General features: G+C 38.6%; 16 protein-coding genes and 1 pseudogene across 30 annotated transcripts; 9 read left to right on the forward strand and 8 right to left on the reverse strand.

The window, feature by feature from the left end:
- The first annotated feature begins 215 nt into the window (after positions 1-215).
- Positions 216-2,660, forward strand: LOC116256186 (uncharacterized protein At2g34160-like). 4 transcript variants are annotated; one of them, XM_031632454.2, is made up of 6 exons: positions 216-404; positions 603-651; positions 1,824-1,886; positions 1,990-2,054; positions 2,169-2,327; positions 2,460-2,660. In XM_031632454.2, the coding sequence occupies exons 1-5, from the start codon at positions 291-293 to the stop codon at positions 2,277-2,279; spliced, it is 402 nt and encodes a 133-aa protein (XP_031488314.1). In that variant the 5' UTR covers positions 216-290; the 3' UTR covers positions 2,280-2,327; positions 2,460-2,660. The 4 variants fall into 4 exon arrangements, with proteins under 4 accessions (XP_031488314.1, XP_031488315.1, XP_031488316.1 ...); XM_031632455.2 differs by having other exon boundaries at positions 2,169-2,308; positions 2,410-2,660; XM_031632456.2 differs by having other exon boundaries at positions 2,169-2,308.
- A 140-nt stretch (positions 2,661-2,800) lies between these two features.
- LOC116256185 (ureidoglycolate hydrolase) lies at positions 2,801-13,698 on the reverse strand. The gene is made up of 12 exons (XM_031632452.2): positions 13,374-13,698; positions 12,263-12,348; positions 11,234-11,308; positions 10,665-10,793; positions 9,898-9,984; positions 9,435-9,637; positions 9,248-9,350; positions 8,365-8,456; positions 4,842-4,904; positions 4,424-4,664; positions 3,409-3,449; positions 2,801-3,002 (listed from the first exon to the last, which is right to left on the reverse strand). The coding sequence occupies exons 1-12, from the start codon at positions 13,548-13,550 to the stop codon at positions 2,905-2,907; spliced, it is 1,395 nt and encodes a 464-aa protein (XP_031488312.1). The 5' UTR covers positions 13,551-13,698; the 3' UTR covers positions 2,801-2,904.
- A 2,435-nt stretch (positions 13,699-16,133) lies between these two features.
- On the reverse strand, positions 16,134-21,438 carry LOC116256914 (pentatricopeptide repeat-containing protein At4g30825, chloroplastic). 3 transcript variants are annotated; one of them, XM_031633464.2, is made up of 3 exons: positions 21,288-21,438; positions 16,957-21,206; positions 16,134-16,836 (listed from the first exon to the last, which is right to left on the reverse strand). In XM_031633464.2, the coding sequence occupies exon 2, from the start codon at positions 20,866-20,868 to the stop codon at positions 17,884-17,886; it is 2,985 nt and encodes a 994-aa protein (XP_031489324.1). In that variant the 5' UTR covers positions 20,869-21,206; positions 21,288-21,438; the 3' UTR covers positions 16,134-16,836; positions 16,957-17,883. The 3 variants fall into 3 exon arrangements, with proteins under 3 accessions (XP_031489324.1, XP_031489325.1, XP_049934304.1); XM_031633465.2 differs by having other exon boundaries at positions 21,345-21,413; XM_050078347.1 differs by having other exon boundaries at positions 16,957-21,438.
- Positions 21,439-25,976: 4,538 nt separating this feature from the next.
- LOC116256915 (flowering locus K homology domain-like) lies at positions 25,977-40,423 on the forward strand. Of its 5 annotated transcripts, none has more exons than XM_031633470.2 (7): positions 25,977-26,156; positions 27,122-27,434; positions 32,049-32,301; positions 34,503-34,651; positions 34,799-35,068; positions 35,174-35,368; positions 40,029-40,423. In XM_031633470.2, exons 2-7 carry the CDS (start codon positions 27,156-27,158, stop codon positions 40,203-40,205), a joined length of 1,323 nt encoding a protein of 440 aa, XP_031489330.1. In that variant the 5' UTR covers positions 25,977-26,156; positions 27,122-27,155; the 3' UTR covers positions 40,206-40,423. The 5 variants fall into 5 exon arrangements, with proteins under 5 accessions (XP_031489330.1, XP_031489328.1, XP_031489331.1 ...); XM_031633468.2 differs by having other exon boundaries at positions 27,142-27,434; XM_031633471.2 differs by having other exon boundaries at positions 25,977-26,152.
- Positions 40,424-43,531: 3,108 nt separating this feature from the next.
- Positions 43,532-56,815, reverse strand: LOC116256118 (iron-sulfur protein required for NADH dehydrogenase, mitochondrial). Of its 2 annotated transcripts, XR_007573609.1 has the most exons (9): positions 56,651-56,815; positions 56,414-56,567; positions 56,117-56,239; positions 53,970-54,067; positions 52,419-52,545; positions 45,583-45,668; positions 44,681-44,806; positions 44,226-44,458; positions 43,532-43,978 (listed from the first exon to the last, which is right to left on the reverse strand). XR_007573609.1 is itself a non-coding variant. In XM_031632335.2 (8 exons), the coding sequence occupies exons 1-8, from the start codon at positions 56,711-56,713 to the stop codon at positions 44,288-44,290; spliced, it is 948 nt and encodes a 315-aa protein (XP_031488195.1). In that variant the 5' UTR covers positions 56,714-56,814; the 3' UTR covers positions 44,125-44,287. The 2 variants fall into 2 exon arrangements, 1 of the variants encoding a protein (XP_031488195.1); XM_031632335.2 differs by lacking the exon at positions 43,532-43,978 and having other exon boundaries at positions 44,125-44,458; positions 56,651-56,814.
- Positions 56,816-84,495: 27,680 nt separating this feature from the next.
- Positions 84,496-86,291, reverse strand: LOC116256296 (cytochrome P450 94A2-like). The gene has a single exon (XM_031632624.2). It carries the CDS (start codon positions 86,166-86,168, stop codon positions 84,642-84,644), a length of 1,527 nt encoding a protein of 508 aa, XP_031488484.1. The 5' UTR covers positions 86,169-86,291; the 3' UTR covers positions 84,496-84,641.
- Positions 86,292-90,192: 3,901 nt separating this feature from the next.
- LOC116255996 (cytochrome P450 94A2-like) lies at positions 90,193-93,329 on the forward strand. The gene is made up of 2 exons (XM_031632106.2): positions 90,193-90,199; positions 91,920-93,329. Exons 1-2 carry the CDS (start codon positions 90,193-90,195, stop codon positions 93,074-93,076), a joined length of 1,164 nt encoding a protein of 387 aa, XP_031487966.1. The 3' UTR covers positions 93,077-93,329.
- Positions 93,330-100,611: 7,282 nt separating this feature from the next.
- LOC116255687 (cytochrome P450 94A1-like) lies at positions 100,612-102,777 on the reverse strand. Its single transcript, XM_031631593.2, has one exon. The coding sequence runs from the start codon at positions 102,312-102,314 to the stop codon at positions 100,797-100,799; it is 1,518 nt and encodes a 505-aa protein (XP_031487453.1). The 5' UTR covers positions 102,315-102,777; the 3' UTR covers positions 100,612-100,796.
- Positions 102,778-115,299: 12,522 nt separating this feature from the next.
- On the reverse strand, positions 115,300-117,502 carry LOC116256827 (cytochrome P450 94A2-like). The gene has a single exon (XM_031633323.2). It carries the CDS (start codon positions 117,070-117,072, stop codon positions 115,555-115,557), a length of 1,518 nt encoding a protein of 505 aa, XP_031489183.1. The 5' UTR covers positions 117,073-117,502; the 3' UTR covers positions 115,300-115,554.
- Positions 117,503-123,722: 6,220 nt separating this feature from the next.
- LOC116256826 (cytochrome P450 94A2-like) lies at positions 123,723-125,855 on the reverse strand. The gene has a single exon (XM_031633322.2). It carries the CDS (start codon positions 125,502-125,504, stop codon positions 123,987-123,989), a length of 1,518 nt encoding a protein of 505 aa, XP_031489182.1. The 5' UTR covers positions 125,505-125,855; the 3' UTR covers positions 123,723-123,986.
- A 26,406-nt stretch (positions 125,856-152,261) lies between these two features.
- Positions 152,262-154,392, forward strand: LOC116255554 (cytochrome P450 94A2-like). The gene has a single exon (XM_031631418.2). The coding sequence runs from the start codon at positions 152,418-152,420 to the stop codon at positions 153,942-153,944; it is 1,527 nt and encodes a 508-aa protein (XP_031487278.1). The 5' UTR covers positions 152,262-152,417; the 3' UTR covers positions 153,945-154,392.
- A 3,492-nt stretch (positions 154,393-157,884) lies between these two features.
- Positions 157,885-159,851, forward strand: LOC116255553 (cytochrome P450 94A2-like). The gene has a single exon (XM_031631417.2). The coding sequence runs from the start codon at positions 157,981-157,983 to the stop codon at positions 159,520-159,522; it is 1,542 nt and encodes a 513-aa protein (XP_031487277.1). The 5' UTR covers positions 157,885-157,980; the 3' UTR covers positions 159,523-159,851.
- Positions 159,852-163,690: 3,839 nt separating this feature from the next.
- Positions 163,691-213,405, forward strand: LOC116255551 (cytochrome P450 94A2-like). Its single transcript, XM_031631416.2, has 2 exons — positions 163,691-165,331; positions 212,872-213,405. Exons 1-2 carry the CDS (start codon positions 164,043-164,045, stop codon positions 213,131-213,133), a joined length of 1,551 nt encoding a protein of 516 aa, XP_031487276.2. The 5' UTR covers positions 163,691-164,042; the 3' UTR covers positions 213,134-213,405.
- LOC116255997 (cytochrome P450 94A2-like) lies at positions 173,124-174,429 on the forward strand (annotated as a pseudogene).
- Positions 213,406-218,220: 4,815 nt separating the features above from the next.
- On the forward strand, positions 218,221-219,721 carry LOC116255998 (cytochrome P450 94A2-like). The gene is made up of 3 exons (XM_031632109.1): positions 218,221-219,149; positions 219,198-219,485; positions 219,619-219,721. The coding sequence occupies exons 1-3, from the start codon at positions 218,221-218,223 to the stop codon at positions 219,719-219,721; spliced, it is 1,320 nt and encodes a 439-aa protein (XP_031487969.1).
- An 11,878-nt stretch (positions 219,722-231,599) lies between these two features.
- On the forward strand, positions 231,600-233,457 carry LOC116256330 (cytochrome P450 94A2-like). Its single transcript, XM_031632671.2, has one exon. It carries the CDS (start codon positions 231,662-231,664, stop codon positions 233,204-233,206), a length of 1,545 nt encoding a protein of 514 aa, XP_031488531.1. The 5' UTR covers positions 231,600-231,661; the 3' UTR covers positions 233,207-233,457.
- Positions 233,458-256,701: 23,244 nt separating this feature from the next.
- On the reverse strand, positions 256,702-261,081 carry LOC116256510 (pentatricopeptide repeat-containing protein At5g66520-like). 5 transcript variants are annotated; one of them, XM_031632893.2, is made up of 4 exons: positions 259,130-261,079; positions 258,839-258,969; positions 258,175-258,271; positions 256,702-258,083 (listed from the first exon to the last, which is right to left on the reverse strand). In XM_031632893.2, exon 1 carries the CDS (start codon positions 260,799-260,801, stop codon positions 259,149-259,151), a length of 1,653 nt encoding a protein of 550 aa, XP_031488753.1. In that variant the 5' UTR covers positions 260,802-261,079; the 3' UTR covers positions 256,702-258,083; positions 258,175-258,271; positions 258,839-258,969; positions 259,130-259,148. The 5 variants fall into 5 exon arrangements, with proteins under 5 accessions (XP_031488753.1, XP_031488752.1, XP_049934412.1 ...); XM_031632892.2 differs by having other exon boundaries at positions 256,702-257,067; positions 258,017-258,083; positions 258,175-258,969; XM_050078455.1 differs by having other exon boundaries at positions 256,702-257,120; positions 258,017-258,083; positions 258,175-258,969.
- Positions 261,082-288,358: the final 27,277 nt, after the last annotated feature.

Raw genomic sequence — 288,358 nt, forward strand, 5'->3', positions numbered from 1 at the left:
TAAAGTCAAAGCATAAAATCGTCTTGGAATCCGTGGACCCTAGGGCTGCGGGTCGTGGCGCGCACTCCGGAGGCTCTGCAAAGAAATGGGATCGATCTCTGAGATGCTAACGAACTTGTACACGTGGCAGGTTTTAATTGGAAGAACGGTGACGGGTTTCCCCACTATAAATTTGGGACTTCTGAGTCGCCAACGGTTTAGTTTCTTTTGATTCCTTTTCGGGTTAGCTCGGGAAATATCTCGTTTTCCGCTTTTTCTTCTTCTTGCTCTACGAGAGAGAGGGAGTATTGATGGCGCAATTGCAGAGAGAAACGGCGGAGATGAACCTTTCGGAGGCCAAGAAGAACCGCATTCAGGTTTCCAACACGAAGAAGCCTCTCTTCTTCTACGTCAATCTCGCCAAGGTCACGTCTCTCTCTCTCTCTCCCGATATGGGTTTTCTTTTTTCACGCTAGATCGACGATCTTGGGCATGCTTGTGGGGTCACAGAATCCTGCAGTGACTGCATATTACTGCAGAACATGATGTTTTTTCTGGTTTTGCCATTCTTTCATTTCATTTTGCTTTCGGAGGTTTGATTTCGTTTCTCGGGTTGCGTGCAGAGGTACATGCAGCAGTATAATGAAGTGGAGCTGTCGGCTCTGGGAATGGGTAATTTCTTTTTCTTGGATCTTGATGTTTGGCTTTAAATGCACTGATTTCTTGGATGATCGAAATATTGATGTTATATTTCTTTGCAGTTGGTCTGTCCTTTCAGATTTATGTGTTTCTTCTCTAGTTGGTGCTTTTGAATTCTGGAGTAGTAAGAATTGTGTTTCGCCTTCTTTTCTGATGGGTGTCTGTATCTTTTCCATTTTTCAAATTATGTTTCTTGCTCATCTTTGATTTCCTGGAATCGTGATTCTGACTTTTGATTTTACGTTATAACAACACCTGGAATATTTTTTAATTTGTCAAGGCGCGTTGGATCTGTACTTGTAACTTTTCTAAGCTGTATGCCTAGAACTCTTGGCCTGTCCATTGTCATTAGATCTTCATCCGTGGCTTCTTTTTTACTTGGAACTGTTGATAGTATATCCTCTACGCCTTTTTGTTTACTTGGCAAAGATTTTCTGGAAAACCGTATGTGTATTGGTACCATCCTTTCGTCTTTCCATTGATTGAAAAAGATATTAATGATGAGACCAATTTCACCATTTCATCGGTGGAAATTGTGTTTTTTTTTAATTTACCGATATGGTCTCCATATTCACTTGCTGGTTGAAATTCGAAACGTAAATCGATCAAGAGGAATTGACATGTGCTTTACAGTATCTTCCTTTGTATCTGCCATTACATGTGAGGAAGTTTGTCTCTGAGCTGGCATGGAAACTTCGTACTGGTCATTGAGTGTTATCTGCAAGTTCAGAAAGATAGGAAGAAGATCCTGGTACCGATATTTGGTTAATCCTTGAAAACTTACAGTGAACTACAAACGAAGGATCCTGTAGCATGTGTTGGTTCCGTATTTAAATGAGCTTCCACCTTCGCAAACATTAAACATTCATGGGGGTTCGCCTTTGTAATGCATACCGATTTCCTGCAGGCTAGCTTGTATATCCTTAAAACCTTATCATGAATCGCATGATTAAACCTACTTGACTGTAAAATCTAATTGCCTACTATTGACTCTTGATTTACTTGCCACATTTCTATGCTTTGTTGTCCTTGTTTTTTTGTGTGTCTTCCTTGTGTGCTGGTCGGACTGATACTGTAATTCTATTTCTCCTTGTTTGAATGTTCTTCATATTTTGCATAAGGCTAACCTGTTCTCATACATCCAGCCATAGCTACAGTTGTCACTATTGCTGAGATTCTGAAAAACAATGGACTGGCAGTGGAAAAAAGTAAGTTTCTTTGAGTTTCTTTCCAACTATCGGTGGTTAAAACTCCACTATGTGCAAGTTAGAGGTTGGTAAAAAATTACTAACATTAGGTGTCCTTGTGCAGGGATTCAGACATCCACCATCGACATGAAGGACGAAAGCAAAGGCCGCCATGTTCAAAAAGCAAAGGTTAGCGCGTAATGTTCCTCCAGTGATCTTGCATTTACCAATCTGTAGCTCAAGGCATTTTTCAATTCATTAAGAGTTGACTATGGCAATGAACTTGAGTTTAATGAATCGCAGATCGAGATACTGTTGGGCAAGACAAAGGACTTCGACAACATGATGACACTTAAAGCAGACCAAAATGGATCTTCCACAGAGATCAGCGCGTCAGAAGGCAACAAGGAATGACAATTGGGAAAGATTTGGGGTCCTGCTCGGTATGCAGGCTTCTTGTTTGTATGTAGTCGTCATTTGTCTACTTGAATTTCTGTAGTCTCGTTGTAGCACTGTCGTACTATTTGCCCTTGATTTTCTGTAGGTATGCAGTCAACAATGTAGTTTGAGGTCTCTTGCTTTCTCTTTGTTTAGGGGAATGGGAATGCCGTTGGGGTCTGAAGCCCTTGTCTTCTTCGGGTCCTCTAGGGAAAGAAAAGGGTCTGCAGTCTGCAGAGAGAGGCTCCTGCAATGTTGAAGAATAGGGTCGATAGTATGATTTCTTTGCTTAAGTGATCTGTTGCGAATGAACTTCTACGGTCAAGTTCTAAAACTCGACAAGATAGTTGTACTACACCAAGGCAATGGAAGATTTGGTTGGGAAAATGTTTCTTCACTCTCATGATTGAACCAATATCCAGGAAGTAGTTCCACACCATCTATGAGCTTCCCGCGTAGGCACATTAAAGGCATTAACTTTTTCATCAAAATGAATCAAAGACTCAAAAAGGATACTTCCCATTGCCTTTATAAATTTCTGTGCACCAGGCTTATGAACACAACTGGAGAGTTCATGGTTTGATCTAAAAAGCTTCCATCATCAGCTGTGAGATAACTTTGCAAGTGTCAGAGCCAACACTTTCACTCCGTTTGAAATATTTTCAATCGAAGCATATTCTTCAGGCTTGTGACTGTAACCTGCATGGGCAAATAAATAATGCATAAGCAAATTTAAAATAGTGTCAGTTAAATTTTATCAGACTGAGGTACTTTCCGCTATAAAAGAGAAAAAAAAATGCTATTATATACACACACACACACACTTGATAGAAATGATATTTTATTTGGACATGGAAACATAATTTTCAGCTCTTGAAACTTGGCACATTGTCGACCAATGATTTTCCAAGGCATTAAAATGAGCCATACTTATACTAGAATTTACATAATCTAAAAATTGTTCTCTACTAAGAAACGAATATAGATCATATTTATAAGGTTGAATGAACCCAAAAAATCATTATAAAAAAATAACTTTTTGTAATGCATAGATCAATTTTAGTGGTGAGGAGTGAAACAATACGGAACAAGGAAGGGAGAACACCTTTGTAACATGGAATGAAGATCATGCCCATTGGTGATATTCTGCAAGTAACGAATAGGCAGTCAGTTTGAAAGGATTTATCTTGCAAATGTTAGCTACCAGCCTGCCACAGGATCAGAGATACCAAACACTTGAAGCAAATGGGAATACAACAAGCTTAATGACGCATAGAGTTTTTCTTTTCCCATTTTTAGGTTGCTAAATATTTAAACGCAGAAATGATAAAAAACAGGTGCCAAAGAGTGGCATTGAACTAAAGACAAAAACGCAAAATGCAGGAATAAGTTATGGTGATGAATTTTCAGGTAGCAGTATACAGTCCTGCTATTTTAGATAGTTAAGCTAGGTACAATCATATTAGTCGAAGCTTCTGTAAGAACCTATAGTTCTCCACAAATCAAGTAGACATACAACAAACTAGTGACTATCGACACAACCCTTTAATTTTTTTCTGTTCCTAGCTTCATTATATCTTCTCAAAATTCAGTTTTCTAACACCCCACTTTCGATATGAAGCTTCCATAGACAAGTAAACATAGTTCGTTGCAACTATGTAAGTCACTGTATACAAAGTTTAAGATAAAATTAAAAGATCGCTTTGCAATGGAAAGCCAAAAGTTTGGAACTGAATAAATTACTTTGTGTAATATTGCAAGATACATAAACATGATGCATATATGCATGTACATACAAGCCCTCCTACACAGACATGTGAACGCATAAACATAAACCAGCACATATTCCGATCTCTGGATGTCTTCTCCCAACGAAAAAAGGAGTGTTCAATGCATACTTCCTGACACCAGCTAATCAAGTTTCAGAATGGATGGTTGTCAATTGACAGGTTATTTTCTTGTTTTTCAACTGATCCCACCAAAATAGAACAGGTGTAAAGATGTTTCCAACTTTCCAAAAATAAGTTCCATAAGGGTCATGTGAAAACAATTCCTTTACCACTGGTACATGAAACCTACTTCAGATTAGGTTTATCCTAGTTCAGAACATAATGCATTACCTGGCCACAAACAGTGAGTCATGGTAGGCTCTACTGATCATCCGTTTAGAGCTAAGATTCAACTGCTTAGATGCAACACTCATTGCAGCAATTATTGATTCTGCAGCTAGAGCTGGTGGATCTTGGTTGACAATATGAAAACCCAATAGCTTAACTCCACGTGCCTTGGATATCTTCACAGCAGATTGATGAATCTTCTCGACAACAGCATTCCTCCTTTCCTCATCAATGTCTCTTGTATCTGGAAAATAAACTCCAATTTAAGTCCAATTAAAGGTTGCATATTTGGAACATACTTCCTCCCATGAGAGCTTAAGAAAATTAAGAATCAAAACCTTAAAAAGTATGAGAATATGTTTGATATGCAGCAAGAATGAACACGCTCAAAGGGTAGAGCATATTTATAACTAATGCATACCTATCTCTATATGTGATTTGCTGGGGATGCTGTTGACTGCTCCTGGATGAAGCTCAATGATGCCTTCAAGAAGTATCACAGCAATATTAAGATAAATGAGAGGGCAATCCATGTTCAAAATAGAAAAAGTACAAAACCTAAGTGCTGTTTCTACAAATTGCCAACTAATTCACAACAATGCACGGAATTTGGAGACAAACCAGCTACACTTGAAGAGTAAAAGCATAAAATAGTATTGCCTGCATATCTTCTATAGGCATCGAGAAACCAGTCACACCCATATAAATGCACTGACACAAATCATGCATTTGCACAATATATATTACACATGGAGAAGCATGACACAGAAAAGACGGCATTATCCAATAAAGCTGGCAACGTTCTGTGAATAAGAATCAAATCTCGAATTTAATATATATATATATATATATAGATAGATAGATAGATAAGTTTCCCTATCACATTTATGTGAAGCCCCACATTGGACATAACAAGAGAACAACCATTAATAAACAATCTTTTTCATTTAGTATGTCCGATCAAGAACTTTTCCACATAAAATAAAAAATATGTCTAGATATCACGATATTTTCGAAAATATCGCGATATAATCGTTAAAAAATAGGAGAATGAAAAAACGACAAAAAATTGTTGATATTTTGAAAATATTGGCAAAAAATATTTATCGCAATATTATCACGATAAAATCGCGTTTTTTTTTTGCCACTGAATTTCTGTACTGTTTATATGTTCTTGCACACGGTTTTAAATTTTTAATTCATAAAAACTGCATGTGATGAATTCTTTTGCTAAAGAAGGGTATAACGTGTTAAAAGGAACAAAGGGTATTTTTTGGACTGAAATATCTTTTTAATGGCAAAAGGGTACTTAACTCTAACTTTTAATGAATAGGGTTTATTAACTTTTCCCTTCTTGTGAGACATGAGAGTGGAAGCTGTGTCTTCCAGCTGCGCCTAACCTCTTATTGAGTGTCTGCCTCTTCAGTGAGGGTTTGAAAAGTGAGGAAGCTGTGTTTGGTGTGTGAGGGTTTAAGGAGTGATGAGTGATAACCTGCGTCGATGGTGAGGGTTGCTGGAAACCCAGAAAAGCATTCCAACCGACGCTTCAACCATTAGATAACCTGTGCTTTTGGTATTTATTAAAGTGCCAGTTTCCATTTTATAATTTTCACTTCTTGCTTATCTAGTTAGTTTTTTGATGTTTTTATATTAGTTTCTCATTTATTTTATTTTTACTTAATTTTGATGATTTTGTATTTTTTTTTAAAAGTCACTGGGATTTTCCTGATATTTTTCCAAAAAACAGCTTTGCCAAAAAAGACACGAGAAAAAACCTTGCCGATAAAAACCTGAGAACGATATTTGCCCACATCATATGTAGCAATAAACACCATTTTTTCCCACCACCAGGTTCAGTTCTCCCCCTTTTGACATTTCGAAATTTCCAACCAAGTGGACTTCTTTGATCAGACAAAATGACTGGTGGCATGATCAAGATGACCGACAGCGATACGTCTTCAGAGAAGGAAACAACATAATTATTGGTATTATTAAAAACACCAAATATGTCTTGAGCACACAAAGAACACCAATTTTTTGTCAGCAACTAAGAATTACCGAAACATTTGTTATTAGGATCCTTTCTGGGCTAAGCTAATCTCATCTAACTATTTATCTTTCCATAGTTTATGGACGTTTAAGGGGAGTGGCAGAGCATCTTGGGTGTTTAAGGGTCACAGGTGGGGTTGGGAGAGAATCTATGGAGTTGCAAAATGGGGGACAAGAAAAGGAAGTATCAGATTTCGGCAAGATAAAGGGGCGAAATTTGTTGTACAAAGAGATATTGGCTGAAGAAAAGGGTCAGTTTGAAAGTGCAATTCAGTACTTTATCAGGGAAATGCTAACTCTGAGTTCATTTTATCTCCTTTTTCATTAGGATGCTGGAAAAATGTTCCACAAGACGCCCATGTCTGGCTGAAGGAACCAATGAATTGTGGCAGAAGGGAAGACGGCAGGTTCAGCTAGTTTTTCTAACCTCTGGCAGCTAACCAGGAAAAACATGAAGTGGAGGAATGGCAAAAGTAGGATTGGCTTAAGGGGTGTCTTCCAAGGGCAAAGTGGTTCATATATGTGGCTCCACTTGGCAGGATTCTGCCATCAGATAGAATGATAAGAAAGATGTTTTTCAATTGCTAATAGACGCACTATATGTGAAGTTCAGTGAAGAGTGTTGGACATATTTCTTCTAGATGCAAGTTTGCTGTTTGATATGGTGCTATGTTGTCGCAAGGTCAAGCACAAAAGGAGAACCTTCACTCCACTTTCATTCAAGAATTAAAAGCTTGGGTTGCTTGTAGTTTTAAGCTAGGATGGATGAATAAATGTTGGAGTGATCATGCTGGAGAATTTGGAAAGTGCTCAACAGATTTGTGCTCGGGCAGAAAGAAATAATTTGCAGGCTGAGGTGCAGAAAATTTGGGGAAGATGCAAGGGACCGTTTTGTGCCTCTGTTCCAAAAAAAGCAAGCAGCTGGAGTGCAAGGTACAGCTGAAATCAGGGGTGATTGAAGGGTGCTGGTCAGTCCCAAGGGAGCAGGAAGTTTGTTTCAGATTCTATCATTTAAGAAATGAAAGCTGTTGTATGGTGTGTGGGTTGAAATGGAGAATGAATGGCAAATGGTGCCCATGCCTCAGGTAATGGACATGCAATGCAGGCTTCCAGAAACTCTCAGTTTGGATGATGTTTGGATGATATTCTTCAGCAGCTAAACAGACGTCATTCTGATCATGAATGGCCTCCTGACAGGATCAAGCTATGGTATAGCAAGCAGAGCTGGCTTCATTGGACATAACCAACATGGGAGAGAAGACGGCTACTCAAAGAGGAGCTGAGTTCAAGGGGTATACCCATGTAATCTGTCTATAAGGCTTGAGCCTTCGACCGATGTAGCTTCTGTGCTATTTGATCTATAGCTGGGAACAGGACTAAGCTTGCCTGCTCCCTTATATTTTTTGTGCTGCTTGTAAATTGGACTTACTGAATAAAAAGTGGGAGACCTACCATCCAGCAGTGAGTTTCCGGAACTAAAAATTAGTGGAACCAATAAATGAGGTTAAAGGAAAAGTAAAATGTTAAATGAATATCAAGTAAAAGGAAAAGAAGTGAATGTAACGTCCTACTAAAAATTATATCAAGCAAAAATTGGAAGTATGAAGTAAGGAAAAAATATAGTGAAACAAAACCATTATCTCTGCCCATCCCCCTTTTCTGTCTGCTAATTTGTTTGGTTAAAACTCCAAATTGATCTGAAAAAGGCATCCAAGCTAAGCATTTAAATGTAAAAAGTTATTTAACATGAAGCTAGTTCCATGGATTAAAGATAGTGAACTCAAGGCAATATAATGGTAGAAGAATAGATTAGATTATCAAATTACTGGGGGAACGGTGAATGGGTTAAAGTAAAGCCTGATCTTTCACCAACTAGAAAAGTTCAATTGACATACCAACAGTACCAACAGTATCCAATGATCCAGACTCTAATACATGCTTCTCAACAGCTAAGGCTAACTCTGCAGCTGCCAATCCAGCATCATTCCTGGTCAAAATAAATTCAATAATCTGTACTTACAAGTTCTCCAGAAAGATAAACATTTGGAACTGACTAGAACAGCTTAGATCATGCAACAACACGTGATTAACACTGTCAGAAAGTTCTCCAGAACGATGCACATTTGCAACTGACTAGAACAGCTTAAATTATGCAACAGCACATGATCAACACTATGAACAAGATCCAATGAAGCAGCACCAAGGGGGTTTGACATTGTGAAATGGGCCACAGCTGCTTGCAGGGGTTGAGTTAAGGAGGCTCTGTCCCCACTCTAAATTTTCAAAAATTCCAAAATTCACATATAAATGTTTTTGAAAAAATACAAGAGTGTCCCCTTGATAAATATTCTAGCTCCGCACCTGGCTGTTTAGTGGTCAGTAATGGCCCAACCTTCACACACGTCAGCTCTTTTCTGCAATCCTAAGCATGCCTAGACCATGGGGGCAGGGGATAGACAGGCCATGGTAATGTAAGCACCCAAAAATGAGAAAGAGTTTCACTGAACTTTATTTTTTATTTAAAAGTAGAAATCAAGCATATCTGTTTTTTTGGTTCCAGCCATTACTTTTGAAAGGAATAAATAGTCTGTGCCATCTTAATTAATCATCACAATTTTATGCAATAAACATGAAATTCACATAGTATTCCTCACGTTCCCTTCTTTTTCTCCTCTATTTTCCAGACATAAATTAATTTAGTGACACATATGCATATGTTCTTTATATTGGCATGCTACATATACATGTACAAATTTACATCTATATGGCATTACATACCTTGATGGCATCAATACAGCCCCAGCATGCCCTCCATTTCCTTCAAAATCCACCTTGATACTTGCAGGGGCAGCAATTGCAGTTACAATACCAATAGAAAGACCTGTTTTCCAGCAGTGGGGTATTTAGCTATTGAAAAAAAATGATGCACTCAAACGTGTTTCTTTATCTTGATATGTAACTTTACCTTCTTCTTCCAGGATTGGACCCTGCTCAATATGCAACTCCACAAAAGAAGAGTAACTTCCATGATCTAAAAATACACTAGATAATTCCTGTTGTCCCATCATGTAACCAGCAGATCTTGCAGCTTCAATAAATGATATATTATGACTGTCAACAGTGCCCAACAGAAGTTGAGCAAGGGCTTCATCCCCTGCCATTAGGCGGCTGACCAAATGGAAGTATGCATCAGTCACTTGAGATTAAATGAGTTTATTTGTTACTATATTTCGAGCTTTACTCAAATAACTGGCAGAAAAGCCAACAGCCAGAAACTTTAGAACCATGTCAAAGGGTTTGTGTTCTCTAGTACTCTATATGTACAACCTCAATAACTATATACTTATACAAGTATAGGTTCTTCATAGAAAAAGTATTGCATTCAGGAAAGTTCCTCAACTGTAATCTGGTGGGGGATAAGCTTATACCTTCCCAAGCAGCTGATACCAAAACGAGTAGGCTCCTCTGATGTGAACATGATTACATCTAATGATCTTTTAGGCTGAAAACCAGATCTGCAGGAGTAAGAAAAACAACAATGGTATAAATCATTATATAATGCAAAAAACATACTCCTCGAATTACTACATCTTCCTTAGTATCAGATCAAAACATACACATTAACCATCAAACTCAAAAGTAAACACTAACATGTTTCTACTTCTTAGAGTATCTTGATCTTGAAAAAAATTCAGCAAAAGAAAAAACTAAAGGGAAAACGGGGAAATTTTGACGATGTCTTCTATGGCAATAGCAAGAGATAGAAGCACATCAAAAACTTCGAAAGAGAGGAAAAAGTTTCTCATCTTCTATTGGAGATCTTTTATAGGATGAGAAACATGTGAGAAGCAGTCACAATCATAATAAACAATATCATTCTTAGCAAACTCCCAAAAAAATTCTCTCACTAATTCAAACTATTAATGAAATGCATCAATAAGCAGGAAGTTATGAGTTTCTTACTAAATTTCCTACTTAAATATCGGCAAACTTTCATAGAAATTATTTAAATTGTAAAGGAAACAAAAAATGGAAAAGCCACATTTAAAACATATATAAACAAGGATTTTCTTAACAAAGGAAAATATCATGCTACTATCAAAATATCAATCTTATTTCGAATATTATGGCATTTCCCTATATTATTGTAAGATATAAGATATTATGTCCATGAGGCTAAAAAGAAACTGCTGACCTTTTCAGGGCATTAATTGCCTCCAATGCACCCAAAACTCCAACAACTCCATCATATTTCCCAGAATATGGAATAGCATCAATATGTGAACCAGTTGCGACAGGCGCTAATTCAGGATGAGAACCTTCCCTGGCAAACAAAATCATGTAACTGTTAGCATTTTTTGTTTACTCAAGTAGTCTCAGTTAGCATCGAAACATACGACCTTTAGAGAACAATTGGCAAAAATTCTCTACAGAATGGTCTCAGATTTAATAAAAGTATTTGATCCGATTCGTGAAAATGGAAGCAGAAGCAAGAAGAAACGGCTGCATCCATGTAAAACATGCCATTGCGATGAAGGGCAAAATAGACCTTTTTTTTCTCCTTGTAGTTATTCATGCTTGAAAGTTGAAAGTAACTAAATTTATCATTGCTAGAAAATTTAATGTCCAAACATATTTAAACCTGATACTGTAATATAATTTTGGCTGTTATCAACTGTCAAGCGCTTATGTGGTTGTAGCACATGATTTCTGCAGTTGCCATCAGCCCCTGGAGCACAGAAAGAAAAGGTTCAAAAAGCTCACCAACGACCAAATATGTTCCCCACAGCATCTTCTCTTACAGAAAGCCCAGATATTCCCATTAGGTTCTTGATATACCTGTTATTGAAAGATAAATAGAAGAAATGGGAGTTAGATACAGCACTTGATTAACTGGAAATTCATGCAAGGCAGAATCAGGGAACACCAGCAATGTGTAGGCCTAATTCGAAATTTCAAAATTCAAATAACTCGACTAGCAGAAGACTCGCGAGACAACCAAATTTTCAAACACTTCTCCTGATAAGTTTGTTGTGTCCTGAAGGGATATTTAAATTATTCTTTACGCTCATACAAGAAAGGCTCTCTGCCTTACTTTTTTCTGTTTAACATGTTTATCTTGTCCTCCAATTAGGTCAGAGAACACATTTCAGATGACAGTTTCCTCTTCCAAGGTTGACTCCAAATTTGGAGTTTGGACAGTTTGGTATCCTTTCCAGTGTTTTCCTTAGTTTTAGAAGGCTTAATTAGAGTTGATGGACCCTCATCAGGTTCTGAGTGCTTTTCATGCCTCCATGAATCTCCATGAAAATGTACATGTCAATTCAGCCTGGATCAAGTTCTGGCAGAAGAACCTACTTGGGCACCATGGGAACACAAAACCACAAACTTTTAAGTTATAAGGTCTGTCAGAATACATCACACAAGAACATTCATTTACCATAGTTAGTGTAAATCAAGGAAAATCAGTTCAGAATACAAAACAAGTTCAAAAGGGTCCCTTTTTTTGGGTTGTACATGCTACACACAATAAGACACGTAGATAAAGCTTCATCTTCATTATGCAACCTTATCAAAACCGAAAGAACCAATTAGTGCTACAATGTGAATTTCTTACATTGAACAATTCCTATCAAGCTCCAGAAAATGCTACTTCCAGCAGCCATGTAGGGTAAACAGTATAAGACACAGAACAAACACTCACGTCCTTTACCATTTATTGTTAGTGTAGATATTACAAGTTTAGACATGGAAACACACCAGGTATCCTTGCAACAGATTCACCAGTATTACCTGCGAGCCAGAATATCATTTTTGCTGTATATGATGCGTGTCACTGATGGTGCAGAAGTATCTGAAAAACCTGCTAGCTCATCGATCTACATATGTACATTCACAATTATCAAATTTTAGATATCAAAATAAAGTAAAATCAATCTTCAAAAACCTTAAGAAGGACACCCAATTGTTTTGTCATAAACTCCAAAACACACTTCGTCTAGTAGTTATCAATTTTGATGAGAAAGATACAACTGAAAATAACTATTCCTTCTACGTCTTAGTAGTCAAAACGTCATGATTGTTCTCACCTATTAAATTAAACATAAATTAACCCATCAAATTACACTAGCTAGGCCAACGTAGACCGTTCTCTTCCACTGATTCAGATATGCTAGCTTCCGATGACTGCCCACTGGGCTGAGATATCTAACCCAAAAACAGAATAAACCCAAAGATAGGCGACCCGTTGCCGCAAACTAACACTACTATTTGTGATATTATTAGTTAAGTTTCACACTTTTGAGGAAGAACACACTATTTCTAAAATTCAGGATAGATCATTCTACAGGGATCTTTTGTCAACAATATATTATTTGATAAATTTACTGAGACGAAAAACAGCTCAGATTTTTACGCATTTAGAAATTGGGTGTCCAACTCCCAACGAGCAGTTGAACCATTGACATAGTTATGTGGAGGCTATTGATTCCACCTCTAAGATTATGGGACTAGAAGAAGGATATCCATAACAACAACAGTTTTACAAACGCCAGCATGGCCTGAACTATTCAACAATTGACATCGGGTGTAACAAAGATATATACCTCAGTCTGAGTGTGAGTGTGTGGAGACAGCATAGAGAGACAGAGACAGAGAGACAGAGAGTGTGTGTTTGTGTGTACTCGCTAATTACAGAGAAATCTTAGGGCTTGTTTACGCCCCAGATCTCAATGTTGCGTTCCTTATACCCCCAAAGAGACTGTTAGACGACGAAGGGTTACGTGAAAGGAAAGCGGCCGATAGTTTATGTAGAGCTAGAGCACATCCTTCATCATTTTTCTTCTTTTTTGCAGGGAGAGAAAGCGGGAAAGAAAATTTCCGTGAGTGCCGCGCAGTTATGCACCTGACGCTCTAAGGAATTATTGTCGACTGAGAAAGATAGTGAGCCGAGGTCGCCCGCATCATCTGATTCGGGTGGGTAGCCAGAGAACTTCTCCATTGTCTTCATGGTCGAGTCGCCATGAACTCCAGCTACTGCAAGGAGGATGAACAAAGAAAAGAAAGCACGCCTCTGTGCCATTTCCTCGACCCGGGACTCAGTTTACCTTTCTCAGACGCTCAGAAGGCAGAGAGAGTGTGTGTGTGAGAGAGAGAAACAGAGACCGACGGGGACGACTACGAGTAATTACTAAACTGGTTATATCCGTGGATTCCATTTACCTGCCCCATACAATCGGGGAGGCAACGAGGCCAGAAAATATCTGCATCATGGAGAAGCTAAAAGGTGGCAAATTTGTCCCATGCGTATATACATATATAAATATAAAAGAAAGGAACCGATATATTTACGAGGTGAAGTCTGAAGACAACACAAAACCGTTTAGTTTTTTGTTAAAAAATATTTTAAATAAAATATAAACATGGTAACGTATGCATGAATATCAAGCATGCTCTAATTCAAGCTGTTCTTATTGAAATATTGATTTTTTTTATAAGTTTTGATATTGTCAAAATTGTTAAATTTGTTATGATTTATTGTAGTTCGTAAATAATTAACTTAACTATTCGTTTTAGTATTCCTTAAATCTTGTCTATAAAGTTAAATTACCCAAAAACTAGACTCCATCTTTTGTGAAGTGTAACCTTATAGAAATCATTGGGAATGATTTCATAGAAAATACATAATAAGTTAATTATTTTGAGTTTTAATGTGTTTTTGTAATTATAAAAAATAACACCTTTTATATACCAAATGTTGATGATTAAGAAACCAACATTTTTCATTAAAAAAACCCACAAATTAAAGCATGTTTTATGACCACCTTCTTTTATATATACATGTAACTAACTACGTAGCTAGATCTTTATGCCCCTTAGTAAGCTATAAGGAAACATACTTTTTCAATGTGAAATAAGATTTTGTACGACTAAATAGTTGACCACTAAAGTTTTGAAACATGAAAATCTTATGAACACACTGAAAAATATGATTTTCTTTCTTGATTCTTATCCATACAGTTAAAATTTCCCCATACAAACAGATTCTTTGATGTAAACGAGCAGCTCGGATGAATTGCAATGGTTTTACAACTACTCGGTACAGATCAATCATGCATTGGCGAATTATATCATCCCCAGACGAAGGCAGAGCAGACAGAAGATAACAATAAACTTTCCAATTAATAAAAAGCTGAGAGACAACAGACGAAGTACGCAATGATTCTCATGCAGAGAAGAAACAAACAAAGTTAACAAACAAAAAAGTGTCTTTCACTGCCATCTCTGAATCAGTTATATTACAAAACTGAAAAAAAAAGACTTTATTACCAACTACAAGTGGGAACGCCCCACATAAACAAGTCATTCAATTAGAACAGTACAATTTTGGGCGTCTCTATTTTTGTGCCCCTTACCCGAGCCGAGTGAAAAGCTGGTCAGCTCAACTCTAATCCACTCATATCTTGAGCTATACAAGGTCACTTCAAGCTTGACTCGATAGACCAAGTCGCAGCTTGAGCTTAACTTGTTTAAGCTCGTTTACCAACTCTTTATTTGATATGATCTCTTTCTTTTGTTTTAAGTTTAGAAATAAAAAAAAAACTCAGATTAAAGGAACTTACATAAGTTTAATCAAGTCAAGCAACTTGCTTATAAGCTTGAGTTTTCATTTAAGCTCGAGCTCAACTCAAGCTAAATCAAGCGAGTTTGAGTGGAGCTCGAGCTAGCTCTATACCTTGCACCTTTCCCTTTGGAACATCATTTTCGAATTTAAAATTAATTTTAGACGCAGTTGGTGATATTATTGCAGAGTATTATTAGTTTTGTTGGTCATAAGAGGGTTGCCGCGATCATGCTGTCCTCTCCTTGGGCCTTTAGTTTTTAAGAACATTTTCATTCTGGGATAGCTTTTAAACTACCGAAACAAATGGACCTCACTTTTAATCCATAAGAAACAAACTAAATGAAGGTATGTTCTTATCATTCTCCAGGAAAAAAAACAAAAGATTATGTAAGTAAATTACGTATCTTCCAACTTAAATGGATAATCTGCAAAATAAAAAACACATTTCCCAAATATATAGCATGAATTAGCTTGATGTCCTAGAGAAAGCATGCCCTTATCAGAAAGTTCAAAAGCTTTAGGCTTACTTTTATGGTAAGGAACAGTAATTTACTTTTCAAGTAAATTAACTCTCTCTCTCTCTCTCTCTCTCTCTCTCTCTCTCTCTCTGAGAGAGAAAGCACCAAAGATGTAATGAATGTCGAACTAATCAAGATGAGAGTTAACTATACTCTCTTGTGGGTAAGTGACCATTTTACTAACTAGAGGTGATTTTCCTTCCACATGGTCAAAAGAAAGGTATCCTTTCTTGCTGACAATTGATATGTTGTATGACATAAAGGGAAGAGGGCGACGAAATAAATAAGCAAACAAGAGTGTATGTTCGTGGCCGACCAGAGAAATAAAGGGAGCGACTGCTGCAAAGAAAATCGATGAAAGAAAATAAGATTACGTGCCAACTTTCTTGGTTCTTGCTTTGACGAACCACGAGAAAGTAGATGAAAATCTGTTCTTTTCTAAGCCACCGAAGTTAGAGCCTAATAGAAAGTCTTCCTTTTCCGGCCTGATATTTTCTTGTTTGTTAAGATGAGGAGCCATCGGTTCGTGTTACTGGAGCAGTTATTTTTAATATCAAACGAACATCTTCAGACAGCCATTTTCAGATGAGCAAGAAGAAATGTGAGTGAAGGCCGAAGCCTCTTCCTTTCCTCTATCCCCAAGGCCAAAGCCTCTTCCTTTCTTCTATCCCAAGGGTCCAAGATTACTTTTGGTGTCTCAAGGTGACGGCTCCATTATGCTTCAACTGTCCCCTCTTTTGCAACACATAAAGTTGACGCCACGAGAGTTTGCCACCCTGACCGTCCTGCCAACCCTTTCTGGAATCTTCGTGCAGCAATTTAATGTGGTGCATTGAACTCAGAAGAAAGACCTTTCAGTTGGTTGTAACGTTTGTTGCAACTAATCTTGATTCTTGCCTTAACACCGAACACCCAATTCAAACAAACAACATTTCACCTATGCGTTTATCGGATCACTGTGTTGATGTGCAAAAAGTTCTCCCATGGCTGCTTACCGGTGAGGACTATGGAAAGCAGAACGAACGGATTGAAGCTCAACCAAAGTGCCCGAACTGAAGAAGACCATAATACAGATCCCTGTCACTTAGGAGGCGGCCTCAACTCATCTCCAATTCAAATCACCACATAATGTGTGGTGGATGTCGACTCACCAGAAGGACCTTTAGTTTGTCAAAGATCTCCCCTTTCCTTCTTCTGGCGGAAATCTTGTTGCATAGACATTCAGCCTGAGCCAAAATGAAGAGTAAGAAGTCATGAGCTGGTCAACCACCGGCACTGTGGGCACGGGGGATCGGCGAGAACCTTGTTGCCCAAAAATCCTGAAGTTTGATGTAAAAGAAAATCACCTTGCAACAGCCAGGCAGCACCTTCGAGTGAATCAGGAAAAGAAGCCCCCTCAGGTCAGATATCATAAAATAGAGAACTTATTTGAATATCCGTATCTGCGAACTCAATCCAGGGAACAGAAGGTCATTTATTGCAACACAATGGGATAGTGAACAATAAAGCAACACCAATTCTAAATCCTGGTCAACTTCAAAATGAAATGTAGGCCGGAAATGACCAAACAGAGGTGGAAGTCACAAGCTGTGCAACAGCTAATTTCAACTCTATGATGAACAGCTTTCAGGTAGAAGACTACAAAACTACATGTTACAGTTTTCGATCAGAGAAGACAAGTTTTTGTTAGTCATCATTCATTATCGGTTTTCAGCAGCAGAAAATAGGGCAACTCAACCTTGAGTGCCATTATTCATGTCAAACATGTTGCAGTAACAGGAATAACAACAAAAGAAAGAAAATAAAGTGTTAAGAAGAAGTCCTTAATAAATTTTACAAGGATGACCTCAACGTTTAGACTTATCACTAGTAATGAAATCATTAGTTCAATAACCAATTACCAATCTTTCACGCCTATGCATGTTGCGTGCACAATTGTAACATGACTAGGAAGTTAGAGAATTTGGATGGAGACGGGAAAAAAATTAAAAAGAGCAATCTAGTCGTTCATAAGATACCAAATACTAGTTATAGTGAGAAATGTAATGGGTACATATAGATTGAAAGTATATGAAAAACCTCAGAGCCAAAAAGGTGCCCAAATTAGGCAGCGACATGAGACCTGTCGAGGAAGAATTTCCTAAATATAAATTAAAACTTATAATGAAGAAACTGGAAAACAGATCATCAAATTTGTACACGGACAGTTGTCAAACAAAAGCCAAGTTTGTACATAGTAATTTATGTTTATCATCCTTTCTAGAAATATGATGTCAGTGCTTCGAACTTGCCACTCCTAATTGTTTCATCCATAATGACCATTTTACAGCCTCCAAGAAGTTGTCATTCCTTTGAAATGCATCAATAACATTAATAAATGTTATGCGATCAGGCTCAATTCCTCTATCCCTCATTTCCTTTACTTGATAGACTGCTTCTTCAACCATTCCTGCAATCCCATATGCCTTTATCAATGTATTGTAACTCCATAAATCAGGCTCCAGACCTCGTTCTTTCAGCTCAGCTAGAACATTGGCCACTTCTTCTATCCAACCTTTTTTCCCATATATATTGATCATGATATTGTATGTATAATGGTCAGAAACACAGCATGATTCCTTCATTTTCTGGAGTACATCATTGAACTCCTCAACATAATCTTCCTTACCATAAGCGTCCAACATAGAGTTATATGCCTCAAGAGAAATTTCAAAACCAGCATATTCCATTTGCCTTGCAGCAAATTTCATTTTCTTAAAATCCTTATTCTTTCCATAAGCTGCTATGATAGTATTGAATGAGATGGCATCAGCCACGCCCATCTTCTGAGCGATTCTAAGAACTTTCCAAGCCTTCTTAAAGAAGCCTGCTTTACCATAAATATGAATCATAACGTTGAAGGTGATTGTATTAGGTGGAATTCCCAACTCAAGCATCTCATCAAAAAGTCGAGAAAGTTCATCAATGGGCAAAGCATGACCGCAGCAGTTTATCACACAGTTATACATTGCCTCATCCCACACAATCCCACTCTTCAAGATTCTGTAATAAATATCTGCCAACTTGTCTGGCATGTCTAATTGTTTATATATCCGAAGCATATCACGGAAGAGAAAAGCATCAGGCATGATATCTTTATGCTCATCCATAGTCTCAAGAACTGAGCAGGCACTTTTGAATAGCTTCGCTTTGACATACATTCTCACGATGACACTGTAGGCAACCATGTCTAACTTTCTGTTGGTGGATCTTAACTTAAAGTATAGATCCTCAGCTTTCTCGAAGTGGCCCATGGAACTATAAACATCAATCATGGAGCATGTAATGTACAAATTTGGTTTGCCAACAGATATGGGCATCTGCATGAAAATCTTTACAGCATGCTCATAGCAGCCAGCCTCCTTGCAGGAGCATATTAACAAATGGTACAAATTATCTTCATAAACATGATCTTTCCAAACTTTTCCCTGTAGAACTTGCAATGCCTCATCCACCATCCCATGCTTAATGTATGCCAAGACCAGAATGGAACATGATGTCTGATCACGAAGTAATGCATCATAAAAAGATGCTTCCAAAATGAGAGGAACCTTGGCTAACCTCTCAACCCTCTCATATGCCTGCAATAGGCTGCTAACAATTGATGAATGCTGACAGCCTACTGCTCTCATGTCCTTGAGAGTCTGTATGGTACCCTCATCGTCTTCAAGCTTTGCTTGCAAATTTATGACGGTGTAGAAGTTGGAAGCATTAGGTTGAAAACCCAACCTCTTAAGCTCCTTATAGAACCACAATGCCTCTTCATATTTACCAGCCCTGCCACAACCTTCGACCATCGATCTGTAAGTTGTTTCATCTGCCACTAGCTTTACCTTCTCGATAGCGTGGAATACACGTTGAGCACCTTCTATGTCAGCTTTCTTCCCATAACCTGTGATCAACGTATTATATGCAACAATATTTGGGGGAGCACCTGCCTGTTTCATTGCCCTCAACACCGATTCAGCTTCCTCTAGTTTACCCTGTTGGCAATAAGTGTTGAGACGAACTAGCCAATTTTCAGTATTTGGTAGCACTCCGTCTTCTTTCATAAATGTTATAACTTCTTCTGCTTTTTCATACAAACCTGAACGTGTATATATCGTCATCATTGCAGAGTATGCAACACAACAGCATAAATGGAAGGACCTCATCTGGCCAAAGGCAAATTCAGCTTCAGCAATATTGTTGCTCTTCTTATACAAGTTCATCATCATACCAAAGGTTGCTTGGTTTGGTTGAACACTTTTATTCAACATCGTCCGAAACCATTTTGTTCCCCAGTCAACAAGACCTTTTTTATAGCAAGCATATATAAGGCTATTAAACACCTGACAAGTGAGGATACAGCCCGACTCAGCACACATCTCGTGTAACAACGCTTCAGCTCCATCCCAATTTTCTCTCCTACCTAAAACACGAAGAGCTAAATTATAGGCTGTTCTGTTACCTTTCAGCTTATCATTCTTCTTCATCCACTCAAACATTTTTAACATCTCATTCTCACTCCTTTGTTCAAGCACTTTGAGAACAGCATTACAGTGGCGCAAGCTAGACTGTGGTCCGATGCTAGAAATCATTGCTTGCAGATCGTAACCTACATCGGAAACTAAATGCTTATCCTGTTCAGTCGTTTGGTCATTTGTTTTCCCAATTATATGCTGCAACGTTTCAATTTTCTTCCCCTCCTTTGCACCTTGTAGGTACTTGGACAGTTTGCTCACCCTCTTCAGCAGTGGACTTTTATAATCTGATTCCGGAAGTCCCCTCTTACCCGGAAGTCGCCTCTTACTCAAATTCCGAGAATTCAATGAATCATCAAGTGGTCGTGCCACATTGTCACTGATATTTATTTCCGAATTATTAGACAAATCAGATTCTAAGCCAAAAGAATGCGCTCCAGATGCCCCCAAGAGCATGCTTCTTTCAAGTTTCGAGTACAAGTGAAAACTGTCTGTCCTAATTATTCGAACGCATCCAAAAACATCAGTTGACGTGAATCTAAAAGAAGGCAGATACAATGCTTCTTCTGTTCTGCTATCGACACGGGTTCCATAAAACCGTATAGACCATACCTTCCCCAACTTGCTTTCAGGGGCAGAATTCCCAGAGCACCATCGGAAGGAACGCCGATGACCTCTCCTGTTCAAATTTATGTAGTATCCCCGTTTCTCGTTCTCATAGGTATCCAAACAACAGGCCAAACTCAACGAAGCCATTTTCTTTCTACAGCATTTCAATGAGCTTCTTCAGAGCGCCAACGTGAAAAAGTGAGAAAATGTGAGCCCCTATCATGGTTTTTCAATCCACTGCCCCAAAAATCAAGCTCAACAATGGGCATTCTACATAACTAAGAACAATAAACTTCCTCAAAATAACCCAATTAGAACTTGTCAATTTCCTTACAAACAAATTCACGGGAACGAAAGCGCCGAAATCAACAAACAAGATGGAAGGTACCAACTACCAATTCTACTCCCTGATCAACTACGCCAATGGTAAGACAAACCCTCTCGTGATTTTACCAATACAGTGATGAATTCTGATGAATGTACTCCTAAACATAGTAAAAGGCTGAGATGTTAACGAATAGGAAGAGGAACGAAGAACATGCAGAACATCAGAGGATGCTTTTCACCTCTCACTACTGTGATCGAGTAGGCATAGAGAGAGGGGGGCTTGTGCGTGCTCCTACCTGGAAATGACTTGTGCCTAGTGTGGGAGTGAGCGAGATCAGTCCACACGAGTAAGAGCTGGGGATGAGAGAGGTCTCATCCCTGTCATATGGCAAAGATAAGGCACATGAGAGTTCTACTGCCATGTACAAATAGATCTTTTGGGAATTCTTTACAGACCTTAACTTTGCCTTTATTACTAGAAACGCCTATTCACTTTCCTGAAATTCTCGGCGGGACACGATACAAGAAGTTGAAATTTCAATCTTCAGTTCATAGCTATTTCAACTTTCAGGATAGCAAGAAAGAGGAAAAAAAAAATCTGCTGGTTTTCGCTAATATAGGATTTCAAGTTAAACACAAGGTCTAAATTGGTAGACCGTTATTAGAAGTGATGCAATTTTCATCTCATTTTGATGAAAATTTGGATCTAATTACGAATAAATATCAAATTCGGTGCATAATTTAATGACCCGCTGAAGTACGTAAGCCCAATATCTGATCTGATAAAAGCCCACCTATCTGAATGGGTGAGAGATATGCCCAGGATGCATCAAAATCTACCCCATCAAAAAATGTTGATTTATGTTGGTCCAGATCATAGTTGGTAAATCCATAACTCGGACTCAGATCGGCAAATAACTGCTTTATCGGGTCAGCGAATTGACTCATCGACTCAATGAGTTTACTCATCAATTCGATCGAGTTTTAAAATAATCTGAATCGGGCAAGTCACGACAAGTCAGGGGGAGTGAGGCCAAGTTAGGGTGAGTCAGACTGAGTTAAGGGTGAGCCAGACCAACATTGAATTGTCGCTAGGTTTATAGCGATCCAAGGTGACTCGGACGATTCGCGAGCCAACTCAGCGAGTTAGCCAACTATGGCCCAGATTTGTGCTAAATTAAATTTTGTATGTTCCATACATCACTAAATCACTTGTTTGTATGCAATGATTGTCAAAAAGAAAGTACGGTAGTTTTCAAATTGACAAGGAGGGTCAGGCTTGTGGTCAGTGAGTGGCATGGTTGAGACGGTCTCTACAAAATGGATATTCATGTTTTAAATAAAAGTCTGAAAACTACTTATATTGGAGAAAGTGACCAAATTTGGTACCAGGTATTTTAGTATTGGACAATGCTAATTTATATATTATTATTAAAAATTTGGTTTAATGAATTATTATTCGTTCACCTTGCTAGTATCGAAAATGCATAAGTTGCATTTCAAATATGTGGATTATTCCAAACTTCAATTGCCTCTTGAAGTGGTTTTACTTTTTAGTGATGCTTGGAGACCAACTCCATATATAAGACAAACAGTGTCAAGTAATATATTGTATTTGTTGGTGTTCATTCAAGATATACATGGTTTTGCATGCTTAAGAAAAAGCAAATGTACTGGAAGTCTTCAAAAAAATTCAAACCCTAAATTAAAATTTGACTTGAAAGAATTTAAGTAGTGGGGGAGAAATTTGAGCTCTTGATTATCTTTTTGATAGTATGCATTGGCCATAGATATTTTCTTCTCCACATATAAGAACATAATAAAATAGATAAGTGAAAGAAAAGACACAATAAGATTGAAACTTATATCACAATCACATATCATGAAGTATGTTTTCATAGGGTATAGTGTTGACCATCATGGTTACCTTTGCATTTATCTTCAAATATATACAATAATTATTTCTAGGGATATCATGTATGCGGTTCTTTTTTGAAAAGGTCAAAGAGGAAGCTAGTTATCATTTAAACCTGCAGCTTTCTATTGCCCAAATTAAGATAGTATTCAATCAAATTAATCCATAGAAAACCAAAAATGAACCAAGTAGCTGTGAGCCTCACAAACTTTTTGGTCTCTAGTCTAATCTTGCGATCGATCTTGTCACAATGCCATCCCAACTTGAACCACAAGTTCGGACTTCAACATTGTTCTCTAGTACACTAAGGGGTTGTTTGCCAAATGAAACACTTTGTGACAGTTCCATGAACTTGCTTTAATATTTGAGACAGGTTCATGGACACTTAGTTCTGGTGTTTCATGGATCTACTCCAACATTTGAGGTGGATCTATGGAACACTCACAAAGTGTCTCTACTGACAAAAGACCCCTAAACTCACCTATGACCACAAGAACTAAGGATGAAACTAAAAAGTCTGAGGTCATTGTATCCAAGTTTGCTTTATCAACCACCATAGTTCAAAACTTATCTCGAGTTTAAACCTAGATATTACCATGAAGCTAGTAAGAGTCCTCATTGTCATCTAAGACATGAAAGAAGAATGTCAAGCTCTTCAAAAAAGTTATGCCTGGACCTTGTACCACCTAATAACATTCAAAATCTTGTAAAATGTAATGGTATGAGAAAAATCTGACTCTTGAAAGATATACGACCAGACTTGGTGGTCAAAGGATTCGATTAAGGAGAAAAAACAAATTTTTTTATGAAACATTCAGTTTCATAGTCAAACCAACCACCATTAGGACCTTTCCTACTATTGTTACTAGGGGGTTGATATAGGCCATGCCCCACCTGAGTTTTTGAAAAATAAAATTTTCACTGCTTAATATTTTTAAAAATTGATTTGGTCCCACTAAAACTTTTCAAAATTATATAGTGGCTCTATCGAGAAAAAAAATCTAGCTCCACTTCTAATTCTGATTGCTATTAAGTTGTGGACATATTGCAAGACAACTAAATGTAAACAATGCTTGTTTATGTGGCTCAATAAATTTAGGATCAAGCTGAACATTCAACCCTTATTGCACAACTTGTTGAAGGGAGATTTAATGACTCATGGGCTAATAGAGGCAACAATAAATGAGGATAAGGAACACATAACAACAAGAGAGGGTAAGGAAGAAAACTAGCAATCAAATCCAAAAATCAAGGATGGACAATATAATGAAATTGAAGAGCATCTTCTTCTATGGATGTAATAGATTTTTGTCAACATAGAAAATCAAAGGGGAATGAAAAAAGAAAATCTCGACCATAACTATAACTATATAAACATTGAAAGGCATAAACAAGCAGTAAGACTCAACGCAATGATGATAATCAAGCATGAATGCCTTCTTTCATGGATGTAGGTCTAACAGTCAAACTGCACTCAAGGGGTGTCTTAATGATAGTCTAAAATCAGGTTGTGGAGCATGTTTGGATGACATTAAAATCGGATTTTGCTGAAACATGCTTTTCCAAAAGCTTGGTTTTCATACAGGGCCTGAAAGCCTACTTCCTCCAGTTTTTTTCAAGCAAAATTGATTTTTGCCCTCCCACCAAGTTTTTGTTGTCATTCAAACATCATAACCATGTTTCACAAACTAGGTTTTAATGAGTTTTTACAAAACCTGGATTTCACAAAATCCATTTTTTTTATGGTATCATCCATCAAGCACTATATATATATATATTTTCTTTCTCTTTGCTTTTTTGTTGCTTCATTGTGTGTGCTCTTTTTTTGACACATAGAACCTTAAAACAAAAAGAAAAATAAAAAAAATTTTGCTTGGATTTCTTTACTTGGGTTTGTTTAAAAGAGTTTTTAACTTGAAAAGGTGTTTAAAAGGTCGATGCAAGTTAATTTGAAGAGTTAAACAAATGTCGATTTCTCAGTGTCATTGACAGGCTCTAGTTATAAGCTCCTTAAAAGGCTTGTTTGGATAGAGGGAATGTGTGGAAAGAAAAGGAAATAAGATACATGAGTTTGTTTAGATGGAGGGAAAGTAAGGACAGAAAAGAGAGAAATATGCAAATATGTGTTTGGATAAGAAGGGAGGGAAAGTAAAAAATTTAGGGGGTGTTTGGATGACAATCTAAAACCACGTTTGGGGAAAGAAAACCTGGTTTTGCCCCAAAACACCATTTAAAAAGTGTTTGGATGACATTAAAGCTAGGTTTTGTCAAGACCTGGTTTTCAATAAAGGGCCTGCAAAACCTGGTAAGGTTAAGTTTTGCTTCTAAATAAAGTTTTCACATGTCATCCAAACATCCAAACCAAGTTGACAAAATTGGGTTTTGAACCAGGTTTTAAAAAACTTGGTTTTCAAAAAAATCAAGTTTTTTTTTTTGATAATGCCATCCAAACTCATCCTTAAACTTGTTTTCAATCCCTTCAAGAATGAAGCAATTTAGACTGAAAGAAAAGAAAAGAAGGGGAAGCAAATCTTATGCTTAGTGAAATCAAAGAAGGGAAAATGATAAAAAAGAAGAGGAAAGGAAGGGCATTATTTATATAAGTAATTTCCTTTTCACAACTAAAATATACATGATTTTTGACATTTCTTTTCATTTTTTACTTTTCTTTTTATCCAACCAAATTTTCATAATAATAAGGCATATTTGGTCTAGATGGGTGGATATTTAAATAAAACAATGACAAAATATAATTTGTTCAATTTTAAAAAGTAAAAAACAGCTGGTACGAGTCAATGCATATCGGCCAAAAACGACGCCTATCTTAAGTTTCCGAAACTATAAAAAAACCGATACGAACAGACTGGATTTCTTCCACTGGTCGGTGAAGACGAGAAGATTCGGCTTTCCCAACTGCCGAGTCCCGAGTCGGGTGGTTCGAGCGCAGCCGCAGGTGTACAACATTCGCACCGTCTCCCTCAGGACCTCATCATTCACTTGTACGTGCCCTTCTATCGGCTCCCACTCCGTCAGCCGACCCGCCCCGCCTTCTCCCTCTCTCTCTCCCTCTCGTTATTCCCCTTTGCTGCCCCTTCTTTTCCCTCCCTCTTTCTCGTCCTGCAGTTCCTGATTTCCTCTTCCATTATCGCTGTCACCACCTCCACCAACGAGTCTCTTCATCTTTCGAACGTTAGTAAGTCGACGCCCGACCTCTGTGTTTATCTGTTTGCCTGTTCCCTTTGTGTTCTGCCTGGTGCTTGGAAGTTTGATACTCCTCGTCGTCTTCGCCTGTGTTTGTCGTTTGATTCGGACTAATTGGGGGTGTTTCTTTTGGATGGTATTTTTTACAGTTGATAACATAGGGCTGGATTTTTTGCAGTAATCTGCTTGTGGATGTACTTTATCTTTTTCTTTGTTTTTTTTTTTTGGGTTTACCTTGGGCGTTTCAATGAGCACTTGCTGGAATCGACGTTGTGCGGGTCAATTTTTTTGTTATGGTTTATGGCAGCAACTGTGCCATGTGTTGTGGGTGTTCTTGTCACTAAGGCGTTTTCTCCCAGAGGCGGAGCCAAATGGAGCTTAGGATGGAAAGATTAGGTAGCAGCCGCAGCAAGAGAAATTAGGTCAGGATGGGTGGTGCCCACCTCTAGATGGGGAAATTATATCTGATGGGAGCAATGCTCGTCCTTGTGTACTCACATATACTGCTTTTGCACGCCATTATTTTTCAGATTGCCATTGACAAATTTCTTTTGGAAAGCATTTTTTATTTTTCCTACACTTAAATTGGGCAAATAGCACTCGCTCTCTACTTGAGTTGGTTTTATACACACAAACTGACAGACACAAGCAGAGTTACAACTAAGTTATTTCATATATATATATATATATATATATATATATATATATATATATATATATATATATATATATATATATATATATATATATAGGGAGAGAGATCTAATTGTTCTGTAAGAGAAAAGTTAAATCCTCGTTATGGCTCCTCGGTTTTCACTGTAAGTGTTTCGACTGTTTCCCTGCTCATGTTTTAGGGTGACTGTTATTTGAACGAAGGATGATCCACGTTTTCTTATTGGGATTTTGTGTAATTATTCGCTTTCTCTTTCATGTGGTCCTGAATTTTTCTTACCACAGATTCCTTTGGTGCCCTTTAGGTGTAAAATAGTCAATGGCTTCTCCTGTTGAACCAATTGTTAACGAAGACACAGATGGAGTGACTGAAAATGCACAAAAGAAAAAGGTGGATGACAATGAAGTAGGTGCTGGAGGAGGTGGTGCTAAAAGGTGGCCTGGTTGGCCAGGGGAAAGTGTCTTCCGCTTGCTGGTTCCTGCACAAAAGGTTGGTGCGATTATAGGTAAAAAGGGAGAGTTCATTAAACGGATGTGTGAGGAGACTAGGGCCCGTATTAAGATTGTTGATGGTGTTCCTGGCGCACCAGAAAGAGCTGTAAGTTTTTATTACTCTTCCTAATTTGCCTATTTTCCCATTAAACGTTAATAGGAAAACTTTTTTAATGACTGTCACAGATATTTTTTGACGACCTTCACTGCTATTTGAGTTTCATCACATGGTTACCGGAAGAATTTATGTTTTTGATGCTATCTTAGTTTGGGCTGATAGAAGTTTGAAAAATAATTACAGCACTTTCATATACATATGTGTTTTCACTGTTCATGTCTTTCTTTGCTTTGACTGACAGGTTACAAATTTCCTCCTTGTTAACTTATTGCTTTCGTTCTTTGACAAGAGCAAGTATTCTCCTTGTTTGCTTCTTTTCTTAGCGGGATGGGAACACAGAATTGAGATCCCTTATAACTAAAAATAAGCTATTTAGTACGAAAAACTACTTCTCTACCATAACTTGGTGATGACAGATTTGATCTCATTTAATAATTTAGCCTTTGGTTACTTAAAGAGATATTGATCTGAACTAACAGGATCTGCTATAAGTTTGTATTTTGACTGCCTTTATTTAAAGAGCATGGGAAGCTACGACTTGATGCTGCTACCCGTATCTCTATTTTAACAATAATTTCTTCTTGTTGTTTGAAGAATTACTGATTACAGCTTATGGATGTACATAAGTTTGTTCTTTGGCTTTGGTGCTACCCCTAACCCATACTTCTTAACTCTTAAGAAGCATGGAGGGTTTTAACAATTGATTCTACAGTGACAATGAATGTTGAATGCATTGGACTGTGATGAAGGAGTACAGGGAAACCTCATAGAAGAAGCTCCAGATTTTTTTAACAAACTAAAATACGTTAATTTATGATGTGTGGCAAGTGGTAGTGACCATTGGAGTAAAATAGCCTGATATGTATCTTTTCTTATTGCCATCTTAAAATGGGGTTCTCCCAAAAATAATGTCAAGATGATATAACAAGGATAGATGTATTCTCCCTTAGACTTCTATCTGATGTCAAAACACCAGCTGCACAACAAAGTAAATTTATTTTAAAATTAACACATATTATGACTTTAAGCTTTAAGGTATTGTTGTTTCTTTTTTCTTGTATGGTTAGGTCGATAAAACCTTAAGTTCAAAATGGCTTCCGTGTCCTGTGCTGCAGCTTCAAGTGATTGTGCATCTCCCATAACCTTATGCCATTTGCTTTGAATTTTATATTACCTTTGCACCCAAGTATTCAGCTTTGATAATAATCACTGGGGCAACCTGGGGGTCTTCACATGCACTGAAATTTCTATTGATTGATGAGCATACAGTCTATCAGTTCTTTGGCTATTGTTAAATACTCATACTCTTCATTTATGTGGATCATGGAAAAGGACAACTACTGAACATGGTCAAATATGATGTGTTATTTCTATGAGGAGGTATCTGTTTCGATATAAAGAATAAGGAAGAAGATTCCATGTAAAAGACGCAATAACCCTTTAAAGAAACTGGGTTTCCCGAGAATAATGAGAATGATGTTTGCAGGTTCCGTGAACTTGTGGTACTGAAATGATATTGAAAGTTGCTCGAGTATAGAAGCAATGGAGTGCAAGACTGCACAGGCCGCTCGCTATGCCATTGAGCAAGTTGGAAATTGGCCTAAATGCAGCTGTTCAAAGTCAAACATTCACTTTAACCTTAGCAAGATGCTGTGCCACTTGTCAAGTAAGTTAACGTGCTAGTTAAGTAATTTTGTGCAGGTGCACTTAATTAACTAAACTACTACTATCTAAACTGAATATAAAATTAAGCAAGTTATCATCCTGGTTTCCTAGTTTCATGTTATACTGTAAACAACAAGTTTTTTCTCTAATAGATCTACAAATGTACAAAGAAGTAACATTTCAATGGTTCAACCTTCAACGTGCTCTCATCTAAATTTTGCTACTAACGTACACATGCCATGCAATATATTATCTTGCTAAGTCTGAAAGTATATTCGTTGGGTGGCAACTTATAACAAGGACAGCTTGAAATAATTCAAACCTTGTCTTGGGAGTGATATTGTAAATTTATTATTGAAAGTTAGATATGGTTGAGTTATGTGAAGAAAAGTGGCCGGAAGATATTGCTAGAGCCCTTTGAAGTCATAGAATGAGTCTTCTTTCTCTATATGTTGTTCCAATAATGTAAAAGCTGGAAATGTATGTAATCAAATTGTTTGGGCTTTTCTACACAAGAAAAAGGTAAAACAAGTTATTTATTTGGATGATTGATAAAAGGTAAACCAACACAAGCTTAAATAATGATTAGGAAAATTGATATGAATTATGAAACACTAATATTCCTCCATTTAGACTGTTGTTTCCGAGGGCTGCTCAAAGAGTTGTGCTTAAGAAGAAATTAAATGGTGAATTGAAGAAAAAATGATGGTGAAACGTGGTTTTGCATAACAAAATGTGAGACAGTTGGATAGCTCCTGACTAAATTTTTCTGTTTATGCTGATTGAGAGTACATTTTATGCCTTTCCTCCTTTAAAATTTCTTGAGGTTTATACGGCTTCTGATTGTGGATCTCTTTCTTGAGTGACTTTGTTCATAGCTAATCATGTCTTCTTGCTAGAACATCTCTTAGAGTTATGGATCTGGCTCAATAGGTGATATTCATTGGAAGATTTTGTTGCCAAAGCTTTTGAATGTTTGAGATTGCAACAGCTTGAAGCATAGATTTGAGGCACTAGCCAATTCCTTGGTCTAGTGACTAGTTGATTTGTTTGGCAATGAAGGTATTTGAAAAATAGAATCTGATTGAGAGCAGATCGTTTATATTAAATTACTTAAAATGGAAGGGAGAAAGAACTTCAGGTCCATTTGTTCATGAATTTTCTTTTGTTGGTTTGTAAACAATCGGCAGAATTAGGGAAGAAGGTTGCTTGAAAATTTGAAATAATTCCACATTTAGGTGCTTGGATTCAACTAAGAATTTATTTGGATATATGGCTATATTCATGTTTTGAAAGAATGTCAGCAAATGAGGGTCCTAAATGATTAAGAACTCAGCAAGGAAGGTTCCAGTCCTGGGTTTTCTAAGTATGACTGATTGAATGTTCAATATTACGTCAGTATGTTTGGAGAGTTACACATACTATACTAATGAATAAGGAATAGATTATCTATTCTAGGGAAGGAACAATATCTTTTTGGTTGGTGTACTTATGTGGGATGTATCTCCATGTCCATCATTACGTCTGCATCAGATGTATTTGCTTTTAAATTTAATACGTGTATGGTGATACTGCAGCATGTATCAAAGAATTCAGCTTCTGACATGAATGCAAGCAGGTCTCCATCATTACTATATGTAGGGACATGGCCATTAAAAAATTCTTTTTTGTATCAATCTTACTGAAGATAGTTTTACTATTAAAAAAATATTCATACAGAAGGGCTGCATTACATATATCATGAGGGTTCATATTGGATGTAAATGAGTAAGAATGCGGGCAATAAGTTTCTCAATCCATAGTTTTCTCATTAAAGGCTCACTTTAAGTTTAAGGTAGTATATGTGAAGCAGTAAGAAATGTTTGATCAATAGTATGAAAGAAAAGTTATTCTTTTGCTTGGTGTACCTATGTGGGACACATCTCCTCAGAAATTGGATGGAGTCAAGAGAATGAAAATAAATATTCAGACAACAGCAGACAAACATGATAGGAGGAGTTGATAGCTGACAATGAAGAGATTAAATTAATATTCAGACGGCAATAGATGATTGGAAACAGAAACTAAATGGGGACGCTTTGCTGGATTGGAAATATTGCAAGGTTGAATAAGAAACAATAATCAGAGCAAAAAATAAAAAAGAGGGAAGGAAAGTGGCTGTCAGCCAAAACTTCAATCAGTGAAAAGAAAATGTCAAAACGATGCCTAGAGGAGAAAAAGTGGTGGACAATCAGAAAAATAAACAAGATATGGGAAAAGAGAAACTGATAAGAAATCAATGACCTGATAGAGGAGAAAGTTGAAACCAGAAAAAAACCCAGTTGGGGCAGAGAAGAGATCTCGAATGTTAGACTAGTGGAAGCCAACCGTCCCTAATCTATTGCTCTGATAGCGATTCCATGATAGATCTTGATGTCCAGACCTGTACAACATGAGGAAGTGAAGATGACAAGAAAGGAGTTTATTTTAGCAGTATAATGGCAGCACACTGATCTGTGGATTGCCCTAATATCCTTAACAATAAAACATGTATTTTACACTGTCTGAAGAGTACATATCTAAAACAGAAAATAACAAACTTGCCATGCAATATATGCACAGGTCTTAAAGCATGTTACAAGGATAATACAACATCTGGATTGGACCCAAACCAGATCCGAAGTAAATAACATAACAAGTCTTTTTATATCCTTGTGCATCTTTTTTGCCTGTATCAGATGTACTTCCTTTTAATTGATATATCCTGGTTATACTGTAGCATGTACCAAAAAATTGAGCTTCTTATGTGAGTTACTGAGTATGACTTGGATCAAATAATTATTCACTATAAGGGGAATATTTCTTTGAAGTTGATACTACCATTTGGAGTGACATGACATTGGAGAAATTGTTTTTTATATGAAATCTTATGGATTGCTTTGTATATATTTTTTAAAGGTTATCATTTCAGCGAGGGAGGAACACGATGCTCCAATTTCTCCTGCAATGGATGGTCTTCTGAGAGTTCACAAACGTGTTGTTGATGGTTTGGATGGTGAATCTGGGAATGCTTTACCAAAGGGAGGTGGCATGATTTCGACACGATTGCTGGTATCTGCTACACAAACTGGAAATCTGATTGGGAAGCAGGGAGCTACAGTAAAGTCAATTCAGGAAGCATCGAATTGCATTGTCCATGTTCTTGGTCCAGGTACTTTTTGTAGTCTGTTATTTTGAACAGTCTATCTAGTTGCATCGTCTTTTGTGACTCTCGTAATTGGGTTGTCAACTGTTTATCTAGTTGCCGACTTTTTCTGGCTCATTTTGGTCAAGTTTGAAACATTGCACATAAGCACTGATTCAGTTAGTTAGAGCTTTTTTTTTTATTTTTGCTTGATACACTTGTTTTGTGTGCCATGCTTGGATATTTAATTATGATGTACTCAATTTCATGCTCTTGAATGCTAAAAATGCGTGGATCTCCTAGCCTTTAGCTCCATAACACATTATTGAGGTGCTAATAGGTATGGATACAACAATATTGAGTATAGTTGTTTTGTTGGTGGGTATCCATGTCCAAATTTTACAGCAAACTAAAAGAAGCAACCAGAATCTTTAGAATTTGCTTTCTCAGGTGGTTCCAGAAAGGAGGAAAAAGTGAAGATATTTTTAGGTACCGGCCAGTGACAGATGGCTTGTGCTGTTATCCAAGGGAAAATGATTTAGTGTATTAACTGGCGGAATATTTTATTTGAGCTTTGTTGTCAATAATATGTCCCAAATTTTGTATACTGTAGCGTGGAATACTCGCATCAGGTTATACCAACTTTACATTGAAGGTGACTAATCTAGGTCAGGGCTCAGTTTTCCCTTAATCTTGTATCATCATTGTTCAATGAGAGATTTAGAAGGCTTTTTCCAATGTTCGTAACTAAGACATTTGATAAAATCTTTATAGGGGAATTTGACAAGGCAATTCAAGTATCTATTGATTGACACTAGGGTGAAGAGCTCCATCTCCAGTAATAAATTTCTTCCATGATGTATGACCAATTTACAGAATCTTCTTACATCACGACGATGTATTTAGCTGCCTCATGGTCTTTTTTCTTCATTTTTCTGTAGATTTGGCGATGCAAAATCTGTCAAGTAACTAACAATTTTATCACCTGCATGTTGGCATCCATTAGTCTTGTGAAAGACTTTGATGTCTAAGAACTTTGGATTGCAACTAGGGATTATCTGTGGATCAACCCTTTATTTCCATGATTTACCTTCAGTATACAAATGGAAGACATATTCCTAGTGTAAAATCTCATACGTAACATTTGGACCGCCAAGAATAGTGTCACCACTTGTCCTTGCAGTAAGGAGGATGAAACTGATGTTGTGGGCCTCATTGCTTCATTGTTTCCTTCTTATAATTAGAAAGTTAAGTGATTCTTCATGCCTGTTGTCCATCTCAAGTCTTCTTTCCACTCTCTAATGGGAAGCATCACATTTACATGGTGTTCTTGATGCATTATAGTTTACTAGGTGTTAGTGCACATTTGTGAAGATTAATCTTGTTCATATGGTGTACCAGTGTTTTACACTATTTTATTTTCAAAATTGTATATGCTTGTTATCTGTCGTTAGGTATTCTTTTGTCAGTCTCTGTGCCCTTTTACCTTTTAAAGCGAGAAAGTCCTGTAGTTATCTGGAATAGAAATACATATTGTGAAGAATAGAGATTGACCAAGCAGTTTCATATTGCTGGTGCATACTTGATCCAATCATCTGATAAAAATAGTTTTGAGTTTTTGACTTAACATTTTTTTGAAGGTTCAAGAAAAAACATACTTGTCTCAATGGAGAAACTAGTGCTGCATTGAGAACCTAATATGCTGATGGAGGGGTATGAGTATCATTTATTTATTTACCCTTATGGAGTTGCAATGGTATTTAGATGGAGAAACTAGTGCTGTATTAAGAACCTATTGCTGATGCAAGTGTATAAGATATCACTATATATCTACCATTGTGGAGTTGGAAAGGTAAGGTGGGAAACAAAGATACATTATAATAACCAAATGTTCTTAGTTCAGGTTGAAGGGCTAGCCTTAAATTTTCACATCAAAAAAAGGAAATTTCTGGTTCATGCAGAAAATTTTTGTGTCCAGGTTGTCCCTATTAACTATGAAAAAAACACTTGTTTATGTGGCATAGTTAGCTGGCTCTTCAATTTAATGTGCTAATGTATTTTATTGAAGCAGCAAGCTTCCATAATATCACTCATCTCTTTTAGAGAAAAGGAAACCAATGATGTTTAACTGGGTAATTGTATTTTTATATTTTTGTTTACAAGATTAGTTTTGTTATGTTCCTTAGTTTTATCTTTTCTGCCTCTCATTTTTCTTCTACTATCTGCAGAGGATCTCCCTGTATGTGCTTTAGCTGATGATAGGGTTGTTGAGATAGAAGGCGAACCGACCAACGTGCATAAAGCAGTTGAATTGGTTGCATCACATTTGAGGAAATTCTTGGTTGATAAGAGCGTGCTTCCACTGTTTGAAACAAATGCAAGTATTTGATCCTGTTCTTATGCATATAAGCCAAAGAAGTTCAATCAAGCAACTTAGATAGTTAGATATAGTTTGCTTGACTAAGCTACTCGCAACTGTTTGATAGTGATTGACATTATGTGATATTTTTTTTTATTTTTATAGATGTCAACTCAAAATCCACATTTGGAGCAAAACATGCCACACCAGTCCTGGGGACACCCTCAGGGTGTTCCATTTCCAGGTTTTGGTGGATCTGGGTTTGAAAATAATTCACAGTACATGCCTCCTATGCGGCAACTAGATGGCTATTATCCCCCATCTAATCATCATAATATTGAAAAACAGCCTCATCAGGCATTGCCTGTGTATCGGAGAGACTTACCCATTCATCAAGTATCAAACACAAAGCAGCCACAACCAGTGATCACCCAGGTAGTTGATTGTGTCTTGCTTTTTGCAATACTTATAAAATTAGGAAAGATTTGGATGTTCAAGTTAATCAATGAGTTTCATATTTTGGTTATGTTTCATGTGCAGGTTACTCAGCATATGCAAATACCATTGTCATACGCTGATGCTGTAATTGGAGTTGCTGGTTCAAGTATTAGCTATATACGTCGTGCTAGTGGAGCTACCATCACAATACAAGAAAGTAGAGGTGTTCCAGGAGAGATGACTGTTGAGATTAATGGAACAGCTACACAAGTTCAAACTGCTCAGCAGTTGGTACAGGCATGTGTCTGCCCCACACATTCTGTTTTTAAGCTTTACGGTGTCTTCTTTAGTTCTATTTTCCATGCATACCTGTGGTTGTGGGTTTTCGAGGGCAGTCTTACTAGCTCAGGTCAATGTCTCAGATATTGCAATCAGTTCCATGTTCTGTGTTTTATAACTCTATCTCGATTGGACCTCCATGCTATTCTTGATAGCCTGTTGCAAAAACTATGATAATTATTGGGCAACTGAACCTAATATATGAAGGTTTACTTCTTCCTATGTCAGCCGCAAGTCCATTTTGATTGCCACTCCATATCTCTTTATATTTCTAGGGTTCTTCACATCTTATTTAGAAAAAATATGGCCTATTTCTTCAAGCTGAAGTGCTGCTGTTCTCCAACTGTTAGATTATCTAAGCCTAGCTGCTCGATATAAATTAATTGGTCTCAAATGTTGGACGTGGATTCAAACTTAGTCCAAGTCCAAATTGGAAATATCATGTTACTAACCCAAAGTCCATCAAAGATTGGCATTTGCATGAGTGGGTTTAATAATCCGCCTATTATCTTAAAAAATGTCAGTGTCCACGTTCATTTGGTTGGGCCATATTCATAAAATCATAGCCTCATAAGAATCTAACGGGAATTCAGTCTCTTAGTAGTCAAAAGCTCTCTTAGGACCCTAGGTGCGAGCCTTTTCAATTATGCTGGGTGACCTAGGCGCTTAAGTAAAAGAACATTTTCTTAACTTTGTCTCCTCTTTTTTTTCTTCTTCTTCCACTTTTACCTTTCCTCATTCTTTCTTCTGCTTTTTTCCATTTTCCTCTTGTTCTTCTCCCTCTCCTTCTCTTCTTCCTCATCGTTCTTCCTTTCATGTGCCAATTGATGTTGTAGAACATCCATTGATAGAGAAAAAGACATTGATCTTAGAGTTTGATTCTTCTTCCTTTGAAGTTTGAACCATTGTCACAAATATCATTGTCGGATTTTTATCGGTCAGGTTTTTCTTGGACATTTTTTTGCAAAACTGTTTTTTGGAAAATATCGGGAAAATCTCGGCGATTTTTAAAAAAATAAAAAAATCAAAATTAAGTAAAAATAAATTAAATGAGAAACTAATATAAAAACATAAAAAATCTAACTAGATAAGGAAGAAATGAAGATTAGAAAATGGAAACTGGCACTCTAATAAATACCAAAAACACAAGTTATCTAATGGCTGAAGGGTCGGTTGGAATGCTTTTCTGGGTTTCCAGCAACCCTCACCATGGACACAGTTTATCACTCATCACTCCTCAAATCCTCACATGCCAAACACAGCTTCCTCACTTTTCAAACCCTCATCGAAGAGGCAGACACTTGGTAAGAGGTTAGGTGCAGCTGGAAGATGCAGCTTTCCACTCTCACATCTCACACAAAGGGTAAAGTTAATAAACCTTATAACTTATAAGAATTATAGCCTCATAAGAATCTAACAGGAACTCAGTCTCTTAGTAGTCAAAAGCACTCCTAGGACCCTAGGTGCCAGTCTTTTCAATTATGCTGGGTGACCTAGGCACTCAAGTGAAAGAACATTTTCTTAACTTTGTCTCCTTTTTTCTTCTTCTTCTTCCGCTTTTACCTTCTCATTCTTTCTTCTGCTTTTTTCCATTTTCTTCTTGTTCTTCTCCTTCTCCTTATCTTCTTCCTCCTCATCTTTCTTCCTTTCATGTGCCAATTGATGTTGTAGAACATCCATTGATAGAGAAAAAAACATTGATCTTATAGAGTTTGATTATTCCTTCCTTTGATCCGTTGTCACAAATATCGATCTTGGATTTTTATCGGTGAGGTTTTCTTGAGTATTTTTTGGCGAAGTTGTTTTTTCGGAAAAATATCAAGAAAAGATCGGCGATTTTTAAAAAATTAAAAAAATCGTCAAAATTAAGTACAAATAAATTAAATGAGAAACTAATATAAAAACTTAAAAAACTAACTAGATAAGCAAGAAATGAAAATTAGAAAATGGAAACTGGCACTCTAATAAATACCAAAAACACAAATTATTTAATGGCTGAAGTGTCGGTTGGAATGGTTTTCTGGGTTTCCAGCTACCCTCACTATCGATGCAGGTTATCACTCGTCACTCCTCAAACCCTCACACGCCAAACACAGCTTCCTCACTTCTCAAACCCTCACCGAAGAGGCAAACACTCGGTAAGAGGTTAGGTGCAGCTGGGAGATGCAGCTTCCATTCTCACGTCTCACACGAAGGGTAAAGTTAATAAACCTTATTCACTAAAAGTTAGAGTTAAGTACCATTTTTGCATTGAAAGGAAATTTCAGTTCAAAAAATACCCTTTGTTTCTTTACTTTAACTTGTTATACTCTTCTTTAGCAAAAGAATTCATCACTTTCAGTTTTTATGAATTAAAAATTTAAAACTGTGCGCAAGAACATATAAACAACACAGAAATTCAGTGGCGAAAAAACAAACACAATTTTATCGTGATAATATCACGATAAAATATTTTTTGTCGATATTTTCAAAATATCATGTTTTTTTGACATTTTTTTCGTTTTCCTCCTTTCTGTGATGCTGCTTTGTACATATCATGTCATGGCTCATTTCTGGTCAGGCCTTCTCAATTTGTGGCCCTCTCGATTTGGGAAACTATGCTTTTATGTGTCCAGCTTCATGACAATGGTAACAAGTAATTTTCTGCTTCCTTTCTTAATTTTGTCTTCCAAAGTGTGGTGATTTTTTACTTTTGAAAGTTAGCAATATTTTTTGGGTTTTAAAAAACAATGCACTCTTATTCTTGCCACTATTGTATAGTATAACAGGCTATTTTGTTCCATTATCAATTTGGTAAAGGCTTCATGAAACACTAACCTTATCAAGCAAGGAAGTTTTAACTCCATTATATTAGTGTCTAAGCCCTATGATAAATTTGTATATTTTTTTTTACTTGAATTTGTTGCTTTTTCAAAACAATATGTCTATTATCATGCTGTTATGGTTCAAAAATAGATATAGTTCATCTTAGAGTTGGTTTACTTCCACAAAAATATTCCTTAATAGACTTCTCTTTATGTTGAAAGTTGGAGGTTTTATTGTTGAATGTTGCATATGTGCAATGTCTTTCACTATGTGCGGCTCACCTAAGAAAATCTCAAGTTTCATAGCATGCTTGAATTTAGTAAGTTTACTAATAGATATATCAACACTGTTGGGAAGCCACAACATAATCTAAAGAGAACAACCTTTCAGTTTTTTCATTTGTCGGCTGGACCAACAAACTTTATTTTTGTCATCTCCTTTTAGCTCTTTAGCTTTCCATCGACAACCTTGGTAAGAATTAATTGAGCTCCTTTTTGGAACCATCAACAAATCCTTAAAGGCCTTTTGCGCTTATGTAATGCTTCATCATAGAGGCCCATGTCACATGGTGAGAATTGGAAAAGATAAGTTTCTCAATCTTTCATTTAAAACAACTTGAGTGGAATTTCATGAATGGTTCGACTTTTGAGCAATAGAAGATGTCTGCTTCCACCCACAAAAACTGAATCAGATAAAGAAGGAAATTCAGGACAACCACAGATCAGCAACAAACAGCTTTAGCAGCCCCAAGGTTTCAACTTGGATCAGTCACAGCTTACGTCCAGCACCTTCTGGTTTTAGCAGCAAGATGAAATATGCTAGATCTTCTGCACTGAGCATCTCTTTTCCAGCTTCGTTATCATGATATAAATACTATTTATGTCAAATCATCTTGGATCTCAGAAGCACACAAAAAATCTAACGTGCACAAAGGCACAACAAAATAATAAATTTGTTCAATAAATGACAGAGAAAACTTAAAAGAAGCATGCGTTGTATGAGGACAGTAGTCCCTAATTGATAGTGAAGCAGCAGCTTTTCTAACTGTTTGAGGCAATCCAATGGCTGAAAATTTAGCTGTTGGAGCCTCTAATGGCTAGAAAAGCTACTGTGGAGAAATATAAAATGAAAAAAGAAAAGGCAGAAAGGAGTAAAAAAATGCAGAAAGATCAAAGAACAAAACTCGAAAAAGGAATACAAGGGACCTGATAGTATATATATATATACGTGTGTGTTTGTGTGTGTGTGTCTATATATATATATATATATATATATATATATATATAAAGCATATCAGAAAGAATACGTACTTAATAGTTTTCTCCCTTTTTCTGAAGGTCAACACCGAGCATATGAAGTGCATGCCACTACATGTATAATGATATGTGCTGAAAAATTTAATAAAGCATGTGGATACAGGCTTACACAATCACAGAGAGCAGGCAGTCTGAGACCTTTCTATATATGTCAACATGTTGGTATGTGTTTTGAGGTCATGGTTGCAACTGTCTTTCTCTCCTCCGTGTCCATGCATGCACAACACGTTGAACCGTTGTAAACTCATTCATATATGTGAAACAAAAGAATTTGCAGTGTTCAATATCTTGTAGATGGTGGGTGGGTGTTCATATCTTTTACACGTGATTTGGAACTGGCACGAGTTTGGCAGTAGATATGTTTTTCTTGCCGCTAGTACAGATAGGAAAAAATAATGTGTCTCTTTTTTGAGTTTGCTGATTTCTTCCTGGGTTCTCCCTCTCAATATTTTCAAATATGGTGTTTCGCTTCTTACAGTGATGCATTGTTTTTGCAGAATTTCATGGCAGAAGCTTCGGGATCAACACAGAATCAGGTTAACCCTGTTGATCATACGCACGATTCTTATCCTCCGCAAGGTTCCATGTATTCTTCACCTCCTTCTAAACCTGGATTTGCTAATCCTCCTTCAGGGGGTTACGGATCAGCCTACGGAGGCAGCTATGGGTTCTAGGCTGACTGTCAAACCCTGTTGAATTGCAGTGACGTGCTTACAGATCCTGACTTAAACTCCAGGTCTGGATAGTTTTTAGCAAAAGGTTCAGTAGACAGACTTCATTACCAGATTGATGTATTTGACTATTTATGGCGCTCATGCCATTTGTGCCTGCTGTGAAGTGTACTCCCTTGTAGAGTTCAAAAGAACAAGGTCTAACGCATTTCCCCTTTCAATTTGGCGTGTTTATGTCGCAAAACTGAGTTAGCTGTTGGTTGAGGGCGGCATGTTGCACAGATGCACAGATGGCGGCACCACATAGAGTAATTTGGTGTAACCTGGTACAATATTTCTTTTTTTAGGCAGTGTTTGATGGCTGGAAATATATTTCTTAAAAAGATAGAATGAGAATTTTTTTTTTTATTTTCAATTTTTTTCAATTTTGATGTGTGTGATGACTGAAACAAATTTTCATAAATTTATTTTTTAGTTTGATGAAATAGAAATATATTTCCAGGTTTAGGAAAAGGAGAGAGGAAGGGAAGGAGGGAGGAAGAAGGAGGAGGAAGAAGGGAAAGAGGGAGGAGCACCAAATTCCTGAGAGCACCAAGCACCACAGTTGAAGCATTCGTCACTGAAATCCGTGGGTTCCCTATTCTTTCTTCGCCTCTCATTTCAGATTCTGCTTGTTTCTCCATCCTTTCCTTCTTCCTCCACCCTTCTTCCTCCTTCATTCCTCTTTTTCTTCCGCCTCCCTGCTTCTTCTTCCCTCTTCTTCCTTCGCCTCTCTTCTTCCTCCTTCATTCCTCTTCTTCTTCCGCCTCCCTTCGTCCTTCTCTCTCCTTCCTTTTTCCCTCCGCCTCCCTTCTTCTTCCTCTCTCCTTCCCTTCTTCCTCCTCCATCCTTCCTCCTCCTCCCCCGGCGTCCCTTCTTCCTCCTCCTCCCTCCTTCCCTTCTTCCTTTCCGGCCCTACTTCCTCTTCCCTCCTCTTGCCCCCCGGTCCCTTCCTCCTCCTCCTTCCTTCCCGTCCCTTCTTCCTTCCTCCTCCCTTCTTCCTTCCCGTCCCTTCTTCCTCCTTTTCCCTGCTTCCTCCTCCCTTCTTCCTCTTTCTTCCTCCTCCCTCCTCCTCCCTCCTTCCCTTCTTCCTCTTCCCTCTGCTTCCTTCTCCCTGCTTCCTCCTTCCCTTCGTCCTCCTCCCTCCTTCACTTCTTCCTCCTCCTCCCTTCTTCCCTCATCCCTCATCCTCCCTCCTTCCTCCTTGTCCCTTCTTCCTCCCCAACGGTTAAAAAAAAAAACCAGAAAAATATTTTTGGCTCTCGGCTGGAGTAATATTTTCGGATTTTTTTTCGTTTTGAGCTCCAATGGTAAAAAAAAAAAATTCCTGTTTGATGAAACTGAAAAAATTGTTCAATTCTACAGTAAAATTCCAGCCTATCAAACGCTACCTTACTGCAGCAAAGCAGGTTCTGCTACCTTACTGCAGCAAAGCAGGTTCTGCATTTAGATCTTTCGTGAATAGTAACTTGAACAATCTTTCGTGAATAGTAACTTGAACAAGGTGGTATAGTTTTGATTTCTGCTATACCACAAAGCCAAACTACTGCTGCGTATATCATATACAGCTGTTCTTGAGATATACAAAAGTTGAAATCAGCTGCTACCTCATATTTTTTTTTATTTTAGTTACAAAATATGGTAAAAGGTGCATTTCATTACTAAAAACCATAGCTAATCAACTGGTCATCACTAATGCACCCTGTGATGGTTTTCAACGACAAATAAAAAATAAACCATTCGGCTGAAGTCTGGCTATATATATATATATGTATAAAATAATGTGTAGATTTTTCTTGTCATATAGCAGTGATGTCAACTGAATCTTTTCTGCTTAACAAGATGAGTTTTGAGCATCTGAGATGCATGAGAAATGACTAGCATCTATTTTATTTTGCATCAAATTTTCAAAAACATAAGTTGAAGCGCCGTCAGATTTATCTGGAGACGACCATCAACAGACACATTATAATCAACATCAGAAAACGCTTTGCCAATTGCCATGTGCATCAAAAGAGACACTACGATCACGTCATAAGCCAATGTGAATATCGAGTACGGGCTGTCTTTCTTGCAATTAATGTAAAAGAATTTCTTACTACAATTTTGATTTTTCATCAAAAGATTTGTGGGTCATCACAACAAATATTGAACCAATAGAAGCATCTGACATTTCATGAACGTTTTGACAATGCGATTGGGGTCATCACAATTCTCCAAGATTCTTCTTGGAAGAATCAACTTCGAAAGAAGGCAACTATGAGTTCACAATGGTTTAAATCCTTAACCTAACCCTGGTAGGAGTTGGAAGTTTTTTTTTTCTTGCTCTTTGATTTTTTAGTTCTAATGAGATCACCCGTTACAAAATAGGAATCTACATGCCCCTCGTTTCTTGTATTCAGATTTGGCCAACCATCTTACATTTGCGAAAATTTTTCCATAGCTGATAGATTCAAGCAATGTCATATTGCTCTCCACATGGTTCTTTGTTAGTCTTCCAAATATGTTATGCAGTTTAAAAAAAAAAAAAAAGTAAACCTTTAGCAACTCTTGGTTTCAAAGAATTTAATAACCATGACATAATCATTATCTGAGAGCCATTTTTCACGCTTAGGGTCAGGCATATCAGGTTTAGTATACTTGCCTTAATCACTGTATCTGAGTTGGCTTTCCACTTCAGAAGTAGAGACGATTTTCACCAGGTCAAGTAATGTAGGGCATCAAGCAAAAGCGGAATCTTCAACTGAGGACTAACCTGGTTTCCGATCATTGTTTGATACTGTCTTGTTTCTTCATAACGAGCAACGCCTTGATGATGAAACTCAACCATGTTATGAAAAAGATCCCACGTTATGCAGAGGCTCTTCTTTTTTTTTTTTTTAAAATCAAAGATGGATAGCACAGGTTTCTCTAGAAACCTAAACCTCCTGGCTCTGACACCATGTAGTGAAAGAGAAGAATATTGGGAACTTCTATCTTCTTTAGAAAAACAGGAATATCTTTCTATCCATCAAAACACGACTCTGACTCTCATTCAATTCAGTATATTCTTTGAAGCTTTTTGAAATCGATGATAAATCGCCACCTCTCCATGTTTCTTAACGCCACCCATCCACTGGTACCAAGTTCACTCAATTCCCAGTGCATGTTCTTCGCATCCGGTCTATGAAATGCGAGCAACCTGCAGGAGTGGCAACGTCCGAACTTGAGTCTGCTTACAGGAAATGGCAGGAACTGGTAACATATCTTCAGTTTTTTCTTTTTTCATCTGACATTTTCATCTGAATAAATGATGGATCAAATGCATTATGCATGAGAGATCTAAAAGAGTAGCATTTTCTAGGGAATGAATGTTGGGGGCGGGCTTTACCAACGCTGAACTCTGTCTACATCAGGCTCGTGGCTGAGCATTATGATAGCCTATTAAAATGAGAGCTTCGTTCTGGTCTGTTTGATCCAGAAAAAGCAGGTATCTGACATGGGGTAAAACCGAGGCCGGGAAAACACTCTCAAGGAAAAAAAAGAAAAAGAAATTGGCCAAGTTTGACGGAATTCACTCCTAATGCTGGATCAAAATCTAGATACAAGGCTGGACCTCTCAGAAATTGCACAGATGAATCGACCATTTCTTGCGATTGCTCCTCGCCTGAAAACATTACGAGACCTGGTCAGGCATCTGACCTGCTTTCCCCTCTCGCAGGCAAACTTCATCCTTCTAAATAGGAGTCTTCTAAGTTCTGCATGGCAAGAAGACAGAGACAGGGACAGAGGATGGAAGTGAAGACAGGTGTGAGATACAAACACAAAGACATATGCCGACAGTTTAAAATGGTGATAGAGAACACAAACCTTCATCTAAAAAATGATCAGGAACACGCAAAAGTTTGAAGAAAAATTTTCATTTATTCAAAATTTGTACCTTACCCTCTGGTTTAACAAATAACAATAGAAAAAGCGTAACAATTTTTTACTGCATGTACATACATTTGATATTGGAACATTTCACCTTCACCAGCAAAAGGAGAGTTTAGCTCGGACAGGAATTTTCATAACAGAATCTCTGGATGCATTTGATTTGCTTTTCCCAACTTTTGCAGCCTCTTCATAATTTTGCTGGCTATGTCATTGTATGCTTCTGAAACAGCAGAATTAGGTGCTGAGATAACTATTGGGCTTCCTTCATCGGATGTTCTTCTAATTTCTAACTCCAGAGGTATCTGCACGAGAAAATGTGATGCTCTTGTCATCTAAGTTGGAATGTCAAACTGTGATAAACAACAAAAAAAACCTTTATACCACTTGAAAATCAGGTAAGATTGGCAATCTGAAATTGCACCTTGGAACCTTGGTCCTTGCCCAAGAATGATGCAATTTGATTGTTTAATCAATCATACAGACCTGGATGAGTTAACAAAACCCATTATGTGAGTCTATAATACCTCTCCAAGGAACTCCATGTTCATCTCATTAGCAGTTCTAAGTGCACCTCCATGGCCAAATATATGAGAATGTTGACCACAATAAGGACATTTAAAGCAGCTCATGTTCTCTATCAGTCCCAATATCTGTAAGGAAACATTGGTCAATTAAATTACATAGAAGTTAGAACATTATATAGTGTTACTTCCATCTCGTCAGTGACATGGCATTTCACAATATCAACATTCCTTGCAACCAACTGATGATAATTTATTGGATGGCCATTAACTAGAACACAACATGTAGTGCTACTAAAAATTACAAAAATGAGGTCTATGTCACAGTAGAAAATGAAGTAGGCCTTGCACAAGTTACTCAACCTAATACCATGTAAAGCAAAATAAATATCAATGTTTCACTCATATACTTGGATAAGAAGGCTGCATAAATAATTGCCAAGTAACCAAAAAAAGAAGAGAGAAAAGACCCGAGGGACAATAAGGGATGGATCAGATAAGAGCATGTTCCAAGCACGTGCTACAAGCAGTGGTTTCAGGAATTAAAAATGCCAATGCATATATGTAAATGCACATGTACACAAAGGGTCTTGCCATAACAATGTAATACAATATATCACATTTAAAAGTTGGTTTGCATTTCCTGTTAGAATCCAAGCAGAAAGATTAAGTTACTGTGCCTGATAACTGCAAAATTTGTGTGTATCAATTTTCTCATTAAGAAAAAGCATTCAATTGTTTTAAGTCTTCTTTTCACAAGGCCAGTTCATAAGTATATTAAAGCACTTTTCCTTGTGTTTTGGCTAAGATAAAGTATATGCACATGTTAGTCAAGTATCTGGTCATATTTTTTGCACTCGTGCAGGAAATGTTACTAAGGTTTCAAAACTAGCAGTTCACCATACAGGGACTTCAACTTTACGAAACATATTCGCCCCTCTCCGAGCATCCAGTAGTGCAATGTCTTGAGGAGTTGAAACAATCAAGGCACCTGCAAAAAACAATCTTTAATAGGAAAAAAAAGCTGAAGCCAATGAATGCATGTATATGTCATACCAATCTTTGCCACACATCAAAAATGGAAAGAAAAACTTAGAAGGATATAACAATCATCCAATGGAAATTATTGAAGCAGATGCTCTTACACTAAAGTTCTATGGAGAATGATTGATATGAGAACAACAAAGGATCATATCCATACTTGATGATTGCCATATTACATGAGTTTGGGTGTGGGTTGCAGGTGCATAGAGGACATAGATGAAAAGTATGCTGCTACACTAAAGATGAACTGAGCCAGCATTATGTTCGGCAGGTTGATAAGACTGGAACAAGACAGAGAAGCCATGAGTACCTGCTCCAGACTGCTACAGTCTAAGAAAGAATATTATTCGGATCATCCAAGTCTCAGTACATTAGATATTTGTAGACCAGAACCTAGCTATGACATAAGAAATCTCAATGGATCTGGATAGATTAGACCTGACCAAACCTAGTTCAAATGAGCAATATAAGTATATAACTGAATAAACAAAGAAGATGTCCTGTACCCAAGATAGACCCTAACATCCAACAGCAGAGGACTTTAAAAATAAGATCGGTTTGCAACTAGGAACTCTCACAAGTAATTGCATCAAATGAATGGATCATATTGATTCAGGTCTCGAAAAGTAAGAATTTGCAAGTCTTTAAGTAGGCATTAGAAGCAAAACTACCATATAATTATGCTTCAGTTTCACAAAATTAAGCTAAAATTGTCCATTATCCTTTATTTTTTTCCATTTTATGATAGATATTTCAATACTTTAAAGTTTAAATTCAGTTTTCACAAAATAATATGAGCATTTCATGGACAATGTATATGGAGATATATGAAAATATACCAGACAGCACGCTGAAATGCAAAAACAGTTCTCTAGAGCACATGAAGCTCATGTATAATGTTGTTAACGTGTTGGATTCTGAGTGGATCACAGAAGGTGCAGATCAGTTTAAAGTTTGTACCACATCTACCAGATCCAATTCAGGAAAATTTAGGGGTCACTTAAGCTGGACAAGGTCCAGTTAAACAAGAATTAGACTAATCCCAGAACTAGGCTAATCAGACTCCATGTCCTGGGAAGAATATTTATTCCAGAATGTCCTGTTCTGGTTCTGGTACCTCTGTCGAAACAGACCCTGTTCTCATTAGCACAGGCCGCCGCCCAACACAATTCTACCTATAGATGACACGAGAGCTTTGGTGTAGATAGAGCAGTTAACATTTAACTGAATTTGGTAAGGCAATCAAATTAGTTTGGTTTGCCCTCAAATTGCAGTTTTTCGTATGTGAATAATTCTGAATAATGTTAAAACCTGCTAATCTATGTCACATAGGTACGGGTACAGGTGCAGGTACGGATACCGGTGCGGGTATGAGTACGGACCATTTTCAAAAAATTTGGGTGCGGGGGTACGGCCATACACACATGCAGACATATATATATATATATATGTCAAAAAATTTCAAAATGAATAACATATCATAAATCATGATCCAAAACACAGTATAGAAGTAATTAACATACAAATATATCAGCTTTCTTGATTCTCCGTCGCATCATTAATATTAGAAGGAGCAACAGGTTACGCTTTTAAGATATATTGACATCACTATGGTTATGACTCACACTATTATCGAAGAGTCAAGTTATAGAGAAGGAATGAATATTTGAAACATTGTATGGAAGATTTTAAATGAAAAGTTGTGAGGAACTATGTACAAGAAAGGTTTAGAGTGAAAAAGAAAACAAGAAAAGAGGGGGATTTTTAATTTTCAACTCAAAAACTGGACAACTTTGGACTTTGTCAAAGTTGAACGAGTCCGAAAATGAACAAAAATGATCCTGGGTACGTTGACCATACCCGATACTGTGTTGACCGTACCAGGGCCGTACCCGTACCCGTACCCGTACCCATACCGTAGGGCCGTGTGACATAGCTGCTAATATATAGAGACTATCCAATTAGGATAAATGCTTAACAGGATCTGGGCTCAGAAACAGTTTTTTTCTATGGGTACTTTAAGTCCAATCAATTCACATCACAATGTCTCGAAATTGTAGGTTACACCCAAGCTAAGCATTGGAGCTGTAGAACACGGAAAATAGGAAAGAGGAATACAATGAACACGATGTAACACGGAAAAACCCTCAGCAAGAGGGAAAAAACCACGGCTGAGGAGGAATTGGTGCTCACTAGCAACTAGACTCTCTCTCTCTTAAGATTTCATTAACTCTCACAAAATTAGGGTTACAATCTTTAAGTAAGGCCCAACAAGGGCTACACGATGGATCAGGTATGGATCTAGACCCGGTCCCGAGACCCATCTAATATGTTTCAACACTCCCCCTCAAGTTGGGCATACATATCAAACATGCCCAACTTGGATACATTTCTCTCGAATGAAGTCGAAGATAGAGCTTTCGTTAGAACATCAGCTGTTTGGTCTTCAGATCTCATGTAAGGAAGTACAAGTTCTTTAGCATCAATTCTCTCTCGAATGAAATGCCGGTCAATCTCAACATGCTTTGTTCTGTCATAAAGCACAAGGTCGTTGGCCAAGTTGATTGCAGACTTGTTATCACAATACATCTTCATTGGTTCTTCAACCTTTATACCAATATCAGTCAACAATACTTTTAGCCACAAAAGCTCTGAAACTCCCATAGCTACTGCTCTGTATTATGCTTCAGCACTGGAACGAGAACAAACATCTTGCCTTTTACTTCTCCACACTATGAGATTCCCTCCCAAATAAATACAATAGCCAGAGGTGGACCTCCTAGTGTCAATACAGCCTGCCCAGTTTGCATCTGAATAACCTTCAATCCTAAGAGTGTCTTGCTTGACATACAAAAGACCTTTGCCAGGATTTCTCTTCAAGTAGCACAAGATCCTGTCAACAGCCTTCAAGTGGGCATCCGTGGGAGCATGCATGAACTGACTCATCACATTCATAACAAAGGTAATATCAGGTCTAGTGAGAGTAAGATAAATCAACTTCCCTACAAGACATTGATATTTTCTTTTGGCCTCTTCACAAAGAGACTCCCCATCTCTACGACTTAGCTTCTGGCCAGCATCTAGAAGAGCAGAAGCTGGTCTACACCCCAGTTTCTCGGTCTCCTTTAACAAATCTAGAGTGTACTTTCGTTGATTAAGCACGAGGCTAGTCCCAGACTTAGCAATTTCAATGCCAAGGAAATATTTCAACTTACCAAGGTCCTAGAGATCAAATTCGATCGCCAACAGTTTCTTTAACTTAATTATTTCATCTTCATCATCACCTGTGACAATCATATCATCAACATATACCAACAAAATAGTAACCTTTTGCTCATTTCTCTTCACAAAGAGTGTATGATCTCCATTCCCTTAATGGTACCCACATTGTCGCATGACAAGTCTAAGTCGTTCAAACCATAATCGAGGAAATTGCTTGAGCCCATATAAAGCTTTCCTTAGCTTGCAACATTTTCCAGGTTCCTCATATCCTGGAGGCATACACATATATACTTCATCTTCAAGGTCTCCATTGAGAAATGCGTTCTTGACATCAAGTTGGTACATCTTCCACTCCTTCATCACAGCTAAGGAGATAATGACTCTGACAGTCTTCATCTTCGCAACAGGAGCAAAGGTCTCCAAATAATCAATCCCATATTTCTGACTAAACCCCTTGGCCACAAGACGAGCTTTGTATCTTTCAACACTTCCATCTGGTTTGTGCTTGATGGTGTAGACCCACTTAGATCCAACCAAGTGAGCCGCCTCAGTAATCTTTATAACTTCCCATGTCATGTTTCTTCTCAGGGCTTCAATATCTTCTCGCATTGCATAAGTCCACTTGGGATCACTTTGAGCCTCAGCAACATTCCTGAGAATCATAGCCAAAGAAAGAGAAGATACAAAACATTTGTAGTCCTTGCTCAGTCTATAATATGAAACAAAGTTACCAATAGGATGTTGAGTACATGACCTGACACCCTTTCGCAGGGCGATGGGAAGCTCTTCACTTGCAATAACAGTCTGAATCTTTTCTTCAACAGGTTGCTTCTGAGCACGACTTGGGTCATCCAGGGAAGGACTAATTGGATTGGGAGTAGAAATCTCACCACTTGTCATCTCATCAGTACATACTCTTCGCCTAGAGTAAACTTGCCCAAACAGACGATTGCATTCCTCTCCTGCCCCAGTAGAACACTCTCCATTTTTCTCCTGTTTAAGCACTTCAATAGAAGGACCAACAGATTCACGCCTGTAGTCTAAAAAAATCTGTAAACAGAATTTCCTGACTCGAAGAATACTCTTCCTTTGACATAGAATTCTCCCCCTGAAGAGGATTCTCACCAAAATATGAAGCATGTTCAAGGAAAGTGACATCTTTGGTAACATAGGCACGACCAGTGGAAGGGTCCCGACACTTATACCCTTTTTGAGTGGGAGAATAACCTAGAAATATGCCCTTAATAGACCTTGGATCAAGCTTTTTAATGTGAGGACTATGATTGTGAATAAAGCAAACACAACCAAAAACTCTTGGTGGAAGAGAGAAATGTTCACGACTCTCCGGTAACATAGAGTGAGGCGTTTGCCCATTCAACACACGACTAGGCAAACAGTTTATAAGATACGCACTGGTCAACATAGCATCCCCTCAATACCTTTTTGGAACATGACGTTGAAAAAGAAGAGCCCGACTCATATTCAATAACTGACGATTCTTTCGTTCAACAACTCCATTTTGAGGAGGAGTATAACTACAGGAAGTCTCATGAACAATTCCCTTTTTTCGAAAGAATCTATCAACAGACTGACACATATACTCACGAGCATTGTCAGATCGAAAGGTCTTAACAGATGCTCCATATTGAGTTTCTACATAAGCAATGAAAGTCTCTATGACAGTAGGAACTTCACTACGGTCTTTCAACAAGTAGACAATAGTGTTACGAGAACAATCATCTATAAATGTGATAAAATATTGAAAACCATGACAAGAAGGAATCCCTGAAGGCCCTCACACATCAGAATGAATCATGGCAAATACCTCATTAGACCGATGGCTAGACAAAGGGTATGAAGCCCTAACATATTTGGCCAGGTGACAGACATCACAGGACACCATAGTCATATCTAACCTGGAACATAAATCAGGAAACAGCTGTCTAAGAAGTCCAAAAGGCAGGTGTCCAAGGCACTCATGCCAACGTAGAATCAACTGAAGGGAGTCCTCTCTGTTCTTCGTTGCTTGAGTGACTGCCGTCATGAGAACTTGAGCAGTACGCATAGGTAAACGAATAGTCCATCAGAAGTCAGACCAATCTCAATCCTCTTTCCTGTCTTCTTGACGAAAGCTTATACCCATGAAAGACTTTAGGATCGCCGGTCATGTGGTGAGTAGCGCCACTGTCGATGATCCACTCTCCCATACAGGAATCCACCATCACGCCGATAGAACACCCAAATTTCTCCCGGAACAAAAAGTGCACCAACACCCAAATCAAAGCTGATAACAATGCCAAGAGGAATAGCACCAAAGCCCAACAAGAGTCTCAGGGGCTGTAACACTCGGCGTCACAGGACGGCGACGCTGGGCGGCACAAAAAACACAGCAGGAGACAGTCGCCTGACCCACACAGCAGACGTTGGGTACCTGCAGTGACAAAGGGCAGCCATGGCAATTGGGAGCACGCAGCAATTGGCGTGAGCAGAGGTGCTGGAACTCTACAGCAGATCCCGCAGGAGAACACTGTCGCAGGGAGTAGAGGTAGCGCTAGACGGAAAGGGCAACACTGAACCGAACGAACAGGAACCGTCGGGCGGTGCAGAGACAGAGGGGCGTCGGGCGACAGCAGGAAGCAAGAGAGGCGTCGGACGAGTAACGACTAGAACTGTGCGGCAGAGAGAAGAGCGTTGACAGGCAGAACTAAGCAAAACTGGCGACGCTGAGTGGGGCAACGGTGGAGCAGGATATCACAGCGACAGTCTCTGGCAGCGACAGTATACCGCAGCGGTGATGTCCGGCGGCAGCACTGGTGTCAGGCAGAAGGACAACAACAGCGGAAACAGAGAGACACCAGTGAGATGCCGGAACTTCACGGCGGCGGTGGCGGCGGTAGCAGCAGCAGCGAGTGAGGGAACGGTCAAGGCCAAAACTTCACGATCGCCAAAAAATTTCCCAAACTCGTTGGCTCTGATACCATGTAGAAACATGAAAAATAGGAAAGAGGAATACGATGTAACGTGGAAAAACCCTCAACAAGAGAGAAAAAACCACAGATGAGGAGGAACTGGTGCCCACTAGCAACCAGACTCTCTCTCTCTTAAGATTTCATTAACTCTCACAAAATTAGGGTTACAATCTTTAAGTAAGGCCCAACAAGGGCTACATGATGGATCGGGTATGGATCCAGACCCGGTCTCGAGACCCATCTAATATGTTTCAACAGGAGCAATGACATAATTGTTACTCAACCTGCTGACACCCCCACCCATTGCATCTCCGTAAATTTTAACAACATGAAGCCTGAAAATCATTAACGAATATTAAGCATGTAATTCCAATTAAAATATGGGCTTTTCCTGAACATTTAAAATCAAGCTCTCCATTAATCACACGATAAATAGATAAATCTCAGAAGATATCTCTGAATTTTTCTTCAAGTGCACCTCTTTATCAATATCAACTACATATAACCTGTCAATTGCAGCCTCTGTGAAATAGACAACTGAGCATCACCAGTGCCGGGTGGCATGTCAACCACCAGAATATCAAGTTCTCCCCACGTGACTCCCCTAGTCAACTTTTCAAGAGCACTCATTACCTTCAAGTACATGCGAGGAAACAAAAATTTTGTAAGCAGAAAAGAACCACCACACTCTACTTATATCATCCAAAAGATCAGACCTTGCAGCTACATAAGTCATGTTAGAAACAAGCAATTTTGCCTCTAGTCCATGAATCTTAACAGCAAGTCAGGCAATATTTGAAAAAAAATCCATAATAATAAAATAATTTAGAAGATAACCTTGTGAAGAAAAAGGGCACATATTTCAAAAGAATCTATAAGGAAAACGGAGATTCATGGTCACCAATCAACATGATAAAACTCTGGCTTCTCTTGGTTATTCAAAGTTCCAATGTGTTTGGTTTATTATAACAATTTGCCAGATCTCTATGTATTATTCATACGCTAAACATTACTCATCTGGACTAGTTGATAACACAAAGTGAAATAGATAATCACAAATATCTCTCAATCAAGCATAAGATGTGTTAGGCAAAAGCTGCCAGATTGTAGACACCTCTTTTTTTCCCCCATCACACGTGGAGGGCGATCAGTTCAGTTCATTCTCAATAATGAAAGAAAATATGTGGTGCCAACCATTATCAGTACTGTCTGCTGATAGATGGATACACATGGAAGAATAGCTGCAACTTAATTATGAGATAACCGGATTTGACTTAATGATTTAATTTATATTCATATCCAGATTTAGTCCAGTGACAAACTTAAGAAGAATTAAATATGCCAGAAACAGTTCAACTTGATCTAGTGTCCCATTCATGCCAATCTGTGGCCTAATGTTCCAGACAACCTGGTCCAGGGCCTCATTCTTGTTAATCTATGGCCTATATTCCCTTCGTGCCTACTTAAGGTCCTCAGATAGTCAGACCATGTCAGTCCACTATGTGTCCGGGCAAGCATAACCCCAGTTTGTACCTGCCATTCTGCCCCATTCAAACCCTGAGGATGATTCCATTCCCTGTCACCATTCCTATAATCATAAATTACATACTCCAGACAACTTGAACTTTCTCCACATTAAGTGTCATGAGCTATTCAATCTGCAAGCTCAGGAATTCTGTTGAGCGAATTATTTCCAAACTTCATTTTCGGAAATTAATCCATAATATGAACACAGAGTACACCCAGCTAGGAAAAATAGACATTGACGTTGTTTCATGATTATTAGCTTTCCATAAGGACTGAAACATCAAAGGCACACTAATTAACAGCAGGCCCAACATATAAACCCACTAACAAGTTGAGAAAAGGAAAAGAATCAACAGAGAGCCAGAACAATTTCAAAGCAATTAAGGGATTCCAGATCCAAAAGGAACATGCGAAAGAAAAAGGAAGAGGTAACACACAGAATACCCACTGTATAAGGACAAGCAGCTCAAACAGGATTATGGAGCACATTAAACTAAGAAACAACGAAGGCCTACTATAAAAATATTTACCATAGGACCTCTCCACACAATTGGAGAATCCTTGTCAACAAGAAACCCAATGGACATGCATTTCACTCCATAGTTTTCCATAGGCACCATCTTCAAATCTGTAAAAGAAATAACAAAGAAAATTGCAATGAAAACGAACAACTTAAATGAGAAAATTAGAAAATACTACAAATTGACAGGACTTTCATAAATGATAATGCTGAAACATGAAATACATGCAGAGTGACATGTGTGGCACACTTTAAAACCTTTTCTTAAGACTATATGCTTGATCTACCAGATAAGAATGATCTAGTTCAAAGTAGACCATTGCGGCAAACATCATTCTTGGGTTCTTATTGGTGAGACTTTTCTTGGATACTCAACTAGAAGTTTGTTTTTCTTGGGAAAGTCTAGAAAATTTGAATTTATTGAAATTACAAAGAAACCTAAAAAAAATTTAAAATAGGTTCTAAAAAGGATTTTTCTCAAAAAATGCAACAAAAAAAGTACAAAAGAAAAAGAACACTGTGGCATTCTTTAAGACGACAGAATTTTTTAATGTTCTTCTTGTTCTTTATTTTCTCTTTTTCTGCAATTTTCTAAAAGAAACGACAATATCTGTGAAATAGAATGATTGATATTGATGGCATTTCTGTGAATTTCCTTTTTAATAAAAACCATATGCATGTACCTACATGCTTGGTTCTACAACAACGAGGACCTTTTGGTCAATTACCATGCATAAACAGGCATTTACATTACTTTCAAGATAGTGGCTCAAAAATTCAAAAAATATTCTAGTATCAGAAAATCATAATTTTTTTTACCAGAAAGCATTATTTAGGTCCTTATTCTTAGTAAACAGACCACCATGAATGTCTTTTTACATTGTTCAATTCGTCAACAGGATATTAAAAATTTTCACTAATTTCAGTTGTTATGTACAAACGAGATGAAGGGAAACCTGGACCTCAATCCTCGTGGCAGCTGTGGTAAAATCCCTGGGTGCACTTCCCAGACCAGAACATCAGTTGTCATATTCAGTATAGATATGCACACCCATGCATATACTCAAACACATACATCCTTACATACATATGTAAAAATGGGGGACTTGTTGTGTTCAGTTAATGATAGAGGTCTGGGCCAACTTTATGCTTTTAAGATCCACTGATCCACCAAAAAAGGTTCGTATTCGTATCAATGATAAACAAATTAGCACCATAAAACAAAAAACAATTAGGAAACAAGAAAAGATAAAGCTATGGACACTTATAGCAGAATAACAGAAGCCTTTCTGCGAGGTCACATGGCACATAAGAACATCATGAAGCACCCATTTGAAAATACCAGAACTTAAATGGTTGCATGCTTGCAGGCTTCATAATCAAATGAGAAAAAGATCTAGAAAAGCCAAGGATTGGATGAGATAATTTGATCATAAGGATTCTGGTCATAATTTATAATTATCAAGGCAAAAACATAAGTTTTTCTGTGTAGCGTTTGCTAATCCACACCATATTGTTTAATACTTCAAGAAATTTGACAAATATAACTCAGCTAATTATCCTCTGTTCTAGGGGATCTGAATTAACCATTTGCTTTCCCAATACATTGTCGTCGTGCCAGGTGGTTCAGACGATTTTCACCAAAACTCTATAAAGTATAACAAACAAGGATCAACTACCATATAAAAAGGTGCCATGAAAACTAAAAACAGCTGGACAACCTTCAACACTAAAGGAACGAAAAACAAGTTTTCCTTTCCAACTTCCACATAACCAATGTCCAACCTCTCTCTCTCTCTCTATCGCTCTCGCTCACTCCACCAGCCTGTTGCAGTGCCATCAGCACATTACGAATTTGTAAGCTATTCATTATTGAAAAATTTAACCAGTTCAGTTTCTTAGAGCATCGACGCAACTTGTAACAGCATTGCAGGAACCCTACCATTATACACGACATACCATTATTCTTTGTAGTGGCATTGCACGAGCTGTACCATGGTACATAACATGTCAATATTCTTTCTAGCTAGTCCCAGAATGGGTTATGATGCTCTGTATTGTGACCTATGATAAGAACTCACAAATTTTGAGAATAAAATAAAAAATGGTATCCGCAATTCCACATCGTGAAGGAACGTTACTCAAATTACTACTTACCCTGGCTCACTTCAGGCTTTCCTTGGAGTTTCATCATGGTAGGGATAGACGGCCCATAGATATCAGCGTCGAGCAATCCCACTTTCAACCCGCACCTTCTTCCCAGTGCAACAGCCAAGTTAACTGCTCCAAAACAACCACAAAGCTCTCATATCTCACAAGAAATCTAAACACTGACATCCTAAAACTCATAAAGAAAGTCAACTCACTATCCAGATTTTCACTTAAGCTCTACACAATTCTTCTATTCAACAAAAGACAAATCAAGAAAGGGAAAAAACAGAGAACCAACTTCACCTGCAGTCGTCGATTTCCCAACACCGCCTTTTCCAGATGCAACGGCTATGATATCCTTGATTCCTTCGATCGAAGGCTGAGTTGCTGGTACTCTCCTCGCTTTGTCCACTACAGAGGTGGTCACGAACCTCGGGGCAGCCTTCGCGCTCTGTTCCTGCAATTTGTGCAACCAAGGTTCAACGGGGAACACGAACCCAGGGGTAGAAGTCGATGATGAGACGCAAGATGGTGGCTGACCAAAGCTGTTGGATACGCCGAAATCCGCCATCGACGTCTCGAGAGTAGTCGAGCAAGTGCCATCGTCACAGAATCTGCAGGGAGGAGCGATCCCTCGAGTGACCGAGTCTCGGACCGAAGCCAACGCTCAGACTGAAATGCTCATTTTGTGTTGGACTCGTGTTTGAAAGGGCGACAAAGAGGTTAAATAACGTGAACAAAGTGACAACGAAATTGCCGATACGATCATTCCAAAGGCGTATCGAGAACGTTTGTTGACTCCAGGTTTTAATCACGGCAATCCTTAACAAACCCGCATAGTGACTTTGGCACTGAGTAGACATCATAGTTCACAAATATTTTAAAATGAAGACAATGTTCTTTATGTCAGTGGCGTCGAATGGAGATATCATTTGACAAACTTACAAGTTCTAAATTATCCAAAGGCAGATTCTCTCTCCCCCGCTGCTAGGTAGTGATTTCACTTGGTTCCCTCCTCTCTTCCGTATGCTAAACCGTATCTTTTTAATTCCGGACTAATTATCCTTTTTTCCTCTTGTCTCTGCTTCTGTCGGCCCCAGACATCTTTCGGATCATGCAACCCTGCTTGCCCATCTTTCGTTTTGCTCGGCCTTGCCTCGGGCTCCGCATTTTTGTTTTGAGATTTGGTGGCTTTGCGCTAGGAGTTTTGTTGTGGATGTCCCCAGTTAGTGGGCACAACTTGTCTCGGGCAAATGGGCTGCATTTAGGCTGTCCCATAAGCTTCATGTCATTAGAAAGCAATGAAATCCACCTTTTGGAGAGAGAAATTCCCTGCTATCTCCACTTGGGACAATGAAATCTTCATTCTCTGCTACTCGACTGCTCTCCCTCCATCACTTGGTGCAGGAGTGGTGCATCCGTGGCTCCATCCATTGGTGGTAGTGCTCTAGGATCTTTTGACAATCATTGATCTCCTGACAGTCATGATTGACCTGAATACTAGATTCTTTCATCTTTTAGTAACCACTTGTGCTTTCTCCTCCTTCCTATGGTTGTGTCTGACAATGGTATTCTTCCCGCATTGACTAGTTTTTATCGTAGCTTTTATCAAGTCCTCCATCCACCTTTCTTTGACAACATTCCCTTTCTCTCGTTGTCTGTCTTGCACACGCTTGTTCTTGATCATTCTTTTATGCCACAGGAGATTAAAGCTGCTGTGTGGGGCTCAAAGCTGGCAAGTCGTCTGGTATAGACGGTTTTCATATTGAATTCTTTCGTACTTCCTAGGATATTTGTCAGCCTGATATCTCTGCCTCCTGTGTGAGGAGTTTGTCGTCAACTCTGTCGTTCTTGGTGAGTTCAACACAGCTATTTGCGTTCTTATCCCCAAGCTTGCCAATCCCTCTAATGTTCGTGATTTTCGGCCCATCACCATGTTGGGATTTCTCCTTTTCATGCATATACAAAACCAAACGTATATACCCTAAAACAGGATCATGCTCATGCTAAATCATTGAAATAGACAAAACCTTAAACTAAAGCGGAAGCGTACCTGAATCCATCTGAACTGGTGCACGGGAAGATCACAGCAGGGTCTTCCAGGATCTTTGCGGTGCACGTGAGGTCTCTCTCAAATGGAGAAGAGGAAACCCTAGAAACCAACGTTTCAGACAACCATTGCACGACCCCAGGGACCACTACCATTTTATAATGAGGACAATTATGAATTCCGCCCATCAAAGAGTCCGTAATTGCGTACTGGTATCTATACATTTCAAAACTACCCCATACCATCTAAAATGACGTAATATCCCAAAATGCAATCACTTAAGCGGATATTTATTTTAAGACAGCCATAATGTCTGAAATTCCTCATAGACATATGCCGGCCCACCAAATGATCTTACAATCTCCCACTTGAGCCAAATATGTCTTTATACATTCAGACATTACATAAAACCTTAGGAGCTCATAACTGCTATCTTATTAAACGTCATTTTCACCAATCTCGTCCATGATCATATCAACACAGAACCAAAGCGGCTTTCGCTATATCAAAATTAGCAAAACCTTCAATGATCACAAATGTTAACATAATCAATGACATAGATATGATATGGATGTATAGCATGAGAATTACATGTAATGTGATTACAACATGTCTATTCTCAATTGGTCCAACTTTAGAACCTTATGGAGATCAAAAACACAAACACATAAACACAGAATGGAACCAAAGAACTTTAAACTTTATTCTGTAGAAAACTGAATATGTGTCCATACATAAGAGCAAACAAAATACAAACTCCCACTAAACCTGCACATCATCCAAGGATAACACCCTTATACGAACAACATGTTCATGAAAGACCTTATGTGTTAAACCCTTAGTAAGCGGATCCGCAATCATGGAGTTTGTCCCAATATGCTCTAGACACCTGATCATTCTGTATCCTCTCTTTAACAGCAAAAAAACTTAATGTCGATGTGCTTCGACTTTGACAAACTGTGGCTGTTATTAGAGTACATGACTGCTGAATTATTGTCACACAATAACCTTAGTGGTCTTTCTACACTATACATAATGCGCAGCCCCGTGACAAAATTCCGCAATCATAAAACATGGTTGGATGCCTCGTAACATGCTATGCTACTGTCTTGGCACCCAGCAAAGTCAGAATCTGAATACCCAATGATCTCCTACTGGTCTGACTTCCTGTATGTGAGCATAAAACCTTTTGTTCTTTGTAAGTCCCTCAATACCCTTTTGGCTGCTTTCTAACGATCCATACCAGGATCACTTAAGTATCTGCATAACATTCTACCAATAAATACAATATCTGGACAAGTACAAACCTGAGTATACATAAGGCTTCCCACAACAGACAAATAGGGAATACTTTCCATTTCCTTAGATTCGATTTCACTTTTAGGGCACTGTTTGAGACAAAACTTGTCTACTTTAGCAACTGGAATATTTTTTGGTTTACAACTTTTCATGTCATATCGGTGAAACACCTTATTAATGTAGGCCTTTTGTGATAATCCAAAGAATACCCCAAAAACGATCTCGAAATATTTGGATCCCTAATACAAAAGATGCACAACCAAGATCCTTCATGTCAAACTTTGTTGACAAGAAAATTCTTAGTTTCATGCAATATGCCTACATTATTACTTGCTAGCAATATATCAACGACATATAAAACCAGAAAGATAAATTTGCCCTACTGAACTTTTGGTATACACATTCATCAACCATATTAGTTTCGAAACCAAATGAAACTATAACTTGATGAAGTTTGTAATACCATTGACTGAAAAACTTGCTTTAGTCCATATATGGATTTCCTTAGTGACACCTCTACTTAATTTTGTTGAGGTTGTTGAGTTTGTTCTTCAGTATAGAGATCGACATCACTGCCTTCTTCTGAATAGAGTGGACTCAGGTTCCTCTTCAAAGGCAATGTTCATAACCTGATCACCTCCCAAACTCAATATCCTCAAAGAAATGGGCGTTTCCCGTTTAAAAGAAAGACTTACTGGATGGATTATAAAAACTTATAACCCCAAAATGTTTGTTCATTTTCCCTTTATGCATTCAATGCAAACATTAAAGTCTGCAAAATCAAGGGACTCAAGAATTCCTTTTGACATAAGCCTTTATATTCTCTTTTCAGAGATATGTCCTAAGCGCCAATGCCATAACATAGCAGAATTCTCTTTGGCTAATTTTCTTTTAGTACCACTAGACGTAACATGCAAGGTTTCATTATGTGAAGCAACCATATCAAACAAATAAAGGTTATCGCTGCTAGACAAAGAACCAATGGCAATCAAATTTGAGTACAGAAACAACTTAAATTTACTTCTTTCAAATGAACAATAATAACCAAACTTGTTCAATGAGGAAATATGAATCATAAGTTTCTGTTAAATTCAAATAGCAACCAGTCTTTAACAATAACCGAAAATCTGCTATGGCTTCAACCTTCGCCTTCTTGCCATCACCCACATAGATGAATCTTTCAGCATCAATTGGCGTTTGACAATTTAGGCAACCTTGCATAGAGACACTTATGTGAATAGTAGCAACCAAATCTACCCACCAAGTGTTTCTGGGTACTGAAGTTAAATTAACCTCAAAACAAACCAAAGTGAGAATTGTACCATTCCTTTTACGCTATGCGTGATACTCAGTACAATCCTCCTTCATACGACCTTCACCCTTGCAAAAGAAGTAGCCTGATAGGCCTTCCTTATGCTTCTTCTGTTTCTTAACGGATGATTGGTCAACTGAAACTTCCTTAACAGTCTTTCTTTTCTTACTTATATAAATCGAATCATTTAACTCAGGAATAGTACTCAAATTTTGTAAATATCATAGAGGCAGAACTCACTGTACAAAGAACAAACCAAAGCATGCTCACAATCAATACATGTACAAAGATGAAACAACAAATATAAATGAATTTAAACACAATGACCCAAAACCCATCACAAGGTACCGGTGCAACGTTAATATCCAATCTTTGGATTAAAATATTAACTGCAAGTGGTATTCTTGGTCAACAATGAATATAAATAATTAACCCTTGTCAAACAATGAGCCAATCTTTGGATTGACTCACTATTCACATGGAAACCTGAAAAATTATCACACATTCATTGCCCTGTATACTTAAACCTGACCAAACAACAATCCTCATTTGGGTTGATCTTTACCCGCATGGTTTAAGAATACTATCATCTAATGTTCAAAACAGGCAAATTCGTACAACAGAGGTCACTTTGAAGACATAAAGTACAAATGTACTCATCTCGAACAAAAGACATGGCCAAAGTTCAAATTCACATTCCAAACATTTATTTAAAGTACACCCACAAATTAACAACATGCAAAACATAATGCATAAACCAAATTACATACAAAATTTTCCCTACATTAAATCTAAAACCAAATGATTCAATGATGTGAAACAAAAACAAAATTGCCTTACATTGAATCAAAAACCAAATGATTCAATGATATGGGCCCAAAAGAGTACAAAATTTTATAAACCGATAGCATAATTGTGCTTAAGTGGGTCAAGAACCACTGAATCAACCTTAAAATAGCCCGTATCGTTCTTAAACCGCAACTAGAACACCCACATAGCCCTAAATAGGACTGAACTGATCTAAAAATTAGACGAACCAGTCAAAATAGACCGTATCGGTTCCAAAACCCACTGAACCGATTAAAAGATGGGCAAAATCGGTTCTAAAACTGAATGAACCGGTCTGAAAAGCCCTGAATCGGTCTGAAAACTAACTAAACCGGTTTGGAAAAGGTCCGAATTGGTTCTGAAACTGAATGAATCGGTCTGAAAATGGTCCGAATCAGGTTTGAAAGGTTCGAACCGGATCTAAAACTGAATGAACCAGTCCTAAAATGGACCGAATCGGTTCCCAAAAGGTCCGAACCGGCTCTGAATCGAGTTGAATCGGTCAGACACCGAACGAACCGGTTCGACTCTTTTCAGAACCGGTTTGACAAAATTTGAACCGTTTTACATAACTTGAACCGCATGGATACGGGTCGGGTCCGACAGGACCCGACCCGGTCCAAAAAACTATAACACAGAGGCGCGGGCGGGCGGCAAAATGATTTTTTTTTTAAATCTGATGGATCCGGATCGGGTCTGCAAGACCCGACCCGGTCCGCCCGCCCGCTCGACCGCGCGAGCGATCGCGGGCGTTGCCTCCACCGGCAGGCCACCCAACACCGTGGGTGGCCGCCGGCGGGTGCCGCCAGCGTCGCCGGATGTCGGCCGCCACGATGGCGGGCCGACGCCCGCCAGAAACCGGCCGATTCTGGCTGGTTTCCCCTTGATTGCAAATCTGCCCCTTTTTCTCTGTTTTGAATCCGGTTGAAAAACAGCAGAGCGACGGCAGCGTGAAGGCCACCGGCGACGTTGGGTAGGCGCCGGCTGGTTCGACGGGCCCGTCCAACGACAACAATGTCGCCGGCGGTCGCCCTTCGCCGGCCGATACACCTCCCAGCCGTCGCTCCTCACTGCCTACTCCTCCCTGTGCCCCTTTTCCCTTTTCTTCCTCTTGTGTGGCTGCGACAGACGCAGGGGAACCACCGACGGGCCGCCGGTGGGTCGCGCCAGGACGGTCGGCAGACGGCTGTTCGCCTTCCGGCGATGGTTGCCTGCCGAAAACTGGCCATCCTTTCGCCATACTTCCCTGTGCCCCAGGCGACTGCAGCGGAAGCCCGACGGCTTCCGTTGCTCGCCCACATTTTTTTTTTTGAAAGTCACAGCCAAGAACAGGGAAGAACCGAACGAGAAGACGCACAAAAAATCATCCAAAAGATCAACGATTCAACAATGAGCATAGGCTCTGATACCAATTGTTGGGATTTCTCCCCTTCATGCATATACAAAACCAAACGTATATACCCTAAAACAGGATCATGCTAAATCATTGAAATAAACAAAACCTTAAACTGAAGCGGAAGCGTACCTGAATCCATCTGAACTGGTGCACGGGAAGATCACAACAGGGTCTTCCAGGGTCTTTGCGGCGCACGTGAGGTCTCTCTCAAATGGAGAAGAGGAAACCCTAGAAACTAACGTTTCAGGCAACCATTGCATGACCCCAGGGACCACTACCATTTTATAATGAGGACAATTACGAATTCCGCTCATCAAAGAGTCCGTAATTGCGTACTGGTATCTATACATTTCAAAATTACCCTATACCATCTAAAATGACGTAATATCCGAAAATGCAATCACTTAAGCAGATATTTATTTTAAGACAGCCATAATGTTTGAAATTCCTCATAGACATATGCCGGCCCACCAAATGATCTTACACACCATTCTCGGCTCGCCGTATAAGTTCATCACGAAGCTTTTTGCCTTGTGGCTAACCCCTTTGTTGCTGCACCTCACCAGCCCTTTTCAGACTGCTTTCACCTCGGGCTGTCACTTGCATGATGCAGTTCTTATGGCTAACGAGATTGTGCACTCGCTTCTTTTTTTGGGAGCTCATTCCTTTATCCTCAAATTAGATATATGTAAAGCGTTTGACTCGGTGAACTGGAACTTTCTTTTTCAGCTCCTTCGACGTTTCTGTTTTGGCCCCAATTTTGGTGGATTGTTCTCTCGTCACTGGTGCCAAGATGACCTCTCCTACAATGGCTGTATTAGGCGAGTTCTTCGATTTTTGACATGGTCTTTGCCAGGGGTGTCCTCTCTCCCCCTCCTCTTTCACCTTGTGGCTCAAGCCTTTTCTGCTTTATTTCGGTTTCGTCAGCAGCTACCCATCCCACCTCTCTCACATGTTTCTGTCCTACAGTATGCTGACGATTTTGGAATTTGATGTCTCTTCCCATGAGCAGTTTTCTAGGGTTTGGCTTCTTCTTGAGCCTTTTAAACTTGCCTCTGGTCTTTCTATTAACCTGCTCAGTTGTTGCTCTTCAATGTTTACCTTGCTACTGCACTCTTTGTAGAGGCCTGTTTTGGCTGCAAATATACTGGCTTGCCATTCGACTGCTTAGGTCTTACCATCTCCCCCTCTTCTCTGCCTTCTTCCTTTTGGGATGCAATAAAGATGCGTTTGCAATGTAGGATGTTGGGTTGGCAAGAAAAGTTGCCTCCGCTTGTTGGCAAAAACAGGATTGTCAAGCATTGTCTTGCTTCTATCCCCCTATCCCCTGTCACGTCATGCATTTAAATAAACCAACTATGGTTGTGTTTTCGTTGTCTTGATGGCATACTTCGTCGTTTCCTATGAAGGAGACTGACCCTCTCACCGCTTGGCCAGTTAGGAAGCCGTTGCCCGACCACATCTTTTAGGGGGCTTGGGGATCCTGCATAAGGCAATTTCGCCTCAAAGCAATCAGAACAAAAGTACATTTAATTTCCTCTTTATTTCAAACAAAATTCCAAAGAACCCACGTTAGATTACAATACTTGAGGTGACCCTAGGTAGATCAATGTATGCGTGCTTAGATGCACAGATATAATTGAAAAGCATGTCTTGCAACTATGGTAGTCCAATCAGCATTCCAATGATCTTGATTTCTGTGGTTGGATCTCTCAACAATAGGTTAACTGCGAAACCATTCATAGTTCAGAAACTGAGGATAAAGAATGTATTGACTTCTCTTTAATCACCTCATTGAAATAAAGTGGCTACCATGTCAACAAGCATATCAATGAAAAACCAATGAAAATCCATGTGCTTGGACAATTTTGAAGGGCAACTAGCACTGGGTGACACGGTGGTGCACACTATACACACACACACATAATGTTGTGAAAAGCACACACCTTCTAATAGCAGACCAACAAAGAAAGACAATGTAAGAACCCATGATCCCCAAAGATAAAAGACCTGTCATTCAAAGACACACATCAAAGTTAGCAATTGAAGCATGCAAAATAATAGAACTGATGGAGAATGGTGTAGGAAATTCTAATGTGGGAAAATGGTGAATCAAGTTTTACATCAACCCACGAAAGATAATACTTGCAAAAGAGTTTGTTCACAAATTACATAAATAAAATGCTAAATACTACACATTGAAAAGATTTCCTATAATAATCATGCATTGGATCGACATTCTTCGTCAAAATTTTGCTTATCGTCATGAGAACTATTACACATATCAATGTAAGCACACTACTATGTTAATATATAAAACAAATTAAATTGAACTATGAACTTTTTACATTTCCCACAAGTTTCGTTCATCACAAATCCAGCTCGATGCAAATTAACGATTCAACATTTTCAGGACTGATTGAGCATTGATAATCATTAAGAATTCTTTCCGATATATTGAATGCAGATTTTGAAGCAACTATAGACACATGGATTGCTAATACATATCGAGCCAGCTTTGCTATAGTTTTATATTTGTTTCATTTGTCTTTCATTAAGATAATATGTTGAAGTCTATAGTAGGAGCAATTTCTTCCATTGGATCAATCAAATATTTATCCAGAATTGTGTGAGCCACTATAGGAGATACAAAACTGAAACGTTTGGTGATCCCTTTGCATATTTGACACTGTTACCAAATTTTGAAATTGTATCATCCCTATCATTCATACAATCTTTAACCAAGAGATTTATAATATGTGCACCACAACAAATATTGAAGTGTTTCACTCTCAATAGAAATGAGATATTATTTTTTCTTTTTATGACCCTTCTCAATAAACTTATTCCACTATCATTTACTAAATAGTTAGCAACAGTAACAAAAAACAACTTCAATTGAATTTCCTACTTGGTAGTAATGCTGATAAAACATCACATACACAATTTACATTATGTGGTAGAGACACGTGTATAAAATTAAGTATATGAGAGTGCAATTGCTAATCTCTATCAATATATTATGCAGTTAGACATAAGTATCCTAACGTCTGTTGCGAGGATCACATATAAAATGTCAATGAAACCTGCTGCACATGATTATTTATAACTCATTATCTCATTTTTTCAGTCTTTAACATTGACTGAACCTCTTTTGTAAGTGTTTTCTACAAAATGGAATAAACTATGGATTGCAAGCCTTTAGAAGTTCAATATGATATTCATATTCAGCAAAACTGAAAGGATGTGCATGCATTATTGTACACTTAACCATACATTTTTTGTATATTCTTCATATCAAATTTTTGTAGGCATAAAGAAGTTGCATCAGGTTTACTAACTCTAGATGACAAAGTTCATTATTTTTCATCAGTAACTTGTTTTTTGGCATATTTATTTATGTGTCTTTTTAAGTGACTAGTACCATTAGAACTATGTCCATCTAATCATTCACTACAATGGTTGCATTTTGCATATTCTTTTATCTTAAATTGTACCAATGTGAAGTTATTTCATATTATTGAAGTTATTTTTCTCTAGGATTCAACTTCCTTCTTAATATATCAAAAAGAATCATTTTCCTTCATATATGTAGTCGTACGATATTCTTCATCACTCAAAAGACATAACTTACTTTTGAATAGAATCAAATACAACATGAACACATAAACACATGAAATGATTCAAATGCATGAATGTAGGGATTCAATTCTTGAGCTGAAGAAAGACTAACAAGAATCATATGAAATCATTTAGTATTTCAAAATCTCAGAGATAGGAAGAACATTACACATCATGTATATGAAGTCATTCAAAAACTAAAAAAATAATCAAATTCTTCTTAACTAATCAAGTAATTAAAAAGCTAAATAACTGTTCCAACAAAAAAATATCATGTGTATACGACAAGTGGTAAAGAATTACTAAATGTAAGCAACAAGTGGTATATAAGCATACCATGAATGGAAGGAATGTGTAGTATACCATGAACGAAAGTACATTTTTTATACTAAAGCCAGTACAAGGTTCAATCTTACTCGAGCTTTATCCTTTAGAAAAATTTGAAGGAAAAAAAGGTAGACATCCACTGACGTTTTACCTTGAGTCTTCAGTCACAAAAGGGGCTAACTCTATTATTGCCAAGATTTGTATCTCTCTCTTTCCCTCTCTCATTAGACCACAAGCCAAAGAAGTTATATCTAAAGAATTTTTAAGTTCATCATTGTAAATGTTTTGATTGATGAATATACAAAACAGAACCTATTTAAAAAACACATCAAAAAGATTGACTGCGGTTAAAGTGTGTTGTTTAGACCCTTTTATATTTCTTCAAATACACTAACCTAACTTAAGATAGGAGAATTGATAAGGAATGTCAAAATTGCACCTTGTTAAAGTACAAGTCCCCTAGGGATTACTAATATTTTTTGGTTGGTCTACTGATATCAATACATTGATAGTGCACTGGCCTGCTAAGGACAATGTATGAATTATAGTGCAACCACCTTTTCAAAATTGTAATTTTTGAATGCATCCTCACAATTACATTTTCAGAAATCCAATTTTTATAAGTCAAATAGAGCTCTTAGGACCAAAGTTTGATAGTATACAATTTTGAAAATGTGCATATTATAAAATAATTCATTCACACATTCAAATTGGCTGATTTGAAAATGTAAATCTCGGTACCTAATGTCTATTTTGTGAACTTTTCCATGTATGATTGGTCTTCTTGTTGCCTTCCTAACATCTTTGTTGGGGGGCCGTTTAGTGAAAATATTAAGAGTGTGTTCTCTAAAAAATGTTATTCTTGATTTTGGAAAATGACTACATCAATATTGTTGAAAGCTAGAATAAGGAAGTACTAAAATTTTAACTTTTTGAAAGTATGGTCTCTCAGCACATGGGCAAGTTCCAGGCAGAGCACCAAGTGACATGTTTAAAAATGGTGGTTATGAGAGGAGCCATCAGTAAACGACATGTTTAAGCAGAAGGAAAGAGAAGAAACAGAGGACAATTTATGAAAAACAAATTGCAGAACATAGGTCAAGAGAAGAAACAAATTGCAAAGACAACAGGAAAAACAAAATAAAAAGGGGCCATGATCAGAACAGAGAGGATGGCCAATATGAAGGAGTGCAGATATACCTCGGCCCTTGGTGGAAGGGAGTATAGAGGGGTTGGTGAGGTAGCGAGGCAGACACGGTGACGATGAGGGCAGAGCAGGTGCAGTGGCGAGTAGGCAGGGTAGGTGATGTTTGAGGCTTTGATAGGGCCGACGACTCGGTAGCACTTAAAAATTGTCCCGACAAACACACAACTCTTAAAAGCTAAAGTCCATACGATTGGTAAAAAAACATCAAAACTACACATAAGGCAGAAAGAACTGCTCAAATGTCATATAATTGTATTTGCGTCGTGTATAAGATCAACATCAACTTCCAATAAAGCCTGAAAATGAAATTCTTCTTGGTATAGAAACCATCTTCATAGAACGAAGGAGATAATCAAATCTCAGTTGATTTATGTGAGTGCGAACTTGCAAAATCATCTGGAAAAGAGATACACCTCGATGGGAGGGAGTGTCGAGGGGTTAGTGAGGTAGTGCGACAGCAGATGGCCATGACATCAGACAACATTCCAAAGTTGCAAACAAGAGGTGCGACAACGAGCAGGGAAAGTTGACACTCAGTATATGGCTCACAATGGTTTCCACTTTCCAAGTTTCCAACAGGAGATGCAGTAGTGCCAGTGCGTTAAATGTGGATGGGAACAAGTTTCAAACAGGAGGTGTGCAATGCTTGTGGCAGTGTGTCGCAACCCAAGTTTTGACACAAATTTTTTTATAAGAGAAAAATATAGATATATTGCGAAATGAACATCAAGTCTTAAAGGACAAACCAAATCTTGGTTAATGACCAAAGCTGAATGATGTCACAAAGACTCATGTAGAGCCCAAACAAAAGACTACAACGACTCAAAGGAAATAAAGACACAAAAATCTCCCAGACTTGGCTCATTGCCTAGAGTGCCAATGCTAGTCGGTCGCAAAACAGAAGGAGACCAATAGTCAATCAAGAACTATCTGTAGAGATAGAAGGGAAACATGGGTCAGATTACTCTATGTATGAAAATATCCAACCATAAGTACAACACAGTTCTGCAAAATAGTTATACAATTATATTAAACAAAAACTAGTATGCAGCTCAAGACCACCGCCTATGAGCCGAAATATTAAGTCTGTTCAAAGCTAAGCTTACTACAACAAATGTAGTAACACAGATCATTATGGGTTGCAAAGATACACCAATAGTCTAACCACCACCAAATATGGTCATAGTGACGAGCATCAACAGAAATCTTAAGCTGCACCAAAGCTTAGCTTACTACCACAAATGCAGTAGCATAGATCATTATGGGTTGCAAAGATACACCAATAGTCTAACCACCACTAAGCCTGGGCATCGGGCCGGGCTGCCGCCGGGTACCCGGGCCATGAAAAATTGATTTTCGGGCTCAGTTTATCGGACTTGGGCTGGCCCGGTAATTAATGGGTCGGACTCGGGCCTGCCGCTGTGATCGTCGGCGGCCCGAGAAGCCCGACATTATTATTTTTCTTTTTTCAAAAAAATGAACTTAGGGTTAGGATTTTCGACTTTTCGTTTCATTGTGAAGTTTCATCGCCGTCGAGACTGCCTCCTCCGGTCCTCCTTGTTGCCCCTCGGCTGCCTCCTCTGGTCCTCCCCATCAGTCGTCGCCGTCACCGTCGCACAACTACTCTACTTGCTTCCTCGTCGGTTGCATTGAGTGCTTCTCCTCTAGAGGGCTGAACTAGGCGTTTCCACTGGTGTTGTTCTGTCGACCGCCGGGCACCATATTCTTCTCCTCGTCTATCCTTCTTGCAGGTGCGCCACTTTTTCCCTTTCTTCCTGTTCGTCTCATTCCTTGTTTAGCGTCCTTTTTTTCTTCCCTTTCTTCTTCTGAAGAAAAATAGCAGCCCTCTGTGGTTGTTGGCCACAAAGGGCTTCCCTTTCTTCACTTAGATTAAACATGATTTCTTTCTTCTTCTTAAGCGCACTTGCTGCTGTTTATCTGAAACTGCTTCTTTCACATGTTCAATTTTGTTTTTTTTTTTTGTTTTTTGCTGCGCGTCTGACCAATTCTCTTTCCCAGAGACCGGGAAAGGAGACAAATCTAGTTTTGACACCTCAATGAAGTGGCAGTAGATACATTGGAGACCTTAGGTTCGTGTAGAGGTTCCCATTCATACAAAATATCTCCATTTTCGATGATTGATTCAATTAGTAAGATGGGTTACTTCGTAAATGAGAGATATGCTTGAGAAATGGTTCCAATTTTTTTTGTTATATCTGCGGGAAGGAAAAAAAATTATATACAACTTGGGTGATCGTTTCATGTGGTTGCATATGTATATAAAAAAAAAACTGTGATAAATTTTGTTCTGTGGTTGCATATGCAAAGTTTCATGTGAAGCAACTGAACTTTTCAAGTTATTCCCAGAAGCCCGACTGTCAGTTCCTTTCTTATAACCGATTTTAAGTCATTGACTGTGCATATGTTAAGTAGAGTGTAATTTACATTTCTTTTCCTTTCTAAGTAGACTGATATTATGTTTTCGATGGAATTTCTATAGCAGCAGTATAGAATAGGTGTTCAATTATTGAGCATAGTGTATTTTTAGTCTAAAAATTGTTTGATTCAGTCTTATTTTATGGTAAGTATAAAGCACTAATCAGCAGTTTTATTAAACTGCCAGCTAGTGTAGGCCCGACCAAAAACCCGAATCAATCCGCCCGACCTATTATCAATCGGGTCGGGCCGGGCCTCAGGCATTAACCGAAGCCCGAGGCCCGATATTACATGAGCCCGGCCCAGCTTGGCCCGATACAGTTTTCGGGCTTCAATTTTTACATATTTTTCGGGCCGGGCCGGCTGATGCCCAGCCCTAACCACCACCAAAGATGGTCATAGTGACGTGCATCAACAGAAATCCCTTTGGGCACAAACACAGGCAGCATATAACCAATCTTCATCAGGCAGTCCACAAAGACCAAGACTAGCCTACAATGAAGCCTTCTGAGATATCCCATGTCGCTGCTACAACAACATAGTCCAACCACCTAGCCTTAGCCCAAGTGGTACACCGGCACCTCTAGGCACCCAAGTTGAGGGACCAGGAGACGCCTTTCTCTCCTCAAAAATTGAAACAGAATCCCGCGCCCTTGTGCTCCCCAACACTCTACTCGTGCTTACATGTGCCATAACATAAGACATATTCGGTGTTCTAGTGTGTACCAATAAAGGATTTGCCATATCAAAACATATTCCAGTAATTCCTCATGAAACCCAGCATTGAGTACAATTCTCAAGACCCACAAGTTCAAGTACCAAATGATACATACTTACAAAATTCTAATCACTCTAATTAGATTATGCTACAAAAGACATTGCTGGTCAACATATCTTTCAGGAGAACAACTTTCCAATACCATTTCATTTATACCTGAAATATAACATTTTCATGAATAACATTAGCGATGCTCAAATGCATTCATAAGACTGTCCATGTATGCCTAAATATACATATGTAGGAGTAATATTATCTCTGCCCTATAGTGTTCATATAGTTCTCATGAATACAAATAGATATGAATAACACTATTTCAACTCTATCATGCACATAAGGTTGCTAAGTATATATATGTATAAGAACAACATTATCTCAACTCCAATATGCACAAATAGCTATCAGGGATATACATGTATAATAATATTTATCTCTGCTCTAATACGTACAGATGATTGTCATTTTGATAGCTAAGAATAACATTATCTCATCACTAATATATGCATATGGTTGTCATATATATTCAAGCAAGAATAATATTATATCATCTTTGATATATATATATATATATATATATATTCATGTAAGAACCGTATTATCTCATCTCTGACATATCTATATGATCGTCCTATATATTCAAGCAAGAACAACATTATTACATCTCTCATCTATCCATATGATTGTCTCACACACACACACACACACACACACACACACATATATCTTATTTATGATATATCTATATAGTTGTTATATATATGTCCATAACAACAACATTATCTCATTTATGATATATCTATATGATTGTCACATATATTCAAGCAAGAACAATATTATCTCATTTCTGATATATCTATATGATTGCCATATATGTGAGTAACAACAACATTTTCTCATCTAAGATATATCTATATGATTGTCATAGATATTCAAGCAAAAACAGTATTATCCCATCTTAGATATATTCTTATGATTGTCATATATACATGTAAGAACTGTATTATCTCATCTCTGATATATTTATATGATTGCCATATATATGTGTGTAACAATAGCATTATCTTATCTATGATATATCTATATAATTGTCATATATATTCAAGCGAAAACAGTATTATCTCATCTCAAATATATCCATATGATTGTCATATACACATGTAAGAACCACATTATCTCATCTTTGATATATCTATATGATTGTCATAACAAAATTATCTTACTATGATATATCCATATGATTGTCATATATATTAAAGTAAAAACAGTATTATCTCATCTTAGATATATCCATATGATTGTCATACATATTCAAGCGTAAACAGTATTATGTCATCTTAGATATATCCATATAATTGTCATATATATTCAAGCAAAAATAATATTATCTCATTTATCTCTTCTACGATATATCCATATGATTAACATATGTACAATTATAGACAAACAACATTATCTAATTCTGTTTTCCTTAAAGTTAGTAGACCTGTCTCACAAAATTATGTACTACAACAATTTTAAGATGACTTTGATACAAATAACATCATTCTCTGCTCAACAACAAAACACATGCTCAACTTTACATATTACCGAAAGCATCTACATACATATATATGTGTATATATATTATTTCGCATACATATACATTCACGTATCTTTATATACATCTACATACACCAAATATACATGAAATACATGTTTCCAGTCATGGGTGGATGTCCCATACCCGAAAATATAAGATATGCTCACCCAATCATCTTATGGATCTGTCTACTTCAAGAGCAGTCCACCAATACTCTAATCCATGATAGTCGTTGCGCTAGCTCTCTCTCTACACATTTACGACATATATATGTGTATATATTTACAATCAGATCATAACATACTCATTTAAAACTACAGAGCTGTCCAAACATGGACTTGTTTCTGTTTCTAAATAGGTGGTTAGGGCATTTACTTAAGAAAGATAACTTGAATCCAAATCAGCAGCCCACTAGCTTCCTTCCCTAATACATTGTGGCTGAGAGAATAGGAGAACAAGTCATTATCCTCAACTAAACTTCAAGCATGGATGCAACAAGAAAATGGAAGGTATCTCCTTCTCTCTCCATTTTTTCGTTGTAGGAGCATTTCCCACTATGATAGCAGCAAATAGAAGGCTAGAATGCTATCTACCCAAGCTTAATAAGCCCTTTTTGATGGCCCCAAAACTTTCATCTGAATTTGTTGTTACCCAAAAGAAGAAAGGTGATTCTTTGGCTTATCCCACCTCTATTTAATATCTCATTTACTATTTCTAGTAGTCCTAATATTCTTCTCAACCACCCCTCTAATCTTAATTACAAATTACAAATTTAATACTAATTTTGATTGGTCCCAATACATTATAAAAATAAACAGAATATAAATAATATATATATTAGTTAATTATATCTGTTTGAAATTATAGGGCTTTACACGGTGCAACAACACTGAACGGAAAATGGCAAGACTGCCAGTCAAGCGAAGGTAGAGTCAGGGTCGCATTTTCGCAGTCTTATAGAAGACATAGGAGAAATCGAGGAAGTCTTTCGAAAACCCTAAGTTCCTAAATGAAACTAACAAACTTCAAAAACAAATTAAAAAAAATTTTCATGTGGGCTTGTTGGGCCCTCAATGGGTTCAATACATTGAGTACCAGGCCAACCCTGATCTTGCAGGCTTGGTTTTTACCCGCCTCGGGCCTGGGCCCGGTACCAGGCATTGGCCCGACCTAGCGCCTAGGCATAATATGAGTGTATATATGGACGCGATAGATTGAGAGATCGTTTAGCAATTGGAACAACAAGTATTTCATAAATCTTCTTAAAGATTGAAGGAACACTAAAATTAAATGCCATGAACGTGTTCCAATATTTAACATACATATACAAAAGTGTTCCATTTACCAAACAACCCTTTAATGTCCAAGTTGTGATATATAAAGCACCACATCAGTAAAATTGCAAGAGAAGAAATAGTAGGAGGTATAAAAGTTGGTACATTTCCTTTCTTTATTGCATGATTATGAACATCATTTGGAAGACAACACAAATGGATGATTTTGCATGATTGTGAACATAATTTGGAAGACAAAGGTAGACTCATATTTAGGAGGAGAGGTAGAAACTGTTTTTTTAAGAGGAAACAAACTATACCTTTTAAAACTCTTACCCGAGCCAAACTATATGTTTCAAGACTTTTAAATAAAAAAACAAACATTTTTTTTATAAATAATCTTTAAAACTAACAAGTACGAAAAAGTTAAACAAGTGAGAACAAGTATTTTTTTTTGTCTGGAAGTTGCGATGCCCCAGATGTTGTACCTTGTCATCCTTGAGATCCAAACATATTTTTGATAAACACAACCATGCAAGTGAATTTGATCATTATGAAGGATTACTAAATTTAGAAAAATCGATGTATCTGTTCGCATCCTCAAAATTTTGGGTTTTTGGAATGCTCCAGAAAAAATGAGTTTTAATTTTGAAAATAAGAGAGAAAGAGACTCGCCCGTCGGTACGAGGATCGACCGTTCCTGGTGCCTTTATAGGGGTACCAAGTTAAAACTCCATCTCATCTTGCTTGAATTCTTTTGGAGAGGTGCTTGTGTTCATAAGTGATATTAAGTGAGTCTGAGTACATGAATGCATTGATCCTATATGATTAGAAGAGAATAAAACATTCCCACAATAACATACATGTAAGATTTTTGTTTTGATGATTATCATAAATAAGAAGAAAATGTTTTGAAAATAGATTGAGGTAAATAAGAAGGAAAAGTTTTTGAAAATGGATTGAAGTTATAGAACATCAAACATGAACTTAATATTGAGTCATTACTTGATTTTTGGTCTTAGTGAAGTCGGTAAATAAAAAGATTTTGAGAGGAAAATGTTAAAAAAAAATGAAAAAGATGAAATACTCTCATAAACAAAGAGAGAGAGAGAGAAAAAAAAAGATCTTGAAAATCATAAAATCAAATATTTAAAAGAGAGAGAGATTTTAAAATGGAATACACGTATATATATATATATATATATATATATATATATATATATATATATATATATATATATATATATATATATATATATATATATATATATATATATATATATATATATATATATATATATATATATATGAGAGTTTGTAAAAGCATGTTAAATCATAAAGATAAAAAGACAAAGAATGATATTTACGTGCATGTATACATATATAACATGTATATATGTATATGTCTTTATGAGAGTTAAAATCAAGAAAATGAATCGAAAATATTCGACTTCAATTTTTGATGTAGGCCAGAGGGGAACTTTGGCTTATACAAGAACCTACGTTGAGTCTCCAAGGTCGCATTAGAGAGAGTATTTGGTATTGAAAATCTTTTGGAAAGCATGCTTCCAAATATGAACATAAAATCATATTATTTGCTTCAAGAAAATACATTTCTTCCACCATTGGGTATGAAAGAAAATCAAATATTCATGAAATAGGGAATGCCGAAGCACTCATTGAGGTTCCTAATCAAATGGTTAAGAAATAACCTAAGCGTGAAAATGACATGAAGATGCACTTTAACATCTACAAATTCGTGAAGGGCTATCCCGGGTTGGACAAGTCCAAACCTCAAAATCAATACAAGAATGAAGAAATCTCAACCCCAAGCACTCATTCTCACCGTGCATTTGCTCATTAATTAAGGAGAAATTAGAATATCATGCATGAACATCATCTCAAGCATATATGAGGAGTAAGACAATATAACAAGCATATTTTGGAGATAAAATGAAGAAATGAAATTTATTCCGCCTTGCTCATACTCCCGGTGCACTCAAGATATAATTCTTGATTCTGGATAAGAAATCATTTGAGCTTTCTTGCACGGCTATGGGGAGGCGACAAGAGGAAAAGTTGAAATAAAAATAGAGGATTACATACCTCGAATATGAATGAACCTCATCCTTTGAATGATTCAAGGATCACCTCTGATGAAGTTCCAAAATGATGAAATGATCCCTCTAAGAGGTCTTCTTGTGCTCCCTTGAGGAGTTTGAACTTGGAGATGCTTGCTCCCAAGGTTAAAGAATAAGAGAGAAATGGAAAGAGAGGCAAATCTTCAAGTAAAGAAGCATTAGAAATCCCCCAAGGATTAACCCATGCTCAAGAAGGAGGATTGTGAGGGTATTTATAGAGATTTTTGGAGCAAAAATTTGAAATTCCAAATTTGAATTCAAGAAGGAAGAGCATTGGAGCTAAAATTCAAAATTTGAATTCAAGATTTGAATTCAAGAGGGAAGAGCTTTGGAGCCAAAATTTAAAATTTGAATTTAAGATTTGAATTCAAGAGAGAAGAGCTTTGGAGCCAAAATTCAAAATTTGAATTCAAGATTTAAATTCAAGAGGGAAGATTGTGGGGGAGTTTATAAAGAGTTTTGGAATTCTCGATTTGGATCTAAACTCAGATTTTGGATCTAATTCGGATCTGAAAATTGGATTTTGGAATTGAATCTCGCGTATAAGGTAGGATTTTGAATTTGAATTTTGTGTTTCGGTTTGGACAACGATTTAGAGATTCATTTTGGATCAAGTAATTACAAATTTGTTTTGAGTTTAAAATTTAGGGGTGATAACAATATCAAATAGATCAAAGTGTGGAAGTTGGTGTCCTAATGCTTAGAGGGTGTTTGGTAACTGTTGTTCTCGACAGAACGGGTAGGACATCTTGTCTGCCACACCCATGTCCTATCCATCTTATTATTAGGTCCATTGTTTTATGGCTTTATGAATAGAACACCATGTTCCTTGATGTCTGTCTTGTCCATTCTATTCGTCTTGTCCATTCTATTCGATGTTTGATTTATGTTATGTACATTCTATCTATTCTATCTAGTCTTTGCATCATGTACAATCTCCTTTGTCTGTCTTGTCCATTCGATCCATTGTTTGATAACTAAAACATTATGTTTGTTGGTTTTGCTTGTTTTATCTATTGTTTTTTATAGTCTGAATACAATATACAAAGTTACAACCCACAAAAATCATTCATTATTTTTATGCTTGATACTCGGTCCATTGTTTGATAACTAAAACATTATGTTTGTTGGTTTTGCTTGTTTTATCTATTGTTTTTTATAGTCTGAATACCATATACAAAGTTACAACTCACAAAAATCATTCATTATTTTTATGCTTGATACAATAAGGTATGTTATATCAGTCTTATTACAAAATTCATAACAAACCTGTTAAATCAAAACCAATGCATTCAATAACTTGATCATGTTAAAGCAAGATACATAAAACACCAAATAGCAAAATCAGTTTTACAACTTAAACAAAAACATTATCAATGTTAGATGTTGAATGGTTCAAATAAACGATACCAAATACATTAATAGGATACTAAAATATAGGCTATTGGGGGCCACAATTGGCATATATCGACATACAAATGTTCACAAAGATTCATAACCTAGACAACAAGATTAGTTCTAGTTTAAATACAAGCAATTATGACAACTCCCAACAATTGGTCTTCTGGCTCAGTATAACTAAAAATGCAGATAAGAAAGTTTCCACGTGTTGTATGTATCTCATCTTCTTCTAGCTCATTGTAACTAGTACAATGCATCATCTTCTAGTTTCTGCATGTCAAAGAAACAAAGAGATAAATAAACACTTAAATTATTTTTATGAAGTATAAAAATAATATAGTATAATTGAAATAATGACATATGGTAAAGACAATTATGAATAAGAGACACATTATAAATGAAAAAATGCACATCCATGACATTAATGTTCATTCAAAATTAAGTAGGACAAAGATCCACATGAATAATATTAGTGGAAAGAAAAAATAAAGAGCAAACTTGACCTATAAACCGGTGTTATCTGTTACAGTATAGGTTTAGAAAGCCTATACGATATGCTTAAGCGTTATCACCTGTATTGTACGATATGGGCAATACACCCTCATATCATATGATACGAGGAAAAACTCAAAACATGGGCCCGATGGCTTTTTTTTGTGTCCTCTCTCTCTCTTTCTCTTCTTGTTTCTAAAGACTCCACGAGACGTGGGATGGAGAGATTTTGCACATTTTCATAAAAAATCATTGATGATTCATTAATTTGGATGGAGAGCCTACTAGCCGGTGAAGAAACTTTCTCGTAATGAATGGTGGGAAGTATGGGGAAAGAGGATTTTTTGGTTTCTAACACCAAGAAGGTAAAAAATTACTTATTTTCACCATTGAATCCTTTATTTCTCAGTTAATCGTAGTTTTTTACTTGTTTTCTGAAGATATAATGTCAGACCTTGAATGGCAGTGGTGTAAAGGGTGAATCCCAAAGATATGTTAAAAGTTGTGTATAATTTTTGTAAGCAAATCATATCAGGAATAATCTCTCGTTTTAAATACCTTATAGTTAGTACAAACAACGATGTGGCTCAATAAACTGGCTCCCAAGAGAACCCATTGCCACCCTATGTCAAACACCAATATTTGGAGCTTATTAATGTCGTGAAAGCAAATAGGATTGAAAAGGAAATGCATGAGGCAAATGTAGGATATGAGGACCCATATGAAGAGGAAGAAAGCAAAGGTGAAGATGTTGAGCTCGAAGAAGAAGATGTTGGTATTAGTTTAGGAACAAATAAAGGGAAAGACATCATGCATAAAGGTGGTTCTTCAACTACAACCAGAAAGAGAAGATGTGTAAGTACAATTTCACAAAGACGTGGTAGAAGTCATGGTTGTACTATTGGAACTAGTGGTGGTAGAATGCCTACTATGATGTCGAGTTTTGGATCCGGTTTGATCAAGAATTTTTTCCCCACTTATACTGCTGCACCTGCGCAGCCTGATATTCATACAACCATGTGTTCAAAGGATGTTATTGTCGCAGTAAGTAATACTGTAGGGAGGTGGTTCTATGACACATTCATTCCATTTAATGAAGCAAACTCTTTTCATTTTTAGCCTATAGCAGATGCGATTGCTTTTGTAGTCCGAGGGTATGAAGTGCCATTTTATCATAAATTACAAGGTAAAATTCTTAATAATGCAGTTAGAGATTTCAAGGCATATTATGATGAAACAAAATTGAGCTGATGCAGTGTAATGGCAGATGGGTGGACAAACATCAAGAACAAAATATTGGTAAACTTTCATGTATATTGGCCCTTAGGTACGATGTTCTTAAAATATATTGATTTGTCTGATACTCCTAAGACTGCTGATGTTTTGTGTGAAATTTTTGATAAAGTTATACAAGAAGTTGAGCCTGAGAATGATGTGCAATTTATCATAAATAATGTAGCAAATTATAAAGCTGCATGTGAAATGTTAGCAGCACAAGTGGACAGTTCAAAATTGCCAAGAAATCACAAAGTTATTTATAATCATGCTTATGTCATCAACTTGATGAGAAAATTCACAAATTGGGCTGAATTGATTCAACATGCACAAACACTGTTTGCCACAAATGTTTGACTATTCAGGATATAGTCAAGCAAAAAAATCCTCTCAGGCAGATGTTCTCGAGTAATAATTGGGCTACATATCCACATGTCTAAAAGAAAGGCCACGACAGTTGAGGATACTATATTCAACACTAAATTTTGGGAATCATGTGCGAACTTATTAAAGGTTTGTGTACCTCTAGTGAAAGTTATCAGATTGGTTGACAGTAAAGATAGACCTTCTATTGGATATTTATACGAGGCTATAGGCATAGCAAATGAGGCCATTAAAGATAATCTGAAGGAAAAAAAGAAGTTGTACATGCCTATATAGAAGATTATAGATGAAAGGTGGTCTAGATAACTTCATCGCCCACTTCATGCAGTAGCTTACTACCTAAATCCTGCTATTAGATATCTTCTCACTTTTAAGAAGGATAGAGAGGTCGGTTATGACATGTTGGATTGTATTGAGATATTGGTAAGTGATTATAGAGATTAAGAAGTTGTCCATGTGTCGATCAACAAATATGAACATTGGGAGAGACACCACAATTCGATGCAGGACATCCTTGCGTCCAAGCATTAGAAAAAGAGACTTTATCTTATCTACTTTTTTTATTATTGTTTTATTTGTTGTTTGATTGTTTCTACCTTCTCATATGTTTACTATTTTGTATTCACTTTTTATCTATTTTTATATTTGTGGCGGGGTAGGTTTGGACTTGATTGCCAAAAATTAAAGAAGCTTGCAATTAGAATATTCAGCCAAACATGCAGTGCAACCTAATGTGAAAGAAATTGAGTGTATTTCAGCACATCTATAGTAAAAAGAGAAATAGGCTGAAACATAAAAGGTTGAATAACCTTGTTTTCGTTCGTTATAATATGAAGTCGAGACAAAGGTAAATTAAATACATTTGTTATGCAAAATTGCCAATTCTAATATATATTTAATTTTTAACAATGTGTTAATTTCTTCTCTTATTGCACTTTAGGCAAATAGAAGCAACATCTACGAGGAAACATCACACTTAATTTGATCCGATCAGCTTTGACAATTTTGATGTATTAGATTCTTGGATTGAAGAAGAACTATCTAAGATCCTTGGTGAGGACGATCTTGATTTTCTGAACATTGAAGGAGTAGCAGAGCTTTTTGAAGAAGGAGAGGCTGAATAGCAATGGAATGTTGGTGACATTCCAATAGAAGGGATAGATGCAACTAATGAAGAAAATGAAGATGATGAAGAAGATAATGATGCAATGACGAGGATTATCTTTGAGTCATGAAATATGATAATTATATGTTTTGAACTTATGAATTGTGATGTAATATAAGTCCTAAGATTCCAAGTCCTAAGATTCTATAAAATTTTCAAGTTTAAAATTGTGATGGATGTTTATTATGTTATTTTGAATCTCTGATTTCTTATTTTTGAATGTGTTGTTGATATACATGAATGTTCTTATGTATGATGATTTTTTTAATATTGAATACATTTTCTTGTTTTTTTTTCTGATTTTTTGTTATTTTAGATTTTTTGAATTTTTTTTTATTTTTAAATATTTTTTAAAATTTAAAAATTAATTTTACGATACACTACGTTACATTTGCGATACGTTATGATATGGTATATAAGTGGGCCCGACCGATATGTGTTATGTTACACATTTGGCAACATTGCTATAAAGTTATAAACTGTCAACTAAAACATGTGTCCGCAAGAGGGGACCAAGAAAAAAAAAAAGAAAGAAAAGCATAACCAAATTACTATCTGGCATAAAAGAAGGAAAAACTAAGAAAACATAGAGAAGAAGGCAATCAAGTTCCCTATAACGACATAACGACATGCAAAGACTATACCAACAAAAAAATAAAATACTAACTATAGTATTGTATGTGTGACACGAGCAATGCAGAAGTAAAAGCCTACTGTAAACGTGAATTATACTGCGATCACATAAAGCAGAGACAACCATGTTAGGCTAAAAAACAATATAAAATCTAACGCAACATAGATAAACAACAGTAAAGCTAGACACAATCCAACTAAGAACCCAAACTGCAGCTTGCAATGCATTTGAAAAGAAAAATAAAACCAGACAAAGACTATTATGTCAACTATTCCAGAAATCACCGGTGCCAGCCACCAGCTCTGAAAATTATTCTACAAGATCTCTCGGGGGGTTCAGAGGCGTTTGAGCTATTGGCAAGGTTCTGCCCCAACAAGGGAATGATTCCTTCCAACGCGTGCCTTCTTCATTGTGCAGCAACTTTCATGGGGATAACGGAAGAGGTTCATTCGAACAACTTAATTGAGCAGATAGAACGATCCCTTCAAGAAGTGGCTTACTGGAATTGGGCAGAAAACTTGGTGGCACTGAAGCAATGCCAAGAGCTTATCCCTGCAGCGACCTCATCAGGAATCCTGCAGAAGATCATCGATTCCATGTTGTTGAAAATCACCTCGAACAGTGAATCAAGTCCTAATTCCTCACCCGAGAGTTCAGTGCGTTTGCCTTGTGATACAAAGAAACACCATAAGAGCTTGGAAAACATAAATAAACAAAAAAGAAAAAGTGGATGTAGGCAACTACCTCAATCAACATTTCTGTCTCTTTGTTTAGTGAGACGATTTATGCTTCTCCAGTTATTTGCACGGATAACTTACATTTTAATTAATAAATCAAGCCAAGGTAGGATCCAACCAGTTGATACACTACACCTTCTCAAAGTATGGAAAGCAACAAGCAAAAAAAAAACAAGAATAAGCGTAAGGCCTGCATGATGAAGGCTTACCCCTATGAGTTGGATTCTCCATTAAACTTGCCTCAAGTTGAAGCTCCTTGGTGAGACAACTTCTTCTATGGTCTATAGTCTTCTTAATAATTCATCGTTCTTTACACAAGGTGTCGGTTCACATTCCTCCATCTCAAAAGGGCAACAGGTTCATGTCAAAGTCCCTCACACTAAGGCCATTATCTATAGGGGTGAACAACGAGCCGAGTAACTCGAACTCAGCTCGTTAAAGCTTGGCTCGAACTCAAGTTCGAGCCAGCTTTTTTACTCAACAAGCCAAGTTCGAGTTTATTGTTCGGCTCGTTCATTTTATCGAGCTCGGCTCGAGTTTGTTTAACGAATCTCGTTTAACCCAACTTGGCTCGATAGATCAGATATTTATTGTTCTCGTCTTGATTCATCTTCATTTTTCATCTTTTTTTCTCTCTCTTCACTTTCTTTCTCTTCATCCTCGACCTCCAACCTCTGTCGCTGCCCTTGGCACACCCTCTTTCTATCTACTGTGTTCTTCTACTTCTTCTTCCTCCTCCTCTTTTCCCACCCAGAGATGTCACTACTTCTTCTTCCTCCTCCTCTTCTCCCACCCAAAGATGGTCGCTTGAGTCAGACATCACCTTCCCATCCCAAACCCTAACCCTACTCTCAGCCATCACTGCAAGCCCTCCGCCATCATTATCTGCAGCTTGAGGGTCAAGGGGGAGGCCCGCAAAGCAGAGCCTCCTCCCGTCTTCTCCATTGTTCGATCCTTCGCTCCCGCCACCGTTGCTGACCTCAGCCCCATCCTCCTTCGATTATCACCGACATCCAGCTGATGGCAACCAACAATGGTACTCTTCTCTTTCTTTCTTTTTCTCTCTCTCTCTCTCTCTCTCTCTATCTCCCTCTCTAAATCAAAGAAAACAAGGTTTCTGAAACCCTCTCTCCCTCAAGCGAGAGAGGGTATCAAAAACCCAACGAACTCTGCTCAAGCGAGAGAGGGTCTTCTTCCCCCTTCCACAGCAGATCTGCTATAGCCTATTGCCGTCTTCCTCCCCCTTCTACTGTCTTCTTCCCCCTTCTACAAACTCTGCTCAAGCGAAAGACCCCCTTCCACAGCAGAAGAATCTAGAACAAGCATGTAATCGAGTTAAACGATTCGGTCGAGTCAATCTCGAGCTCGAAGACAATTGATCGAGTCAAGTTCAAGCTACCATTGTAAAGCTCGTCGAGTCGAACTCGAGCTGACCAACCTTAATCATCCCATACTTATTTTTTAACATTATTTCATGCATTCGCTCGTTATCTCATAATTTTTTTACTATCTCATAAACATAATTTCATATTTATGTTTGGTGTTATTTTATACATCCGTTTGTTAGTTACCTTATAAATCTTTTGTTATCTGATAAACATTTTTTCATACTTATTTGTTATTTTATATTTATTTGTTATCACACATGCATATCCAATATTTTAGCATGAAAATAAATATATATATATTGGTAATAGAGTCCACCCTCAACTAAGGTGAGGATGACACACGTAACTTGATGATGCTGCAGGGAAAAGAATGAGATGTTCACGAGCATATGCCAAGGTAGTGCAAGCATATGCCAAGGTGGTGCACGTTCGGTCAGGGTGTGAGGAGAGACTGAAATGTTCCTCAAAACGCTTGAATGCCTTGGCCTTTTTTTATACACACGTACCCATTATTCTATGTCTGACCCATGTTTGTGTGAGTTTCAATGCATTCAAAAGGCCTCCTAAGCCACAAAAAAATATTGATGGTTAAAAAAAGTGACAGCACGATTCACAGAAACGTACAAGAAATACCAAATAAAATTAAAAAACTTTCCCCACATGAGGTGGTACACATTACATATCTATATATAAAGAAAGGAAAAAGAAGTAGGCGGGCCATGTGTGACTGGAAGTTTGCATTTAATGAAAACCACGTGAAAAACTAAAACCAGCCTGAAAACCGACAACTAGTTAAAAGGACTTCAGTCACGTATCCCTGCTAATGAGCTTCACCGGAAAACCGCCCTTCATTTTGGATGTCAAATTCGCCACGTAATCGGGTTCGAATTTCGGCATTGCAGGTACGACTCTGAACTGTCGAAGAACGGCGGCAGCGACGCTTTTCATCTGGACGAACGCCATCTCCTTCCCCAGGCACACCCTCGGCCCTCCCTGGAACACCGGGTATTTGTACGGATCCTCTGCCACGAACCTCCACTTCCCCTCCGCTTCGTCCTTCCGCAGCCACCTCTCCGGCCGGAACTCCTCCCAGTCCTTGCCCCACAGCGACTCCAGCCTCCCCATGGCGTAGGGATGGTACGCCACCCTGGCGCCCTTCGGCACGAAGGTGCCGTCCGGCAGGACGTCGTCCTCGGCCGCCCCTTTAGTGTCGTGCGGCACAGGCGGATACAGCCGCATGCTCTCGCAGATGGCGGCATGCAAATACTGCATCTCCTTCACCTTCTCGAAGCCAACAACTTCGCTGCCGAAGTTGGAGATCTCCCGGAGAATCTCCTCTTCTGCGTGTTTGTGACTGGAAATCAGCCAGAAGAACCACGTGAGCGCTGCCGACGTCGTATCCCTGCCGGCGAGCATGAAGCTGACGACTATGTCCTTGACGAACCTCTCGTCCGCACCGCATGTCTCCAGGAACCTCGACAAGAGATCCGAGTTCTCCGTCTCGGATTTAGCGGCCGTCGCCAGCTGAGACTTCCTCTCACGAATCAACTTTGCGGCGAAGTCATTGATAATGCGGACGGAATCAAAGAGCCGCTTCTCGGATCCGATACGGAGAGCTCGTTTAAGCTTCCACACGAACCAGACGGCAGTGGTGAGGCGCTGGCCAGTCAGCCAGACGGCGTCGTCGAAGGCCGCGGCGAAGTCGGATGCAGGCGCGTCTGGGTCCAGGCAGCCGGGATCCGAGCCGAAGGCGATTTTACATATGTTATCGAAGGCAAACCGCTGGAGCGCGTCTTGGAGATCCAGAACCGTCTTACACTTGGCGGCGGAGGAGAGTAGGGGGAGGAGCCGGCCGGAGACCTCCGAGAGCACGGCGACGTCAACGAACCGGCGGAGGGAGCGCGTGCTGAACTCATGGCTGGCCAACTTCCTTTGGATCTTCCAGGTTTCGCCGTCGGCGTTGAAGATGCCGTCGCCGAGGAAGTCTCGGATGGCGGAGTTCATGAGCGGGCCTTTTGGGTAGGCCTCGAACCGAGTCTTGAGCATGTGCTCGACGTTGGCGGGGTTGGCGGTGACGATGAGGCAGGAACCGAAGGGACCGCGGAAGGTGATGGTGTGAGTTGGGGAGCGGCGGATGAGGCCGGTGACGTACTGGGGGAGACGATCGCCGTTGGCGGCGATGGCCAGCGCCGACCCGATTAACGGGTAGGACTTGGGCCCGTAAGTGGCGGAGGCAGCGGTAGTGGTCTTGGGCTTGAGCAGGAGAAAGAGGAGAGGAAGGGCGAAGGTGGCGAATAGGAGGAATGGCAGAGAGAGCTCGAGGACATCTGCCATGGTTGCTTGCCCTCAAATTTTTGGGACGTTCTTAGGTAGTTAGCAGCAACAACAAGTTTCAAGAGTTTTCGTTCTAATAATATCCACAGTATCGCTCGTTCCAATTTTATCGGATAAAATTATCTGAAAACAAATGAGAAAAAAAAATCAGTCCACAAGAACTAAAATTCTTGAAAAAGTTGATCATTTTGATGAAGCAGAAACGAAATTCAAGAATAAAAGAACTTACCTTTAATGCTACGTCATGACTTCCTGATCGATTATATGCAAATTTGTAAAAAATATGATACTCACTAGTAACTACATTTAAGATCAAGTGTTTTTATGTTGTCATAAAGATTGCAACAATGAATGAGTTCTTCCTCCGTTTTGCTTCAGTTCCTCTTCTTCGAGTCTTCTGGCACATTTGACGCTGACATACATTGATTGATAAACAAAAGATCATCAAAGAAAAATCCTTATCAGTAAATATGAAAACCAATATACTTTTGAAGATTTAACATCATCCGTTCATTTATCATTTATTTGGCGGCTCGACTTATACTTTCCTGGACCACAAGGGTTGTTGCGATGGACGACTTATACTTTTGAAGATCTATGTTTGTTCTGCAAAAGAAGAGCACTGATATATAAGTTTAAGTATAACTAAGGCATCATATCAAATCAGTATTAGATCTTAGGAAAAAATGAGAAACTTCAGTCTTATTGAAAGAATAGGATTAGCTTCATGGTGTAATATATTGTTATTGTTTTATAAATCATAAATAAGATCTAAAAAGTAAGATATATTCATAAAACACTGAAATTTGCTCTAAAAAGTAAGATATATTCATAAAACACTGAAACAAATATTTTATGAATCTACTTCAATTTTTTCGTACGAACACATGAAACTGTAAGAACGTGTTACTATCACCGAATAACCACTTCAGCACTGTTTGACAACATTTACACCTTGTCAATACGTAATGAACTTGTCCAAAAAAAAAAAAAAAATTGATAGGGTATTGTAACAAGTGTTTAATGAATATGCCCCACTTTTTGACGTAAATTCACAAGATGCTAACAATATGTTATGGTTACCAAACTGCCTTTTAAAAATAGTTTGGCAGCAAAAACATTGAGGATGTGTCTAATGGATCTGATTCAAATATTGTTCTAGTGTTCTATACCTATTCTAACTATTAAGTGTCGCCGAGAATTTTCTTGTTGCCTCCCTGGTTCGATGGTAACTTAATTTTCGTCGTTCAGATTTCATATAATACATATTTTTCATTGATAACAAAGTCCCTGCAGCCAACAAAAATTAACGATGAAACGACACACGAGCTCGACCAAATTACTTGTTACCACATTTACTTCTTGTTACATAATTTTGCCCGTTGTTTTTCTTTACAAAAATTTAAAAAAAATTGACGTATATGTTCAATAGTTTCCGTCGGCAGGCACCAAACCAAAGATGTCAAAATCAAGGGTCCTCCTAGGCCTGACTTGATTTTTAATATTATTTTAATTTAATAATGATATATATTTTATTATTAAAAATATATTTTATGTTTGATTTTTTTTTATTTTATATTTAAAAAAATTATTTTTTATTTTAACGGAGCTAGGCTGGGTTTGAGCTCAGATGTTGGGTATTGAGCTGGGCCCGAACTCAATTTTTGAGTTTCGAGCTGGCCTGAACCCCACTCTTACCGGGCCGAGCCGGGCCCGGCCGATGCCCAGGCCCAGGTCCTCCTGCGCACTACTAATTTTCAAATACAAACAATACCACCCACCTGCCACAATAAATCACACGCATACGTAACGATAGAAGTACAAACATGAAATTTTATGTTTCTCATATATGTCCAAGACATTCTTAAGAACAAAGGAGGACTTTCTGCATGTCGGGATGTAAGTGGTTTGGATTGGGGTCGGATCCATCCTTTGTATAATAGGAATATAACTAAGACGGTTTTGGATATGGAGTCCAATTGAGGACCACTGAATAGGAATTTAACTACCGTAGGTCTGATATTTATGTATAATCGACTCAGAATTTTTGAAAATCTAACACGAATTAGGACTATCAAGCTGCATGTCTAGTGCGAAACCTGTTGGTAATTGGATATGAGTTTCTTTTATCACCCTGAACTAAATTGGTGCGGAGAAGGAATCGATAATGTGGTATACCAGATCTATTACATCCATAAAAGTGAAAAAGCATCCAGTTCAAAAATCCTAGGCAACAAATTTTTCATAATGAGCCATTTTGAAAGCACTTTTGTTATTTTAATCTCGAGAAGGCATAGCCCGGTCAGATTGGTGGGTCAGTGAGAACTTAGACGTCAGTTCGATTCCATTCTCTTAGATGCTATTCTTTTAGGATGTAACTAGTGGCAGTGCGACACTTTAGTTGATAGAGTATATCATGGATCTACTGAGCTCATGAAACAGCCCTGGCAGGGAGAAGAGGGAATGGCTTGGGCTCTTGTTCGGGTGGTGGCTTTTGCACTACGAAGAAAAGGCTTTTGTTATGAAGTTTGAAGACTAGGCCACACTAGATCAATCAGTCTTACTATAGTATCCCTAAAACCATAGCACTTTAAGAGCTCTAGTTCTATTCTCATGAGCATCACCTTAATAAGGCAAGCCAGTACCTTGGCTCGACAAGACAAAATTACTTCAAACATTTCTGAAAAGTCAATGTTCCATATGCAAGAACAACAATGCGTCATCTATTGCCTGAAGGGGCATAGCGTACGTCGGGCTTGATGCCCATATAAAGGCAGACTTTTAGTTTGATTCCTATGAGCGTTGTGATTTTGTGTCTTTAAGTGGTAGTGCACGACATTCAAGTTGAAGGATACACCATTGCTATCGCTGACACCAACGCAACTCAAAACGCCACCCACCAAATCTGCTAAAAGACAAAGGGACCTGGCCAAAAAAACTTACCAAGAAACATGAATATAAATCAGCATAAATCATGCGCATCTTGAAAGGGATGGATTCTAGACTAAAATAACTACTGGATTGAATTCGACGGAATTCAATAATTTAATGAAGCATTACCAAAAGACGGAATCAGAATTTTTTGACCGAAATCTGCAATCCGAAATATTTTCTTTCATTTACATTCCAACTATATTGGTGTCCAGGCATATATGGCCAGGCGTTGCGTTTTTCTACCTCATTTTTCCACCTCATAATACAGATTTGAACATGCTCATCTGGCCTGAACAGTCCAAGAAGCGTCATATATGGACGTCCTGCCAAGCAGCTTGTTCCCTAGGAAAAGCTTCTCTCGCGCATCCATCTTCCATCCATGTCATAAGCTTATGAGGTGGAAAAAACTTAGTGGCGGAGCCAAAAATTTTTTGGCTAATGGGCACCATTGTAAAAATTTTCATTTTTTGATGGGGCACAACAAATATAAGTAAGTAGATAATTGTAAGACATTTATATAAAAAATATAAAAAATGTTCCTGATGTGAGCAACTGCCCATGCTAGCCTATATGTTGCCCCCCTACTAATCCAACTGCATGAGAGAACAATGACAATAATGTACCCTTTTAATTTATACCTCACTTCATCACTTGAGAGGTAAAAACATAAAAAGTCTAAATGAATTGAAATAATGGTGCACCTCTATACTATGCCTTGGTTGTGTTGAAAACTAAGATCTAAGAGAAGGAAGTTCTTCTATAAATTCCAAAACTATACGGTGGAAGTAAAGTGTTTTGAATTTGCAGAATTTCTTACAGCATTATTTATTCATTTATTTATTGGCTTAGTTCTTTTTTCTTTGAAATCCCTTTTTCATGAGACATCAGATATTTTTCTAAGCGTGAATTCCAAACCGACCCGAAACGTATTAAACTATCGGCTGCTCAAAGTCAAATGACCAAAAATGAGGAGCTCCTCCAATAAAAACAAAATCCAACGAAAAGTCCAAAAAAGCACAGAAAAAAAAGGATGAAAATGCGCTGAAGCATTTCTCCTGGCACAGCCACATGGCAGTCATACGAGGGCCCAATGAAAGGTATTTCTCCATTCGATTTTAAATCCACAATTTTTTACATTAAAGTGTGGATTTGAAAAACATATTTGGCGGTAAATGCTGAAATTCATAGTTTGATACAATTGTGGATTTCAGCAATCATAGATTTGAAATTTTATCGGATTTAAGATTATAAAATTTAAAATTTTAAAAAACATCAACATGTAAGTAAAAAGAAACTATTCAAATATATTAATACAAAATTAAGAAAAATTTTGGGTTTTGTATGGACAGTTGCCTACACTTAGTCTACACCACCCTCCGCCCCTGAGCATAGTCTCTGTTCGCTGCATCACAATATACCTTTTATTAATCCCTCTGTTTTATTAGGAGTTACCAGCAGCACTTTTCCGTCATTTATGTGCAGTATTGGCTTTACAGACACAGCAGCATAAACATCCACTTTTATGGATCATAACATGAAAAACAAAAAGTAAATTTAGCTATCTTCGTAAACAAAAAAGATTTTGGGGGAATGAAATGGATATGGGCCGAAACTGCATCTGTTTGACCAAGGTAGGCTGAGGCATTTGAAACAATAGGTTTAGTTGTCCAGTGTTTGAAGGGACTGCCATTTTTTTTTTCTGACCCTGCAAAACTTTTTAAAAGATGTTTTATTGAGAAAAAAAATTATTTACCCTCAAACGCCCGCATAGTAAAGTATCTGACAAAAAAGTTTTTTTTTTTTTTGAAAAATTAGCTCGGTGAACCTTGAGACGTTTCCTTCTGATATAAACTTTTATTTTCTCTTTCGCTTCTCCCACTGGTTGATGGTGATCAGCCCTTGTCCACTAGTGAGCCCACTATTTAAGCGTGACTAAAAGAATTCAAACAAGTTCTAGAAGAAAGTACTTTTTAGGAACGGGTTGGAAGTTGTCGCTGGCATCAAACGCCCCCGATAAAGTATCGCAACAAAAAAGTGTTTTGAAAAAGTACGGCAGGCAGCCGTAGCTTCGTCAACCTTGGGATGTTTCCTTTTGGTATAAATTTTCATTTTCTCTTTCGCTTCTCCCACTGGTTGATGGTGACCAGCCCTTGTTGACTAGTGAGCCCATTATTTAAGCGTGACTATTTAGGAACACATGCGCATATTTAAAAATACAGTTTGGTTTTCATTTTGGTTTCAACTTGATTTCTACCATTGGATTACTTTAGTCAAGGCTCATCTTATCTCATCCCAATGGCATAGAAGGGTAAGTTAGCTACCCATGTTACACGCCCACACACAAAATTCAATGGTGCCGTGTGGTAGATGATGTAGATGGTTAAAACTTAATAAATTGTTTCACTAAATTCAAAATAGTCACGGTTTGCATAATGGTTTATTGTGACTTTAGTGATGATTTATAATTTTTTTAGCGACTTTGTTACAGTACCCATAGGAACTCAAGGGTCGTCATTTCTAAATACTTTTGATGTTATTTGAGAAGAATAACATTATGTTACGGTCTAACCCAAAAAATAGTTGTTTCATGAATCTGCCCTACCTCTTGAGGTAGATGCAGGAGGCGCCAAATCGGCTTCTCTGCTCCATTACTTTTGAGGAGCTCTCTTATATAGGGCACATTACTACGAAGAGATATTATTACAAAAAGGCATCAATAAAATCAGGAAACTAATAAAGTTAGCTACAGGCGTGGCTCAATCTGGAATATTCTGCTCCCTTACGCCAAATAAGCAGCTGAATTTTGCTGATGAGCAGGCAACGGCATCTTCAATGCCGACGGGAAGACTTGGAAGGTGCAGAGGAAGTTAGCCAGCCACGAATTCAACACCCGATCGCTGCGTAAATTCGTTGAGACCGCCGTGAAGTCGGAGATCTCCGGCCGCCTCATCCCGCTTTTCACCTCTGCTGCGGCCGGAAAAACCGTCTTGGACCTCCAGGATGTGCTTCAGCGGTTCGCCTTCGATAACATCTGCAAGGTCGCTTTCGGTTCGGATCCCAGCTGCCTCGACCTCAATCTGCCTCCCTCTGAGTTCACCTCGGCTTTCAACCTCGCAGTGCGAATCTCGAGCGAGCGTTTCCGGGTCAGCTCTCCAATGGTCTGGAAAATCAAGGCTGCATTAGGATTGGGGATGGAGCGGCAACTCAGAGACGCCATCCGCGTCGTCGACGACTATGCCAGAAACCTTATCTGCGAGCGGCGGCAGAATCCGATCACTTCCCCGGAGGACTCCGACCTTCTGTCGAGATTTATGAGCTCGAGTGCTGGTGACGAGGAGTTCCTCAAAGACATAATAATCAGTTTCCTGCTTGCCGGAATGGACACGACATCGGCCGCGTTGACATGGTTCTTCTGGTTGGTTTCCAACCACAAGCGCGTAGAGGAGGAGGTTCTGAAGGAGATATCGAGCATCAAAGAAGAAGCATTTGGCTTCGACGAAGCGAAAGAGATGCATTATTTGCACGCCGCGATCTGCGAGAGCATGAGATTGTATCCGCCGGTGCCGACTGACGGCAAGTTCGCAGCCGAAGATGATGTTCTGCCGGACGGCACCGTGGTGCCGAAGGGGGCGGAGGTGATTTACGCTCCCTATGCGATGGGGAGGCTGGAATTGTTGTGGGGTAAAGATTGGGAGGAGTTCCGGCCGGAGAGGTGGTTGCAGGAGGAAGGAGAGGGAGGGAACAGAAGGTTCGTGAACGAAGACCCTTACAAGTACCCTGTTTTCCAGGCAGGGCCGAGGGTGTGCTTGGGGAAGGAGATGGCCTTCATCCAGATGAAATGCATCGCTGCCACCGTTCTCCGCGACTTTAGGGTTGTACCAGCGGTGCCCGACTTCCAGCCGGTGTTCGCATCCACACTGACTTCCAAGATGAAGGGCGGCTTTCCGGTGAGGATTGTCCAAAGGAAGCCATGACAATGACCACCTGTATCTTTGTTCTTTCCTCCCTTTCCTCTGGCGCGTTTGGATTATTACTCTGTTTACTTCTTTCGGTTTTTTCAGTATTGGGTTTGTCCCAGTGTTTGCCCCCTTTGGTAGACGAGTCCTTCCCGGTACTTTTAGATGTAGAAAATATGGACATCCAGTCGGTATGTTTGAGCAGATATACACAAGTTACATATTTTCTTTATTTAATAGAAGTAGAACTTAAATTTTCTGTATTTATACAGATTTTATGTTCGTGATTTTCTATATATATATTTTTAAGTCTCGCATTGCTGACCATGTTTTAATCGAAATCCAGGGCTCGAATATGAGCATGAAAAGCACGAAAGTAGAGGCCCCCAAACACGAGATAGTATGCTTGGAATGTCGTGAAGAAATTTACAAATGACAGCCGAGTGAAGAGCAAATCTCCGTCGTCCTTGTGAGTTGTAACAACATGGGGAGATGGAGCACAAATATTAGTTGAGGAATCTTCGTAATTTTATAAAAAATTATAAATTTAATATGCATTTTGAATGGAATCTGGCCAATTTTCAAAATGAAGAATATTGAATATAGGATATTTATTGAAAACTAAATCTGATCGATTAACCTAATCCAATCAGAAGTCATTGCTTACATTGCTTAAAACGAAATCTGATAAGATTTCTTAACCAGATATTAATTTTTTTTTTCCATATCCTATTATTTCAGAACAGTTCAGTTAAATATCTAACCCAAACCACAAATATTGACATGCATACTCCTCATTGCCTGTACCACCTATTGTTTGATATCGTTCGGCTGCTTATGAACAGTTTTGCACAAAAAACCTCTTTTTCTTCATCCAAGTATGGCCCCAAATGTTTCCCCATAATAGGTTCATCAATTTCCTTCCATCAATTTACCACTATGCAAAAAAAAAAGGGAAAAAGGATTTAAATTCCATAGTTTATAGTCAAAACCTCATGGTATTTCAGGTGGGATGGGAAGGGAGCCGACCTCAAATCCTTGGATCTGAAATCATATTGGATCTCAGAAGAAATAAAAACTTCTCTCATAAATATGGAAATGGAAAACAACTCTTTGTGGAGTATGAAATCGTTGTCTACATAGTGAATGGTCGATCTGCGCTGCAGACTTGAAGCCAGATTGAGCTGATGGATTTAAAAACATGGCGACTTGAGAATGATCGAACACGGCAAGCCTCAAGTTTTAAAATTTTCAAGTCTACCACGGTTGGATGTTTTTCTTGATCCAGATCCGTGGCTGGAGTTTGAACCCTCGGTCTGAAATCTGTGATTAGTCATTTTTCAGGAAATCGTGATTAATTAGAACAATTACAAAAGTCCCCAGAATCTAGATTCGATCAAATTCCAAGATTTAGTATGATAAATTTACTTTCGCCAAAACCATACTTCTATAGATTTACTCAAATATATAGAAATAATCTTGTCATTTTCCGATTTAACCAACTATTCTAGGGAAGCAGGTTTCGTGTTTGGAGGCAGACCACAAACAACGTGTTCAGGTCTTTCAAAATACAAAACAAAAACCATTTTCTCAGAATAAAAAAAAAAGAAAGTAAAATAACGTACAAAAGAACCGTCATGGCAAAGGAAAGACTTTAAAGTTTATTTTATTTTTTATTTTTTATTTTTTTAAACGTGTTCATCTCCACGCAGAGAGCCGCTGATCATTCTTAGTAACCCGCTGTGAAGCTGGTATACCTAAAATTTTGTCCTTATGGTCATGACCAATGACAAACTTTAAAATATACATGAAGTCATTAAGGTGACGATTAGTAACGCACTTGTGAGGTGCACGGTAAAGTGAACTCAATATCATCGATTAGGATGTGTTGGAAGAGACCTCATATTATATAGATTCATTGAGTTAGATAACAGCCTAACAATGTTGAAATTATTGATGGTTCGCGAGAGGCAAAGCTATCTTCTTATCTCATCACAAGTTCTCAACAACTTCAAGACTTGGGTGGTCTTATCATACACCATTCAATTTGAATAATGTACAATGCATCGTCAATGCGACACTCAGGCCGACCAAGTATGTTATTTCTATAAAAACAAAAACCTTGACATAATTGAAATAACTTTCTTTTTCACTTTTCAGCATGCAGGTAAAACACAATTTGCATATGATTGATTGTTCTTTGACGTGCTTCTGTCAAAATGGACATCCAACTTCAACTGTGTCAATGTAGAATCAAACCTCACCTTGTTAATAATTTTTCTTACCAAATAAAACAAACCATTTATGTGAGTTCTTTTCATGGCTATTCAAGAGTAAATCCTTTCGTGCTATAGAAAATGAAGACCCAACCCAAAACTTAAACCATTTGTTGACCGACATAAATCAATCTTCTTCAGGGGCAGAACTATAAATTTTTTATGAGAGTGGCCAACTTACAGTTTTAAAATTTTAACAAGACCATGTTTTCCCTTTAATCCTGCTTGCCACTGTTTTGGGGTTTGGGTAGCCCTACAGTTAATCGTGATTGCCACTGTTTGCAACTTAGAGGAGCTCAGTCTTCACAAATATTATGAAAGAATGTTACTATCTGGCTGAGGTTTGAGGATAGGTAGTGTTGGGATCATGAAGGCAAGACTTCAGATTTGTTGGCAAAACAGACATTTTCTCACCAAAACAGACATTTTCTCACCAAGTCCGGTGGTTTCTTAGTCACGATCCATTATGGAACCATCCTATTATTATCAATTAGGCCCCAGTGTCCAACGGAAAAAATTTCAGTACGGCCGTTTATAATTTTTACAAATTTTACTGGTGCAACATTTTTCCTATTTTTTACGAATTGTGAAGGACGCATGAGTACTTTTTGAGAAAAGATCAATATGATTTATATTTTTTTTTCACACATTGCGGCGAGCCTGTCACTAGGGGTGGGTATCCGGCCGGGCCACTAAAACCCGGCCCGGGTCGCCCCGTCGGGCTTGAAACCCGGCCCCGGCCCCGGCCCGATAATGTTGCCGGGCCGGGTACCGGGCCGAGTCCACCAAAATCAGGCCCAGCCCGGCCCGTTTGGTGGGCCGGGTTGGGTCGGATCTTCTTGCGCTCCAGTGAGTACGGTCCAACCCGTGCTCGATGTCCGCCCGTCACCGCTCGCCTGCTGAGTGTCGAATGGCAGTCGATAGGGAGTGCCGAACGGCAGTCGATAGGGAGTGCCGAACGACAGTCGATAGGGTGGTGGTCTTTCACTGGCAGGCGGAAGGCACCCATCTTCGTGGCTGGCCGCCGGCGGATACCGCCAGGACGGCCGGCTATCGCCCACCGCGATGGCCGGTCGTCGCCCACCGAAAAACAGCTCAAAGGATCGAGAGAGGAAGAGGGAGAGGAAGCGGGAGCAGAGACGGAGAGGGAGAGTGGAGAGGGAGAAGAGGAGGAGAAGGGAGAGGGGAGCAGAGAGGGAGAGGGAGAGGAGGAGGAGGAGAAGGGGGCAGGAGCAGAGACGGAGACCAGAAGGTAGAGGGGGAGTGGAGAGGGAGAGGGATGCGGGAAGGGAGAGGAGGGAGACGGGAAGGGAGAGGAGGTAGAGTGGAGAGGGAGGCAAACGATGTCTCCCGGTGGTCTCTGCACTGAACATTGGTGGAAGCTCCAGCTGCTCCACTGTCGGTCGAACGAGAAGACGAGGGAGCCAGGGAGGTGCTTCCGCGAGGAGAGAGAAGATCGGGTGAGAAATGAAAAAACATTTAGGGTATGACAAGTTTTATATCAAATTTGGAAAATTACAAGAATGGTCCACCATATTTGCGAACTTTTCAGAAAAACGGTTATAATAACTTAATTTTCAGAAATTTATGATGCAACCGGGCGGGCCGGGCCACCGCCGGGCCAGCCTATCAGGCCCGGGCCCGGCCACCGCCAGGCCAGCCTATCCGGCACGGCCCGGCCCGGGTCCGCTGCCGGGCCAGGCCGGGCCGGCCCACCGGCGGCCCGGCCCAACACCGGACGGATATGACAATCCGTCAAAGTACAGTGGCCAGTGAAACTTTTACCGAACGACACTCTCAGTAAAAAGGCAAATATCTTACCATCCAATAATATGTCTTTGTTTTTGTAGTGATGGTTTTTCTCTGTTAACCATTGAGGTGGGCTGGTGATTCTATGCTCTACCATCGTCTTTGTTATAGAGTTTGATTTCTTTATTCCTCAGTAACCGTTCTTTGTTTCTCTTCATCTCTCTTCCTGCCTTTGTACTCAGGTAATACGTTTCCATTTGGTCACCCCTCTCTCTCTCTCTCTTTGGGTCTTGGCTTTAGCCTGCCAAGCATGTGTCCACTATATGCTGTCACCATGATAAGGATATACCTCACCTATTTTGGTATTGTGAAGTGATGAAACAACTCTTTAGTAGCACATGCACAGAGCTCAGATCGTTGTAAGGGAGGAATCACAAATCCGAGATGCCAGTCTAGGCCCCGCTGACCTCTCTATAAGACTAAGAAGGAAAGACACTCTAATGTGATGAAGGGAAGACACTCTGAATGTGATGACTCTTTATCACATGGAGAGGACATTATTTTTCAACGGCGGCACTGGATATTAGAATTTTGGAGCTTGACAACTTGTTTAATGTTGTAGTGTTGGTTAGGAATTTCACCACATGAATAGTATGTGGTGTACTGGTGTTTCATTTTTCTATTCTCTCTTGTGTTGTACCACATGAATAGTATGAGGTGATTCTTCAATGTTGAGTACATATTTTTCAGTTGCTTATTTTTTATGCTAGCTCTATTTTCATTGTCTCCATCCGACTTCTTTTGTTTGGGCCTACTTTTCCTTGCACATGGGGTCTGCCTTTTTCGGTAAAGGTTCCGCGGGTCTTCAGCCCAGGTAAACAGCTACATCAGTTCTCCTCGCATGCCAAGCTCCCGCCATCACAACTCCCGCCCTTGCTTCCCTCACTCCTGACCCGCCATCACAACTCCCGCCATCACAACTCCCGCCCTTGCTTCCCTCACTCCTGAAGCCGGCCTTGGCTTCTCAGTGGTGTCCTGTCTACTCTCCGCCATGCTCCCCTGAGGTACCTTACTTGCCCCTTCATTTTCCTTCTTTGCGAGCTAGGGGGTTCACGCTTGTCCACCTCGGGATGCCCCGACCCAATGCTGCTAGCCGTTCTGTCTACTCTTGGCAACAGCCGGTCTTTTGCACCTTCACAGTCAGCTGCCCACTCGTTAGATGATTCGACATCTTGTGCGCCAATAGACCAGCCTTCTTCGATCTCCCTTGCTTAATTGTGTCTCTGTGCTGTGCTCCTATCGACTGAGGGTCGCCCCCTTGAGGTCACTATTATTGCTAACTCTTCTTAGACTATGGTCTCGATTACTTTGGCCTCTGTCGATACATCACCCCCAGTCAGTTCATCTCCCTATGTTGCCTTTACCTTTCTCTTTACCCTTGTTACCGAGCCCCCTTTGCCCCCTTTCCAACTAGGACCACCTCCTTTGCCCACCTGCTTTGGTTTTCTTTTGTTTCCATTGACAGTAGTATTGCAACCTACTTACTTTTCCAGCATGCACTTCTCCTTACATTTAGTCATGGCTGTCCTTACACCCCATCTGTTTGCCTCTCCCCCGTTAGCCCTACCCTCCCCCACATGCCGTGTTGGCATTGTTTTCTTCGCTCTGCATTCTGATCTTGCATCCACCCCTGCTTCCCTGTCCTCCCCTCCCTCTCCTGCTCGGTTGCTTGGTCCCACCACCAGACCATTTGTTTGTTCCCTCATGCCCAGTAGGTTGCCACCTGTTTCTCCCTTGTTAGATGCGCTTGCCTCTCTTAGGGTCTCACTTCCACATGAAGAACTTGATTTCTTGCGTTCATTTTTTGTTGCCACTATTGCGCCAAACTCCTATTCCAGCCTTGCCAGGTTACGACGAGAATTGCGTAGGATCAGGGTTCAGCGGGCTCCATCCTTCCTTCTGGTGCTGTTAGGATTGTCAGACGTACATCGGTTCACATGGTTTCCTCATGAGGGTTGTATGTTGGAATGTGCGTGACCTGAGTTCCCGTTATCGACATAGATATCTCTCTTCTTGGGTCTGTCAGCGTGGACCTTCCTTGCTTATCGTGGTAGAGACCAAGCTGTCTATGGTTTCTCATACATGCATTCGTACTTTGTTGCACCAACCGTCCTTTTGGTACCTTCCGGCTAATGGTGCCACTGGCGACATTCTGCTGGCATGGTTTTTGCCTCTTATGGGGGTTGTTATACATATTGGTAAGTACTCTATCTCGGTTATTCTCATTGGTCTCTAACCCAATGGCTTGGTCTTAGTTACTGCTATTTATGGCCCTTACGTTAGGGCCTTGCGTGACCAGCTATGGGCTGAGCTTCATCATGCTCGTGAGCTTGCTTCTTCACTATGGCTTTGGGAAGGGGGACTTCAATTGTCTGCTGCTGACTCCTCCTCACTTATCACTTTTGGTCCATTTATATATGTTTTTCACTCATTCGTTGATGATTCAACCTTTTTGACATGTCTCTAAATAATAGAAGGATTACTTGGTCCAACAATAAGAATCATCTCATTCTCCATAGGCTGGATCGTGTTTTCCTCTCCCATGAGCTGTTCACTGCTTTTCCTTCGTTGTCCTTGGTTTTAGGACCGAGACACTTGTCTGATCATGCTTCGCTGCTCCCTTCACTTCTTCTAGAAAGGGCTAGAACATGGCGCACCTGGTTCCACTTTGAACTTCAATGGCTCCAAGATGAGTTCTTTGTGGCTGCCGTCCCTAGGTAGTGGGCTTGCACCATGAATGGTAGGTGGGCTGATTTTAGGTTCTCGCATAAGCTGCATTGCATTAGGAAGGAGATTATTACCTGGAAACACATTTTTTGGAGCGGCAAGTTTTCTAAGGTGACCGTTTGGGATGAAGAGATCATGTCCCTCTAGTCATCTGATATTTATTATGTAGATCAATCTTCCCGTCTCCTATGTCTACAGTGTCTTACTCAAGAGTGGCGGATTAGGGAGTCCATCCTCTGGCAGCAGCATTTTACGTTGGGTTGGCTTTCGTATGGAAACCAGAATTCTAGATTCTTCCACTTGGCCGCCTCTCAAAGACACCATCAGACTTTGATACAGTCCATCGTTATTGGGTATAAGGTATTTCTTGGTAATGACATTCTTCTCTCGGCTTTGACCGCTCATTTTTGTGATTTTTACTCTAAGCCTCTTTGCTTCCGCGTCCCATTGCTAGACATTCACCTCTCCTAGACATTCACCTTTCCTACCTCTCCGTCTCATGCATGATCACTCTTGAATGACCTTTCCTACACAATAAATCAAGATTGTTGTTTGGACCCTCGGCTCTGGTAAGGTGCCCAACATTGATGGTTTCCCTATTGAATTTTTTCGCACCTTTTGAGAGACTTGTAGAGCTTATGTGTTCACGTTTTGTGATGAATTTGTCTTCAATTCTGTCTTTCTTAAAAAATTTAATCAACCCAGCTATTCACTGAGGTGTCATTTATAAATTTAATCTGCTCAACATAACGACAGGATGTCCTTATTGCCTACCTCTAGAAATACCGGGAAGGACTCCGTCTACCAAAGAAATAAGGGGGCAAACACTGGGACAAACTCAATACTGAAAAAACCGAAAGAAGTAACGGAGCAATAATCCAAACGCGCCAGACGACAGGGAGGAAAGAACAAAGATAGAGGTTGTGTTATGGCTTCCTTTGGACAATCGTCACCGGAAAGCCGCCCTTCATCTTGGAAGTCAGTGTGGATGCAAACACCGGCTGAAAGTCGGGCACCGCTGGTACAACCCTAAAGTCGCGGAGAACGGTGGCAGCGATGCATTTCATCTGGATGAAGGCCATCTCCTTCCCCAAGCACACCCTCGGCCCTGCCTGGAAAACAGGGTACTTGTAAGGGTCTTCGTTCACGAACCTTCTGTTCCCTCCCTCTCCTTCCTCCTGCAACCACCTCTCCGGCCGGAACTCCTCCCAATCTTTACCCCACAATGATTCCAGCCTCCCCATCGCATAGGGAGCGTAAATCACCTCCGCCCCCTTCGGCACCACGGTGCCGTCCGGCAGAACATCATCTTCGGCTGCGAACTTGCCGTCAGTCGGCACCGGCGGATACAATCTCATGGTCTCGCAGATCGCGGCGTGCAAATAATGCATCTCTTTCGCTTCGTCGAAGCCAAATGCTTCTTCTTTGATGCTCGATATCTCCTTCAGAACCTCCTCCTCTACGCGCTTGTGGTAGGAAACCAACCAGAAGAACCATGTCAACGCGGCCGATGTCGTGTCCATTCCAGCAAGCAGGAAACTGATTATTATGTCTTTGAGGAACTCCTCGTCACCAGCACTCGAGCTCATAAATCTCGACAGAAGGTCGGAGTCCTCCGGGGAAGTGATCGGATTCTGCCGCCGATCGCAGATAAGGTTTCTGGCATAGTCGTCGACGACGCGGATGGCGTCTCTGAGTTGCCGCTCCATCCCCAATCCTAATGCAGCCTTGATTTTCCAGACCATTGGAGAGCTGACCCGGAAACGCTCGCTGGAGATTCGCACTGCGAGGTTGAAAGCCGAGGTGAACTCAGAGGGAGGCAGATTGAGGTCGAGGCAGCTGGGATCCGAACCGAAAGCGACCTTGCAGATGTTATCGAAGGCGAACCGCTGAAGCACATCCTGGAGGTCCAAGACGGTTTTTCCGGCCGCAGCAGAGGTGAAAAGCGGGATGAGGCGGCCGGAGATCTCCGACTTCACGGCGGTCTCAACGAATTTACGCAGCGATCGGGTGTTGAATTCGTGGCTGGCTAACTTCCTCTGCACCTTCCAAGTCTTCCCGTCGGCATTGAAGATGCCGTTGCCGAGGAGGTCGTAGAGCACGGAATAGGTGTTTGGTCCTTTTGGGTAGTTGTGAAACTTGGTCTTCAGCATGTGCTCGACGTTGGCCGGATTGGCGGTGACGATTGATATGGGAACGAACAGCCGGCGGATTTGAATAGTGTGGGTTGGAGATTCACGTATGAGGTCAGTGAAGTATTGAGGTAGACGGTGGGCGTTGGCAAGGAAGGAGATGCCTGAACCCACCATTGGAAGACACTTGGAGCCATAAATGGATGAAGACGAAGATGTTTTGGCTGCGAAACTATTCATGAGTAGCCTGACTATATGAACCAAAAGGAAGGTAGAGGCAATAAGAAGGAACAATACAGAAGCTTCTTCCATGGCTTGAACTTGAGCTCGGGAGGATGTCCTTGGTGTTTTAATGAGTGATTACTCCTAGCTCCTCACGCTCATATTTATACAAGAGAGAGAGTGTGTGTCTGTGTTGAAGCGGCAAGAGATTTGCTGCGCAAGCGATGACGTTGCTGAAGAATCGTGTGGACGAAGAAAAGTTCTTAGTTTCTTCTAGTAGTGTTTGACGTTCGAAGCTTTCTTTCCAAACATGTCTGAAGTATTTGGGAACTAGCATGGGCCCGGAAGGGCTGGTCCAGGTGGGAGACGCGAGAGAAAGAACTTGACGTGGAGATTCCCCCACCATTTCTGAGTTACTTCTTTCCTGGTATTCAAGTAACATTGCCTCAAGAAGCATGAATGAACAAGTTATCTGTTAATGGCAATTTGTCTGTGGCAGCACACTGAAGTTTACTTCATGTGTCTCCATCCATGTGCTCATTGTTATACCTTTAGTCAGCTCCCTGCTTATACTTTTTTCTTCTCGATGGCTTCTACGACTCCCATCCAATTTTGTAATAAAGGTAATAAAGATTCGTGGTTTCTTTCTTGATATGTGCATGTGTTCTTAAAAGGTACTTTCTTCTAGAACTTGTTTGAATTCTTTCCAGTCAAGCTCAATTAGTGGGCTCACTAGTCGACAAGGGCTGGTCACCATCAACTAGTGGGAGAAGGAGAAGCGAAGGAGAAAATTAAATTTTATATCAAAAGGAAACATCCCAAGGTTGACCAAGCTAAGCCTGCCCTACTTTTTCGAAAAAAGCTTTTTGTCAGAATACTTTATAATAAGGGCGTTTGATGGAAGGGAAAAGTTTTTTTTTAATAAAACATTTTTAAAAAGTTTTGCAGGATGAAAAAAAAATTTACAGTCTCATCAAAGAATGCACAACTAAACGTATTGTTTCCATGCCTCAGCCAACCTTGGTCAAACCGATGCAGTTTTGGCCCATATCCATTTCATTCCCCCTAATTATTTTTGTTTATGAAGATAGCTAATGTTACTTTTTGTTTTTCATGTTATGATCCATAAAAGTGAATGTTTACGCTGCTGTGTCTGTGAGGCCAATACTGCACCCTGCAGAGACATAAATGACGGGAAAATGCTGGTGGTAACTCCTAATGAAACAGCGGAATGAATATAAGGAATATTATGATGCAACGAACTGAGATTATGCTCAACTCAGGGGCGGAGGTTGGTGTAGGCTACGTATGGGCAACTGTCCACATGGAACCCAAGTTTTTTTAAAAATTTTGTATTGGAGTAATTTTTTTTACTTACATGTTGGTGTTACTTAAAATTTTAAATTTTATTTTTTGCCTTTTAGTTAGAATTTACTGGTTCTGCCCATGGCTGGGCTAAAGGACCAATCTACACTTAAAAGTTGATGAAAAAGACATTTCTCTTTAAAAACCAAAAAATTACCTAATTCTCCTCCTTTTTTTTCATCAACATACTCTACTGGTGCACACAACTCACTTTTGATTAATGGGCACGACTAATTTGCACTAAACAACGGGACAACCACGTATGTGTAAAAATTGTGGATTTGAAATCGGATGGAGAAAGACCAATTTCAAAACCGCGGATTTCAAATCCATAATAATTTAAGAGGTGGTTTGCTTTAATGCATTTTCATCCTTTTTTTTTTTTTCTTTTTGGACTTTGCCTTGGATTTTGTCATTCTTGGAGGAGCTCCTCATTTGCGGAGCTACATATAGGCTCTGCCACTGAGTTGGATTAAAAGACCCAGAAAATTAACCTAGCAACGAAACTTAGGTCAGTGCCGCTGTTCAGCGAAGTCTCCCACAAAGTCACAATAAAAAGATTTCTGATCCCTTCTTACAAACAAGCCACTGATTCTTGTCAATTCTTACAGTTATCATGCCTCTCCTAAGCAAGTTAAGGGGATTTTAAGCTTTGCTGGATGGGAAGAGAAGTTCTTAATGGGATATTTTTTTCCACTGAGAAAAAAAGTCCTTGCATTGTATTTCCACGAAACCTCTTTTCCACTTTCGTTTTCGTTGTATCAACTCAAGACAGATGCAAGGACTAAGCTGTGCTAACCGATGCGTGTTATGTGCAGACAAAGAGAATATAGGCGACCTTGTTTTGAAATGTAAAATTGCAATTGGTGTGTGGCAGAAGATAGTGATGTAGTTTGTGTGGGGAGAAACAGAGCCCTACTAATTACTGCTAATGCATCTTCTCTTGCGAAAATTACTCAAAAAAAAGTCAGTGAAAATAACATTACTTACAAAGTTAATTCGTTTTCTCATTGTAAGTTTCCATCATAAACTATTAATTGAAAACTTGGCGTCTTGCACCACACAGCGCGGTCAAGTTCATGAGGAAGTCTTTTTCGTTTTTTCTCCAGCATTCGTCCACATGCAATTAAAAGCTGGAAGATAAATGGTTCAGATATAGTTTGGTGTTTGTGGCTGTACCAAATCTAACGTAAATATGTGTTTTCATGTATTTTTGGACCAATTTCATTTTATGCATCGAAATGAACGCTCCAATTCCTTAAGCATCCTCGTGCAGTCTCTCGATGTGCGTAGGGAAATTTCTAGTTGATAATTGAGAGAGAGAGAGATAACAGGCGGTTGGTGGACCTAAGAATCACCTCATACTATTCATGCATGTGGTACAACACGAGAGAATAGAAAAATGAAACACCACTACAACACCACATGCTATTCTTGTGGTGGAATTCCTAACCAACACTGCAACATTAAACAAGTTGTCAAGCTCCAAAATCCTAATATCCAGTGTCGTCCTTAAAAAAATTATGTCCTTTCCATGGTGACAGCATAGTCGACACATGCTTGGCAGACCAAGGCCAAGAACGAGATAGGCGACCAATGGAAATGTATTATCTTACTACAAATGCAGGAAGAGAGAGGGAGAGAGAGAGAGAGAGAGAGAGAACGGGTACTGAGGAATTCAGAAGTCCAATTGTATAACGAAGGCCTGTTAGCAGCCGGCATTTTGCAATTGCCGCAGTTGCTGCCCTGCGCAAGACTCCCCGAGAAGGCATTCCAGGCATGACTTTCTTTAGGGGGCGATTTTTACTGTTAGCTATTCAGAGGTCGAGCAAGGTGGCGTTGGATTCGGGTATGTGTCTAGTATTTTTGGTCAAATTTTTAGATTTTTTGGACAATCTTGTGGAGAGATACAGAATTTACAAGTGCCGCAGGTTTTTAAAGTTCCCTGCGACATCATGCGACAGAGAGACTCACCTGCAACCCAGACTGTCTTCACTGGGAATCCATAGTACCAATATCATGGCCGACGCTGCTAGCTCAAATCAAAGAGATGAAGCATTCAAAGGAGTCAAGTGCACCGAGCATAATACCCAGAACATTACCTCCACCCCACTCAATGGCGCTAACTATTTGAGTTCGGCGAAGGCTGCTCGCTTGTTCCTTAGTGGAAGATCAAAGGCAGAATATATTAACCGAAAATCAAAGCTCCAGCCACTACTGATCCCAACTACGATGAATGGGAATTAGAGAATGACATGGTTATGGCGTGGCTGCTCAACTCTATGAAACCATCCATAGAAAATTTGTTTACACATCAACATACTGCGCACGGAATATGGGAGGCTTCGAAAGAACTTTACAGTGAGCAAAATAATCTTGCTCGAGTATACCAGATACAATGTGAGATTGCCAATCTCACCCTCCATGACCAAGACGTGCAGCGGTACATTGGGACATGCCTTTCACAATCGGGCACTAATCAAGACATACAAAGGTACCACTAAAACACAGAAAAATCGCAGCAAACTTAAGTGTACTGCAGGAAATTGGGTCTCACGCACGATCACTGCTGGAAACTTGTGGAGCGACCAGGGAAGGAAAAGGGATCTTCTTCAATCCTAGACAAAGACGTCAACCTTGCGAACTTTGTCACCAAAGATGACTTGGAAAAATTCTTCTAGAAATTCTCTAAAGCAAATCTTGTATCTTCCCAACCAGTGGGCGACGTCTCAGAAGTTAAGTTCTATGCTTTATTGACTGCCACAAGATTAATGATCCCACAAGACTTGCCGATCTAAATAAGGATCTTCATCGTTCTTTTTTTTCTACTGATGGGTCATCTATAGTTGTTGCTGGCATGGGAAAAACAACATTTTTTCGAGAAAAATATTAATTCCACTTTACTTCCCTCATTCATTCCCTCACCATTCATGAAAATAAAGCGTGTGATGCAGGCGAATTCACCAAATTCACATGCCTCCCCTTCCAGCCCAATCATGAAAGGTTTGAAAAAACTTTCGAGCTCATTCACTTGGATGTTTGGGGACTTGCTCCAGAGGACTCTCAAGCTGGTTTTAAGTTTTATGTCTCTTTCATTGATGACATGACTCGTGTAACTTGGATTTATTTTCTCAAAAAAAAAAGAGTGCAGTGCCAAAAATTTTTGGAGAATTCTATAACCTCATTCTCACTCAGTATGTTGCTAAGATTAAAATGCTTCGCTCTCACAATGGTGATGAATATGTGAATGATGCATTGAAAAACTTTAAGAGAAAGTATGGAATACTGCCCCAATATACTGTGTCTAGACGCCTCAGCAAAACGGCATTGCAGAAAGAAAAAACCAACAACTTCTGAATATTGCTCGGGCTCTTATGATGCACATGAACGTACCTCATTTTTTAGAGTGAAGGCATTGGAACAACATGTTATATATCCAATCGAGTTCCAAACTCTAGCATAGAAGGAAAAATTCCTCTTGAACTCCTTCTCAGCAAGCCGCTGTCACTTAAACACATCAGGGTATTTGGGTGCAAATGTTTTGGACATGTCCAAGAAAGATTTAGAAATAAATTCTAGTGACGTGCGATTAAGTGTATATTCTTGGGATACTCAAGCAAAAAAAGAGGTTATCATTGTTTTGACCCTCTCTCTAAATGTATGGTTGTATCTAGGGATGTAAAGTTCTATGAAAATGAACATTTCTCTGACAACTGCATACAGGGGGAGGCAAATAACCAAAACTCTACTGAAAATAGTACAGATGAAACTCCACATCTATTGGCTGACATCATCACAAGTCAAACTCCTACATGCCAACTAGGGATCGCCCACTTTCCCAGTAACGACAACAGCCTTGAAAACACTATTTTGGAAGAAGACGAACCACCTACCAACATCGAACCTCAACCAGGCATAAGACATTCCTCTAGAGTGACTCGGCCTCCATCCAAGTTAAGTGATTACTATACTTACTTATCCGCTGGAAGTCTTCATTTAGTAGACAATTATCTTTCTTTTGAAGCTCTCTCGCATAATTACAAGTCATACATCTTTGCTACTTATGGTCATCAAGAGCCAAGAAACTTTAATGAAGCTAGTGCAGACTTACGGTGGAGAGCAGCCATGAAAGAAGAAATCAAGGCGCTTGAAAAGAACCATACTTGGGACGCCCCTTGAGATGAACTGGAAGCTAAGAAAAGAAGATGGTGATATTGTCAAAAACAAAGAAAGTTTCCAAAAACTAGTTGGAAAAGTTATATATTTGATAGTTACGCGGCCTGAGTGTCACTAGCCAATTCATGCACCAACCGAGATCCCATCATGTTGAAGCAGCTCACCGAATTTTGAGGTACTTAAAGGGGACATGGAGAAAGGGAATCCTAATGAGATGTGACCAATCTCCTCATGTTACTGGCTATTGTGATGCGGACTAGGTCTGGGGACCCAAATGAAAGACGGTCAACATCAGGTTATTGCACATTTCTGGATAGAAATTTGATCACTTGGCAAAAAACAAGTCGTAATAGCCCGATCCAGCGCAGAGGCCGAATACCTAGCCATGGCCATATGTACGTATGAATTGATTTGGCGAAAGTCCCTCCTTATGGATATGAAGGTCAAAACTCACCCCCTAGTGGAACTTAAGTGTGACAACATGGCTGCTATTCATATTGGCGTGAATCCCGTATTTCATGAACGAACAAAACATATTGAAGTTGACTGTCATTCCGTTCGAGAAAATGTTCAAGATGGCATTATTGCAACTTCTCATGTTAGAAGCGAAAACCAGCTCGCCGACATCTTCACAAAAAGTTTGGGGAAAGAAAGGCACAAGATAATTGTGGACAAGTTGGGGCAGACTGATGTCTGCCTACCAACTTGAGGGGGGGTTGTTATCACATTTGGAAGGAAGCTCTGTTGTTTCATCCTCATGCTCATCTCCTCCCTATACCTTTGGAAAGAAAATCCTCACCAGCTAACGGTTGATTACGTTTTTGGATAGAGGAGCAACAGAACGAGAATCCTTTGGAATGAAATTCTCGTCTTACCAATCTCATCTTACCTCTTTAATCTTTTGCCCTTTTTTTCTCTGTAACTCCGTGGTTTCCAAGGATCTTAAACCGTTGGGATATGTAAGGGAAGAAGGGACTGTAACGTGTAATCCTTTACAAGGAGATCATTCATATGATATCATGATGAGAAAATAAGAGAGAAAAAACAGAGCTTCCTTTGTTTTCGTGGATGTAGGCTATTAACGCCGAACCACGTTAAGTTTGAGTTGTTCCTTTTTTCCTGCTTTATGATGAGAAAATAAGAGAGAAAAAACAGAGCTTCCTTTGTTTTCGTGGATGTAGGCTATTAACGCCGAACCACGTTAAGTTTGAGTTGTTCCTTTCTTCCTGCTTTCCTTCCATGAAATTTAACAAGACCATGGTAGAGCATAGAATCACCAGCCCCGTGAATGGTTAAGAGAGAAAAACCATCACTACAAAAAGAAGACATATTACTGACGGTAAGAAATGCGACCATCAATAATAACTAAATTATACTGATAGAATGGGAAGTGTGTCAGTAAATCAAGCTTTCATCAACACAAGAAAGTCTCATCATAAATACTGCCTTTTCATTGATACGAGAGAAGTATCCTTAGTAAAAGTTTCATTGGGATACTGTACAATGATGGATTGTCATATCTGTCAGTGATACTAACATCAAGGCTTTTTCATCCTATACTGACGTGTTCTGCCCTTCAGTAAAACTTATCATACTGAAGGAGAGATAGGCTGGCCCACAATCTGTGAAAAATATATATATATAAATCATATTGAAGTTTTCTGAAAAAGCACTTATACGTCCTTCATAATTTGTAAAAAACAGGAAAAATGTTGCACCAGTAAAATTTATAAAAAATACAAATGGCCCTATTGAAATTTCTTTGGGGGCCACTGGGACCTAATTAATAATAATAGGATGGTTCCATGAATGGATCGCGACTAAGAAACCACCGGTCTTACTACGTGAGGAATGTCTGTCTTGCCAACTTCTATAACAAATCTGAACTCTTGCCTACACGATCCCGACACTACCTACTCTAAAACCTCAACTCAGGTAACCTTCTTCCTTGTTTGTGAAGACGGAGTTCCTCTAAGCTAAAGCTGGGCATCGGGTTTGGTATCCAATGGGTACCCGGTAACGGGCTCGACTCAAAACTGGGCTCGGGCCCGAAAGAAGAAGGCTCCGGGCTGGCCCGATACATTATCGAGTCCGCCCAAGTGGGCCCGACAAAACCCAGTTTGGCTCGAACGGATTTTTTTAATATTATTGATTTATATATATAATTATAATATTTTATTATGACTAATTATATTTATATATTGTATATATAATAATATTTTAATTTAATTGGGCCGGGTCCAAGCTCGCGTTTTGAGTGTCGGACTGGGACTGAGCCCATGTTTTGGGTGTTGGGCCGGGCCGACCCAATGTCCAAGCTTACTCTAAGCTCCAAAGAGTGGTAAGCACCACTGACATCCTAGGGCTGCACATGTGCCGAGTCGAGCTTGAGCTTACCTAGCTCGAGCTCGACTTGGCTCAAAGAGCTCGAACTCGAGCCGAGCTCCCTAACACAAGCTCGAGCTTGACTCGATTATATAGCATCGAGCTCGAGCTCGACTCCCTTAACTTGATTCACTTGTTTACTCGACTCGTTTAACTCATTTACGACACCAAAGCAAGTTCTATGGTACAATTGAAAGGGCAAAATGCAGGCAAGCAAAATCCACCATGAAAACCAATTGTGTGCCCAAGCACCAATTCAAACGCAACCAGGAGGATGTTTCTCAAACAAATGAAATTTAAGGAAGAGATTGATTACCGCTTCGCACAATTTCTTGATCAATGTCATTGGCTTCCACTTCAAGCCTCTCTAGAACCTACACATTCATCAAAAAAATGGAAAACCATATGAAATACAGAGAAAAACAGAAGAGGATGGAAAACGGAGCGCAAGAGAGACACACCGTCTTCAAGCCCCGGCGTGGAAGAGTTTGGTGAACTCCTCTGTGGGCATGTCAAGGACGGCATCCAGATCCTCCCCTGAAACTGAACTTCTTCAACGTCCTCCTCTTTGGCTGTCCGCCGGCGACCTCCGTCTCGACATCTGCCTGTGAAAAAAGTCTGAACACAAACAAAGTCATAGACAAACCCGGTAGATGCAAGAGATTTTAACGACGCTGGAAATCAAAAACACTATAATTTCAACTTCCACCACAGACCATGGCTTGAATCGACAACGACACGGCAAGATCCTAGATCTGTATTGGCGGAGCTCCAAAAGAATGCTAGGGTTTCAGGGAAAGACGAGAATAGAGACTAAGCAGTGTAGTGGCCGGACTCTGCCGGACAGATGGTGTTTGTCATGGCTTGTGCGACGGTGAGCCGGTGTGGCCATGGGTGGTAGAGAGGGGAGAGAGAGAGAGAGAGAGAGAGAGAGAGAGAAAGGTAGAAAGGAAAATGTTAAAAATGAAAACAGAACAGCTCTAACTCAACTCATTTAATGTTTCGAGTATAAGTTTAAATTCAAGCTCGACAAATTTATAAACGAGTCGAGCTCCAGTCAATTTTCGAGCGAGTTCGAGTCAAGCCCGAGTTGGCACGACTCATTGTGCAGCCCTACTGACATCGAAATAAAGATTAAACATATTGTAAGACTACCCAAGCCCCAAAGTAGTGTCGATCCAGAGGACAAAAAGAGGAGGACGTTTCACTTATTGTACCCTGGGCCTACCTAAATAGTTGTCCATGCACCTCATAAGTGCGTTGCTAATGTTACCTTAGGCCACGTTTGATGCGCGCAGATATTACTGTGCATGGGATGAAATTTACCGTTTTTGTACGGTTTTTCACAAGCATATCAAACGCAGGAAATTTTCCTCTGCAAAAACAGTATGATAAGGGTAACTTTACCCCGGAAAAAAGTCGGACCTTCAGAGGTCCGACTTTTTTCCGTGGATTTTTTTCCTGCCCATTAGGAAGGGCGCTGTGAAAAGCCGAGAGGGAGCGCAAGACCTCTTCCGATGGCAACGCTGGCACTGATGGATGCCAACACCAGCCGCATAAGGATAAGGGAGGGTGGAGGGAGGGCCGTATCCACTAATAGTGGAAGGGAGAGGAAAGAGGCAAGGGCCACTGCACGGCGGCCCACACTTCACTCATTCTTCCTCTTCTTCCTCCTCCCCTCTCCTACCATATGCACACTGGAGTTGGGAGAGCTCAACGCAGCCCATTCGGTTGTACTTACCTCCGGCAAGCAGGGATCTGGCGCAGACGCGTCCCATGACCAGCCATATCCATGGCTTGGCAGCAGTGATGGCGGTGAGTGCGGTGTGGCTGTAAGGGGAGGTGAGGGATGTCCGGCTTCACCTTCTCCCCTCACCAAGACGACGAACACTGAATTTTTTACCTCGAAAAAGATTTCCAGGCCATCAAACATGGCCTGAAAATGGAAGAAGGAAACTTTACCTTAGGTAAACTTACCCTGGATTTTTTCCCTTGAAAAAATCTTCCCTATGAAAAAATCCAGGCCATCAAACGTGGCCTTAATGACAAAACTTCATGTATATCTTTACAACTTTTTATTAATTGGATTATATTTCATTTTGGCGTCTACTTTAAAGTTTGTTATTAATCATCTCCATAATGACAGATTTTAAGGTATGCTAGTTTTACAACTGGTTATTAAGAACGAGCAGCGGCTAGCTGCGTGGAGATGAACTCGAGCTTGTGTTAGGGAGCTCGACTCGAGTTTGAGTTGAGCTCGAGCTCGAGCTTGTGTTAGGGAGCTCGACTCAAGTTTGAGTTGAGCTCAAGCTTGAGCTCTTTGAGCTGAGTCGAGTTTGAGCCGGGCAAGCTCGGGCTTGACTCGACTCGACTCGTGTGCAGCCTTTCCTTTGCCATGAGGGTTTTTTTGTATGTTATTTTACTTTTTTTTTTTGAGAAGATGGTTTGTTTTCTGTTTTTTTGTATTTTTGAAAGACCTGAACACCTTGTTTGTGGTCTGCCTCCAGACAGGAAATCTGGTTCCCTAGAATGGTTGGTTAAATCGGAAACTGATAAGATTATTTCTATATATTTAAGTATTTCCACAAATCTATAGAAATATGGTTTTGGCGAAAGTAAGTTTATCATACAAAATCTTGGAATTTTATCAAATCTAAATTCTGGGGACTTTTCTAATTGTTCTAAGTAATCAAGGCTTCCTGAAAAATGACTAATCACAGACTTCAGACCGTGTGTTCAAACTCCAGCCACGGGTCTGGATCAAGAAAAATTACCAACCATGGTAGACAGGAAAAATTGTAGGCTTGCCGTGTTCAATCATTCTCAAGTCGCCATGTTTAGATCCATCAGCTCAATCTGGCATCAAGTCTACAAAGCAGATCGACCATTCATTATGTAGTCAACGATTTCATACTCCACAAAGAGTAGTTCTCCATTTTTATATTTATGAGAGATGTTTTTGTTTCTTCTGAGATCCAATGTGATTTTAGATCCAAGGATTTGAGGTCGAGCGCCCAACCATCCCTCCTGAAATACCATAAGGTTTTGACTATAAACTATGGATCTTAAATCCTTTTTCCTTTTTTCCTTTTCTTTTTTTTGTTATAGTGTTAAATTGATGGAAGGAAATTGATGAACCTATTATGGGGAATGATTTGGGGCCATAGATGGATGAAGGAAAATAGGTTTTGAGTGTAAAACTGTTCGTAAGTAGCCTAACTATATCAACTAAAAGAGGGTGGAGGCAATGAGGAGTGTGCATGCCAATATTTCTGGTTTGGATCGGATATTTAACTGAATTGTTCCAAAATAATCCAATAAGGAAAAAAATTTAATATCCAGTTAAGAAATCTGATCAGATTCAGATTTAAGCAATGACTTCTGATTGGATTTGGATTACCAATCGGATTTAGTTTTCAATAAATATCTTATATTGAATGCTCTTACATTTTGAAAATTGGCCAGATTCGATTCAAAATGCACATTTGGATTTGTATATGAATGTAACAATTGGATTTGAATTAGACTTAGAACATGAAATGGGATTTTATATTCAGTTTCAGATGTCTTTTTTTCGTATTTGAAGAATGCATATCTGAATATCCAAAAAACTGCGGTTGAGGGTATATTGGATTCAAGTCCCATTCCTTAACATCCCTAAAGAGAAAGAAAAGTGAAGGAGCTTATTCCATGTTTTGAATTTGTACTCCCGACGATGCTTTTTTTTCTTAGAATGATTGACTACTCTTAGCTCCCCCTCTTGTGGTTACAAAAGTGAGGGAGGCAGCTAAGAGTCACATGGATACTTCAATCAGGTTCACGTACTAATGTCGTGGTGCTCATGCCTAAAGTGAGTACTTGAACACCCTTGAGTAGTTTTTAGATCAAAACCGATCCAAACTGCTTAATTTTACATGATTTAATTTTTTCCAATTCGGTCCTTGTTGATTAACATGTAATTTTATTTAAAATCACTTGTTTATTTAAATGTTTGTCTATAATTTTTTAATATTATTTTGAATATATATCCCATATTTTCTAAAATTGTCATATTTGTACCTGCATGTTCGCACCATACTCATACCAACGTGACTTAGGGAGGCAGGAGACTGCACTGAAATGGTGACATTGCTCGTCTTAAATAGAGGTGGCGTAATTTCATTAAAGAGTTGGAAAACAATTGCTTTCATGCTTTACTCATGCCTGATGATCTAACTGGCTTGAAGTCAATGTATTATTTGTTTCATTCCCCTTGCTTCACATATGCAATGCAGAGTACTTTTCTTAGTTTCACTGTTAGGCAGCGAGCACACCCCGTTCTAAATGATCCTATTGACCAATAGACAATATTGGATATTCCAAGGGCCGGAGCCAAGGAGGGGCCGCATGGGCCCTGGCTTCACCTCAATTTTTTTTAAAAAAATTACATGTAAATTTAAAAAAAATCCATGTGTTTTATATAAAAATTTCGAAAAATGATATTTCGGCAACTGTCAAAAAATTTAGAAACTTTAATTAAGTCCCCTCAAAAACAATTCCAGACTCCGCCTCTAGATATACCCTAATTAATTAGAATAAGTACTCATGGTAGCTGTAAATAATGTTATACTAATAAATGGGTATTTGGTTGGTAGAAATAGGTTGCTCTTGATGCAAAAAGGAATGGATTTGAAAGCTATAAGGAACGATCAACTAACGGAGTAAGCATTTTGAGGAAAGTCATTTGTTTGATAAATAAGTTTATATTATTAACTTTTCCCAACCTTTTTTTATCTTATTTTGAAAACTCTTTTTTCTAAATTTTTTATGTACATGTGTCCGGGCTACCACGAACTGAAAAGTTTAAAATACATAATTTTTTATATAAAATTTCTAAGATACCTCAACTCATATTTGGTCTCCATCTCCCCGTTCGATGTTGTTACTACTCACAAGAACGACGGAGATTGGCTGTTCACTGAGCTGTGATTTATAAATTTCTTGCAAACGTTCTCGCGTTCGGGGGCCTCTACTTTCGTGCATTTCATGCTCATATTCGAGCCCTCGATTTCCATTAAAACATGGTCAACAAATCGAGACTTTTATATATATATATATATAGATATATATATATATATATATATGAAATATCATGAACATAAAATCTGTATAAATACAAAAGATTTCAGATCTACTTCCATTAAATGAAGAAAATATGCACCATGTTTATATCTGCTCAACATGACGACCGGATGTCCATATTGTCTACCACTAAAAAGACCGGGAATGACTCCGTCTACCAAAGAAATAAGGGGGCAAACACTGGGACAAACTCAATACTGAAAAAACCGAAAGCAGTAACGGAGCAATAATCCAAACGCGGCAGACGACAGGGAGGAAAGAACAAAGATACAGGTGGTCATTGTCATGGCTTCCTTTGGACAATCCTCACCGGAAAGCCGCCCTTCATCTTGGAAGTCAGTGTGGATGCGAACACCGGCTGGAAGTCGGGCACCGCTGGTACAACCCTAAAGTCGCGGAGAACGGTGGCAGCGATGCATTTCATCTGGATGAAGGCCATCTCCTTCCCCAAGCACACCCTCGGCCCTGCCTGGAAAACAGGGTACTTGTAAGGGTCTTCGTTCACGAACCTTCTGTTCCCTCCCTCTCCTTCCTCCTGCAACCACCTCTCCGGCCGGAACTCCTCCCAATCTTTACCCCAAAACAATTCCAGCCTCCCCATCGCATAGGGAGCGTAAATCACCTTCGCCCCCTTCGGCACCACGGTGCCGTCCGGCAGAACATCATCTTCGGCTGCGAACTTGCCGTCAGTCGGCACCGGCGGATACAATCTCATGCTCTCGCAGATCGCGGCGTGCAAATAATGCATCTCTTTCGCTTCGTCGAAGCCAAATGCTTCTGCTTTGATGCTCGATATCTCCTTTAGAACCTCCTCCTCTACTCGCTTGTGGTTGGAAACCAACCAGAAGAACCATGTCAATGCGGCCGATGTCGTGTCCATTCCAGCAAGCAGGAAACTGATTATCATGTCTTTGAGGAACTCCTCGTCACCATCACTCGAGCTCATAAATCTCGACAGAAGGTCGGAGTCCTCCGGGGAAGTGACCGGATTCTGCCGCCGCTCGCAGATAAGGTTTCTGGCGTAGTCGTCGACGACGCGGATGGCGTCTCTGAGTTGCCGCTCCGTCCCCACTCCTAATGCAGCCTTGATTTTCCAGACCAATGGAGAGCTGACCCGGAAACGCTCGCTGGAGATTCGCACTGCGAGGTTGAAAGCCGAGGTGAACTCAGAGGGAGGCAGATTGAGGTCGAGGCAGCTGGGATCCGAACCGAAAGCGACCTTGCAGATGTTATCGAAGGCGAACCGCTGAAGCACATCCTGGAGATCCAAGACGGTTTTTCCGGCCGCAGCAGAGGTGAAAAGCGGGATGAGGCGGCCGGAGATCTCCGACTTCACGGCGGTCTCAACGAATTTACGCAGCGATCGGGTGTTGAATTCGTGGCTTGCTACCTTCCTCTGCACCTTCCAAGTCTCCCCGTCGGCGTTGAAGATGCCGTTGCCGAGGAGGTCGTAGAGCACGGAATGGGAGTTTGGTCCTTTTGGGTAGTTGTGAAACTTGGTCTTCAGCATGTGCTCGACGTTGGCCGGATTGGCGGTGACGATTGATATGGGAACGAACAGCCGGCGGAATTGAATAGTGTGGGTCGGAGATTCACGTATAAGATCAGTGAAGTATTGAGGTAGACGGTGGGCATTGGCAAGGAAGGAGATGCCTGAACCCACTATGGGATGACACTTGGGGCCATAAATGGATGAAGACGAAGGGGTTTTGGCTGCGAAACTATTCATGAGTAGCCTAACTATATGAACCAAAAGGAGGATTGAGGCAATAAGAAGGAACAGTACAGAAGCTTCTTCCATGGCTTTAACTTGAGCTCGGGAGGATGTCCTTGTTATTTTAACGAGTGACTACTCCTAGCTCATCACACTCATATTTATACAAGAGAGAGAGTGTGTGTCTGTGTTGAAGCGGCAAGAGATTTGCTGCGCAAGCGGTGACGTTGCTGAAGAATCGTGTGGACGAAGAAAAGTTCTTAGTTTCTTCTAGTAGTGTTTGACGTTCGAAGCTTCCTTCCCAACCATGTCTGAAGTATTTTGGAGCTAGCATGGGCCCGGAAGGGCTGGTCCAGGTGGGAGAAGCGAGAGAAAGAACTAGACTTGGAGATTCCCCCAACATTTTCTAAGGTATTCAAGTAACATTGCCTCAAGAAGCATGAATGAACAAGTTAACTGTTAATGGCAATTTGTCTGTGGCAGCACACTGAAGTTTACTTCATGTGTCTCCATCCATGTGCTCATTGTTATACACCTTCATTCAGCTCCCTGCTTATCAGCAAAATTCAGCTGCAAATAGATATACAGCTTGGTTTATACTTTTTTTCTTCTCGACGGCTTCTACGACTCCCATCCAAGTTTGTAATAAAGGTATCAAAAGTTCGTGGTCTATTTTTAGAAATGTGCATGTGTTCCTAAAAGGTACTCTCTTCTAGAACTTGTTTGAATTCTTTTAGTCACCCTTGTCACGCTTGAATAGTGGGCTCACTGGTCGATAAGTCACCATCAACAAGTGGGAGAAGCGAACGAGAAAATGAAGTCTATATCAAAAGTAAACATCCCAAGGTTGAGCAAGCTAAGCCTGCCCTACCTTTTAGAAAAAACCTTTTTTGTTAGAATACTTTATAATAGGGGCGTTTGATGGTAGGGTGTAATCACCCTAAATTTTGTTTTAAAATTTTTGAATGATTCAAATTAGATTTAAAATCCAAATTCAAATCAAAATCGCGCATTTGAGACCCAAAAGGTAGAAGATTCATATAACATTTTTAAAGTATCTAATGAACTGAACCATTTTTTGGGTTAAATGTATAGGACAATAACATAATGTTATTCTTCCAAACAAGTCCAAAAGTATTTAGAAATGACTACCATTCAGTTACTATCGGTGCGTTTTCTAACAACAAATTATCTACCACATGGCACTATTAGATTTTGGTGTGTGTAAAATCGGTAGCTACCTTACCCTTCTATACCAGATTGGATGAGATAAGATGAGCCTTGACTAAAGCAATCCAATGGTAGAAATCAAGTTGAAACCTAAATGAAAACAAAACTGTATTTTTAAGAGGGAAATGGCCATAATAGCACGAAACAAATTAACTAAATAAATATGCAGCTTGGTTTATACTTTTTTTAACTTCATGTCCATCGTTTAATCTCGATGGCTTCCACGACTCCCATCCAGTTTTGTATATAAAGGTACCAAAGAATCTGGTTTTCTTTTTAGATATGTCCATGTCTTCCTAAAAGGTACTTTCTTCTAGGACTAGAACTTGTTTGAATTCTTTTAGTCAGGCTTAAACAGTGGGCTCACTAGTGGACAACGGCTGGTCACCATCAACTAGTGGGAGAAGCGAAAGAGAAGACGAAAGTTTATATCAAAAGAAAACATACCAAGGTTGACCAAGGTAAGCCTGCCGTATTTTTTCCAAAAAAAAAAACTTTTTTGTCAGGATACTTTATTATGAGGGCGTTTGATGGTAAAGAATTTTTTTTTCCTGAATAAAACATTTTTGAAAAAGTTTTGCAGGGTGAAAAAAAAAATTACAGTTCCAACAAAGACTGGGCAACTGAACGTATTGTTTCCCTTGCCTCAGCTTACCTTGGTCAAACCGATGCAGTTTTGGCCCATATCCATTTCATTCCCCCTAAATCTTCTTGTTTATGAAGATAGCTAAATTTACCTTTTATTTTTCATGTTATGATCCATAAAAGTGAATGTTTATGCTGCAGTGTCTGTGACTGTCCACAAGGAGACCCATATTTTTTTTAAAAAAAATTGTATTGATATTTTAGAGTAATTTTTTTTACTTACATGTTTGTGTTTGTGTTCCTTAATATTTAAAATTTTATTTGTTGCCCTTTAGTTAGAACTTTCTGGTTCTGCCGCTTTGCTTCTTGAGGAAGTCTTTTTCATCTTTTCTCCAGCACTCGTCCACATGTAATTAAAAGCAGGAAGATAAACGGTTAGATATAGTTTGGTGTTTATGGCTACACCAAATCTAACGTAAGTATGTGTTTTCCTGTATGTTTGAACCAAGTTTCATTTATGCATCGAAATGAATGCTCCTATTCCTTAAGCTTCCTCCTTCAGTCCCTCCATGTGCGCAGGGAACTACTTTCTAGTTGATAATTCTTGCAAAAAGAGGTCTTTTAGTGCATAGTTGGATGTCTAATAATTACAGAAGCGGTAGATAGAGCTTCACTGTGTTTCCTTAATTGCTCCCAAGTTGAAATTTCAGCAGTGCAGCTATGATCGACGTTATTCCCCTTCTCATAAGGTGCTACCCAAACAGGAAAGCGAATATTGCAGAATAGAAAAATGTGTGGCTGTGTGAGAGAGAGATGTACTCAACGTTGCAAAAAACATCCACTGACAGGCGGTTGGGGGGCTTAAGAATCACCTCATACTATTCATATGGTACAACACGAGAGAATAAAAAAATGAAGCACCAATACAACACCACATTCTATTCATGTGGTGCAATTCCTAACCAACACACTGCAACATTGAACAAGTTGTCAATCTCCAAAATCCTAATATTCAGCGCCGTCCTTGAAAGAAAATGTCCTATGATAAAGAGTCATCACATCACATTCAGAGTGTCTTCCCTTCATCACATTAGATAAGGACCATGGTAGAGCATAGAATCTCCAGCCCCATGAATGGTTAACAGAGAAAAACCATCACTACAAAAAAAAGACATATTACTGGCGGTAAGAAAGGCGACCATAAATATTGACAGAACGGGAAATGTGTCAGTAAATCAGGTTTTGTAGGTTTTCATCAACGAAAGAAAGTTTAACTATAAATATTGCCTTTTTTACTGATAGGAGAGTAGTATCCTTCAGTAAAAGTTTCATTGGGATACTGTACACTGACGAATTGTCATATCCGTCAATGGTACTAATTTCGAGGCTTTTCATCCTATACTGACGTGTTCTGCCAGTCACTAAATCTTATCACACTGAACAGGCTCACCTGTGTGAAATATAAAAATATATATATATATCAAATTGATGTTTGATGGAAAAGTACTTATACGTCCTAAAAAATTTGTAAAAAACAGAAAAAATGTTACACCAGTAAAACTTATAAAAAATATAAATGGCCCAATCGAAACTTTTTTGGGGGTAAACTGGGCCTACCTAGTAATAATAGGAACCGTTTACTTCATGAGGAATGACTGTCTATAACAAATCTGAAGTTTTGCCCACATGATCCCAACACTACTTATCCTCAAACCTCAACTCAGACAGTAATCTTCTTTTATGTCTGTGAACTTTTATGTCTGTGAAGACAAGTTCCTCTAAGCTAAGGCTGGGCGTCCGGTTGGGTATCCAGTGGGTACCTAATAACCGACCTGAAAAAAAGGATTTGGGCTAGCCCGATAAGTTATCGGGCCGGCCTGAGTGGGCCCGACTAAGTTCGATTGGACTTGATAGGATTTTTTAAATATATATTTTATTGATTTATATATATAATTGTAATGTTTTATTATAATTAATTATTTACATATATATACGTTTTAATTTAATCAGAAAGAAGTGCTCGAGCTCGGGCCGACCCGATGTTCAAGTTTACTCTAACCTCCAAATAATGGTAAGCACCACTTTAAAATAAAAGATTAGCCATGTCATAGGACTACTTAAAGCCTAAAGCAGTGTGGACCCACAGGGCATAGAGAAGAGTTGAGGTTTCACTTATTGTCGCTTAGCGTTACCCAAGTTCCAAAGCATCATGGACCCCGAGGCAAAGAAAGGAGGTGAGGTTCCACTTGTCGGTCCATTTGTTAATGTCACCTTAATGCCAAAACTTCATGTAAGAAAAGAGACCGTCAGTAATAACTGAATTATACTGATAGGACAAAAAATGTGAAATATTGCCTTTTTACTCATAGGAGAGAAGTATCCTTTAGTAAAAGTTTCACCGGATACTGCACACTGACGGATTGTCATATCCATCAACGATGCCTAACATCGACGGCTTTTCATCCTATACTATACTGGCATGTCCTGCCCGTCAGTAAAACTTATCATACTGAAGGAAGGAGAGACAGGCTCGCCCGTATGTTGATGTTTTTTGGAAAAGTACTTATACGTCCTTCAGAATTTGTAAAAGACAAGAAAAATGTTGCATCAGTAAAATTTGTAAAAAATATAAATGGCCCTATTGAAATTTTTTCTGGGAACAATGGGGCCAAATTAACAATAATGTGATGGTTCCATAAACGGATCATGACTAAAAGACCATCGGTCTTACTTCGTGGGGAATGTTTGTCTCGCCAACTTTTAGAACAAATCTTCTTCATGATCTCAACACTACCTATAATGAAAACTCAACCCAGACAGTAACCTTCTTCCACGTATGTGAGAGGGAGTTTCTCTGAACATTAAACAGTGGTAAGGCTGACCTTGACATGGAAAAAAGTACCCAAGCCCCAAAGCAGTGTAGAGCGTGAGGGCAAAAAAGAAGAGGTGAGGTTTCAATTATTGTACCCTAAGGCTGCCCACGCAGTGTGGACCCCGGGACAAAGAAAGAGGTGAGGTTTCACTTGTCGTACCCCAGACAAGTGTGTTGCTAATGTCACGTTAATGGCAAAACTTCATCCATATCGGTACAACTTTATATTAATTGGATTTTATTTCATTTTGGCGTCTACTTTAAATTTTGTTATTAATCATCACCATAAAGACAAAACTTTAGGTATGCTAGCTTACTAAAAATGAGCAGCGGCTATCTGCGTGGACACGAACACTAAAAAAAGGGGAATCTTTAACTTTGCCATGAGGGTTTTTTTTGTATGTTATTTTACTTTTTTTTTTCAGAAAATGGTTTTTTTTTTTTTGTATTTTTGAAAGACCTGAACACATTGTTTGTGGTTTGCCTCCAAACAGGAAACCTGCTTCCCTATAATAGTTGGTTAAATAGGAAATTGATATGATTATTTCTATATATTTAAGTATTTCTACAAATCTATAAAAATATGGTTTTGGATTTCAAATACTTTTTACCTTTTTTTTTTTTGCATTGATGTAAGGAAATTGATGAATCTGTTATGGGGAAACATTTGGGGCCATAGGTGGATGAAGAAAAATAGGTTTTGTGTGCAAAACTGTTGATAAGCAGCCTAACGATGTCATCCAAAGAGGGGTAGAGGCAATAAGGCGTATGCATGTCAACATTTCCAGTTCGCATCGGATATTTAAATAAATTGTACCAAAATAATCAGATGTGAAAAAAAATTTAATGTCCAGTTAAGAAATCTGATTAGATTTAGATTTAAGCAATGACTTCTGATTGGATTTGGACTACTAATCGAATTTAGTTTTTAATAAATATCTTATATTCAATGCTCTTATATTCAATGCTCTTACATTTTGAAAATTGGCCAGATTCGATTCAAAATGCACATTTGGATTTATACATGAATGTAAAAATTAGATTTGAATCAGATTCAGAATATGAAATGGGATTTCAGTTTCAGTTTCGGATATGTCATTTTCTTTTTGTATTTGAAGAACGAATATTTGAATATCAAAAAAAAAAGCAACGGTTGAGGGTATATTTGATTCAAGTCCCATTCTTTGACATCCCTAAGGAGAAAGGAAAGTGTAAGAGTTTATTCCATGTTTTGAATTTGTACTTCAGACGAGGGAGACAACTAAGTTACATGGGTACTTCAATAAAGTTGACGTACCCGTGTTGCGGTACTCATGCCCAAAATGAATACTTTGACAAACTTGGATAGTTTTTAGATCAAAACCAATACAAACTGCTTAATTTGAGGTGTTTTTTTTTTCAACTCATTCATTGTTCATTAATATGTAATGATTTTATTTAAAAATCACTTGTTTATTTAAATGTTGCTTTATTTTGTTTTTATTGTATTATTTTGCATATATATATATATATATATATCATGCCGTACTTACCCACATTTTCTAAATTTGTTATATTTGTGCTGCATATTCCCACCATACTCATACCCACGTAATTTAAGGGGCAGGAGAGACTGTAGTGAAACTGTGACACTGCAGCGTAGTTTCAATAAAAAGTTGGAAAACAATTGCTTTTGATGCTTTACTCATCCCTGTGATCTAACCATCTTTTTGGAGGCTTGAATTTAACGTATTATTTGTTACATTCCCTTTGTGCTTCAAATATGCAAATAGAGTACTGTCTCTTGGTTTCACTGCTCAACAGCGCACCCCTCTTCTAGAAGATCCTCTTGACTAATAGACACTATGGATATTCCCATGGGCGGAGCCAAGGGGGCCTTGCCCCACCACTAAACTGTCATTTGTAAATTTCTTACGACTTTCCAAGCGTACGTCCTCGTGTTTGTGGGCCTTTATTTTTGTGCTTTTCATTCTCATATTTGAGCCCTCAATTTGGATTAAAACATGGTGAACAATATGAGTATATATATATATATATATAAATCTGTATAAATACAAAAAATTTAAGATCTACTTCCATTAAATATAGAAAAGAAAATATGTACCTTGTTTATATCATCTCAAACATAGCGACTGGATGTCCATATTTTCTACATCTAGGAATACCGGGAGGGACTCCGTCTACCAAAAACTAAGGGGACAAACACAATACTGAAAAACCGAAAGAAGTAACGGAAAAATTGTCCAAATGCGAGCACGAAAGTAGGTCGACGCAGACGACAGGGAGGAAAGAACAAAGATACAGGTGGTCATTGTCATGGCTTCCTTTGGACAATCCTCACCGGAAAGCCGCCCTTCATCTTGGAAGTCAGTGTGGATGCGAACACCGGCTGGAAGTCGGGCACCGCTGGTACAACCCTAAAGTCGCGGAGAACGGTGGCAGCGATGCATTTCATCTGGATGAAGGCCATCTCCTTCCCCAAGCACACCCTCGGCCCTGCCTGGAAAACAGGGTACTTGTAAGGGTCTTCGTTCACGAACCTTCTGTTCCCTCCCTCTCCTTCCTCCTGCAACCACCTCTCCGGCCGGAACTCCTCCCAATCTTTACCCCACAACAATTCCAGCCTCCCCATCGCATAGGGAGCGTAAATCACCTTCGCCCCCTTCGGCACCACGGTGCCGTCCGGCAGAACATCATCTTCGGCTGCGAACTTGCCGTCAGTCGGCACCGGCGGATACAATCTCATGCTCTCGCAGATCGCGGCGTGCAAATAATGCATCTCTTTCGCTTCGTCGAAGCCAAATGCTTCTGCTTTGATGCTCGATATCTCCTTCAGAACCTCCTCCTCTACTCGCTTGTGGTTGGAAACCAACCAGAAGAACCATGTCAATGCGGCCGATGTCGTGTCCATTCCAGCAAGCAGGAAACTGATTATCATGTCTTTGAGGAACTCCTCGTCACCAGCACTCGAGCTCATAAATCTCGAAAGAAGGTCGGAGTCCTCCGGGGAAGTGACCGGATTCTGCCGCCGCTCGCAGATAAGGTTTCTGGCGTAGTCGTCGACGACGCGGATGGCGTCTCTGAGTTGCCGCTCCGTCCCCACTCCTAATGCAGCCTTGATTTTCCAGACCAATGGAGAGCTGACCCGGAAACGCTCGCTCGAGATTCGCACTGCGAGGTTGAAAGCCGAGGTGAACTCAGAGGGAGGCAGATTGAGGTCGAGGCAGCTGGGATCCGAACCGAAAGCGACCTTGCAGATGTTATCGAAGGCGAACCGCTGAAGCACATCCTGGAGATCCAAGACTGTTTTTCCGGCCGCAGCAGAGGTGAAAAGCGGGATGAGGCGGCCGGAGATCTCCGACTTCACGGCGGTCTCAACGAATTTACGCAGCGATCGGGTGTTGAATTCGTGGCTTGCTACCTTCCTCTGCACCTTCCAAGTCTCCCCGTCGGCGTTGAAGATGCCGTTGCCGAGGAGGTCGTAGAGCACGGAATGGGAGTTTGGTCCTTTTGGGTAGTTGTGAAACTTGGTCTTCAGCATGTGCTCGACGTTGGCCGGATTGGCGGTGACGATTGATATGGGAACGAACAGCCGGCGGATTTGAATAGTGTGGGTCGGAGATTCACGTATAAGATCAGTGAAGTATTGAGGTAGACGGTGGGCATTGGCAAGGAAGGAGATGCCTGAACCCACTATGGGATGACACTTGGGGCCATAAATGGATGAAGACGAAGGGGTTTTGGCTGCGAAACTATTCATGAGTAGCCTAACTATATGAACCAAAAGGAGGATTGAGGCAATAAGAAGGAACAGTACAGAAGCTTCTTCCATGGCTTTAACTTGAGCTCGGGAGGATGTCCTTGTTATTTTAACGAGTGACTACTCCTAGCTCATCACACTCATATTTATACAAGAGAGAGAGTGTGTGTCTGTGTTGAAGCGGCAAGAGATTTGCTGCGCAAGCGGTGACGTTGCTGAAGAATCGTGTGGACGAAGAAAAGTTCTTAGTTTCTTCTAGTAGTGTTTGACGTTCGAAGCTTCCTTCCCAACCATGTCTGAAGTATTTTGGAGCTAGCATGGGCCCGGAAGGGCTGGTCCAGGTGGGAGAAGCGAGAGAAAGAACTAGACTTGGAGATTCCCCCAACATTTTCTAAGGTATTCAAGTAACATTGCCTCAAGAAGCTCTACTTTGTGTTGCATCTAAGGAAGATTCATAAAACATTTTTTAACGTATATAACGAACTGAACCATTTGACTACCTTCAGTTACTATGGGAGCATACCACATGGCACTATTAGATTTTGCACTATTAGATTTTGGTGTGTGTAAAATGGGTAGCTACCTTACCATTTTATACCAGATTGGATGAGATAAGATGAGCCTTGACTAAAGCAATCTAATGGATGAAATCAAGTTGAAACAAAATGAAAAATAAACTGTATTGTTAAGAGGGAAATGGACATAATAGCACGAAACAAATTAACTTAATAAATATGCAGCTTCCACGACTCCCATTCAGTTTTGTATATAAAGTATCAAAGATTCTGGTTTTCTTTCTAGATATGTTCATGTCTTCTTAAAAAGTACTTTCTTCTAGAACTTGTTTGAATTCTTTTAGTCACGCTTAAATAGTTGGCTCACTACTGGACAACGGCTGGTCACCATCAACTAGTGGGAGAAGCGAAAGAGAAAACGAAAGTTTATATCAAAAGAAAACATTTTAAGGTTAACCAAGATAAGCCTGCCGTACTTCTTAAAAAAAAAAATCTTTTTTGTCAGGATACTTTATTACGGGGTCGTTTGATGGTAAAGAGATTTTTTTTTCTGAATAAAACAATTTTTAAAAAGGTTTTTGCATGGTGAGAAAAAAATTTACAGTCCCATCAAAGACTGGACAACTAAACGCATTGTTTCCCTTGCCTCAGCTTACCTTGGTCAAAGCGATGCAGTTTTGGCCCATATCCATTTCATTCTCCCTAAATCTTTTTGTTTATCAAGATAGCTAAATTTACTTTTTATTTTTCATGTTATGATCCATAAAAGTGAATGTTTGTGCTGCTGTATCTGTGACTGCCCACAAGGAGACCCATATATATATTTTTTAATTTTGTATTGATATTTTAGAGTAATTTTTTTTACTGACATGTTGGTGTTCCTTAAAATTTAAAATTTTATTTAGAATTTTCTGGTTCTGCCGCTTTGCTTCTTGAGGAAGTCTTTTTCATCTTTTCTCCAGCACTCGTCCACATGTAACTAAAAGCAGGAAGATAAACGGTTAGATATAGTTTGGTGTTTATGGCTACACCAAATCTAACGTAAATATGCGTTTTCATGTATTTTTTAAACAATGTCATTTATGCATCGAAATGAACGCTCCAATTCCTTAAGCATCCTCCTTCAATACGTCCATGTGCGTAGGGAACTAATTTCTAGTTGATAATTCTTGCAAAAAGAGCTCTTTTATTGTATAATTGGATTTCTAATAATTACAGAAGGGTAGATAGAGCTTCACTGTCGTTCTATACTTAATTGCTCCCAAGTTGAAATTTCAGCAGTGCAGATATGATCGACGTTATTCCCCTTCTCATAAGATGCCACCCAAACAGGGAAGCGAATATTGCAGAATAGAAAAATGTGAAAGAGAGAGAGACTGATGTACTCAATTTTGCAAAAAACACCCACTAACTGGCAGTTGGGGGACCTAAAAATCACCTCATACTATTCATATGGTACAACACGAGAGAATTGAAAAATGAAACACCAGTACAACACCACATGCTATTCATGTGGTGGAATTCCAAACCAACACTGCAACATTAAACAAGTTGTCAAGCTCAAAAATCCTATTATCCAGCGTCGTCCTAGAAAAATAATGTCCTTTCCATGTGATAAAGAGTCATCACATTCAGAATGTCTTCCCTTCATCACATTAGAGTGTCTTTCCTTCTTAGTCTTGCAGAGAGGTCAGCCGGGCCAAAACTAGCATCTTGGATTGGTGATTTCTCCCTTACATTGATATGAGCTCTGTGCATGTATTACTAAAGAGTTGCTTCATCACTTCACAGTACCAAAATAGGTGTGGTGACAGCATAGCCCACACATGCTTGGCAGGCTAAGGCCAAGACCGAGAGAGATAGAGAGAGGGGCGACCAAATGGAAATGTATTACCTTAGTACAAAAGCAGGAAGAGAGAGAGAGAAGGGGTTCTGAGGAATTCAGGAATCCAACTCTATAACGAAGACCATGGAAGAACATAGAATCACCAGTCTCATGAATGGTGAACAGAGAAAACCCATCACTACAAAAAGAAGGCATTTCTGACGCTAAGAAAAGCGTCCGTCAGTAATAAATAAATACTGACAGAATGAAAAATGTGTCAGTAAAGCGGGCTTTCATCAACGGAAGAAAGTCTCGTCCGTCAGTGATACTAACATCGACAGCTATTCATCATACACAGACGTTTTTCTGTCCGTCAGTAAAACTTATCATACTGAAGAAGAGACAGGCTAGCCCGCAATATGTGAAAAATTATATTTATAAATGAAATTGATGTTTTCTGGAAATGTACATATTACGTCCTTGAGAATTTGTAAAAAACAGGAAAAGTGTTGCACCAGTAAAATTTGTAAAAAATATAAATGGCCCCATTGAAATTCTTTTGGGGCCTAACTGATGGTTCCATAAATGGATCGTGACTAAGAAACCACCGATCTTACTTAAGAGGAATGTCTGTTTTGCCAACTTCTATAACAAATATGAAGTCTTGCCTTCATGATCCCAATACTGCCTATCCTGAAACCCTCAACCAGATGGTAACCATCTTCTTCCATGTTTTTAAGGACAGAGTTCCTTTAGAGGTCGTTTGATTGTTGTCAATCGGGACAAGACAGATATGACGTCCTGTCCATTACACTATTGTCATGTCTTCATGAACAATGATGTTCTTTGTCCACCGTTTGATGATTTTAAGAACATAACACTACGTTCTTCTTGTCCGACGTTTGTTTCACATGTGTCTATTCTGTCTTTTCTGTCCGTCCTATCTGACGTTTGTTTTTGTCCTGTCCAATCTATCCGTATTGTCCCATGTTTGTATCTTACATGGTTAGTTCTGTCTAATGTTTGTTTATGTTCTGTTCAAACTGTCTGTTTTATCCGGTGTTCAAACAAACCGCGAATGCATGTCTACAACTTTCTTGAGGGCAACTTCTATGGGGTGGTGAATCGTAGCTAAAAACATCTTAGCATTTTTTTTCCAACAAATACTTCATAAATATGAGAGTTAAGTGAGAGAGGGAGAGAGAGAGAGAGAAACGAGTTAGTTGTCGAGAACAGTAGAAAATTTTACCATAAAATAGAATGAAAGAAAGTCAATCGACTGCAACTGTTATATCAACAATGCTCAAGCAACTAAGACATATATCCTCCGGCTTGCAAACCTTAACTGAGTTGTATGTGCCAACTATTCAAACAGCCAAAACATAAGACCCAAAACAACTTGTTTTTTTATTAATGAAGAAAGTTGACAGGCAAGCTAAAACCAGTTGGTCATGTTAAACCGAAAGTGGTGCATCTAAAATTTCGGTAGTAGTTTTTTCTGACAATATCAAGGAGATGTATGAATAGTATATTATTCAATATTTGAACCTCTCCTTTCTACATAAATGCCCTTGTCTACAAAGATAAATCTTTATAAATTTCAATGTTCGGCCATCCTTGTTCAGCCTACGACTTCACAAACATGGCTAAGAGTTTGATTTCATCATCTTGCAGCCTAGTTCCGAATGTACACTGACCTCTTGACGTGCAATTTCTCACCAAATCCCTGCAATGAAAAACAACAACTTTACTTAAATATCACACCCTAGAGAGAGAAAAACCTGTAAAAGCAAACAGTCAAAAAAACCTGATAATGCATCTAACAATGCTTCTAATTCTCAAGATCAAAGTGGACTAGAGCATGGTGCTGGGGATGGTGAACATGGTAACATGCCAAAAATAATAGCAGCACCTACAGTAATATGGCGAACGTTTAGCTGTTTGGTAGGAATGAGAGCAATGACACTGATAGTGACTAAACAACTCAGAAACAGGAAAATCATGGACATTAGTGAACAACCTCTTTAAGCTTTCAGTCTCCCTTTCCCTCTCCTTCTTATGCACTTACACAAATAGGAAAAAGAAAAAAAAATGGAAATTGTAGTCCAGCAATACTTCCAAATTTGAAGCTTAGAGACCAGCAAGAGTAGATAAAAAAGCTAAGAGTAAACGTAGACACAAGATTTAGAAAAGCCAAAGATGAGCAAGGATCTTTTGGTGATTTTTATATGGTCAGGAACTTTGTCTCACATGTTCATGGTGCTCTTGATGCCTAATCAGCTGCAAACACTAAACTATCAACATAGACACCTATATGATTAGGATGTAGGTCGATCAGGGTCCTAATAAACAAGGTAAGATGAATGAGATCAAAATCAGCTCAGAAGTCAGACCAAGTCCACTGCCTCCAAGCTGCACCTAGTTCATTCAGTTTAATATCTACACTCTACAGCAACACAACAACTGTCCAAATTACATGACCACGATCATTTTATGCTGGATTCAGAAAAATGCTTGAGCTTAACCAATATAGCTAAGCCAAAATGTCCTTGAACAAGAAGAAAAGTAACTGAACAGAAAATAAGAAATTGATGTGGCCTCTGTCATCCAAAAATTTATATACTGTTCGAGTGAATGGGCTGTGCCTGATGAGGCAAGATTAGGCTTTCGGCCAAGTTCACATGATCCAGCAATCAGCAGTTCAGTCTGGATTTTACCATCAAAGAAGAGACTTACAAATTCAGTTGGTATTTTGATCATTGCTCATCCCTATGCATGGTTTTTAGTGTATAAGAATGTGCACATAACCAGCTACGTTCCTTGCACAAGTTTATTTTTTGCACACTGACATTGGAGGTACAATCACCTGTATAAACTAGCAATCAGCGTAATATGGAAGAAATTGCTATTCAGAAGCTACACAAAACACACGTAATTCAGTAGGATATCAAATTACAATGGCTCACTAATATTTCAGACAGAATTAGGCTTGTACAGTTGGTTTTCTGCTAATACCAATGGCTGATTTTCTGCTACTAAGGAGACGATTGAAAAAAGTATTATTTTTCTATGTTCAAATTTTCAACATAATGGATTTGGTTTGTCGTTCATCCTGGTGGATGAATGTCGTTTTGCACTCGCTTAAATGTAGGGAGCCGATCTAATGACCCACACCGCCTGTGCGAGGGAACCTAGATCCCATCCCTTACAGGTTCCAGCCGAGCCAACTACTGGTGGTGCTGGAACCAACATAACACAAGAACACCAAAGAGAAGAGGGAACCGCGCCGGAATCATCGGATCTCGGACGCGAGAGAGAGAGGGAGGGAGAAATGTCCGACCATGGAGGTAAGCAGCGAGGATCCCAAGATGAGCAGGCGGTATTGAGACCTCCTGGCGAGCGTGATGCAGGCATTGGCGATGGCGAGGGGCCAGATGAAGAACAGCTCATGCCAAACCAGCCCCACGAAGAAGAAGGGATGCTCCGAGGCTAGGTAGTCACCGAACCGATCTTTGTACTAGGAAGCAATACGAAGCAGGGGATCCAGGAAGAGGGTGGAAGGAAGCGCGGTCTGCACGTCCAGGAGAGGAGCGCAGATGATGAGGATGAGGAAAAAGGTGAAGAGGATTACGTCCAAAACCAGAGAGGGAGGAGAAAGGCAGTTCGGGGGGAGAGGCAACGGGGTCAGGGGATCGGGGTCGGGGGAGGGAGGTGGGCTGTCCTGTCTGTTCTGAGGGTTAGCTCGGAACAGAATGGGACAAAAAAATTATTTAAACCCTCGTCCAGTCGTCCGTCTTGTCCATGTCCTGCGTCCTGCGTCCAACGTTTGATGAAAAAATCAACTAAACAGGACAGGCGTTTTCTGTTCTGCGTGTCCTGTGGCCATCAAACAACCTCTTAAGTTGCTACACGATTAACCATAGAACGACCCAATCCCCAAAGCAGTGTCGACCCAAGGGCAAGAAACAAAAGGTGAGGTTTCACTTATTATTGTACCCTAGGTTCCAAAGTAGTGTGGAACTGGGACGCAAAGAGAAGAGGTGACGGTCCACTTCACGGTGCACCTCACAAGTGCGTTACTAATCGTCACCTTAATGACAAAACTTCATGTATATTTTTACAACTTTATATTAATTGAATTATATTTCATTTTGGTGTCTACTTTAAAGTTTGTTAATCATCACCATAATGACAAAATTTTAGGTATACTAGTTTTATAACTGGTTATTAAGAATGAGCAGCGGCTAGCTGAAAAAAAAAAAGGAATCTTTAAAGTCTTTTGCCATGAGGGTTTTGTTATTTTACTTTTTTTATTCTGAGAAAATGGTTTTTGTTTTGTATTTTGAAAGACCTGAACACCTTGGTTGTGGTCTGCCTCCAACCACGAAACCTGCTTCCGTAGAATAGTTGGTTAAATCGGAAAATGATAAGATTATTTCTATATATTTGAGTAAATCTATAGAAGTATGGTTTTGGCGAAAGCAAATTTATCATACAAAATCTTGGAATTTGATCGAATCTAAATTCTGGGGACTTTTCTAATTGTTCTAATTAATCACGATTTCCTGAAAAATGACTAATCACAGATTTCAGACGGAGGGTTCAAACTCCAGCCACGGATCTGGATCAAGAAAAACATCCAACCGTGGTAGACTTGAAAATTTTAAAATTTGAGGCTTGCCGTGTTCGATCATTCTCAAGTCGCCATGTTTTTTAAATCCATCAGCTCAATCTGGCGTCGAGTCTGCAGCGAAGATCGACCATTCACTATGTAGACAACGATTTCATACTCCACAAAGAGTTGTTCTCCACTGCCATATTTATGAGAGAAGTTTTTATTTTTTCTGAGATCCAATATGATTTCAGATCCAAGGATTTGAGGTCGGCTCCCCTCCCATCCCACCTGAAAATACCATGAGGTTTTCACTATAAACTATGGAATTTAAATCCTTTTTCCCTTTTTTTTTTTTGCATAGTGTAAATTGATGGAAGGAAATTGATGAACCTATTATGGGGAAACATTTGGGGCCATAGGTGGATGAAAAAAAAGAGGTTTTGGGTGCAAAACTGTTCATAAGTGGCCTAACCATGTCAACTAAAAGGGGGTTATAGGCAATGAGGAGTATGCATGCCAATATTTCTCGTTTGGGTCAGATATTTATCTAACTGTTCCCAAAGAATAGGATATGGAAAAAAGTTTTAATTTCCGGTCAAGAAATCTTATCAGATTCGGATTTAAGCAATGCTTTCTGATTAGATTCGGATTACCGATCAGATTTAGTTTTCAATAAATATCCTACATTCAATACTCTTACATATTGAAAATTGGCAAGATTCGATTTAAAATACATTTTTGGATTTATATGTGAATGTAAAATAGGATTTCATATTCAGCTTCATATATGTCTTTTTTTTTTTTGTATTTGAAGAATGAATATTTGAATATCCAAAGAAACGAGGGTATATTTGATTCAAGTCTCATTCTTTGACATCCCTAAGGAGAAGGAAAAGTGTAGGAGTTTATTCCATGCTTTGAATTTGTACACCCTGCGATGCTTTTGTTTTTTGGAATGATTGACTACTCTTAGCTCCCCCCTTTCGCCGTTATAGAAGAGAGGGAGGCAGCTAAGCCACATGGGTACTTCGATAAGGTTCATGTACCCATGTTGCGGTACTCATGCCCAAAGTTAGTGTTTGGACACACTTGGGTAGTTTTTAGATCACAACCAATTCAAATTGGTTAATTTTGGGTGATTTATTTTTTTCTAACTCAGTCATTGTTCATTAACATGTAATGGTTTTATTTAAAATCACTTGTTTATTTAAAAGTTTCTTTATTTTATGGGATGAAGACGTGTCCAAACTATATGGGATGACACTTGGGGCCATAAATGGATGAAGACGAAGGGGTTTTGGCTGCGAAACTATTCATGAGTAGCCTAACTATATGAACCAAAAGGAGGATTGAGGCAATAAGAAGGAACAGTACAGAAGCTTCTTCCATGGCTTTAACTTGAGGTCGGGAGGATGTCCTTGTTATTTTAACGAGTGGCTACTCCTAGCTCATCGCACTCATATTTATACAAGAGAGAGAAAGAGAGTGTCTGTGTTGAAGAGGCAAGAGATTTGCTGCGCAAGCGGTGACGTTGCTGAAGAATCGTGTGGACGAAGAAAAGTTCTTAGTTTCTTCTAGTAGTGTTTGACGTTCGAAGCTTTCTTCCCAAACATGTCTGAAGTATTTGGGAGCTAGCATGGGCCCGGAAGAGCTGGTCCAGGTGGGAGAAGGGAGAGAAAGAACTAGACTTGGATATTCCCCCACCATTTCTAAGTTACTTCTTTCCTGGTATTCAAGTAACATTGCCTCAAGAAGCATGAATGAACAAGTTAACCGTTAATGGCAATTCGTCTGTGGCAGCACACTGAAGTTTACTTCATGTGCTCATTGTTATACTTTCAGTCAGCTCCCAGCTTATGAGCAAAATTCAGCTGCTTATTTGGCGTAAGGAGCAGAATATTCCCGATTGAGCCACGCCTGTAGCTAACTTGATTATTTTCCTGATTTTATTGATGTTTTTTTGTAATAATATCTCTTCGTAGTAATGTGCCCTGTATAAGAGAGATCCTCAAAGTAATGGACCAGAGAAGCCGATTTTTTTCCCTCCCCTGTTTCCCGTGCCTTTCTTTGCTCTGTTTTGTCTCCGCACCCTCCAGTATGTTTTTGCATCTACATCGAAAGGTAGGGCAGATTCATTAAACTTTTCTCAAAGTATATAAAGAATTTTACCATTTTTTGAGTGAGATGCATCAGAAAGTAACATAATGTTATTCTTTCCAAACAACTCCAAAAGTATTTAGAAATGACCACCCTTCAGTTCCTATGGGTACTGTAACAAAGCCGCTAAAAAAATTATAAATCATCACTAAAGTCGCAATAAACCGTCACCGCACAAAAACCGTGGCTTTTGTAAATTTAATGACCGTTTTATAACAAGTTATTAAAATTTTTTTATATTTGAAATGTAAATTGTAAATTTTTTATATTGTAAATATGAATCTTCATATTTGGAAAGTTTCGATTTATATCCATTTTGGGTCCAGATTTACGTACCAGATCCATTTAGTTAAGTTCAGTATTTGATCTATATCCATTAATTTTGATCCATATCCACGATTCGGATCCATTTGGTTTTGGATCCAAGACCATGATCTGGATCTATTTGGTTTTAATCCAGATATATGATATGGATCCATTTGGTTTGGATCCGATGCTTGATTTGGATTGATTGTTTTGGACCTACTATAATGATATGGATCTATTTAGATTTGGATTTGAAATGATGATCTGAATCATTTTGGATCTGGATCTGACGCCATGAGGATCCCTTTGGCTTTGGATCCAAGCTCATGACCTTAATCCATTTGATATGGACGTATGATCGTGATATAGATCCATTTGTTTTGGATACCAAATAGTTCGTGCATGCAAGACTTGTTATATTGGAATTCAAATTCAAATGTTCTAAACATGCATCGACTAAAACAACGTGGTACTAAAGTAGCCTCTTTTGTTGAAGTTAGTTTATTTTGGAATATTAAGATGTATGTGTTCTTCCTTCGATAGTGAAGGAGGGCTACTCTTTAGCAAAAGTTCAAACATATGTGTCAATAACAAAAATGTGTCTATCTATGAAGTTTCTTCATACAAGTCGGTCCAAAGATAGATTTGTTGTTCGATAGGATTGATTATCAATATTTGTACCGAGTATGGAATACTTACGAGTTGATGTTGCTGTCCAAAGATGAGATAGTGTAATCACCCTAAATTTTTCTAAAAGATTATGATGTTTTATCCAAGCACGAAACTCAAATTTAGATCCAAATTAAATCCAAAATACAACTTCCATATCCAAATTAGATACAAAACCCAAGTTCATATCCAAATCGATCATTTAAGACCCATTTGCCCCTCTTTTGGACAAAAAAAAATCTTCTTTTAGAGGGTGATTTTAGTCTTTTTGGATGGACAAGACTCATTTGCCCTTCCTTTTGACCAAAAAATCTCCTTTTGGAGGTTGATTTTAGTCTTTTTGAGTTGACAAGATTCATTTGACCTTCCTTTTGACCAAAAAATCTCTTTTTAGAAGGTGATTTTAGTCTTTTTGGGTGGACAAGACCAATTTGCCATTCATTGACCAAAAAACCTCCTTTTCGAAGGTAATTTTAGTCTTTTTGTGTAGACAAGAGTCATTTGTCCTTTTTTTTGACAAAGAAACCTCTTTTTAGAAAAATTTTAGTCTTTTTGGGTGGACAAGACCCATTTGCCCTTCATTTTGACAAAAAAATCTCCTTTTAGAGGGTGATTTTAGTCTTTTTTTTTGTCAAAAAATTCAAATTTAGGATTTTAACTTCAAAATCTTATATAAATACCCCTTATTTTCCCCCCTCTTAGATAAGATTGGCCCTTGAGAGAAACTCTAGTGTATTCTCACCTGAAGGCTTAGAGTTTCTCTTGAGCTCTCTCTTTCCCTCTTCCTCCCTCCATTTTCCTCTCCAACTTATAGCAAGCTACAATCCTCTTGAGGGAATCATCTTAGAGCTTCACTCAAAGGGGATTTCAACTAAATGTGTTTATCTTTCTTAGGTCATTTCTCAAAGGTATGTAATCATCATCCCTTTCATTTTTTTTTCTTTTTCTCATCTTCATCTCCCTATGGCCAAAGGAGATAACACTCAACCTCTTTTTAGAGACAAGAGGCTATGCTCAAGTTCACCGGAAGCATAAGAAGATGAGATGATATTTTATTTTATGATTAAATCATGTTCTTTCAAGTATTCTTGTTGTTGTTATTTTTCATTAATATGTTCTTATTATTATGCTATTCTTTTTCTTGAATATAGTCTTGTTGATTGTTTTCATTTTCTTTTCTCATTTTCATCTTTCCATGGCCAAAGGAGATAGCACTCAACCTCTTTTTAGAGACAAGAGGCTATGCTCAAGTGCACCGGGAGCATGAGAAGATGAGATGATATTTTATTTTATAATTAAATCATGCTCTTTCAAGTATTCTTGTTGTTGTTGTTCTTTCCCTTCATGAACATATTTTTGTTGTTATTGTTATTTCCTTTGTTCAATATAGTCTAGTTCTTGTTATTTTCTTTTCTCTATTCATTCTCTCCCCATGGCCAAAGAAGATAGTACACAATATCTTTTTAGAGACAAGAGGCTATGCTCAAGTGCATGGGGAGTATGGAATGATGAGATGATCCTTCATTTCGTGATTGAATCATGCTTTCTCTTTTATTAAATATGACATTATTTTTCTTTATATATTTTCTCCTCATCTTCATCTCCCTATGGCTAAACGAGGTAGCACTTAATATCTTTTTAGAGACAAAGTCTATGCTCAAGTGCACCGGGAGCATGGAAAGATGAGATGATCTTTCATTTTAATCATGTTCTTTCTTTTCATTAATACATTCTTGTTGTTCTTTTACTTCCTCTTATTTTCCTCTATTCCTTGTTTCCTCATGGTCAAAGTTGATAGCTCTCAATCTCTATTTTAGAGTCAAGAGACTATATTCAAGTGCACCGAGAACATGAGAAGATGAGGTGACATATCATTTCATAGTTACATCATGTCCTCCCTCCTAATTGAACCTTGCACTTTCCGTCATCCTCTTTCTCTTTTTCCTTCCTTGAATGTTGTCTATAAATTTTCCATGCATAGTTGCTTGGTTTTCTACTTATATGTGAATGTATGGTGGGAATGAGAATGTGGTCTGGGGACTCTTTATTTTCATATTAATTTTTGAGGTTAGGACTTGTCCAACCCGAGATAAACCTTCACGAAAATGTACATGTTAATATGCATTTTCATGTCATTTTGCGCTAGTTTCCTTCTTAATCATTCCATTAGAAACTCTAACGAGTGTCTTGTTATGTTTATTGTTTTCTTTCATACCCAACGGTAGAAGAAATATATCCCTTACAACAAATTAATAATAACATTCTATGCTTATTTTCCAAAACATTTTCAAAAGGAACCTTCTAACATGGCCATAGGGACTTAGCTTAGACTCTTGTATGAGTCTAAGCTCCCCTCTGGCGTACATTAAACTTGAAGTTGGTAATTTTAAGTTATTCCTTGATTTCTAATCTTGTAAAGATATGGATGTATACACATGTTATATACATCTATGCCAACATGATGACCCCCCATCTTTCTCTCTCTATGCTTTCACTTTTCATTTTATAAATTTTCATATGTGCATGAATACGTATATACATGTGATCCATTTCCTCTCTTTCAAATATTTATTCCTATTTTCAAGACAAATATCTTCTCTTATAAAATTTCTCAAACCCATACATATGATATTTTTTTTTTCCTCTAAAATTTTCCTTTCTCTTCAAATCAATACATCTTTTTCTCTTAAGCTTTCATATATGTGTATATGTGATGGTATGCACACATGTATGCATGTTTTTCTCTATCTCTCTCTCTTTCTTTTCATAAGAGTGTTTTATCTCTTGTATTCTTTTTAACATTCTCCTCTCATAATATTTTTATCTACCAACTTCATTAAGACTACAAACCAAGTAATGACCCAACATTGGAGTCATGTTTGATGGTCTACAATCTCAATCCCCTTTCAAAATTTTTTCCTTCTTATATACAAAAAGAAAAACCTTAGATGTTTGTTGTGGTAGGAATGACTTTAAATGAATGTTGTGGTAGGAATGTTTTACATTCATATAGGATAAATGTATCCATGCATTCTCACCCACTTTATTTCACTTATGATCACAAGCATCTCTCCAAAAGAACTTAAGCAAGATGGGATGAAGCTCTAAATAGGTGGCAACCAAATTAGAGCAAAATCTCAAACCTACTTAAAGTCTTAAGAGAACAGTAAAAGTGATTTCAAGATGATTTCACAAGCTTTTCAAATGATACTTACTAATAATTCCACTTTTTTCTCAAAACATTTCACATTTTCAAACAACCTATCAAGAGTCTTTTCAAAAATTTGAAATATCAAACTTTCAATATTTTCTACACCGCATATAGAATCAAAAAGATGTTTAAGTTAAAATGAAATGCATCAATAATGAACATAGCCCTTGGATCGATTACCCTCGGTAAAAGCACTGGGAACGGTCAATCCTCGTACCGACGGGCGAGTTCCTTTTCTTTCTTATTTCAAAACAAAACTCAATTTTTTTGAACCACTCCAAAACCAATAAAATTTTGGAATGCAAACAGATAGCAATATTGCGCAAGGTGTTTTGTGGTTGGCTATATCGTCATTTGAGTTTATTAATTTAATATTATTGCATGTCTGTTCAAACATTGATAGTGAGCTTGTGTTCAACTATTTTGTTCTTTATGTAGTTAATGTTAATATTGCTTCAATATCTGCACAAATCAATTCTATCTTTATATTGAATAACTCAAACTTCAAAAATTACAAAAGAACATAATGATATTTCTTAGTTGCATGGATTTGTATATTGCATTAAGAGAGGAAGTGCCACAGGCCCTTCCAAATGAAAGTTCCACTTCATATAAAAGGAACTTTAAGAAGGGATATCGTTCCAATCAGATGGGTCTCATGATCATGAAATAGGGGATTTCAGAAATTTTTAAGGAGGCCATATTTGAAGATGTAAATGTCAAGTAGTTGTTAGATAAAATAGAAAAGAATTTTGCCAATAATGAAAACCAAAGACCTGCACACTTCTGCCAAACCTTTGTTTCAAGGAAATATAAGGGAAAATGAAACATTAGAGATTTACATAGAAATGTCTCATATTGTCCGAAAACTAAAGGCACTTAAGCTAGGGCTGTCTGAAGACTTGCTCACATATTTAGTGTTTATATTTCTTCCAACATAGTTTAACAATGTTAAGTTAGTTACAACTGCCAAAAAGAGAAATAGACTCTAAATGAGTTAATTTCACATTGTGTGCTAAAAGAAGAGAGGTTGAAGCAAGAGAAAGTAGAAAGTGCTCACATGTAAAAGCAATGACCATATGAAGAATGACTACGCCAAATATCATGCATAGTGTGAGAAGAAATGTATTATTCTTCCTTTGGTTTGTTTTAAAGTTAATTTAGCTTTCATACCTAAACATACTTAGTGAAAAGGTTTGAGTACTACAACTCATATAAGTGTATCTATGCGGGTTTGCCTAAGTTGTTGAATGTCAAATAATGCTGAAAGATTTATCTCTATAGGTGACAATCAGATTGAAGTTGAGGATATATGAACTCTTATGTTGTTATTATACACTGGTTGTTATTTAGACTTGAAAGAAACTTACATTGTTCAGTCACTTAGGCGACAATTTTTATTTTTTTGTTAGACAAATTTGTTAACTCTTGTTCATTTAAAAATAGTAAGTTTAGTTTCGTTCAGAATTTAAGTTTTATCGGTGTAGTTTATTTGTTTTTTCTTGACAACCTATATTTATTTGAACTATTGCTTCATTCGGTAAAACTTTGTATTTGACCACTCGTAGCAAAGAGAATTCTGCTACATTATGGTAGAAGTACTTGTGTCATTTCTCTAGACAAAGAGTTGAAAGCTTGTGGCAGATAGAATTCTTGGTTCATTTGATTTTACACATTTTAATATGTGAATTGAATGTATAAAAAAAAACATTAAAAAAACTAGTGCCCAGAGATGTTCATATATCTTCAAGCTTATTCATACTGATATTTATTGTCTATTTCTTATGGATTTTTGGAATGACAAATAATATTTTATAACTTTTATAGACAAATATTTTCATTATGAGTACTTATATTTAACTCATGAAAAGTCACACACTTTGGATGTTTTTAAGGTTCTTAAGGCTGAAATTAAAAACCAACTTAGCAAAAAGATTAGCCATCAGATCTGGCTGTGGGGTGAATATTGTGGTAGATATGATGGTTCAGGAACTATTTGCTCAGTTTATAGAGGAATGTGGAATATCCTTGGTATTTGATGTTGGATATCCCTAACATGAATGGTGGTGCTCAATGACAAAATACGACTCTTAAGGACATAGCAAGGAGCATAATTAGTCACTCCACCTGTTCGCATCTCCAAAAATTTATTTTGGTTTTTGGAGTGCTCTAAAAAAATGAGATTTTATTTTGAAAATAAAAAAGAAATGAACTCGCTCGTCGGTACGAGGATCAACCATTCTCAACGCCTTTACCGGTGGTAATCAATCTAAGAACTATGCTTATCCTTGACGCATTTTGTTTTGACTTAAACATCTTTTTCCTTTTAAAAGTGGTATTGTGTTTGAGAAAATGTTGAAAATTTGATGTTTCAAGCTTTTAAAAAAGTTCTTAAAGAATCACTTGAGAATGTAAAACATTTTGATTTGAGAAAAACTTGGATTGAAAATCTTTACAAATATTGTTTGGAAACATTTGAAGATCATCCTTTGGAAATCACTTTGGTGTTCTCTTAAGACTTCAAGTAGATTTAAAGTTTTTGCTCTAATTTGGTTACTACCTACTTAGACCTCATTATCATCTTTCTTAAATTCTTTTAGAGAGGTGCTTGTGATCACTCGTGGTGTAAAGTGAATGTAAATGCATGAATGCATTGCTCCTACATAATTCATTTATACTTCGACATTCAATTAGAAACATTCATACTATCACATGCATCTAGTTTCTCATTTTTTTATTTATAAAATTATCATAAATATTGTTATGAAAAAGAAAAGTTTTTGAAAATAGAAGAGAGTTGTAGACCATAAAAAATGAATCCAATATTGGGTTATTACTTGAGTTTTAGTCTTGATGAAGTCAGCAAATGAAAAATATAAACCTTAAATCATGAGAAAAAAATATTTGAAAGAGTGGAAAAGAGGAAAGACTTTAATGTAAGAGGAATGTGGAGAAAAAGAGAGAGAAGGAGATTTTGAAATCCCAAAATAAAAGATTTGTAAAAAGAGAGAGATACATATACATACATATATATATATATATATATATATATATATATATATATACATCTGAAACTTTTATAAAAAGGAAGTATCATATCGAACAGAGAGAGAGAAGAAGATTTTAGAAAGAGAAAGAGAGAGAGAGAGAGAGATTTTAAATTCGTATATACGTATATGAGAGTTTGTAAAAGAATATGTTAAATCATAAAGAGAGAATGACAAAGAAAGGTACTCATGTACATGTATACGTACATAACATGTATATACGTATATGTCATTATGAGAATGAAAATCAAGAAATGACTTCAAAATATCCGACTTTGATTTTTATGTAGGGAAAAGATGAACTTGGGCTCATGCAAGAGCCTAAGCTAAGTCTCCAAGGCCGCATTGAAGAGGGTTCTTGCTTTCAAATTTCTTTTTAAAAAACATAGTTCTGAATATTTTTATATGTGAACATAAAAACATTGTATGTTATGAGAGAATATATTTTTTCTACCATTGGGTATGGAAAAAAATCAAAATGGAGAGCCACGTAGGAAAAACACTCATTCGGATTCTTAATCAGGTGATTAAAGAAAGAAACTAAGCGTGAGATTGACATGAATAATGCATATTAACATGTACAAACTCGTGAAGGGTTTTCCTGGGTTGGACAAATCACAACATCAAAAATCAACGTAAAATCAAAAAATCTCAAACCAAACACTCATTCTCGCTGTGCATTTGCTCTTCAATTAAGAAAAATTAATACACCAAACATGAGCATCATTTCAAGCATAAATGATGAGTAAAGTAATATAACAGACATATTTTTGAAAACATATGAAGAAATGAGATTATTTCACCTTGCTCATACTTCCAGTGCACTCAAGATGTAGCTGTCGATTATGGATAGGAAATCATTTGGGCTTTCTTGTGTGACCATAAAAAGGTAGTAAGAGGAAATGAAAATAGATGAAAATGAGAGGAAGATTACATACTTCGAATATGAATGATATTAGAAATGAACTATCTCTTTTGAATGATCTTGGAGTCACCTCGGATGAAGCACCAAGATGATGAACCCCCAAGAGACCTTTTTGTGCTCTTTTGAAATATTTGAACTTAGAAAAGCTTGCTCCCAAGGTTGGAGAAGAGAGAGAAATGAAAAGAGAGAGCTACAGAAAAATTTAGATTTTCAAGTGAGGAAACACAAGAGGTTCCTCCATGGTTAGCTCATGCCCAAAAGGAAAGATTGTGGGGGTATTTATAGAGAGTTTTGGAGTCAAAATTCAAAATTTGAAATTCAAAGGACCATTTAACATAAAAAAATATTTTTTTATTTAAGATGTGTATAAAAAATGCTTGTTGTTACAAATGGGAGGGCCGACTCTGTTTTGAGTGACTCTGGGTTTGTTTTAAATCCGGATTGGGTTCAATTGGTAGTCAACACATTTTAGCGAGCGATTTAGGCTCAAAAACGCATCTTGGCATGAGAACGAAACATAAGACAAAGAGAAAGCCCATGCACGCGTGCGTGGTGCTCTTAAATTTAAATTTGTTGTTTTGATTTCGGCTTTGGAATTTGAGTTTGGAATTCCCGATTTGGATCTAAACTCAGATTTTGGATCTACTATGGATCTAATAATTGGATTTTGGATTTGAATCTCGCGTTTAAGGTTGGGTTTTGAATTTGAATTTTGTATTTGGGTTTGGACAACAGTTTAGAAATTCATTTTGGATCGAATAGTCGCAAATTTGTTTTTAGTCTAAAATTTAAATCTAAATAATACAATAATAGTTTTTCTTGAAAAATTTGGGGTGATAACACCACCTTACTTGAGTCTCTTGAAGGGGAAACACTAAAAATTGCAGCATATATTGAATAGAATACAAACTAAAGCAATACGTAAAGCCCCATATGAAATGTGGACAAACAAGAAGCATGTTATGAAACATTTTCATATTTGCGAATGTCCAGGGAGGTTAGGCCATATGGGCCTAATGAAAAAAAATTAGACACCAGAACTATTTGCTACTATTTTGTTGGATATTTTGAAAGATCCAAGGATTATAAGTTTTATTACTTTGATATTGATGAAGGCCATGTTTAGCAGCTTGACATGGATCAAATATCAGATCCGAAACAAGGTGTCACTCAAGATCTCCCTGTTGGTCAATCACAGATCACTGCAAAAGATCAAACTCAATAACCTCATGAAACACAATAACAAGTTTCACTAAAAAGATCTACTAAGAGACGAGAATGAAAATTTCAATTGATTAACATATGTGTATTGATGGAATGAAAGATGACCTTGCCAACTTACATGAAGCCATCAATAGTTTTAACTCTTAAAAGTGAATTGATACCATGGAAGAACAGTTGAAGTCTATAAAAGAAAATGATGTTTAGGATCTTGTCTCATTACCTAAAAGTGTGAAACTCATTGGTTGCAAAAGGATATTTAAGACTAAATGAGATTCAAATAGTAATATGTAAATATATAAACCTCGTTTTGTAACTAAAGACTTCACTAGAAAAGAATGCATAGATTACAAGGAGAGAGAAAATTGCATTGTAACTAGTTGCTCATTTTTATTTGGAGTTTCATCAGATGGATGTGAACATTATGAGTTGATGAAATGATATATATGGTGCAACAAAACAACTATGTAGTATGATATGCAAAGGACATGGTTTGCAAATTAAAAGAAACCCATATACGATCTTAAGCGGCTTCCAATCTATGGTATCATAAATTTCATGAGGTTATTATCTCATTTGTCTTGAGGTAAATGTGGTTAATGAATGCATATATAATAAATTTTGTGAAGTTAAATTTATATTCTTGGTATTGTATGTTGATAATAAACTTCTTGCTAATAAAGACGTATGTTTATTGCATAATATTAAGAATTTTTTGTCAAAGCAATTTGAAATGAAGGATCTTGGTATCACCTCTTTTCCCTTAGGAATTTAGATACACGGAGATTGCTCTTGAGGTATCCTTGTATTATTACAAAAGAGCTATGTCAATAAAGTTCTATAGAGACTCGTTATAAATGAATGCATGCCAGGTAATATTCTTGTTACTAAGGGGCATAGATTTAGTCTCTACCAATGCACCCAAAACTAGTTTCAACTGAAGGAAATGCAAAAGATTTCCTATGCATCGACATGTGTGTATTTAGTCTAATGTATATTCAGGTGTATACATGCTCAGACATTGTATTCATTGTGAGGATGTTAGGTTGATACCCAAGCAACCTAGGAGTCAAAGCCAAATAGGTTACATGATATTTATAAAGAATAAAAGATTACATGCTCACGTACAATCATTTGGAGATCATTGGGTATTATGTTTTCAATTTTGTTGGATGCTAAGATGGTTGGAAATTTACGTTGGCTGCATGTTCAATTTAATTGAGGAGTGCTAAATAGATACTCATTGATTTTTACACAATGATAGTAGAGTTTGTTGTTTGTTATGATGCATTCCATTATAGAATATGGATGCAAAATTTTGTCACTAAGCTATGCATTTTGAATGGAATCAAAAGACCACTAAAGTTACATTGTGACAATAACTCTGCAGTTTCCTTTTCCAACAATAATAAGAGCACGTCAAAGTCAAAGTATATTGACATTAAGTTCCTTATCGTTAAAGAAAAAGTTTAAAGTGGTCAAGTATCCATTAAACACAATAGCACAGACTCTTTAATTGCAGATCCCCTCACTAAGGGTGTTTTTTACCCAAAGTCTTTAATGAGAATACTGCTCATATGGGTGTTACACTATTTCAAGACTTGTTGGCTTGAGTTGGAGTTTATATCTGGACATTTTTGTTACAGGCATGTCTGTCTTTCGTTATAAAATATTGTTCTTTTATGTTCACTCTAAGTTTATTTGATAATGATCTCACGAAAATGTAAGGTTTGACTATTTGGAAATAAACATGTTAAGATCACAATGTATGTAATTTCTATGCTACAAACCATACTTGATTATATCATGCAATTATGTTGATATGTGTGATCACTGATGAGTTTGGCTATGATGACAGTGATCATAATCCCCTATTAGCATGGTTAATAGATGAGATTATCTGAAATGATGGTAAAGATAATGGTTTCGAACTCATAAAGATTAATTCGTAATGCATGGTTCTATCATTCATATATGGCCCAAGTAGGAGATTGTTAGAAATCTATATATATATATATATATATATATATATATATATATATATATATTATCGTACACAATAAGCTATTTGTATTGATAAACCCAATTTAAGGTGATCTAATAACGTTGGGTCTATATCATCTCATTTAGTATGGATCATAGGTGTAGAAACCAAAGATGAACCATATCCAGTTTGTGAAGGGCAAGATCGTTATTTGGACCTTCATAAGTCTATAAATAAGATTGTGCAAGACACAAGCTTTTAGGAAAACTTCCACTGTGTGATCTCCTCTATCTTATCCTAGAGGATTTTGTGCCACAACCTTGTAGCCTCAAAGATCCACTATGCCTTTTCCACTTGTGCAATGGACATCGGTATGCTTTCGCAAACTTCTCAATGTCAAACACAATCTATTCTTATGATTTTGGGATGTCTAGAACATTTGTTTGTTTATTCCTTTGACGATACCCAAGATGAAGCTGCAATTGATCCTTATCTGTTACAAAATTCAAATTGCACTTTTGTAACTGAAAAATATCCGTACTCAAATACTTGATGAATGAAAATTCACACACTATCTCTTTCGAGCAATGTGGGATTTACTCCCAAGCACGTTAAAAAATCTTGTCCCTCATTTCCCTTTCAACTTGAACAAGATGGGCGTTCAACTTTTTTCACAAATGAAACTAGGGATATCAAGGGATATATTTTAGGTCAGATATCTAACTGAACTATAGAAAAAAAAATTGTTATCCGATTAAGGATTCAAATCAATTTGGATATAAGAAATGACATTCAATAGGACTTGGATTTAAATTTTAAGTAAATATTGGCTGGGTTTGGATTTGGATTTCGATCGGATAGGTCTTGAAGGGCAAGGCACTTGGAGTTTTACACCGCTGCCTGGTGAGCAACAATGACTCTGGACATATGTATAGTTCCTTCATGTTGGAAAAAAAAAAAGTTGTGTCATACCACTCTCTTTTGTGCTTATCTAGTGTACACTTTTAGATGGTAGCAACCCAAAGTCATGTCCAGACTGCTGTACATAATTTTACTGCTTATTAGGGAGAAAAACATCCTATTCATGCGGGAAAATGATTGAAAAAGCCAAATAGATGTCAAAGGAATCTTCCTTTCACATGTGAAAGGAATATAAGGCTGTTGACAATGCCTGATGGGCGAAAGAAAAAAAAAATCATCCTTGAAGATTTTGCAATTATTCTAGAAGTTATCCAAGGAACTTGACGTGCTTCTTTGTTGTCATGAAACACAGGGGCAGAGGCAGGATTTTTTTCAGGGGCGGGCCAAACGGTCCGCGGGTCGGGCCAAGAAGAGCGATGAGTCGAGCCAAACTAAAAAAATTTGATTTTTTCAATATAAAAAAAAAAATTCTTGCGCTCACCTGGGCCACGGCCCAGGCGGGCCGCCCCCCTCCCTCCGCCCTGTTGAAACAGCCTCCACACACATGATACGATTGATTTGCACAGCTTTCGTTTCCTTTGAATATTCAAGCCAGCTTTGGACTCTTTATTTGTGAGATGAAAGGTTGAAACCACTGCTCTACTCCTTCTGTATGTAGACAATATTTTCTTGACTGGGAGTTGCATGACTTTTCTTGCTCATTTCCAACGTCAGGTTAAGCAATCATTTGCTATTAATGGTTTAGGTGATTTACATTGCTTTCTTGGCACCCAATTAGGACAATGCTTGTTAATGGCTTACGTTTAAATCAGCATAGATATGTGCCGGACATTCTTGCTCTAGCCCATATGCAATCATGCAGGCTGCCAATCAGGGCATATTTGTTTTCAAGGAGGCAGATTCAAGGCAGAGCCTGCATGGGCCCCGGCCCCACTTCAATTTTTTTTTAAAAAAAATTACATGTAAATTTTAGAAATTTTCACTTGTTTTATATAAAAAATTTGAAAAATGATATTTTGGTTCTAGTCAAAATTTAAAAACTTTAATTCGGTCCCTTTCATAAAAAATTTCTAACTCCACCCCTACATCTGCCTCTACATCTCCTCAGGCCAGCATTTTTGGACATCACTTTGTATCACGACATTACTGGGGCACTACAATATATGACTATCACTCACCCCAATCTCTCCGACGCAGTAAATTATGAGTTGCAATTTATCAATGTTACTATTGTCAAGTATTTTCAGACGGTCAGAAGGATTTTGTGATGTGTAAGTGGGACTATTACTTATGAGATGCAATTTTTTAAGCCTAAGAAAATTTTTCTATATGCCTTCTCGGACACCAATTGGGCAGGCTGTCTGGATGCTACATGTTCCACCTCTTGTTACTGCACATTTCTCAGACCCAACTGCATCCCTTGGAGCTAAAAAAAAAGAAAAAAATAAAGAAAAATAAAGAATGCGCTGCTGCTGGAGGGGCGGAGACAAAATTCTGACTAAGGGGCACTAGGTATAAAATTTTCAATTTTTTAATGGCACAATATGTAAATGATGAAAATTACCTTGAAACAACAATATGCAAATAAGAACCTTTTTTTGGCCTATGTGGGCAATTGCCCACACTTAGCCACACCTGCATCCGCACCTATGTTGTTGGGCCGTCATGCGAAGCTAAATATCGGGCACTTCCAAGTCCATCTATAGAGTTAACGTGGCTCACTTTTCTTCTCCCACTGCCACCTCTTTTACTAAGTGATAATCTCTCTGCGCTGGCTGCATCAGTCAAACCGGCTTATTATTCTCATATGAAGCATCTGAGATTATGCTTCTGTTTTCAAGAATGTTACTCTTAGAAATCTTGAGATAGTTCTTTCCATGAATAAGCAGGCAGATTTATTTACTAGGCCGCTCTCACATGCCAGTCTTCTTATGCTAGTCTACAATCTTTGCCTCTGACTTCTGGAAGCCCTAGATTGTGGGGAGCTCCAGCCAAACTGCCTAATAAAAAATCAGATAAAAAAAACGATACCCAATGAAGGATTCAAATCATTTGATTGTTTTCAGATTTGGTCCTACCCACCCAGATAAGTTCGATGGACCGTTTACCCTACCCAGATAAGTTCGATGGACCGTTTACCCTACCTAAATAAGTTCGATGAACCGTTTAGCCCACCCTTAAAAAAATCCTCGTTCTGCCCCTGGGCACAACCAACCTTCAGTTGAGTTTGTGTTGGCTAACTCAAACTTGGCTCAGCTCGACTTAGAGAGATTGAACTCGGCTCGGCTAAGGTTAGGCTAGATCTTAGCCAAGCAATGTATAAAAAATTATCTATAATTTGAAGTGGCACGCGTTGAGATTTGAACCCTCACCATGTGGGTTGTCAATCTCAAATAAAAAAAATATTAGGGTAACTTTTCAATTGTGATATAAAGGATATTCTTTATCGATAAGCTTAATTTTTTAATTTAACCAAGTCAAGCCAAGTTTTATCGGGTGACTTCGAGTCGAATCAACTCGTTGAACAGCTTCCCATGCCACTCCTTTTTGTGCTTATCTAGTGTACAGTTCTAGATGGTAGCAACCCATAGGCACGCCGACAGATTCCAATGTCACGTCCACATTAATATACGGAGAAACATCTTATTCATTCCTGAAAATGATGGAAAAGATAGAACAGAGGGACCTCCCTTTCGTATACGAAAGGAATCCCAGGTATGCTGACAAAGGCTGATGGGAGAAAGAAAAGAATTCACATCCTTGAAGATTTTACTAGTCTTCTAGAAATTACTCCACGATCTTGATGTGTTTGTTTGTTGTTCAGATCTTATCCACACAACGTAGTATATTTGGCCTTTTATGTACTGGGAGAGTTTTTTACTCGCATTCAAAAGTTAATGAATAAACAATAAAAAACGCATAACAAAGTAAAAAAAACAATTTTTCAGTAAAATCAAGATAATATTGATGATGAGAAGTAAGTTTGTAAATAATCTTTAAATTTCAATGATTTTCATTGAAAGGCATTTTTCTTAAAAATTTTCCCAGCAGGTGTATGTAATTTTTAAAAAAGTTTCAGATCTATGCATATAGTAGAAACCCATTAGTTAATGTAAAACTTTTGTGGATTCCTATAGAAAACAGCGAGGCCACACTGTCACTATACGGCTGCGTATCGTTTCAAAATGCTCAACATCTATAATGTTTCAGATTTTATTTTTTCTTGAAAATAATAAGATATTTTTGAAATAATAATGTTTCAATATACCTCCAACCCGGCATTGTTTTCGCAAGAAGCTGATGGAGGTGAGAAGAAACCCCACTGCTCGAGTGAAGGCCGAATCTAATCCTTTTTTATCACCAGTATAAGACTACTTTTGGTGTTTCAAAATGGCCATGCCTCAGTTAAGCTTCAGGTTGCATATTGATATCTCCTTTTGCGGCATAAAAAGTTGACTACAAGAGCTCAATAAGTTAACAACATACCCAGCTGTCACCTTGTCGATAAAGCTAGTATGATTCCACTTTTGCATTCACGGTTGCACTGTTCAAGATGTACCAACTAAATTTAGTTGGTTGAATGACACTTGAAGTATAGCTTGATTCTAGTTTGCGTTCTGCCAAGCCAAGGGTGGATGAAAAAATATGACAAGATTCAATCCAATGATCCGTTCCATTGAACTAAATAAGAAGATAAAGAATTCCCATTTATGGACAAAATTGTAGAAGTGAAAAAATTACCTTTCTTGCAAAAGACAAAGCTACTCTTAACAAAACAAAACAAAAATGAGAAGCTCGGAATCAAAAGTGTGATTACTAGAATACCCCGATTAATAAAAAGACGAGGTCTATATGGACAAAAATAAGTATTGAAAAAGTTAAACAGTCTAAAAAGGATATTTTTTAAAAAAAAATCTCCAAAACACCTTCCCTCTTCTTCTTTTTTTATTTTTAAATTTTCAACAGATATGGTTGTCCGCACCATCTTGGTGTACACAACTCGCTCGCTCCCAAAAGTACTGTAAAATGAAAATAAAAATGGCTGTTAGCTATATTGACACTTCTATGCATGCAAAAAGTATTTAATGATTAAGTATCCTTAATAAAGTAAAAAATGTTTTGAAAAGGATAAAAAAAAAGATCGTAAACAAGTAAGAAGACTAAAAGGTACACCTCATTATGAAAAGAGTTCTAAAATATCATAACTCGTCTTTTTTCTTAAGAAGTACATTTGTTAACTCAACTCGATCTCAAGAAAAATGTTTGGATGAAATGACTTTACAATAGTTCATGGATGGTTACCTACATCAAAGTGGTTCACTAGAGGTTTAAAAGGTTTGATAGATTCCATACTGCACTGCTGGCTATATTCACACTCCTATGCATGGACATGATATGTAATAATTAAATATCCTTAATAAAGTAAAAAAAATGTTTTGAAAAGGATAAAAAAATTATAAAAAAGTAGGAAGACCAAAAGATACAACTCATTATGAAAAAGAGTTCTAAAATATCACAACTCTTTTTTTTTTTTTTTTACATTTGTTACTTACACGCAAATTGATCCCAAGAAAAATGTCTGAATGGAATGACTTCATAAATAATAGTTCATCAATGGTTGCCTACATCAAAGTAGTTCACTAAAGGTCTAAAAAGTTTGACAGATTTCATACCACTTGGGTAAGGAACAAATACAAGAACCATTTAAACTGTTTTGAAAATTATTTTAAGCAAAATATCTACATCCTATTGTGTTTATAAATACCAATTTAGTATACATCATGTTTTACTATTTTTGTAAAAAAATTGATTTTTCTATCATCATAATTTTGATGTTATAAAAACAATTCATTTCATTAGTATTAAAAAGTAAGTTTTAAAACAAACTTAATACATGTTTATCATGAAATCACTCTTAAGTTCATACGGACAAACATATATGACAAAAAAAAAACGCTTGAATAACTACTTTTAGTGAATCTAGTTTTTGTCCCTTACCAAATGGTCTAACCAAACCTTTCTTTTCATATATATATATATAAATGATGAATCTAGTAATCCCGAGTCACGCAAGCGATCTAACTAAATACATGACAAAAAAAGATGGAAAAAGAATAATCACTAATACTAAATAATAAAAATGTTCAAACACTTTCTTTTCATTGTTAAATTTTCTCTTGACATACATCTAATAAATAAGATGACCCAAATTAGATGTCGTGAGAGACTGAGAGTAAACATTTTGTGGACTCCTTCAGTTGATTGGACACTGATATGCTTTCCAGTGTCAGCTCCCAAAGACTATTCACATCAGTTGAAAGTTGGACCACGTTGCACGTTATCGATCCATAACTTGAAGCCTAACATAATTGAAATGTGGACGCGTCGACAAAGCCACCCCTGTTCACTCGGTCCCTAAGCTTGACTAAGAAACTCCCAAAATCCAAGTTTATCCCTCTCTTCCTCTCTCTTTCTCACTCCCAACTATAAATATGTGCCCTCTGTTGTTGCGGTTTCTCATTCCGGCAGAAAAGAAGCAAGGCCTGAAACTCTGAAAGAAAAAAACTGAAAAGCTTGTGAAGGGAAGCCATGGGAGAAGCGCCTTCACTCTTCATTTTGCTTGCAGTCTTCACCTTCCTTCTGATTCACATCATTAGGCTGTTCCCATTCACCAACTCATCCAAGTCGTCTTCTTCTCCACCCACATATGGCCCCAAATCTTACCCCATCATTGGCTCTGCTCTTTCCTTCTATGCCAACATCCACCGCCTCCCCGAATACATGACGGGTCTCCTCCGCCAGTCCCCCACCCTCACCATCATCATCCACCGCCCGTTTGGCTCCAAAATGCTCGTCACTGCCAATCCCGCCAACGTTGAGCACATCCTGAAGACCAAGTTTCATTCCTATCCCAAGGGTCCCGACTCTTATGCCATGTTCCACGACCTCCTCGGCGACGGCATCTTCAATGCCGACGGCGAGACCTGGAAGATGCAGAGAAAGATAGCCAGCCGTGAGTTCAGCACTCGTTCCCTCCGTAAATTCGTCGATACCGTCGTTAATTCAGAGATCTCCGGCCGCCTCCTCCCCCTTCTCAGCTCCGCGGCAGCTGGAAAAACGACATTAGATCTCCAGGATGTGCTTCAACGATTTGCGTTCGATAACATCTGCAAGATTGCTTTCGGCTCCGACCCCGGCTGCCTTGACCCCTCAGTCACTTCCTCTGGGTTCACCTCTGCTTTTAATCTGGCGGCACGGGTCACCAGTGTTCGTTTCAGATACCTCTCTCCAGTGGTTTGGAAACTCAAGCGTGCATTCGGTTTGGGGGACGAAGGCGAACTAGGAACCGCTGTTCGCCAGGTCGATGAATATGCAAGAAATCTGATTCGCAAGAAAAAACAGCAAGGGATCTCTTCGACGGAAGATTTGGATCTTCTGTCGAGATTTATGAGCACCGACGATGTTGGTGAGGATTTCCTCAAAGACATAGTCGTCAGCTTCATACTTGCAGGCATGGACACAACTTCTGCGGCACTGACATGGTTCTTCTGGCTGCTCTCTTCCCACAGAGGCGTGGAAGAGAAGATCCTGAAAGAGATATCTGACATTAGAGAGGAAGCACTCGGCCTCGATGAGACAAAGGAGATGGTTTACTTGCATGCTGCGATCTGTGAGACCATGAGACTCTACCCGCCAGTACCAGTCGACAGCAAGTATGCGGCGGAAGACGATGTCTTCCCGGACGGCACTGCGGTATCGAAAGGTTCGAGGGTGATCTTCGATCCTTACGCCATGGGCAGGATGGAGAAGCTGTGGGGGAAGGACTGCGAGGAGTTCCGGCCGGAGAGGTGGCTGAAGAACGACGATGAAATGGCAGGGAGGATGAAACTTGTCGCCGATGACCCGTACAAGTACCCGGTGTTTCAAGCTGGACCCAGGCTGTGTCTAGGGAAGGAAATGGCCTTTCTTCAGATGAAGAGCATCGCCAACGCAGTGCTCAGGCACTTTAAGGTCGTGCCGGTGCCGGATTTTCAGCCAGAGTTCTATGCCTCCCTCACAAGCAAAATGAGGGGCGGTTTCCCGGTAAAAATCGAAGAGAGGAAAACGGGTGTGTAAGTGGAAGACTGAGACGATATATTAACGGTAGCTTCAAGCAAAGTCCTTAATTTTCCAACCATATGTTAGAACTTAGATCTTAGTTCTAGTCCACTTGCGTTTCCTTCCCTGACGTAAATGTTGTTTGTTTTATACCCTTTTAAGTGTTATATATATTATCGTTTGCACTAAAAAAAAGTGACATTTATAAGAATCAAATATAAACTGCACATCAATCAAGCCAGGAACCAGGCACATGCTTTCTATCAACGTGAACACATAAATGTTAAGAATATGTTGTCGGCCAGCACACCACAATAATTTAACGCTTCGATGGGGGCGGTCCCCTTGTTCAATTGGAGGCAAACCGGTTCGATATTATGGCCAATGCAAGAGCACAATGTGTCATTTTCAATATGTTTCTGTATTTAAAAATTTTTCTTCTATAGAAATTTTCATTTATTTTTCATGTTGATATGTTTGTTACTTTGTTTACCAATTTCCAACCAATTCACCTAAATTTAGAAAATCGGCTGATCCACCGATTCAGCCAACCAACAACACACTACTCAAAAAATAGATACTTTTTTCTAAATAAAAAAGACTAATGTGATGGCCTTGAGAGGCATCAAACAGTAAAGGTCTGTTTGGCAATAGTAAGAGTTTGTTTAACAATAATAACAACTTGATACTGTTCAATTAATCTATCCCAAAAATTGAGACAAATTCTTAAACTATGATAATAAAATGTTTATAAGATAGTAACAGTTTGTTATTGTTACCAAACCGGCTGACCCTTACTGACACTATTTTTAGTGACTTAATAAAGGTGCCACTTTCACTAACTTGAAGAAACATGCATTGCCAGTATATTTGTACTCGACACAAAATTCTCGACATTTCGACTTCACTGACGTTTTTCGAAAAAGTGTTACAGATAGCCCCAATAGCGTCAGCCTTCCCCGAACCTTTTTCAGAAAGTACCACAGATGGTCTCGGTAGTATCACTCACATTATTTTCATGTCTCACAAAAAGTCTCAACATTTGGACTTACACTGACATTTTCCCCAAAAACCTTCACATCGTATCAATGGTATCAGCTTTCACGGACAATTTTTTTTTTCTAACATTACAAATGGTCCCAACAGCATTTGGCTTTCATTGATGCCATTTTTATATGCGTCAGAAATGGTTTAGGCATTTTGTCTTCATTGTCGTTCTTTTGAAAAGTGTTACAAAAAATATCAATGTTGTTTTCACCGGTGTTATTTAAAGAAACATCATGGTCCCCACAGTAATATACATCACTTAATTACTATTTTCCATTTGAGTCACATTTTTGGTGAGCAGAAGAATATGTCATCCTACTGCCCAATCCTACTGCCCAGAGAAAACATAAGTTTCCACTCAAACCCCTCATCCCCTAGGAGGGCCTGACGTTCTTGCATAAAGCATTACAAATGATCCCGGTAGAATTAGACCTCCATTACCCTATTTTCAGGTTTGTCAATAATAGTTCCCAATGGTTGGACTTCGTGAACATTTTTCATAATGCGTCAGAGATCATCTCTCAAGTATTAGGGTTTGATCACTTGCGCAATTTTGAGCCGCATCACAGACAGTCTCAATAGCATTGGGTTTCAATGATGGGATTCTATATTGCTAGCAAAAGAATCCTTGTGCCAGGCTTTTGAAATGGTTAATTTTCCTCAGTTTAGGACTTGACTTACATTAACTATAGGTCAAGATATAATAAACCATGTGTAGTGAAAATCTCGGTTGCCATGACTGAAGCAGTAGAAAACATAGACTTTTACGTACAAAATATGGCTCAAGCAAAGCCAGCTAACCGCCTTAGCCAGTCTTTTTTTTTCTTTTCACATGTTTTCTATATTTTCACAATATTGGGATGTGTACTAGTATGCAGTGTATATAGAAAATACAATAAAATTGACGACTAAACCATCTTATAGGAGCTTGTGTGACACTTTTGTACATAATTTCTGACATAATTTTCACATCAGTAATAGTTTATCTTCACTGACAAGTGTGCATTTTATTGAGGGAAGATTAGATGGCACCTCCAAAAAGTTGGTTTACCTAGCTTTTTTTTTTAATGATTTTTGGAAAACCTAGCTTGCTAGATCAAGGATGCAAAATCAGATTTTGGTACTCATTTGGCGATAAAGACTAGACAAAAAGAAATACCCGTTGCCCTTTTATAACTGTTAGTCTTTTAACTTTTTCATCACAAAGACAATTCTATGATGTATCAAATATTCTAATAAAATGTTAATGATTTGATTTGACCTTTACTGTTTTGTATCTTCTTTTAGCAATATGGTGGGAAGAACATGGATCATGTGCACCGGAATTCTTAGTCAAACATGTTCTTCAAGTGGATATGAACGCAATTGGAGTACATTTGATCAAATTCATACGAAAAGACATAGTAGACTACAATAGAAAAGGTTGAATGACTTTGTATATGTACATTATAATTTAAGACTAAAGGAGAAGCAATTATAATTTAAGACTAAAGAAGAAGCAAGTCTTGGATGTACAAAATTTCAGCCCTCTCTCATTGGATAATATTTTTGTTGAGAAGAATCCTATGGATGATTGGATAGAAGAACCAGAAAATGGTGTTAATGATGAAGTAAATTTGCATCATATCGAAGTTTGATGAATTTAGTTTTGTAGTTTGTCCTTTGATATATATTATATGTTTGATTTTTAATTTTTTAAATGTAGGATGAAAAAGAAGATATAAAAATTAGTTTGCTAAGATGCAACGAAGAAATTGAAGATGAAGGGGCGAGTTCAAAACATGCAAATGAAGAGTCGGGGATTTGTTTTTGTTGGGATGATAGTTATGATGATGGTGGTAGCAGTGAAGTGGGCGATGATGATGATGGAAACAAGTTTTATTTTTTAAATATATATATATAAAATATATATATATATATATATATTGAAATGTACAGACTATGCATTTGTATAGATGTACATGATTAGGATGGATTCAACAGTCAATTGTTTTGCTTTTCTTGGAATCACTAGTGCATTTTTGTTCATATTAGAAAATGTGGATATGCATAGATGTTAAGTGTCTAGAACGACAAATGTCACATATTCTTTTATGTGGGACGATATTTTTTGCTGATTACAATTTGGTAATTATTTTTGTAAAGTAATCAGCTCAATGAACATGATATGGCCACATGAACATACAAATGGTAAATTCATTTTCTGTTACATTTTGTTGGTCATTAATGTGACAATGAGACATTAGGACGATCATAAATTTATACATGAGTTCTGGAATAATATTTGTTCATTTTAACTGAAACTTATAATTATATAGGCATTATGCAGTTGATTGTTGAAGTTTGATATGTAATAAATATGCCTAACTTTGCCAAGATACAGAAAAGGGGGCACACTTTGGTATATAAAAAAATGTTAGATTTATCTTTTTCACTTTTTTTGATTTTTTTATCTTCACAAAAAGTTTTCTTTTTTCAAAGTATTTTACTCCTACTACTGGCGCAGTAAAAATTCAGACGCCAATATCAATATCAAGTGCATAACCAGCTTTCCATGAGCGTGGCTTATCAAAAGCCTACTTAACATTTTACCACAGGGAAATACAATTGAGATATTCTAAACGTAGCAGATATCAACTAAAATCCAAACAATAGCTGCCAGTGTGTGGACAAAGACAACCCAATTGCTTCCTGCAAGTTTGGAAATCTAAGTTTCTCTCTGCCTCTGTCTCTCTTTCTATCATAAGTGTGTGGGAGGAGAGTCCGTTACGTGCAACACCTACATCCATAAAAAAAAAAAAAAAGAAAGAAAAAGAAGTGAAAGTAAAGTATTGTGGGGATTTTTTTTAAATAATGTCTTTTTCAATCTTTTAATTTTTTAATTTTTTTTGTTATTTCAAAATGATTTCCTTTTTACTGACCGTGAGAAATTCTGATACCCTGATATGACCAACTCCAAGTACACAAGCTTGGGTGAGGCAGAAGAAAGAACTTGTGAAGGGAAGCCATGGAAGAAGCGCCTTCGCTCTTCCTTTTGTTTATAGTCTCCACCTTCCTTCTGATTCACGTCATTAGGCTGCTCCTATTTACCAACTCATCCAAGTCTTCTTCCTCTGCGCCCACATATGGCCCCAAATCTTACCCCATCATCGGCTCTGCTCTTTCCTTCTACGCCAACATCCACCGCCTGCCGGACTACGTCACGGATCTCCTCCGCGAATCCCCCACCCTCACCGTCGTCATACACCGCCCATTTGGCTCCAAACCATCGGTTGTGACCGCCAATCCTGCCAACATTGAGCATATCCTCAAGACCAAGTTCCATGCTTATCCCAAGGGCCCCGATTCCTACGCCATACTCTACGATCTCCTCGGTAACGGCATCTTCAACGTCGACGGCGAGACCTGGAAGGTTCAGCGCAAGGTAGCCAGCCATGAGTTCAACACCCGTTCTCTCCGCAAGTTCGTCGACACCGTCGTTAATACCGAGATCTCCGGCCGCCTCCTCCCCCATCTCAGCTCCGCGGCAGCCGCAAAAACGACGTTAGATCTCCAGGACGTGCTTCAACGATTTGCCTTCGATAACATCTGCAAAATTGCTTTCGGCTTCGACCCCGGCTGCCTCGACACCGCCGTCACTTACTCTGAGTTCACCTCTGCGTTCAATCTTGCCTTGCGGGTCACCAGCGACCGATTCAGGAACCCCTTTCCAGTTGTTTGGAGACTCAAGCGTGCATTTGGTTTGGGGAACGAAGGCCAATTCAGACATGCTGTGCGCCAGATTGATGAATACGCAAGACACTTGATTCGCGAGAGAAGACGGCAAGGGATCTCTTCAACAGAAAATTTGGATCTTCTGTCAAGATTTATGAGCTCCAATGATGTTGGTGAGGACTTTCTCAAAGACATAGTCATCAGCTTCATACTTGCAGGCATGGACACAACTTCTGCAGCACTGACATGGTTCTTCTGGCTGCTCTCCAAGGACAGAAGAATGGAAGAGAAGATCCTGAAGGAGACATCTGACCTGAGAGAGGAAGCAGTCGGCTTCGACGAGGTAAAAGAGATGGTTTACTTGCATGCATCCATCTGCGAGGCCATGCGACTCTACCCGCCAGTGCCAGCTGACGGCAAATATGCAGCAGAAGACGATGTTCTGCCGGACGGTACTGCGGTCGCGAAGGGTTCGAGGGTGTTCTACCATCCTTACGCCATGGGCAGGATGGAGAAGCTGTGGGGGAAGGACTGCGAGGAGTTCCGGCCGGAGAGGTGGCTACAGAGGGATGATGAAATGGAAGGGAGGATGAAATTTGTCGGTGAGGATCCCTACAAGTACCCAGTGTTTCAAGCAGGACCTAGGCTGTGCCTAGGGAAGGAAATGGCCTTTGTTCAGATGAAGAGCATCGCCACCGCCGTGCTTAGGCTTTTTAAGATTGTGCCGCCGCCGGATTTTCAGCCAGAGTTCTATAACACCCTCACGTCCAAAATGAAGGGTGGTTTCCCGGTGAAGATTGAAGAGAGGAAGGCAGGTGTATTTATCCAAGACTGAGACGATATATTAACAGTATCTTGAAACCGGACCGTCCCCTTGGTTTCTAATAATATTTGAGAGTATAATGAAGCTGCTTGTGTTTTCCTTCTGGGGCTTTTATAAGCCGCATGATCCCCCCAAATAAGGCACCGGCACCGGGCTTTTCTTGCTGTATAGTTGGGGGGAAGTATTCTAGATAAAATAGTTCTATGTAAAGTTCATTTTAAGAGTTGTTTGGTTGTGAATGTCTTACAAATCTTTGGAGTCGATTTACAGAACACTCAAAGAATGTCCCTGCTGCCAATCTGTAACTTAAGAGAATGTAAGATATAGAATTTTGCAAATCAGAGATCGCGTGAGGTTTGACATACGATGGAAACTGCAGATAAGAAGACCATTATTATGGCAGATGATGTATAATCATGTTTTGTCTCAACAGTTATGTGGTATATAATTAGGAGCTCACCATTACTTTAGGCTGGCTCTTGCTTCACAGGAATTTGTCTGTAGCAATGTTTCCTGTAATCTACATCTGCAAGATAAAGTTAGCCGGCTTACAACTGGAAACCACTTACTGCCCGTCCTCCTTCACGTGACACGTGAACAATTATTGTCCCTGGAAGAGTACCAACAAACAAAAATCTTTTTGCACTCGAGAAGAACGCTGATTCGATGCGTCTACTTCTTGTGTCTTTTATGGCCACCGGCAGAAATCCACATACAAGAATAGTCCATGAAACGTTTATCTGAGCCTGGTGGACATCATATAGAAACAGGAATCCCCTAAATATGGTCTACCGCATGATGGGAAGAGATGGAACGCGAAATCTGCAACACAAAATCTGCGACCAGTTTTTCCAATGGTGAATGATTGGGTGCAACACCAAAATTAACCCCGATCGCCCTCATCATCTTCATACAGCAACAGATGAAGAAAATTGGATGAAATTGATGTTAGACATGGCAAAAGATGAAGAAAATTGTAAAAAATTAGATGAAATTGACGTTGGACATTTGATCTAACCTTTACTCCGTCATGAAGTTTCCTCTCCAATGCATTCATTATATCCAGAATAGATGGATGGCAACATGCATATGGGTGCCAAATTGCCAATAAGTTGCTCCACAAGTGCTCCAGTCAGTAAATGGTGACGTTCCCTTCCACTCATTCGATAGTAGTCGAATTGGAAACGCCGTTTAAGTTGAAAAGTAAAGGTTGAGCTGCTACACGGGGGGACCTAAATCCCGTTGGTGCATAGTATTGTGTGGGATGCAAAAAATGCCACGTTTTTGAAATTTTAGATAATTTTAATATTTGAATTTTTATTCGTAAAATAATTCACTTGTTTTTCACAAACCCCCCAAAGCCATATGTTTATACCTTCAACATTTTGATTTGCTTGAGGGGTCTGGGTGGACCTGTGACATAACCTTTAACTAAAATGTCACGCTTGTAACTTGAAGAAATAATATACTGACATGAAATGTGACAATGACTACAAAATTCAAACCTACTTTTCTTGGACCTCAAACCAATTTAGTGGAATTGATAAAGTGGCCGATTCAACTCTAACTTGATTATGTTCATCCTAGATGAATCACGACTCCTCTGTTGTCAGAGCAAGTAACATTGAGCGTCCATTTGGCAATCATGGACTGACACCTTTTGCAACTTGGTGCAGTTAATCGAATTCTCACCTGAATTCCCACTATGCTTCCCGTATATTTTGAACACTTACTTCTTGCAAGTCCCATGTTCTTGTTTTCTTAGTGCGTGTTTACGTCTTTTCATCTGTCTTTTCTTTTTAGATGTTCCTTGAGCTGATTTCTTAATAGGTTTCTTATGAGGAGGCTTTAACAGAGTTTCTTTGGAGGGCTACTAGAACTTCTGTTGAGTGGATTCAAATGCTTGGCATGGAGGCCGGTGTAGTGAAATGTAGTTTTGCTTTGCTTTATTGATAAAAAAAATTATAAGCGTAGAGCTTATTTTGACTCACTTTGATAGACTATAAGACAAGAGGGAACTCATATTGATGGACAATTTTCATTGAATAACATTTTTCATTATTCTAAAAATGATATGAACTGTTTTTTGGAAGCAAGAATGGCATACAATTCCAAATTTCCATCAAACCCTGATGTACTTAAACAACCAACCAAAGAGTGATCTAAAGAATGTCATTGGTCAGCACTTTGAATAATTTGTTTGGCCTGAATATGTGACATCATATAGACGCTAATACATTGTAGAAGATTAGCCGATGCCCATATTGACAATAACGTAATGGTGCCCATTTCTTAGAGTGAAGCGGGCAATATATTTGTACCGGCTTTGTGATGCTTGCACATGGTGGCCAAAAGGTTTGCGTTCGAATAATTGTGTCAGTTCATATATGCATGTCGTTATCACCAATATACTTGTTTGAAATCTTGTCCAATTATCTCATACTCCTGCCATTATTTTATATGTCTGTCCTTATCTCATATTTTTGACATTATCTCATACCCTTGATTGTCATTTCTCTCTTTATATATATATATATATATATATATATATATATATATATATATATATACTAGGGCCACATTTTCATCAATTGAAAACCAATTGCTCAATCTTGTTGACATGGACATTGATTTGGAGGGGTTGTTGTAAATAATAACGGAATGATGATGGAGTTGGTTTAAATTGCGTTAGCAAGCATGCAGATGATAATTAAAGCTAAAACAGAGGCAGTTTATTGGGATGAGTTTGACATGTTATAGCCCACCAAATCTATGTGAAAAAATTAATTAGGAGATTATTTTGACTGTTGCACAAGGTGAGATTTATGTGATACCATGACCCACCAAAATCTTATAAAGAAAGGTCTAGCGCACAATTGTCAAAATAATGACATACGTAAATAATAAGTCAAAGGTTGGCTCTTGTGTAGCCTTATCAAGATAACATAAAGCTTAGCTGGTAGAGCTGGCAGTGCCGTGAAGGATTTGTTGATGAATATCCCAAAGCAACTTTGCATCTTGGTAACTAGCCGCCCTCTAACTGAACGGAGTCAAGTCATTGTGTGATTTAATTTTCCGTGATGCGTGGGCGTGTTTCTTTGGTAGCAGACAGAACACAAACTTTTAAAAGAAAAATATCCTTTTTCGAAGCTGCAGGTCATGCTCTCATGGTTGGTTGTTCATTTCTTTAGAAAAAGAACGAAAAGGGGATCGTTTTCTAAAGCAGTAGATAGCCACGAAGGAGCGCTTTTGAGGCCAAACTTATTTGCTGACTGATTTTGCGCCTAATTGCCTAAATGATCATACTTAGACATTGGTTTTGATATGTAAATGACATATATTTTTTTAAAAGTTTTGGATCATTAAATTTCGAACATCATGAAATCATAATTAGACATCAAAAAAGTGGCTAATCTTGCTTTTGGAATGGTAGAAATTTGATACAAAACACCAAACTAGTTTTTTGTGTTTGATGGACGTAATGATGTAAACTAGAGCTATTGGACATGTAATATTTATTTCAAAAAAAATCATGAGGTGTTCAAATGTTTTTTTTTTTTTTAAAAAAGGAAAGTACATCATCTAGAAAATATATCAAAACTTTTCAGCCAAACTGAAATCTTTAACGGGTATAAATGCCTTTCCACCATTTTTTTCTCATTTTCGGTCTCAATTTCTCCCCCTTCGCTAGACGGTTCCGTAGACTCATCTGTTGCCTGAGTCACAGCCGCTCCGGCAGCCAGCGATGTGTCGAAGCCAGACTACAGTGACCGTTAGACCGAACCGATAAGCTCTCTCTCTTTCTCGCACACACCCTGGAGAGGGTTCTCAATCCTTTGCATCCTGGGCGCAGTATAGAGTTTGCATGAAGTGTTGACTGATTTTTTTTTATTATTATTCTTCTTCACTAACTAACAAAATCTTATTATTAACGGCAGAGCCGAAAAATTTGATCGACATTAAATATAAAACCTTCACTTAAAAGTGGTAGGGTTATATATAAATAAACATATTTTTTAAAATATCAATATCAAAATAAAAAGATTTTGTGGAGTTGGTGTGCCCACACCAACTTATGAGTGGTTCCGCCACTTGGGAACTGCCATAACAGCCCTGGCGGGGTCCTTTGAAAACAAAAGGGGTTGTCATAGCAGACCTCGCAGCTATCTTTTTTATTTTTTGTTTTCTTTTTCTCCAAAAGAAACATGGGGGCTGCTGTGGCACCCGATGCCCATGCTTCTTTTTTTCCACCTAAAAAAAATGCAGCATCCGGCGTTGCCGGTGGTGGATGAATGATGATGTTCGATAGATCTGGAAAACCCCCTAAATCCTTGTGCAATCATATTGCACCTCATCTTTGCCTTTTCTGATTTTCTTTTCCCTTTCAAATCGTGAGAGGATCTGGTGAATATCCAATCGGTCTTATGTCATCCTCAAATCTATCAATGAAAACAAGTCAAAATCGTCTTGACAGAGCAATTCTTTAGCAAAAAAACATAATTTGGAATATGTAATGTGTATATAGACCGGCGATGACAACAATTTTGTGGAGCAAAGCCATGGAGGAAGTTACTCTTCCAGTTTTTCTGGTAACATTTGCCCTCTTTCTGGTTTGTATACTAAGCTTAATTCTTCGCACCAGGGCTCCCAGTCCCAGGTCCGCCTCCTCCAAACCTATCTACGGCCCAAAATCCTACCCAATAATTGGCGCTGCTCCGTCGCTCTCCTCGAACTCCCACCGCCTCCCGGAATACTTCACCGAGCTCATACAAGAATCCCCGACCGGCACCGTCTTCATCCATTGCCCCTTTGGCTCCAAACTAATCGTGACAGCCAACCCCTCCAATGTCGAGCACATACTCAAGACTCGATTTCTGGCCTACCCACTTGGCCCCATCTTCTATTCCACCTTCTATGATATCCTCGGCGATGGCATATTCAACGCCGACGGGGAGGCTTGGAAGTTCCAGAGGAAGATCGCCAGCCACGAGTTCAGCACCCGATCTCTACGCAAATTCGCAGAAACTGTTATAGGTGGCCAAGTTTCCGACCGCCTCCTCCCGCTCCTCACCTCGGCGGCGGCGACAGGTACCATCTTGGATCTTCAGGATGTGCTCGCGCGATTCGGGTTTGATAACATCTGCAGGATTGCTTTCGGCGCCTGCCCTGTTTCCGACGACCTCAGTCTCTCGACTTCCGAGTTCACCATGGCTTTCACCGTCGTGGGAAAGATTCTTAGCGAGCGCATCACTGCCGTCTCTCCTGTGGTTTGGAAGATCAAGCGGGCGCTTGGAATCGGCTTCGAGAAGCAGCTCCGATACGCTGTTCGAACGATCGACGACTTCACCAGAAACCTCATCCGTGAGAGGAAACAGAACCCCCTTACCACCCCGGAGGAGTTGGATCTTCTCTCAAGATTTATGAATGTGGATGGTGCTGATGACAGGTTCGCGAAGGACATGGTGATCAGCTTTGTTATCGCCGGCATGTACACGACATCGGCGGCCCTGACATGGTTCTTCTGGCTGGTGTCCAGACACCGGCACGTCGAAGAGGAGATTGTGAAGGAGATCGCATCTGTGGAAGGAGGAACACTCGGCTTTGATGAGGTCAAAGAAATGAATTATTTGCACGCAGCGCTCTGTGAGAGCATGAGATTCTATCCGCCAGTGCCGGCCGATATCAAGTACGCCGCCGAAGACGATGTGCTCCCAGACGGAACGCCGGTGCCGAAAGGAGCAAGCGTGATGTACCATCCTTACGCCATGGGGAGGACCAAATCGTTGTGGGGGGAAGATTGGGAGGAGTTCCGGCCGGAACGGTGGCTGCGGAGAGACGGAGCAAATGGTAAGTGGCGATTTGTGCCGGAGGACCCGTACAGGTATCCGGTGTTTCAGGCAGGGCCGAGGATATGCCTGGGTCAGGACTTGGCTTTCATCCAGATGAAAACCGTAGTTGGCACAGTGCTTACTCGCTTTAGGATAGTTCCGTTGTCGCCGGACTTCCAGCCAGTGATGAGGTGGAACTTGACCATCAAGATGGTAGGTGGTTTTCCAGTGAAGGTGGAAGAGAGGAAGACCTGACATCAAATCTGCCCATGCCGTTCTATATTAAAACTACGATGCCAACTATTCCAATGTTAGGTTGGATAATGATCAAATTCCCATCAGATTCACAAGTCTTTCTATCTATCTCTTGCTCTCCTACTCTCTGCGACGGGATCTTCAGTCTTCTACTCTTTCAGGGAGCATCGGGAAGTAGACCTTAGGACATCTATTTAGTTTCGTGAATGGCTCATGTACATATCTGTGTTTTGAGTATTTTTGCTTAATATGAACAGTCGTTCTCGCAGCAGATACTTGTTGATAAGATCGGACTCTTTTTCTATAATTACAAAAAGCAATCGATGCACGCAACTCAAATCGATATTGATTTTGACCTAATCTTTTCATTGAATTAAAAGAAAAAAAAAAGAAAAGCTTGTCGTTTGCCATCCCCATCGAGAGGCAAAGGCTACCCCGCTCGATGACGATTGTTGGCCCTCAGGGCCTCAACCCCCAGGTTAGGTGATTAGTTTCTTTATGTAGGTTAGGTGATTAGTTTAACACCGGATTAGTGGGCCGATTAGAGCGTGGTGCTTTAAACTGTAAATGGTGGCACACAATACTCTCAACTTGAACACCAAACCCCAGGTGTTGAGGGAAAGGGAAAGGGGCTTATCTCACCGCAGCTTCCAAAACGTGTGCCAACCTATTAAATGAAATAATAATAATAATAACAATAATAATAACAATAATAACAATAATAATGAGTTGTTAGGATTTTTAGTAACTCAAGCAAATCCTATCAAGCTCCACAGAAAATGGTGTCTCATTTCCAAACATGTTCATTCTAAAAAGGATATTTTTTAAAAAAAAAATCTCCAAAATACTCTTTTTTTTTTTTTTAAATTTGATATGGTTGTCCCCACCACACAACTTGGCTCTCAAAAGTAGTGTAAAATGAAAATAAAAATGGCTGCTGGCTATTTGCACAATGTATGTAATGATTAAGTATCCTTAATAAAGTAAAAAAATGTTTTGAAAAGGATAAAACAAATTATAAAAAAGTAAGAAGACTAAAAGGTACACCTCATTATGAAGAAGAGTTCCAAAATACCATAACTCCTCTTTTTTCCGAAGAGGTACATTTGTTACTTGCATGCAACTCGATCTCAAAAAAAATGTATGGACGAAATGACTTTATAATAGTTCATTGATGGTTGCCTACACCAAAGTGGTTCGCTAGAGGTCTAAAAGGTTTGATAGATTCCATACCACTTGGGTAAGGAACAAACACAAGAACCATTTAAATTTGTCTTGAAAATTATTTTAAACAAAATATGTACACCCTATTGTGTCTATAAATACCAATTTAGTATACATCATGTTTCAGTATTTTGTAAAAAAATTGATTTTTATATCATCATCATTTTGATGTTATAAAAACAATTCATTTTTATTAGTATTAAAAAGTAAGTTTTAAAACAAAAAATAACTAACTTAATACATGTTTATCATGGAGTTACTCTTAAGATCAAACCTACAAGCATATGTGACAGACAAAAAAATGCTTGAATAACTATTTTTAGTGAATTTAGTTATTTATAAATATGTGGTCGGTGGTGTTACGGTTTCTCATTTCAGGCAGAAAAGAAACAAAGCCTGAAAGAAAAACAAAAAAAGCTTGTGAAGGGTGTTAAGGAAAATGGTAAGAGCGACAAATCCGTTGGAGAAGATAATGACAATTAGAAAAAGGGTGAGGAGCTGGTCATTGAAGATTATGATAGGATGAAAAAGGCAGAAAGATCTGAAGATAAGGAAAGGCGACAATCTTGGGATCAATTAAAGATTTCATCTAATCTTGGCAAGAAAGATGTTTCTTATGATAAAACGTGAATTTTTTCCTTATAAAAGGGACTCATTTCTGTCATTGTATTATCATCTTTTTCATCATCAATAGAAATACAGTCTGAGTGCCGTACGGTCATGGACGTAGGCTTTAACAAGCCGAACCACGTTAACTTTGGTCTTCCTTGTTCTCTCTTTCATTTTTCTTTATGGTATCGGTGCGTGAGAGAAGCAGCTGCGATAAACAAACTGTATTTACGATAGGATATCACCATTTTTTTGGTGTCTATCGTTATGGGTGTTATCTTGCAGGAGTTCAGAATTATCTAAGGCACCTGCATATTCTTCCCAAGGCGTTTCTGATGTTTGAAGCCAAGGGAAGAGGAACGGCTGCTGCACACGAAATCCCCAAAACGTCTGCCTGTAACAAAGCACCTGCTTAGAATCGGCCACGATTTTGACCGGCGTTGTTAGCTCCGGCGACAGAAGCTGTTGAGAAAGGGCTCTTTGGAATCGTCTGCACCTCAAGAATATTCTTACAAATTTTCATAATTTTTGGAGCTGTCGTTGAAGAGCTATGATTTTTAGAAAGACTGCTTGTTTCTGAAATAGACTCAGAACAGAGCACTCGCCTGCCTGAGCCCGGCCATGATTTTGGCCGGCGTTGTCAGCTCCGGCGACTGAAGCTGTCGAGAAAGGGCTCTTTGGAATTGCCTGCATCTCAAGAACATTCCTACAATTTTTCATAATTTTTGGCACTGTAGTTAAAGAACTACGATTTTTTGAAGGACCACCTGTTTTTTAAACAGAAGCAAAACAGAGCACCCGCCTGACCCGGCCGCGATTTTGGCTGGCGTTGTGAGTTCCGGCGACGGCAGCTGTCGAGCAAGAGCTCTTTGGAATCGTCTGAATCTGTAGAACATTCCTACAATTTTTCATAATTTTTGGAGCTGTCGTTGAAGAGCTATGGTTTTTGGAAGGACTGCCTGTTGCTGATCTTTTTTTCCTGTTGTTGTTTATTGACGCTGATTATCAGTTTTCTTTTCTCTCCATCAACCGGCGTCATAAAATCAGGTTCTCATACCATACATTGATATGGAGTCTTCTTCGACTCTGGTTTTTCCTTACCCTTATACTATCAATGTTGTAAATTTCGTCTCTCTCAAGCTGCGAGCTGAAAACTTTCTCCTATGAAAAACACAAATTTTGGCACTTGTTGAAAGCCAAGATCTGCAAGGCATTTTGACTGGTGAAGTTACGGCCCCACTAGAACTTATTGATAATTTTTCCTCTCAAAAAATGCCAAATCCTCAATATACGACTTGGAGGAAAACTGATCGTCTTATCAAGGGATGGATAACCAGCACGTTGTCTGAAAGCGCTCTTGGTCTGGTCGTTGGCCTTGAGACATTCAAGGATATATGGAGGGCTCTTATGAATATTTTCTCTTGTAAGTCGCGTGAAAGAGAATTCCTTCTCACGCACTTGCTAACTTCGCTTAAGAACAATGATGATTCTGTGGAAGCCTATATAGGAAAATTTAAACGCATATACGATGATCTTTCTGCTATTGGAAAATCTGTTGATGAAGGGGCTCAACTTTATTGGCTGCTTCAAGGACTTGGAGAAGGATATGAAACCTTTATTGCATCCATGCTTCGACCACCTACACTGTCTTATGAAGAGGTCGTTTCTCTTCTTCAAAGTTTTGACTCTCGGATAAAAAGTCCCACTTTCCCTATCATGGCCATGACTCATCAACAATCTGGACGTGGACAAAGCTATAGAGGGCGTGGACATTATCAAGGGCATGGACATGATCAAAGTCGGCTACAAGAAAGTTCTAATCCCTCTTCTAATGGCGATGAGAAGAAACGCAAAAATCCTGTTGTTTGTCAAATCTGCAGTAAGAAATATCACTCTACCATCAAGTATTTTGAACGATTTAATCATGCCTATCAAGCCGAAGATGCCCAACAAGCGCTCACTGCTATTACTCTTGATGACACAAATGACTCATAATGGCAAGCCAATACTGGAGCATCTGCTCACATGACTGGAAATCATGATAAGATTTCTAAAATCTCTGCTTATCATGGAAGTGATCATGTTGTCGTTGGGGATGACACGTCTCTTTCTATAACTCATATTGGTAACAGTGAAATTGATACAGGCATATCATCAATTCTTCTTTCTCATGTTCTATATGTTCCAAAACTCAAGAAAGACTTATTTTCTGTCAGTCAATTAACTTGTGAGTTACCATATGTTTTTGAGTTTTCCTACTCATGTTGTCTTATAAAGGACAGGAGAACAGGAAAAATAGTGGCACAAGGCAACAAACGTGATGGAGTTTATACCATCGGCAAGGTTAGACATACAACATGTTTTTCATCCAGATTTCGGCGTGTTTCTGAAGAACAATGGCATTTCAGATTAGGACATCCTCATAATGGCGTTGTGAGACATTTGCAGCAGAAAAATTTGATTGATATTTGCTCTTCAGTTCCTAGAACTTCTATTTGTCATAGCTGCCAACTTGACAAATCATGTAGGTTGCCATTTCTTGAAGGAGAAAATAAATCTGTTGAACTTTTTGAAAAAATCCACCCTGATTTGTGGGGACCAGCGTCTGTTTGTGCGCATTTTGGCTATCAGTACCATGCAATTTTTATTGATGAGCATTCTAGATTCACTTGGCTATACCCCTTGAAGTCGAAATCTGATTTTTTTATTTGTTTTCAGCATTTTCAGAAATATGTTGAGACACAGTTTAGTAAAAGGATAAAAGTTTTTCAATCAGATGAAGGGAGAGAATATACGAGCACAAAATTTAGAGATCACCTAAAATCTCTTGGAACAAAACAACAGTTTTCTTGTCCATACACTAAACAACAAAATGGTATGGCAGAAAGAAAACATCGCAACATCACAGAATTAGGTTTGACCATGATGTTGCACGCGAACATCCCCAAGCGTTTCTGGTTTGAAGCATTTAGCAGTGCTGTCTTTCTCAATAATAGGCTACCATCATCTTCTCTTAAAATGGATTCTCCTTACTTGAAGCTTTTCAGACAACATCCTAAATATGATTTTCTTCGTGTTTTTGGATGTTGATGTTTTCCTTATTTGAGAGATTATGCAAAAGATAAATTGGAACTTCGATCATTGCCGTGTGTTTTTCTTGGGTACAGTGATTGTCACAAAGGATATCGCTGCTTATATCCAGCCACTGGAAAAATGTTTATTTCTCGACATGTTTGTTTTGATGAACATATTTTAACTTATAAAAATCCTGCTAGATTATATAATGGTGATTCTATAACTTCTTATTTAATTTCTTTTGATGAGGAACAAGCGGACATAGAACAACCACTCTCCAAAGATAATAGTCCTACTCGAACAAATGATGCTCATGAGGAAGAAAGAAGTGAGATTGACATCTACTCTCAAGAGGTTTCGATTGACAATATGATGATAAAATAGGCAACTAGTTCACAATCAGCCAGACAACTCCAATCAGGGCGCGCATGAGACAGCCAAAACTGAAAACATGGAACAAAATAGCACCATATCAGACAATGAACAATCAGTACACAATCAACAGAAAAATTTGGAACAAGATCAAAGCAGACGTGAAATACTTGGCACGACCATGACCGAAAACTTTGAACAAGGTACTACTTCTTCTCTAACCATGGTTAGAACAATGGTTACTAGATCGATGGTGGGAACTTTCAAGCCTAATTCCAAATATGCCAACTTACATATCTTGTATCAAGATATTCCTAAAGAACCTTCAAATGTTAATGAAGCTCTTGGGAAACCAAGATGAAAAAAGGCTATGGATGAAGAAATTAAAGCCTTAGATCAAAATAAAACGTGGAGACTTGTACCTTATGATCCTAAGATGAATCCAGTTGGATCAAAGTGAGTGTTTAAAACTAAACTCAAATCAGATGAGACGTTGAAAAAACTTAAAGCTAGACTTGTTGCTCGAGGGTTTACTCAAAAATAAGGAATTGATTTCTATGAAACCTTTTCTCCAATAGTTCGTTCTACCACTATTAGAATGGTTCTTTCCATTGCTACTGTTAGAAGATGGGAAATGAGGCAGCTAGATATCAAGAATGCTTTCTTACATGGTGCTATTCATGAAGATGTATACATGAGACAGCCTCCTGGATATGAAGATAAAACAAAACAAGGATATGTTTGTAAATTACAACGAGCTATTTACGGTCTAAAACAAGCATCGCGAGCATGGTATGCTAGATTAAGCATTTTCCTTCTTGATTATGGTTTTACTATTAGTATGGCTGATCCATCTATGTTTACATTACCTCAAAAATAAAAAGCTCTTGTGCTTCTTGTGTACGTTGATGACATGATCATAACTGGAAATTGTTCCTTATTCTTGCAAAGCTTTGTTAATGCCTTTTGCAAAGAATTTCCCGTCAAAGATCTTTGCAGGTTGAGCTACTTTTTAGGAGTTGAAGTGACTTGGACAAAACAAGGAATTCTATTATGTCAAACCAAGTATGCTAAAGACATTCTTGAAAGAGCGAAGATGGAAGATTGCAAATCAAGTACCATGCCAATGAGCCCAAAAACGCCGCAATATAAAGATGATGAAGAGAAATTTGACAATCCTACTCTCTATAAGCAAATAGTTGGTTCTTTGCAATACTTGACTCTAACGCGTCTAGACATTTCCTTTGCTGTTAATTATGTTAGTCAGTTTATGCATGAGCCATTTCATAATCATTATCAAATGGTCAAAAGGATTCTACGGTATATCAAATGATCAATACACATGAGACTAAACATATTGATGCAGAAGAGCACTCTTGATTTGTATGTTTTTTCAGATTCAGACTGGGCAAGATGTTTTCAAACTAGGCGATCCACTACAGGATTTTGTGTTTTTCTTGGTGCTAATTGTGTGTCTTGGAGTGCTAAAAAGCAAAACAGTGTAGCCACATCAAGTACCGAGAATGAATACAGAGCAGTGGCATCGACAGAAGCAGAACTTACATGGATACAATTCTTAATGAAAGACATTGGAATTCAGATGATCAAAGTTTCAATTTTATATTGTGACAACAAAAGCTCTCTTTATATGACAGCAAATCCAATGTTTCATAATAGAAGCAAGCACATTCAAATTGACTTCCATTACATAAGAGAGAGAGTCGCTCAAAAACAACTTGAGACTAGGTATATTTCAACCAATAATCAAGTTGTAGATCTTTTCACCAAAAGCCTATCAAAGCGTATTTTCAATCTTCTCAAGAGCAAACTCAGCCTCCACCAGCGGCTCAGTTTGAAGGGGAATGTTAAGGAAAATGGTAAGAGCAACAAATCCGTTCGAAAAAATAATGACAATCAGAAAACGGGTGAGGAGCTGGTAATTGAAGATTATGATCAGATGAAAAAGGCAGAAAGATCTGAAGATAAGAAAAGGCAACAATCTTGGGATCAATCAAAGATTTCATCTAATCTTGGCAAGAAAGATGTTGCCAATGATAAAAAGTGAACTTTTTTCTTATAAAAGGGACTCATTTCTGTCATTGTATTATCATCTTCTTCATCACCAATAGAAATACAGTATGAGTGCCTTCCGGTCGTGGACATAGGCTTTAACAATAACTTTGGTCTTCCTTGTTCTCTCTTTCATTTTTCTTTAAAGGGAAGCCATGGAAGAAGCGCTTCATTCTTCATTTTGCTTGTAGTCTTCACCTTCCTTCTGATTCACATCATTAGGCCGCTCCCATTCACCAACACATCCAAGTCGTCTTCTTTTCCACCCACATATGGCCACAAATGATACCCCATGCTGCTCTTTCCTTCTATGCCAACATCCACCGCCTCCCCGAATACATGACGGGTCTCCTCCGCCAGTCCCCCACCCATACCGTCGTCATCCACCGCCTATTTGGCTCCAAAATGTTCATCACTGCCAATCCCGCCAACGTTGAGCACATCTTGAAGACCAAGTTTCATGCCTATCCCAAGGGTCCCGACTCCTATGCCATGTTCCACGACCTCCTCGGCGACGGCATCTTCAACGCCGACGGCGAGACCTGGAAGATGCAGCGAAAGATAGCCAGCCGTGAGTTCAGCACCCGTTCCCTCCGCAAATTCGTTGATACCGTCGTTAATTCAGAGATCTCCGGCCGCGTCCTCCCCCTTCTAAGCTCTGCGGGATGTGCTTCAACGATTTGCGTTCGATACCATCTGCAGGATTGCTTTCGGCTCCGACCCCGGCTGCCTCGACCCCTCTGTCACTTCCTCTGGGTTCACCTCTGCTTTTAAACTGGCGGCACGGGTCACCAGTGTTCGTTTCAGGTACCTCTCTCGAGTTGTTTGGAAACTCAAGCGTGCATTCGGTTTGGGGGATGAAGGCCAACTAGGAACCGCTGTCCTCCAGGTCGATGAATATGCAGGAAATCTGATTCGCAAGAAAAAACAGAAAGGGATCTCCTCAAAGACATAGTCGTCAGCTTCATACTTGCAGGCATGGACACAACTTCTGCGGCACTGACATGGTTCTTCTGGCTGCTCTCCACCCACAGAGGCATGGAAGCGAAGATCCTGAAAGAGATATCTGACATTAGAGAGGAAGCACTCGGCCTCGACGAGACAAAGGAGATGGTTTACTTGCATGCAGTGATCTGTGAGACCATGAGACTCTACCCGCCAGTACCAGTCGACAACAGTATGCTGCAGAAGACGATGTCTTCCGGGACGGCACTGCGGTATCGAAAGGTTCGAGTGTGATCTACGATCCTCACGCCATGGGCAGGATGGAGAAGCTGTGGGAGAAGGACTGCGAGGAGTTCCGGCCGGAGAGGTGGCTGAAGAACGACGATGAAATGGTAGGGAGGATGAAACTTGTCGACGAGTACCCGTACAAGTACCCGGTGTTTCAAGCTGGACCCAGGCTGTGTCTGGGGAAGGAAATGGTCTTTCTTCAGATGAAGAGCATCGCCAACCCGTGCTCAGGCGCTTCAAGCATATTCCTTAGTTTTTAACCATAGATCTTAGTTCCTGCCTCCTGTTCTAAGAATTTAATGTTGTTTCCGAACTTGGAGTTGTTTTATGGTATACCTTTAACTTAAGTGTTATATATATATACCAAAAAAGGATGACACCTATACGTAGCAAAGTATAAACTGCACATGCTTCCTATCAACGTGAACACAAAAATGTTACGAATATGTTGTCGGCTAGCACACCATAATAATTTAACGCGTCCATGGAGGCGGTCTCCCTGTTCAATTGGTGGCAAACCGGTTTGACATTATGGCCAATGCAAGAGCACAATGTGTCATTTTCAATATGTTTCTGTATTTTAAAATTTTTCTTCTTTTGAAATTTTCAATTATTATTCGTGTTGATACGTTTGTTACTTTGTTTACCAATTTCCAACCAATTCACCGAAATTTAGAAAATGGGCTGATTCAAAGATTCAGCCCACCAACAACACTACTCAAAAAATATACATTTTTTCTAAATTAAAAAGACTAATGTGATGTCCCTGAGGCATCAAGCAAACTTGGAGTGCCTTATACGGTGCATTTGTGGTTGGCTTTGTGGAGAACTATGTTCATGTAGTAAAGGTCTGTTTGGCAATAGTAAAGGTTTGTTTGACAATAGTAACAAGTTGTTATTGTCTCATTAATCTACCCAAAAAATAAGACAGATTCTTGAACCATGATAACAAAATGTTTGTAAGATAGTAACAGTTTGTTATTGTTACCAAACGGGCTGGCCCTTGGTGACACTATTTTTACGGATTTGATAAAGGTGCTGCTTTCACTAACGTGTAAAAACATGCATTGCCACTATGTTTTGTTCTAGTCACAAAAATTCTTGACATTTCAACTTCACTGACGTTTTTCCAAAATGTGTTACAGAGAGTCTCAATAAAGTCGGTTTTCCCCAACCCTTTTTCAGAAAGGGCCACAGATAGTCTCGGTAGTATCACTCACTTTATTTTCATATGTGTCACTAAAAGTCTCAACATTTGGACTTACATTGACATTTTTCCCAAAAACCTTCACAAAGTATCAATGGTATCAGCTTTCACAGACAATTTTTTTTTTTTAACATTACAAATGGTCCCAACAGCATTTGGCTTTCATTGATGTCATTTTTATATGCGTCAGAAATGGTCTAGGCATTTTGTGTTCATTGTCCTTTTTTCTGGAAAGTGTTACAAACAATATCAATGTTGGTTTTCACCAGTGTTCTCTAAGGAAAAATCATAGATGGTCCCAACAGTAGTATACATCACTTAATTACTATTTTCTATATGAGTCACATTTTTGGTGAGCAGGAAGAGCATTTCATCCTACCGCCCAAAGAAAACATAAGTTTCAAACCCCTCACCCCCTAAAGTGCAGGGCCTGACGTTCTTGCATAAAGCATTACAAATGATCCCTGTAGAATTAGACTTCCATTACCCTATTTTCAGGTTTGTCATGGTTGGACTTCATGAACATTTTTCATAATGCGTCAGAAATAATCCCTCAAGTATTAGACTTTGATCACTTGAGCGATTTTGAGTCGCATCAGAGACAGTCTCAATAGCATTGGGTTTCAATGATGGGATTCTATATTGCTAGCAAAAGAATCCTTGTGCCACGACTATTTCTATTTTGAACTGCACTAGTAACTATTATGCATGCATCTCTGTCTGTTCATACAGATACACAACAAATGAAACTTCTTCCAGTATTAGCTAAAACCTTTCTTTTTATCGTCTTTGCTTTAGGCAGGAAGCCATACATTAGATGGTATATCCAAGTATAACAGCAAGAAAAGTACCCAGCTTGAACACCCAGAAGCTTCATAGCATAAGCATGCCAGGCGTTTGAAATGGTTAATTTTCCTCAGTTTAGGACTTAACTTACATTAACTATAGGTCAAGATATAATAAACCATGTGTAGTGAAAATCTCGGTTGCCATGACTGAAGCAGTTGAAAACATAGGCTTTTACGTACAAAATATGGCTCAAGAAAATCCAGCTAACCGTCTTAGCCAGAATTTTTTTTTCCACATGTTTTCTGTATTTTCCCAAAATTGGGATGTGCACTAGTATGCAGTGTATATAGAAAGTACAATAAAAGCGACGACTAAACCATCTTATTGGAGCTTGTGTGACACTTTTGTACATAATTTCTGACATAATTTTCGCATCAGTAATAGTTTATCTTCACTGACCCGTGTGCATTTTATTAGGGGAAGCTCAGATGACACCTCCAAAAAGTTGGTTTACCTAGTTTTTTTTTTTTCTAATTTTTTTGGAAAACCTAGTTTGCCTAGTTGGATGATAAATCAAAAACCAAGTTTGCCTAGATCAAGGACTTCGCACAAGCAAAATCAGACTTTGGTACTCATTTGGCGATAAAGACTAGACAAAAAAAAAATACCCGTTGCCCTTTTATAACTTGTAGTCTTTTTACTTTTTCATAGCATTGACAATTCGATATGTATCAAATATTCTAATAAAATGTTAATGATTTGACTTGACCTTTACTATTTTGTATCTTCTTTTAGCAAATATGGTGGGAAGAACATGGATCATGTGCACCGGAACTAAAAAAAAGTTTCTATTGGACTACAATAGAAACGGTTGAATGACTTTATATATGTACATTATAATTTAAGACTAAAGGAGAAGCAATTATAATTTAAGACTAAAGAAGAAGCAAGTCTTCTGTACAAAATTTCAGCCCTCTCATTGGATAATATTTTTATTGAGAAGAATCCTATCGATGATTGGATAGAAGAACCAGAAAATGGTGTTAAATGATGAAACAAATTTGCATCAGATCGAAGTTTGATGAATTTAGTTTTGTAGTTTGTCCTTTGATATATATTATATGTTTTATCTTTAATTTTTTAAATGTAGGATGGACAAAAAATAAAAATTAATTTTGTAAGATGCAACGAAGAAATTGAAGATGAAGGGGCGAGTTCAAAGCATGCAAATGAAGAGTCGGGGATTTGTTTTTGTTGGATGATGATAGTTATGATGATGGTGGTAGCAATGAAGTGGGATATGATGATGGAAAGAACTTTAATTTTTTAAATATATATATATATATATATATATATATATATATATATATATATATATATATATATATATATATTTATTTATTTACAATATTTTTGCTGATTACCATTTGTTAATTATTTTTGTAAAGTAATAAGTTCAATGAACATGATATGGCCGCATGAACATACAAATTGGTAGATTCATTTTTTGTTACATTTTGTTTGTCATTATTGTGACAATGAGACATTAGGACGATTATAAATTTATACCGGAGTTGTGGAATGATTATAATTATATATGCATTATGCAGTTGATTGTAGAGGTTTGATATGTAATAAATATGTGTAACTTTGCCAAGATGCAGTAAAAATACATTAAAAAATTCATAACTCGACCGGCCAAATTGCCGAGTCAACTATTTAACCCAGTGACTCAGTCATCTATCATTGACTTCGCCTCACGAGTTTGCCAACTATGCACACAAAATAGCTCCTAACAAACATGACGACGCTCTCTCTCGTTAGAATAAACAGCTAAAGAGATTTCTTTAAATGTGAAATTACTTGACAATTTTATTAGCAATCAGCAAAATTAAATATTTTCTTTCAGCTAAAAACTTCCCAAGAAAAATGATTTCTATCAGCACCGTCCCTCTCTTAGTGCAAGAGATCGATCAGCGTGTTATAAGGTGATTTGGGTGGACGGTTGCCTTTATTGTAGACCGAGTCATCTCTCTCTCGTTGGGGAAAAAGACTGAGCCAGTCAAAGCTAAATATTTTATCTCATCATGTCTCTCTCCTTTTCTCTCAATCTTGTTGGGACAACACGTGAGAGTGGGTTGCGTGCCCTTTTAGCTGAAAGAAAAGGGGGACACTTTGGTAATTGTAAAAATGTCAGTATTTATTCTTTTTCACTTTTTTTACTTTTTTTTTATCTTCACAAAAGTTTTTTTTTTTTCATGAACCGAAGTATTTGACTCACTACTACTGGCGCAGTACAAATTCGTACGCCAATATCGAGTGCATAACCAGCTTTCCATTAGCGTGGCTTATCAAAAGCCTACTTAACATTTTACCACACGAAAATACAATTGACATATTCTAAACGTGATCATAGACTAAAATCCAAACAATAGCTACCAGTATGTGGACAAAGACAACCCAATTGCTTCCTGCAAGTTTGAAAATCCAAGTTTCTCTCTGTCCCACTCTCTATCATGTGTGTGGCACGAGAGTCCGATACGTGCAACACCTACATGCATAAAAAAAAGAAAGAAAAAGAAGTGAAAGTAAAGCATTGTGGGGATGTTTTTTAAATAATGTCTTTTTTCAATCTTTTTTTAATTTTTTTTGTTATTTCAAAATGATTTCCTTTTTACCGACCATGGGAAATTCTGATACACTGATATGACTAACTCCAAGTACACCACATATAACAAGCTTGGGTGAGGCACAAAGGCAAAAAAAAAAAAACTTGTGAAGGGAAGCCATGGAAGAAGTGCCTTCGCTCTTCTTTTTGTTTATAATTGTTAAAATTAGTTGTAAAATTAGCTAGGCTGTATTTGACGTTAAAGCCGTATTCTCCAAATGACTCTTTTTCCAACGTTCAAAACTGCAACGTTTATTTTATTTTCCTTCCTTGTATAGCACTCTTGTATTAGGAATTTTCCTTTGTACCGTTGCAATGAGACGCTGCACAAATCTTTGTATAAATATCACCGTATAATGAAAACAGAGAAATTCAATTCGTCATTTCTGCTTATTGCCTCTTGGTGTTACGTTCTTCATGAAGAAACTTCACATGGTATCATAGCGTTGAGTTCAATGGCAGAACATGCACCTATGGAGATCAACAATGGCTGTCCGTCTGGTGATGATACAGATTTCAGCAGAAATGGTGTCGATATCCAGGTGCTGTCCGATCCCTTTTATATTCATCATTCCGATAATCCTGGAAATGCTTTGGTATCTCAAAGTTTTAATGGGAAAAATTATAGAATGTGGAGTAGAGCCATGGTGATGGCCCTCTCAGCAAAAAATAAGGTCGGCTTCGTAGATGGTTCCGTTATAAAACCAAACAAGAATGATCCTAATCACCGTTTGTGGGTTAGATGCAATAATCTTATATTGTTTTGGATCCCGAATTCTGTCACTATGGATATTTTAGCAAGCATCATATACTCCACTAATGCTAGAGAAGTCTGGCAAGATTTGAAAGAGTGTTTCACACAAAGTCTTTCTCCTCGAATTTTGCAAATCCAAAGTTCCATATGCCGTCTAAAGCAAGATACTATATCCATTGTGTCATATTATACTAAACTAAAAGCTCTTTGGGATGAACTTGGTTCCTACTCTCTCATCCCTATTTGTTCTTGTGGTGCCATGAAGGCATATTTGGATCAAATCCAACAAGAATGCGATATGCAATTTCTTATGGGTCTAAATGACTCCTACAATTCAATTAGGGGCAGATTCTATTAATTGACCCTCTCCCAAATATAAATAAAGTCTATGCAATGGTACTACAAGAGGAAAAACAACGGGAAGCACGTTCTTCCTCTTCTGCAAATGAAGGAACCACTGCCATGGCCATCAGGAAAACCAACCAAGAAAAGAGGTTCTACCGAAAAAATAAAGGAGGACGACAAACCAGACCAATGTGCTGTTTTTGCCAAGGCATTGGACACATCAAAGAGAAATGCTTCAAGCTGATTGGGTATCTACCAGGCCATCGTCTTTATGATCCCGGCTTTAAACAAAATATTGCAGCCAACATCAGTAAAAAACAAAACAAAGCAAATTTGAAATCCAGCTTCTCTAACGACGTCTACGGTCAAGACAATGTAGGACATGATACTAGGAGCATTGCGCCAGCCTTCACTCTTGAACAATACCACAAACTCTTATCTTTGGTGAAGGATCAGCCAGCGAACATCAATTTTGCAGGTAATATAGCTCACGCAGGAACAATGATTCAACTAATTCTCTTACTTGGATCATCGATTCGAGAGCCAGTCGACATATATGCTCTAATCTACATGCACTTTATGACTTAAAAACGTGTAACGTACCTGTGACATTACCAAATGGGAGAACTCTTTTAGTACATCAAATGGGTAAGATATCTATGTCGTCGTTTGAAACAAAAAATGTGTTATGCATACCATCATTTCAAGTAAATTTACTCTTTGTTAGTGAACCTAATAGAAACTTAAAGTGCTCAATAAAATTTTTTTTATGATCATTGTGTTATCCAAGACCTGACATCGAAGATGACGATTGGTCAGGGTGAGGTGAATGCGGTCTATATGTTCTTCAACAAGGACCAACGTGTGCACATACTTACTTTTCTCTTTCGTTGCATGAACTTTGGCATAAGAGATTAGGTCATATTTCATCTTCTCGTCTGAAATTAGTGAATAAAAATTTAAGTTTAAGTCTTGTTTTGAATAATGATCATATATGTGATGTGTGTCATCGTGCAAAACAGACAAGACTTAAGTTTGACTTGAGTGATATTTCTACAACCCATCCTTTTGATTTGATCCATTGTGATATTTGGGGTCCTTACACCCAATCCACTATTTTTGGTGCTTACTATTTTCTTAGTATTGTAGATTATTTTTCACGTGCCACATGGATTGTCTTAATGAGGCATAAGTTTGAAGCACTCCACGTTATCAAAAATTTTTTTGCCTTAATCAAAACCCAATTTAATTGTCAAATCAAACCTTTACGATACGATAATGGGACTGAGTTTTTGTCACTCGAAATGAAAGAATTTTTACAAAATCAGAGGACTACCCATCAACATAGTTGTGTTGCTACACCACAACAAAATGGTGTAGTAGAACGTAAACATAGACACTTCCTCGAGGTTGCTATGGCTCTTCGATTTGAATCAAACCTTCCTATACGGTTTTTGGGGGAGTGCATCTAAACAACTGCCTATTTGATAAATCGTATTCCCTCTTCAAAACTTGATGAAAAAACCCTGTTTGAAAAATTGTTTAAAAAAAAGCCCAATATTAAAAACTTGAAAAATTTTTGGGTCCCTATGCTACGCCACTAACACTAGTTACAAAAAGGATAAATTCGAGCCTCGAGCGTCCAAATGCATATTTATTGGATATCCCGAGGGGTAAAAAGCATACAAGTTGTATGATAGAAACTCACAAGGTGTTTTCTAGTCGAGATGTCATATTTATGAACACATTTTCCCTTTCCAAAACAATAAGAATGACAAAAATAATTTTGTTTTACCCATACCTTACAACCAAGATGAAGTTAACTACCAAGAAACCAATAGAACGTTTCCTAGCACCCCACTAGACCTAGACACAACCCACTTAGAGATCTAAAACCCTTTGAATCTTGATAGAGAACATCTAGAAGACTCTATTGTTCCCACTAATTCCAACCCATCTTTTGATCTAGACCCAAATCCTACTCCCAGATCCAATAGACAACATGAAGACTCCATTTTATCCCTAGATTCCAATGAGCCAAACTCTTCTCTTGATTCAAATCAGACCTCTAGACCTATTAGGAAATCCACTCGAGTCAGAAAGCCCACAACTTGGTTGAAAGACTATTTTTGTACCCTCATCGCCTCACCTTCAACCAATAGTCCTCTCATGTCAGATCGCAAACAAGGAACAAAGTATGACTTGATCAAGTTTTTTCGTTTCAACTTTTTTCTAACAAACATTCTGTGTTTCTCACATCTCTTATGTCTAAATCTGAGCCTCAAAATTATGAAGAAGCTGTCCAATACAAGGAATGGCAAGATGCCATGGATTGTGAAATCCGTGCACTTCAAGAGAATAAGACTTGGACCATTACAACACTTCCAAAAAGAGTGAAACCAATTGGGAATAAATGGGTCTACAAAATCAAGTTGAGATCAGATGGATCTATTGAATGATATAAAGCTCGTTTGGTGGCTAAAGGATACTCTCTACAAGAGAGGTTAGACTACAACAAAACTTTTGAACCATTTTCAAAGATGGTAACAGTATGTACCTTTCTCACTATTGCAGCTAATCAAGATTGGATCATGTGCCAAATGGATGTCAATAATGCATTCTTGCATAGAGACTTACTTGAAGAAGTATACATGCAAATGCCACAAGGATACGCAAAACAGGAGAGAACCAGGTATGCAAATTGTACAAATATCTTTTTGGGTTAAAACAATCTCCAAGGAATTGGTTTTACAAGCTTTCAACTTCTCTTGAAAAATACGGGTTCACAAAATCCAAAGCTGATCATAAATTATTCACTTTTAGAAGCAGTGAAGTTTTATTGCTATCATAATATATGTTGATGATTTATTAATTGTTGGTAATACAGAAAAGCCAATTGACAATTTCAAAACTTTCTTATGCAAAAAGTTTCACATGAAAGATTTGGGAAAACCCAAATATTTTCTAGGAATTGAAATTGCTTGTTCAGCCAAAGGAATATATATTTCCCAACAAAAATATGTAACTGACATAATTCATGAAGCAGGTCTTTTGGGAGCAAAACCGGTTGATACTCCTATGGAACAAAAACATAATTTAGAGATCAAATATGGAGATAAGGATCCGACTCAATACCGGCGACTTGTTTGGAGGCTAATATATTTGAGCAATACTCGGCCAGACATACAATATGCCATACATGTGTTAAGCCAATTCATGCAACAACCAAGACTACCACATCTACAAGCAATGCTCTGCATCATTCGCTACCTCAAAAAGCATCCTGGACAAGGCATTTTTATGAACAAAGAAAACAATATGCAATTAAGTGTTTTTCTCAAATCAGTGCCAATATCTTGGAAGACAAAGAAACAAAACACGGTATCCAGATCATCTGCAGAAGCTGAAAACAGAACCATGGCAAATGTGGTATGTGAGATCACTTGGCTATTAGTCAAATTTCGCTAGTAACAGTATATTGTGACAATCAAGTTGCTTTACACATTACTGCGAATCCAGTGTTTCATGAACAAACAAAGCACATCGAACTTGATTGCCTTGTTGTACGAGAGAAGCTGCTTCAAGGGATAATACGAACATGCTATATTCAAAGCAAAGATCAAATAACCGATTTATTTACTAAGGCACTTGGAAAAGAAGGTTTTAATCATCATTTATGCAAACTGGGTGTCACAAATCTTTACACACCAGTTTGAGGGGGAATGTTAAAATTAGTTGTAAAATTAGCCAGGCTGTATTGAACGTTAAAGTTGTATACTCCAAATGACTCCTTTTTCAACGTTCAAAACTGCAACGTTTATTTTATTTTCCTCCTTGTATAGCACTCTTGTATTAGGATTTTTCCTTTGTACAGTTGCAATGAGACGTTGCACAAATCTTTGAATAAATATTAGCATATAATGAAAAGGGAGAAATTCAACTCATCATTTATGCTTATTGCCTCTTGGTGTAACGTTCTTCACGAAGAAACTTTTCACAATAGTCTCCACCTTCCCTCTGATTCACATCATTAGGCTGCTTTGCTTCTCCAACTCATCCAAGCATTCTTCCTTTGCAACCACATATGGCCCCAAATCTTACCCCATCATTGGCTCTACTTTTTCCTTCTACGCCAACATCCACCGCCTGCCGGACTACGCCACAGATCTCTTCCGCGAATCCCCCACCCTCACCACTGTCCTCCACCGCCCATTTGGTTCCAAACAGTCAATTGTGACCGCCAATCCTACCAACATTGAGCATATCCTCAAGACAAAGTTCCATGCTTATCCCAAGGGCCCCGATTCCTACGCCATACTCTACGATCTCCTTGGTAACGACGTCTTCAATGTCAACGGCGAGACCTGCAAGGTTCAGCACAAGATAGCCAGCCATGAGTTCAACACTCGTTCTTTCTGCAAATTCGTCGACACCATCGTTAATTCTGAGATCTCCGTCCGCCTCCTCCCACATCTCAGCTCCGCGGCAGCCACAAAAACGACGTTAGATCTCTAGGATGTGCTTCAACGATTTGCATTGGATAACATCTGCACAATTGCTTTCGGCTTCGACCCTGGCTGCCTCGACACTATTGTCACCTCCTTTGAGTTCCCCTTTGTGTTCAATCTTGCCATACAAAATTTCTTATACATACCCATATATACGTATGTATATTTTTCTTTTCCTCTAAAACCTCTTATGCTCTTCAAATCAATACATCTTTTCCTCTTAAGCTTTCATATATGTGTGTATGTGATGGTATGTACATATATATGCACATCTTTCTCTCTCTCTCTCTCTTTCTTTTCATAAGAGTATTTTATCTCTTGTATTCTTTTTAAAATTCTCCTCTCATGACCTAATATTGAAATCATGCTTGATTGTCTATAATCTCAATCCTCTTTCAAAAAGTTTTTCATATTATATACAATAATTATAAAAACTTAGATGTATCTTATGGTAGGAATGACTTTAGATGAATGTCATGGTAGGAATGTCTTATTACCTTCCAATCATATAGAATGAATGCATCCAATTTACATTCACTTAATATCATAAATGAGCACAATCACATCTCTAAAAGAACTTAAGCAAGATGAGATGAAACTCTAATTAGGTGATAACCGAATTGGAGCAAAACATCAAACCTACTTAAAGTCTTAAGAGAACACTAAAGTGACTTTAAAATGATTTTCCAAGCTTTCCAAATGATATTCACAATGATTTCCTAGGTCTAGTTTACCCCAAACATTTCACATTCTCAAGTAATTCTTCAAGAACCTTTTCAAAAATTTGAAACATCAAACTTTCAACATTTTTTTTTAAACATTACGCCACATATTGAATAAAAAAGATGTTTAAGTTAAAATGGAATGCATCAATGATAAATGTAACCCTTGGGTTGATTACCTATGGTAAAGGCGCCGGGAACGGTCGATCCTTGTACAAACGGGCGAGTCCCTTTCTTTCCTATTTCAAGACGAAATCTCATTTTTCTAGAGCACTACAAAACCAGTGAAAATTTTGAGATGCAAACGGATGGCGACCCTGATGGGACCCGTCATCGTTTGGCTATAATTATAATTGATTTATTTTTCACTAACTTGAACATCTTCTATATTGCTGATGATAAAACATGTCCCCTACATTTGCCTTAACCCCATTGGCATTTTATTACATTTCTTGGTATTTGATTTCTTGCATATAAGACTAATTGAGGAGGATCAATCATGTTCACTTAGATTTAGTATCAAATACAACTCTCCTCAATTTAAGAGTTTTTTGAAGACAATGTTTGATCTTCTATTTATTTTAATCATTATCTTAGGCAACATTGCATTAGAGACGACTGATTTTGCATGATATCTCATATTTTAAAATTCCTCATACCTATTTGTCCCGGTCATCATGTTGTCGGCTTGGTCTTAGGAAGCATCACAAGACTAAGCCTTACAACTAGACCACACCTTGGGTAGGAAAGGCCCCTCGTTAGTACCATGAGTGATAATTTGTGGTATATCGACGAGCGATCAAGAGAAAATTGATGAACCCTACCTTTAGTTGCCTAAAGAAGAACCTATGCTAGTCTTAAACCATTCGGCTAAGGTATATAAGCATAACTTGACGTTGGACCAGCGTGACATAAAATTATCTCAATTAGGTACATATACCCATTTTTCTACAAAAATTATTTCAAATGACATATGGATGTGCATAGAACCTTATGTGATGAATAACAACCTCATTGCATATGTCTACATCATTGTTCTTTTGGTCAACCTAGTCAATATTTTCACTAATTCGATCTTTATCCAATAGAGTCATCCTTCAAGTTGTATTCTTTCCAACGTGGTATCACCTTCCCTCATATCCTCTACGGGGAAGGACCCAAGCTGTTTACATACAACTTTCTTGAGTCTAAACATTTGGTTCCCGAATGGTATCGGTCTTGGTATCTCACCTTCTCTCGGATGTTTCCTTCTTACTTTGAAGAATGTGGGCTAGAGATAGTGGCAGCCGAAAGAATGCAGTCAGTTGATGGAAATTTGATACATGCAATCGCCAGAGCGTTGGAACCCAAGGACTTCCTCTTTTTGGTTTCTATGGGGAGAAATGACAATATTACTAGATGAATTTATCGAAATTCTAGACCTCCCTACCCCAACTTGTGACCCAAATGATCCATTGAAAAAACAATTCCTTATAAACCTAACCAAGGTCAATGCAAATGACCACATTGCTCACTTTACGAGGCAAAAAATTTGGCCTCTAATAGAAAACCATGAGAACCAAAGTACCAACTTGAAAAACTTGTATGAAGAATTTGGAGCTTATGTTGAACCTTCCACTTTACCTCGAAAAGCCGTAGGAAGAATTAAACATTGTATGACGTTTTGCACAGTAGGAGTGACCCTTTTAACTGGTGGAAGTGACCTCCTAGATGTTCGTATTGCTCAACTTTTCCTAATATGGGGACACAGTGGGACCCGACACTTTGTAGTAGCAATGACAGCCTTAGCATTTCTCTACCGAGGACTCACCCGCTTCACCATTGAAGATATTGACTTCATAGAATGATGCACATATGCTTTGCAATTGTGGTTTCTCAAGCACGCGAGATCCCAAGCCAGTCAATTCAAGAACACTGATGGAACATTGACAGCCTTAGAACCATGCTACCGTTTGATCGAACGATTAGATGGAAATGAGATCATTTGGGACTATTGTAATCGTCGTGAGAGTCCACCTCGATACACTCACCACCTTTATGCATGAGACAGTTCTCTCAGAGGCAGAAGATGGTTTCCGTGCATGCACCAATCGGAGCTATTCCCAAATTCGACCTCAGTTCTCCTCAATGGGTGGCATTGTTTGCAGTAACCCGACAAGAGTAGAAGACATAGATCTCATACACTTGGTTCACAGGCCCAGTGGTAAAAAAGGAATATGCCGAGTGGTAGGATGCCAACCGACCATCATCCATCATTCTCTAAATTTTTTATGTCATCAACTTTGTACTCCTTAGGTCGTCATCAGTCATCGTCATTTCTATTAGTGTTCTCTTTGGATGTAACTTTTAAAATCTTTTAAATGCAATATGAACCATCATTTTGTCATCATCTCCCTCCAATAACTCCCCTTTTCTTGTATCATAAGGTGAATACTTGAAAGCCAACATGATGGTTGAAACCAGATCGCAAGCTAAACAGGCTCATCAGAACGAAGCGTCATCTTCTGAACTCCCAACAATTAAGCCGAAAGGTTACTATATATTTCATTTGTTCATGGAGCGATTCATGAAGGAGTAAAAAGATCAAAATGCCTTGATGGTTACTCCAAAACCAGATAATTAAAAGACTACCAATCAAAAAAGAAAGAAGAAAATCAACAAGTCTTCTCATTATAGATCAGGATGAAGATTACTTGGGTTCAGATTCAGCAACTATTAAGGAAGAAAAACCTGAACTGCTTTCTCTCAAGAAGAAAAAAACAACAAAGAAAAGCAAAAAGGGAAAAGAATTTATAGTAGAAAGCATATCACCTAGCCATATCACCACTGGAAGTTCAGAGGAGAAACACAAAAAAAAAGAGAAAGCCTACCAAGAAAGACAAAAAGACCAAGAAGTACATCCCTAGTAGTAGCTCAGACAGTGAGAGTTCTGAAAGGAAAGTAAAGGGGATCAAGCGCAAGATGAAAAAGACTAAGCCAGAATTGGTCAAATCAAGTGATAATGAAAGTCTGACTAAGCACAGATTCTATGAAATAGAGAAAAGAATGAACAATCTTGAGCTTAGAGGAAAAGAAAAATGTTCATACTCATGTGAAGACTACTACCTTGGCATTGAATGAGACGAAGACGTGAAAGGCTTGCCCAGAGAGTACGTCGGATATGATGGAACCACTTGCCCACACTTTCATCTTTCAACCTTTTTCAATGATTGCTATAAAATTCAGATAAAGAACAGAGCTTTGTTCTGATATTTTTCAAGAAGTCTTGAAGGCATTGTCGCACAATGGTACAAAGAAAATGTCAACCAGTCGAACTGAAAGAATTTGACCCATTGATTAACATGTTTGTTGAAAGATTTGAACAAAATGCTCCCATGGCTCCAGCCCTCAGTACTATTTGCAGTCCCTATCAGAAACATGAATAAAAGACTCAAGAATTCATCAAAAAATGGAGAATTCAATGCAACAAGATGAAGGAGCCCATTTTTGAGACACAAGCTTTGTCACTCACCAGGAAAAATCTTGTTCAGCCCTTGAAAAGTCTCATCCGCAATGCCCCAATCAAGACCTTTGTCGAATTGATTGAACAAGTAAACTCAATAAAAGAATGAATTCAAGAAGAAGATTTTGATGAAATTATTGCTCATAAGTACAAGGAAGAGTGTATGAAAGGAGGAAGAACACAGTCCCATGTACACTTTATAGCCAATGCTGACATTTGAAAGGACCATGACAATAGTTATAAACATGACAAAGAAGTCAGTCTCAAGAAGAACACGTAGTTTCCCAAAGGTAATGATGAAAGGAAAAACAAACACCCATGTTGGAGCTACGACCAGAAATTCACTCATTTCAGTCAGTCCCATGAGAAGATCTTGGAATACTTCCTTGCCAAAGAAACTATCATCTTTCCAAAAGTATCAGAGCCTCTAAAATGGTGGGAGGAGATAAATAAAAACTATGTAAGTTTCGTCATGCCCCTAGTCATGACATTGGGGATTGTTTTGTCCTCAAAAACATTATCCAAGACTTCATCAACAAGGATCTCAAGATTTGAGGATGATAGTATCCCTGAGGTATTGAGGAATCCATTTCCTAACCACGGGAAGGCAGCAGTGGCCATTATCACCACAGACATTCCACTCCCATATCATCCACAAGAGCACATCCGACCTTGTGGTGGAAGCAATTCACATGAAGTCATGATGACAGATCAAGGTAAGAAACCTCTGAATTTTATTGCTGTGATGAATGGCAAGACAGAAAGTTCATCCAAAAAACTATCCATAATACCAAAGACTTTTATCCTGCAAAGCGACGATGATGAATCATCAAACAACTCTTCAAAAGTTTCGTGCTACTTGGGTGAGGTCCTCCCCTTGGAAGGGCATATTGTTGAAGGATATTGGATTCAGGCCATTAAGGGTCAGTCAATTACCTTTTCAGAAAAGATCTCTCAAAATGAGTTTATTACCATGAAGATGCTCTTTACATCGTCTTCCAGGTCAATAGGATGACTGTACCACATGTATTGATCGATGGAGGAAGTGGCTTAAACATTTCCCCTGATCTCACGACCAAAACATTGGGGTTTAGTGAAGACAAATACCGTTTTGATGATATCAAAATCTATGGATACAATGGCCGAGGCATGAACAACAAAGGTACCCTCGACGTGAATGTGATCATTGAAAACACCAGCCATTGTATCGTATTCCATATGGTGGATGTTCCACCATCATATAACTTGCTTCTAGGATGAACTTGGATCCACCAAGTACGAGAATTCCCGCCCACTCTTCATCAATGTCCCAAATGAAATTTTGGCCCATTAGTCATCACAATTTGCGCTGAGGATCTGGCCGAAAGGTTGGTGCAACCAATGCTCCCTATGCCAATTGATTCGGTGGATGTACCCAACATAAGAACAACAAATGATAGACCTTTGGAAGAAAGAATGCAGAACATGGAGATAGGCGAATCATCTGGAAGTGCCCATACTATTTCAGGCAATCGTGCAAGTGACCAAAAACATCCCTTGTATGTTCATTTCATGAAAAACCCTGAGGGATTTTAGTTACTTTTGAAATGTGGCTATCGTCCATTCACTAGCCTCGGGAAGAATGAGGATGACATCTTGCAGTCGATTAGTAACCCTATTCAGATGAAAACCAGAGGACTGAGATATCATGAAGAAATTTGAAGAAGATCTTGCGGGCTGATAGTGTTCACTTTTGTTTCAAATCCTCCCATGAATTTTGTAATCTTTAACTCCTTTTTGTCTGGTCTCATGAAAGGACCCCTTCTATGAACTAAGAACCTTTTTTTTGATATGCAATGCAAGTAATGTTTTGTTGTTAATTTTAATTTTGTCCAATTCTTTCATTTTTCCTTTTTATAGGATGTCAAAACTCAACATGTCTTAGTTTATTCTTTTTCCTTGGAAGTCCCCCCAGAAAGCATTTATCAAACAAGCAATCGGTGAAATGGAATCTATGATAGTACCCGAGTCAGAATTACCAGAATTCACTTAGATTCAGAAAAAAGAACATCCCTTGTCCTTGGTTAATGATCCAATTGAAGAAATTAATATTCGAACTAGTGAGAGTCCTAAAATCCTTCAGATTGACACCAGTTTGTTAGTGAATGAGAAGAAAAGATTGGTGGACTTTCTCATAAGTAACCAAGAAGCTTTTGCTTGGACTTATGAAGATGTAACCGGATTAGACCCCCAGTCTGTTGAACATTGTTTGCCCTTAAATCCTAATTGCAAGCCGATTAAACAGAAGTTACAGAAGCTTAATACTCAACTAGAAAGCCCTGTAACAGAAGGATTAGAGGACCTACTAAAGGTAAAATTCATTCGTGCCAACGATTACCCTGAATGGTTGGTCCCCAAGAAAAGTGGCAAAGTTAGGTTGTGCATCGACTTTCGAGACTTGAAAAAAGTCACATCGAAGGATGATTATCCTCTTCCAAACATTGATTTGTTGGTAGACAGTACTGCAGACCATGCAATGTTCTCTTTCGTGGATGGTTATTCGGGATATAATCAGATCAAATTAGCAGTCAAAGATCAACCTAAGACTGTTTTTACTACACCTTGGGGCACTTTTTGTTTCACAGTGATGCCGTTTGGGTTGAAGAATGTTGGAGCGACTTATCAAAGAGCCATGACTGCTATCTACCATGACCAGATGCACAAAATCATGGATACATATATAGATGACATATTAATTAAGTTTAAGGCAAGAGAAGACTACATTGAAACTATTGCCCATGTATTTGAGAGACTCTTACAATACAAGCTTTGCTTGAATCCTCAAAAATGGGTGTTTGGGGTTGAGTCAGGGAAGCTCTTGGGTTTTATGGTCAGTAAGGAGGGGATCAAAATGGATCTTACCAAAGCTAAAACAATCATCGATATGCCACCACTTACCAATATCAAGGAGTTGTGAAGTTTACAAGGGCGAATCCAATCTATCAGGCGATTTATTTCTAATTTAGCCATGAGATGTGAACCATTCAACCAGCTGCGAAGGGAAGGCGTCAAGTTTGAATGAGGTTTTGAATGCCAATAGTCGTTCAAAAGGATCAAGAAATGTCTTTTAAATCCACCAATTCTAAAATCCCCGGTGTTGGGTAGATTGTTGTTGTTCTACATCACAGTGAATGAGTCAGCATGTGGTGGCTTTTTGGCACAATATGAGGAAGGAAGTCACATCGAGCATGCAATCTATTACATTAGCAAGACTTTTGTTAAGTATGAAAAGAAGTACTCTCCAATCGAAAAAACTTGTCTAGCATTGGTTTGGATGTGTCAGAAGTTAAGACACTATTTACTAGCTTGTGAAGTCAAGATCCTCTCCAAGCTTAATCCTCTCAAGCACATTTTGAAACAGCCCTTTCTTAATGGACACATCGTCAAATAGCAAGTTCTGCTAATGCAATATGACCTTGAATATGTGTCTCAGAAGTCAATCAAATGGCAAGCAATTGTAGATCAGTTAGTAGACTTCCCCCAATACGAAGAAATCTAAACGAATAATGAGTTTCCACATGAACATATACTAATATTGAAAACAATTCCGATATGAAAGATGTACTTTGATGGATCCAGAAATATGATGGGAGCAAGCATAGACATCCTACTTATCACTCCAGAAAATGAAATGATCCCGCATTCTTTGAAACTCGACTTTTTATGTACCCATAACATGGTTGAATATGAAGCACTCATACAAGGACTTCGTTCTTTATTGAGTTTTCAAGTTAAAAGGGTGCATGCCTTCGGTGACTCTCAACTTATCATAAATCAAGTGAATGGAGAATGGCAAGTCAAAGACAAAAAGTTGGTGCCATATCAAGCGATCGCTACCTCTTTGATCTGTCAATTTGAAGAAGTACAACTGGCTCACATAAAGAGAGAAAGGTAACCCTATTGCGGATGGCCTCGTTAGCCTAGGATCCACCATCACTTTTCGAACCAATGAAGCGATCCGTTTTTGGTATTGGAAGATTGAAACACTCTACTTTCGAAACAATGATGCATGTTCATCATATCCAAGAGGAGAATATGTCTTGGTACCATGACATCAAAAGGTACATTGAAAGCAGAGAATTCCCTACTGGAATGTCTAAAAATGAAAAGAAAGCAATTCAGCGTATGTCAACAAGATACTTTATTCTCGCAGGTGTGTTCTACAGACGTGGATTTAGTATTGAATACTCTCGGTGCCTTGATGAAGGTGAGGCAAAGGAAGTCGTCACAGAATCACATCGAGGGGACTGTGGGGGCCATGTTGGTTACCAAACAAATAATTTGAGTTGGATATTATTGGCCCACTATGCAAAAAAATTGTCAACAATTCGTCAAAAGATGCAAAGAATGTCAACTGCATGCTCCAGTGATCCATGCCCCAGCCTCTCACTTGCATTCCGTGACATCTCCTTGGCCATTTTCAATGTAGGCATTTGATGTAGTCGGGCCAATATCCCCTACAGTTTCCATTGGCTATAAGTATTTTCTTGTTGCAACAAACTATTTTACAAAGTGAGTGGAAGTCATCACACTCAAAACAATGAAAGGACGTCATGTAGTGTCCTTCATTCACAAAAATCTTCTTTACAGATTTGGAGTCCCTCATGATATAGTATCTAACAACAAGACTCATTTCAAGAATGAAAAGATGAGGTAGTTGTGCAGCAAGTACCACATCACGCATCATTTTTCAGATTCTTATTACCCCCAAGGCAATGGGCAAGTAGAGGCCACCAACGAAATCCTGATCCACATCCTAGAACAGATAGTAGAAACTGGAAGAGACTGGCATGAAAAGATGCATAATACTCTACGGGCATATCGCACCACAATGAGAACTATAACAAATGCTACTCCAATAAAGCTAGTCTATGGAACAGAAGTGGTTCTACCATTACATGTATTGAAACCCACTTTAAGGTTTGCTTCTCTCATAGAGCTTCCTCTAACTCAATATCAACAGAAAAGGCTAATGCAGCTCGATTTGCTAGATGGAGGAGGCTGAAAGTGGCTGAACATGCTGAAGTTTATCGCCAAAGGGTGGCCAGACAATTTGTCAAGTCAGTTATCGAGAGACAGTTCAAAGTGAATGATTTGGTCCTACAATCTGTAGTGTACCTCAGAGGACGGCTGCGAGGTAAATGGGCACCGAATTGGGAGGGCCTATATGTCATTAAGGAAGTCTTGCCCTGTAATTCATACAGACAAATTGATGCTAATGATGTGGAACTTGCTGATCCTGTTAATCCCCTTCACCTCAAGAAATTTTATGCCTAGTTTTTTTGTATTCGTTTTCCAATCAATGTCAAATATTTGTGTTTCCACATTTACTATTCAATATAGAATCTTCTCAGTCGTAAAACATGACAATTACATTGGAGTATTTTTTTATTATTATCGCTCAAGGCTTGAGAGCAATCCATGCAGGTAAAGGGTTAAACCTGCAATATAAGGACAACCCATATAAGCAAGGGGTTAAATATGCAATGCTAGCCAAAGCAACCCATGTAAGTAAAGGGGTTAAACCTGTACTACAAGCCAACACAACCTACACAGTTAAAGGGGTTCAACTTGTGATGCAAGTCAAGGCAACCTATTCAGGGGAGTTAAACCTGAATTTGAAATTGGTAAACCCGTGCAGGTAAGAGGTTAAACCTGCGATTTAAACTCAAACAACGCACTGAGGTGAGGGGGTAAACCTGAAAGGTCTCTCTGCACATATTTTGTTTGAAAAATTTGTGGTGCTTAACTTTATCACTAAGCACGGTTAACACCAGCTTAGCAACAAAGAGGGGCATCTGTAATCACTCCAAATTTTTTCAAACCCAAAATCTAATTCGTCGATCCAAATTAGATCCAAAACCACTAATTAAATCACAATTGAGCGTTTTGAAATTAAAATCTAAAATCGGATTTAAAACAAGTTCGAAATCACTTAAATTGGAGTTTTATGGCCATTCTATCTTATTTTACTTTAATCTTGTTTTATTAAAAAAAAATAAAAATTAAAAATAAAAATTTGCAACCTCGCGCGTGACGCGCGATCATGCGTCCGGGCGCTATTACCTGCCCCTTCCCCCTCCTTTTTAACAAAAAACGCCCTCTAAGGGACGGTTTTGGTCTTTTTGGGTGGGCAAGGGCCTTACCCACTTCCAGAAATGTTTTTTTTACAGGCCTAATGGCCAATCCCATTTATTTGAAGCTTATTTCTTTTACAAAAAATTCAAAATAAGTCAAAATTAGCTGAAATTCGGATGAAAATGTTATGAAATTTCAAGAAAAATTGAACTTTTTGTTTTGGCTCTAAAATTCTCTATAAATACCCCACATTTTCCTCCTCTTGATTGAGAACCGGCCCTTAGAGAAGTTTTATCAAATGTTCAGTTGGGGACTTAGAAATTTTAGTCCTCTTCCTCCATTTCCCTCTTCCTCTCCCATTCTCACTCCCTCTATCCTTCTCCAACACTTGGGAGCAAGCTTCATCAAGTCACAACTCTCTAAGAGGCCACAACTTCACTATCTTGGAGCTCCAACTCAAGGAAGTCTATGACCTCCGGTGTTCATCGTCCCTAAATAATTCTCACTAGAGGTATGTAATCAATATCTCACACCTTTCTTTCTTCATTTTCTTCTCATCTTCATTTTCCCATGGCCAAATGAGATAGCACTTAATCTCTATTTTAGAGACAAGAGGTTATGCTCAAGTGCACCATGAGCATGGAAAGATGAGATGATATTTCATTTCATCATTGAATCGTATTTTCTCTTTTATTAGATATAGCATTGTTTTTCTTTCTTCATTTTTTTCTCATATTCATCTCCCAATGGCCAAAGGAGATAGCACTCAATCTCTATTTTATAGACAAGAGGCTATGCTCAAGTGCACTGGGAGGATGAAAAGATGAGATGATCTTTCATTTCATGATTAAATCAAGTTTTCTCTTTTATGAGATATAGCATTGTTGTTCTTTCTTCATTTTCTCCTCACCTTTATCTCTCCATGGCGAAAAAAGATAGTACTTAATCTCTTTTTTTTTTTAGAGACACGAGGCTATGCTTAAGTGCACCGGGAGTATTCAAAGATGAAATGATCTTTCATTTCATGACTGAATCATGTTTTCTCTTTTATTAAATAAAGCATTGTTTTTCTTTCATCATTTTTATCTCATCTTCATCTACCCATGGCCAAAGGAGATAGCACTCGATCTCTATTTTAGAGACAAGAGGCTATGCTCGAGTGCATCGAGAACATGAAAAGATGAGATGATCTTTCATTTTATGATTAAATCATGTTCTTTCTTTGCATGACTACATCCTTGTTGTTTTTTTGCTTCCTCTTATTTTTGTCTCTTCCTCATTTTCCCATGGCCAAAGGAGATAGTTCTGAATCTCAGTTTTAGAGTCAAGAGGCTATGCTCAATTGCATCTGGAGCATGGAAAGATGAGATGATCTTTCATTTCATAGTTACATCATTCATTCCCTCCTATTTGAACTTTTCTCTTTCCATCATCCTCTCTCTCTGTCTCTCTCTCTTTCATTTCTTGAATATTGTTTATATATTATTCATACATAGTTGCTGGGTTTTCCATTTACATGTGAATCCATGATGGGAATGAGAGTGTGGTTTGAGGTTCTTTATCTTTATCTTCATATTAATTTTTGAGGTTGAGACTTGTCCAAACCAGGAAAAACCCTCACGAGAATGTGCATGTTAATATACATTTGCATGTCATTTTGCGCTAGTTTCCATCCTAATCACTAATTAAGAACCTTAACGAGTGCCTCGTTATATTGCTTGTTTTTCTTCCATACCCAACGGTGGAAAAAATGTATCCCTTGTAACAAATTAAGCAATAACATTCTATGTTTATATAAATCATATTTTTCAAAACATTTAAAAAAAAAAACTTTCTAATACGACCTTAGGAACTTAGCTTAGACTCTTGCATGAGTCCAAGCTTCCCTCCGGCACACATTAAACTTTAAGTTGGTAATTTTAAGTTATTCCTTGATTTCTAATCTTGTGAAGGCACATATGTATATATATGTGCATCTATGCACACATGATGATCCCCCTATCTTTCTCTCTCTATGCTTTCACTTTCCATTTTACAAATTTTCATATGTGCATGAATGCATATGTACATGTGCTCTATTTCCTCTCTTTCGAATATTTTATTCCTCTTTTCAAGACAAATATCTTCCTTTACAAAATGTCTTATACATACCCATATATACTTATGTATATTTTTCTTTTCCTCTAAAACCTTTCTTTCTCTTCAAATCAATATATCTTTTTCTCTTAAGCTTTTATATATGTGTATATGTGATGGTATGTGCACATATATGCACATATTTCTCTATCTCTCTCTCTCTTTCTTTTCATAAGAGTGTTTTATCTCTTGTATTCTTTTTAAAATTCTCCTCTCATAATCTTTTATTTATCGACTTCATTAAGACCACAAACCAAGTAATGACCTAATATTGAAATCATGTTTGATGTTCTACAATCCCAATCCCCTTTCAAAAACTTTTCCATATTATATACAATAATTATAAAAACAAAATCTTAGATGTATGTTATAGTATGAATGAGACTTTAGATGAATGTCATAGTAGGAATGCCTTATTATCTTCAAATCATATAGGATGAATGCATCATTGTATTCACATTCACTTAATATCAAAAATGAGCACAATCATATTTCTAAAAGAACTTAAGCAAGATGAGATGAAGCTCTAAGTAGGTGGTAACCAAATTAGAGCAAAAGCTCAAACCTACTTAAAATCTTAAGAGGACACTAAAGTGATTTTGAAATGATTTTCCAAGCTTTTCAAATGATATTCACTATGATTTCTCAATTCTAGTTTTCCCCAAACATTTCACATTCTCAAGTAATTCTTCAAAAACCATTTCAAAAATTTGAAACATCAATCTTTCAACATTTTTCTCAAACACTACACCGCATATAGAATCAAAAAGATGTTTAAGTTAAAACGAAATGTATCAATGATAAACGTAGCCCTTGGGTTGATTACCCCCGTTAAAGGCACCAGGAATGGTCGATCCTCGTACCGATGGGCGAATCCCTTTCTTTCCTATTTCAAAACAAAGTCTCATTTTTCTAGAGCACTCCAAAATCAATGAAAATTTTGGTATGCAAACAAACACACATCATAACTTTATCTACCCAAGCCAAGCAGAACCCTAGATGAATGAGAGAGTCTTAAGAAAGGCCCAACTTACTCTGTCATAGGCTTTGGAAAAATTTATTTTAAAGCAAATGTTGTTCCGTCGAAGCCCCTCAAGCAAGTGTGTACATTCATGAGCAAAGGTAATATTTTCTGTGATTGATCGGCTCAAAAGGAAAACACATTGGTTCTTGCTAATGACTTTCTGTAGTCTTCTTTTCATACGGTTAGAAAGAAATTTATAGATAATCTTGCACAACACGTTGCATAAAACAATAGGCCTGAGATCGCCAACTCTACAGAGCCCATCTTTTTTAGGAATAAGGGTAATATAATTTCGATTTATTTTTATGACGAGTTTTCTAATGATCAAGAAACTATTGATAACCTATAGTAAATCATGTCCAACTATGTTCTAATGGTGCTGATAGAAAGATGATGGGAAACCATCTGGACCCAGTGTTCCCATCCTGAGAGAATACCACGTGCTTCACCTCCCCAAGAGTGGCTGGGAGAAGAAAACTAGCATTATCCTCTACCGACAGTCGAAGGACATCAGCCTTCTTGTTCAGACTGCAGCCTGAGCCCTCCTCATAACCAAGAAGATCACAAAAGAACTCCTCACATATTGTTGTAATATCATTCACTTCATTAACTCTAATACCCTCATACTAGATAAAGAATTCTTCGTTCTACGACATTTAACCACTGACAAATAGTAAGCTGAATTATGATCACCTTCAGCCATCCACTTGACACGAGCTCTTTGCCTCCATAAGCCATCTTCCTCTTCAAGGGAAGCCTGCAGTTCCTCTCTGATCAAAAGTTCGTGATTTCTGTCTCTGATAGTAGAATCCAATTCAAGAGATTGGACTTTGTCAAGTTCATCATGTAGTGCCTTAATACAGATTGAGATGTCACCCACACAATCCCTAGCTCATCTAGAAAGAGTAGATCAAGTGGATTCCATCTTTTTAATCACCTTGACAAGGGGGCATCCAAAAACATGTGAATTTCTTGGACAAGGTATTTGCACTGTGGTCTTCTGGCTCAAAGGTGGGCATATATGAATTGAGCAAACCTTTTAGAAGGGTTAAGAGTGAAACATGTTGCCTCTCTGAGAGGTGAGTGTTTAGAAGTTGATCTAGGGAGAACCCGCAGATCAATAGCACTGCCCATTGAACCTTCTAGACATCATAATAAAGGGCCCAGTTTAGTTCGCACAAAATTTCACTCACCCCTTGTCTTGCTATTGCACCATGTGAACCTACGATTAGGATCAGACAATGGAAACATATGGCAGTTCGAAACAAACCTATTGAAACTAGAGGAAGAATTTAGATTAGGCTGGCACCCTGTTTTGTCTGACCTATACAACATAGCATTGAAATCTTCGACCAGTAAAATCAGACCTTGGAAGGCTGAGATAATGTTCTGCAAATTCATGAATGCCCATACTCTTTTTGCATATCACGGAGGAAGATAAATAACCCCAGCAAGAAACTTGGCTTGAGGGTGTTTATCAGTGACCTCCAAAAGAATCCAATACCTATGCAGATTAAGAACCAATACAGAAAACTTTTGTTGCTTCCACCCATAGGGTACGAACTACACCGTCGCACATGTCAGCATTGGACATGGTAGCATAAGAGCCAAGCAATCCAGCATTAATGTGGAGCCAATCAGTATGAATAAGGGTATCAAAAAAAAAAAAAAAAAAAACCAATAGCCTCATCTTGCACAGTGAGAAGCAAGTCACACCTAGTCGATTGTCTAGCTAGGCTGCAGATATTCCAAGCTAAACAGTTCATTGAGGGGAGAGAGAGGCAGTTACCTGGTCAAGAAGATCACCTTCACCGACGAGAACAGGAGGGGTACGGGCTTGGCTTGGTGGTGGAGTGTCCAACCGAACCTCTTCTTGGCAGTGGCTAATGCGCTTACTTACGCTTGCCTGCTGACCTTGCTCGTTCTGGATCAGCAAAGTTGTAGTTAGCGACATTCTGTGTAATTTTCCTACCACCAAATAATTTGCTGCCCCATCCATGGCTTTGGGTGATACCCCCTATTGAGAACAGAACCTTGAAGTTACAGGCTTTTGGGTCAGCATTATCACCAACATCTTGAACATCGTGGGGGACTTTAGCTTGGAGTTGAGATCTATGCTTGGGAGTCGATTCAAACATGAAACCTGGGGTATATCAGTCGACATAGTATCAAGCCGAGCAAAAGGGTTATCCATATTAGCCACAGGACTCTGGTTCCCGGTTGCATGCGTGATAATACCTTTGCCTTTCTCTTTCCCTTTGTTAATGCCATTACTAGGCTCATGGTGGGATTCATTAGCTTGCACTCTAGTAGTTTGATCCACAATAGGCTTGTCCTCATTGACGCCAATAGTGCTCCTTGTAGGATCCTCATTAACATCATCTAACTCCATTAGAGCTGAGAAATGATTTTTGGAGGTAGGTAAAACCTTTTGGCCTTCCACCGTAGGCCCTTTGGGGGGAATTGGTTGCCTTCTCCAAGTCTTTATCATTTGCCACCTCATGTCTGTAGGTCCCTTGCCAACGGGAATTTTGCTTGGGGCATTTGTCTGGTGGGTGAGAATTTACACCACAATTCCTGCAGAAGCATAACTTCCCTCATATACTATGGGTTGGGAAACAGTGTAGCTGTCCTTCTGCACAAACTGAAAATCAGGGGCAAATGGGGGCACTCAGAGGTAGTTCAACTTTAACCTTGGCAAAAACCCCTCTCTTAATATCTCTGAATTGAATATCCATTTCTAATAGTTCTCCTTGAAGCCCCTTGGCTATGCTGTTGAAAATCCTTTCAGTCCACATATTCAAAGGCATTTTCGGAAGGCAAATCTATAGTGGGGCAGTGAGTAATGGTTCCATGGTGAGAGGTGGCCCTGGCTGCCACCGGCATGTTACAAGAGTCTTACCTCCAACACTCCAAGCATGCTTCTGAAGGATACATTGTAGTTGCTGTTTATCCTCAACCCTAACGAGAAAGGTGCCACCAGCAAGAATGGTGAACTTTGGTTTTGCTCTACCTGCCCATTTTCTGGTTACTTCCAGAAACACAATGGAGAAGTTGGTGTGCTCAGTAGGAGAGGAGCCTTGCAGCCGAGCTAGTGCCACCCATTGGAACGAGTGATTCATCTCTTCATATGCTTCTTTAGGAATAAAAATCTTGAATCTGCCATCCTTAAACCTCCACATCCAGAGGGTGCTCTTGCTGACCACCAACAGATGTCTCTCTGGTAACCATTGATGCTCATGAGTGCTCACTGCACCCATGTTCGGATTGAATAAAAGGGGGCAATGGTGTGGGAAGGCCCCTATCTGGTGGTTCCCCTTTACCTGATAGAGGTGATACTATCCTTGGCAAAGGTGGAAAATCCTCTCTGGATGCCATCAGCGTCTCGATGCCCCTTGGACCCTCCTCCAACCCAACGCGAGGGAGAGAGAGGACCCTCGCACTGCTGAAACCCTAGCAGACGTTGTCCCACCTCAACCACCTGAGATTTGAAATTGAAAGTGACCCACTAGTGGCTGCCGTAAATGCCATTAAGTTGAAAACCATAGGGTAAGCTGGAAATTTAAGATACATGGGGTGACCTAAATGCCATTGGTGCATGGGACTGTGTGGGATGCAAAAAGTGCCACGTTTGGAGTTTTAGAAAATTTTAATATTTGAATTTTTATTCGTAAAACAATTCACTTGTTTTTCACAAAACCCCCAAAGTCATATGTTTATACCTTCAAGGTTATGGTTTGTTTGAGGGATCTGGGTGGACACGTGGCATAACCTTTAACTCAACGCTTGCAACCATTTGTAACATAGAGAAATAATACACTGAAATGTGATAGTGACCACAGAATTCAAACCTACTTTTCGTGGATGTCAAACCAACTTAGTGGAATTCATAAAGTGGCTGATTCACTTCCAACTTGATTATGTTCATCTTGGACGAATTATGACTCTGCTGTTGTGTTAGAGCAAGTAACATTGAGAGTCTGTTCGGCAACAATGAATCTACTTAAAAAATTTAGGGAAGATTTATATAACGCTTTCTATGGTCTTCCACAAATCTGTCATAAATTTTTGGCCATATTGATGGAACAGTTACATGAATTTGCTAAACTGGCCCTAAAGGACTGCTGGGTAAGTGACGACTTTTGCTATTTGGTGCAGTTAATCAAATTCTCACCTGAGTTCCCACAATGCTTCCTATAAATTTTGAGAATTTACTTCTTGCAAGTCCCATCTCCTTGTTTTCTTAGTGGGTGTTTACATCTATTCATCTGTTTTTTCTTTTTGGTTGTTCCTTGAACTGATTTTTGAATAGGTTTCTTATGGGAAGGCTTTAATAGAGTTTCTTTGGAAGGCTACTGGAATTGAAGTGCTCTAGAAAAAAGAGTTTTGTTTTGAAAATGAGAAAAAGCGACTCACCCGTCTATACGAGAATCGACCATTCCCGATGTCTTCACCGAGGGTAATCAATCCAAGGGTTTTACTTATTCTTGATGCATTTCGTTTTGGCTTGAACATCTTTTTCATTCTATATACGATGTAGAAGAATATTTAAAGTTTGATGTCTCAAACATTTGAAAAGGTTCTTAAAGAATTACTTGAGAATGTGAAATATTTTAGGGAAAACTAAAATTGAAAAGTCACTGTAAATATCATTTAGAAAGCTTAGGAAATCATTTTGAAGTCATTTTAGTATTCTCTTAAGACTTTAAGTAGGTTTGAGATTTTGCTCTAATTCGCTTACCACCTAGTTAGAGTTCCACCTCATCTTGCTTAAGTTATTTAGAGAGGTGGATAAGTGAAATTAAATGAGTGAGAATGCATGAATGCATTGATCCTATATGATTAAAAGAAAGTAATTCATTCCTGCCACAACATTCATCTAGAAATATTTCTACCATAACAAACATTTAAGATTTTTGTTTTGGTAACTATCATATATAAAAAGGAAAATTTTTTGAAAATAGATTTGGGTTGTGGACCATCAAGCATGAATTCAATATTGGGTCATTACATGATTTTTGGTCTTGATGAAGTTAGTAAGTAAAAAGATCATGAGAGGAAAATGTTAAAAAAGAATGAAAAAGATGAAACTCTCATAAAAATAAAGAGAGAGAGAGAGAGAGATAGAAAATGTACATATACGTGTACATGCCATCACATATGTGCATATATGAAAATTTGTAAAAAATGATATTGATTTGAATAGGAAGAGAGATTTTTAGAGGAAAAGAGAAATACACATACGTATACATGTGTATGTATAAGAAATTTCGTGGAAAAATAAAATATTCAAAAGAGAGGAAATAGAAACCATGCATATACGCACTCATGTCCATATGAAATTTTGTAAAATAAAATGTGGAAGCATAGAGAGAGAAAGATAAAGGGAATCATTATGTGCACATATATGTATATAACATGTATATACATACGTGTCTTCATGAAATTCGAAATCATGAAATGGCTTAAAATAACCGACTTCAAGTTTGATGTTGGCCGGAGGGGAGTTTGAACTTATGTAAGAGTCCAAGCTAAGTCTCCAAGGCCATATTAGAAAGGGTTTTTTGAAAATATTTTGGAAAGCATGATTTCAAATATTTTTTGTATATGAATATAAAACATAGTTACTTAGTTTGTTACAAGGGAATATGTTTATTCCACTGTTGGGTATAGAAGAAAACTAAACCACACGATAAGTGTCATTAGGGTTTCTAATAGGAAGATTAAAAAAAAAACTAGCGCAAGATGACGAGTAAATGTATATTAAAAAAAACTAGCCCCAACCTCAAAAATCAACATGAAAATAAAGTGTCCACAAACCACACTTTCATTCTCACCATGCATTCACATATAGATAACTATGCATGGTTAATATCTTAAAGCAACACAATATTCAAGGAAAGAAAGAGAACATGATTCAATCCTAAAAATGAAATATTGTCTCATTTTCTCATGCTCCCGGTGCACTCGAGCATAGTCTCTTGACTCTAAAAGAGAAATTGAGAGCTATCTCATATGATCATGGGGAGATGAAGAAGAGATGAAAGAAAAGCATCACAACAATACCACATTAAAGAAAAGATAGAACATGATGTAATAAAAAAATGAAATAACATCTCTTATGCTCTCGGTGTACTCGAGCATAGTTTCTTGACTCTAAAATAGAGATTGAGGGCTATCTCATATAGCCATTGGGAGATTAAGAGGAGAGGAGAAGCAAATCAATACTATATATATATATATATATATATAAAAGAGATAGCATGATTCAATCATGAAATGAAATATTGCTTCACCTTCTCATGCTTCCGGTGCACTCGAGAATAGTTTATTGACTCTGAAATAGAGATTTTAGAGATATCTTGTATGACCATGGAGAGGGATGTTGATTACATACCTCTAATAAGAATGATTTTGGGGAAAATGATCATCCCTTGCTTGGAATGATCTTTGACTCACCTTTAATAGAGCTTCAAGGTGATGAAGATGAGGCCTCCAAGAAATCTTTGGTGCTCCCTTGAAGAGTTGTAGCTTACTCCAAGTTGAAAAAGAAGAATGAGAAGAAAAGAATAAGGAGGAAAATAGAGGAAGAGAGCTTAAAACTCTAAGTCTTTAAGTGAAAATACACTAGAGTTTCTCCTAGCTCATGCCCAAGAGAGAAGATTGTGGGGTATTTATAGAGAGTTTTGGAGCCAAAACTCAAAATTTTAATTTTTTGAATTTCACAGTATTTTCATTCAAATTTCAAAGAATTTTGAATTATTTCCAAATTTGTTTTTTTTTTTTACTAAATGTGATTGGCCATTAGCCCTGCAAACACCTCTTTGAGCAGGACTATTGTCCACCCAAGAGGCCTAAAACTGCCCTTGGGAAGCAGTTTTATCAATGAAATGGGGCCTACGCCGTTTGCAGGCCCCGGCTCAGCCACAGACTCGCGGTAGGCATGCGTTAGTGAACAGCGTGTGGCAGCGTGCTGCACGTTTCTGCGCACGTAGTCGCAAACACGATTGCTCATCGCACGGTGCACGAGATCTCGCTCGGCGCATGAGATTGCGCTCGATGCACGATTGCACGTCTCTCAGCACACAAGCACGTGGGATCACGCGTCTCTCAGCGCGCATCATGCGGCCCGCGTTTGCATGCGATTTTATATCGCGCGTGCCTCTCCTTTTTTTTTAATTTTATGATAAAAATCCATTTTTTGTTTAATTGATTAAAAAATTGTATAAAATTGATTTTTTGTATCAAAAGAGTGGTCGTTTTGTTTTGAGTTTCTGGAACATATTTTGGTGCAGGAACAAAGCATAAGACACGAGAGCGGTTTGTGCACATGCGCGCAATACTGATAGATTCAAATTTTTTCATCTTGAACTTGATTTTTTATTTTGAGTTAGAAATGCTTGATTTGGATCTGAATTTATGTTTAAAAATTCACCTTAGATCGAATAGCAGCAAATTTGTTTTGGGTCTAGGATTAAATCCAAATACAGTATTTTTTGAAAATTTTGGGTGATAACACTGCACTCACTCTGATAGACTATAAGACAAGAGGGAACTCATACTGCTGGACAATTTTCATTGAATGACATTCTTCATTATTCAAAAAATGATATGAACTTTTCTTTTTTTGGAAGAAAAATGGCATACAATTCAACCTTGATGTTCTTAAACAACCAAAAAAAGAGTGATCTAAGTAATGTCAATCAATTATACTTTTGGTAAGCACTTTGAACGATTTGTTTGACTTGAATCTGTGGCCTTCAATATAAACGACAATCCAGCCGATGCTCATATTGACAATAATGTAATGGTGCCCATTTCATAGAGCAAAGCAGGTAATATACGTTAGCTTGTGCACCGGCCTTGTGATGCTGCCACGTGGTGGCCAAAAGTTTTGGGGTTCGATACACAGATAGAATGATTGTGTCAGTTCGTATTGTGTCAGTTCGTATACACATGTAGTTTTGACCAATATATTATTTTGAAAGAAACGTTTTCATTTTTTTGTCCAATTATCTCATACACATGTCTTTATCTTATACTCATTATCTCATACTACTGTCATTATCTTATGTTTTTCTCATTACCCTCTATCATTATCAAATAGTGTGTCATTATCTCGTACCCTTTATCATTATATCTCCTTTTATATATATATAGTGGCGGAGCCAGCGTGGGGCAGGCGTGGGCGGCTGCTCACGCCAGCCAAAAAAACCTCCACAGTTTTGTGGAGCGTCTCTGCCTCATGCCCGTGTTGACGCCATGTTGTTGCCCACGCCAAACATGGATCGGGTCCAACAATTGATCCAGCTCCAGCCTCCAGAAAACATAAGGCGCACAAATTCACCTGAAAGTTCACCCAATTGATTCTGTCTGCCCACAGCCCGCCCAAATTCACCCAAAAGTTCGAAACCGAATGATGAAAGTAAAACTGCCGAAGGGCGAAGCCGTGAAGGCGAAGGGGCGAACCGGCGAGTGAAGGGCAAGGCTGCAGGCCCACAACCGCGCAGTGGTGAGGCGTTTTTTCTCTTGCAATTTTTAGGGTTTTCTTCTTCTTCCCGTCGGCGAGCGTTTTACCCTCTGTCGATAAAGGAGATCGCCTTGCTAATCTCTGGCAAATCTTTTCTTTATTTTGCTTTTTTCATCTCTGTCGATAAAGGAGAACGTGAGGTGCATGTTGGTTTTCATCTCTGGCAAATCTTTTCTTTATTTTGCTTTTTTCTTGGGCTATTTTTTCAATTAGGGCGTCAACTTTTTAAGGGGACCTCTCTGACGGATTTTCTAGGATTTATTTTTCCTAAATGACCTGCCGATGTCGAGGTTTTCTTTTATTGGATGTGAATATTGTAATTGGTTGGTTGTGGATTAGGGTCTTGTTTCCTTGGTTTTTTGGGCGTTCTGATGAATCTGCGATCTTGTTCTTTAATTGGCATTTTTGTTTTTTCTTTTCTTGGGGAGAACTACAAGTATTATCGGTTCATGAGTTCAGGCATTTCTTTTGGTTACGTGTATGTTGCTGCATACTTGACTCCCAGGATGTTGATGTGTGTTCGTTTTTTTTACTATCGGTCTTCATAGAAGCACCTATCTAGTTCAGAATCCCAGTTTGGGGCTCTTTTTCCTTTTAGCATTGGGCCTTCTGATTAACTCGCATGAGAACTAAATATGATTTAACTCTTTTTCCTGCGAGCACAAGAACTAAGAACCATGGAGAATGTTCCGTGACTTGGCCTGAAACCGTCGTTTAACATCTTCAAGAACAACTCCAATGCTTTGTCATCTCTCCCTGACTTGGCCTGAAGATTTTTTTTTTTGCTTTAGTTCCAACAGCATGTACTAGTGCCCCATAGTCAAAAATTTCTGACTCCGCCACTGTATATATATATATATATATATATATATGACCACATTTTCACCAATTGAAAACCAATTCCTCAATCTTGTTGACATGGACATTGATTTGGAAGGGTTGTAAATAATAATGGAATGATGATGGAGTTGGTTTAAATTGCATTTGCAAGCATGCAGGTGATAATTAAAGCTAAAACAGAGACAATTTCTTGGGATGAGTTTGACTTGTTATAGCCCACCAAATCTATGTGAAAGTATTAATTAGGAGATCCTTTTGACTCTTGCACAAGGTGAGATTTATGTGATACTATGACCCACCAAAATCTTATAAAGAAAGGACTAGCACACAATTGTCAAAATAATGACGTACGTAAATAACAAGGAGGTCAAAGGTTGGCTTTGGCATAGCCTTATCAAGATAACATAAAGCTTAGCTGGTAGAGCTGGCAGCACCGTGAAGGACTGGCTATAAGCTTGGGCACCGGGCTGGGCCGCCACCGGGGTACCTATTACCTGGCCCGACTCGGGCCCAGGCCTGGGCCTGGAAAAAAGAGACCCAGCCCGGTCCGATGCCCAGGCTTTCTTGGCTATAGGTGGTACACTTTAAATTGCAAACAATGATAGTATGTGACCTATAGTTGATGAATATCTTGCTTTCCATCAACATCCCAAAGCAACTTTATATGCTGAACGAAGAGGAAAGGGTCGGGTCAGGGGTTTCAGCCTCTTTTAACAAAAGATATACAAAGATAATGTAAAAGATCCAGTTGTAATACTTTACTAAATTGTATTGGTAAAAGCCTCTCTCTTTCTCATGTATATAGAAATCAGATCCTAGAGAGAGTATTTTCATCTTAAATATGTATTTGCCGCCCTCCAACTGAACGGACTCAAGTCATTGTGTGATTTAATTTTCTGTTATGTTTGGGGGTGTTTGTTTGGTAGTAGACAGAACACAAATTGTAAAAAGAAAAATATCCTTTTTCGAAGGTGCAGGTCATGGCCTAATGCAGTAGATAGCCATGGATTAAGAATGCGAGAAGGACGAAGGAGCGCTTTTGATGCCATGCATGAACTTATTTACTGGCTGATTTTGTAACTAATTGCCTTGATCATACTTGGACATGGATTTTGGTATGTAAATGATAAATATTTTTTTATAATCTACCAAAGCCTTAAAAGTTTTGGATCATTACATTTCGAACATTATGAAATCATAATTAGATATCCAAAAAGTGGGTCTGGCTCTTAGGCTTCGGTCCATCGCGAATCTTAATTTTGGAATGGGAGAAATGAGATACAAAACACCAAACAAGTGTTTGATGGACATAATGATGAAGAATAGAGCTATTGGAGATTAAGTATTTTGATTTTCTTTTTTAAAAAAATCATGAGGTGTTAAAGTGGTTTTTTTTAAAGGAAGCTACATCATTTAGAAAATATATCAAAACTTTCAGCCAAAGTGGAACCTTTAACGGGTATAAATGCCTTTCCACGATTTTTTTTTCTCATTTTCCGTGTCAATTTCTTTCCCTTCGCTAGACCATTCCATAGACTCACGGAGGACGTTTGCGATCGTTGGAACACCATGGAACAGGACAGACTGTTCCATTTTCTGTTTGACCGACGCAAATGTCAAACAGAGGACCTAAAAGACAAGTTGGACACTGTAAATTTTGTGATTGGATTGATGGAACGTAATTTTGTTCTGTCAAACGCAAAAATAACAATTATGTTTGTGGGTTGTAATTTTGTATAATGTATTCAGACTTAAAAAACAATAGACAAAACTAACCAACATAATATTTTAGTTATCAAACAATAGACCGAAGGGACAAGGCAAACAAAACAAACTGTACGTGATGCAAACACTAGACAAGACAGACATAATCTACATAACATAAATCAAACATTGATCAAAACTAACGTAACATATATCAAGGAAAACAAATAACGACCAAAAGAAACATGGTGTTTTGTTGATAAAACCATCAAACAATGGACACATAACCCAATAACAGGATGGACAAAACTGAGGTGTGGTAGACAGGACATCCTGTTGTCTATCTAGAAGAACAGTTATCAAACCCCCTTTGATGTTGCCTGAGTTATAGCCACTCCGGCAGCCAGTGAAGTGTCGAAGCGAGACTACAACGACCGTTAGACCGGAACCGATGAGCTCTCTCTGTTTCTCGCCCACACCCTGAAGAGGGAGGATACGCAGATTGGGTGCAGCATAGAGTTTGCATGAAGGGTGGACTGATTTTTTTTATTATTCTTCTTCACTAACAAGAAAATGTTGTTATTAAAGCGGAGACAAAAAATTTGAGCTGAACGACATTGAATATAAAACCTTCACACTTTAAATGGCAGTGTTATATGTAAATAAACATATTGTTTAAAATATCAATTTAAAAATAAAGTGATTTTGTGGAGTTGGTATGGGCATTTGGACCTGCAAAAACAGTCCTAGTGGGATCGTTTGAAAACAAAAAGGGTAGCACAGCCCTTGCAGCTCTCTCTCTCTCTTTTATTTATCTCCATAAAAAAAAATGGGGCTGCTGTGGCACTTTTTCCACCCAAAAAAAAAATGTAGCTTCGAGGCATTGGCGGTGGTGGATGATGTTCCATGTCGCAGAGAAATACAACAGTAAAAAAAATTGGTGTGTAGACCGTCCTTTTGGGTGGCCTATTTTTTGTTCATTTATCTCATGCTCATGTCATTATCTCGTACTCTCTATCGCTATTTCGATATATATATCTATATACTAGGACCACATTTTCATCAATTGAAAAGCAATTGATCAATCTTGTGGACATTGATTTGGAGGGGTTGTTGTAAATAATAACGGAATGATGATGGAGTTGGTTTAAATTGCATTAGCAAGCATGCAGATGATAATTAAAGCTAAAACAGAGGCAGTTTCTTGGGATGAGTTTGACATGTTATAGTCCACCAAATCTATGTGAAAAAATTAATTCGGAGATCATTTTGACTCCTGCACAAGGTGAGAATTATGTGATACCAATGCCCCACCAAAATATTATAAAGAAGGGTTTAGCGCACAATAATGACATAAGTAAATAATAAGGAAGTCAAAGGTTGGCTATTGTTGGATGACATAAAGCTTAGCTGGTAGGGCTGGCAGTGCCGTGATGGATTGGTTGTCGGTGCTATTCTTTTAAATTGCAAACAGTGAGAGTATGTAACGTTTAGTTGATCAATATCCTGCTTTCCATCAATATCGCAAAGCAACTTTGCTCCTCCGCTATGAGGAAAGGGTGAGGGGTTTCGGTCTCTTTTAACAAAGGTCATGCTCTCATGGTTGGTTGTTCATTTCTTTAGAAAAAAAACGAAAAGGAGATCGTTTTCTAAAGCAGTAGATAACCACGGAGTACGAATGCGAGAAGGACGAAGGAGCGCTTTTGAGGACATGCATGAACTTATTTGCTGGCTGATTTTGTAACTAATTGCCTAAACGATCATACTTGGAAATTTTGAACATTATGAAATCATAATAACTTTATGCTGAGCAACATTAAATGTAAGATCTTCACACTTCAAGTGGTCGTGTTATATATAACTAAACATATTTTTAAAAATATCAATATAAAAATAAAGAGATTTTGTGGAGTTGGTGATGGCACACCACACCAACTTATATGTGGTTCGGCCACTTGAAACTGCCATAACAGCCCTGGCAGGGTCCTCTGAAAAACAAGTAGGGTTGCCATAGCAGGCTCGCAGGTCTCTTTTTTTTTTCTCCATCAGGAAGAAATGGGGTTGCTGTGGCACCCAATGCCCATGCTTTTTTTTTTTTTCCACCAAAAAAAATTGTAGCATCGGGCGTTGGCAGTGGTGGATGATGTTCCATAATGTAGAGAAACACAACGGTAAAAAGAATTGATGTGTAGACCGTTGTTACATCCTTCTGCTGGGTGCCGTCTGCAAGCTTAAGAGAGGGAAAGGACAGAGCCATCAAGTCCCCCTATGTACGGTAGATCGGGAAAACCTCCTACACTCTTGTGAAATCATATTGCACCTCATCTTTGCCTTTTCGAAAATTTTTATTCCTTTCAAATCGTGAGGATCTGGCGAATATCCACTCGGTCTTATGTCATACTCAAATCCATCAATGAAAGCAAGTCAAAATGGGCTTGGAAAAGCAATTCTTTAGCAAAAAAACATAATTTGGAATTTGGAATATGTAATATATATATATATATATATACATATATATATATATATATATATATATATATATATATATATATACAAACGCAGACAGGCGATGACAACAATTTGGAGCAAAGCCATGGAGGAAGTTTCTCTTCCAGTTTTTCTGGTAACATTTGCCCTCTTACTGGTTTATATACTAAGCTTAATTCTTCGCACCAGGGTTCCCAGGTCCGCCTCCTCCAAACCTACCTACGGCCCAAAATCCTACCCCATAATTGGCGCTGCTCCGTCGCTCTCCCCGAACTCCCACCGCCTCCCGGAATACTTCACCGAGCTTATACAAGAATCTCCGACTGGCACCGTCTTCATCCATTGCCCCTTTGGCTCCAAACTAATTGTGACGGCCAACCCCTCCAATGTCGAGCACATACTCAAGACTCGATTTGAGGCCTACCCACTTGGCCCCATCTTCTATTCCACCTTCTATGATATCTTCGGCGATGGCATATTCAACGCCGACGGGGAGGTTTGGAAGTTGCAGAGGAAGATCGCCAGCCACGAGTTCAGCACCCGATCTCTACGCAAATTCGCAGAAACTGTCATAGGTGACCAAGTTTCCGACCGCCTCCTCCCACTCCTCACCTCGGCGGCAGCGGGAGGTACAATCTTGGATCTTCAGGATGTGCTCTCGCGATTCGGGTTTGATAACATCTGCAGGATTGCTTTCGGCGCCGGCCCTGTCTCCGACGACCTCAGTCTCTCGACTTCCGAGTTCACCATGGCTTTTACTGTCGTGGGAAAGACTATTTGTGAGCGCATGGCTGCCGTCTCTCCTCTGGTTTGGAAGATCAAGCGGGTGCTAGGAATCGGCATCGAGAAGCTGCTCCGAGACGCTCTTCGAACGATCGACGACTTCACCAGAAACCTCATCCGTGAGAGGAAACAGAACCCCGTTACCACGCCGGAGGAGTTGGATCTTCTCTCAAGATTTATGAATGTCGATGGTGCTGATGACAGGTTCGCGAAGGACATGGTGATCAGCTTTGCTATCGCGGGCATGTACACGACATCGGCGGCCCTGACATGGTTCTTCTGGCTGGTGTCCAGCCACCGGCACGTCGAAGAGGAGATTGTGAAGGAGATCTCATTTGTGGAATGTGGAACACTCGGCTTTGATGATGTCAAAGAATTGAATTATTTGCACGCAGCGCTCTGTGAGAGCATGAGACTCTATCCGCCAGTCCCGGGCGATACCAAGTACGCGGCGGAAGACGATGTGCTCCCGGACGGAACGCCGGTGCCGAAGGGGTCAAGCGTGATGTACCATTCTTACGCCATGGGGAGGACGAAATCGTTGTGGGGGGAAGACTGGATGGTGTTCCGGCCAGAAAGGTGGCTGCGGAGAGACGGAGCAGATGGTAAGTGGCGATTCGTTCCGGAGGACCCCTACAGGTATCCGGTGTTTCAGGCCGGGCCGAGGATATGCCTGGGTAAGGACTTGGCCTTCATCCAGATGAAAACCGTGGCTGCCGCCGTGCTTAGTCGCTTTAGGGTAGTTCGGTTGTCGCCGGACTTCCAGCCAGTGATGAGGTGGAACGTGACCATCCAGATGGTAGGTGGTTTTCCGGTGAAGGTGGAAGAGAGGAAGACCTGACATCAAAGCTGCCCATGCCGTTCTCTTTTAAAACCACGATGCCAACTATTCCAATGTTAGGTTGGATAATGATCAATTTCCCATCATATTCACAAGTCTTTCTCTCTATCTCTTGCTTTCTTACTCTGTGCTACGGGATCTTCAGTACTCTTTCAGGGAGCATCTGGAAGTAGACCTTAGGAGATATCTTTAGTTTCGTGAACTGTTTTTGTGCATCCGATATGTATGTGTGTGATTATTTTTGCTTAATATGAACAGTCGTTCTCGCAGCAGATACTTGTTGAAAGCTTCAGACTCTTTTTCTATAATTACAAAAAGCGTTTGATGCACACAACTCCAATTGATCGTTGACCTTCATCTGCCCTAGCCAGCCTTCCCTACCAATTTTTCTGTAAAAGTGAATTTAAAACAAAAACAAAAAAAAGGCTTGTCATTTGCCGTCCCCATCGAGAGGCAACGGCCATCCCGCTCGATGACGAGGGTTGGCCCTCAGGGCCTCAACCCTCGATGCCCAGACATGACACTCAATACTGTCCATGCTATTCACGCTATGATGGCAACTCTGCTTATGTTAGGTTTGAAAACGGCGAAATCTCTGCAAACTCCTCTTGTTTTATGTCCATCACCAGTGCACAGCTAGTTGTATAAAACTGTTTCATGAATGATTTTACCATAGTCTATGATTGCTTTTGCATTTCATGTTATATGTCCTTATGGCCATTATTTTCTGTTGGTTGCCGTTTTAAGGTTTGGTTTTCAAATGAGCTATTTGGTAATAATGTGTTATCGACCATGAATCTGCCTAAAAAGTGAGGTAGATTTCACTGTTCAATGAATCTGCCTTGTATTTAAAATAGATTATAAAGTGTGTTACTCAGTTACCCTTACTGAACAGCCCCAAACGAATTGCTTTAGACGTTAAAATGTCTAAACTACCCAAAAGACTAAAAGGTGAAGCCCTTTGGCCCTACATCGATAAAAAAAAAATTGCAAAGGTACACCCTCAATATCAAAACTCGTGCCCTGCAAACACTATTTATGACGAGCATATTAATATATTGATGTGATTGATCCGAGTGCTCCAGACAATTGTGGAGTAGAAGTATTTTATAACGGCTTCTTAACTCTAACTAAACCTCTTTAACAGCAATAGAAATGTGTAAAATATATTTCTAGCTTGAAAGAACCTTTAAATATGGTCCAAGTAAACCCTTTCTTAGCTCTAGCGGGAAGAGATGCAAAATAAATGCTTACCAAGTGCAGTTTCCACTTTGTGATCAGCGTTGCCAAAAGCATCTTTGGAAAAGGTGACTTGACAAAAAACAGTGTGTCACAGACACTCAGGCTGTTTGACACCAATGTTCAATGACTTAAAATTAGGGCAGATTTATAGATAACATAGTGTTTTATGAAGCTACACCTAATCTTAAGGTAGAATCGATGGACAGTAACAATTGCTATGAGTACCAACTGAATCCATTGGGAACGAAAATCGATTTCATATGGAACGCAATTTCTAGGAGGCCGTAACAATCTGCTATGAGTACCAACTGAATCCATTAAGAACGAAAATCGGTTTCATACGGAACGCAATTTCTAGGAGGCCCGGGTAATTAGAGAAATAGAATGAGGAAATAAATGCTGCATAGGCGGTTTGGGAAGGAGCTCTATCCAATGCTGGAATAAACATATGTGCTCAGAAATTGCAGTCCAAGCATTGAAATTCTTCAGCTCCTTTCCTTTCAGCTTTGGAATCAAATACACGCTGGAAGCAGCAGACATTTAAAAATGAGCTGAGGCATTCTTATCTGTAAATAGTTTGATTGTTGGTTTTAAGTAGGTTAGGTGGTTAGTTTAACATTCCTGTTTTTGGTTGTACCTGTTCTAGAACATTAAATTTCAAGGTAAAATATATTCTTAAAACTTTTAGTAGTGACCAAGTGCATAAATTATATGGTAAGAGAAAAAATTACAAATGATACTAAGATGATGACATTAGAACTTTAGTCAATCTCTTTTTACCAATATTGTTAAAAGTGATGAGGCAAAGCAGCGTGCTAACCCTATGAAACAGAGACAAAGCCTCGTGAGGCGAAGCGAAGCGTAAACTTCAGGGCAAGAGCAAAATTGTGAATTATAGAAAAAAAAATGAAAAACATATCACAAATGAACATAAAAATTAAATTAGTAAGCTATTCTACACTATTCAAATCCTGGCTAATGTAACGAAAGTAAAACTGCATTAAATCAAACCCACTTAACTAAAACTTTATAAAGACTACTAGCAAAGATGTAACTGTACATACATATGGAATTAAGACAACAAGACAAGTAACATGTATGATATGTTCAAAAATAACAGGAATGGAAAATAACCTTTTCTAAAAACATCTAAGACCATGCTAAAAACCAGAACTACCAGCGAAACCTCAAAAGCAGCTCCCAACGGAGTCTTCCATGGCTGAATCCTCAATTGAAATGTTGGGAAATCAACAAAAAACTTTACGATGAAGGGTCAGGAATCGATTAGCATCTTGTACAGTGAGAGGAAAGAGTGTAGAAAAAATGAAGAACAGAATGGACGGGCGCCTAGTGCACTTTATTTTTATTTTTTAATAAAAAATGAATGCCATGCCTGGGGCATACGCCTCACGCACATACGTACGAATGATGGGCGGCATGCGCTTCGGCCGGGGGAAGCACACGCTTCAAGTATCATGATGGCCATTGATGGTGTCTTTGTTAGGCGTTCACTAGTAGAATAGCCTTTAGTGGTCTGTCTTCGTTGGCCTCATTTATTTTTAAGTCTCACCAATCTGCTACTTTCTTGCTTATTGCTGTTTGGTCAAATGAATCCTCTTTTTCTTTCTTTGCTCTCTTTTCAAATGATAATAAAGCAATCGATCGAGTTGGGTGGCGTGCACGTTTTTAGTTTTAATAAGCTAGGGTGTTATCTTGATGAAAGTATTGATATTAGGATTAGAAGTGCTTCAACTTTCTTTTGAAACTAATAGATACCATATTTTAATCAATAAATGGACAACAGCCTCCCACCTAGCATATCTTGAACTTTCCAATTTGGTACCTAAATAGGTGCAAATTTAATTGTGGAATAACTATACCCTGTGACAGAAGTTACGGGTGGACATTGAGCTGTTTCAAAAGACAGTGACCCAAAGAAGAGATGCTTTAATTTTCTTCTTCATACCCTTTTTGAGCTGAGCAACAACAAAAGGCATCTCGCTATTCACGGTTATGAAACTCTCCATCTCTTCTTTTCTTTCTCTTCATTATTTTTGTCATGGCAGCCATAAAACATTGATTCTAGTTCATGAATCTGTTTCAATTTTGGGGCAGGTTCATAGAACAATACCATGTAATCATGTCATTAGCCAAGATAACATAGTTACTCAACGAGTGCTTGCGTGAGTATGCCTCAAAGATTAAGCTAGATTCATAAAACATTAGTTTTAATATTATATGAATCTGTCCTCATTTCTAGGTAAAATTCATGAGGCACCGAGTATCCATGCTGCCAACCGATCCCAAAAGGCCTCATCTCTCCATACTTTTCATCGTTTCCCACTTTTCCCCTTATCTCTTTGATCGCGGAGGAGAAATTGAATGCTCAGGTTTGCAAAGACAAATGCAGTTCTCAACAGTAAAAACTAACAACTTTGTATACAAGTGCAAAACTTTGAAAAATTGAATACCATTTAAAAAAACAAAAGATGAAAAAACACCCACTGCCACTGCCCCACCCAAGAAAAAAAAAGGACAAATGCCCATCAATGTCGTGGGCTGTACATTTTATGTACAAGAACTGTTTATGTGCACAAAATATTATGCACTGGGGTTTGCAATGACCAAAAAAACCACTAATTAAGCAAAACTAAAAATGAACTTTTTTGAAAGAATAAAAAAAATATTATAAAAAGTTAACAGTTTAAAAATGTACATTTTGTTATAAAGATTTCTAAAATACCCGAACCCCTCATTTTTTTTCTTTCCGTATATGTATTTGTTGCCTGTACACAAAACACTCCTGCAGACACAACTCATGCCTTCATCAATGACCATTCAATTGAATGATCAGTCCCAATCATGGATCGACTTCGCTCGATTGTGCCTATCCTTCACTTTATAGAGCCCAAAAACGATTCAACTTTAACCTCACATTTGTTTTACCGCACCAAATAAGATCTGTTAGGTGATGATTAATGGACCAATTCAAGTGAGCAATAGATGTTTTGACAATTTCAATTTATCAATGACCTCATGGCCAAGCTTGCTGAAGACAGACAAGGGCAAGCTGAGAAGTGGGTCCATATTTAGAGGAGTGAGATCCTTCACTACCTACATCATCAAAAACTTAGGACATATAAACTTTTGTGCATGACTCAACCAAATTTTGTATGGAACGGTACTCTTACTTTGAACAAAAGGTACACATTTGGCCTTTCAATTCTTACACTCCTACATGTTTATTTGGAAGTTTGTAATGGCTCCCAATTTGCCTTTTATCAATTGGGATTAAATTGCAGCTCATGATCCTCTTGAAACGTGTGAAACGAGAGCAATTTTGAAATGCTGTGGGAAATAATGACATTTGTAAGCATTAGCTTTCTCATTCTATTGGAAGATGTATTCTAATTTTACTTCATTGCTAAAAAACTGAAGTCTTTAATTCTTTCTTTACCTTGAAAGAATCACATCAAAAAGTCCTCGGGTTATAAAGCTAGAAAAGGAAACTGTCATTAGCTTCGTTGGACATGACCAGAGCATAACTTTGAAGATTGTTCCCAAGCAAGGGTTGGCCCTTTAAAATCTTAAGGATAGGGCAATCAAGGCCCCCTATGTACGATAGATCCAGAAAACCCCCACACTCTTGTGCAATCTTATTGCAGCTCATCTTTGCCTTTTCTGAAATTTTTATTCCTTTCAAATCGAGAGGAACTGGTGACTATCCAATCAGTTTTATGTCATCCTCAAATCTATCAATGAAAACAAGTCAAAGTGGGCTTGAAAGAGCAAGTGCTTTTAGGTAAAAATGTGCATATGTGTATATATACAAAGGCAGACCGGCGATGACAACAATTTTGTGGAGCAAAGCCATGGAGGAAGTTACTCTTCCAGTTTTTCTGGTAACATTTGCCCTCTTTCTGGTTTATATACTAAGCTTAATTCTTCGCACCAGGGTTCACAGGTCCGCCTCCTCCAAACCTACCTACGGCCCAAAATCCTACCCAATAATTGGCGCTGCTCCGTCGCTCTCCCCGAACTCCCACCGCCTCCCGGAATACTTCACCGAGCTCATACAAGAATCTCCGACCGGCACCGTCTTCATCCATTGCCCCTTTGGCTCCAAACTAATTGTGACGGCCAACCCCTCCAATGGCGAGCACATACTCAAGACTCGATTTGAGGCCTACCCACATGGCCCCATCTTCTATTGCACCTTGTATGATATCCTCGGCGATGGCATATTCAACGCCGACGGGGAGGCTTGGAAGTTGCAGAGGAAGATCGCCAGCCACGAGTTCAACACTAGATCTCTACGCAAATTCGCAGAAACTGTTATAGGTGACCAAGTTTACGACCGCCTCCTCCCGCTCCTCACCTCGGCGGCGGCGGAGGGGGGAGGTACGCGATTCGGGTTTGATAACATCTGCAGGATTGCTTTCGGCGCCGGCCCTGTCTCTGACGACCTCAGTCTCGAGACTTCCGAGTTCACGATGGCTTTCATCGTCGTAGGAAAGATTATTAGCGAGCCCTTGGCTGCCGTCTCTCCTCTGGTTTGGAATATCAAGCGGGCGCTAGGAATCGGCTTCGAGAAGCAGCTTCGAGATGCTCTTCGAGTGATGGACGACTTCACCAGAAACCTCATCCGTGAGAGGAAACAGAACCCCGTTACCACCCCGGAGGAGTTGGATCTTCTCTCAAGATTTATGAATGTCGATGGTGCTGATGACGGGTTCGCGAAGGACATGGTGATCAGCTTTGTCATCGCCGGCATGTAGGCGACACCGGCGGCCCTGACATGGTTCTTCTGGCTGGTGTCCAGCCACCGGCTCATCAAAGACGAGATTGTGAAGGAGATCTCATCTGTGGACGGAGGAGCACTCGGCTTTGATGAGTTAAAAGAAATGAATTATTTGCACGCAGCGCTCTGTGAGAGCATGAGATTCTATCCGCCAGTACCGGCCAATACCAAGTACGCCACCGAAGACGATGTGCTCCCGGACGGAACGCCGGTGCCGAAGGGGTCAAGCGTGATGTACGAAATCGTTGTTGGGGGAAGATTGGAAGGTGTTCCGGCCGGGAAGGTGGCTGCGGAGAGACGGAGCCGATGGTAAGTGGCCATTCGTGCCGGAGGACCCCTACAGGTATCCGGTGTTTCAGGCAGGGCCGAGGATATGCCTGGGTAAGGACTTAGCCTTCATTCAGATGAAAACCGTGACTGCTGCCGTGGTTAGTCGCTTTAGGGTAGTTCCGTTGTCGCCGGACTTCCAGCCAGTAATGAGGTGGAACGTGACCATCCAGATGGTTGGTGGTTTTCCGGTGAAGATGGAAGAGAAGAAAACCTGACATTAAAGCTCCTCCATGCAGTTCTATACCAGTATAGAAAATAAAACATGAATAATCAGTCAGGTTGACTAAATATCGTATAATCATTCTACATAGTTTGAATAGTTGCTGAGTTCGGAATATAACTTTTCTCAGTATCTCACCCCATTTTTTTTGTTTTTAGGCTTGCATATTTTAGTATATATATATATATAATGATGACTATGGTTATGAAGAATCACACAATTCATTTATGAAGGTCGATAAATATTTTCGTTATCTAATATTGACTAATATATTTTACTATCTGTTTTTTTCTTAATCATTTGTCATCATGAGTTGGATGACCTATAAAAGAAATCAAATTGAACTAACATCCATTATGGTATTAACGAGCAATGAACAACAAAAAAATGCAAAAGCAACAACTAAAAAATTTACATCATTTGGAGAAAAGTCCCATCCGTCTACTTCCAAAGCACTTTCTTTTGTTTTTGAAATAACATACAAGAATGGGTCGTGTTTTACATGTCTAAAAAGGGAAAGCTGAATGGAAATGGCTTCTGTACATGGCTCAAATAAAATTGGATTTTCAACAACCCATGAGACATGAAGCGGCTGGCTTCATCTTTCATCCTCCGCAACCATGCCGTTCTGTATGAAGGTGGTAGCGTGATCAAATTCACGTCAGATTCACAAGTATTTCTCTCTCTCTCTCTCTCTTTTGCTTTCCTGCTCTGTGAGACGGGATCTCAAGTATTCTCCTCTTTCGGGGAGCACAGGAATTAGACCTGAGGAGATCTATTTAGTCTTCAAGAATGGTTTTTTTCAATAATTTCAAAAAACGATTGATACGCGCAACTCAAACTGGTCGTTAACCTCCGTCCGCCCTAGCCAGCCTCCCTACCAATTCTTCTGTAAAAGTGAATAAAAAAAAAGGCTTTGTCATTTGCTATCCCCATCTTGATGAGCAGACATGATCACAACTCTGCTTATAAAAAATTATTATTAATTGTAAAAATATTTTCTTTATAAATACTTATATTTTAAATTTATTTTTATTAAAATAAAAACTGGGTCAAACCTATGCCTAATTCAGATCCGATGGGCCTACGCTCGGGCTGACTGGGCCCTAATGCAAATCGGTTCAGCTCGGCCCCACCTGTTGCCCACCTCTAAATCCAAAGGTCATCCCGAGTGAGACCACAAGAACGACTAAACAAGCTCCGTATAAAGACAAAATAGGAACGAGCAAAAAAAAATATATTTTTTTAAACCATAAAACTACCCTTGAGTAAATAACAAAAAACTGCAAAGTAAAAGGAAACTTTGATATGCATTCAAAAGTCTGTTCCTTTAGGTTGTTTGGTAAATAAAAAATATTGTTAGTAATCTACCCCATGACTGGAACAATGGACACTTGGTGAACAACAAATTTGCACTAAACTCGCCGAGTATTACCCCTTAATATCAAAAACTCGTTCCCTGCAAATACTATTTATGACGAGCATATTAAGTGCAAGAAAAGTCTCATGTAGGAGATTATCCAGACAATTGTGGAGTAAAAGTATATTATAACTGCTTCTTAACTCTAACTAAGTCCCTTTATCAGCAATAGCAAAAGTGAAAAAACATATCTCTAACTTGAAAGCACCTTTAACTATGGTCCAAGTAAACCCTTTCTTAGCTCTAGTGGGAGGCGATACAAACTAAAAGCTTACCAAGTGCAGTTTCCGCTTTGTGAGCAGCGTTACAAAAGCATTTTTGAAAAAGTGATTTGACAAAAAAAAGTGTCACATATCACAGTTACGGATGTCAGCGGATCGGATTCAGATCAGATATATCCTTAATTATATATGTTTTTTCAGATATTAACATATTCGAATTCAGATTTCAAATAAAGAAAAGTCATACCCGAATCCGAAATCCGATTTTACAATATGAGTCTGATTTTTATATTTATATCTGAATCCCAATTTTGAACCAGATTTTGCCAATTTTCAAAATATAATAGCATTAGATACAAGATATTTGTCTAAAAATGAATCCGATTCGAATCCATATCCGAATCCAATCGGATACTTATGCATATCCGAATCTGAATCTGAAATCAATCAGATGCCATTTATTAAATCTGAATCCGATCCGATTTCTTAATCGGATATTAAATTTTTTTTCATATCTAATTTTTTCGGGTTGGTTCGGTCGAATATCCGATTTAAATCGGATATATTGACATCCCTAGTCACAATTACTCTGTTTGGCATCAACATCCAATGATTTGAGGCAGGTTCATGGAACTCTTCAACATAGTGTTTTATGAATCTACACTTAATCTTTGGGTAGAATAAGTGGACAGTAACAATTTGTTATGAGTGCCGACTAAATCCATTAGAAATGAAAGTGGATTTCATAAGGAACGCAATTTCTGTGAGGCCCAGATAATTCAAGATTTAGACTGAGGAAAAGTATTAAGAAATGCTGCATAGGCAGTATGGGAAGGAACTCTATTCAATGCTGGAATAAAAATATGGTGCTCAGAAATTGAGGTCCCATAATTGAAATAATTGAAATTCTTCTGCTCCTTTCCTTTCAGCTTTGGAATCAAATACACGCTGGAAGCAGCAGGCATGTGAAAATGAGCTGAGGCATTCTTATCTGTAAATAGTTTGATTGTTGGTTTTATCTTGTTTCTGTATATATTTCATTGTTTGTTCGTTTCCCACTCGTCTTTGATGTAGGTTAGGCGGTTAGTTTAACATTCCTGCTTTTGGTTGTACCTGTTCTATTCTTTCATGCATTGCTTCCAATACAAGGGAAGAGAGGCCGAATGCACTCGAGCAACGCAATATGTTGCTAATTGTTAGTAATGCAAACCCTGCATTCCTAATTGCATTTATGTTGCTAATTGTTAGAAATGCAAACTCTGCATTGCTAATTGCTTCTTTTTCTTTTTCCAATCATGGTGTCTTGTCTTGAGGCATCAAGTGTAGCTGACCAAATTAGTGGGTCGATGAAAGCGTGGTCATCAGTTCAATTATCATGGGCACTACTCTTTTAGACTGCAAATGGTGACACACAATACTCTCGACTTGCAAGAAGCAACCATAAATATCACCCAAGCCCGAAGCAATCCCAAACCCTAGTAGGGGCTGAGGGAAGGGGAGATGGGCATCAGCCTCTTCAGGGTATCACACTGCATCTCCTAAAACGTGTGCCAACCTAGTGCATGAAATAATAATAATAATAATGACGATAATAATAAAGAGTTGTTAGGAATTTTAGCAACTCAAGCAATGCCTATGAAATCAATTTATGAAGGTCTACATATAATGGTGCTTCATTTCCAAAACATTGCATTCTTAATTAGGTTTTGATTAAGCCAAACCAGAAAATATGGTCAAGGGCATTTTTTTCACCAAGAATTCTGGTGAATCTGGTTGAGTTTCCTAGAACACTAAATTTCAAGGTACTTTTAGTAGTGGCCAAGTGCATAAACTATATGGTAAGAGACAAAAATAAATGATAATATGCTCATGCCGTTACAACTTTAGTCAATCTCTTTTTAACAAAATTGTTAAATACGATGAGGCCAAGTGAAGTGATAACCCTATGAAACGAGACAAAGACTCGCGAGGCGAAGCGAAGCGTAAACTTCAAGACAGAACATGTGAATTATATAAAAAAAAATGAAAAACATGTCACAAATGAGCATGCAAATTAAATTAGTAAGCTATTCTACACTATTCAAATCCTGGCTAATGTAACGAAAGAAAAACTGCATTAAAATCCAACCAACTTACCTAAAATTTTATAAAAACTACTAGTAAATATCTAACTATAAATACATAGGGAATTAAGACAGCAGGACAAGTAACATGTATGCTATGTTCAAAAGTAACAACAATGGAAAATAACCCGTGCTAAAAACATCTAAGACCATGTTAAAAACCAGAACTACCTGCGAAACCTCAAAAGCAGCTCACAATGGAGTCTTGCATGGCTGAATCCTCGATTGAGATCTTGGGAAATCAACAACAAACTTTAGGACTAATGCTCAGGAATCGATTTTCATCTTGTACAGCGAGAGGAAAGAGTGTAGAAAAAATTAACAGAACGCACGGGCGCTTAATGCACTTTCTTTTCATTTTTTAAGAAAAGAACGAATGCCATACCTGAGACATGCGCCTCACGCACATACGTACGAATGATGGGAGGCATGCGCTTCAAGGCATGTGCGCTTCAGCAGAACGCCTTAAGGATTTTTGCTTCGAAAATACATCGATTGTTAGGCATTTACTTGTAGAACAGCCTTTAGTGGTCTGTCTTGGTTGGCATCATTTATTTTTAAGTCTCACTAATCTGCTATAAGCCTGGGCGTCGGGCCGAGCTGCCGCCAGGCCGGCCCCGCCCGGCCCGATTGGACCCGGGCCAGGGCTGGGAAAAACCTGGCCTGGGCCGGGCTCGGGCCCGATAGGCTGGCCCGGCGCCACTCCCGCTCCCCCTCTCCCTCCTCCTCTCTGCTCTCGCTCTCCCTCTCCGCTGCGCTCCCCCTCTCCCTCTCTGCTCCCCGTCTCCCTCTCCGCTCCCCCTCTGCTCCCCCTCTCTCTCTCCCTTCCCGTCTCCCTCTCTGCTCCCCTCTCCCCTTCTCCGCTCCCCCTCCTCCGTGTCCCTCCCCCTCCTCCTCCATCGCCGTTGCTGCAGCCGAAGGGTGGGGGGAAAGGGGATCGGCTCCGTCGCCGTTGCTGCAACCGAAGGACGACAAGAGGGCGGGGAAAGGAGGTCGGGAGACTCGGGAGGGCGGGGGAAAGGGGCTAGGAGGGCGGGCCGGGCCGGGCCGGGCCCAGGCCGAGACCCAGGCTATCTGGCCAGGCCCGGGCAGGGCTGCCCAACGGGCTGGATCGGGCCAACCCTTGCCGGGCTAACCCTTGCCGGGCCTGCCCAGCCCAAGTGTTGATATTAAGATTTGAAGTGTCATTATGGCAGCCAAATTGTTCGGTTCTTGTCCTCTTTTTCTCTATGTTTTTTATTCTAAGCTATATTGCTTTTTTAGGCTTTTAACTTTTTATTGGAACTAATAGATATTATATTTCAATCAATAGACGGACAACAGCCTCCCACTAGCATATCCTTTATTTGAACTTTCTAATTTGTTACCTATAGGTGCAAATTTAATTGTGGAATAACCATACTCAGCGACGGAAGTTACGGGTGCCACATTGAGCTGTTACAAAAGCTGGTGAGGCAAAAAGAGATGTTTTAATTTTCTTCTTGTTCATACCCCTTTTGAGGTGAAGAACAACAAAAGGCATCTCGCTGTTCAAGGTTATGAAACAGCACCAAATAATCATTCAATTAGTAATGAAACACTAATTCTAGTATTTTTCTCTCTCTCCTTTTCTCTCCTTTTCTCTTTCTCTCCAATATTTTTGTCATGGTAGTAATGAAACACTAATTCTAGTTCATGAATATGTTTCAATTTTGAGGCAGGTTCATGGAACAGTAGTATATAATCATTCAATTAGCCAAAATAACTTCAAGTGAGTAGTTTGGTAACATGGTTACTCAACAGGTGTTTTATGAATATGCCCCACAGATTAAGCTAGATTCATAAAACATTAGTTTTAATATTACATGAATCTGCCCCCATTTTTAAGACACCCAGTGTTCCTGCTGCCGAATAATCCCAAAAGGCCTCAACTCTCCACACTTTTCTGCATTTCCCACTTGTCCCCTTCCTTGTCTTGTTGACTGCTGAGGAGAAATTGAATGCTTGTTTGCAATAAAGCACTTCTCAATAGTAAAACTAACAACTCCATTATACAAATGCAAAACTTTGAAAAATAGAATACTTAAAAAAAAACAAAAGATGAAACCAAAACACCTGCCACTGCCACTGTCCCATCTCAAAAAAAAAAAAATGCCCATCACGTGTCATGGGCTGTAAATTTAAGGCTTACAAGGAACTTGCGAGAGGTACACCATTTAGCGACAAAAACTGGTTATGTGCACAAAATATTATTTAGGGGGGGGGGGGGTATGCAATGACAAAAATACCACAAATTAAAAAGTGAAAAGAACTTTTTTGAAGGATAAAAAGTATTACAAAAAAGTTAAAAGTTTAAAAATGTACATTTTGTTATAAAAAATTCTAAAATACCTGAACCCCACATTTTTTTTCTTTCCGTATATATATTTGTATCCTGCGTACACACAACTCATGCCTTCGTGAGGGACCATTCAGTTGAATGATCAGTCCCAATAATGGATCGACTTCACTGGCTTGCGCCTAACCTTCACTTTATAGGGGCTAAAAACGATTCAAGTTTAACCTCATATTTGTTTTACAAATCAAAAACCTGCACCAAATAAGATCTGTTAGGTGTTAATTAATGCATCAATTCGAGTGTGCCTAACCTTCACTTTGTAGAGACAAAAAACAATTCAACTTTAACCTCACAGTAGCGGAGCTATTTGTTGGCTGGGGTGGCTGCCGCCCACACCAGCCCATCAAAAACTTCATTATAATGTGTTAACCTTACATTGTTATGACTTTAAATATGGAGTGACCACACCAAAGTTGTGTCACCTACACAAGTGCCCTACTGATGGAAAATCTTGGCTCCCCCACTGCCTCACATTTGTTTTACCAATAAAAATGTGCACCAAATAAGATTTGTTAGGTAATGATTAATGCATCAATTCGGGTGAGCAATTGATGTTTGACAATTTCAATTTATCAATGACCTCGGGGCCAAGCTTACTGAAAATAGACAAGGGCAAGCTGAGAAGTGGGTCCATATTTAGAGGAGTGAGATCCTTCACTGCCTACATCATCAACAACTTAGGACATATAAACTTTTGGTTGATGCTCTTTCTTGTTTGCTTTTGTGCATGACTCAACCAAATTTTGTGTGGAAGGGTATTTTTACTTTGAAAATAAAAGGTACACAATTTGGCCTTTCAATTCTTACACTCCTACATGTTTATTTGGAAGTTTGTAATGGTTGCTAAATTGTCTTTTATCAACTGGGATTAAATTGCTGCTCATGCTTCTCTTAAAAGGTGTGAAATGAGCTCAATTTTGAAATGCTGTGGGAAATAGTGACCTTTTTGTAAGCATTATCTTGATATATTCTTATCTTTGAATTGTGGAAACTAAAAACTGAAGTCTTTAATTCTTTCTTTAGCTTGAAAGGATTATAGCAAAAAGTCCTCAGGTTATAAAGCTAGAAAAGGATACGGTCGTTAGCTTCTTAGGACAGGACCATAGCATACCTTTGAAGATTGTTCCCAAACAAAAGGTTGCCCTTTTGAAATTTGAAATTTTATATGAAAAATGGATTTTAATTCGCAAATCCGATTTTTGAGTAAGGCGCACTTCTGATAAGTTTTGCTTGCATACCCCTTTTTACTTGATGATATACCCTTAGTTTTACAAATTTTTTCATGTGCAAACTCATGATAGAAGTGTTTCTCTTCCTTAACTTAAAGGAAAGATGCATTAGATTGTATAATTTTCATTTGTGCAGATTGGCCTCTTAACTTTTTTCTTTTCTTTTTTGTTTTTCCTTCTTTTGTCTATCAAAGTAAAATTGTCCTTTTTTCCCCCTCGTCTGTCCCGTCCATTTGTGGCATTATAAAGGCAATGCAAGTTCTTAGCCATCACATGTTTGTCTTCTATCAAATTAAGCAGCCATATTTTTTTAAATTACCTAGCTTAAGTTGAACTGGAGCACCCCCAGGGGGTAGCACCCTGGGAGGCAAGGTGGTCCACCTCGAAGAGATCTGATGTTTAAATCCCATGGTGGTTGTCATGACTCAGTATGTTTCTTCCTTGAACCGTAATAGGTATCAAAGTAAGCTCTGTGAATAGTGTTGAGCATGGGGAGAGGTAGTGGCTTCTCTTCCGAGTAGTGGAAAGAACTGCTCACCTTGAAAGAACAAAAGTTGAGTCAAAGTCATCAAAATTGTTTTAGCCTTCAACAAAACCATGGACAGACTTACTACTTTTTTGGCCATGAACTTTTTGACCTCTCCTAGTTGGCTAGGTTGTGAAGAGGATAGTTTTCAACTTTGCCTTCTTTTCAAGGGTACCTTTGGTTTTTTTTTTTTGAAAGTTTTTCTTTATATCCTCTAAGAAGGGGCAGGATGCAAGATCTTGCACAATCCTCTAAGAATGGGACAGCATAGCAATAATTCTCATTTAGTATATAACTTCTTTAATCACATGATGCTGATGGGGTCAAGAAATTTGTCCCCATTATCACCAACAAACGCGGAAGAGCTGTCCGATTAACCATCTTTGGCAATGAATAGTCCTTCATTTAGGCTCCACTTGGTTTGGAATCTACTTTCGAAATTGCTGTACATTCTAGAACCAAATTATGTATTTTAACCTTTTGAAAATAATGAGCTTTGCATGTCTGGCAAACCTTCAATTAACTATATGTAGGCTTTAGAATGCTCTAAAGGCTTCAACATTTTCACATCAAGAAAGATACCTTGTGCTAGTCCCTGTTGCTGATTTTGATCAAGCAAGTGGATAGCAAGGATGTGAAAATCAGCAAGCTTTTGGATATGGAAAGCAAAGAAACAACCAATCTTGTATAAGTAAGGCTGATAAACCCACAGCGTCATGCATGGAGATCACGTCTATGTTGTTATACTTCAGTTTCAAAAGTATCCTTCCTCTTATATTTATATCTAAAGCCGTCCTCATGAGGTTTATGGTAATTATATATATATGATACTTGGCGATTTCCTGTGACCACTTTAAAGAATTAAATACGGATTTGTTTTGTTAAAGCAAATTAAGATTACTATATTATATAATTTGTTTGGGTTAAAGTGTAGGATGAATTTCAAAAACTTGAAAAGTGAATGATATAGAACTTGGAATGTAGCCAATAAAGATGTCGAACCCTAGGGAAGAATCTCTTTCATTCATTATTTTGTTTTATAATTAAAAACTTAACAACGACGACAATCTTACCTTTCACCTCCATAATGTGAAACATCAACAGAAGGAGTGTTGCTGATCATGTGTATGCACGTGGGTGACGTTTCTCATGCAAAGCTGAGACACCAAGCGGCGATCTGGTTAATTGATACAAGCCAGGGCTGCTGGGACACTTGTACATGGAAATCAATAGGGACGGAGTTAAAAATTTCTGGTTTTCAACATGTAAATGAGAAAATTGCCGTGATGTGTCAATATAAAGATAAGTATTTTTTGTGGCTCAGTTTGGAAGACTACCCACTTGTTGCCTACACCTGCCTTAGTCCCTAAACTTAGGTGGGTGCGGGAGCCACCGGTTCTCTCTCTCTCTATGTGGACTATATGTGAATAAAACATACATATGTAGGCCCGTTTTCAGAGAACATGTTTAGTACAAATTATTTCACATTTGACCAGAACCAAGAAAATAATGCAGTCTGATAATGCATCTAAAGATGCAGACACATCCAGTGGTACCTACATGACATGTATTTCCTTCAAAAAAAAAAATAATAAAGGGCAAAAAAAGGACTATGGAAAGATGAAAGAGTAAGAGAATCATCAACGAATATCTTTGCACCGAAATATAATTATTTATCTGTTATATCATATACCACAACAGGCCCAAGCCTTAACAATAGCAACTGACATTAAAGAAGTAAAAAGAGCCACCACCCAATGGGTAAAAGTAAAAGTTACTCTACGGACATAACATACTAATCTTCCCCAATAGTTTGTAGTACTAATAAGAAGATTTGGCACCTTGTTAATGGTTTTAATGAGTATGAGATAACAATAAGAGTATAAAATAATGAGTATGAGATAATGATAGGAATATGAGGTAATGGGTATGAAATAACCATATGAGTGGGACAAAAAAAGAGGACGTTTCTTTGCCACTTATTGGTTTTAATGACTTGTATATACATCGAATCCTAAAAACCTTAGGTCACCAACTGACAGCATCACAAGGTCTATGCACCAAATTTTCGTGCATAGGCCAGTATATAACCCGCTTCGTTCAAAATGTTGTGAGACAGTTCGGTGCAGCATTAGAGCGTTGAGAGGACCTTCCATTATAATGAGAGGACCGGCAAGGACACACCCATGCCACACGTCCGATGTACCACTTACTATGCGCAAAATAAATGCTGAGTAACCAAATAGGGAGACCGATAACTGCAAAAAGCAACTAAGTAATAAGTCTACCCGCAAGATAAGTGCTCTCGTGTTTATAGTTTCCCATAGCCATGGATGGATTTGGGCATATAGGAAGGCAGCTACCTAGGCATATGTCTCAAGCAAGGTTTGCTTTTAATATATATATAGTGTCAGAAACCAATCACTGCGTAATATTGCTTTACTCCTGCTGTAAAGTTACTAAATACGGAGACTCGTTCATGATTGGACGCCACTCCAGACAAGTTGGAGGCACTTTATAAGCCAAGCGCGCATGAAGTGGTTTTAGATCATGTTCTCGATGTATGCAATGTGAGTCGTTTATCATCACAGAGTACTTTACTCGATCTAACTTTAACAATCTCAAAACTAGTCCATCCTGGGCTTCGTTTATCTAAATGATTGAGCATTTTGCAGTCAATCCATGCACATTCCCTCAATGGGATGAATGAAGCCCTTCACTGTAGCAAAAATGAATAATTGGTTGCATGATTAATTGTATGACAGCTGAATGATGCTCACTCATTATCAACCTCACTGATTACGCTTGAATTATATATTCAGAATAAAAACTTATTTAACTGTTCGCATGTTTTCCCAAAGATATAAAAGCCAAATGAAGCGGGATGTATTTAATTTCTTATCAACTGCCAATTGAAATACAGCTTGTCCTAAGATTGTTGATCCCTTTATTAGATAATGCGAGTGCACAAACTCAAGGGCCAAAATATATAACCAACCACCTGATCCTTGTAATTGGCGTCCAAATCCTTAAGGAGTGCTTGATTAACCAGATTTGAAATCCATATATCTGTGTGGAACAGATGTGGCCTACTTTTGTTGATGTGAGAAAGATCAATAGTAAAAATCACTTAAAATTCTTATTTTACTTCTTTGCATTAAGAAAAGATTGGATGTAAATCCAAGGTAGAAGGGTTTGGTCTCAACTTAAATCTGCAATTCTTAAATCTTGACGATCTCAAATCGAAAGCTATCAAATGCCACCTTAATATGCTGAGTGGGGTATTTTTCCTTTTTATTGAAGGTCCTTTTTCGTTTTATATAAAGGTATTTTTGTCATTCGCTAGTTATTTTCCAGTTTTTTGTGTTTTATATAAATGTATTTTTGTCTTTCACAACCCATGTGCATGTACAAGGGTGTGTAATAACAAAAAAAAAGGTGTGTTATAACCAAAACACCCGGATAAAATTAAAAAAATGAGAGATTTCTAAACAGATGAAAAGGGTATTTTAAAAAGTCTAATGTACGTATCTTTATAAAAAAAAATTCAAAAATACCCCAAACCCCTTATTAGTGTATACTTGTTAGGCCCCCAACTCCATCTCCCCTTCCAATGGTGTACCCATTATTTATAATTGATTATGAAATGAAGGCATTTCTTTTGACTTGTCAATCTATACACTTCCTTTCCTTTTCCAAATCCCATATGGGTAATAACAATACAAACTCCCATACCAACAAATTATCAGTTTTTCTTTTTCACTCAGACAAGCGAATGAGTCTTTTCATTGGACAGCCATGCAGTGCCCTAACCATGATTAATTGTTAATCTATTGAGATGCTTGCAATACTTCCAACTTCGAGTCAGAACGCAATGGAGTATGGTAAGACTAAAACTTATAGATTGTTAAATTATCTGTCTCCCTCTTACACACACACACGTAACCAGGAAGACGATTATAAATATGTGCATTAGATTCTATTATATCTCTCATTCATTCATCAAACAAGCAAAACCCATTAGAAATCAAGTTAAGCCATGGAAGAAACTCTTGCCTTTCTCCTACTCACAGTCTCCACTTTCTTATGCTCCTTTATCATTAAGTTTCTCATGGTTTCTCTTCTGTCTAAGTCTTCTAAGTCCTCTTCCCATCCCACATATGGCCCAAAATGCTACCCTATAATCGGTTCTGCTCTTTCCTTCTACGCCAACATCCACCGTCTCCCCGAATACAACACAGAGATCTTACGTGAATCTCCAACCCACACCGTCGTCCTCATCCGCCCCATCGGTGGCTCGAAGACTGTCATGACCGCCAACCCCGACAACGTCGAGCACATCCTCAAGACGAAGTTCCATGCCTACCCTAAAGGCCCTACCACCCATTTCTTGCTCTACGACCTCCTTGGCAATGGCATCTTCAATGCCGACGGCGAGACCTGGAAGGTGCAGCGCAAGATATCCAGCCACGAGTTCAACACCCGATCCCTCCGCAAATTCGTCAACACTGCCGTGAATTCGGAGATCTCCAGTCGCCTCCTGCCGCTTCTCCATTCGGCTGCCGCCGGAAAGACGACGTTAGATCTCCAGGACGTGCTCCAACGATTTGCGTTCGATAACATCTGCAAGGTCGCTTTCGGCTCAGATCCCGGGTGCCTTGATCCCGCCCTCCCTCCTTCCGAATTCACATCAGCGTTCAACCTTGCAGTAAGCATCACAAGCGATCGCTTTAAAACGCTGTTTCCAGTAGTTTGGATGATCAAGCGCGCATTGGGAGTTGGGCCTGAGAGGAAGCTCAGGGATGCCATTCGCGTTGTTGATGAGTATGCGAGGAATCTGATTCGAGAGAGGAGAAGTCAACCGATCTCTTCGACGGAAGATTTGGACCTCCTGTCGAGATTTATGAGCACCGGTAACGTTGATGAGGACTTTCTCCGAGACATAGTGATCAGCTTCCTGCTCGCCGGCATGGACACGACCTCAGCTGCACTGACATGGTTCTTCTGGCTGCTCTCCGAAAACGAACGCGTGGAAGAGAAGATCCTGAAGGAGATTGCCAACGTGAAGGAAGGAGTGGGATTCGACGAAGCAAAGGACCTGGTTTACTTGCATGCAGCACTCTGCGAGGCGATGAGATTGTACCCGCCGGTGCCGATCGATAGCAAGCATGCGGCAGAAGACGATGTTCTCCCGGACGGAACTGTGGTGGAGAAAGGGGCGAGGGTGATCTACCACCCTTACGGCATGGGGAGGATGGAATCGCTGTGGGGGAAGGACTGGTCGGAGTTCCGGCCGGAGAGATGGCTGCAGAGAGACGAGAATGTGGAAGGGAAGATAAAGTTTGTGCCGGAAGATCCATACAAGTATCCGGTGTTCCAGGCAGGGCCGAGGGTGTGCTTGGGGAAGGAAATGGCCTTCATTCAGATGAAGAGCATCGTCATCAGCGTTCTCTGCCGCTTCACAGTTGTGCCGGCGGTGGCTGACTTCCAGCCAGTGTTTGAGCTCAGCTTGACGTCCAAGATGAAGGGCGGATTTCCGGTGCGGATTGAAGAGAGGAAGGAGTGTGCAATTGCCGAAGAATGAGGCGCAAGTACGTCTATCGACTGGACTGTAAAAGTAAAGTTCATTTGCTACATGATTCTTACTTAACTAGCGTAAATGTTGAAGTGTGAGAATTTAGCTGCCTGCTTGCTTTGCCGAGGCAGAAATAAAGAATTTTTTTTTTTTTGTCTTTTTCTTTTGTTGTTTGGCTTTCCTTATTGGGATTACTTTATACATAGAATTAGGTTCATTGTAAAAATTAATTTAAATGGTGAATACTGTTTTCGTTTTCACTGCTTTACAACAAAATTTCAGTTTTGCTAGTACCCGGCTGCTATAATTACTAGACAGTGGTAGAGTCATTTTTTTTTTGTTAAAATATTTAAATTTCAATTTTTAAGAAGCATTTCTACGTAAAAACAGTAAAAAATGAACTATCAATAATTAAATAAAACAATTTTATGAGCGGGTGCGAGTAATTGCTCACATCAACCACAATATAGCTCTGCCAATCCTTGCTGTTGAGATATTGTGAGCTAAGTAAATTTGTGTTGTTTTTGGAAGTGGCCACGATAGGAAGGAACATTCACGTTTTTCAGCATTTTAATAAATAAATATGTGTTGGTAGTATTATAATCAGTTTCCTTCAAGTCATAAGCATAATCATCAAAATGGACAAAATAATACTAGATCAAGAACCCTCATAGAAGTGCCAGCTTGATTGTTTTGTCTATTCTGATCACTACACAGATGACCAAAACTAGCGTTATCTCTCCCTTCCTCTCATATATATATATATATATATATATTCTGCTTATTTACAATTACAGCTTCATCATGAAGAGTGTCAAATCCATAATGATGGATGGTTGACAGAAAAACAACTAGAAAAATGTGATAGATATTATTGTTATGTATTATTAGTTTACACTTTTGTGTCTTTGTTCTGCTCTCAATCATCCATAAGGTTAGATTAAACGGTTCTCATAAATAAGCCGATAGAGTCCCCATTGAGTACTTAGTCTATATATATCTATTGCTTTATTGCATTCTTGAATTGACTGTTCATGCCAACGAAATGTACTGCTTTTGTGTTTTAAGTTCACAATTCCATTACTGGGTATCCAAATCTAAGTACTCCATCTACAGCTCTAAGGCTAATCTAATATCAATCTATTAAGCTGAATTTAGAGAACTTAAAATGCAAAAAATCTTGCTTGCGATTACACAAGCAATTTGGCACATCCTTTTTCTATTGAGGTCCTTATCAAAGTATGAAACAAGTAGTTTCGGCAGAGAATCAAAGTATTTTTTATTTATTTATTTTTTTTCCATCTTCTAACAGATCTCCAGCATTATCTTCAAAAGAAGAGAGAGATCGTGGTAAATGAAAAACAAGTAATTAAATTGCTTGCCATTTAGATGCTCTAGATGAAAGAAAACTAGTGGACGGTTAATTAACCTTAAAAGTATAATTATATTTATAAAATAGATCTAGGTTCTATTTATAAAGCAGGTCTACTATTGACAATTCAATTCAACAGCTAATTTTCATGTCCATAGTTTGTGCAAACTACTTTAATCTCTAAGGAGGCACTCAATGTTTAAATGCATACTGCTAGCATCGTTTATATATTTGAAAGCAAAGTATTTAACTCTTAATCCAATATTTAATTGCCACTCTAACTAGATTTTATTGATAGATCTATCTTTTTAATGCACATTCCTCTCTAACCTCACTTAGCTTCAGATGAATCCAGCCCATTAATTAATGCACCGCACAAGAGAGAGTGAGAGAGAGAAAGGGAGGGACATGATCAGCCGACTTATCCAGCAACTAACCACTACGTACCACTTCGAACAAGAGAAGTGTCCACAACGAATCAAACAAGAGACACACCCATAACGTGGTAGATTGTCTATATATATATATATATATGATAGAGAAAGAGAGACTGAGGAAGGGGAAAATTTATAATGTCTATGTGAATCGAACTAGACAAGCTCTTTACCTGCCATTGAACCCAACCAGCTGTTATACTAAACTCTTTGATGCAGATTAGGAGAGAGAGGGAAAACGATAGAGCCAGCCTGAAAACCATAGGATATATCACTAAGCTCTACCCAATATGTACTTCTTGCTCGCGTGTTGATAAAAGGGTACAAAACAATGACTTTCCACGAGCTCACCCTTCCCAGCACTACTTTATAAAGAGATTTTATGCACAGGGGATGTTTCATGTAAATTAAATTAAGCAAAACAAGGAAAAAGGAAAAAGCCAGGGGTACATCAATAATTGACATGATTTTCCATGGAAGGCACGTGTCGTTTTGAATAAAAGATGAAGAGAGAACGCACGGGAAGTCGTAAGTAGCCATGATTCTTAATTGTCACAGCGGCCCTTGCATTAATCTGCTGCCTGCCTAAAGGGTTCCTCAATTTCTTCTGTGGAGGTGGAAGAGAAGACATGTCTCTTATTTTCCACCATCAGACAACGGCATTTTCAATTGCCAATATGATTTAGGCAAATCCCATAATCACAGTATCTGCACGAGGAACGTCCGCTTATGAATTCAGTGAAGCACATGAGAGATCTAGGAATTTCCTTAGCTTCATCTACACTCAATTCTATCAAGTTTGCATACACTTCCATTCAGTGGGGAGCCACGCTTCAGTGCTTGTGGAACGGTCTGAGCTTGGGAGCCAGGAATTTTTCCTGGCAGGGACAGAATATAGTTCCAAAATTTTAACTGTGGCAGAATTATATTTTTTTAATTTTTTATATAAATTAAAGTATTTTGAATTCTCATATAAAAATTTGATTTTTTTTTTTTAATCTGAGGAGGGGCCATGGCCCCTGCCGACCCTCCCCTACCTCCACCCCTCGGACTCCAGACACACATAATTAAGAAAAATGTACAGTTTGAGGCCTAATATATGGAAAGAGTACATATATTAAAAAGAAAAATGAAAAATCTCAAAGGAGCATAATATATCTTTCAGAATAATCACAGGTGGAAAAAACAAAAGGGGGGTTGGGGTATTTTCAAAATTTTTTATAACAAAATGTACATTTTAGACATTAAACTTTTTCATAATCCCTTTTTGTCCTTTTAAAAAACTCCTTTTTTTGTTTTTTTACCTAAACAGGGGTATTTTGATTATTACACACCTCTATGCATAATTTTCGGTGGTATGAAAATGTTAACCCATAACCTGTCACCAATGATGTTGACAGAGAAAGCATTGTGAAGATTGAGGACACGCTGGTCACTTATTGTTAACCAAACCTGAATGGTTATATGTCGTGCATGAAAATTTTGTGTGCTTTAATGGTTAGTGACAAAAATGCTCTTATTTGACAAAAAAAAAAAGTGAAAAGACTCAAAAGGAAATGTTGTTTGCAATTTCAAAAATGTCCCTTTTTTCTTTTGGCGTATGGTTGTTGCTTACACCCCGAGTGGCGCACACAACTCAAACTCGTGCAAAGTAGGAGAAGGAAATCGATCTTATGCATCAAGGCAAGAATCTTAGCTGGCAGTGACAAAATATTATCAAGACAATTAGAAAGCAATTAGTCTTCTCCCATGAGAAGCTCGAGCCCAAACCAACAGGAAAGAGATAAAGTTAAGGAAGGAGCCAAACCTAAGACTGGATATGGAATGCAAACCAAAACGTACTGTGGCTCCATTGAGCAAGTCGGTAAAGAAAATGTAACGAGCATTACATAAATAAGATGCATTGCTTCGAGGCTCCATGAATCGAAGAAGAGAGGAGTGGTGAGCCAATATCCATGGATGCAACTCATATTGTTAAAGCAAACCATGTACATGGATCTTTTGATGTTTGGTATTCATTTTTCTTCCTTCTTATCATTCTTTTTCATGGTATCAGAGCCAACATTAATGGTAGTACCCATCTCAGCCATTCAATGGGATGCATTTGGTCACTCTTTTCTGTCAAGTTGAATTACAACAATTATACAAGTGGCAAAAGGAATCTATTATCTTCAGTTAGGATCTTTTAAAGTCGAATAAAAGTAGAGTCGACTCTTAGACAAATAATTCATCAAAAAAGTTCTCGAGAAACCTTGCAATTCCTTGCGAAGTCATCTGCTTCTAAAAAAAGATATGAACAAGAAATTTTATTGAGGTTCGGTGCTGAAATCACCTACGTCCTCAAAGTATCTCTATTCTCTTCAAAATATTACGAGAGATAGAGGTTCCTATTTAAAGAGAACAAAGCACAATCTTCAACTCCTAAAGTCGTGTAGTTGATATACAACTTCTTTCGTTTAAGATATTGCTTCCTATTTTATCTCTTTCCTTAGATAAAGAGATTTGGACGTCATACTCTTCTTCAGCAACTCCTGATTTTTTGGCAACTGATTCACCGCATCTTCTCATTTCTTGGTAACAAATTTATCAGATTTGTCCAACTTATGCGCATGATCATCATTTCCCGCATGAATTGATTCTCTAACAGCCCTCCTCAAGATGAACGCACAGTTTTTGAAGTTGAGCTTAGTGCAAATAAAAGCATGACGTCTTTGGCTAAGGGCTTAGTGAATATATCTGCAATCTCATCTCGAGTAGAAATGTAGCTAATTGTGAATTCCTTCCCTACTAATTTATCTCGAACAAAATGTAGGTCTATTTCTATGTGTTCGCCTTTGTTATGAAACACTGGATGTGATGCGAAGCAAGTGGATCCAATATTGTCGCACCATATATTCATTGTGCTACAATTCAGTACATTAAGTTCTTTGAGTAGGAATTATAACCAAGTTATTTCTGCAATCATGTTTGGCAGGGCACGATATTCTGATTTTGTACTCGACCTTGAAACCGTGGATTGTTTTTTCGCACTCCCAGATATAAGATTTGGTCCAATGAAAACAACATATCCCGTAGTGGACTTTCGATCAGTTGGATCTCTTGCCCAGTCTGCGTCAGAATAGACATTTATGGAATAATCTTGTCCTCTTCATATAACAAAACCATAATCAATAGTTCCCTTTAAGTATCGTAGAATTCTCTTAACTACTTTCCAATGTTCGTTATTCGGAGCATGCATAAATTGACAGACTTTGTTTACTGCAAAGGAAACGTTAGATCTATTAAGAGTAACGTACTGAAGTGCTCTCACAATGCCTCTAAAGTTGAAACCCATAAGCAAGGAGTTTTATTATCCTAACAAAAGTATATTGGAGATTTATTGAGAGTAACAAAATTACTTGATGCCAAAATTGCTAACTCTCCCATGGCTGCATATAAGATCTTGCACTTTTCTTGGAGAATTTCCAGCTATAATGATATCATATACATATATAAGAATATAAACTACATAATTCTCTTGTCTTAAAATGAAGAGAGAATTGTCGGTTTGCGCACCTTTGAATATCATTTGTTGAAGAAAAAGGTTGAGTCCTCAAACCATGCTCTTGGTGCTTGTTTGAGTTCATAGAGGGCTCGCTGTAGCTTGCAGGCATAGTTTGGAAATGTTGGATCTTCAAATTCTTGTGGTTGATCCATATAACCATCCTCATTGATATGTCCATGAAGGCATTTTGTACGTCAAGCTGCCTTAAGCACCAATTTTGCGTGATACCAAGGGAAATAATAGTTCTGGTTATGGTTGGTTTAACTACACGACTAAAAGTCCCGAAATAATCTACTTCTTGTTGGCTATATCCCTCCGCAACCAACCTCGCTTTGTATCTTTCTAAACTTCCATATGCTTTGTGCTTTATCTTGTAAACTCATTTGCGTCCAACAATATGTTGTTATCAATGGACTTCATTGATGCAATGCCCCGAGCTGAAGGGAAAGAGGCGGTATTGGTCGTGGTAGACAGATTAACAAAGTACAGCCATTTCGTGGCACTACCAAGGAACTACCATGGGCCAATGGTCGCTAATGTTTACCAAGATCACGTGGGAAAGCTGTATGGTATGCCCGAGACCATTGTATGTGATCGTGATTCAATCTTCCTCAGTGCTTTTTGGAGGGAGTACATGAAAATGGCAGGGACAATGATCAACTTTAGCACTGCCCATCATCCTCAAATAGATGGGCAGAGTGAAGTCATCTGTACGAGGAACAAGAGTCCAAGTATGATTTTTCTTTGAGGCAGTAATTTCACTTCTTATAGTGGCAATCCAATTTGGATCCTTGCTTGCTTCTTGAAATTGTACATTATCTTTATCCTGAGAGAGCTTGGCTAAAAGCGTATGTGGAAGAGAGTATTTTGTTGAGTAAACCTTTGGTTTCAATGTGCCATCTTAGAATCTAGTTGTCACATGGTGAGTTCTTGTGAGAATTGGTGAAGAAGTTGTGCTTTGATTTGCATTCTCACCTTGATGAGCCACGCTTTGATCTAGACTCTCACTTTGACGAGTTACGCCTTGATCTGGATTGTCATCTTTGCCATTTGATTGATTAACATAGTAGGAGTTCCATGTGTCCTCTCAATATTGTCATCAATACCATTTTGAGAGAATGGATATTATATACCGACAATTTGGTTGTCATGACTCTCTTTTTTCAATTTTCATTGTCAATTTTCTCTTCATTTTCATTGAAGGGAAACTAGCTTTCAGAAAAAAGAACATGGCGTGATATAAAGACTCTTCTTGTTTTGAGACTGAGACAGAAATATCCATGATGCCTTGGAGCATAACCTAGAAAAATGCATTTTTCAGATTTATGCTCAAACTTATTTTTCCTATACGGCCGCATGCTTAGGAAACATGTACATCAAAAAATTTTTAAGAAATTGTAATCTGGTTTGGTTTTGAACATGACTTCAAACGGAATTAGTCCTCCAAGATTTTTTGTGAAAGCTTTGTTTATAAGATGTGTGGCTGTGTGAAAGCATAAGATCAATACTTGTTTGGTACGCAAGTACCAGCCAACATAGTAAGACCCTTTTCAACAACATGGCAAAGACGTCTTTCAACTGCACCATTTTGTTCTGGAGTGTGAGGGCAAGAAATCCTATGTCCAATTCCATTTGATTCAAGAAAACCAGTAAGACCTCGATATTCTCCACCTCAATATGAATGCATAAATTTAATTTTTTGCACCTGTAACAAGCTCAGCATGTGATTTAAACTTTTGGAAAACTTCATATAAGTCTGATTTTTTCTTGAGAAGATATATCCAAGAATATTTAGAATAGACATCAACAAATAAAGCATAGTATCTATATCCATCAATACTAATTACGGGTGCAGGGCCCCAAAACATCAGAATAAACGATATCTAAGAATCCATGTATTGATGTAGAAGTCTTGTTAAAGGGTAGACGATGACTCTTACCCTTTTAACAAGCTTCACACACTTTATGTTGCATGAAGTCATCATAAGGCAAACCAAAATTATTCAAGATGTTCATAACTGTCTTTAAAGAAGGATGACCAAAACGTCTATGCCAAGTGTCAACCAAGTCCTTGACGCTAACATGTCTAGTGGTGAAGAGGGTATGCTTTTTCTTGTTCAGCGTCAATTTGTATAAATCTTTTGTTCGCACCCCACCCCTTCCTTGAAGGGTATTGAAATGTGAATAAGCAAAAATTCTCTTTAAAAGCAGGTTTTGAGGAAAAATTTTAAGAAAAATGGATCTACCCATCGGAACGAGGTTCAACCGTTCCCGCCGCCTTTAACAAGGGTAATTGGACCAAGGACTAAGAATCATTTAGATCATGTACGAGTTATTGATGCAAATCCTATATGCTTATACATTGTGGTTTTGGATTCAAGAACCAAAGTTCATTTTGAATAAGTGATTTGAACTGATTTTGAAAATGAATTCCTTTGATTTGAATATTAGAGGGTTTTCAAATTGATTTAGAATCCTTTGTTTTGGTACCATTTGATTTGAAATCCACAATTCTTGGGGATTTTGAAGATTTAAAATTGAGTTCTTTGTTGGGAACTCAAGATGATTCTCATGAGTTGAAATTGTGACCATCTTATGATCAAAATTGATTTTAAATTCTTCTTTTGCCAAATCGTGTGATTTGGTCTAGGATATTTAAAAACTTGTGATTTGGTTAGGTAGAGCTCATTTTTTTGATGAAACATAAGTTCCAAATTGTTAGAAAACGTGTCATTTTCCAAACATATTTTGGCTAAGATTATGATGCATTGTTTATGTTTTCTTCAGAAGTTAAGTGAAGTTTGCAAATTCTTGTTGTAATATGACTTGGTCACTTTTTTGCAACTCAAATTTGAATAACTTAATTTTTTGAGAATGTGCACATGGTGCTATTGACTGTGGGTGAAAGTGAATGCATGAAATAAGAATGGAAACTACATGAGACATCTATCATTCTCTCTCATAATCTCTCAAGATTCATTCATATGAAACATTCATTTTTCACTCTCTCATAATCTCTTAAAGTCCACTCATTACAATTACATGTCATACAATATACACATAAATATTGATTTTAATTAAAATGTATGACTTTCTCTAAATATGCTCATTATATTATTAAGCACATGAATTAGAGATGTAGTCTTTAAGCGGAGACATAACAAAAGGATGAAGAATGATGCCAAAATCAGTTTTTAAGATAGATGGGAGACGTGGGTGACATCCACTTTTGTTTCAAAATTTAAAAAAATCAGATTTTGGGCTGATTTAAATAACTAAAAATTGTAGACATTGATTCCAAGAGAAAGCTTATTAATTAAAGACGACAAGTCTTTCAAACCTATTCAAATTTCAGATTTTATACCAATGGAATTACCCATTTTTTCTTATGATTTTAGGATAATTGATCCTCCTTTTCGGGAAGTAAAAAAAAAAGAAAATTTCCATCATTTTAGGAGAGGATTAATCCAATGCAAATCAGAAAATTTATGAATGAGTTCAGCAGCCCATAAAAAGTGTTTTGGGATGCTGATTGGATGGGTTTAAATATATATTTTTTATTATTCATCAAAGCATAGCCACTTTGTGGCTGAAAATTGGCATTTCAAATCTATAAACTTTGACAGTATTATGATAATTCCTATAAACCATGGTTGGTTTTAGTAACTTGTGTACACTTTACATATGGATTACTGAAAATAAAAGAAAATTTAAGATGAAATGAAATGATTTCATAGCTTTATACTACGAAAATCAAGAAAATGATCCTTTTAAAAAAAAAAAAACTAGTTTGGAAACGTGTTCCACCCATATTTTAAAAGAGGAATATGATTTTTAACAAGGGATTGCACGCGTGCGTGTGTGTGTGTGTGTATACACGTATCCTACTCTTCCAAAGGAAATTTAATCAAGGGACCTCATAACTCATGAATCATGAAGATTCATGGCTGGGTTCTTTTACGTAGGAAGACTACTGAAAACTTGTTTTTAATATCCCTTATCACCCTTGATCAATTGAAAAAGCATGAAACCAAATCACTTTAAATAGAAAGAGATGAACGAATGCTCAAGGTAGTCCGTCCTTAGTTTCTCTATACAAAGATGGATCACATTCACGAGAATGCATGCGTCATTGGTAAGCTCTTTCGTCATATATATTGCAACAAAATAACTCTCTCACCGTGGGATTCTCTTATGGTGGGGAGCTTAAAATGGTTTTAAGTTGGTTGTTTTGAAAGGGACGTGGCCTTGGGGCCCTTTTCAAAATTTGATTTATGGGTTCATCTTTTAGAAAACCCAACGCAAGCATGCATTATGCATTAACATGTACATTTAATCATAGTTTTTCCATACTGAACATTATTTTCAGCTATAAAATAAATAAAAATAAACCCCTCCCACGAATTGTTGAAATTAAAATGAACCAACAAGAAGCTAAAGTATATCATAAATGAGTTAAAATCACCTACCTTGTGGTCGGTCTTGATGTTTGATCTTCTTCTTTACTTGTTTTTTAAATCAAGCAATCATAAACAAGAATCCAAGCTTGGATTGAAGCTTAACAAAGCAAGAAGAAGAAGAATGACTTGCTGAAATTTGTAGTGGGGAAGAGAGAGTTTCTCTCCATGGAAATCCTAAGTAAGGGTTCACTTAAGCACCCTAACTTAGTAAACTCGCTAGAGATAATAGGGGAAATGAAAAAGAGAATGAGAGAGAGGAGAGAAGAGGCCTAGGACGAATTTTCTTTCTCCTCCTTGGCTTCCCTCTCATAGCACTTTGGCTGCAGCAACTTGATGAACACTTCAAAATTTGCCTCTTTGTTGCCAAGGGAGGGTTTATATAGAAGAGAAGTCGACCACCCTCTTAACTCACCTTATAAACTCACTTAAGACTTTGGAGACTTGTAAAATAAGTTAAATAAGATTTAATGGCTTCAATTAATCACTCTTAGCCCATTTACATGAGCTAGGTGGACTAGGCTAGGCGTGGTCAACCTTGGTTCAGACCTAGCTGACCAACTTTGACGAAAATTTTGGACAAAAATATCCTTGTGCCGGGTTTTGCCTTACTTTATTATTATTATTATTTTTTGAAATTGAGCTTGTTAGGTTAAACCTAGTTGTTAAGCTCTAAATGTTATTGAATTATGACAATTCAATTAAAATTTGAATTAAATTTCAAAAATCTATCAAATTTGGTTTGAAAAAGGTATTTTCGTCCATCACTTAATTGAATATGGATTTCAACTAAATCAAACTTTAGTTTAAAATATTGAATTTTAATTTGGTATATGATTTATGCATTTAACAAATTCAAATGTAAATTTACCTTTCATAAAATTCTAATTTAGTTCTATAATCTCAATTTGCTGATAAAAGGGTAAAATTTTTCAGATTGGTCAATTTCGACCAATTGACTAAAGTCAAAGCTCATTTGCGAGTAGTTTGACTTTGTTTGAGCTAATTTGATGAACTTGAGCTAAGAAATCTCTGAATTGAGCTAAATTGTACTTTGACCGAGTTTAATGAAAGTGGATTCGATTCGGCCAAAGTCTATTTTCATCCACTGATTGGGTCACGGGATAGACCTATACTTTTGACTGTGCTGAGCTCATGTTGACCGAGCCTAGCTGAAATTGGCACCACATTTGGGTGCACTTGGGTCAAACCTACTTGGATTAAGTAAGTTAGATGAGTTTAATTTCAACACTTATTGCTTCTTGAAATTTAATTTTTCTTTAACCAAGGGAGAGAGAGATTTATGTCTCTCTTTTCCTATGAACCCTTATTCATTTCTTTTTGAAAATGATTTTTTTTATTTAATTGAGAGAATATATTTTTGGAAAAGAGGAGTGCGTGACCTCTTGGGTGGGCTTCTAACCACACGAGCTGGGTGAGGCCCACACGTGGGTCCCACATATCATTTTATACCAAATTAGATCTAATTCTTGGATTTAGATCAAAATTTAAATTTTGTAATTGGATTTGGATTCCAAATAACATCTATAATTGGATTTAGAATTCAAATCCTAATTTGGACATAGTTTGGACTCGTAATCTGCATTGAGATTTGTGTCATGAATTGAATTTGTAATATGAATTTAAGTGTGTTTAGATTCGAAATTGGCTTTGAAATTATAATTTTTCAGAATTCTTTTGTAAAATTTTGATATTGCTTCAATTTTGGTGTGAAAAAAATTGGAGTATTAACACCTTTTTCACTTCGACCTTGGAGCAGCACTTTCCTTGAGGTGAAATCCTTGACATAACAACAAAAGGTATGAAATTCAAAGAAAACATTATTATCATGGGCAAATTTGTGTATTGCCATGAGATTCCTAGATATATTAGGCACATGAAGAATACCACTCATGACAAATCTCTCAAAAATAGTAGAACCAATGTGGTTAATAGCCAAACCTGATCCATCTCCAATAAGAACACTGTCACCGCCTTGATATTTAGAGTGTAGAGATAAGTTGTTCAAGTCACTGGTCACATGATGCGATGCCCCAGAATCTGGATACCAGTTTTGACCAGTGGTGGAATTCTGGTGAGGAGCCACATGATATGCTTTTGGTGCCAAATGAGGATTATTTTGAGCATAAGAAGCAAGTTGATAGCAAGAACGTGCAGAGTGACCAGGTTTTTCACATATTTGAAGCAAGTTGATAGCAAGAGCGTGCAGAGTGACCAGGTTTTTCACAGATTTGACAAGTGATACGAGGTCGATTATTTTGAGATCGGCCTCCACGACTTCTAAAATTTCCGCCATGGTTTCCCCTTCCACCACGATAAAGTGATCCTCCACGGTTTTGATAGTGAGAAAAGAAACTAGTCTTGTTTCCAAATTAATAAAAGCATTCAGCTAGGGATGCACAATGAGTTGAGCCAACTCGGGCTCGACTCGAACTCGCTCGACAAAGCTCGACTAATTTATAAATGAGTCGAGTTTGAGTTGAAAGTTAAACTCGAATCAATAAACAAGTCGAGTTCGAGTTGCAAGAACTCGACTCGACTCGTTATATTAAATCAATTGAATTGAATGAACCGGTTCGGGAAACCGGTTCACTGGTTTAGGATAAAAACTTTCCCATTCACTCATGCTTCCTTCTTCCCGTCTGCTCTCTCTCTTCCGCTGGACCGCTGTTGGCTGCTGCTGCCTTCTGGCCCTTCTCTCGCCGATTCTGCAGCCCGTTGGATTGTTGTTGCTGCCTTCTCTTGCCACTTCCACTGGACTGCTGCTGCTACCTACTGCCTTCTCAGTTCTCTCGCCGCTGCTGCATTCTCTCGCCTTTTGCCTTCTCTCACTGCTGTTGCCTCAGACGCTGCGACGCATCCGTCATCCTTCTCGCTCTTGCTGCAGCTCTTGCTCCCGCCTTCATGCTAGGCACCCTTTCGGCCTTCCTTTCTTCTTCTCCTTGTTGTTCTTCTTCTTCCTCTTCCTCCCAACTGACTTTGCCCAAATGAAACCTGCTATAAATCACTGCTGCTGCCTCAGATGCCATCAGCACTTGCATTCACTGCTTTTGCAGGCAGGACTGTTTGCTACCTCCTCCTTTCTCCTTCCACAAGGTTTACAGGTCTTTCTCTGCCTCTCTTTCTCTCTGCTACTTTGTGGCATAACGCCTTTTGCTTCTGTGAATTTTTTTTGAGCTTTTTTTTTGTCTGATTAGGAAGAGTGTGCGGGTCTCAAGTAACATGTTTTTATTGTAGTGTCGATCTTTTGAGATTTTTTTTTGTGGATTCGTAGATTTTCTTGTGGTTGTCTGTTCTTCCTTTTTTTGGTGGATTATGTTTTTTGTTCTCCATAAAAGTATAGAGTTGTTAAGTATATAAGTATATTAATAACGTTCATGATAATATTGTTTTATGAAACAGGAGCATAGTGAACTTCAACAAGTTGTTCTCAAGAATATATTGTTCTTTTTATCAAATGCTCACTCTTGGCTCACAGCAACTTCACGGCAGCAATTTTTTTCAGTTGTGTTCGGTTTAACAATTCAGAATTTTTTTTGTCAGACATGTGGAGAGAAATAATTGGGCAACCTAACATTGATGGCTTTGTAAGAAAACCTGATCTTCTATTCGTGTATCAGACAAAGTAAGGCAGGAGTTAGTTGAGATAGATAGCATTTCCTACAGATTTCAAAGAGAAATGCAACTCTTGGAGTGCCTTGATCGTGTATTCTTGTTCGCTGTAAACATTGCATGGTAATCTGAATATTGTACTTAATTTCAGACTTTGACATATCTAATCAACTGAGTTATGTGGCATTAGTTTGTTTGCAAGATTGGAAACTATTGATAACTTTTTCCTGCTTGTGTATAATTAGCCTGCAAAACTTTACAAGGTTAAGCAGTTGATTAGAATAATGGCTATATATGTTAACTAAAATTATGGCTATATGCCATAATTGTGTGATGTTATTGGGAAGTGCTCATATGCATCAGAATGTGAGTGGCACTCATTATTCATTCCTATGCAAGGTAATTGTCGCTTGAAATATAGCCATGATACAAATAATCCGATATTTATAGTCCTTTTCCAGCACATGCAGAATTTGAATCGTCGGGGCTGTCATCGTTCTGATCTTGAGGTTTGCAAACTGCTGCATTCTTTACATCTTGATGATCCAATGGGTGCACTCTTTGGTATTGATTACTTCTCCCTACGAGCAGAGGAGTGTGATTGGCTAGAAAAGTTTGTGGATGTGTATAAAAGTGAGAATTCTCTTTGGTTATTTCCTAATTTCTCATATTCACTTCCAATTGGTTGTTTCTATCTTCAGCAAAATGGCACTTCTAAAGGACTTAACAATGTTGCATGGACAAAAATACTTAAACATTTATTTTTTTCTTCATGTGAAGCTGGAAGCCCTTCCTTAGAGCATCTAACAAATATTTAGGTTGAACTAAATTTTATTATGTGGAGGATTCCAGATTTGCAGAAGCTCTTGAAAGAGTCTGCTTTATGTGTAATTGAGTCTCTGGATCAAAAGAAGAGTGATGCCAAGGATTGGGCTTGTGTCAGGCAAGACTCAAGAGGTATTTTCATCTGATAGAAATGAGTAAGTTGGCTTCTATTCTCTCTCCCTCTCTCTGTCACACATGCATGCGCACGCATACACATGTGTGCATGCATGATCTTTTGGCACTTGGATAGAAAATATGTTTTAAAGCTGTATTAGTTTCGATATATATGGGCATTTAGGCGGTAGAGGTACAGAATTGTGCACTTGTTACCTTGAGCACTTCATACAGAATAACACAGATGGTTGAGGAAGAAAATTGTCCTGCTATGAAGCTTGCCACAGTTCATTTATCCACAAACTTGCTATTTTGTGCTAGTCTCTACTTGATACTTGATACAAGCCCTCTCCTCTGACTCTCTCTTCCAAATAATGCTAGTCCAAATTCAATTGAATTTAAGTTGGATATATCGAAATTGGGTGCCAAAAGTAATAATAAATACAAAAAGCAATAATAAATGAACAAAGTATTCAAGTTATTAATACTTTGTTCATTTATTATTACTTTTTGTATTTAAGTTTTTCATATTTTGGAATATATCTTGCTCTTTTAATTAAAAAACCGTAACTTAATTTGGTTTGGTTTAGGAATGGGAGCAAGAAGAGTTTTGTGGTGCTAAACGAGTTAATTGAGTTAAGCGAGCCGAGCTCGAGCTCAACTTTGTAGAATCGAATCGAGCTCGAGCTTGTGTTAGGCAGCTCGGCTCGAGTTTGAGTCGAGTTCGAGCTTGAGCTCATTGAGCCGAGTCGAGCTCGAGCTGGGCAAGCTTCAGCTCGACTCAGCTCGTGTGCAGCCCTACATTCAGCTGATCAGTTTCAACACCAATACTTTCTATTATGTTACATGCTTGAGTCAAGAGCAGACCATAAAGCTCTTCCAAAGTCACTGGTGTAGATTGGGTCTCCATTGAGACCCTAAAAGCATGATACTCATTTGACAGTCCTTTCAATAAATGCATGACAAGATCATCTTCATCAACGGGTTTAGAGACAATAGTTAATTGATGCGCAATAGGTTTCGCATCCTGAAAATATTTATCTACTTTCTTGTTTTCTTTCTTTGAATCTTGAAGTTTACCTCTAAGATGAATTATGTGTGCACGAGAATGTCCGGCATATGATCTCTTTAAGGATGACCAGACTTCATATGCAGTTTCCAAACCAATGATTTGACTCAAAACGTTTTCACTCAATGAGGTAATAATCCAACTCAAAATAAGCCGTTCATGCTTTAATCATATTAAATAATCAGGATTAACATCATCAAAATTTCCAATAGTTTTGGGTGGACAATGATTTGTTCCATCAATATAACCCATGAGTCCATAAGTAATCAATATGGGTTTGAATTGAGCAGCCCAAAGCATATAATTAACCGTTGTGAGTTTCATTGAGAAAAGCTAAGAAAAGATTGATGGCACCTGGTTAAAGTTGAAGCTTTTATTCGACATTGAAGAGGTCGATGATGAAGATGATACTGTCATAGATATCAATGAATGAATCCAATCACGGTGGTGTTGTTTGTTAATTATTGCCGTCACTTCGGAAGTGTCGGCACTGCTCATAGATGGCAGCACTCGTCGAGTAGTTATGACACGGTGAAGAGGGATTTGTATGGAAATTTGACAGCCGACTCGCTATGAACAAAGACCATGGTGGAATATTCCGCCGGATTCATCAATTTCACCGAAATTCTTCTCTCGCATCGAGAAAAGCAAAAAAAACTACTGGCAGTCTTCAAAAGTTGATTTTTGAATGATGTTTGATGGGTAAGGGCTCAATTTGCTCTGAATTTTGTCAACTATCTCTTCAAATGATCAAAAACCCATTTTGATCTTAGAATAGGACGGATTTAACGCCAGAAGCAGTCAGACTTCACCGAAAATAAAGAACACAAGTTTGAGGAACAACTCTATGAAATGTCCCTGATTTCTGAATGGTTTTTGATGGGTAAGGGCTCAATTTGTTGAGAGTTTCGTCAATTTTCTCCTCAAATGATCAAAAAACACGTTTTGATATCAAGATCTGATGGATTTAACATCGGAAGCAGTCAGACTCCACTGGAAATAAACAACACATGTTTGAGGAATAAATCTGTGAAATTATGATGCGGAGTGACTCACCGTCCAATGATCAATTTCTAAAGCAGATATCGTGCAGCTCTGATACCACGAAAAAAGATATGAACAAGAAATTTTGACGAGATTCGGTGCTGAAATCACCTATGTCCTCAAAGTCTCTCTATTCTCTTCAATATATTACGAGAGATAGAGGTTCCACTATTCAAAGTGAACAAAACTCAATCTTCAACTCCTAAAATTGTCGAGTTGATATACAACTTGTTTCATTTAAGATATTGTTTCCTACTTTATCTCTTTCCTTAGATAAAGAGATTTGGATGTCATACTCTTCTTCAGCAACTCTTGATTTTTTGGCAATTGATTTCACCGCTTCATCTTCGGATTTCTTGGTAACAGATTTATCAAATTTGTTGAACTTATGGGTATGATCATTCTTTGCCACATGAATTGGTTCTCTAATAGCTTCCCCATCAAATCTTAAATCATACAACTGAAGCAGGATTACAAAATGTGGCCAAGGCATAAAAGTTTGTGGTTGATCAAAGAAGAAGGCCTTCTTATGCATGTGCTCAATGGTCTAATTGGGAGTGAATACAAGAGTTTTGTTACTACAAACCACTCTCAAGACTTTACCTTTCTTCCACTAAAAAAAAAAAGATCGATTACTGACATGTGAAAAACCTCATGTTGATGAACGTCGACTTTTATGACGTCGAGAGACAAATGTCGTTGAATATGAATTTTCATCAATGTTGAGGGGCAGACGTCAGTGAAAAGCTGCTTTCACTGATGTGTTGCTACATTATGTCGTTGAAGTTTGTATTTTACCGACATTTGCAATACAGACGTCGGCAATTCCTGATGTTGGTAAAAGTACCAAAAGAAAGCCAATTTTATCCATGTGTGTTAGTTCTCGCGTCGATCAAATTTTTTTCTGATGAAGAATTACCAAAATTTGACTTTCATCAATGTTTGACTGCAAACATCGGTAAAAGTGCAGAAAGAAATCCAAATTCAAAGGTTTATGATCCTTAACCAATACAAACGCTAGGAGATGTTTATCACAAAACAGCAGCCTGCAGGTGTCTAATAAAGTCACCATAGAGGAAGGACCAAATTAGACACATGGTTACCTGCACGGTTGTGCACGATGCACATTTCGCTTAGTGAACAACATCTGTCCACCTAGCCCACTTTTAGGAGTACTTGTATGCATGACCTGTGCACGCAAGATCATAAATGGCATCCCGATTCGGGAGATACATATCATGTTGTAGCCATTGACAACGACCACATTGGAAAGCAATAGTATATAGGTTGGGACAGCGTAATGGTGGACGATGGAATGAACGTGCCAATCATGAACGTAGGTGCAATGAAACATCAACACAAAGATGAATTGTATTCAGTTGGATAATGTTCTTCATATGCCAAAAACAAAACTGCTCATATTCTTTTATTTAACGAAATTTTGAAGAGATAACAAGTGTAGCTTTTAGTTTAATGAGTCTAGATTTTCTGTTAAGGACCAAGAGAACAGGCTTGCCAAATTAATGATCGGAGCAACAAAGGAGAATCATAGCCGAGGAAGGAACGGCACAACTGAAGGAGAATCAAAATTTTACAAGAAGGAAAGTACAGCAAAATAACCGCTAGCATATCCCATGAACGACGATATTTGAAGATGATAAGATCATGGGAATATGGTGCTCCTCATGTATCTACAAATTCTTTTATTGTTTCTTAGTGAATAATCATCAGACGCAGCCTCTTGCGTGGATGTAGGTTCTTTCTGAACTAAACCACATAATTCACGTTGATCTCTCTTTCTCGCTCTCTCTCGCTCGTTCGTCTTCTTTCTTCATCAACATGGGCGCTTGCTTCCTCCTGGAACCGGTCATGCATGAAGGTCCAGATGGAGTCACAGGTCCCTTGGGGAGCAACTCCAACGGTTGCCAACTTCTTGTTCCCTTAATGTTGTTCATCTTCATCACCACTTGGTCAAGTGGCCTGATTGCTTTCAGAGGTTGAATCCACATGCAGAAAATAACACAAAACAACGCAAATATTGCAAATACTTTCTTCATCGAGACGCCCTTGTAAGTTAGCTTGAAGAGTGCGACGGGATCAGACTCTGCCTCTCTCTCTCTCTCTCTCTCTCTCTCTCTGGGTGCGTGAAACCCGTAAAAATTGGCGCAACAGATGGTTCTGCAAATTCGTGGAAGATGGGAGTTTGCTATTGAGTTTTGTTGAATTGCGTGATGAAGCTGAAAGATATGTGCATATATAGATGTACATGGTGAGCAAGTGTTGACGACTTTGGTTCCAAGGAGTTCTCTGTTCAATAGTTTGACGATGACCTTTAATTTATTGTGTGCTTTTCATTAACAAACAAAGCGGGTCAAACAACAAACCAGATGACGGTCATGGACCAAAGCGTGTTTTGAATGGAGTGTGTGTGTGTATATATATATATATATACACGGATGACGTACTGATTCAACCGGATATAGATATGGATATCGCATGGAACTAGGTAGGTAGGTTTTTTTTGTAGAAGTATTATTGAGCAGCTTGTGATTCAAAAAAAAGGCATTAGATTTTACCGGTGCGGTTAATAAATTAACATGGCAGTTTACTTTGGATCCGGTGGAGATGAATACCAAATTGGGTCCTTTGAAAGTACTTTGGTGTACACTAAAAGATTCCTGTGATTTCCTGATGCACCTTCCATGGTCAACATGTGTGTGTTCGGACGTGATTACAGTCTTTAGTATATCATCACCCTGTCCAAAATTGATGGTTATTGACCTTTTCAAGAGTTACTAGGAATAAGTCAAACACATGATATTGCAGCACGGTGTTCAAAATTTGTGGTCAAAAGAAGTGGGAGATAATTAATCGAGATAAATCATTTTCTGCTTTGATCGAGCAGACAAATCATAAACCATGTGAATGTGAATACGCTTTTAGAAAAAATTTAAAAATAAAAAATCAATTTTAAAATTAGTCTGTACTAAAATATTTATGTGTGTGGTGCGTGTGTGTGCAAAATGCATTAAACCAGGCCTATTTCTAGATTTTATCATGCTTTACATTTCAAGCTTTGTTTTTTTCTTAAAAAAAAGAAAAGAAAATCATAATGTAGAATTGTAGTATTGCCACCTCATGTCATCGGATGTTTTGGGCATGCGACCTCCAATGTTGGAATGTCGTGGTGCTCAAGGCTCTTTCACATAATGTCATGTTAACAATATAAAAATTGATATAAAAGAAGTGTTATGGAAAACACATGATGAGTTTTTGAAAACAATCAAACTTTGAATGTTAATTGTAAAATATTAGAAAATCAACCACATTTATATAAGTGAAGAAAAAAATAATTTTTTTTATATATTTACTGTGATTTTAGATATAGTATTTAGATTAATGGTTTAAACATTACACTGTAATTTCAAACTCAAAAATCTTTTGAATTATCTTCGTTATTGTAAATGACATTATTCTTAAGTAAAAATATTCTTCCATTTTTTAATTTACTTTATAAATATATAAAGAAGCCGAAATTGTAATATTTTTTACTAGCTTTCTCAAGTTGTATCAGACCAATTTTTTATTCTTTTTGTAAATTTATATAAATTTTTGACACTATTAAATAGCATAGAATTTCCTGCATGAAAATGCAGGTTTGAAAAAAGTATCTCTAGTATACATATTATAAAAAAGGTATGTCACTAAATAATTAATTATTTTTTCTTTTAAAGTATCAATAAGAGGTTTAACATAAATTTCGATCTAAAAAAATTTCAAGATCACCATTAACTTTTTTAAACGAGTCAGATGATTTCATCGTAAATCAAATTACTTTAGAAATCACCCACCTAAACCGTTTCATTGTTGAGTGAAGTATCAAGCAATTGACCCTACGAATCTACTCTCTAAACTCATTGTTCTCACATTCAGCCACCTAAATGAAGATCCAATTCTAAGATTGATTAGCGTGAAGACTTCAATTTTTTTTACTGGCTAGATTTGGTTCTGAGTTGGAATTAAATATCAAAGACACATAGGCGTCATTGTAATTAAATTTAAAGTATATTTTCTTTATTTACATTTATGTCACTATTTTAAAAAGTTAGAAGCAATTTAAGAAACGCCATATTTATTATTCTGTTATTATGAAACCCCAAATGATACTGCTTTCATTTACAAAGAGAGGAAAAAAGAAAAAGAAAACAATAACATTTGTTAATTTTCTAGGTGGCAACTTAAATCTCATGACATTTTAATACTTTTTAATATATAAAAGATTTCAAAATATGTAAACTATAAATTCCCCATAAAAAACAAAAACAAACTACTTTAGGAATCATCATTGATTTTTTTCATTTACGAAGTATTTTAAATGTTTAAATTGAAATATTATTATTTTTAAATGTTACCTAAAAAGTTGCTGGCAATATTGATATTAAGAGTTATGGAATAAACGTTTACTTGCTTCTGAAGAAAAAAAGAAAATAAAAAATAAACAAATGCAGAAAAATAATTAGGTTTGTCATGTATTAAATTGTGAAAGAAATTGAATCTTTAAACTTAGAATACTTGAAAATTTTAGACTTAATTGGACCTTAAGATACAAAAAATGTAACTTGAAGTAGAAAGAAAAGTCTGTTTCTAATATAATTCAAATTTCAGATTTATGATTGAAAAGAAACTCAAGGCAATCTTTGAACCAAAAAAAGTTGGAGCAATGCATCCAACAAATGACCGCCGCAAACGGATGCCCACCCAACGTCATCCATCGCGTTTGCGCAGGTTACAAGAAATCTCAGTTCAAAGCGTTATCTTGTCCACACTCTCCACTGTTTGTTGTCTGACCCGGTATGTTTGGTTTGGGACCGCAGTTTAGAAGAGGTCATCGTCAAACTATTGAACAGTCTCTTGCAGCTAAAGTCGTCAGGAGTTGCTCCCGTATATGTATATATATACAACACCGCTCACCATCAAACTTCATCTTATTTCCATCAATTTACAACACCATTAGCTGTTTTCAATTTCCGCAGAGTAGAGAGAGAGAGAGAGAAATAGCCAGTACTATTTCTTCACTTACCTGAACTTAGAAGATAATGAAGAAACTATTTGCGGTGTTTTCCTTGATCTGTTTTCTGTTCTGCATGTGGATTCAACCTCTTGAAGCGATCAGACCACTTCAAGAAGTGGTGATGAAGATGAACAACGCGGGAACAGGAACCTGGCTACTGTTGGAGTCGCTCCCCAAGGGACCTGTGACGCCATCTGGACCTTCATGCACGACTACGGTTCCAGGAGGAAGCAATCGTCCCTGTTGAGACATACCATGAACATGTAGACTGACAAACTTTTCCCCGGGTCTGCAGTGGCCAACCATTATGATCAAACGCAGATGAAGAGCAAGACTGCCATGGCCATTAGGGAAGCGTAGCTTCCATTCTTTCATCCATTCATTCTTTTAGTTACATTTCCCTTTTTTCGGGAATATGCAATCTCAGTATATTACTTCCAGAAAATTCAACAGAGATTTCGCACGAGCTAGATCGTTCTTTTGTTAATCTATTCCCTTTCTGTCTTTCTATTCATGTGTGCAAATTGCCAAGTTCTTGAGACCAACACAATGAAAATTTACAAGATGGTAATGTGAAGGCGTTGTGATGTGCTGATGTGCTGGCTGCATATTCAAATGAACGCGTTATCTGCTTGATGTATTTGATTCTTCCAAGTCCGTGATTTTGAGATTGGTGCATGAAACTAAAACTTTCCAATTCGCTCGTAGAGGACATTTTCTTCCTTCTTTATGAGACGATTGATACGCAAGGAAAATCCCAGGAAAAAGGAAGAAGCTGGAGTCGAGAGACCGACTATTTTATGAAAACCTTAACCTCTTGTACACAGGAAGAATATTTCTGTTGAAAGAACTTTATTAGCTACTAGCTGATGAGTTTATACAAGCAGAGACTAGCCTCTCTCTCTCTCTCTCTCTCTCTCTGAGAGAGAGAGAGAGAGAGAGAGAGAGATTTCATAGTTTTCCGCCCACTTTGTCACATGTTGGACAAAGCAGCTGCTCATGAGGATGAGTGGAATCCTTGGTGGGCCCCATTGTTTTCTAAAGGCTTTTCATTGACTTGAGGTCAAGATAGCTTTTTGGTTCTTTTGGCACTAATATATATATATATATGAGGGGCGCTAATATGTAATAATTTAAATTGTTTGTTGGAGTGAATATAGTGTGGGCAAACTGCCTGCACAAGGCCTGATTTACTCTGTTCGTGCCTCAGAAGTTCGTCATGTTCTCGAGCACTCACGCCACTGTGTGCGGACTATTTTCGTTCCTTGAAAACCTCTCTTTCCCTTTTCTCGTTTTTGTGCTTAGGGTGGACTAGAGAGGCCTTGTTTTTCTATTTTTGCCATTTTCAAACTCGAACACCAACTCCCGTTAGGAGCTTCGGCATACAACCCGTTTTTGCTATTCTCACCGCTGGTACTTCGCATTTCAAAGGAAAGTCTCAGATATGCAAAGCAGGTTGTATGTCATTGTTCTCAACAGGGACCATGCGTTATAGATTGAAGAAGATCACAATGTCCCTGATGATTAAATGGAAAACTCCCTCCTATAAAGGCGAAATTGAAATCTAAAAAATTTCTCCCCACTAAGATTATGAAAATACCCTTTCGATAACACGTGAGAATGTACCCACGCGTTAGTCACAAAAAAAAAAAAAAGGTTCGCGTTGAAAATTTCTCTTTTCGAGGTTTGGTGTTATACAGAAAAAATATTTCATTTCCCTTCAGGTTTTCTCCAACAGCCATGTCTATGTCAACCCGCGTGCTTCACCAACATGTAAAAGCTGAATATCCAAACATTAATTCAATTCCGCCGCTGTATTTTCTTCATGTTGACGCAGCTAAGTGAAAAAAATTAGTAGAACTCAGAGAAGGACCCCGTCAAGTGTTGACTAGTAAATATAATAGTTTTGGTACAACCAAAAATTTCAACACCTTCCCTATATAAACATTTGAATCTCCATCAACCAAGACTATATTTCAATATCGAACTCCAATAGTTGAAGAACTTATAGAAAGTATCAGTCTTTCATAATTCACAGTAGAAACCAGAAATTTCTTCTTTGCTGACGTTTTCAATTTTCACTCTAAAATTGATTCGTCTCTCAGTGGAGAAATTATGTTGAGTATTGGCCTTCATCTGCATTCTCTCCTGTACGTGGATTAAGTCACTTGAGGGAATTAGGCCAACTGAAGAGATGAAAAAGAAAGAGAGAGGCACTTGGCTGCCGTTCCAGTTCCTGCCCAAGGGCCCTGTGACTCCATCTGGGCCTTCATGCCTAACCATTGTTCCCGGAGGAATCAGGCGAACCTGTTGACAGAGTGACAGATCCTCAAGTTTGAGGTTCATCAGCTTTTCAGGGTCTGCAATATCTGACCATGATGATCATATACAAATGAAGTACAAAAGTATGTGCATATGCATAGGAGAGAATCGGATTTCATTCTTTTATTCTTCGTGTCTATCAACTCTTTTTCTGTGAATAATAGTAAAAGTTTCCAAACTCTAGAACCATAGTTGCAAAAATGCAAAGTACATCTGACCAGTAGATCTACAGAGCAATCTAAGCAATCCATAATTGCGGTACCTCTACCAATTATGCTTAAAGGCAAGAATTTGAAATAAAATCCAATAGCATCGTAAAATGACAAAAAAACTAATGCACGTAGACAGCCATGGCCAGGAAAGACAAACTGAAAAGACAAAAGATACATCGCTGACAACTTCAGCAACTAATTTTTGAAATTTCAATTTGCCCTTTGCTGTACCATCCATCTTAACCATTCTCTCGGTGGATGTATCACCAAGAGGGAGATGAAGAGAAATAATCTGCAACATCAAGGTACACATGGGATCTACAAGCAAATCAAGACTTGGCAATACGGAGCATGCACGTATATGTAAGCAAGAGATGGGAAGATGCCGGCTGACCACAATTACTTGTGGGAAGGCTAATTTTTCAGGCATTCCTTTAATCCTAAGTGCATTAGAGTTACTTCTGCTATAATGACTCAAAACAGTTATAGTATTCAAAACAGTTCCAGTCATCCCCATCTTTGGGAATCATGACAACCAGCTATTTGGTGATGTTCGACATTGGCACATTAAACATCACAAGCGGGCCAACATAGTGACTGGGCCTTGTAAACACCTGAAATTAGGTAGATCTATGCTAGGAGCCAGTGCCATATATCATGGTTTAAAAGTCAAAACATCAAAAAAATAGACACTGGAATATGCCTATATAAGTGAAGTAAACCTGAATAAGAGCTCCAGAGCTGCTCTGCCTGCTCTTGTATTTTCTCAGCCTTTGCCAGTAATCAGATCTACAAGCCAAAAAGATAACCAATCCTATTTAAGACGAAAATGAATTTCTAGATACCAAATAATATGGGGTAAAGACTGACCCACACCTACCCTGTTGTTAGGAACCTTCATAACAAATTGCTCAGTTCCAGGAGTGGCAGAATTGAATCTTCCTGCTGCTAATATGCCAGACCCCCCTTTCTCCTGCCTGAAGTCATACTTTCAACATACATATGATACACAGTGCTCAACTCAACAATCAACAAATAAGATCAGGTACCTAGATGTACTTATGGTAATCCCTCTGATAAAACATCATTTACAAGCTGATCTGTTTAAGGGTACCCATAAATTCTACAGGTCAATTTGGGAGTTATGATCAGCACCCATATCCGCTGTCACTTGAATCTTTGATCCTGATTGAAGTTGAAGGTACTTAATTGTTTTCCACTCTTTTCATGATCTCACTAACTTGAATGCCAAAATATAAGAGGTGATTCACAAAACAAAAACAAATAACGTCTTCAATGATCACCCTTTTTTTATAAAAAGCTGCCACGGTGGTTCAAACATCGTTGATATGCTAGTTACCAAACTTCAGCTCAGCTATGGGTATATGATGAAACTAACTAAGTTGTATATATATATATGACATGCAGGTCAAATGTTATGATCATCACTCATGTAATTAACGTTGAACCAAAGACTAAAATGTTGGTAATTAAATAAAAAATGCTCAATTTGATAGTTGATCAGGAAATTTGGCCATACTTACTGAGGAAAATAACCAAGAAAGATATTGGAGGAACCGGAGGGCACTACAAAAATCTACTTCATTTTTACCCAAAAGCAGAACTGGCAGAGGCTGAGGATGCTTCACTTTTTTCAATTAAAATTCTCCCTCCACTGCTTTCAGATACAAACAATCATTAAGCAAAAGTTCAATATTCTGTCTTAATAAAGCATATATGTTTAAAATCGTGTTCTTTTATGTTGGAGATATTACATTAATTTACATATCTAAAGTAAATTTTCAAAACAAGAAGCTAGATGATGAAAAATGTACCTGGAACTTCTTTCTCGATTTAATGTGATGTAACCAACCAGTTGTCATAGTAAGATGATCTCAGTTCTCCATTTAGTGCATTCAAGATGCCATATATTTCTGTCGATTGAGGATGAGATTTATCATGGACCAGAAACCTATCAATGATCCCATTTATTTCAATGAAGCTGCAACCAGGAATTATTATCACTTTTTTATCTCTCATCCTTCTTCTTATGCTTCTAACCCCATCCCAATCACCCATAGTTGCATACAGATTGGCTAATAGTACATACCGGCCACTGTGGTGAGGATCTAACTCAATTAGGTGTTTCCCCACTCTCTCGCCCAATTCAACAGAACCGTGAATCATGCAGCCATTCAGTAAAGCACCCCAAACAATGCCATCAGGCTTCATTGGCATACTGTTTATTAAATTCTCAGCATCAACAAGTTTCCCTGCCCGACTCATGAGATCAACAATGCATCCGTAATGCTCAATTGTTGGGGAAATTCCATACTTTGTTCTCATGAGATTAAAGTAGTACCACCCTTGCTCCACTAGTCCTCCATGGTTACAAGCGCTCAGCAGCCCAATAAAGGTTATAGAATTTGGTTTGACAGAGTTTTCCTCCATTTTTACTAAAAAATCAATTGCTTCACTTGTAAACCCATGAACTGCTAAACCCATAATCATCGCACTCCATGCCAATACATCCTTTTCAGGCATACGTTCAAAAACTTTAAGTGCTGTTCCTATACACCCAGTTTTGGCATAAAAATTAACAAGTGCGGTTCCAAGTTCGAGACCATAACCAAGCTTGTTTTCGTCAATATAGGAGTGCACCCATTTCCCTTCCTCCACAGCACCAACTGCAGCACAAGCTGATAAAACAGAAACTAGCATGGATGAATTAGGCTTCTTCTTAGCCTTTCTCAGTTCATTAAACACTTCAATCGCCTCAGAGAAGCAATCATTCCGCACATAACCAGAAACGATGGCACTCCAGGCCACTTCATTTTTGTCGGGCATTTCAGCAAACAATTGACGTGCAACCTGAACCATTCCGCATCCACAATACCCAGTGATCAAACTCGTCCAAGAAGCTATATTTCTCTTAGGGCTTTCATCGAACACTTGCTGTGCAAATTGCAGACTTCCACACCTTGAATACATCGCAATAAGGGCACTAACAACATAAATATCCAACTCAAACCCAAACTTCGCTACATGGGCATGAACCAGTCTCCCGAGAAATGATGATGAACAACCCGGGCAGGCCTTAAGGACAAAAGGGTAAGTGTGTTGGTTAGGATTCAAGCCAGTGCACAGCATCTGCTTATAAAACCAGATACCCGATTCAGGATTAGAGCTTAAAGAGTATGCTCTTATCATAGTATTCCAATTGAATATGGTGGGGTACTCAACTTGATAAAAAACCTGGCGGGCATAATCTAGATCTCCATTTACTGAGATGGCACAAAAGGCCAGGATCCTACTCATGACAAACGTGGAACGAGAGAGGCCGACAGTGACTACCTGAGCATGGATTTGCTTCAACTTTTTGATGCTTGAGCATTCATCCTCAAGCAACGAAATGTAATGGCATTTCAGCGTCAATCGGGAGAATCCCACCTGGACTCTGTCGAAAACGGAATGCTGTGGAAGATGGACAAACGAAAACAGTCTCATGCCAGCCGCAAGCCTTTAAAAAATTTTCCGTATCACACTTAAATCGCGTCCAACCGCCAATGTGAACACACGGTTTCTTATCTCCTCGCTTGCATAGTGCGAAGTTGCAAACGAGCTTAGTTGATGCGCATAGGAAGTTCAGTGTCCGGTGCCGTGCTCAGGTCATTCGGCAGTGGTAAAAATCGGTTTGTGACTGCCGATTCTGTCAACGGCCAATTCAGCGATTTAGGTGAATCGGCGTATTAAAGAAGTTCCAAAAATCAATATCTATTACAAATTAGTCGAACTTTGACACCAACAACTCTTGAATTAGCCATGGCTTAAACGGAAGAGACCGAAGCTCTTCTTTGTTCCTTTTGTTTTCAGGTTTAGGGGCTTCTCAAAACCTAAGTGAAAAGCAAGGCACCCATCTATATACATATATATATATATATTAAAAATGATTTTAAAAATGATATATAAGATTTTATTAAGGCCATCCATCTCATGTGCATTTTTTTTTTTGCCAGCCCTCGATGATTACACAAGAGTCACCTGGGTTTTCTTATTGCGACACAAGCACAAGAAAAAATACTTGGTCACAAAACTTTTCAAAATGGTTGATCATCAGTTAAAAAAAACAACATTGATGGTATAAAACTAACCATAGGGAATAATTTTTCTCCCAAGAAATGATTGAATTTCTTGCTGGAAATGGAATTCTTCGTAAAATAGTTATGTGGACACTCCACAACAAAAAATATCATGGTAGAAAATAGGAATTACTTATTTTTAGTTGTGAGAATTCTCAAATTCCAAGCAAGCTTACCCATCAAATTTTGGGGACTGTGTGTCTTGACTGCTGCATGCATAATAAACAGAAGTCTCTCATTCCTAATTCAAAATAAATCTCTGTACACGCAGTGACAGAACCAAGTTGTAGCGGGTGTGCGAAATTTACTTTATTTACGTGAACAAACTTCATTAATTTTTAGTTTTTTTAAATATAAGTGTCTCTTATCTAGAAATTTCGGACTCCCCATGAGAGATATCCTGACAAGGAAGCCTTCTTCTACTAATTTAAGAACAGAGTGTTCGATGCCTCTGTAATGCTACAAACTTGAATACCAAAAGCAAATTTGATCGAAGAGCAAAAGCCCTTGCAATCTTAATTTCCAGTGTATATTTTTGGTATCCTTAGGAAACAAGAATAGATTTTATATGATATCGTGACACAGATGCTTTCTCACACATTGCTTGAAAACGGTGTTAGGATCACAAACTTGACGCGTACAGTGAGTTGAAGCATTGTCATGCAAGTTATTGAGAAAATTAAATGCATGATCTGCTGGATGCAGATGCAAATGACATGGTACGTCTCCTTCCTGGTCTTATATATATATATATATATATATATATATTATATATATCATTTTCCAGCTTAATTTATTGAATAAAAAAATTTGTTATCATTAATTTACATCGCTATCGTTGCTTTCGAATGCTGATAGCTTCATTCGGCTGACCATTTTACCAGACTTATTAGACAACAATAAAGGTAGGTTTAGTAAAGGAAAAACTATGGCTCCACCATTTTGTGGTTTCGAGAAAATTAAGCGGCTTGACTTGACAATTTCTCTTCCAAGAGTTTGAAGGTTTGGTAGTTCACAGAACAAATTTTCATTCCCATTTGGTTTTCTCCAACAACAACCATGTAGTCCACATTTAATAGATGGACATCCAAAAATTTCAACTCAGCGTTGTATTTCCCCGTTGTGTGCCTGATGTTACCAGAATATGACTAAAAATTCAAACTCCGTTTATCACTTTTAAAAGTTGAATTTATTGTTAAACTAGCATTTTACCCTTAGTCATCTCACGGCAAATGAATAATACTACCTTATTTGATGAGATTATTTGGTGATTATTCTTGAACAGTTTCTAAGTTTAATTTTGACTTCTATGCTGCCGTGTGTCTCGTTCATATAAAATGCAAAGAAAAAAAAAACATGTCGAATGATGGTGAGGGTATTTTTGAACCTTCAACCAATACTTAACGTTTTCCATCAAGGGTAGGCCTACCAAGAGCGGAGTCAGAAATTTTTTTTCATGAAATACTAGTCCTTTATCTTGTGGAGCAGAATTTTTTTTCCATGAAATACTAGTCCTTATCTTGTGGAGCTGTTTTATATAACTGGACCTAGCTCCACCCAAGTTCAACACCAAATTCAACCACTAATTTAAGCTTTTAGATAATGAGTTTTGTGGGGAAACGAATGTCATATGAAGGAGCCGAGATTGAGAACCCGACCTGGTCAGATGTAGCAGGTCAAACGAGAGATGAACTGCATAGATTTGTCACTCATGAGGGAACAGTCAATGCAAAATCTCTCTCGCCAGCAAAGAAGAAAAGTCCTATTCACTAAAGCCTTACATGCATGAGGGCTGAGACTCCAAGATTTGGGGTGGCCAAATTTAGCTGAATGAGTTCGAGTTAAGCTCGAGTCTTACGACTTGAAGCGGTCATTTATGAATACATTTGTTGAGCAGCCAACTATTTGTTATTTTGGAAGGATTAATGAGCAGCATGTTTTTAATCGCTCAATCATTGGGTAGAGATTTATACTTCTGTCATACTTTTTTTTTTTTTAATGCTAAACATCAAAAAGTCCTTTGCAGAAAGCTGTGGGCATTGAGAGAGTATGTTTTTACGTTTCTCCCTATCAATTTCATATACTCATAGGCATTATGTGGGCAGCGTTTCTACTGCTCCATAGAGCTTCATCACGAACAAAGTGTAAACAAGAAATGATCTCGATTTTATTAACATATAGTGCAATTAATACATATTAAATCGACTATGCACAAGATGAAGAGATATAACAAAAAGTTAGAATTAAGGAAGACGCATATTTAAACGAAGATAATGAACACGATCTGCCATGGCCAAGTTGATGCTGTTAATTTGGAAGATGATCATCACAGTAAACAAGGACGTTTGCTTCCTCCAGGAACAGTGGTACGGCATGAAGGCCCACTTGGAGTCACGGGTCCCTTCAGTGACTCCGGCAGCAGCCAATCACCCGTCCACTCCTTGTGCATCTTGATCTCCTGGAGTGGCCTCATCCCTTCAATGGGCTGAATCCACAGAGACAGAACAACAGAAATGACGGCCAAAACTGCAAATATTTTTCTCATCGCCGACTCCATTCTTATCTCCACCTTGAAACAACTGAAGAAGGAAGACCAAACTCGTTCACTTTTTTCCTCTGCTTGGCAGATGGTATCGATGAACCGATAAAACTTTGTGTCGGAAAGTATTATGCATGTATAATTTTATACCAGACAATGCTATATATATATATATATATAGAGAGAGAGAGAGAGAGAAAGAGAAAGAGTCTGCAACGCGCAATTGACATTTTTCGTTACATGATAAGAATTGCAGCATCGAAATTGTCTGACCACGACCCCTTCCAAAGTCTAGTTCAAATTTGCACGAACTAGTTCGGTTGACAAGTAAGTTATAAATACCGATGAGGGAACGACCGACATTCCTCGCTCTTTAGGTAGGTGAAATATAGATATCTAGGGGATAATATATATTTATTCCCAAAGTTCCAATATCAGCAGATTAAAATCAGTATCATACACTTTTCATGTGTGTTTGGCAACAGTAACAATATGTATGAAAGAATCTATCCCAATTTTTTGGGGAACAGTAACATATTGTTACTATCGCCAAACACTCCTTAAATAATACTTTATTTTGGTTTTTAAATGTGACGGTATGAGCATCGTGCTTTTCAAGTTTCAAAACCAAATAATAATACTTGATCTTGTAGATTCATTTAGCTGACGGTGTTTGATGTATGACTAATGAAGCTTTTGAAGGTTTACATTTTTGGTTGAGCGAAAGGGTTATCCCACCACTCGGGCAAAAGCTGAAGCCCTCTTTCTTTCTTTCTCTTGGCCCCAGGGTCTAGAGTCTGTACCAGGTGATGGTTTAGGTTTTAAAGGATCCAAAAGCATTGAATTCAATTTTATGTACACCAAGCTAGGAAGTCTTAATTGTACGTCCAAAATGGAGGAGGAAGCAAGTTCAAATGCTTGATAGAGAAGAAATTGCAAAGCTGTTGTGGTTAACGAAGACCAATAGTATCACCATATATGCATCTAAACTTGCCGTAGAGAGAACTTTTAATAGAAGGAATACAAAGACCCTAAGTTCTTGGAGGGCAAGCTGCATGCATTTTCCGTGCTACCAACCACAAGGAAGACCTTTCTTTCCATTCCTTTTTCTCCCTCTCCTTCCATCTAAACAGGGACAGGATGTGAGAGGAAGGAAAGTGATGACTCTAGCCTGACGTGAACAGTGGAGCCTTCGTGTAATTTTCTAATTTTCAAGGTACTAGCCAGTCTTTAGTTTTTTATTAATTTATTAATAACTCATTTATGTAGGATCCTTGTCAGTATTTAGAAGTAGATAAAGAAGAGGCAGTTTTCTAAACGAAAATATTCTTTTGACTCACCCATTCCTGGTAGCCTCTGTTCAAACTCCTCGCTGTCGTGGACCAGGACAACTCGTCCGCACAAATATGAGCTACTGCGAGACCTCCGTCGGTGCTTGACCGGTGCATAAGAGCGTTGATTCTTATGATGAACGAGTGTTCGATGTTTTACAGATGTGCCCCAAATCAGCTTGTTGTAATTAGAACTGAATTGGTGTGTGGCTCATTGGTTGAATCCAATATATGGGTGGGTAAGCACTGGTGGAGACGGAAAATTTTTGGCTAAGAGACCTCACTGTGGTAAATTTTAATTTTGAACGGGAACTAGTATATACAATGTTTAGCAAAAACTTGACGATGTAGTTTATGAACGGTAAAAATAGAATAAAATAAGAAGTTTTATTTCATCATATGTAAGAGAAAGCGATCGTTCTAAGCAAGGCAGAGCCAGAAAATTCTGGCTAAAGAGCACTAGGAATAAAATTTAAAATTTTTAAGTACTACCAACATGTAAACGAGAAATCAGAAATACCAAGATAAAAACGAGAAGCTTTTTGGGGTTTGAGTAGGCAATTGGCCACACGCATCCCACACTTGCCTCTGCCCCATAGGAACTATATTTCTGCCGATCTAAAATCGTTTTTTATAAAGAGTTGATCTCTAACAGCTTAACCAATATTAATTATTGCTTGAATAAGTTTCAAACATGAGTTTTGAACAAGGTAGTAGTGATATACATTGGCATGAAATCACTAGTAGTAGCCAATCCTGAAATTGTTATAAGTTCCATATGGTCTGTTTAGTAATGGAAGTAGTTAATTTGTTTTTATTTCATGAATCTATCCCAAAGCAAATTAGTAAAATATTATGTTATAACATTCTATGAACATGTTATAATCTTTGGGGCAAATTCATGGAACAATATCAAACTGTGTTATTGTTACTGAACAACCCATAATTTCTATATCGTCATTGGGAAAGCTAGGCGCCACACTTTCCCTAACCAGTACTTCAGTCTAAATTTCCCAGCTTCCATTCCCAAGGAAATGCAACTTTTTTGGAGTCATGGTGAGGGATTTTGACAATAAATTCATGTTCAGTATTTACATGCCAATTGTGAAACAAGCTGGAGAAAACTACGAAGGAAATGAAAATTTTTTCTACGAACAACGTAACGCCGAGAGACGATGGAAAGATAAGATTTCATGGTCGGCCCACTTCTTTAATTATAATCATAGTAAAGCGTCCTTGTATTTACGTTTCTCAGTTAGTAAGTGCCTAAGTTTGTTGTTTCCTCATGTCCAGTATAATGTTTTTCTAACTAAAATCTCAATTGGTAGGCTTCATATTTTGTATTGTCAATTCATGGTGAGGCCAGGGCCACGAGCAAAGCCCCGGTGTCATCGTCGCAGCCTCACATGGGAGGTGACTACCTCCCTGCCTGTGGTCAACTATTCCCTCATTATAATTCAACCATTATGTAGTCAAGCTGAGTCGAGTTCTCACAACATGAACTCAACTCATTTAGCATTTAGAGCATATATTTGAACATTTAGAGCATATATTTGAACTGGTGTTCGAATCATTTATGAACAAGTCGAGCTCGAGAATGGAGTTTTGACGAGCAAGCTCTATTCGTTATGCAGCCTTAACTCCCACCACCTAAGTGGCAGGCAGACGAAGACCCCCAGAATTTCATTGACGCTCAGCTTAGAGCCTAACCTACCTTTCAGCTTGTGCATCACTTTTTCTCCTTGCCAAATGGGAAAAGCGCTTGTACCACTAGAACAAGAGAACGGACGGCTTACCTGCCACACCTCCAACTTTTTATCAATGTTCAACAATTAAAAAGGGAGCCAAAGAAAGCACCTTTATAACTAAATTAGCAGTCATTCATGCACTTGGAACGTGCAGTTGCGACGGGGATGCACAAAAGGAGACAGCTTGGTGTTTGATCAAGTATTTTATACAAGAAAATTCAGTTTTCATCTTCAAATTAAAACTTCCCATGTTTTTGTCAATGGCAGTTCCACAAACGCACTTTTTGCCTTTGGATTTTCCTTGCCAGAACAAAATTTTTGTTATTATGATAACTGGTGTATCCTTTTCTATATTTAATTTCCAGCCGAAAACAGGATAATCACACAAGTATTATATCCCATTGAAATTTCTAATTCAAAACTCTGGTCTGCTCTGTACCCCGTGTGGACCCGGTGAAGGTCATATGGTCCAAATTTTAAATAGGTCTGTAAGCACATGCCTGCGTTTCCCAAGCCAAGTATCTCGCGGCAGTACAATTTGCTCGTGTATTAAGGAAGTCAATATGGATTGAATATCTGGCCAAAACACCACAAGAACTTAGATACAAAACATTTCAAAAAGTCAGATGCGTGGGATTCATTTTGAATAAATGCTCGGTCATACATTTTTGAAGTACGTTTTTAACATGTATATGATAATGTGGTTTGAATTTGGATGTATGTTTAAAAGTTGAATTCTGACTTTCATGTGAATTTGACGGTCAAATCCAGATTGGATTCGTGACTGCAAATTTAGAAAACTAATTCTATTGCTGGTATATATTTTTCTTCATTTATATATGAATACTAATTTCAAATCTAAACATGTGAACTTTCAATAGATTGATATGATCCTACTGCTGAAAAATTCTTCCCATATACGTATAAGACTTCAACTTTATGAGCCCCGTCAACTTTAAGATCCGTTCGTCCTTTTCAAATTCCATAGGCTGCAGAAACACCATCAAGAGAAGAAGAAAAAGAAACTTGCCGTTCTTTATTTTTAGTTCATTCTGATGGGTCCACCAATGAAGAAAGTATATTCTGGTGAGCGCATGGATTCAGCCTCTTGAAGCAATCAGGCCCCTCTGAGAGATGAAGAAGATTATTGACTGATAAAAGAGAAATTGGTTGGTGCTGCAGTCACCGTACTATTGACGGGACGTCTTGTTTATTTTGTTCAATTGAACGATTATAAACAACCTCTAAGTGTTCTTGGATGATGCCAATGCAAGGTCTTCTCTATTAATGACAAAAGCTGCCCATGTTTAATAATAATTTTTTTTTTACAGAGACAAAAAAAAAAAAACTGCAAAAAAAAGTAAAATTTATTAGTCATATCATTGTGAGGAATATACTCCTTTAAATAGTGAAAAAACATTTTTATTTTTTGTCTCCCTCGTAACGTTATCTTATTATCTCATTAATATTTTATTAAATAAAGGGAGAAAGTGGCATAGAGACGTTTGCTGTCCCTCTCAAAATAAAAAAGAAAACGTTTGCTGTCCCTCTCAAAATAAAAAAGAAAAACCTCAAAGCCACAGGGTAAAAAAAAGAAGGTGTTGGTTTATGTTAAAGGTGCCAAACTGAAATGATGTGTTAAGTATAAGGAATGGCCAAAAAAATTTCTTCCCCATATTTTTAAAAATGAAATCCCAAGATTTGGACCGAATAAAATCACATAAACACACTCTTGCGAATCATAATAACATGTTTTCGCATGTTAATAGCGTAACATGAAAAATGGCTTCACTGTTGTCTGTCAACAAGCCGTAGTTTGAGAATTATGTGAAAACTTTGAGTGTCTGTTAGATTTTCCTTACTAGGAGAGATTTCGCTGAGAAAGAATTGTTGTAGCTGTCACATTTTTTTTAATATTGAAAATCATGTTTTTTCACAATTTCAAGGCCCCCGGCTATCAGAAAACAAGAAACTACCTCAAACGCACATAAGATTAGAATGAAAATGAGTTGAAGCTATTCGTTCAACCCGTTAGTCTGAATGCTTTACAGTCTTCGGCCTAAATATCGACTAATTGTATTAAAAACGGTAAAATGTATTTCATAACAAAAATTAGCAGTAACTAGTCATATAATGTATAATTTATAGCTAATAAATGGACAATCACATTTCTTCATCCAAGTAAGAAGTCTCGTTACCTTTTCCTTTTTATAAAAAAAAAAAAATCATATAATGTTTCCTCATGTCTTTTTACTACCCAGACCTCTCATCCAGGTTCGAAGGTAGGGCCAGAATGGGCCCTAGTTTCACTTCAATTTTTTGAAAAAAAAAATTACATATAAATTTTAAAAAATTTCACTTGTTTTATATAAAAATTTTTAAAAAATGATATTTGGGCCATAAGAAAAAATTTAAAAACCTTAATCAGGCCCCCTTATAAAAAATTTTTAGCTTTGCCCCAAAATATATTAAGATACATATGGCAATATATAGGAATTATATAGAATACTATTCATGTATGAACTCAATGTATTCCAGCCGACGGCAACCGTGCACATATATACGCCCCTTATTCTGCTGTTAGAAATTTCAATTCCATATCCGCGTACTCACCAGTTGTGTTGACCCGCTCCATTGATGTAAAACCCAGAAAGTGTCTTGGTCAAGGACGAGATCTCTGAATAACTGGAAAACCCATGAAGCGTTCCTTCGATATATATAAGCATTTGAAACTCATCGACCTGCCACAACCAAAGACTGCTCTTTCTTTCTTACGAACTGCGGAAGCATTAAGCAACCTTATTCATAGCAGACAGAGAAAGCCAACGCCGTTTCATTCTTCCAAGTATCTCTTTGACAGACAATTCTCCGTCTTCGTTAGTTGAAGTTTGAACTACAGCATGGAACGAACCACGAAGAAAGTTGTTGCAGCGTTTCTATTGATCTGCTTTCTGTTCTGTACGGGCATCCAACCTCTTGAAGCAATCAGGCCGCTTGAAGAGGTTGTGATCATGAAGATGAACAACGAACAAACAAGAAGTTGGCAGCTGTTTGAGTCGCTGAAGGGACCTGTGACTCCGTCTGGGCCTTCTTGCACGACGACCGTTCCTGGAGGAAGCAATCGGCGGTGTTAAGTGAGACCGATCAGCAACTTGATTGATGATCAGCTTATAGTTCTGCGATTGCAGTGCCTGATCATCATCAAATCTAAATGACGACTCACATTTTTTCGTTTCATTGTATTTTTGTTGATTTATTTCTGTGAATAATATATTATTTTTTGAAATACAGAAAAAACTGCTGGACTATGGACATAGTTTACGCAGGTCGAAGGAATTCTGCGATTTCACCACCAAATATAAACATGAGCCAAAAATCACTTTTGGGCCCAACCTAGCCTACTCATATAAGTGTCTAGACTTCGTATACTTGTATGCAACCTTACATCAATCGTATTATGCAACTACAAATAACAAGATCTCTCGTTAGTCATTACTAATTATTTAAGTAAAAAATATACATATATTGATTTTAGACGTCTATTTAATTAGCTAGCAATTTCTAAGACAAAGGAAGAGATTATGTGTCACCTGCATATATCATCTACCCTTATAAGGAACTAAAAGTTAAAAAAAATATGATCTTAAAAGGGATATAATGAAGTTTCTCTGTCCTCTCTCCTGCGGCAACACTCTATTTGATGGATACATCAAACTATTTTTTTAAATTGCTATGTGATATTCGCTCTTTATTAAAATTTTGAAACTATAGTTTGATCCCTGCGTCAAAAAATTCCTTGCCCCACCGGTGCTGGTGGGTGCTTGATGATACTGGGCCAATCAGTACACCATGCACAGGTGGGTCGAAAGTTTGTCAACTACAGGGAGTGGACGGCAAGCTGATCCCGTCCCAAAAAAAAAATCTATAATCCTATAAGATTATAGCACTTTCACCGAAAACGGCGAGTCTCACCACAAGAATCAAGAACAAAGTTGATATATATTTTCAAATATTGTCATCATTTGAAACAAAAAGTTCTACAAAGTGACAGTTAGAAATCTCTTCCAAAAGCGTCTTGGCAAATGATACCATCAAATTAACCATGTTGGAATATTAGCCACAGCCGGTGACGGGGAATTGCTTCTGGTCACATATGGCAATTGGGTTCTTCCACGGCACTTTGGGCAAATCGTCACATATCTGAACTCTTTTGCTTAAACTTAAGCTTGGGCACTAGGCTAGGCTACTGCTGGCACTCCATACTCAGGCCCGGGTAAGTAACAGGTCAACTGGAATTGCATGATCAGACTCGGCCAGAAACCCATTCAAGCTGAGTATTGGACATCATATGCTGTAGGCCGTCACCCTTGCCGTCCACCACCTTGATGCTGCCCGGCCCAAGTCAAGGATCTATCGGATGGAATGCAGAAGTTACAGTGTCTCGGCCCAGCTCGACTGTGATCCTTAATGCAATTCACTCGCAAAAAGTGCTTTGCACATCGCAACTTTGAATGCTGAAAGAAGGGAACTCGTCAAGGAAGCCATAACATAGCGAATCTCATTTTGTATGAATCAGCCCTACGCTTTGCGAGTGCTTTTTGAAAGAATGGATCAAGGTTTGATGGACAATTTCTTGAAAAAAAAGAACTTAAAAAGAAAGAACTGTTTTGAAAGGTCAAGACTCATTTGTATGTCAAGAGTACTAACCATACTAAAAAAGTCAGGACTCATTGCAATTGTATACCATTAGTACTCAGTGTACAAAAAAATGTCATTAGTACTTTCCACAAGGTTGGCTTAGCAATTTAAAAATGAGTTATGCCAGGCAGGCTGGGCCTGGCCTCAGACATCTTTGTTGTGGCTCGGTACCCGGTCGGTCTGGCTAGGGCTTTTAAGAGCGAGTTCAAGCTGAGTTGAGCCAGCTCGAACTCGGCTTGTTTGTCTTGAAAGGAACTCGAACTCGGCTCGAGCTCGACTCGAGTTCTATTTCATTAGCTCGAGCTCGAGTCAGCTTGAGTTCTTAACACTCGAACTTGGCTCAATTCAGTTCAATTCAGCTGGAGCAGAGATTGGCTTGAGCTGAGCCAAGCCTTTCATTAAAAAAATTATTTTTTAAAGAAAGAGGCAGCCTATGTCACCAAGGTGCGGGGTGCGGATGCCGGCGCGGCACATTTCAAAAAATTTAGGTGCGACGGTGCAGCGAGAGTATTTAATATTATTATTAATTTATTGTAATAATACTAATAATATGTATGACAAAAAATTATCATAAACTACAAAATTATTAAAATAACAAGATCAAAATTGCAATTTGCTAATTTAATTCAATACAAACCCAACTTGATCACACTGATCGAATTACACTAACCATCACAAGGCCATCCAGTTTAGCATCCTTGCTTTCCACGTTTTCATGAACATCTAAATTCAAACATACAACTGTAGACCAGTTATTATCGTGGTCGGTGTGACAACAGCCCTGTCAGGCATTTTGTCGAACAATTCCTGTGTGTATTCAACACTGCCAGAAATGACATAAAACTTAAAAGTCGATCTTGTGAGGTACAATTAATCATGAATAGCCATCTTCATCCTTTTGATAGATGGTTGCACGACTCAGCTGGCGAACCTTAGCTGTGACATTGACATCGACATTCAGCAATGTAGATAGAGAGAGAGAGAAAGATAGAAGCACATGAGCGTGGGGTTCAGCAAGGAGGCAGAGGGATGCAACACAGAAGGAACTTCTGTTGCACTCGAGCGGGCGTGGGGCAAATGGGGAGGGCCTGAGGGGAAGCTCCAGTGGCAGGCCCTGCACTGCAGCCGTTGCCGATTGAAAAATTTCTTAACCAAATAAACCGAGAGAAAACAGAGGCGTTGAGGAAGAAGACGAAATAGGAAAAACAGGGTAGAGAAAAAGAAAATCTGAAATAAATCGTTTGCAAAGTAGCTATCTGAACTAATTGATGCCGTCGGCATAGACGATCGCAGCAGACGCCAAACAGAGAGAAAGCTGCTGCCAGTGGAAGGGACGATCGTAGGAGAGAGAGAAGGGCAGAACTCAGAAGACGTTAGCAAAGGGAGCGGAAAGGGGCGAGTCGGGTGCTTGTCAAAAAATGACAGGCTGCGGCTGACCGCACCCGACTAACCATTGACAGACTTCGGTGTGAATCAGGGTCGCAGCAGCACCCACATCGCGTCAACACTGGTGAGGATGCATTTTAGGCGCACCCTGGTATCGTAGGAGGCAGCATAACTTGAACATAACCATTTGAGCAATCCATTTTTTTTATAATTTTATGAGATGTATTTTATATATTTTCTTTCTTGAGCTTAACCGAGTTTAACAGAGCGGAGCCCACTTCACTTGAGCTCGACTCATTTAGGTTGTCGAATTCATTTCTTAACTTAAAAGATCGAGTTCGAGTCAAGTTTATCGAGTGAGTTCGAGAGCTCAAGTTAGCTCGACTCGTTGAACAGCCCTAGGCCCGGCTCAGCCCAATAATAGTTGGGCCGCGTAGTGGGCCAGCCTATTGTAGGCTTAAATAGTAAACGACAAAAGCCCGGGTTGACCTGATGCCCAGGTTTACTTCGGCTATGGCTGCCGTTTACTTCGGCTATGGCTGCCGTCTTTCGCGTAGCAGTTTATGGTTGGAAAATGAATGAGAAGGGGGTATTGGATTGGAAGAGTCTGAAAAGAAAGATGGAAATGGGGTGGGAACTCGTTCCATCGAAATTCATACACTTTAGTTAAATTTCCATTCCAGCCACATTATTTTGATAAATTTACAAAATGATGTTTCATGATTTCAAAAGAATTACATGATCAGCCAAAGTCTTTTAGACAAATTCAAGAAAGTTTGCACGTTACAAAAACCCCAAAGCTTTTTCATCCAACCCCATCAAACACTCCCATCAAATAGTGGAATACAGTTTCAGGAACTTTGATCCAGAAACTAGTTACATGCACATAGGGCCGGAGCATAGGGGGGGCTCGTATAATACATGTAAATTTTAGAAAAATTCACTTTTTCTATATAAAATTGTTAAAAAATAATATTTCGGTCCCTGTCAACATTTAAAAACTTTAATTCTGCCCTCTTCATGAAAAATTTCTGGATCCGCACTTGCATGCACACACCCTGGGCACAGGAGTGTGCAATGACTAGAATACCCTTAAGAAAGTATAAAAAAGTGGGTTTAAAAAAAATGAAATTGTGATTTAAACAAATAAAAATACTAAAAAATACAACTCATGATCAACAATTTGTAAAATGCCGTAACCCACTCTCTTTTCTTGATTCTTTCTAGAGAAGTTCGGGAACAGATTGTTGGGTTGCTGCATGGGTGTGAATGCCACGGTTTGGTGCGGCCGAGTGGACGGCAATGGGTAGCCCCAGCACACACTATGCCCAAGCCCAAGGTCGAACTTCTGGTGGGATGCTAGTCACCCCTCTCACATTGCTTGGAAGGCCTTAATCCAGTATCACCACCCAAGCCTTCACCACTTGCTGCCTTGATCCAATATATATATATATATATATATATATATATATATATATATATATATATATATATATATATATATATATATATATATATATATATATATATATATGTTGACTCGAGTAGATATATATTGCATGCACTCATCTTGTAAGGAAAATGAAGGTGGCATCGTACAAGCTCGGTCATCCTGCCAGCGCATGCTGATCGTGTAATGTCATTTGATTTTTGTTTGAGTAATTTTTTACCTTACTTTATTATGCATGTTATTGAGGAAGGTGAGCACGAAAAGTATTTCATTTTAAGTCAAAACTTCCACCCAACTCTTTGTCTTCATAGAATATATAGTTTACACTTAATGCTTTAGGGTGGTGCTTCATAACCTACTTTTTAAGGATATGGGAGTTTTGTAAAAGAAAACTTGTTATTGTGTCGTTGCTAGATTTTCTAATTTTCAAAACAGTGGTAGTTCCATCTTTGAGGTCATTGGTGCAGTTTTGGATATAAATACAAATTCACAATGTAATTGAAATTCATTTTCACATATATGAAATTAAATATTACGGACAATTCGTAGTAGCACTGTGTGAAACCATACACTAGTTATAATTCTGGATTTTACAAAGTGATTCTGGACTCTAGGGACAGCAATTGAAATTTAAATTATCACAATCTATCAACTTTAAGTGAAAATAAGATAGAACCTCGGGTTGCAACACTCAAATGAACAGTTCTATTGTGCAATTAGAGTTCTACATGATTCCAAAATGTTTAATGGTGTTGCACGATTGCTTACATTTATACCCTAAAAGCATAAACAAATAAAACAAGAGAAAAGCTTAAAAACCTAAATGTGGTGGCCATTTGAAGACACTAGACCTCCTACATTTTCAATTCGGCCAAAATATTGAGTGATTGTACCAAAAACGATAAGAAGGTATTTCATAACAAAGAACTAGCAGTAATTACTCATATAAGAGCCCAACAGGCGGTTACGGTGAGTGAGAGATTTGCAGAGAGAATCAAGCTCATGATTTCTCTCTCCTAGGGCTCAGGAGATCTCTACATTGTGGAAGGTGTAGCTGCCAGCTTCAGTGGACCTCTGGCCCAGTAGGGGCTCCTAAAGTTGGGGGACACTAATGAAAGCAGAGAACCCATGGTTTTAGGTGGTGCTGAAGACAATGTTGTTGGGGCAAGGTTCTGCCTTCATCCTCCAGTCCAAACAATGGTAAATCATGGGCAGCTATCGTGGACGGGGAAGGCCTGCGGTAGAGATGAATATGCCTCCACTGGAGAAAAAAGAGGTGGCAGGGAAGAGGTGCCTGGTTATCTCACAACAATCGTATGAAGTTATGTGTCAGCCGTTCAGGTTCAGTGCCATAGCTACTCTGGCCGGAGGGGCTGGCAAAGGTCGCCTAGATTACAACTTCATCTTTGCGAGCCTTAGAAGTTTATGGCCTGGTATTACTAACTTAAGATTCACCTACACAGGAAAGGTATGTTTCTTCTCCGCACTTCCTCTGAAGCTGATCTTAAGCTCATTATGTCTCCTGGAAGATGGTATGTGGGAGGGAGACTTCTTATTGCTAATGAATGGCACCCTGGAATGCCCATGTGGATTGACAGTTCCAACCGAGTTTGAATATGGATAAGGCTGCCTGATCTGCCAGTCGGATGGTGGAACCCTCGTATTTTCAATGACATTGCCGAATTAATAGGTGGTTCATTCGTGGAAGCCGATGAGTACACCAGGCATCTCCAGCATTTAGGTTTTCCCCGCATCAAAATTGAAATCCTGCTTGGGTTTAGGCCAATATCAAAGAAAATTTTTGTTCAATCCATCAAATATAAAACTAAGGTCAAATATTGTCAAAAATGTGGGTCCACTGCTCATTTTGTTGGTTCCAACATGGTGACAAAGGTATCCAAGGAAGGGGATAAGGTCACCCCCAATGCTTAGCAGCTAGTTAAAACCTTCAAAAGAAGAACACAACCCAATAAGAAAACAGAGGATGCTCAGCCAAAACATAATAAATTTGAAGCTCTCTCACATCTGGTGGAGGAGAAAGCGGATGGGGAAAGTTCTTCTGATCGTCCTGGTGAGAGGGTCACAAGTCGCTTAGATGAGAAGGAGCAGGAATCATGTAAGTCTGTGGTCGCTAACAAAGCAGAAGTTGGTAATGCACCAGAAGATCAAAGCATGCATAACAAGAGTAAAGGCGTGCAGGGTCCTCACCAAGCCTTACTGTCTCCAGAATCGAATCCAAGCAACCCTTCACAAGCAGCGGCTGCTACAAGGAATGACTCCAACTTGCTGACAATGCTCAACAATGCACAACTGGCCAAGAAGGTAAAGAAAAGAACTCTCAAGCACAGGGAAGTTAGTGGAACCACAAAGCGAACCAGTCCACCTAAAGTGAGCATCAAACTTGAGAAGGCAAGAGGGCGACTCCAAGAAGTTCAAGACCTTGCCATGGCGGGGTCTGATCAGGATTTTAAGGAGGGATCCCCTTCAGATGACATGGAAATGGGCATCAGTGAAGGGCAGTTCATGTCAGAGGCGATGGCTGATGACTTCTCAAATAACACCATGGTTAGCCGAGAAGGGAGGGGGCACGGCCAACCCTACTCATGAAGATCCTTGCATGGAATGTCTGTAGGCTGGCGGCTCCTCTAAACCAACATGAGTTCTTACGAACTCTTAGGACGATGAAGGCTACCATTGCTTTTGCAATTGACACCAAGCTTAATTCGGAAGAGCTCCAGAAGTTCCAATTCAAGATTCCAGATAGACGCCTAATCTCCAACATTCACTTGTCCAGACCTTATGCACGCATCATTGCTCTATAGGATCCAACAGAAGTGAAGCTTCAAAACTGGTATGTTCATCCTCATTTGATCGTCTCTCAGTTCTATATTATCTCATCAGGTCAAACTTTCGTGGCGATAGGGGTTTATTTGCACACCGGTTTTATAATTAAGAAGTACTTGTTTTCTACTCTTGGTGCAGCCTTGAACCTTTGTAGTGTGCCGGTTATATGTATGGGTGATTTTAATGTTGTTTTAAACAACAACGAGAAAACTGGAAGGGATCGAACTCTTCACGCATGTCTTGCTTTATATAACTTTGTAACTCAGTTAGCTTTAAATGAAGTTTTATGCCTGGATACAAAATTCATTGGACTAATAATCGGGTGGGGCATGACAACGTCATGTCGAAGATCGATAGGTGATACGTTTCCAAGGAATGGGTGGATGATCCAGAATTGATGCTACACCTGGAAGTGCATCCAAGGACTATATCTGAACACAATCCTACTTTGCTTTGCATCTCCAAGCGCAGGTTTAGAACATGGGGTCGTACCTCATTTCAGTACTTTCATTATTGGCAGGACATGACTGGGTATAGTGACCAAGTTTTTTCAGCCTGGGCAGTGGAAACAAGTGGCTGTGCAATGATTAAACTCATTCACAAATTGGAGGCCACCATAGACAACCTAAAGGTTTGGTGCAAGGGTGGAGCCAATGATCTCCCACACCAAATAGTGGAGATTAAGACCAAAATCAAGCATTTAGAGTCCTTAAGTGAAAGTGGCCAACTTGAGGCGATTGACAAAAAAATGCAATCTCAAGCGTGATCTTTCCATGTTGTTGTGGTTATAAGAACATCTGTGGTGCCAGAAATAATGGATGAGGGATGGAGACTTAAACACCAAATTCTTCCATGGGATTGCCAATGGGCAGAAATGAAGGAACAAGATCGAAACCATCTCCCACGAGGGACAGCTCCTAACAGATATGCCTAAATTTTTCACAGCTTGAACGGATTTCTTCGTTGCTCTGTTAGGGACTACCCATGGTTCTGGTTGTTTACCTCATATTCTCGCTCCGAGTCCTATAGTGTCACCAAAGGAGAATGTTGAACTTTTGAAACCTGTAACTGCAGCAGAAATCCAATGGGCAGTAATGGTGGCTGATAGAGGCTCCGTGCCTGGCCCAGATGGGTTTGGTAATAGCTTCTTTCAGAGCAACTTGAGCATTGTGCAGGTGGCAGTAGCAGGGGCTATACGTGGTTTCTTTGATTCCAGCAGATTGGTCAAATCTGTTATAAGACCAACATTATTCTTCTGCCCAAGGAGGAAGGTGCAACACAAGTGAACAAACTCCAAACTATCTCCCTTTGCACTAACACGTTCAAATTCATCACTAGGATTATGCTCCAGCGCATGCATCCTATCCTTAATAGGATTATATCCAAGAACCAAAGTGCTTTTCTGTCGGGAATATGCATTCAAGACAACTTTCTATTCAGCTAGGAAATTGTCCACATTTTTCAAAACAGCAAGAAGCAAGCAGCTTGTGTCAAAATTCATTTAAGCAAGGCTATGACAGAGCTAACTGGGGATTCTTGAAGGTTACCCTATGCCATCTTGGTTTTTATGAACTGTGAATTCAGAAAATTATGAAAATCGTCTCCTCAATCAAATTAGTGCTTCTTATCAACGACAAAGAAGAGATTTGGTTTGAAAACAAGAGATTACTCAGGCAGGGGGACCCACTCTCCCCCTACCTTTTTGTCATTGTTATGGAAATGCTCACTCGCAACATTCAAACGCACATTAACAACAACCAAATTAAGATCCCGTACATGGGGGCTGGTACCACTCCCCCTTTCTCCATGTTATATACAGACGACATCATCTTCTTCATCGATGAGAGGTTACAGAACTTGCGTAACCTGAAAGTGTGTTTGGACAAATTCTTCTCATGCTTCAGCCTGGTTATGAACATTGCCAAAAGTTCAGTCCTCTTTTTCAACATGGACAGTCAGGTGCTCTCTCAGATCGAGCAAGAAATGGGTTGGCGTCAAGGTCAGCTACCTACCACCTATCTCGGCATTCCCCTCCAGACGAAAGACATGATAGAGGAACAATGCAGGCAGCTAATCCTTCGATCTTCCTACAATTTAGCGCTCTGGAAACAAAAATGTCTTCCTTTTGTAGGCCGATTGAGTTTAATCAAGCACGTTCTCTCTCTGGTGCCAAGCTACTGGAGCTTGGTTGTTAAAATCCTTGCTACCACCTGTAAACCATTGAACAAGATAGCAGCTGATTTTCTTTTGGGTGATATGGCAGACAACAAAAGTCACCACCATATGAATTGGTCAACTCTATGCCTCCCAAAATTAGAGGGAGGCGTAGGCCTTAGAGACGTCAAGGAAACTAACCTGGCTAATATGGCCTTTTTAGTTTACTAAGTGTCGCAGCAAGCCCCTTGGGCGTCCCTTGTTAAAGGTTGGTATTGCAAGCGGAAATGACTGCTTGACAGCAGTATTAGGGGCAAAAGGGTGTCCCGAGCTTGGTGAAGGGTGTTGCAGCTCTGGAGCAGGATTAAAGAGAAAGTTGCCTGGAAGATAGGCAACAATGCTTTGGCAATGTTTTGCACAGACCATTGGGGAGCTGAACGTCTGATTGACAAGATCCCTATATCTCACCTCCATCTAGTCTAAGACAGTATCTCCCGCTCAGTTAAAGAGATCATAAAGGAGAATAGGGAGTACATAACGAACTTCCTTAATGGACTTAATATCCCCTTCACTTGCCCTACTCTTCAGGCTGAGTAGACGGATGTTCTGGTATGGAAGAATGAAGATAAAGGTGACATCAACCGTTACCAAATCTAGCAAAGGATCTGGAAGAAAAGCAATGAGAATAATGACAATATGCTAGTTTGGAAAGGGAGACGACCCCCAAGGGATGCCTGGGTGGTCTATATAGGTAGTTCTGGTTGTCTTCCTGCGGATGGGCTCATGCAAAAGCAAGGTCGATCTCTCGCTTCCCGGTGCCATGTCTGTAAGCAGGTGATTGATGATATCAAACACCTTTTCTTCGACTGCAAGGGAGCTCGATCAATATGGACTTGCATTTATGGTAAGTTTGGGAGGGCTGTGCCATGGCATTGGAGTCCCTTTAACCTCACGCAAGGACTCAACAGGTGGCATAAGAAAGACTTCAAAGACAAACCTCTTGATAAATGTTAGAGCGATAGTTTCCATATGAATATTTGGTTCATTAGGAGAACTCGTAATCACTGTAAGCATAAAGGGGAGATACCAATTGACAACTTAGTGAACCAATTTTGGTCGTACTGCAGCGAGCATTGGTGGAACTTTCAGTGAACCGAATCTCAATGGGTTAAAACTCGTAACTGGCTACGATCTGGGATCCAATGGAGTAATGGAGTTAATCAAGGTGATGCATGGGTTGAAATCCGCATCAGCTCGTGGTACAAAGCTAGCAGGAAAAAAGTGGTGGGCCTCATTAGAGACGCCGCATGTCAGTTTCAGTACGGTTGGCTTGCTGGTTTGATAATAATCCTGGTTGGCGGAAGACTGAGGTTCTAATGGAATGCATCACGTATTTGGATAAGATGGATGATAACTTAGGGTGAATTTACACTCTAGCAAATGATCGTGATTGGAAGCAGCACCTACACAGTTTACCGAAAGCAGGTATGACATTGCGACCAACTCACTGTTCAGCAATAGCTTCTTCAGCAGGTTTGTTATTTGCAAGAGATGACCTCTTGCTGAAGCCTCTAATCTTTTGATGATTATTCCGGACAATGGATTGTATACCAAATGGAATCCCATAAATAACATGTAGGACCCATTAACAGGAAGCACTACGATGAGTGGAGGTACTTGTGGACCCATTTTTGTCTGTACATAATACTCAATTTTGTTGCAATAAAAGGATGGGGGCCTCACCCCCAAGCAGTCTTTGTCCGGAACTACTCATATAATATATGGCCTATAACTAATAAATGAACAATCACATTTATCCTCCGAATAGAGTTCTGGTTAATTTCTCGCTTATCAAAGGATATTTTCATATCTGATTTCCTCCTCTGCTTTTGTTGCACAAACATCTCACAGGTTCTCATGCAGTTTTAGACTTCGAGAGCAAGAGAAAGGAGGAGGAGTTTCGGCTTCTCACCTGGGGGGTGGAGTTCCATCCCACTCATTCACTCCAAATATGGATGTAGCAATTTATAGGAATTATTAATTATATAGAATGCTATTCATGCAAGAAGTGGCGGGCTTTACCGGCCCTTGGAACGCATGTTGTTGAATGGGATGTGTGCAGGACTCATCCACTTCGCAAGCTGAAAATAGGAGTTTGATCATAAATTTCATTGTCACGGTAGGTGAAATAAAATTCTCCCAAGGCAGGTGGTCGAGCTCATTGGTTTGCAGAAGATGAAAAGAATATGAGAAAAGTTGCTGCTGTCCGACTAAAAGCATTGTGTAAGGATCATTTGGTAGGCCGGCATATATCAATGAGGAATTTCAGACATTATGGTTGTCTTAATGTAAATATCCACTTAAGTGATTGTATTTTGGGATATTGCGTCATTTTATATGGTATGAAGTGTTTTATAATATATAGATACATGTATGCAATTACGGACTCTTTGATAGGTTGAATCTGTAATTGCTATTGATATAAAAGGGTAGTGGTCCCTCGGGTCGTGCATAAGTTGCTTGAAACATTGGTTTCTACGGTTGTCTCCTCCCTATCTGAGAGAGACCACACGTGCGCCGCACAAAACTTGGAACATACTACTGCGATTCACCATCCGTGCAGTTCAGATGGATTCAGGTACGCTTCCGCTACAATTAAGGTTTTGATTCAATGATTTAGCATGAACATGAACCTGTTTGGGACATATTCGTTTTTGTATATGCATGGGGGAAATCTCCCATCAATTCGTATCAGAGCAATATGTTCATTGTTGAATCGTTTGATTTTTTGATGAATTTTCTTTTTGTGCGTTTGTTTTCCGGTTTGGGCCTTCTGGCAGCCACATGGATCAATCGAAGCCCCTTTTTCCATTCTCTGCGGGGAAGGAGCGACAGGCAATGTCGACTTCTCCCCTTCCCCTTTCTTGCCCCTCGGGAGAGTGAAGGATGGGCAACGCCGGCCATTAGGGCGATGGAAGCCGTTGGGCTTCCATAGCAGGCGTGGGCGATCGAAGCTGTGGGGCTTTCCGTTGCAGCAGGAGAAGGAAGGCAAAGAAAAGGGGCAACGGCTTCAGTTTTGGGCGTCGAACGGCTTCCACAATTTTGGGTGGGGAACGGCCGGCCATTTGGGCGACGACCGGCCGTTGTGAGGTCACCCACCGACGTCCACCATGCGGCGAACACAGGGCGTGGGCGATGGAAGCCGTTGAGCTTCCGTCGCAACCAGAAAAGAGGAAGAGGAAGGAAAAGGGGGCGGTCGTTTTCCAGCCGTCTTGGCGGGTGTCGGCCTGCCATTAGGCGACGGCCGACCTCCGGCCGTTCTGGCGCGACCCGCCGGTGGGCACCCACATTGTTGGGTGGCCTGTTGGTGGTTTCCTTGCCGCCGATGCAGCCACCCAAGCCAAAAAAGGAGCAAGCAGAGGAGCCTTAGAAAGGGCTTTGCCCACCTCCGTCCATCCACGTCGGGGAGTTCCCCGTCGCCAGACGGCGCCATGCGACCCGCCGGCGGCCACCCACGCTGTTGGGTGGCCTATCGGTGGAACACCACTGCTGGCCTGCCATTCGGCAGGCGAGCGGTGGAAATGATGCCTGCGACTGCTCGCGCGGTCGAGCGAGTGGTCAGACCCGGGTCGGGTCTTGGCAGACCCGATCTGGATCCTTCAGATTTAAAAACAAAAAAAACTTTTGCGGCCCGCGCTAGGTGCGTTAAATTTTTTCAGACTCAGGTAGGGTCCTGTTGAACCCGACCCGTATCCATACGGTTGCTTTTTTTTTTTAAACAGAACCGGTTCATTCAGTTTAAGACTGATTCAGTTCAATTCAGAACCGGTTCGCACTTTTCTGAACCGATTCAGTTCAAAATTAAAACGGTTCTTACCAATTCAGACCGCTTTTAGACCGGTTCAGTTGTTTTTCAGACCGGTTCAATTGTTTTTCAGACCGGTTCAGTTGAGTTTCAGACCGATTCAAGGGCTTTCAGACAGGTTCATTCAGATTTAGAACCGATTTTAGTCATTTTTATACCGGTTCAGTGGGTTTTGGAGCTGATTCGATCTATTTATGACTGGTTCGTCCAATTTTCAAACCAGTTCAGCCCGATTTAGGGCCATGTGGGTGTTTTAGTTTCGATTTGAGAACGATACGAGCTATTTTAAGGCTGATTCAATGGTTCTTGACCCACTTAAGCATAATTATAGTATCGGTTTATAAAATTTTAGACTCTTGGGACTATTTCATTGAATCATTTGGTTTTTGGATTCAATGTAGGGCAATTTTGTATGTGAATTTTAATATATGTATCATGTTTTGCATGTTATTAAAATTGTTGGTGCACCATAGATGAATATTTGGATTATGGATTTGATTTTTGGCTATGTCTATTATTCAAAATGAGTAAATTTATACTTTATGTCGCCAAAGTGACCTCTGTTGTACGAATTTGCATGTTTCATCCCAAAGGAGGATTGTTGCTTTGTTAGGTTTGAGCACACATGGTGATGAATATGTGATAATTTTTAGATTTTCATGTGATAGTGAATCAATCCAAAGATGACATCGTTATTTGACATGGCTAATTATTTGTATTCATTATCGACCAAGAATACCACTTGTAGTTAATATTTCAATCCAAAGATTGGATATTAATGTTTCACCGGTACCTTGTGGAGGGATTTAGGCCATTGTATTTTAATTCATTTGTATTTGTTATTTCATCTTTGTGCATGTATTGATTGTGAGCATGTTTGGTATTTTTTGTTCTTTATATAGTGAGTTCTGTTTTCATGATATCTGCAAATTTGAGTACTATTCCTGAGTTAAATAGATCGAATTTTAAGGACTGAAAAAAAACTGTCATGATTTTTTTGGGTTGTATGGATCTAGACCTTGCATTTAGGAAGTCGTGTCCACCTCAGTTAATAGATGAAAGTTCTCATGAGAATAAGCTGAACTTTGAACGGTGGGAACACTCAAACCACATGCGTCTAATGATCATGAAGAAATCAATCCAAAAAATTTCAGGGGCTTAATTATTGAAAAAAATATTGCCAAGGCGTTCCTCGAAGAAATTGAAAAGCGTTTTGCTAAAAACGAAAACGCTGAAACAAGTACTCTTTTGAGTAAACTTGTGACGCTGAAATATAAAGGCAAGGGGAACATCTGGGAGAACATTATGGAAATGTCTTATCTTGCTTCAAAATTACAGGCACTAGGTTTGAAGTTACCTGAAGAGTTTATAGTGCATATGGTTCTTCTTTCTCTTCCACCATAGTATGGACAGTTTAAAGTCAGTTATAACTATCAGAAGGAGAAATGGACTCTTAATGAGTTCATTTCGCACTGTGTATAAGAAAATGAGAGATTGAAGCATGATAAGATAGAAAGTTACTTGGCTACTACGCCTAAAAGTAAGAAATGAAATGTTATTAAGGAAGTTGCAGTTAACCAGTTATTCATTAAGAAACAAAAGAAGCATAAAGAAGACAAATCAAATTGTTTCTTTTGCAATGATGAAGGTCATATGAAGAAGTATTTTACCAAGTATCACGCATGGGTGAAAAGAAAGGTACGCTTCTCACTTTGGTTTGTTCTGAGGTTAATTTAATTTCAGTATCAAGACACAGTTGGTTGGTAGATTCAGATACTACTACTCACATAAGTGTTTCTATGTATGGTCGCTTAAATTGTCGAACGCCAAATGATGTTGAAGGATTCGTCTATGTAGGCGATCACAAGAAGGCAAAGCTTGAAGCCACAGCAGATTTTCAGTTATTGTTAAAGACTAGTTGTTATTTGAATTTGACAGAAACTTATTTTGTACCGTCTTTTAGACGTAATTTGGTTTTTATTTTCTTATTAGACAAATTTGGTTATTATTGTTCATTTGGAGGTAGTAAATTTAAGTTGTTTCTGCACTCAAATTTGATTGTCAGCGGTTTTTTGTCTGGTAGTGATAATCTTTATTTGCTTGATATGGTTGCTTCATATCATGAAACTTTGCATGTTACGTCTAGTGGTACTAAAAAAAAATAGCCAATGAGAATTGTGTTATATTGTGGCATAACCACTTAAGACATATCTCTAAAAAGAGTATAAAAGGCTTATGTTGAATGGAATTCTTGAATCTCTTGATTTTACAGACTTTAATGTTTGCATTGAAAGTATAAAGGAAAAACGAAAAAATATTAATGAGTTATAAGTTTTATAATCCAACCAATAAGTCTTTCTTTGAAATAGGAAATGCTCATTTCTTTAAAGATATTGAGTTTGGGGGAGGTGATGAGGTTAAACACATTGCCTTTGAAGAGAGACGTGAATCTACTCATACAGATGTTGAAAGTAATAGTTATGTCATTGTTCATGCCCTTGTTCCATCAATATATTCAGAAGAAGGCAACAATGACGATCTCTCTATTCAACCCACTGAAGAATAACTCAACAACCTCAACAAAATCAAGTAAAGGTGCCACTGAGGAGATCCACTAGAGAGAGGAGAAGTACAATTTCAAATGATTTTGTCTGTCTCCAAGAACATGATGTTGATATGGGCTTAATGAAAGATGATCTTATTAACTTCTAGCTAGCGATAAAGAGTTCTAAATCTCATAAGTAGATAGACGCCATGAATGAGGAAATAAAGTTCATGATAGATAATAACGTATAGGACGTTGTTCCCTTGCCTGAAGGTGTGAAACTCATTGGTTATAAATAGATATTTTAAAACCAAGAGGGATTCATTAGGAAACATCGAAAGGTATAAGGCATGTCTTGTCGCAAAGGGCTTTACTCAAAAGGAAGACATTGATTATACAAAGACTTTTTCTTCAGTGTCGTCGAAAGACTTTTTCAGGATCATAATGGTAATTGTTGTTCATTTTGACTTAGAGTTGCATCAGATGGATGTAAAGACTGTTTCTAAATGGAGACATTGATTAAACGATATATATGGTGCAACCAGAAAACTTTGTTTTAGAGAATGCAAAAAAAAATGGTTAACAAACTTAAGAAATCCATCTATATGCTAAAACAAGTTTCCTATCAGTGGTATTACAAATTTCATCAACTTAAAGTTTCATTTGGTTTCAAGACTAATATGGTTGATGAATGTGTATATCAAAAGTTTAGTGGAGGTAAATTTATCTTTCTGTTTTATATGCCGATGATATATTGCTGGCAAGTAATGATGTGGGTATATTGCATGAAACAAAGAAATTTTGTCAACAAAGTTTGACATGAAGGATCTTGGTGATGTATCTTTTGTATTGGGGATCCAGATATTTCGTGATCGTTCTCGGGGTATTCTTGGATTATCACAAAAGGCCTACATTGATAAGGTGCTTCAGCGACATGGCATGAAAGATTTTTAACTAAAAGGTACTCCAGTTGCTAAAAGAGACAAGTTTAGTCTCAAACAGTGCCCTAAAAGTGAATTCGAATCTAAAGAAATAGAAAAGATTACCTATTCATATGTTGTGGTAAGCCTTATGTATGTTCAGGTTTGTACTCATCCAGATATTACATTTATCGTTGGAATGTTAGACAGATACTTAAGTAATCCTGGTATGGATTATCGAAAAGCATCTAAAAATGTATTGAGGTACTTACACAGAACAAAAGATTTTATGCTCACATAAAGGAAGTCAGACCAGTTGGAGATCATTGGGTATTCAGATTCTGACTTTGCTTGGCACCAAGACAGTAGCATAGCATGTTATGAGGCATCCAATCATGCTTTGTGGTTGTGAAATTTTGTCACGAGGTTGCACATTATGAATGATATAAAAAGACCACTAAGGTTATTATGTGACAATAATTCAATAGTCATGTACTCTAATAACACCTGCAGTTTATCGAAGTCGAACCACATCGACATTAAATTTTTTTGCTATTAAAGAAATGATACAGAATGGTTAGGTGTTTTTAGAGCATATTGGGACAAACTCTATGATTGCGGATCCGCATACTAGAGGTTTAACTCCTAAGGTCTTTCACGATTATGTTATTCATAATAGGGTTTTACCTTTAGATGATGTGTTGGTTTAGTGGGAGTTTGTATTTTGTTTGCTCTTGTGTATGGGCACATATTCAGTTTTCTGCATAATATAGTTTAAAGTTCTTTGGTTTCATTCTGTGTTTATGTTTTTGATCTACATAAGGTTTTTTAAACTAAGACCAATTGAGAATAGACATATTGTAATCACATTACATGTAATTCTCATGCTAAGCATCTATATCAGATTTATGTCATTGATTGTGTTAACATTTGTGATTATTAAAGATTTAGCTAATTTTACTACAATGAAAGCCGCTTTGGTTCTTTGTGGATGATCATGGATGAGATTGGTGAAAATGATGTTTAATAAGATAGCAGTTATGAGCTCCTAAGGTTTTATATAATGTCTGAATGTGTAAAGACATATTTGGCCCAAGTGAAAGATTGTAAGGATCATTTGGTGGGCCGGCATATGTCAATGAGGAATTTCAAACATTATGGTTGTCTTAATGTAAATATTCACTTAAGTGATTGCATTTTGGGATATTACGTAATTTTATATGGTACGAAGTATTTTATAATGTATAGATACCTGTACGCAATTACAGACTCTTTGATTGTTTGAATCTGTAATTGCTCTTGATATAAAATGGTAGTGGTCCCTGGAGTCGTGCAACGGTTGCTTGAAACATTAATTTCTAGGGTTGTCTCTTCCCCATTTGAGAGAAACCACACGTGTGCCGCACAGACCCTGGAAGATCCTACTGCGATTCACAGTCTGTGCA

The sequence above is a fragment of the Nymphaea colorata genome, chromosome 6 (genome assembly GCF_008831285.2).
Source record: "Nymphaea colorata isolate Beijing-Zhang1983 chromosome 6, ASM883128v2, whole genome shotgun sequence".
NCBI lineage: Eukaryota > Viridiplantae > Streptophyta > Magnoliopsida > Nymphaeales > Nymphaeaceae > Nymphaea > Nymphaea colorata.

Bases quoted from the DNA above. Each gene is read 5' to 3' on its own strand.
- LOC116255554 (XM_031631418.2), top strand. From the start codon at position 152,418: ATGGGAGAAGCGCCTTCACTCTTCATTTTGCTTGCAGTCTTCACCTTC.
- LOC116256185 (XM_031632452.2), bottom strand. From the start codon at position 13,550: ATGGCACAGAGGCGTGCTTTCTTTTCTTTGTTCATCCTCCTTGCAGTA. The intron at 9,985-10,664 runs GTCAGCAGTTTC...TTACTCCTGCAG, and splicing joins GCAATTAATGCCCTGAAAAG to ATCTGGTTTTCAGCCTAAAA. The intron at 3,003-3,408 runs GTGTTCTCCCTT...TTGCCCATGCAG, and splicing joins CTTCATTCCATGTTACAAAG to GTTACAGTCACAAGCCTGAA.
- LOC116255551 (XM_031631416.2), top strand. From the start codon at position 164,043: ATGACAACAATTTTGTGGAGCAAAGCCATGGAGGAAGTTACTCTTCCA. The intron at 165,332-212,871 runs GTGGCTGCGGAG...CCGGCCAGAAAG, and splicing joins GAGGAGTTCCGGCCGGAACG to GTGGCTGCGGAGAGACGGAG.
- LOC116256827 (XM_031633323.2), bottom strand. From the start codon at position 117,072: ATGGAAGAAGCTTCTGTACTGTTCCTTCTTATTGCCTCAATCCTCCTT.
- LOC116256826 (XM_031633322.2), bottom strand. From the start codon at position 125,504: ATGGAAGAAGCTTCTGTACTGTTCCTTCTTATTGCCTCAATCCTCCTT.
- LOC116255553 (XM_031631417.2), top strand. From the start codon at position 157,981: ATGGAAGAAGCGCCTTCGCTCTTCCTTTTGTTTATAGTCTCCACCTTC.
- LOC116256296 (XM_031632624.2), bottom strand. From the start codon at position 86,168: ATGGCAGATGTCCTCGAGCTCTCTCTGCCATTCCTCCTATTCGCCACC.
- LOC116256914 (XM_031633464.2), bottom strand. From the start codon at position 20,868: ATGGCTTCGTTGAGTTTGGCCTGTTGTTTGGATACCTATGAGAACGAG.
- LOC116255998 (XM_031632109.1), top strand. From the start codon at position 218,221: ATGACAACAATTTTGTGGAGCAAAGCCATGGAGGAAGTTACTCTTCCA. The intron at 219,150-219,197 runs GTAGGCGACACC...GCTGGTGTCCAG, and splicing joins AGCTTTGTCATCGCCGGCAT to CCACCGGCTCATCAAAGACG. The intron at 219,486-219,618 runs GTAAGTGGCCAT...TAGTCGCTTTAG, and splicing joins GCGGAGAGACGGAGCCGATG to GGTAGTTCCGTTGTCGCCGG.
- LOC116256915 (XM_031633470.2), top strand. From the start codon at position 27,156: ATGGCTTCTCCTGTTGAACCAATTGTTAACGAAGACACAGATGGAGTG. The intron at 35,069-35,173 runs GTAGTTGATTGT...TTTCATGTGCAG, and splicing joins CACAACCAGTGATCACCCAG to GTTACTCAGCATATGCAAAT. The intron at 35,369-40,028 runs GCATGTGTCTGC...TTGTTTTTGCAG, and splicing joins CTGCTCAGCAGTTGGTACAG to AATTTCATGGCAGAAGCTTC.
- LOC116256186 (XM_031632453.2), top strand. From the start codon at position 291: ATGGCGCAATTGCAGAGAGAAACGGCGGAGATGAACCTTTCGGAGGCC. The intron at 405-602 runs GTCACGTCTCTC...GGTTGCGTGCAG, and splicing joins TCTACGTCAATCTCGCCAAG to AGGTACATGCAGCAGTATAA. The intron at 2,055-2,168 runs GTTAGCGCGTAA...AATGAATCGCAG, and splicing joins GCCATGTTCAAAAAGCAAAG to ATCGAGATACTGTTGGGCAA.
- LOC116256330 (XM_031632671.2), top strand. From the start codon at position 231,662: ATGGAAGAAACTCTTGCCTTTCTCCTACTCACAGTCTCCACTTTCTTA.
- LOC116255687 (XM_031631593.2), bottom strand. From the start codon at position 102,314: ATGGAAGAAGCTTCTGTATTGTTCCTTCTTATTGCCTCTACCTTCCTT.
- LOC116256510 (XM_031632890.2), bottom strand. From the start codon at position 260,801: ATGAGACTGTTTTCGTTTGTCCATCTTCCACAGCATTCCGTTTTCGAC.
- LOC116256118 (XM_031632335.2), bottom strand. From the start codon at position 56,713: ATGGCACTTGCTCGACTACTCTCGAGACGTCGATGGCGGATTTCGGCG. The intron at 45,669-52,418 runs GTTATATGTAGT...TGTTTTTTGCAG, and splicing joins ACAGAGGCTGCAATTGACAG to GTGCCTTGATTGTTTCAACT. The intron at 44,459-44,680 runs GTATTATAGACT...TTTCTCGTGCAG, and splicing joins ACATGGAGTTCCTTGGAGAG to ATACCTCTGGAGTTAGAAAT.